Genomic DNA, 263,258 nt, shown 5'->3' with positions numbered 1-263,258 from the left:
CTAGTGTCCCTCTACACAATAGGGATGTCCCCTAGTGTCCCTCTGAACAATAGGAATACCACCAAGTGTTCCTCTACACAATAGAAATGTCACCTAGTGGTCCTCTACACAATAGGGATGCCACCAAGTGTTTCTCTACACAAAAAATGCCACCTTGTGTTCCTCTACACAATAAGGATGCCACTCCTCACTGCCTCCCTCCGCGATCATCTACTCTACTTCCAAAAGCATAAATCGGACAAAGGCCACAAATGAGGCGTACGCCAAAATCAGCAACATTTTAGTGATCTATGCCCCACATGTACTCAAATGTGTAATGAGATCCAATAGAAACGAGGATTCTATTAAATACTGGAAAATGTGGAGTAAAGGAGGTAACACGAAGTAGTGAAGATAATTAGTCCTTTATTTTGGCAAAATATTACTATTCTTCCCATTATTAAATGATCACAATCTAATCATTACTACTCTAATATTACTATACTTCTTATTCCTATTCTAATATTCCTATACTTCTTATTCCTATTCTAATATTATTATACTTCCTATTACTACTCTAATATTACTATGCTTCTTCTTATTACTGTGATATTACTATACTTATTCCTATTCTAATATTACTATACTTCTTATTCCTATTCTAATATTACTATGCGTCATATTACTATTCTAATATTACTATACCTCTTATTACTACTATAATATTACTATACTTATCATTACTACTCTAATATTACTATACTTATTATTACTACTCTTATATTACTATGCGTCATATTACTATTCTAACATTACTATACCTCTTATTATTACTACTATAATAATACTATACTTATCATTACTACTCTAATATTACTATGCTTCTTATTACTACTCTAATATTACTATGCTTCTTATTACTACGCTAATATTACTATACTATCATCCAGGGGTGCACCTAGCCTTTCTGCTGCCTGAGGTGAAAACATAAACAGCGCCCCCCCCCATGCCAATTTCTTAACCTTTCCCTTTGCCACAATGAAAGCGCTCATTGCCCATTGCCCATTGCCCTTCCGCTGCCCCCCTCTTGCCTCTACCTGGTTCTGCCTGAGGCGATCTCCTCACCTGGCCTCATTGGTGGTGCACCACTGCTATCATCAGTCTAGTCCGATGAGATACTTATAATTAAACCTGTTGATCCAGAAGAAGGTGAAAACCCCTGGACACATTCAGCCAATTCGTGTCACAGGGGAAAAATTCCTTCTCGAACCCGGAAAAGGCGATCAGTCCTAGAACCCTGGATCAAACCCCCTGATCCCTATCCCTAAATTAGGTCCCTATCCCTAAACCTGTTGATCTAGAAGAAGGCAAAAAACCCTGGACACATCCGGCCGATTCGTGTCACAGGGGAAAAATTCCTTCTCGACCCCGGAAAAGGCGATCAGTCCTAGAACCCTGGATCAAGCCCCCTGATCCCTATCCCTAAATTAGGTCCCTAGCCCTAAATCTGTTGATCCAGAAAAAGGCAAAAAACCCTGGACACATCCGGCCAATTCGTGTCACAGGGGAAAAATTCCTTCTTGACCCCGGGAAAAGGCGATCGGTCCTAGAACCCTGGATCAAACCTCCTGATATCTGTTACAATGTGACAAGTGTAGTAGAAACACCACGAAGTGCTCATCCACCTGTTGTCCTGCCATCTACTGCTGCTATAACCATGGACAGGAGGTTCTTAGTATACATTGTTATCAAAATGTATAAGCCCACTTGCCACGTCAAGGCAACCTCCTTCAAGTGGGTCCCTACACTAACACTAATGACTATCCTATTATTATTTAGTATATACTATACTATTAGAATTATTACTATTATTCCCCTTATTATACTACTGCTATCCCTACTATATTATCCTGACTTATTAGTGCTATAATATTATTACTAATGATATTTTACTATTACTATAACCTAGATCCCTATCCTTATAGATGTTGATCCAGAAGAAGGCGAAAACCCCTGGACACATTCGGCAAATTCGTGTCAAAGGGGAAAAATTCCTTCTCGACCCCGGGAAAAGGCGATCAGTCCTACAACCCTGGATCAAGCCCCTGACATCTGTTATCATTTATTACTATAGTTAATTAACCTAAATACTGCAATTACTATATTACTGTATTTCTAATATTTCTACTGATATTTTAGTATAAATTAGGTCCCTATCCCTAAAGTTGTTGATCCAGAAGAAGGCGAAAAACCCCTGGACACATTCGGCCAATTCGTGTCACAGGGGGAAAATTCCTTCTCGACCCCGGGAAAAGGCGATCAGTCCTGGAACCCTGGATCAAGCCCCCTAATTGCTGGTATCATTTATTACTATAGTTAATTAACCAAAATACTGCATTTAAGAATATTAATATTATTATTACTAATATTTTTATTTTTACTTTTACTATTACCATTAACTAGATCCTTATTCCTAAAGTAGTTGATCCATAAGAAGTCGAAAACCCCTGGACACATTCGGGCAATTCGTGTCACAAGGGAAAAATTCCTTCTCGACCCCGGGAAAAGGCGATCAGTCCTAGAACCCTGGATCAAAGTTGGTGATCCCTATTTCTAAGTTTACTAATTATATTTATGATGTTATTTATTTTTACTATTATTATATATTTATGACTAAATAACTACTCTTCAGCTTATTACTATTGCCTAAATATTAATATTTGATGACTATGAATATATTTTTTTTATTTGGTTGCTGCTGGTGGTCTTACAGCTCCTTACCATCCTTCACCGGCAGAATGGTTTGAAGAGGATGGTCCAGAGGATGTTCTTCTTTCCTCTCAGGTTGGTGTTGACATACTGGAAGGTGGTTGGCTGGCGGATCTTCTGTCTTCTTCCAGGCTGATGCTGAACTCTTCTCAGGTTCTTGCTCTTTACATCCAGTTTCACCATCCTCTGTTGTTTTTTCTGCTCCTTTGCAGACTTCTTCTCAGTCGTTTCATCCTGCTGCTCCCGGGATGTCTCTGCCTTTTCTCGCTCTCTCTTGGCCTTCTCCACCGGCAGGTCTTCGCACAGTTGGCTTGCCATCATCAATGCCGGCTCTGGATCTTCTTTCTCCAGTGGAAAAGGCAGGTATTTCCTCTGAGCTTCTGGGTTGGTCGGCATGAGGCGCTGAGAACAGATTCAGTCACTCTTCTATGAGACGTTCCTATAAAACCTTCACATCTATAGATAGAACATGGAAGAATCTAGAGGACATTATGACAGGCAGTAGGATCACTCACCTCCATCTTGAAGATTGGAGATGGGAGGAATCTCATGGAGTAGATGAGACGTTGTTGGTCTCTCTCCTCCACGGTGCGGGGATAAGCTGCAGGGAGAAGACAACCAGATCATGAGTTTACTTCAGATCAGTCTAAACCTCGAGATCAGATCAAGTTTTCATAGTCGAGTCTTATTACCAAAAATACTCACTTAAGAAGGGTGTCAGGCCATAGATGCAGTGCTGGAGGCAGTAGATGTCCTAAAGAGAAGAGAATACAGTAAGTGACCACTTACCACTCCTCATGGCTGATAGGACAAAGGGCCAGATTACAATGAAGCCACTTACCTCCAGAGAAGTGCGGCCTGCTCCAATCCTGTACTCGTCCAGAATTGAAGAAATCATAGCGCGATCTGTTAACCCATAAAAGAGACTTAGTCACAGATCTGATAAAGGCAGTGAATGTTCTCCCAGGTGTAGGACCCTCGTGATCACACACTGATGGCCGGTCCTAAGGGTGGTAATATGGAAGTCCTGAAGAACCATTTATAACTTCTTCATATATCTTTATAGCAGTCAGACAGAGATCAGCTTTCCTCATACAGAGCTCCAAATCCCCTGCAAAGCCTTAGAATAAAATGATAAATTGTAGCTTCCTACAGCCACCACTAGGGGGAGCAGAGGAGCGCACTGTACAGGCAGTCATCAGTCCTGAGCTCCCCCTAGGGCAGTGTGGGAGACACTACTGTGTGAGGGCAGCGTGGGGGACACTACTGTGTGGGGGCAGCGTGGGGGACACTACTCTGTGGGGGGCAGTGTGGGAGACACTACTGTGTGGGGGCAGCGTGGGGGACACTACTGTGTGGGGGGCAGTGTGGGGGACACTACTGTGTGGGGAACAGTGTGGGGGACACCACTGTGTCGGGGGCAGCGTGGGGGATACTACTGTGTGTAGGGCAGTGTGGGGGACACTACTGTGTGGGGGGCAGTGTGGGGGACACTACTGTGTGGGAGGCAGTGTAAGGGACACTACTGTGTGGGGGCAGCGTGGAGGACACTACTGTGTGGGAGGCAGTGCGGGGGACACTACTGTGTGGGGGGCAGTGTGGGGTACACTACTGTGTGGGGGGCAGTGTGGGGGACACTACTGTGTGGGGGGCAGTGTGGGGGACACTACTGTGTGGGGGGCAGTGTGGGGGACACCACTGTGTGGGGGGCAGCATGGGGGAAACTATTGTGTGGGGGGGGGCAGTGTGGGGGACACCACTATGTGGGGGCAGTGTGTGGGACACTACTGTGTGGGGGGCAGCGTGGGGGACACTACTGTGTGGGGGGCAGCGTGGGGGACACCACTGTGTGGGGGCAGCGTGGGGGACACCACTGTGTGGGAGGCAGTGTGGGGGACATACTGTGTGGGGGCAGCATGGGGGACACCACTGTGTGGGGGCAGCGTGGGGGACACTACTGTGTGGGGTATATCAGCCGGCACTCGACCTTGTGTATGCGCTGCAGCGGGAATGAGCGAAACTCCACGTCTAATTCAAAAGGAAATCCCAGCAGTCGTCAATTGTAAATAAGGATATACTTTTTATTCAGTGATAATAGTATGTCTTATGACGCGTTTCGGCTATAGCAGCCTTCATCAACAAGGGTTACATACAAGTGTTCAATACCATCTTGTATAGCAGGTATACAGGTGATTCACTGGTGACGTCAGACGCCCAAATGAAAAGCAGCTGAGATTGCACCAATCCACAGCTTAGTGTCACTATGTGCAAATCAAGAAACACAAACCCTGACAATTCAGTGAATAATTCAAACAAGTGAACAGAAACTTTTTCAAATAGATGAGGATACCGTATCCATCCGCTGCAAAAATACACATCTCACCTCCTGCAGACCTTCTGATGAGAAGGACGAGGCCTTATCCAAGCAATGAACGGTGGACGGAATCTCTTCCTTTCTTTTCAGAAAAGAGGTTCTGCAGCATCTGCGACTCAAATTCAGTAATTTTATTTAAAGGATTAGAGTTTTTCATATAATATAAAGATCTATATAAAGTTTTGGAACTAAACAGAATAGAAAAGAAATCAGCCACCAAATCAAACTAAAAATGTGAAGCAGAAAATTTACTGTTAAGGTAAAAATCAATGTATTGAAAACTGAAAATCTGCATCCATTAAACAAACACTATCCATATATCTTAGTTCATTAACATATTAAAATAATCTGGCCTTCTTCCTGGCGGAGTGTTGTGATGTCACCACATTTGCATAGAATGTTCTAGAACTGGGCCTACAGCTGTGATGTCACTGGATGACATCACAATGATGGATTTGTGAAGGTGTGACTCCATGTTGGATACACACAACTTCAGAAAGAAGATTGGACGCCATGAGGATTCATAGGCGTCTGCGGTATGTTGATCGGCGGCTGCTGGTCAACTCTCTCTCATCCTGCATGTCGATTGGCTCATTCCTTCTGACCCGATTCAGGAAACTGAATCAAAAATGGAGGACTCTGATGAGGAACTCCAGCTTCCTGGCCAAGAAATCAACCATCATGACACAGGTCAGGAGCTTCTTCAGGTCAGTTGCCTTAAGACGTAAAAACCACGTCATCCGCCATGACATAGCTGAGAAGACACCAACTGCTGATCCAAAAGTTGCACATGAGGGGCCCCTAATACCACAAGGCATGTCCCTGGGAGAAAAAACTGAAAGTGGGGAACCCCCACAAAAAAGACCTCGGGATGCTGATACTGTGGAGCCATTCCTTGTCCACAAAGCACCACCTTCTAAAAAAACACCAAAGAGCTGTAAGCGACCATGTAATAGAAAGACTCGTCAAAAACAACACACAGCAAAGAAGGATGATGTCTCTTTAAATTTTGAGACCCTTAAAACATCGGACAAGAAAATGGCTGAGTCTGCTGAAGACCTTTTGAAGGCATCTGGTGAAGCTTCCAAAGCCAGTCTTAAACGGAAAGCACCAACCTCCAATGACAGTCAGTCCGGGACATTTCCACCAGCCAAAAGAGCTGCGGCAGAAAACATGTCCGCTCCATCTACCAAAGATGTAGGAAGCCCGGAGCTGGGAACATCACAAGTGGAGATGGCCTATACTTGGAGAGCACAGAACAACTTGTCTCCAAAGCACTTATCTATCCTGAAGAGCAGCGGCCAGGAAGGCATGCTGGATGATGACATCATTAATCAGGCCCAGGATCTCCTGCAGAATCAGTTTGGGGACTTTGATGGCCTGCAGCCCGCCGCTGCTATTCTATTTCCAGGGTACAGTGTGCTAAAGAAGGCCGTACAAATCCACTATGACGAGGACAGGGTGCACTGGCTGACCACCTGCTTCAAAAATGGCGACATCCTAGTGGCCGACAGCATCAAGACCAGCAAATTGCCTCTATCTGTTTGCCAGCAGATTAATAACATCTACAGTGTAGTGGTCAATGAGCCCCTGAAAAATCTAAAATGTCTCAACGTGGATCAGCAGAGAAACACCTATGACTGTGGGGTGTTCGCCATAGCATTTGCCTTTGAGTTTCTGGCAGATGACGGTGAACCCACGGCGATCTTCCAGCACGACGTGATGAGAGACCATCTAATATCCTGCCTGCAGAATGGCAGGATCACAGGCTTTCCCAAAAAGGTCAATTAGCGACTCCATGTCTTTCATGACATGTGGAGTCTATGATGGGCCAAGAGATCGCCCTGACCACAAGCCTGATATTACCGAAACAGACCTGGATACTCTACTTCACCAAAGCTGCAGTCTCTACCCAATCCCAGATTACAACCGCTGGCCCATGGCACAGGTCTACAACCCACAGACTTGTTGGCAACGGTAAGTAACCAGTGACTATGCTAAGTTTGATCATTTCCGTGTACTGATTGTAATAATGTCTTCTCATGTGATAATAGATGTATGTGTAGAAAGTACTTAGACAACACCAAATGTTTGGGGTAATCGCACCCCACAAACATTGGCCTTTGAGCCTATGGGCCCCATAACTTTGCTGTGTCTATAGTTATACCTATTTATGGGGACGGGGTGTAGCCTAATTGTATCCTCGTTGTGTATATTGATATTGTTTTCTGTATAATTTGGACACAGCGGTATCCACTGGTCACCACTGGAAATGAAAACAGCCTGGGGTTAGGAAGGCAATTGCAGCAGATCGGATCATCAGAGGTCTGAGACAACATGAGGTGCAGAAGAAACCATCTCCTGATCTTCACCAGTGACCCCTGCTAGAAGGTATTGGCCTTAAGAACCAAAAAGAGCCCTAAATAAGGTAAGATCCTTGTTACAGGAGTCATCAAATGTAATGTGATCTATGACACAGAATAATTTAGGGTTTAGATTCTCCACTAAGATGAGCAGAGCAGTAGACGTTAGTGAAAAATCAACCAAACCGCCTGATACATTGCATATAAGAATGATAAAATTCTAACTGCCTACAGTCGCCACTAGGGGGAGCTCCCATTGACCTTGATATGTAGATCACCTTGAGCAATGGCTCCCAGAATTGTAACTATGGAAGTGTGTAAGAAAGCAGGGGTTTTGGTGATTTGTATCCGGAAAACTGAGCTCTAAACCTTCCTGAGCTCCAAAAATATATGAAAATAAATAATTTCACGATTATAAGGTGTATTCTGTTTATGTTGGATACAGCAGTGGGTCCCAGAACAAGAATAACAGCTAAAACAGTCAATGACATTGATGAGCGTTGGTATCGCTGTTATAAACATGGGCCCAAGTTTAATACAGTAAATTGTGTGACACTTACATGTCATTTTCCATTCTTCTATGTTCAGTCATAATTATATTTTTTGCATCTGCAGATCACTGTACCAGAGCGGGGGTCTCACTGTGTCCCTGCAATGAATATGGGATACAGCTGGAGGTGATGACTCTACCACAAGTCAGCGACATGGTGGCCACCATGTCAGGATCAGATGACCTGCACTTCAGCAAGAGGCAGATTCCGGGCTCGGTCTCTGCGCTCACCCACCGGACTTTCCGCAGACAGACGTATTCACTAAAGAAGTGAGTTTCCTGCTGCATCAAAGGCAGATTCCAGGCTTGGTCTCTGCATTCACCACTGGACTTGTCACCCACCGGACTTTCCGCAGACAGACGTATTCACTAAAGAAGTGAGTTTCCTGCTGCATCAAAGGCAGATTCCAGGCTTGGTCTCTGCATTCACCACTGGACTTGACATTCACCGGACTTTCCGCAGACAGATGTATTCACCAAAGAAGTGAGTTTCCTGCTGCATCAAAGGCAGATTCCAGGCTTGGTCTCTGCATTCACCACTGGACTTGACATTCACCGGACTTTCCGCAGACAGATGTATTCACCAAAGAAGTGAGTTTCCTGCTGCATCAAAGGCAGATTCCGGGCTCGGTCTCTGCATTCATCACTGGACTTGTCATTTACCGGACTTTCCGCAGACGGATGTATTCACCAAAGACGTGAGTTTCCTGCTGCATCAAAGGCAGATTCCAGGCTTGGTCTCTGCAGAAGTCAACCTACTTGACATTCACCGGTTTTCCACCGCCTAGGGGAAGGGCAGTCCTTCAGCCATGGCTCCCTAGAGGTTACCTCCACTGGGGTTTTTCCTCTCCTGAGTGCTGAAGGCCCGACTCATCATGAGTCAAAGGCCCATCATCAACAGGGCCACATTTAAGACCAGTGCCCTGACTTCTCATGAGAACATCTACTGTACATTTGATACCTTGCAGTTAATAAAGAAGTCAGTGTATATTAAGTAGTGGTGTGTCTGGGCCTCTTTATGAATCTTCATAGTCAACTGGATGGGGGTGCAGGGTGTCCGACCCTTGCTGCTCAGATACTGATGGCCTTTCTTGGTTTTACAGCTAGGCTTATTTTTTTTATCTCCTACCTACAGTTGGGGACTGATTGGTGGGGACTGCTGGGTCCCCCATGATCATGAGAATGGGGATCCTGTGTCCCCGAAGAAATGCAATGGTAGGTCACTCATGTTCCCTTCTGCTTCATTCAGTGTCTCTGGGACTTCTGGAAATAGCTGAGCTTTGTACTCGACTATCCCCAGCAGACCCATGGAGAGTAGCTCTGTGCACGCTGGACCTGCCCCTTCATTCATAAGTGGACACAGGATCCAGTTCTGTGATCAGTGGTGGTCCCAGATATTTTGTGGATAGGGGAACGTTTTGTATCGACAGAAACTATCTCCGGACCACATACCCCTTGAAGTCAACAGGTGCGCAAAAATGTGGATGCAACATGGACCACGTCCAGATTTTTGTTTTTGCGAATCTGCAATTTGTAGACCGCAAAACAGATATGGTTGTGTGCATGGAGGGTTATACAGATTCTACTGAAAAAATATAAATATTAAGAGATAGAGTCAGCGGTGTACCTCCAACGGAGGCAGACCAGGCAGTTGCTATGGGACCCCTGGAGGAAGGGGCCCAGTCTTGGACAAAAGGCCGCCTCCTAATTACACTTACTTCTCGCTCCTGTCTTGAGTCTCTTGTCTGGGGCTCAGGCTCTGCTTCCCAGCTCCCTGCTTCCTCTGTCCTGTCCTCGGGGCCCCCCTTTACTCAGTACATCATCAGTGGCTAGTTCTGCACCCGCCGGAGACCCGACTAGCGCCCTGCGTTGTCTCGCTGATGGGCGCTGAGTTGGCTTGTTCTGTGCCACGGGAGTTGGGATTTCATTCCTCTGTAGAGGATGATGAGAGTGACTTCTGCGAAAACAATGACTTTAGGTGAGAAGTGAGTGTGCTGTCAGTAATGTATGTTCTGGTGTGAAGTGAACCCCTCATTTCCAGTGCTGAACCCCCAGTTCTGCTCTGCAGACCAACACAGTGTAATGCCGCCATGTCCTGCTCTGTGCACTCAGGTACAGTAAGTGTCTCTGTGTCAGCTTCATGCACTGATGTAGAGACACATTGTTTGTCCTGCTTTACACTGCAGCTTAGCTCCATAAGGGCATTACTATGACCACAGGAAACATGCTGTCACATTACAGACGTGGGGCAGCATGCAGCTACCTGAGACGCCATAAGGGGGCGCTCCAAAATAAAATACTGGAACATGTATGAAAGAAATTAACTTGGTGGTATGGAAACCTATCCAGATGTGTAGATGAAACCATAAGGGTAATGTAGAAGAGACAGTTAAGCTACCTGCTGCCCGCGCTTGTCAGCACGGCTCATGGCAGCAGGAGGGAAAGAGGGAGCCCAGCGTCCGTGGGTAGCGGCAGCAGTGCCGGCACGGCTCAGAATCAGAAGAGGAGCCAGTACACCCTACTGCCCCCAAGCCGCTGGATGCCAGATATGTGCGTCAACTGACCCATAGTAAGAACCAATAAGCCACTGGCAATGTCCTGTGGCAGCCCGCAATCGCCACCAGGGATCCAGAGGTGCACTCAAAGAAACAGAGATCATCCAAGTTTAGGTCAATGTCCCTATCTGTGTAGTGTCCCACTACGTAAATGTGGGCACTGCTCAAGGGTCAATTGGGTCACGTTGTTCCCCACCTTTTGTGGAACATGGTCATTGTTTTTTGTATGGTATTTTTAATGTGTATTTTCCTGTTATCTCCTGTACCAGGCTTGTTAGGGGTGCAGTTCCTCCTCCTAGGCAGTAGAGGGAGCTATGGAACCCCCTAGTATATATAGTCAGGTCCAGTTCAGGGAGAGTGAGTGAAGTTGGGGAGTGTGTAGTTAGAAGCCAGTGTGACTTTAGCCAAGTAGTAGCTGAAGATCAGCTTCTAACATGCAGCTAGATAGCCCAGGTTCCTAACTTGCGTCCAGGAGAAGAAGTTGCCCCCTGAAGATATCTAGCATCTTGCAGAGTACAGAGCAGAGCCAAATTTATCCAGCCAAGTAGGAAGCTGAAGGGCAGAAGGATATTTACAGCAAGAGGATTTATACCAGAGGAAGGTTTCGCTACCCAAGGATAAAGCCAGCAATAGGGCATACGGGCCTTGGAGAAAGCCAGACAGGTTCTGAAGACAGTACAGCCTGATCTGCGAGTGTTTATTCCCTCTGTGTATCTTGCAAAGACTTTGCCTGCCATTTATGTGAAGCCTGCCTGTTATCAAGAACTGTTGAACTGTTCAGTAAAAAAGAGTTCTGGTTCACTACAACCGTGTGTACCTCAATTAATCCTAAAATAAATCGGTGTGCCACCGTTACCGGCACTGGCGTCACGAACTATAAAGGATCTTGCCACCGGCAGACTAAACCTACAACACCCAGGGCACCTCCCTTACCATCCGGCCTGGTCCCTATTTACAGAGAGTGCCCCAGAGAATCTCAGTGCCAGCCTCTCCATCACTGCTTTACGCCTGCCCAGGGTATCCTATAAAATCTGTTAGTACCAAAAAGCAACCCTCAGTCTGTTAACTGTCCCCTGTGACCTCACATTCGCTCACCCTGCAGGACTGACCCAGTGCAGGAATGTACCTAGCTATTGCGGCAACTGGTGGTTCCTCACAGCCAGACCATTCCAGTCCAACCTCAGGAAATGAGGACGTCTACATCCCTTGCTACAGAGGTTGTCTCTGTTGCTATTAACAAACCTACTGCCACAGTTGTGCCAGCTATGATGGAAGAGGAGCTGTCACGGAAGGTGAGGGAAGGAAAGCAAACCAAACACAGCTAACAGGTAACAAAACACCAGGCTAGGCCCCACAGCTAAGGAACAGGGAATGGTCACCACCTGACAAACCCTAAGCCTTTCCATCACTGCTAACAACATGAACAAATCCCAATGGTAGAAGTGTTCATGCACTGGAACCTTATCCCTGCTGCAACTGAAACAGACCCTCAGCTAGGGAACAGGCGATAAGACAACCGGTTCCTTGCAAGAGATGAAGGAACCAGTGTCTTCCTAAGGCCTATCCAGGAAATACAACAAAAGGGAAGAAAAGAGGACTTATCTCAAGATGGACTGGGAGCAGGAGATCCACCAAGCACCAGCAGAGAACTCCAGAAGAAACTATAAACCGCAAGGGCTATATTGAGAGGCGGAGATAAATAGCATCACTAACTAACGAGCAGAACCTGCGAGGAGGTGGGACCCAGCCGAACAACACAACAAAGCAATCTGTCAGATAGGCTCACGTGCCGCAAGTCTGACAGACCTTCTCAGATCACTCACAGGGCAGGGCATGACAGGAGCCTATTGATAAGAAACCCATAGTTGGGCCAGAGCCCATCTCTATTAAAGATCTAGAAAAACCCTCTATCTTTGATGAAGTCAGGAGACAACTAAAACTGCCTATTGTGCCACTGAAATGTGTTCCTGTCACGGATGGTGTTGCAGAAAACTAGAAGTCACAAATAGAGATCTAACTGACTTGATTCCAAACTAAGGAACATATGGGTGAGACCTATAAAAGCCTTAGAGCTCTCCCTGACTGCTCAGCCCATGCAAAGATCTTAATGATAGAAAATTGCATTCCCTCGTACCTAGACTGAGTGACACCTGAAAACCCTACAATAGTGAGGGGACACGACCACCGGCTCCCTGCACTTAATACGGAGGGAGTCAGGGCCACCTAGAATCAAGCCAACAGGAAAACACAAATAAAGGAAAAGACTTAAAGAGGACCTTTCACTACTCTACAAACGAAAAACTAACTATACCTGTGGGCAGAGCGGCGCCCAGGGGTCCCCCTGCACTTACTAGTAAGTCTGGGCGCCGCTCCATTCGCCCGGTATAGGCTCCGGTGTCTGCGCTCCCTCTGACTGATTTCTTGTAGGAGGCGTGTCCCTTGCTGCACTGCTGGCCAATCGCAGCGCACAGCTCATAGCCAGGTAGCATCTAGCAGTGAGCACAATCCAGGAAGTTGTATAAACCGCATAGTGATGCAGTATGGGAGGGGATATAAAGAGATGCAATCAGTGCAACTAGATGACAGCTAAAAGAGGGAAACAAGATGACAAAACGAAACCAAAACAAAAGAACCTCAAGGAAGAGGTACTGAAGAACGTCTGTCAGAGCTTCTCAGAGATCTGGCGGTAACAGTTCCTGTAGTAACCCCAGATTGTTCATCTCCCGATTCTTGGGATTCTGGAAGCCCCTATTCTACAGATGTTCCGTCTAGCCCGGACCCCTACAATTAAAGTAGGCCGGCTACTCATTTAAAGGAAACAAGAAGGAGCAAGAGCATTGTTGAGGGCCGAAGTTCTTAGTTTTCTTTTCAAGTTTGGAACTCCCTCTCTTTTTTATAAAAAGGACTCTATTAAAGACTCCATCATTCATTAAAACCCTGTGCCACTGTTTGCACCAATTTTATTCCAATTTTACCCCCTTTTCAGGTTGTCCGGAACTTTAAAACAACCACATGTTCTGCAAGGTTCAAGAAAAATGTACCCAGAAAGACTTTTCTGTGCCTAATCCTATGCAAAGCACAGCCTTTTACAAATCAAGAAACTTTGCACTTTAATTCCATGTGGATTACAAATTATTTATACCCCAAATCAGGGATGGACTTTGTCTCAGGACTTTTGTCATGGACTACCTTGCCCCAATGTGAGATCAACGCCCATTTTTGTCACTGTCAAGTAAAGAAAATCGCAACGCACAATTTCCATATGCACTAGGAAAAAGTGATATATATATATAAATGTGATATATTTGCCTAGAATGTGTTGTTGTGCATAACCCTTCATTTGCAGGAGGTAACGAAGTGTCATGACAGTACATTACAATATTTATATCCATATTTGTATTAGTGGCGTGTATTTGGTGTATTTCAGGTGATGGAGTAGAGATCTACAGCTTCTATCAGTACAAACATCGAGGGCGACTTATATTTTAGCAGTGGGGTATGCAGTGTCCCACATTTGTGTGAAAGGGCCACTTTAAAAACATCTGTGTATTTATTATATGTATTGCTAAATATATAGTATTCCCTATTTATCAGGCTGATATTGTCATTACACTCATTAGCCCCTAGGTGGTGCTGGCACCACTTATTTATTTAGCTTGGGGTGTGTCTAGTCAGTGCAGAGTCTGATTTCAAGAGTGTTAGTTAGAAGAAGTGTGAGGAAGAAAGCAAGTGTATGGAGGAAGAGAAACAGGCCTCCTCCAACATGTAGCCTTCTATTTTTACCCTTGGTTTTGGCCAGACTAAGGGAGTACAGAGATCATTATTTACAGGAGCAAAGCACCAGACATCAAGTCTATGTCTTAAAATGAAGTAAGCCTAGTGAGGGTAGGAGCTGATTCAAGCCTATAGACTTTACAAGCAAAAGTGACCAGGAGCAACTTTAGGAGTACCAGACACAAATAGACAGTTAGTGCGCAGAATTGTCTTTATCCACTGCAAAGCCTTGCAGGATATAGTGGAACCTGAATACCTCAGGAGCGCTTCCTGCAAATTAATAAGCAGAGTTTTTGCCTTCCATGAGGGGAACGTCTTAAAGAAATAGCTCAATATACAGTAAGGAAATAGTATAGATGGGACTTAAGATAATTACAGAGGTATTGCATGAAGAAAAACGGTATTAGAGAACCCCTCCATTGACAATTGCCTAAAGCCCGATACAAGGATTGCCACTGTATCAACTTCTGAATAATTGCCTATGCCATACAAATGCACCTTGTTGATGAACTGTAAACATGACCATCAAGGGCACCTTAACCAACATCTGGCTGGCCTTCCCTATAACCAGAGGGCCCTAGAGGATTTCGTCTTCCCATCACCTGTACACCAGCCCAGGGAGGCTCTGCTAACCGTGAGTAAATGAACCATTACACCCACCAACTCACCACCACTACACTCACTATCCCCTGTGGCTTGGTATGCTACACCAGTGCTCCACAGCAGCAGCAGCACGATGTCCTCACACATGGTCCTGCTGATCTGTGTAGGAGGAGGAGCGGGGCAGGCTGGGAATCAGCCTCTGCTCCTCCTACACAGCAGCGCGATGTGGCACAGTGTCCTGCTGCTGCTGATTGGGAGCGCAGATCATGGGAGGAGCCAGATGACTGAGGCGAGGAGTATTTATTATTTTTTACTTTCTGTGAAGGGGCACATCTGGGCATAACCACCGTGAAGGGGGCACTGGGCACATATCTTGGCATATCTACAGTGAGGGGACACATATCTTGGCATATCAACTGTGAGCAGGCATACATTTTGGGATATCTACTGTGAAGGGGGCACATATCTTGGCATACCTAATGAGAGGGGGGCAAATATCTTGGCATATCTACTGTGAGGGGGGCACATATCTTGGCATATCTACTGTGAGGCGGCACATATCTTGGCATATCTACTGTGAGGCGGCACATATCTTGACATACCTACTGTGAGGGGGCACCTATCTTGGCATAACTACTGTGAGGGGGCACCTATCTGTGAGTAGACCTGAGGGACTAAAACACTGGGTAGAAAATAAAAGTAGGTACATAAGGACTGATTCACATATATCCGCTCTGTAGTATGCTCTGTGTAAGGTATTTCATCTATAATACATACAGTTTCATTGCTGTAAGCGCTGTGCAAAATGCCACAAGGGGGCCCACTGAGACTTTATCGCCCAAGGGCCCACATGAACCTGGAGCCGACCCTGCCTCCTGATGTCTATTACAATGTGACAAGTGTAGAAGAAACACCACGGGTGCTAATCCACAGGTTGTACCGCCATCTACTGCTGCTATAACCATGGACAGGAGGTTCTTAGTATACATTGTTATCAGAATGTATAAGCCCACTTGCCACGTCAAGGCGACCTCCTTCAAGTGGGTCCCTACACAAACACTAATGACTATTATTATTTATTATAAGACTACGGTACTGGAACTATTACTATTATTGTTAATTATGTCCCTACACCTAAACCTGTTGATCCAGAAGAAGGCGAAAACCCATGGACACATTCAGCCAATTCGTGTCACAGGGGAAAAATTCCTTCTTGACCCCGGGAAAAGGCGATCAGTCCTAGAACCCTGGATCAAGCCCCTTGATCCCTATCCCTAAACTAGGTCCCTATCCCTAAACCCGTTGATCCAGAAGAAGGCAAAACCCCTGGACACATTCAGCCAATTCGTGTCACAGGGGAAAAATTCCTTCTTGACCCTGGGAAAAGGCGATCAGTCCTAGAACCCTGGATCAAACCCCCTGATCCCTATCCCTAAATTAGGTCCCTATCCCTAAACCTGTTGATCCAGAAGAAGGCAAAAAACCCTGGACACATTCAGCCAATTCGTGTCACAGGGGAAAAATTCCTTCTCGACCCCAGGAAAGGGCGATCAGTCCTAGAACCCTGGATCAAGCCCCCTGATCCCTATCCCTAAATTAGGTCCCTATCCCTAAACCTGTTGATCCAGAAGAAGGCTAAAAACCCTGGACACATTCAGCCAATTCGTGTCACAGGGGAAAAATTCCTTCTCGACCCCAGGAAAAGGCGATCAGTCCTAGAACCCTGGATCAAGCCCCCTGATCCCTATCCCTAAATTAGGTCCCTATCCCTAAACCTGTTGATCCAGAAGAAGGCGAAAACCCTGGACACATTCAGCCAATTCGTGTCACAGGGGAAAAATTCCTTCTCGACCCCGGGAAAAGGCGATCAGTCCTAGAACCCTGGATCAAAACTCCTGATTTCTATATCAAAGTTTTCTAAAAATCATGTTATTTTTTAATTTTTACTATTGTTATAGATTTATTACTATAGTACTACCCTTTTACCTAAGTATTAATATTTAATAACTATAATTTTTTTTTTTGGGGTTGCTGCTGGTGGTCTGACAGCTCCTTACCATCCTTCACCGGCAGAATGGTTTGAAGAGGATGGTCCAGAGGATGTTCTTCTTTCCTCTCAGGTTGGTGTTGACATACTGGAAGGTGGTTGGCTGGCGGATCTTCTGTCTTCTTCCAGGCTGATGCTGAACTCTTCTCAGGTTCTTGCTCTTCACATCCAGTTTCACCATCCTCTGTTCTTTTTTCTGCTTCTTCTCAGTAGTCTCATCCTGCTGCAACCGGGATGTCTCTGCCTCCTCTCGCTCTCTCTTAGTCTTCTTCACCTGCAGGTCTTCGCACAGTTGGCTTGCCATCATCAATGCCGGCTCTGGATCTTCTTCCTCCAGTGGGAAAAGGCAGGAATTTCTTCGGAGCTTCTGGGTTGGTCGGCATGAGGCGCTAAGAACAGATTCAGTCACTTGTCTTTCAGACGTTCCTATTAAACCTTCACATCTATAAACAGAACATGGAGGAATCTGGAGGACAATATGACAGGCAGTAGGATCACTCACCTCCATCTTGAAGATTGGAGATGGGAGGAATCTCATGCAGTAGATGAGACGTTGTTGGTCTCTCTCCTCCACGGTGCGGGGATAAGCTGCAGAGAGAACACAACCAGAAGTTTTCATAGTCGAGTCTTATTACCAAAAATACTCACTTATGAAGGGTGTCAGGCCATAGATGCAGTGCTGGAGGCAGTAGATGTCCTAAAGAGAAGAGAATACAGTAAGTGACCACTTACCACTCCTCATGGGTGATAGCACAAAGGGCCAGATTACAATGAAGCTACTTACCTCCAGAGAAGTGCGGCCTGCTCCTAATCCTGTACTCGTCAAGAATTGAAGAAATCATAGCGCGATCTGTTAACCCATAAAAGAGACTTAGTCACAGATCTGATAAAGGCAGTGAATGTTCTCCCAGGTGTAGGACCCTCGTGATCACACACTGATGGCCGGTCCTAAGGGTGGTAATATGGAAGGTCCTGGAAGAACCATTTATAACTTCTTCATATATCTTTATTAGCAGTCAGACAGAGATCAGCTTTCCTCATACAGAGCTCCAAATCCCCTGCAAAGCCTTAGAATAAAATGATAAATTGTAGCTTCCTGCAGCCACCACTAGGGGGAGCAGAGGAGCGCACTGTACAGGCAGTCATCAGTTCCTGAGCTCCCCCTAGTGGTGTCTGCAGGCAGATCTAATGTTACCATTTATATCAGTGCTGAGGATTTGGAGCTTTGTATCAGTAAAACAGAGCTCTGATCACTATAGAAATATATCAAGAAATGAATCAACATAAAAATTTCCTGATGATAAAAGGCGGACATTCACGTTACATATAAGAGGATAGTAATCACATATGATCATGCAGTATATATATATATAGTGCCGTCTTTACTGGGTATCTGCAGTGTCCCTTATAGCAGAAGGGCCCCTATACGTAATACCGCACATAACACAGAGGGGAGATTTATCACAACTGATATGAAGCGACACTGGCTCAGTTGCCCATAGCAACCAATCAGATCGTTCCTTTCATTTTTCAAAACTCATTTTGAAAATGAAAGTTGGAATCTGATTGGTTGCTATGGGCAACGGAGCCAGTTTTCCTTTGCACCAGTTCTGATCCATCTCCCCCATAGTGCAGACTGGTTGTACTGGACCCTATTCAGATATATGACAGGTTTATTTCTAAATTCATCCTGCCCAGGAGTCAGGAGAACAGAACTCACCCCAAAAAGACAGTAAAATACCCCAATTAACAACACTTAAAAAAATACCCCATTTCCAGAGCCAGCACATTGTCCCCATTTACAATACTGCAAACAGAAAGCCCCCAATTCCCAGCACAGGGCCCTCAATAAACACTACGGGCAGCACGGAATATGGGAGTCCTGCACCGGCCACTAGGGGGAGCTCACTGCACCCAGATGTATAGCCCCATATACAGCTAGCTCCCCCTAGTGGTGTCTGGGACAGGTAGGATTTAGGATAAATGTGAAGCCTCATGGGAGATGTCAGATGAGGGGGGTGAGATCTCACCGGCGTCCATCTTCACCTCTCGTCGTCCTGTAACGGTCTGAGGACCACTGACCGTTGGTTTCCTTTCAAGTTCAAATCCAGCGATCCCATTGGCTGCTGAGCAGTGACATCTGGAAGAGGAAATTTAAAGGGACAGGACGCTGTTATCTCCCTGCAGTGCATGTCCTGTATGTGAGATATCATGAAGCTGTGGAGATAATCTGCGGGGAGCGGCTGCTATCACTCCTCATATCTCCACCAGAGGGCGCAATATCTGATCAGTGTTATATCCGACATATTATTACACTATTATGTGCCAAGAAACATCGGAATCTACAATTAGGATCCATTCACATGTCCGTAAGGCATTGCGGATCCGCAATACACCCGGCCGGCACCCCATCGAAATGCCTATTCTTGTCCGCAATTGCGACAAGTCTAGGACATGTTCTATTTTCTTCCAGAGCTGCGGACCGGAAGATCGGCAGTGCGCTCCGGAATTGCGGATGCGGAGAGCACATAGTGTGTTCTCCGCATCCATTCCGTCCCCCATAGAGAATGAATAGCAATCTGCAGAACAGATGCGGACCCATTATTACAGACGTGTGAATGGAGCCTTACAGTTTTTATAAATGTTAACCCCTTCCTGACTGAGTTATTTTGTATCTCTGATTATATAATTGGTTTCTTAGAGAAATATTTCCCAAAAATTCTGCTGTTTGTAAAAGATGGGGGAGGGGAAGGCAGTGGCGGATCCAGGGGGCGGGGACAACGGGGCAATTGCCCCCCCTTCCGAGCTGCTCAGAAGTGGGGGTGGCGGCGGCAGGGCACAGGGAGATGAGCGCCTCCATTGTGGAAGCTCTGTGTGGGGGACACTACTGTGTGGGAGGCAGTGTGGGGGACACTACTGTGTGGGGGGCAGCGTGGGGGACACTACTGTGTGGAGGCAGTGTGGGGGACACTAATGTGTGTGGGGCAGCGTGGGGGACACTACTGTGTGGGGGCAGTGTGGGGGACACTACTGTGTGGGGCAGCGTGGGGGACACTACTGTGTGGGGGCAGTGTGGGGGACACTACTGTGTGGGGCAGTGTGGGGGACACTACTGTGTGGGAGGCAGTGTGGGGGACACTACTGTGTGGGGGCAGTGTGGGGGACACCACTGTGTGGGGGCAGTGTGGGGGACACTACGTTGTGGGGGGCAGAGTGGGGGCACTACTGTGTGAGGGTCAGCGTGGGGGACACTACTGTGTGGGGGGCAGTGTGGGGGACACTACTGTGTGGGAGGCAGTGTGGGGGACACCACTGTGTGAGGGCAGCGTGTGGGGGACACTACTGTGTGGGAGGCAGTGTGGGGGACACCACTGTGTGGGGGGCAGTGTGGGGGACACTACTGTGTGGGGGGCAGTGTGGAGGACACTACTGTGTGGGGGCAGCGTGGGGGACACTACTGTGTGGGGGGCAGCGTGAGGGACACCACTGTGTGGGGGCAGCGTGGGGGACACTACTGTGTGGGGGGCAGCGTGAGGGACACCACTGTGTGGGGGCAGCGTGGGGGACAGTACTGTGTGGGGGGCAGCGTGGGGGACACTACTGTGTGGGGGGCAGCGTGGGGGACACTACTGTGTGGGGGGCAGTGTGGGGGACACCACTGTGTGGGGGCAGTGTGGGGGCAGCGTGGGGGACACTACTGTGTGGGGGGCAGTGTGGGGGACACCACTGTGTGGGGGGCAGTGTGGGGGGCAGTGTGGGGGACACTACTGTGTGGGAGGCAGTGTGGGGGGCAGTGTGGGGGACACTACTGTGTGGGAGGCAGTGTGGGGGGCAGCGTGGGGGACACTACTGTGTGGGGGGCAGTGTGGGGGACACTACTGTGTGGGGTATAGCAGCCTTCATCAACAAGGGTTACATACAAGTGTTCTATACCATCTTATATAGCAAGTATACAGGTGATTCACTGGTGACGTCAGACGCCCAAATGAAAAGCAGCTGAGATTGCACCAATCCACAGCTTAGTGTCACTATGTGCAAATCAAGAAACACAAACCCTGACAATTCAGTGAATAATTCAAACAAGTGAACAGAAACTTCTTCAAATAGATGAGGATACCGTATCCATCCGCTGCAAAAATACACATCTCACCTCCTGCAGACCTTCTGATGAGAAGGACGAGGCCTTATCCAAGCAATCAACGGTGGATGAAATCTCTTCCTTACTTTTCAGAAAAGAGGTTCTGCAGCATCTGTGACTCAAATTCAGTAATTTTATTTAGAGGATTAGAGTTTTTCATATAATATAAAGATCTATATAAAGTTTTGGAACTATACAGAATAGAAAAAAAATCAGCCACCAAATCAAACTAAAAATGTGAAGCAGAAAATTTACTGTTAAGGTAAAAATCTATGTATTGAAAACGGAAAATCTGCATCCATTAAACAAACACTATCCATATATCTTAGTTCATTAACATATTAAAATAATCTGGCCTTCATCCTGGCAGAGTGTTGTGATGTCACCACATTAGCATAGAATGTTCTAGAACTGGGCCTACAGCTGTGATGTCACTGGATGACATCACAATGATGGATTTGTGAAGGTGTGACTCCATGTTGGATGCACACAACTTCAGAAAGAAGATTGGACGCCATGAGGATTCATAGGCGTCTGCGGTATGTTGATCGGCGGCTGCTGGTCAACTCTCTCTCATCCTGCATGTCGATTGGCTCATTCCTTCTGACCCGATTCAAGAAACTGAATCAAAAATGGAGGACTCTGATGAGGAACTCCAGCTTCCTGGCCAAGAAATCAACCATCATGACACAGGTCAGGAGCTTCTTCAGGTCAGTTGCCTTAAGACGTAAAAACCACGTCATCCGCCATGACATAGCTGAGAAGACACCAACTGCTGATCCAAAAGTTGCACATGAGGGGCCCCTAATACCACAAGGCATGTCCCTGGGAGAAAAAACTGAAAGTGGGGAACCCCCACAAAAAAGACCTCGGGATGCTGATACTGTGGAGCCATTCCTTGTCCACAAAGCACCACCTTCTAAAAAAACACCAAAGAGCTGTAAGCGACGATGTAATAGAAAGACTCGTCAAAAACAACACACAGCAAAGAAGGATGATGTCTCTTTAAATTTTGAGACCCTTAAAACATCGGACAAGAAAATGGCGGAGTCTGCTGAAGACCTTTTGAAGGCATCTGGTGAAGCTTCCAAAGCCAGTCTTAAACGGAAAGCACCAACCTCCAATGACAGTCAGTCCGGGACATTTCCACCAGCCAAAAGAGCTGCGGCAGAAAACATGTCCGCTCCATCTACCAAAGATGTAGGAAGCCCGGAGCTGGGAACATCACAAGTGGAGATGGCCTATACTTGGAGAGCACAGAACAACTTGTCTCCAAAGCACTTATCTATCCTGAAGAGCAGCGGCCAGGAAGGCATGCTGGACGATGACATCATTAATCAGGCCCAGGATCTCCTGCAGAATCAGTTTGGGGACTTTGATGGCCTGCAGCCCGCCGCTGCTATTCTCTTTCCAGGGTACAGTGTGCTAAAGAAGGCCGTACAAATCCACTACGACGAGGACAGGGTGCACTGGCTGACCACCTGCTTCAAAAATGGCGACATCCTAGTGGCCGACAGCATCAAGACCAGCAAATTGCCTCTATCTGTTTGCCAGCAGATTAATAACATCTACAGTGTAGTGGTCAATGAGCCCCTGAAAAATCTAAAATGTCTCAACGTGGATCAGCAGAGAAACGCCTATGACTGTGGGGTGTTCGCCATAGCATTTGCCTTTGAGTTTCTGGCAGATGACGGTGAACCCACGGCGATCTTCCAGCACGACGTGATGAGAGACCATCTAATATCCTGCCTGCAGAATGGCAGGATCACAGGCTTTCCCAAAAAGGTCAATTAGCGACTCCATGTCTTTCATGACATGTGGAGTCTATGATGAGCCAAGAGATCGCCCTGACCACAAGCCTGATATTACCGAAACAGACCTGGATCCTCTAATTCACCAAAGCTGCAGCCTCTACCTAATCCCAGATTACAACCGCTGGCCCATGGCACAGGTCTACAACCCACAGACTTGTTGGCATCGGTAAGTAACCAGTGACTGTTCTAAGTTTGATCATTTCCGTGTACTGATTGTAATAATGTCTTCTCATGTGATAATATATGTATGTGTAGAAGTACTTAGACAACACCAAATGTTCGGGGTAATCACACCCCACAAACATTGGCCTTTGAGCCTATGGGCCCCATAACTTTGCTGTGTCTATAGTTATACCTATTTATGGGGACGGGGTGTAGCCTAATTGTATCCTCGTTGTGTATATTGATATTGTTTTCTGTATAATTTGGACACAGCGGTATCCACTGGTCACCACTGGAAATGAAAACAGCCTGGGGTTAAGAAGGCAATTGCAGCAGATCGGATCACCAGAGGTCTGAGACAACATGAGGTGCAGAAGAAACCATCTCCTGATCTTCACCAGTGACCCCTGCTAGAAGGTATTGGCCTTAAGAACCAAAAAGAGCCCTAAATAAGGTAAGATCCTTGTTACAGGAGTCATCAAATGTAATGTGATCTATGACACAGAATAATTTAGGGTTTAGATTCTCCACGAAGATGAGCAGAGCAGTAGACGTTAGTGAAAAATCATCCAAACCGCCTGATACATGGCATATAAGAATGATAAAATTCTAACTGCCTACAGTCGCCACTAGGGGGAGCTCCCATTGACCTTGATATGTAGATCACCTTGAGCAATGGCTCCCAGAATTGTAACTATGGAAGTGTGTAAGAAAGCAGGGGTTTTGGTGATTTGTATCAGGAAAACTGAGCTCCAAACCTTCCTGAGCTCCAAAAATATATGAAAATAAATCATCTCACGATTATAAGGTGTATTCTGTTTATGTTGGATACAGCAGTGGGTCCCAGAACAAGAATAACAGCTATAACAGTCAATGACATTGATGAGCGTTGGTATCGCTGTTATAAACATCGGCCCAAGTTTAATACAGTAAATTGTTTGACACTTACATGTCATTTTCCGTTGTTCGATGTTCAGTCATAATTACATTTTTTGCATCTGCAGATCACTGTACCAGAGCGGGGGTCTCACTGTGTCCCTGCAATGAATATGGGATACAGCTGGAGGTGATGACTCTACCACAAGTCAGCGACATGGTGGCCACCATGTCAGGATCAGATGACCTGCACTTCAGCAAGAGGCAGATTCCGGGCTCGGTCTCTGCACTCACCCACCGGACTTTCTGCAGTCAGACGTATTCACTAAAGAAGTGAGTTTCCTGCTGCATCAAAGGCAGATTCCAGGCTTGGTCTCTGCATTCACCACTGGACTTGACATTCACCGGACTTTCCACAGACAGACGTATTCACTAAAGAAGTGAGTTTCCTGCTGCATCAAAGGCAGATTCCAGGCTTGGTCTCTGCATTCACCACTGGACTTGACATTCACCGGACTTTCCGCAGACAGATGTATTCACCAAAGAAGTGAGTTTCCTGCTGCATCAAAGGCAGATTCCAGGCTTGGTCTCTGCAGAAGTCAACCTACTTGACATTCACCAGTTTTCCACCGCCTAGGGGAGGGGCAGTCCTTCAGCCATGGCTCCCTAGAGGTTTCCTCCACTGGGGGTTTTTCCTCTCCTGAGTGCTGAAGGCCCGACTCATCATGAGTCAAAGGCCCATCGTAACAGGGCCACATTTAAGACCAGTGCCCTGACTTCTAATGAGAACATCTACTGTACATTTGATACCTTGCAGTTAATAAAGAAGTCAGTGTATATTAAGTAGTGGTGTGTCTGGGCCTCTTTATGAATCTTCATAGTCAACTGGATGGGGGTGCAGGATGTCCGACCCTTGCTGCTCAGATAGTGATGGCCTTTCTTGGTTTTACAGCTAGGCTTATATTCTTTTAGTCCCCTACCTACAGGTGGGGGACTGATTGGTGGGGACTGCTGGGTCCCCCATGATCATGAGAATGGGGATCCTGTGTCCCCGAAGAAATGCAATGGTAGGTCAATCATGTTCCCTTCTGCTTCATTCAGTGTCTATGGGACTTCTGGAAATAGCTGAGCTTTGTACTCGACTATCCACAGCAGACCCATGGAGAGTAGCTATGTGCACGCTGGACCTGCCCCTTCATTCATAAGTGGACACAGGATCCAGTTCTGTGATCAGTGGTGGTCCCAGATATTTTGTGGATAGGGGAACGTTTTGTATCGACAGAAACTATCTCCGGACCACATACCCCTTGAAGTCAACAGGTGCGCAAAAATGTGGATGCAACATGGACCACGTCCAGATTTTTGTTTTTGCAAATCTGCAATTTGTAGACCGCAAAACAGATATGGTTGTGTGCATGGAGGGTTATACAGATTCTACTGAAAAATATAAATATTAAGAGATAGAGTCAGCGGTGTACCTCCAACAGAGGCAGACCAGGCAGTTGCTATGGGACCCCTGGAGGAAGGGGCCCAGTCTTGGACAAAAGGTCGCCTCCTAATTACACTTACTTCTCGCTCCTGTCTTGAGTCTCTTGTCTGGGGCTCAGGCTCTGCTTCCCAGCTCCCTGCTTCCTCTGTCCTGTCCTCGAGGCCCCCCTTTAATCAGTACATCATCAGTGGCTAGTTCTGCACCCGCCGGAGACCCGACTAGCGCCCTGCGTTGTCTCGCTGATGGGCGCTGAGTTGGCTTGTTCTGTGCCACGGGAGTTGGGATTTCATTCCTCTGTAGAGGATGATGAGAGTGACTTCTGCGAAAACAATGACTTTAGGTGAGAAGTGAGTGTGCTGTCAGTAATGTATGTTCTGGTGTGAAGTGAACCCCTCATTTCCAGTGCTGAACCCCCAGTTCTGCTCTGCAGACCAACACAGTGTAATACCGCCATGTCCTGCTCTGTGCACTCAGGTACAGTAAGTGTCTCTATGTCAGCTTCATGCACTGATGTAGAGACACATTGTTTGTCCTGCTTTACACTGCAGCTTAGCTCCATAAGGGCATTACTATGACCACAGGAAACATGCTGTCACATTACAGACGTGGGGCTGCATGCAACTACCTGAGATGCCATAAGGGGGCGCTCCAAAAATAAAATACTGGAACATGTATGAAAGAAATTAACTTGGTGGTATGGAAACCTATCCAGATGTGTAGATGAAACCATAAGGGTAATGTAGAAGAGACAGTTAAGCTACCTGCTGCCCGCGCTTGTCAGCACGGCTCATGGCAGCAGGAGGGAAAGAAGGAGCCCAGCGTCCGTGGGTAGCGGCAGCAGTGCCGGCACGGCTCAGAATCAGAAGAGGAGCCAGTACACCCTACTGCCCCCAAGCCGCTGGATGCCAGATATGTGCGTCAACTGACCCATAGTAAGAACCAATAAGCCACTGGCAATGTCCTGTGGCAGCCCGCAATCGCCACCAGGGATCCAGAGGTGCACTCAAAGAAACAGAGATCATCCAAGTTTAGGTCAATGTCCCTATCTGTGTAGTGTCCCACTACGTAATGTGGCACTACTCAAGGGTCAATTGGGTCACGTTGTTCCCCACCTTTTGTGGAACATGGTCATTGTTTTTTGTATGGTATTTTTAATGTGTATTTTCCTGTTATCTCCTGTACCAGGCTTGTTAGGGGTGTAGTTCCTCCTCCTAGGCAGTAGAGGGAGCTAGGGAACCCCCTAGTATATATCGTCAGGTCCAGTTCAGGGAGAGTGAGTGAAGTTGGGGAGTGTGTAGTTAGAAGCCAGTGTGACTTTAGCCAAGTAGTAGCTGAAGATCAGCTTCTAACATGCAGCTAGATAGCCCAGGTTCCTAACTTGCGTCCAGGAGAAGAGTTGCCCCCTGAAGATATCTAGCATCTTGCAGAGTAAAGAGCAGAGCCAATTTATCCAGCCAAGTAGGAAGCTGAAGGGCAGAAGGATATTTACAGCAAGAGGATTTATACCAGAGGAAGGTTTCCCTACCCAAGGATAAAGCCAGCAATAGGGCATACGGGCCTTGGAGAAAGCCAGACAGGTTCTGAAGACAGTACAGCCTGATCTGCGAGTGTTTATTCCCTCTGTGTATCTTGCAAAGACTTTGCCTGCCATTTATGTGAAGCCTGCCTGTTATCAGGAACTGTTGAACTGTTCAGTAAAAAAGAGTTCTGGTTCACTACAACCGTGTGTACCTCAATTAATCCTAAAATAAATCGGTGTGCCACCGTACCGGCACTGGCGTCACGAACTATAAAGGATCTTGCCACCGGCAGACTAAACCTACAACACCCAGGGCACCTCCCTTACCATCCGGCCTGGTCCCTATTTACAGAGAGTGCCCCAGAGAATCTCAGTGCCAGCCTCTCCATCACTGCTTTACCTGCCCAGGGTATCCTATAAAATCTGTTAGTACCAAAAAGCAACCCTCAGTCTGTTAACTGTCCCCTGTGACCTCACATTCGCTCACCCTGCAGGACTGACCCAGTGCAGGAATGTACCTAGCTATTGCGGCAACTGGTGGTTCCTCACAGCCAGACCATTCCAGTCCAACCTCAGGAAATGAGGACGTCTACATCCCTTGCTACAGAGGTTGTCTCTGTTGCTATTAACAAACCTACTGCCACAGTTGTGCCAGCTATGATGGAAGAGGAGCTGTCACGGAAGGTGAGGGAAGGAAAGCAAACCAAACACAGCTAACAGGTAACAAAACACCAGGCTAGGCCCCACAGCTAAGGAACAGGGAATGGTCACCACCTGACAAACCCTAAGCCTTTCCATCACTGCAAACAACATGAACAAATCCCAATGGTAGAAGTGTTCATGCACTGGAACCTAATCCCTGCTGCAACTGAAACAGACCCTCAGCTAGGGAACAGGCGATAAGACAACCGGTTCCTTGCAAGAGATGAGAAACCAGTGTCTTTCCTAAGGCCTATCCAGTGAAATACAACAACAAGGTAAGAAAAGAGGTATCTATCTCAAGATTGACTGGGAGCAGGAGATCCACCAAGCACCAGCAGAGAACTCCAGAAGAAACTATAAACCGCAAGGGCTACTATGAGAGGCGGAGATAAATAGCATCACTAACTAACGAGCAGAACCTGCGAGAAGGTTGGGACCCAGCCGAACAACACAACAAAGCAATCTGTCAGATAGGCTCACGTGCCGCAAGTCTGACAGGACCTTCTCAGATCGCTCACAGGGCAGGGCATGACAGGAGCCTATTGATAAGAAACCCATAATTGGGCCAGAGCCCATCTCTATTAAAGATCTAGAAAAACCCCTATCTTTGATGAAGTCAGTGAGACAACTAAAACTGCCTATTGTGCCACGAAATGTTGTTCCTGTCACGGTATGGTGTTGCAGAAAACTAGAAGTAACAAATAGAGATCTAACTGACTTGATTCCAAAATAAGGAACATATGGTGAGACCTATAAAGCCTTAGAGCTCTCCCTGACTGCTCAGCCATGCAAAGATCTTAATGATAGAAAATTGCCATGCCCTCGTACCTAGACTGAGTGACACCTGAAAACCCTACAATAGTGAGGGGACACGACCACCGGCTCCCTGCACTTAATACGGAGGGAGTCAGGGCCACCTAGAATCAAGCCAACAGGAAAACACAAATAAAGGAAAAGACTTAAAGAGGACCTTTCACTACTCTACAAACGAAAAACTAACTATACCTGTGGGCAGAGCGGCGCCCAGGGGTCCCCCTGCACTTACTAGTAAGTCTGGGCGCCGCTCCATTCGCCCGGTATAGGCTCCGGTGTCTGCGCTCTCTGACTGATTTCTTGTAGGAGGCGTGTCCCTTGCTGCACTGCTGGCCAATCGCAGCGCACAGCTCATAGCCAGGTAGCATCTAGCAGTGAGCACAATCCAGGAAGTTGTATAAACCGCATAGTGATGCAGTATGGGAGGGGATATAAAGAGATGCAATCAGTGCAACTAGATGACAGCTAAAAGAGGGAAACAAGATGACAAAACGAAACCAAAACAAAAGAACCTCAAGGAAGAGGTACTGAGAACGTCTGTCAGAGCTTCTCAGAGATCTGGCGGTAACAGTTCCTGTAGTAACCCCAGATTGTTCATCTCCCGATTCTTGGGATTCTGGAAGCCCCTATTCTACAGATGTTCCGTCTAGCCCGGACCCCTACAATTAAAGTAGGCCGGCTACTCATTTAAAGGAAACAAGAAGGAGCAAGAGCATTGTGAGGGCCGAAGTTCTTAGTTTTCTTTCAAGTTTGGAACTCCCTCCTTTTTTATAAAAAGGACTCTATTAAAGACTCCATCATTCATTAAAACCCTGTGCCACTGTTTGCACCAATTTTATTCCAATTTTACCCCCTTTTCAGGTTGTCCGGAACTTTAAAACAATCACATGTTTTGCAACGGTCAAGAAAATTTACCCAGAAAGACTTTCTGTGCCTAAGACCTATGCAAAGCATAGCCTTTTACAAATCAAGGACTTTGCCCTTTAATTCCATGTGTATTACAATTATTTATACCCCAAATTAGGGATGGACTGTGGTCTCAGGACTTTTGTCATGGACTACCTTACCCCAATGTGAGATCAATGCCCATTTTTGTCTCTGTCAAGTAAAGAAGATCACAACGCAAATTTCCATATGCACTAGGAAAAAGTGATATAATATATAAATGTGATATGTTTGCCTAGAATGTGTTGTTGTGCATAACCCTTCATTTGCAGGAGGTAACAAAGTGTCAATGACAGTAAATTACAATATTTATTCCATATTTGTATTGTGGCGTGTATTGTGTATTTCAGGTGATGGAGTAGAGATTCACAGCTGCTATCAGTACAAACATTGAGGCACTTATATTTTATCAGTGGTGTAGGCAGGGTCCCACATTTGTGTGAAAAGGCCATTTTAAAAACATCTGTGTATTTATTATATGTATTACTAAATGTATGGTATTCCCTATTTATCAGGCTGATATTGTCATTACACTGATTAGCCCCTAGGTGGTGCTGGCACCCACTTATTTATATAGCTTGGGGTGTGTCTAGTCAGTGCAGAGTCTGATTTGAAGAGTGTTAGAAGAAGTGTGAGGGAAGAAAGCAAGTGTATGGAGGAAAAGAAACAGGCCTCCTCGAACATGTAGTCTTCTATTTTTACCCTTGGTTTTGGCCAGACTAAGGGAGTACAGAGATCATTATTTACAGCAGCAAAGCACCAGACATCAAGTCTATGTCTAAATATGAAGTAAGCCTAGTGAGGGTAGGAGCTGATTCAAGCCTATGGACTTCACAAGCAAAAGTGACCAGGAGCAACTTTAGGAGTACCAGACAAAATAGGACAGTTAGTGCGCAGAATTGTCTTTATCCACTGCAAAGCCTTCCAGGATATAGTGGAACCTGAATACCTCAGGAGCGCTTCCTGCAAATTAATAGCAGAGTTTTGCCTTCCATGAGGGGAACGTCTTAAAGAAAGAATAGCTCAATATACAGTAAGGAAATAGTATAGATGGACTTAAGATAATTACAGAGGTATTGCATGAAGAAAAACGGTATTAGAGAACCCCTCCATTGACAATTGCCTAAAGCCCGATACAAGGATTGCCACTGTATCAACTTCTGAATAATTGCCTATGCCATACAAATGCACCTTGTTGATGAACTGTAAACATGACCATCAAGGGCACCTTAACCAACATCTGGCTGGCCTTCCCTATAACCAGAGGGCCCTAGAGGATTTCGTCTTCCCATCACCTGTACACCAGCCCAGGAGGCTCTGCTAACCGTGAGTAAATGAACCATTACACCCACCAACTCACCACCACTACACTCACTATCCCCTGTGGCTTGGTATGCTACACCAGTGCTCCACAGCAGCAGCAGCACGAGTACTCCACACATGGTCTGCTGATCTGTGTAGGAGGAGGAGCGGGGCAGGGCTGGAATCAGCCTCTGCTCCTCCTACACAGCAGCGTAATGTGGCACAGTGTCCTGCTTGCTGCTGTGGGAGCGCAGGATCATGGAGGCGCCAGATCGACTGAGGCTAGAGTATTATTATTTTATTTTTTTACTTACTGTTGAAGGGGCACATCTGGGCATAACCACCTTGAAGGTGCCACTGGGCACATATCTTGGCATATCTACAGTGAGGGGACACATATCTTGGCATATCAACTGTGAGCGGGCATAAATTTTGGGATATCTCCTGTGAAGGGGGCACATATCTTGGCATACTAATGAGGAGGGGGGGCCAATATCTTGGCATATCTACTGTGAAGGGGTGGCACCATATCTTGGCATACTACTGTGAGGGGGACACCTATCTTGGCATACCTATGTGAGGGGGCACCTTTCTGTGATTACACCTGAGGGACCTAAAACACTGGGTAGAAAATAAAAGGAGGCACATAAGGACTGATTCACATATATCCGCTCTGTAGTATGCTCTGTGTAAGGTATTTAATCTATAATACTACAGTTTCATTGCTGTAAGCTCTGTGCAAAATGCCACAAGGGGGTCCACTGAGACTTTATCGCCCAAGGGCTCACGTGAACCTGGAGCCGGCCCTGCCTCCTGATATCTATTCAATATGACAAGTGTAGAAGAAACACCACGGGTGCTAATCCACATGTTGTACCACATGTTCTTCTGCTGCTATAACCATGGACAGGAGGTTCTTAGTATACATTGTATCAAAATGTATAAGCCCACTTGCCACGTCACGGCGACCTCCTTCAAGTGGGTCCCTACACTAACACTAATGACTATTATTATTTATTATAGACTACGGTATTATAACTATTACTATTAGTGTTAAATTATGTCCCTACACCTAAAAGTTGATCCAGAAGAAGGCGAAACCCATGGACACATTCAGCCAATTCGTGTCACAGGGGAAAAATTCCTTCTTGACCCGGGAAAAGGCGATCAGTCCTAGAACCTGGATCAAACCCCTGATCCCTATCCCTAAACTAGGTCCCTATCCCTAAACCGTTGATCCAGAGAAGGCAAAACCCTGGACACATTCAGCCAATTCGTGTCACAGGGGAAAAATTCCTCTTGACCCGGAAAAGGCGATCAGTCCTAGAACCCTGGATCAAACCCCCTGATCCCTATCCCTAAATTAGGTCCCTATCCCTAAACTGTTGATCCAGAAGAAGGCAAAAACCCTGGACACATTCAGCCAATTCGTGTCACAGGGGAAAAATTCCTTCTCGACCCCAGGAAAAGGCGATCAGTCCTAGAACCCTGGATCAAGCCCCCTGATCCCATCCCTAAATTAGGTCCCTATCCCTAAACCTGTTGATCCAGAAGAAGGCGAAAACCCCTGGACACATTCAGCCAATTCGTGTCACAGGGGAAAAATCCTTCTCGACCCGGGAAAAGGCGATCAGTCCTAGAACCCTGGATCAAGCCCCCTGATCCCTATCCTAAATTAGGTCCCTATCAAACCTGTTGATCCAAAAGAAGGCGAAACCCTGGACACATTCAGCCAATTCGTGTCACAGGGGAAAAATTCCTTCTCGACCCCGGAAAAGGCGATCAGTCCTAGAACCCTGGATCAAAACTCCTGATTTCTATATCAAGTTTTCTAAAAATCATGTTATTTTTTTATTTTACTATTGTTATAGATTATTACTATAGTACTACCCTTTTACCTAAGTATTAATATTTAATAACTATAATTTTTTTTTTTGGGTTGTGCTGGTGTTCTGACAGCTCCTTACCATCCTTCACCGGCAGAATGGTTTGAAGAGGATGGTCCAGAGGATGTTCTTCTTCTCTCAGGTTGGTGTTGACATACTGGAAGGTGGTTGGCTGGCGGACTTCTGTCTTCTTCCAGGCTGATGCTGAACTCTTCTCAGGTTCTTGCTCTTCACATCCAGTTTCACCATCCTCTGTTCTTTTTTCTGCTTCTTCTCAGTAGTCTCATCCTGCTGCAACCGGGATGTCTCGCCCTCTCGCTCTCTCTTAGTTTCTCACCGGCAGGTCTTCGCACAGTTGGCTTGCCATCATCAATGCCGGCTCTGGATCTTCTTCCTCCAGTGGAAAGGCAGGTATTTCTTCGAGCTTCTGGGTTGGTCGGCATGAGGCGCTAAGAACAGATTCAGTCACTCGTCTTCAGACGTTCCTATTAAACCTTCACATCTATAAACAGAACATGGAGGAATCTGGAGGACAATATGACAGGCAGTAGGATCACTCACCTCCATCTTGAAGATTGGAGATGGGAGGAATCTCATGCAGTAGATGAGACGTTGTTGGTCTCTCTCCTCCACGGTGCGGGATAAGCTGCAGAGAGAACACAACCAGATCATGAGTTTACTTCAGATCAGTCTAAACCTCAGTTTTCATAGCGAGTCTTATTACCAAAAATACTCACTTATGAAGGGTGTCAGGCCATAGATGCAGTGCTGGAGGCAGTAGATGTCCTAAAGAGAAGAGAATACAGTAAGTGACACTTACCACTCCTCATGGGTGATAGCACAAAGGGCCAGATTACAATGAAGTACTTACCTCCAGAGAAGTGCGGCCTGCTCCAATCCTGTACTCGTCAAGAATTGAAGAAATCATAGCGCGATCTGTTAACCCATAAAAGAGACTTAGTCACAGATCTGATAAAGGCAGTGAATGTTCTCCCGGTGTAGGACCCTCGTGATCACACACTGATGGCCGGTCCTAAGGGTGGTAAATGGAGGTCCTGGAGAACCAGTTATAACTTCTTCATATATCTTTATGCAGTCAGCAGAGATCAGCTTTCCTCATACAGAGCTCCAAATCCCCTGCAAAGCCTTAGAATAAAATGATAAATTGTAGCTTCCTGCAGCCACCACTAGGGGGAGCAGAGGAGCGCACTGTACAGGCAGTCATCAGTTCTGAGCTCCCCCTAGTGGTGTCTGCAGGCAGATCTAATGTTACCATTTATATCAGTGCTGAGGATTTGGAGCTTTGTATCAGTAAAACAGAGCTCTGATCACTATAGAAATATATCAAGAAATGAATCAACATAAAAAATTCCTGATGATAAAAGGCGGACATTCACGTTACATATAAGAGGATAGTAATCACATATGATCATGCAGTATATATATATATAGTGCCGTCTTTACTGGGTATCTGTAGTGTCCCTATAGCAGAAGGGCCCTATACGTAATACCGCACATAAACAGAGGGGAGATTTATCACAACTGATATGAAGGACTGGCTCAGTTGCCATAGCAACCAATCAGATCGTTCCTTTCATTTTTCAAAACTCATTTTGAAAATGAAAGTGGAATCTGATGGTTGCTATGGGCAACGGAGCCAGTTTTCCTTTGCACCAGTTGATCCATCTCCCCATAGTGCAGACTGGGTTGTACTGGACCCTATCAGATATATGACAGGTTTATTTAAATTATCCTGCCCAGGAGTCAGGAGAACAGAACTCACCCCAAAAAGACAGTAAAATACCCCAATTAACAACACTTAAAAAACCCCATTTCCAGAGCCAGCACATTGTCCCCATTTACAATACTGCAAACAGAAAGCCCCCAATTCCCAGCACAGGGCCCTCAATAACACTACGGGCAGCACGAATGGGAGTCCTGCACGGCCACTAGGGGAGCTCACTGCACCCAGATGTATAGCCCCATATACAGCTAGCTCCCCTAGTGGTGTCTGGGACAGGTAGGATTTAGGATAAATGTGAAGCTCATGGGAGATGTCAGATGAGGGGGGGAGATCTCACCGGCGTCCATCTTCACCTCTCGGCGTCCTGTAACGTTGAGGACCACTGACCGTTGGTTCTTTCAAGTTCAAATCCAGCGATCCATTGGCTGCTGAGCAGTGACATCTGGAAGAGGAAATTAAAGGGACAGGACGCTGTTATCTCCCTGCAGTGCATGTCCTGTATGTGAGATATCATGAAGCTGTGGAGATAATCGCGGGGAGCGGCTGCTATCATCCTCATATCTCACCAGAGGGCGCAATATCTGATCAGTGTTATATCAGACATATATTACACTATTATGTGCAAGAAACATCGGAATCTACAATTAGGCTCCATCACATGTCCGTAAGGCATTGCGGATCCGCAATACACCCGGCGGCACCCCATCGAAATGCCTATCTTGTCCGCAATTGCGACAAGTCTAGGACATGTTCTATTTCTTCCAGAGCTGCGGACCGGAAGATCGGCAGTGCGCTCCGGAATTGCGGATGCGGAGAGCACATAGTGTGTTCTCCGCATCCATGTCCCCCATAGAGAATGAATAGCAATCTGCAGAACAGATGCGGACCCTTATTACAGACGTGTGAATGGAGCCTACAGTTTTATAAATGTTAACCCCCCTGACTGAGTTATTGTATCTCTGATTATATAATTGGTTTTTAGAGAAATTTTCCCAAAAATTGCTGTTTGGTAAAAGATGGGGGAGGGGAAGGCAGTGGCGGATCCAGGGGGCGGGGACAACGGGGCAATGCCCCCTTCCGAGCTGCTCAGAAGTGGGGGTGGCGGCGAGGGCACAGGGAGAGAGCGCCTCCATTGTGGAAGCTCTGTGGGGGGACACTACTGTGTGGGGGCAGTGTGGGGGACACTACTGTGTGGGGGCAGGTGGGGGACACTACTGTGTGGGAGGCAGTGTGGGGGCACTACTGTGTGGGGGGCAGCAGGGGGGGACACTACTGTGTGGGGGCAGTGTGGGGGACACTACTGTGTGGGAGCAGTGGGGGACACTACTGTGTGGGGCAGTGTGGGGGACACTACTGTGTGGGGCAGTGTGGGGGACACTACTGTGTGGGAGGCAGTGTGGGGGACACTACTGTGTGGGGGCAGTGTGGGGGACACACTGTGTGGGGGCAGTGGGGGACACTACTGTGTGGGGGCAGTGTGGGGGACACTACTGTGTGGGGCAGGTGGGGGACACTACTGTGTGGGGGGAGTGTGGGGGGACACTACTGTGTGGGGGGCAGTGGGGGACACTACTGTGTGGGGCAGTGTGGGGGACACTACTGTGTGGGGGCAGTGTGGGGGACACTACTGTGTGGGGGGCAGTGTGGGGGACACTACTGTGTGGGGGCAGTGTGGGGACACTACTGTGTGGGGGCAGCGTGGGGGACACTACTGTGTGGGGGGCAGTGTGGGGACACACTGTGTGGGGGCAGTGTGGGGGACACTACTGTGTGGGGGCAGCGTGGGGACACTACGTGTGGGGGCAGCGTGGGGGACACTACTGTGGGGGGGCAGCGTGGGGACACTACTGTGTGGGGGGCAGCGTGGGGGACACTACTGTGTGGGGGGCAGTGTGGGGGACACCTGTGTGGGGGCCACGTGTGGGGGCAGCGTGGGGGACACTACTGTGTGGGGGGCAGTGTGGGGGACACCACTGTGTGGGGGGCAGTGTGGGGGGCGTGTGGGGACACTACTGTGTGGGAGGCAGTGTGGGGGGCAGTGTGGGGGACACTACTGTGTGGGGGCAGTGTGGGGGCAGCGTGGGGGACACACTGTGTGGGGGCAGTGTGGGGGACACTACTGTGTGGGGTATAGCAGCCTTCATCAACAAGGGTTACATACAAGTGTTCAATACCATCTTATAGCAGGTATACAGGTGATTCACTGGTGACGTCAGACGCCCAAATCAAAGCAGCTGAGATTGCACCAATCCACAGCTTAGTTTCACTATGTGCAAATCAAGAAACACAAACCCTGACAATTCAGTGAATAATTCAAACAAGTGAACAGAAACTTTTTCAAATAGAGGAGGATACCGTATCCATCCGCTGCAAAAATACACATCTCACTCCTGCAGACCTTCTGATGAGAAGGACGAGGCCTTATCCAAGCAATCAACGGTGGATGGAATCTCTTCCTTACTTTTCAGAAAAGAGGTTCTGCAGCATCTGCGCTCAAATTCTGTAATTTTATTTAAAGGATTAGAGTTTTCATATAATATAAAGATCTATATAAAGTTTTGGAACTATACAGAATAAAAAAAATCAGCCACCAAATCAAACTAAAAATGTGAAGCAGAAAATTACTGTTAAGGTAAAAATCTATGTATTGAAAACTGAAAATCTGCATCCATTAAACAAACACTATCCATATATCTTAGTTCATTAACATATTAAAATAATCTGGCCTTTATCCTGGCAGAGTGTTGTGATGTCACCACATTTGCATAGAATGTTCTAGAACTGGGCCTACAGCTGTGATGTCACTGGATGACATCACAATGATGGATTTGTGAAGGTGTGACTCCATGTTGGATGCACACAACTTCAGAAAGAAGATTGGACGCCATGAGGATTCATAGGCGTCTGCGGTATGTTGATCGGCGGCTGCTGGTCAACTCTCTCTCATCCTGCATGTCGATTGGCTCATTCCTTCTGACCCGATTCAGGAAACTGAATCAAAAATGGAGGACTCTGATGAGGAACTCCAGCTTCCTGGCCAAGAAATCAACCATCATGACACAGGTCAGGAGCTTCTTCAGGTCAGTTGCCTTAAGACGTAAAAACCACGTCATCCGCCATGACATAGCTGAGAAGACACCAACTGCTGATCCAAAAGTTGCACATGAGGGGCCCCTAATACCACAAGGCATGTCCCTGGGAGAAAAACTGAAAGTGGGGAACCCCCCACAAAAAAGACCTCGGGATGCTGATACTGTGGAGCCATTCCTTGTCCCCACAACGCACCACCTTCTAAAAAAACACAAAGAGCTGTACGCGACGATGTAATAGAAAGACTCGTCCAAAAACAACACACAGCAAAGAAGGATGATGTCTCTTTAAATTTTTGAGACCCTTAAAACATCGGACAAGAAATGGCGGAGTCTGCTGAAGACCTTTTGAAGGCATCTGGTGAAGCTTCCAAAGCCGTCTTAACGGAAAGCACCAACCTCCAATGACAGTCAGTCCGGGACATTTCCACCAGCCAAAAGAGCTGCGGCAGAAAACATGTCCGCTCCATTCTACCAAGATGTAGGAAGCCCGGAGCTGGGAACATCACAAGTGGAGATGGCCTATACTTGGAGAGCACAGAACCAACTTGTCTCCAAAGCACTTATCTATCCTGAAGAGCAGCGGCCAGGAAGGCATGCTGGACGATGACATCATTAATCAGGCCCAGGATCTCCTGCAGAATCAGTTTGGGGACTTTGATGGCCTGCAGGCCCGCCGCTGCCTATTCTCTTTCCAGGTACAGTGTGCTAAAGAAGGCCGTACAAATCCACTACGACGAGGACAGGGTGCACTGGCTGACCACCTGCTTCAAAAATGGCGACATCCTAGTGGCCGACAGCATCAAGACCAGCAAATTGCCTCTATCTGTTTGCCAGCAGATAATAACATCTACAGTGTAGTGGTCAATGAGCCCCTGAAAAATCTAAAATGTCTCAACGTGGATCAGCAGAGAAACGCCTATGACTGTGGGGTGTTCGCCATAGCATTTGCCTTTGAGTTTCTGGCAGATGACGGTGAACCCACGGCGATCTTCCAGCACGACGTGATGAGAGACCATCTAATATCCTGCCTGCAGAATGGCAGGATCACAGGCTTTCCCAAAAAGGTCAATTAGCGACTCCATGTCTTTCATGACATGTGGAGTCTATGATGAGCCAAGAGATCGCCCTGACCACAAGCCTGATATTACCGAAACAGACCTGGATCCTCTAATTCACCAAAGCTGCAGCCTCTACCTAATCCCAGATTACAACCGCTGGCCCATGGCACAGGTCTACAACCCACAGACTTGTTGGCATCGGTAAGTAACCAGTGACTGTTCTAAGTTTGATCATTTCCGTGTACTGATTGTAATAATGTCTTCTCATGTGATAATATATGTATGTGTAGAAAGTACTTAGACAACACCAAATGTTCGGGGTAATCACACCCCACAAACATTGGCCTTTGAGCCTATGGGCCCCATAACTTTGCTGTGTCTATAGTTATACCTATTTATGGGGACGGGGTGTAGCCTAATTGTATCCTCGTTGTGTATATTGATATTGTTTTCTGTATAATTTGGACACAGCGGTATCCACTGGTCACCACTGGAAATGAAAACAGCCTGGGGTTAAGAAGGCAATTGCAGCAGATCGGATCACCAGAGGTCTGAGACAACATGAGGTGCAGAAGAAACATCTCCTGATCTTCACCAGTGACCCCTGCTAGAAGGTATTGGCCTTAAGAACCAAAAAGAGCCCTAAATAAGGTAAGATCCTTGTTACAGGAGTCATCAAATGTAATGTGTTCTATGACACAGAATAATTTAGGGTTTAGATTCTCCACGAAGATGAGCAGAGCAGTAGACATTAGTGAAAAATCATCCAAACCGCCTGATACATGGCATATAAGAATGATAAAATTCTAACTGCCTACAGTCGCCACTAGGGGGAGCTCCCATTGACCTTGATATGTAGATCACCTTGAGCAATGGCTCCCAGAATTGTAACTATGGAAGTGTGTAAGAAAGCAGGGGTTTTGGTGATTTGTATCAGGAAAACTGAGCTCCAAACCTTCCTGAGCTCCAAAAATATATGAAAATAAATCATCTCACGATTATAAGGTGTATTCTGTTTATGTTGGATACAGCAGTGGGTCCCAGAACAAGAATAACAGCTATAACAGTCAATGACATTGATGAGCGTTGGTATCGCTGTTATAAACATGGGCCCAAGTTTAATACAGTAAATTGTTTGACACTTACATGTCATTTTCCGTTGTTCGATGTTCAGTCATAATTACATTTTTTGCATCTGCAGATCACTGTACCAGAGCGGGGGTCTCACTGTGTCCCTGCAATGAATATGGGATACAGCTGGAGGTGATGACTCTACCACAAGTCAGCGACATGGTGGCCACCATGTCAGGATCAGATGACCTGCACTTCAGCAAGAGGCAGATTCCGGGCTCGGTCTCTGCACTCACCCACCGGACTTTCTGCAGTCAGACGTATTCACTAAAGAAGTGAGTTTCCTGCTGCATCAAAGGCAGATTCCAGGCTTGGTCTCTGCATTCACCACTGGACTTGACATTCACCGGACTTTCCACAGACAGACGTATTCACTAAAGAAGTGAGTTTCCTGCTGCATCAAAGGCAGATTCCAGGCTTGGTCTCTGCATTCACCACTGGACTTGACATTCACCGGACTTTCCGCAGACAGATGTATTCACCAAAGAAGTGAGTTTCCTGCTGCATCAAAGGCAGATTCCAGGCTTGGTCTCTGCAGAAGTCAACCTACTTGACATTCACCAGTTTTCCACCGCCTAGGGGAGGGGCAGTCCTTCAGCCATGGCTCCCTAGAGGTTTCCTCCACTGGGGGTTTTTCCTCTCCTGAGTGCTGAAGGCCCGACTCATCATGAGTCAAAGGCCCATCGTTAACAGGGCCACATTTAAGACCAGTGCCCTGACTTCTAATGAGAACATCTACTGTACATTTGATACCTTGCAGTTAATAAAGAAGTCAGTGTATATTAAGTAGTGGTGTGTCTGGGCCTCTTTATGAATCTTCATAGTCAACTGGATGGGGGTGCAGGATGTCCGACCCTTGCTGCTCAGATAGTGATGGCCTTTCTTGGTTTTACAGCTAGGCTTATATTCTTTTAGTCCCCTACCTACAGGTGGGGGACTGATTGGTGGGGACTGCTGGGTCCCCCATGATCATGAGAATGGGGATCCTGTGTCCCCGAAGAAATGCAATGGTAGGTCAATCATGTTCCCTTCTGCTTCATTCAGTGTCTATGGGACTTCTGGAAATAGCTGAGCTTTGTACTCGACTATCCACAGCAGACCCATGGAGAGTAGCTATGTGCACGCTGGACCTGCCCCTTCATTCATAAGTGGACACAGGATCCAGTTCTGTGATCAGTGGTGGTCCCAGATATTTTGTGGATAGGGGAACGTTTTGTATCGACAGAAACTATCTCCGGACCACATACCCCTTGAAGTCAACAGGTGCGCAAAAATGTGGATGCAACATGGACCACGTCCAGATTTTTGTTTTTGCAAATCTGCAATTTGTAGACCGCAAAACAGATATGGTTGTGTGCATGGAGGGTTATACAGATTCTACTGAAAAAATATAAATATTAAGAGATAGAGTCAGCGGTGTACCTCCAACAGAGGCAGACCAGGCAGTTGCTATGGGACCCCTGGAGGAAGGGGCCCAGTCTTGGACAAAAGGTCGCCTCCTAATTACACTTACTTCTCGCTCCTGTCTTGAGTCTCTTGTCTGGGGCTCAGGCTCTGCTTCCCAGCTCCCTGCTTCCTCTGTCCTGTCCTCGAGGCCCCCCTTTAATCAGTACATCATCAGTGGCTAGTTCTGCACCCGCCGGAGACCCGACTAGCGCCCTGCGTTGTCTCGCTGATGGGCGCTGAGTTGGCTTGTTCTGTGCCACGGGAGTTGGGATTTCATTCCTCTGTAGAGGATGATGAGAGTGACTTCTGCGAAAACAATGACTTTAGGTGAGAAGTGAGTGTGCTGTCAGTAATGTATGTTCTGGTGTGAAGTGAACCCCTCATTTCCAGTGCTGAACCCCCAGTTCTGCTCTGCAGACCAACACAGTGTAATACCGCCATGTCCTGCTCTGTGCACTCAGGTACAGTAAGTGTCTCTATGTCAGCTTCATGCACTGATGTAGAGACACATTGTTTGTCCTGCTTTACACTGCAGCTTAGCTCCATAAGGGCATTACTATGACCACAGGAAACATGCTGTCACATTACAGACGTGGGGCTGCATGCAACTACCTGAGATGCCATAAGGGGGCGCTCCAAAATAAAATACTGGAACATGTATGAAAGAAATTAACTTGGTGGTATGGAAACCTATCCAGATGTGTAGATGAAACCATAAGGGTAATGTAGAAGAGACAGTTAAGCTACCTGCTGCCCGCGCTTGTCAGCACGGCTCATGGCAGCAGGAGGGAAAGAAGGAGCCCAGCGTCCGTGGGTAGCGGCAGCAGTGCCGGCACGGCTCAGAATCAGAAGAGGAGCCAGTACACCCTACTGCCCCCAAGCCGCTGGATGCCAGATATGTGCGTCAACTGACCCATAGTAAGAACCAATAAGCCACTGGCAATATCCTGTGGCAGCCCGCAATCGCCACCAGGGATCCAGAGGTGCACTCAAAGAAACAGAGATCATCCAAGTTTAGGTCAATGTCCCTATCTGTGTAGTGTCCCACTACGTAAATGTGGGCACTACTCAAGGGTCAATTGGGTCACGTTGTTCCCCACCTTTTGTGGAACATGGTCATTGTTTTTTGTATGGTATTTTTAATGTGTATTTTCCTGTTATCTCCTGTACCAGGCTTGTTAGGGGTGTAGTTCCTCCTCCTAGGCAGTAGAGGGAGCTAGGGAACCCCCTAGTATATATAGTCAGGTCCAGTTCAGGGAGAGTGAGTGAAGTTGGGGAGTGTGTAGTTAGAAGCCAGTGTGACTTTAGCCAAGTAGTAGCTGAAGATCAGCTTCTAACATGCAGCTAGATAGCCCAGGTTCCTAACTTGCGTCCAGGAGAAGAAGTTGCCCCCTGAAGATATCTAGCATCTTGCAGAGTACAGAGCAGAGCCAAATTTATCCAGCCAAGTAGGAAGCTGAAGGGCAGAAGGATATTTACAGCAAGAGGATTTATACCAGAGGAAGGTTTCCCTACCCAAGGATAAAGCCAGCAATAGGGCATACGGGCCTTGGAGAAAGCCAGACAGGTTCTGAAGACAGTACAGCCTGATCTGCGAGTGTTTATTCCCTCTGTGTATCTTGCAAAGACTTTGCCTGCCATTTATGTGAAGCCTGCCTGTTATCAGGAACTGTTGAACTGTTCAGTAAAAAAGAGTTCTGGTTCACTACAACCGTGTGTACCTCAATTAATCCTAAAATAAATCGGTGTGCCACCGTTACCGGCACTGGCGTCACGAACTATAAAGGATCTTGCCACCGGCAGACTAAACCTACAACACCCAGGGCACCTCCCTTACCATCCGGCCTGGTCCCTATTTACAGAGAGTGCCCCAGAGAATCTCAGTGCCAGCCTCTCCATCACTGCTTTACGCCTGCCCAGGGTATCCTATAAAATCTGTTAGTACCAAAAAGCAACCCTCAGTCTGTTAACTGTCCCCTGTGACCTCACATTCGCTCACCCTGCAGGACTGACCCAGTGCAGGAATGTACCTAGCTATTGCGGCAACTGGTGGTTCCTCACAGCCAGACCATTCCAGTCCAACCTCAGGAAATGAGGACGTCTACATCCCTTGCTACAGAGGTTGTCTCTGTTGCTATTAACAAACCTACTGCCACAGTTGTGCCAGCTATGATGGAAGAGGAGCTGTCACGGAAGGTGAGGGAAGGAAAGCAAACCAAACACAGCTAACAGGTAACAAAACACCAGGCTAGGCCCCACAGCTAAGGAACAGGGAATGGTCACCACCTGACAAACCCTAAGCCTTTCCATCACTGCAAACAACATGAACAAATCCCAATGGTAGAAGTGTTCATGCACTGGAACCTAATCCCTGCTGCAACTGAAACAGACCCTCAGCTAGGGAACAGGCGATAAGACAACCGGTTCCTTGCAAGAGATGAAGAAACCAGTGTCTTCCTAAGGCCTATCCAGGAAATACAACAAAAGGGAAGAAAAGAGGACTTATCTCAAGATTGACTGGGAGCAGGAGATCCACCAAGCACCAGCAGAGAACTCCAGAAGAAACTATAAACCGCAAGGGCTATATTGAGAGGCGGAGATAAATAGCATCACTAACTAACGAGCAGAACCTGCGAGAAGGTGGGACCCAGCCGAACAACACAACAAAGCAATCTGTCAGATAGGCTCACGTGCCGCAAGTCTGACAGACCTTCTCAGATCGCTCACAGGGCAGGGCATGACAGGAGCCTATTGATAAGAAACCCATAATTGGGCCAGAGCCCATCTCTATTAAAGATCTAGAAAAACCCTCTATCTTTGATGAAGTCAGGAGACAACTAAAACTGCCTATTGTGCCACTGAAATGTGTTCCTGTCACGGATGGTGTTGCAGAAAACTAGAAGTAACAAATAGAGATCTAACTGACTTGATTCCAAACTAAGGAACATATGGGTGAGACCTATAAAAGCCTTAGAGCTCTCCCTGACTGCTCAGCCCATGCAAAGATCTTAATGATAGAAAATTGCATGCCCTCGTACCTAGACTGAGTGACACCTGAAAACCCTACAATAGTGAGGGGACACGACCACCGGCTCCCTGCACTTAATACGGAGGGAGTCAGGGTCACCTAGAATCAAGCCAACAGGAAAACACAAATAAAGGAAAAGACTTAACTGAGGAACCAGCAGTTGTAGCATCTAGCAGTGAGCACAATCCAGGAAGTTGTATAAACCGCATAGTGATGCAGTATGGGAGGGGATATAAAGGGATGCAATCAGTGCAACTAGATGACAGCTAAAAGAGGGAAACGAGATGTCAAAACGAAACCAAAACAAAAGAACCTCAAGCAAGAGGTACTGAAGAACGTCTGTCAGAGCTTCTCAGAGATCTGGCGGTAACAGTTCCTGGAGTAACCCCAGATTGTTCATCTCCCGATTCTTGGGATTCTGGAAGCCCCTAATCTACAGATGTTCCGTCTAGCCCGGACCCCTACAATTAAAGTAGGCCGGCTACTCATTTAAAGGAAACAAGAAGGAGCAAGAGCACTGTTGAGGGCGGAAGTTCTTAGTTTTCTTTTCAAGTTTGGAACTCCCTCTATTTTTTATAAAAAGGACTCTATTAAAGACTCCATCATTCATCAAAACCCTGTGCCACTGTTTGCACCAATTTTATTCAAATTTTACCCCCTTTTCAGGTTGTCCGGAACTTTAAAACAACCACATGTTCTGCAAGGTTCAATAAAAATGTACCCAGAAAGACTTTTCTGTGCCTAATCCTATGCAAAGCACAGCTTTTTACAAATCAAGAAACTTTGCACTTTAATTCCATGTGGATTACAAATTATTTATACCCCAAATCAGGGATGGACTTTGTCTCAGGACTTTTGTCATGGACTACCTTGCCCCAATGTGAGATCAACGCCCATTTTTGCCACTGTCAAGTAAAGAAAATCGCAACGCACAATTTCCATATGCACTAGGAAAAAGTGATATATATAAAAATGTGATATATTTGCCTAGAATGTGTTGTTGTGCATAACCCTTCATTTGCAGGAGGTAACGAAGTGTCGTGACAGTACATTACCATATTTATATCCATATTTGTATTAGTGGTGTGTATTTGGTGTATTTCAGGTGATGGAGTAGAGATCTACAGCTTCTATCAGTACAAACATCGAGGGCGACTTATATTTTAGCAGTGGGGTATGCAGTGTCCCACATTTGTGTGAAAGGGCCACTTTAAAAACATCTGTGTATTTATTATTCCCTATTTATCAGGCTGATATTGTCATTACACTCATTCGCCCCTAGGTGGTGCTGGCACCACTTATTGATATAGCTTGGGGTGTGTCTAGTCAGTGCAGAGTCTGATTTCAAGAGTGTTAGTTAGAAGAAGTATCAGGAAGGAAGCAAGTGTATGGAGGAAGAGAAACAGGCCTCCTCCAACATGTAGCCTTCTATTTTTACCCTTGGTTTTGGCCAGACTAAGGGAGTACAGAGATCATTATTTACAGCAGCAAAGCACCAGACATCAAGTCTATGTCTAAATATGAAGTAAGCCTAGTGAGGGTAGGAGCTGATTCAAGCCTATAGACTTTACAAGCAAAAGTGACCAGGAGCAACTTTAGGAGTACCAGACACAAATAGACAGTTAGTGCGCAGAATTGTCTTTATCCACTGCAAAGCCTTCCAGGATATAGTGGAACCTGAATACCTCAGGAGAGCTTCCTGCAAATTAATAAGCAGAGTTTTTGCCTTCCATGAGGGGAACGTCTTAAAGAAATAGCTCAATATACAGTAAGGAAATAGTATAGATGGGACTTAAGATAATTACAGAGGTATTGCCTGAAGAAGAACTGTATTAGAGAACCCCTCCATTGACAATTGTCTAAAGCCTGATACAAGGATTGCCACTGTATCAACTTCTGAATAATTGCCTATGCCATACAAATGCACCTTGTTGATGAACTGTAAACATGACCATCAAGGGCACCTTAACCAACATCTGGCTGGCCTTCCCTATAACCAGAGTGCCCTAGAGGATTTCGTCTTCCCATCACCTGTACACCAGCCCAGGGAGGCTCTGCTAACCGTGAGTAAATGAACCATTACACCCACCGGCTCACCACCACTACACTCACTATCCCCTGTGGCTTGGTATGCTACACCAGTGCTCCACAGCAGCAGCAGCACGATGTCCTCACACATGGTCCTGCTGATCTGTGTAGGAGGAGGAGCGGGGCAGGCTGGGAATCAGCCTCTGCTCCTCCTACACAGCAGCGCGGCGTGGCACAGTGTCCTGCTGCTGCTGATTGGGAGCGCAGATCATGGGAGGAGCCAGGTGACTGAGGCGAGGAGTATTTATTATTTTTTACTTTCTGTGAAGGGGGCACATCTGGGCATAACCACCGTGAAGGGGGCACTGGGCACATATCTTGGCATATCTACAGTGAGGGGACACATATCTTGGCATATCAACTGTGAGCGGGCATACATTTTGGGATATCTACTGTGAAGGGGACACATATCTTGGCATACCTAATGAGAGGGGGGCAAATATCTTGGCATATCTACTGTGAGGGGGGCATATATCTTGGCATATCTACTGTGAGGCGGCACATATCTTGGCATATCTACTGTGAGGCGGCACATATCTTGACATACCTACTGTGAGGGGGGACCTATCTTGGCATAACTACTGTGAGGGGGCACCTATCTGTGAGTAGACCTGAGGGACTAAAACACTGGGTAGAAAATAAAAGTAGGTACATAAGGACTGATTCACATATATCCGCTCTGTAGTATGCTCTGTGTTAGGTATTTCATCTATAATACATACAGTTTCATTGCTGTAAGCGCTGTGCAAAATGCCACAAGGGGCACACTTCATCGCCCAAGGGCCCACATGAACCTGGAGCCGACCCTGCCTCCTGATGTCTATTACAACGTGACAAGTGTAGAAGAAACACCACGGTGCTAATCCACAGGTTGTACCGCCATCTACTGCTGCTATAACCATGGACAGGAGGTTCTTAGTATACATTGTTATCAGAATGTATAAGCCCACTTGCCACGTCACGGCGACCTCCTTCAAGTGGGTCCCTACACTAACACTAATGACTATTATTATTTATTATAAGACTACGGTACTAGAACTATTACTATTATTGTTAATTATGTCCCTACACCTAAAACTGTTGATCCAGAAGAAGGCGAAAACCCCTGGACACATTCAGCCAATTCGTGTCACAGGGGAAAAATTCCTTCTCGACCCCGGGAAAAGGCGATCAGTCCTAGAACCCTGGATCAAACCCCCTGATCCCTATCCCTAAATTAGGTCCCTATCCCTAAACCTGTTGATCCAGAAGAAGGCAAAAAACCCTGGACACATTCAGCCAATTCGTGTCACAGGGGAAAAATTCTTTCTCGACCCCAGGAAAAGGCGATCAGTCCTAGAACCCTGGATCAAGCCCCCTGATCCCTATCCCTAAATTAGGTCCCTAGCCCTAAACCCGTTGATCCAGAAGAAGGCAAAAACCCCTGGACACATTCAGCCAATTCGTGTCACAGGGGAAAAATTCCTTCTTGACCCCGGGAAAAGGCGATCAGTCCTAGAACCCTGGATCAAACCCCCTGATCCCTATCCCTAAATTAGGTCCCTATCCCTAAACCTGTTGATCCAGAAGAAGGCAAAAGACCCTGGACACATTCAGCCAATTCGTGTCACAGGGGAAAAATTCCTTCTCGACCCCAGGAAAAGGCGATCAGTCCTAGAACCCTGGATCAAGCCCCCTGATCCCTATCCCTAAATTAGGTCCCTATCCCTAAACCTGTTGATCCAGAAGAAGGCGAAAACCCCTGGACACATTCAGCCAATTCGTGTCACAGGGGAAAAATTCCTTCTCGACCCCAGGAAAAGGCGATCAGTCCTAGAACCCTGGATCAAACCCCCTGATCCCTATCCCTAAATTAGGTCCCTATCCCTAAACCTGTTGATCCAGAAGAAGGCGAAAACCCCTGGACACATTCAGCCAATTCGTGTCACAGGGGAAAAATTCCTTCTCGACCCCGGGAAAATGCGATTAGTCCTAGAACCCCGGATCAAGCCCCCTGATCCCTATCCCTAAATTAGGTCCCTATCCCTAAACCTGTTGATCCAGAAGAAGGCGAAAACCCCTGGACACATTCAGCCAATTCGTGTCACAGGGGAAAAATTCCTTCTCGACCCCGGGAAAAGGCGATCAGTCCTAGAACCCTGGATCAAAACTCCTGATTTCTATATCAAAGTTTTCTAAAAATCATGTTATTTTTTTATTTTTACTATTGTTATAGATTTATTACTACCCTTTTACCTAAGTATTAATATTTAATAACTATAATTTTTTTTTCATTTGGTTGCTGCTGGTGGTCTTACAGCTCCTTACCATCCTTCACCGGCAGAATGGTTTGAAGAGGATGGTCCAGAGGATGTTCTTCTTTCCTCTCAGGTTGGTGTTGACATACTGGAAGGTGGTTGGCTGGCGGATCTTCTGTCTTCTTCCAGGCTGATGCTGAACTCTTCTCAGGTTCTTGCTCTTCACATCCAGTTTCACCATCCTCTGTTCTTTTTTCTGCTTCTTCTCAGTAGTCTCATCCTGCTGCAACCGGGATGTCTCTGCCTCCTCTCGCTCTCTCTTAGCCTTCTCCACCGGCAGGTCTTCGCACAGTTGGCTTGCCATCATCAATGCCGGCTCTGGATCTTCTTCCTCCAGTGGGAAAGGCAGGTATTTCCTCTGAGCTTCTGGGTTGGTCGGCATGAGGCGCTGAGAACAGATTCAGTCACTCGTCTATCAGACGTTCCTATTAAACCTTCACATCTATAAACAGAACATGGAGGAATCTGGAGGACAATATGACAGGCAGCAGGATCACTCACCTCCATCTTGAAGATTGGAGATGGGAGGAATCTCATGCAGTAGATGAGACGTTGTTGGTCTCTCTCCTCCACGGTGCGGGGATAAGCTGCAGAGAGAACACAACCAGATCATGAGTTTACTTCAGATCAGTCTAAACCTCGAGATCAGATCAAGTTTTCACAGTCGAGTCTTATTACCAAAAATACTCACTTATGAAGGGTGTCAGGCCATAGATGCAGTGCTGGAGGCAGTAGATGTCCTAAAGAGAAGAGAATACAGTAAGTGACCACTTACCACTCCTCATGGGCGATAGCACAAAGGGCCAGATTACAATGAAGCTACTTACCTCCAGAGAAGTGCGGCCTGCTCCAATCCTGTACTCGTCAAGAATTGGAGAAATCATAGCGCGATCTGTTAACCCATAAAAGAGACTTAGTCACAGATCTGATAAAGGCAGTGAATGTCCTCTCAGGTGGAGGACCCTTTTGATCACACACTAATAGCCGGTCCTAAGGGTGGTAATATGGAGGTCCTGGAGAACCAGTTATAACTTCTTCATATATCTTTATAGCAGTCAGTCAGAGATCAGCTTTCCTCATACAGAGCTCCAAATCCCCTGCAAAGCCTTAGAATAAAATGATAAATTGTAGCTTCCTGCAGCCACCACTAGGGGGAGCAGAGGAGCGCACTGTACAGGCAGTCATCAGTCCTGAGCTCCCCCTAGTGGTGTCTGCAGGCAGAGCTAATGTTACCATTTATATCAGTGCTGAGGATTTGGAGCTTTGTATCAGTAAAACAGAGCTCTGATCACTATAGAAATATATCAAGAAATTAATGAACATAAAAAATGTCCTGATGATAAAAGGCGGACATTCACGTTACATATAAGAGGATAGTAATCACATATGATCATGCAGTATATATATATATAGTGCCGTCTTTACTGGGTATCTGTAGTGTCCCTTATAGCAGAAGGGCCCATATACGTAATACCGCACATAACACAGAGGGGAGATTTATCACAACTGATATGAAGGAAGACTGGCTCAGTTGCCCATAGCAACCAATCAGATCGTTCCTTTCATTTTTCAAAACTCATTTTGAAAATGAAAGGTGGAATCTGATTGGTTGCTATGGGCAACGGAGCCAGTTTTCCTTTGCACCAGTTCTGATCCATCTCCCCCATAATGCAGACTGGGTTGTACTGGACCCTATACAGATATATGACAGGTTTATTTCTAAATGTATCCTGCCCAGGAGTCAGGAGAACAGAACTCACCCCAAAAAGACAGTAAAATACCCCAATTAACAACACTTTAAAAAATACCCCATTTCCAGAGCCAGCACATTGTCCCCATTTACAATACTGCAAACAGAAAGCCCCCAATTCCCAGCACAGGGCCCTCAATAAACACTACGGGCAGCACAGAATTTGGGAGTCCTGCAGCAGCCACTAGGGGGAGCTCACTGCACCCAGATGTATAGCCCCATATACAGCTAGCTCCCCCTAGTGGTGTCTGGGACAGGTAGGATTTAGGATAAATGTGAAGCCTCATGGGAGATGTCAGATGAGGGGGGTGAGATCTCACCGGCGTCCATCTTCACCTCTCGTCGTCCTGTAACGGTCTGAGGACCACTGACCGTTGGTTTCCTTTCAAGTTCAAATCCAGCGATCCCATTGGCTGCTGAGCAGTGACATCTGGAAGAGGAAATTTAAAGGGACAGGACGCTGTTATCTCCCTGCAGTGCATGTCCTGTATGTGAGATATCATGAAGCTGTGGAGATAATCTGCGGGGAGCGGCTGCTATCACTCCTCATATCTCCACCAGGGGGCGCAATATCTGATCAGTGTTATATCAGACATATTATTACACTATTATGTGCCAAGAAACATTGGAATCTACAATTAGGATCCATTCACATGTCCGTAAGGCATTGCGGATCCACAATACACCCGGCCGGCACCCCCATCGAAATGCCTATTCTTGTCCGCAATTGCGACAAGACTAGGACATGTTCTATTTTTTTCCAGAGCTGCGGACCGGAAGATCGGCAGTGCGCTCCGGAATTGCGGATGCGGAGAGCACATAGTGTGTTCTCCGCATCTATTCCGCCCCCCATAGAGAATGAATAGCAATCTGCAGAACAGATGCGGACCCATTATTACGGACGTGTGAATGGAGCCTTACAGTTTTTATAAATGTTTTTAACCCCTTCCTGACTGGGTTATTTTGTATCTCTGATTATATAATTGGTTTCTTAGAGAAATATTTCCCAAAAATGCTGCTGTTTGTAAAAGATGGGGGAGGGGAAGGCACTGGCGGATCCAGGGGGCGGGGCAACGGGGCAATTGCCCCCCCTTCCGAGCTGCTCAGAAGTGGGGGTGGCGGCGGCAGGGCACAGCGAGATGAGCGCCTCTATTGTGGAAGCTCTGAGTGGGGGACACTACTGTGTGTGGGGCAGTGTGGGGGACACTAATGTGTGGGGGCAGTGTGGGGGACACTACTGTGTGGGGGCAGTGTGGGGGACACTACTGTGTGTGGGGCAGTGTGGGGGACACTACTGTGTGGGGGACACTACTGTGTGTAGGGCAGTGTGGGGGACGCTACTGTGTGGGAGGCAGTGTGGGGGACACTACGGTGTGGGGCAGTGTGGGGGACACTACTGTGTGGGGGCAGCGTGGGGGACACTACTGTGTGGGAGGCAGTGTGGGGGACACTACTGTGTGGGGGCAGTGTGCGGGACACTACTGTGTGGGAGGCAGTGTGGGGGACACTACTGTGTGTGGGGCAGTGTGGGGAACACTACTGTGTGTAGGGCAGTGTGGGGGACACTACTGTGTGGGAGGCAGTGTGGGGGACACTACTGTGTGTGGGGCAGTGTGGGGGACACTAATGTGTGTGGGGCAGTGTGGGGGACACTACTGTGTGGGAGGCAGTGTGGGGGATACTACTGTGTGGGGGCAGCATGGGGGACACTACTGTGTGGGAGGCAGTGTGGGGGACACTACTGTGTGGGGGCAGTGTGGGGGACACCACTGTGTGGGGGCAGTGTGGGGGACACCACTGTGTGGGAGGCAGTGTGGGGGACACTACTGTGTGGGGGGCAGCGTGGGGGACACTACTGTGTGGGGGGCAGCGTGGGGGACACTACTGTGTGGGGGGCAGTGTGGGGGACACTACTGCGTGGGGGGCAGTGTGGGGGACACTACTGCGTGGGGGGCAGTGTGGGGGACACTACTGTGTGGGGGGCAGTGTGGGGAAAACTACTGTGTGGGAGGCAGTGTGGGGGACACTACTGTGTGGGGGGTAGCGTGGGGGACACTACTGTGTGGGGGGCAGCGTGGGGGACACTACTGTGTGGGGGGCAGTGTGGGGGACACTACTGTGTGGGGGGCAGTGTGGGGACACTACTGTGTGGGAGGCAGTGTGGGGGGCAGCGTGGGGGACACTACTGTGTGGAAGGCAGCGTGGGGGACACAACTGTGTGGGGGGCAGCGTGGGGGACACTACTGTGTGGGGGGCAGTGTGGGGGACACCACTTTGTGGGGGGCAGTGTGGGGGACACCACTTTGTGGGGGGCAGTGTGGGGGACACCACTTTGTGGGGGGCAGTGTGGGGGACACTACTGTGTGGGGGGCAGTGTGGGGACACCACTGTGTGGGAGGCAGTGTGGGGGACACTACTGTGTGGGGTATAGCAGCCTTCATCAACAAGGGTTACATACAAGTGTTCAATACCATCTTATATAGCAGGTATACAGGTGAGTCACTGGTGACATCAGACGCCCAAATCAAAAGCAGCTGAGATTGCACCAATCCACAGCTTAGTTTCACTATGTGCAAATCAAGAAACACAAACCCTGACAATTCAGTGAATAATTCAAACAAGTGAACAGAAACTTTTTCAAATAGAGGAGGATACCGTACCCATCCGCTGCAAAAATACACATCTCACCTCCTGCAGACCTTCTGATGAGAAGGACGAGGCCGTATCCAAGCAATCAACGGTGGATGGGAATCTCTTCCTTACTTTTCAGAAAAGAGGTTCTGCAGCATCTGCGACTCAAATTCAGTAATTTTATTTAAAGGATTAGAGTTTTTCATATAATATAAAGAACTATATAAAGTTTTGGAACTATACAGAATAGAAAAAAAATCAGCCACCAAATCAAACTAAAAATGTGAAGCAGAAAATTTACTATTAAGGTAAAAATCTATGTATTGAAAACTGAAAATCTGCATCCATTAAACAAACACTATCCATATATCTTAGTTCATTAACATATTAAAATAATCTGGCCTTCATCCTGGCAGAGTGTTGTGATGTCACCACATTAGCATAGAATGTTCTAGAACTGGGCCTACAGCTGTGATGTCACTGGATGACATCACAATGATGGATTTGTGAAGGTGTGACTCCATGTTGGATGCACACAACTTCAGAAAGAAGATTGGACGCCATGAGGATTCATAGGCGTCTGCGGTATGTTGATCGGCGGCTGCTGGTCAACTCTCTCTCATCCTGCATGTCGATTGGCTCATTCCTTCTGACCCGATTCAGGAAACTGAATCAAAAATGGAGGACTCTGATGAGGAACTCCAGCTTCCTGGCCAAGAAATCAACCATCATGACACAGGTCAGGAGCTTCTTCAGGTCAGTTGCCTTAAGACGTAAAAACCACGTCATCCGCCATGACATAGCTGAGAAGACACCAACTGCTGATCCAAAAGTTGCACATGAGGGGCCCCTAATACCACAAGGCATGTCCCTGGGAGAAAAAACAGAAAGTGGGGAACCCCCACAAAAAAGACCTCGGGATGCTGATACTGTGGAGCCATTCCTTGTCCACAAAGCACCACCTTCTAAAAAAACACCAAAGAGCTGTAAGCGACGATGTAATAGAAAGACTCGTCAAAAACAACACACAGCAAAGAAGGATGATGTCTCTTTAAATTTTGAGACCCTTAAAACATCGGACAAGAAAATGGCGGAGTCTGCTGAAGACCTTTTGAAGGCATCTGGTGAAGCTTCCAAAGCCAGTCCTAAACGGAAAGCACCAACCTCCAATGACAGTCAGTCCGGGACATTTCCTCCAGCCAAAAGAGCTGCGGCAGAAAACATGTCCGCTCCATCTACCAAAGATGTAGGAAGCCCGGAGCTGGGAACATCACAAGTGGAGATGGCCTATACTTGGAGAGCACAGAACAACTTGTCTCCAAAGCACTTATCCATCCTGAAGAGCAGCGGCCAGGAAGGCATGCTGGACGATGACATCATTAATCAGGCCCAGGATCTCCTGCAGAATCAGTTTGGGGACTTTGATGGCCTGCAGCCCGCCGCTGCTATTCTCTTTCCAGGGTACAGTGTGCTAAAGAAGGCCGTACAAATCCACTACGACGAGGACAGGGTGCACTGGCTGACCACCTGCTTCAAAAATGGCGACATCCTAGTGGCCGACAGCATCAAGACCAGCAAATTGCCTCTATCTGTTTGCCAGCAGATTAATAACATCTACAGTGTAGTGGTCAATGAGCCCCTGAAAAATCTAAAATGTCTCAACGTGGATCAGCAGAGAAACACCTATGACTGTGGGGTGTTCGCCATAGCATTTGCCTTTGAGTTTCTGGCAGATGACGGTGAACCCACGGCGATCTTCCAGCACGACGTGATGAGAGACCATCTAATATCCTGCCTGCAGAATGGCAGGATCACAGGCTTTCCCAAAAAGGTCAATTAGCGACTCCATGTCTTTCATGACATGTCGAGTCTATGATGGGCCAAGAGATCGCACTGACTACAAGCCTGATATTACCGAAACAGACCTGGATCCTCGACTTCACCAAAGCTGCAGTCTCTACCCAATCCCAGATTACAAACGCTGGCCCATGGCACAGGTCTACAACCCACAGACTTGTTGGCATCGGTAAGTAACCAGTGACTATCCTAAGTTTCATCATTTCCGTGTACTGATTGTAATGATGTCTTCTCATGTGATAATAGATGTATGTGTAAAAAGTACTTAGACAACACCAAATGTTCGGGGTAATCATACCCCACAAACATTGGCCTTTTAGCCTATGGGCATTTGCTTTGTCTATAGTTATACCTATTTATTGGGGGGGGGGGGGGGGTAGCCTAATTTATTATGTTAACTCGGTCCTAGAGACCCGATTATCAGGCGGTTGTGTCCCAGGAACATTTGTCAGACGATCAGATGATAGGGACCACATCCATGAGGAGACCTTGTATCCTCATTGTGTATATTGATGATTTGTGACTTTTCTGCTTCTTGATATTAATGGTGTTTTCTGTATAATTTGGACACAGCGGTATCCACTGGTCACCACTGGAAATGGAAACAGCCTGGGGTTAGGAAGGCAATTGCAGCAGATTGGATCACCAGAGGTCTGAGACAACATGAGGTGCAGAAGAAACCATCTCCTGATCTTCACCAGTGACCCCTGCTAGAAGGTATTGGCTTTAAGAACCAAAAAGAGCCCTAAATAAGGTAAGATCCTTGTTACAGGAGTCATAAAATGTAATGTGATTTATAACAGGAGCTCATAATAATAATAGACATAATGCCAAATTCTGGAGACACCAGAGTGATGACACAGAATAATTTAGGGTTTAGATTCTCCACTAAGATGAGCAGAGCAGTAGACATTAGTGGAAAATCATCCAAATCGCCTGATACATGGCATATAAGAATGATAAAATTCTAACTGCCTACAGTCACCACTAGGGGGAGCTCCCATTGACCTTGATATGTAGATCACCTTGAGCAATGGCTCACAGAATTGTAACTATGGAAGTGTGTAAGAAAGCAGGGGTTTTGGTGATTTGTATCAGGAAAACTGAGCTCCAAACCTTCCTGAGCTCCAAAAATATATGAAAATAAATCATTTCACGATTATAAGGTGTATTCTGTTTATGTTGGATACAGCAGTGGGTCCCAGAACAAGAATAACAGCTATAACAGTCAATGACATTGATAAGCGCTGGTATCGCTGTTATAAACATGGGCCCAAGTTTAATACAGTAAATTGTGTGTCACTTACATGTCATTTTCCGTTGTTCCGTGTTCAGTCATAATTATATTTTTTGCATCTGCAGATCACTGTACCAGAGCGGGGGTCTCACTGTGTCCCTGCAATGAATATGGGATACAGCTGGAGGTGATGACTCTACCACAAGTCAGCGACATGGTGGCCACCATGTCAGGATCAGATGACCTGCACTTCAGCAAGAGGCAGATTCCGGGCTCGGTCTCTGCACTCACCCACCGGACTTTCTGCAGACAGACGTATTCACTAAAGAAGTGAGTTTCCTGCTGCATCAAAGGCAGATTCCAGGCTTGGTCTCTGCATTCACTACTGGACTTGACATTCACCGGACTTTCCGCAGACAGACGTATTCACTAAAGAAGTGAGTTTCCTGCTGCATCAAAGGCAGATTCCAGGCTTGGTCTCTGCATTCACCACTGGACTTGACATTCACCGGACTTTCCGCAGACAGATGTATTCACCAAAGACGTGAGTTTCCTGCTGCATCAAAGGCAGATTCCAGGCTTGGTCTCTGCAGAAGTCAACCTACTTGACATTCACCAGTTTTCCACCGCCTAGGGGAAGGGCAGTCCTTCAGCCATGGCTCCCTAGAGGTTACCTCCACTGGGGTTTTTCCTCTCCTGAGTGCTGAAGGCCCGACTCATCATGAGTCAAAGGCCCATCATCAACAGGGCCACATTTAAGACCAGTGCCCTGACTTCTCATGAGAACATCTACTGTACATTTGATACCTTGCAGTTAATAAAGAAGTCAGTGTATATTAAGTAGTGGTGTGTCTGGGCCTCTTTATGAATCTTCATAGTCAACTGGATGGGGGTGCAGGGTGTCCGACCCTTGCTGCTCAGATAGTGATGGCCTTTCTTGGTTTTACAGCTAGGCTTATTTTTCTTATCCCCTACCTACAGGTGCGGACGGATTGGTGGGAACTGCTGGGTCCCCCATGATCATGAGAATGGGGATCCTGTGTCCCCGAAGAAATGCAATGGTAGGTCACTCATGTTCCCTTCTGCTTCATTCAGTGTCTATGGGACTTCTGGAAATAGCTGAGCTTTGTACTCGACTATCCCCAGAAGACCCATGGAGAGTAGCTATGTGCACGCTGGACCTGCCACTTCATTCATAAGTGGACACAGGATCCAGTTCTGTGATCAGTGGTGGTCCCAGATATTTTGTGGATAGGGGAACGTTTTGTATCGACAGAAACTATCTCCGGACCACATACCCCTTGAGGTCAACAGGTGCGCAAAAATGTGGATGTAACATGGACCACATCCATATTTTTGTTTTTGCGAATCCGCAATTTGTAGATCGCAAAACAGATATGGTTGTGTGCATGGAGGGTTATACAGATTCTACTGAAAAAATAAAAATATTAAGAGGTAGAGTCAGCGGTGTACCTCCAACGGAGGCAGACCAGGCAGTTGCTATGGGACCCCTGGAGGAAGGGGCCCAGTCTTGGACAATAGGCCGCCTCCTAATTACACTTACTTCTCGCTCCTGTCTTGAGTCCCTTGTCTGGGGCTCAGGCTCTGCTTTCCAGCTCCCTGCTTCCTCTGTCCTGTCCTCGGGGCCCCCCTTTACTCAGTACATCATCAGTGGCTAGCTTTGCACCCGCCGGAGTCCCGACTAGCGCTCTACGTTGTCTCGCTGATGGGCGCTGAGTTGGCTTGTTCTGTGCCACGGGAGTTGGGATTTCATTCCTCTGTAGAGGATGATGAGAGTGACTTCTGCGAAAACGATGACTTTAGGTGAGAGGTGAGTGTGCTGTCAGTAATGTGTGTTCTGGTGTGAAGTGAACCCCTCATTTCCAGTGCTGAGCCCCCAGTTCTGCTCTGCAGACCGACACAGTGTAATGCCGCCATGTCCTGCTCTGTGCACTCAGGTACAGTAAGTGTCTCTGTGTCAGCTTCATGCACTGATGTAGAGACACATTGTTTGTCCTGCTTTACACTGCAGCTTAGCTCCATAAGGGCATTACTATGACCACAGGAAACATACTGTCATATTACAGACGTGGGGCTGCATGCAGCTACCTGAGACGCCATAAGGGGGCGCTCCAAAATAAAATACAAAATATAAAAATGTATGAAAGAAATTAACATTTTGAGCCCCATGCCCGTACAGAAATGCCCACCTTGGGCAGATTGGCACAAGTGCTGCCCCTTTATGGTCCGTCTTGCAGGATGATCAGGGGCCAGGATCTCAGAGCAGATGGGGTATAATACTGCACCCCTATCTGGACTCCCAGGAAGAAAGGAGGGAAGTTACACATTCAGACCCTAGAAATCTAGTTGTGCTTTTATTCCATTCACATTCTATCTAGAATCGCCACCATCATATAAAGCACCAGCGCGTCCGCTCCTCACTGCTGACATCACTGTGATCTACAGAGCAGATATACAGAGGAGAGGCCCACACCGCCTCCCGGAGAAATCACACAGGCTGCTACCTTTATAAACCATATTACAGTCTAGAGATGGCTATAATATACTAAAAAGATCAGCAACTGTGAACATACATTACATCACTTATCCCATACTGATCCAGAAGTATAGACTGTATTATACTCCAGAGCTGCACTCACTATTCTGCTGGTGCAGTCACTGTGTACATACATTACTTATCCTGTACTGATCCTGAGTTACATCCTGTATTATACTCCAGAGCTGCACTCACTATTCTGCTGGTGCAGTCATTGTGTACATACATTACTTATCCTGTACTGATCCTGAGTTACATCCTGTATTATACTCCAGAGCTGCACTCACTATTCTGCTGGTGCAGTCACTGTGTACATACATTACTTATCCTGTACTGATCCTGAGTTACATCCTGTATTATACTCCAGAGCTGCACTCACTATTCTGCTGGTGCAGTCATTGTGTACATACATTACTTATCCTGTACTGATCCTGAGTTACATCCTGTATTATACTCCAGAGCTGCACTCACTATTCTGCTGGTGGAGTCACTGTGTACATACATTACTTATCCTTTACTGATCCTGAGTTACATCCTGTATTATGCTCCAGAGCTGCACTCACTATTCTGCTGGTGCAGTCACTGTGTACATACATTACTTATCCTTTACTGATCCTGAGTTACATCCTGTATTATACTCCAGAGCTGCACTCACTATTCTGCTGGTGCAGTCACTGTGTACATACATTACTTATCCTGTACTGATCCTCAGTTACATCCTGTATTATACTCCAGAGCTGCACCCACTATTCTGCTGGTGCAGTCACTGTGTACATACATTACTTATCCTGTACTGATCCTGAGTTACATCCTGTATTATACTCCAGAGCTGCACTCACTATTCTGCTGGTGCAGTCACTGTGTACATACATTACTTATCCTGTACTGATCCTGAGTTACATCCTGTTTTATACTCCAGAGCTGCACTCACTATTCTGCTGGTGGAGTCACTGTGAACATACATTTATTATGCAAGCGGGTGTGGACCCACTGCGCCACTGACTGGCTATACTCTGGAGGGGCGTGACTAAGCAACTAGCCTCTGATGGTGAGGATAGGCTTGGGCCGTTAGGGTAGTTGCCAGGTGCCCCTCCAGAGCAGTCCCCAAGTTAGTGGCATCCGACCAGGGGGTCAGAGATACCGGTGCAAGCACCGATGGGGAGTATGTGGTCAGGAAGTCCGGGGTCAGGACAGGCAGCGATCAAGCAAGGTCTGTAAACGAAGTCCGAGGTCAGAGGCAGGCGGAAAACAGGCGAAATCCGATAATTCCAAAAGCAGGGTCCGGTACACAGCAAAGCAGAACTTGAAAAACACCTTCACACTTGGAACTAGACAAGCCAGTGACCATGAGCTGCTCAGGCATCTTCCTGTGGTAGGAAGCACCTTTATATACCTCCTGTAATCCAGCCATAGGCTGGTGAGACAGAGGGCGTGTACCTGCTGCCGCCCCAGTGAGGAGAGGCACACCCATACAAGCCCTAACACACAGTACAGGTCTCCAGCAGGAAGTAAACTCTGGCATGGAGCACAGATGCAACAGTTAAGGCTACTTTCACACTAGCGGTACGGACCTCCGGTAGCTGTTCCGTCGGGTGAACAGCCTGTCGGATCCATCCTGCTGCTAGTGACCATTTGCCCCCGGACTGCCGCTCCGTCCCCATTGACTATAATGGGGGTGGTGCGGAGTTCCAGCGCAGGCATGGCAGCGCGCGGCAAGAGGCTGCCGGAATAAATGTTGGACATGTCGTAGTTTTATTCCGGCAACCTCTCACCGTGCGCTGCCGTGCTGCCGCTGGAATTCCTATTATAGTCATGGGGACGGAGCAGCAGTCTGGGGGCACACGGTCACTAGCGGCAGGACGGATCCGACAAGCTGTTCACCCGACGGAACAGCCTGCCGGAGGTCCGTGGCGCTAGTGTGAAAGTAGCCTAAGCTACCTGCTGAACGCGCTTGTCAGCATGGCGCATGGCAGCAGGTGGGAAAGAGGGAACCCAGCGACCGTGGGTAGGGGCAGCAGTGCCGGCACGGACCGCTGGGCTAACACATTACATCACTTATCCCATACTGATCCAAAATTATATACTGTATTATACACCAGAGCTGCACTCACTATTCTGCTCGTGAAAACGCGGTAAAGTTTTTATCACCCTGACTGCTAAGCACATACAAGGGTCTCAAAGGTAGACGATTGTATGCCCACGTACCTAAGACTGTGTGACACCTGAAAACCCTATAATAGTGAGGGGACACGACCACCGGCTCCCTGCACTTCATACGGAGGGAGTCAGGGTCACCTAGAATCAAGCCAGCAAGGAAACACAATACATGAAAGGACTTATCTGAACAAGCAGCAGCAGAAGCCTCCAGCAGTGAACACTTCAATCCAGGAAGTAGTATAAACCGCAAAGTGAGGCAGTATGGGAGGGAATATAAAGGAGAGAGGATTAGTCTAAATAGGTGACACCTGGGAGAAAGAAATGAGATGAGAAAGTGAAACCAAAACAAAGAACATCATGCAAGAGGTAGAGAAGGACGTCTGTCAGACCTTCTCACAGAACTGGCGGTGACACCTGGGAGCTCGAGGGGAGCTCAGAATCAGAAGAGGAGCCAGTACACCCTACTGCTCCCAAGCGGCTGGATGCCAGATATGCGCCTCGACTGACCCGTAGCCAGAACCAATATGCCACTGTCTTTGTGGGGAAAAATATTCTGTGGCAGCCCGCAATCGCCACCAGAGGTGCGCTTAAAGAAACAGAGATCATCCAAGTTTAGGTCAATGTCCCTATCTGCACCTGACCCAGTTCAGGACTGTACCCAGCTATTGCGGCAACTGGTGGTTCCTCACAGCCAGACCATCCCAGTCCAACCTCAGGAAATGAGGATGTCTACATCCCTTGCTACAGAGGTTGTCTCTGTTGCTATTACCAAACCTACTGCCACAGTTGTGCCAGCTATGATGGAAGAGGAGCCTATTGATAAGAAACCCATAGTTGGGACAGAGCCCAACTCTATTAAAGATTTAGGAAAACCCTCTATCTTTGATGAAGTCAGGAGACAACTAAAACTGCCTATTGTGCCCCTAAAATGTGTTCCTGGAGGAACCCCAGAATGTTCATCTCCCAATTCTTGGGATTATGGAAGCCCCTAATCTACAGATGTTCCGTCTAGACCGGACCCCTACAATTAAAGTAGGCCGGCTACTCATTTAACCCCTTAAAGACTTAGGACATACCGGTACGCCATGTTTGCCGAGTCCTTAAGGACCCAGGACATACTGGTACATCCTAACTTTAAAAATACATTGCGGCGCGGCGGGGGGTTTATCGGAACAGGATGTCCGCTGAAGTCATTCAGTGGGCATCCTGTCACAAAGCCGGGTGGCGTCATGTGACCCCCCCGCATCGGCGATCGCAGCGGTTTGCTGCGTTTCCGGTCCATTCAGGTCTCCGGTGACCCGATGAACCGGAAAAGGACTGTGATTGGTGGTGTGATTACACACCGCCAATCACAGTCCGAACATTTGGAGAGGCGGTGCTGTCCTTGGTGCTGATTGTTGCGGGGAGAGAGGCGGGAGATTCAAACTCCCGGGGCTCCTCTCTCCCCTCCTCTTCCTGCTGCTGCACCTGCACCATCCAGCACCCTCCTCACCAGCTCCTACGAACCCCCCGTCGGCACCCATCACCCTCCAGGTAGGTTAGGTCAGTGAGGGAGAGGCACGATTAGGCAGGGATAGAATTGAGAGTTAGTTAGGGTAAAAAAAAATAAACTTCAACTGATCTATTGTTTTTGGTGGTTGGGGTCCACAGCACTTAGCTATGAGACCCTAGACCCACCTCCACTTGCCCCCCCCAGATACTTGCCCCCCCACTACCACTTTTTTTTGCGTGCGCTGACTGTGGCCAGCACTCTTAGCGTCCGGCCACTGTTAGTGCATCGCCCGCCCCACAGCTGATCAGCAAGTTTAAACTTTTTTTTTTTCTAACACTTGTCCATTTTCTTTTTTTTACTTTTTAGTACGTGAACACCCGTGCCCCCACACACACACGCACATACAATAAAGTTTTACACACACGCACGCACACATACCCATGGCCTGCCAGATTTTCTCGGTGGAGGAGGCATATGCGACCCTGTGGCCCACACCAGTACGAGCCGCCCTGGGGCTCGTACTGGTTTCCCGGCCCATCAAATAAGCCCACCGGAGCCCCCTACCAGTGAACTTAGTTGGTGTCCCCCAGTGGATTTTGAGCCCGAGATTCCGGATTTTGATGGCAATCCAGGAATCCAGATTCCCACAGTGGGCTTCACTGAAATGGACTTTTTTCGTTTTTTTTTTCAGTGACCCATTTGTGAATCTGATGATGGAGCAGACGAACCTGTACGCCCACCAGTTCGTTGCTCAGCACCCGGGCTCCTTTTTAGCTAGACCTGTTGGCTGGACTCTGGTCAGTGCAGCCGAGATGAGGACGTTTTGGGGCCTCATGCTGCACATTGGTCTAGTGCAAAAACCCAGTGTCAGGCAATACTGGAGTGGGGACGTCCTTTACCAGACCCCACTCTACAGTATTGCCATGACACGCCCCCGGTTTGAGGCCATCCGGAAATGTCTGCATTATTCAGATAATGAGGCAGTCCTCAAGGACCTGATGTTTTTAGACCGGGAAAGAGCAGGCCGGAGTACCTCGGGAATTGGAGGCGCCCGGATTGTCACAGGCCAACATTTTCCAGGTGTGGTCCCCCATACTGGAAAGAAGGGACAGTCCCCAAAAAAGTGCAGAGTGTGTCACAGGAGGGGGATACGGAAGGACACCACCACTCAGTGTGACACTTGCTCAGATCATCCGGGCCTCTGCGTTATCGATTGCTTCAGGGAGTATCACACTTCCATGGAGTACTACATTTTTATAATCCCCACATATGGGGTGTTTCTGCAAACTACAGAATCAGGGCAACCCATATTGAGTTTTGTTTGGCAGTTAACCCTTGCTTTCTTCCAGGAAAAAATTGATTATATTGGAAAATTTTCCCCAAAAATCGAAATTCTTAAATTTTATGTCCATTTGCCATGAAGTCTTGTGGAAGACCTAAAGGGTTAACAAAGTTTGTAAAATCAGTTTTAAATACGTTGAGGGTGTAGTTTCTAAAATGGGGTCATTTTTCGGTGGTTTCTATTACGTAAGCCTCACAAAGTGACTTCAGACCTGGACTGGTCCATAAAAAGTGGGATTTGGAAAATTTCAGAATTTGCTTCTAAACTTCTAAGCTATGTAACTGTCACGGCTGAGGATGGGGAAAACCCTCAGCCGTGCGATGCCAGAAAATGTTATTGGCTGCTCGGCCAGGACGACAGAATTAGGGAGCAGGTCACCTCCTATTGCATCCCTAACCTGACCCTGACTCCTAACCATATGAGACAACCTTGATGGTGGGAGGGCTCATACACCGGAACCTAATAGTCACTGCCAGCCCTCAGGGTGGCCCTGAACTAGGAGCAGGGTAAGACGACCTGTTCCTCCTAGGCACGGAGGAATAGGAGTCTCACTAGCCAAGCTGCAAGGAAAAGGGGTACAAAAACAGACCTAGACCGCAGGCAACTGCATGCGGTTACAGGAGTCACGACCATGACCATGGTCGTGACAGTAACATCCCCAAAAAATAAAATGGCATTCCCAAAATTATACAAACATGAAGTAGACATATGGGGAATGTAAAGTCATCACAATTTTTGGGGGTATTACTAAGTATTACAGAAGTAGAGAAACTGAAACTTTGAAATGTGCAAATTTTTCAAAATTTTTGGTAAATTTTGTATTTTTTTATGCAAAACAATTAACCTTTTTTACCCAATTTTAGCAGTGTCATGAAATACAGTGTGTGACGAAAAAACAATCCCAGAACGGCCTGGGTAAGTCAAAGCGTTTTAAAGTTATCAGCACTTAAATGGCAAAGTCCTTAAGGTAAAATAGGGCTGAGTCCTTAAGGGGTTAAAGGAAACCGAGCAAGAGCACTGTTGAGGGCGGAGTTCTTTGTTTTGCTTTTCCAGTTTGGAACTCCCTCTCCCTTTTATAAAAAGGACTCTATTAAAGACTCCATCATTCAGCAAAACCCAAGTTATGCCAATGTTTGCACCAATTTTATTCCCATTTTACCCCCTTTTCAGCTTGTCCGGAACTTTAAAACAACCACATGTTCTGCAAGGTTCAAGAAAAATGTACCCAGAAAGACCTTTCTGTGCCTAATCCTATGCAAAGCACAGCCTTTTACATATCAAGAAACTTTGCACTTTAATTCCATGTGGATTATAAATTATTTATACCCCAAATCAGGGATGGACTTTGTCTCTGGACTTTCGTCATGGACTACCTTGCCCCAATGTGAGATCAACGCCCATTTTTGTCACCATTAAGTAAAGAAGATCGCAACGCACAATTTCCATATGCACTAGGAAAAAGTGATATATATATATAAATGTGATATATTTGCCTAGAATGTGTTGTTGTGCATAACCCTTCATTTGCAGGAGGTAACGAAGTGTCATGACAGCACATTACAATATTTATATCCATATTTGTATTTGGTGTATTTCAGGTGAAGGCGTAGAGAACTGTAACAACTGTCCAGAGATAATTGATTCAGTAAATGTTCAACTGGTTTACAAAAACTGACTCTTCATCATTTACTACTACTACTCTCAACATTTGCACCTTATGGTGATGGCGTCACGAATCAGGGGCCCAGCCGTACAATCACCCTAAACATCACCATCAAGGGCACCTTAACCAACATCTGTCTGGCCTTCCCTATAACCAGAGGGCCCCGGAGGATTTTGTGCTGTCTTCCCGTCACCTGTACGCCAGCCCAGGGAGGCTCTGCTAAACGTGAGTAAATGAACCATTACACTCACCGGCTCACCACCACTACACTCACTATCCCCAGTGCTCCACAGCAGCAGCAGCAGCACGATGTCCTCACACATGGTCCTGCTGATCTGTGTAGGAGGAGGAGCGGGGCAGGCTGGGAATCACCTCTGCTCCTCCTACACAGCAGCGCGACGTGGCACAGTGTCCTGCTGCTGCTGATTGGGAGCGCAGCTCATGGGAGGAGCCAGATGACTGAGGCGAGGAGTATTTATTATTTGTTTTTTTACTTTCAGTGAAGGGGGCACATCTGGGCATAACCACTGTGAAGGGGGAACTGGGCACATATCTTGGCATATCCACCAAAAGAGGGCACATATCTTGGCATATCTACTGTGAGGCGGCACATATCTTGGCATACCTACTGTGAGGGGGCACCTATCTTGGCATACCTACTGTGAGGGGGCACCTATCTGTGAGTAGACCTGAGGGACTAAAATACTGGGTATAAAATAAAAGTAGGCACATAAGGACTGATTCACATATATCCGCTCTGTAGTATGCTCTGTGTAAGGTATTTCATCTATAATACATACAGTTTCATTGCTGTAAGCGCTGTGCAAAATGCCACAAGGGGGCCACTGAGACTTTATCGCCCAAGGGCCCACATGAACCTGGAGCCGGCCCTGCCTCCTGATATCTATTACAATGTGACAAGTGTAGAAGAAACACCACGGGTGCTAATCCACAGGTCGTACCGCCATCTACTGCTGCTATAACCATGGACAGGAGGTTCTTAGTATACATTGTTATCAGAATGTATAAGCCCACTTGCCACGTCACGGCGACCTCCTTCAAGTGGGTCCCTACACTAACACTAATGACTATTATTATTTATTATAAGACTACGGTACTAGAACTATTACTATTATTGTTAATTTTGTCCCTACACCTAAAACTGTTGATCCAGAAGAAGGCGAAAACCCCTGGACACATTCAGCCAATTCATATCACAGGGGAAAAATTCCTTCTCGACCCCGGGAAAAGGCGATCAGTCCTAGAACCCCGGATCAAGCCCCCTGATCCCCATCACTAAATTAGGTCCCTATCCCTAAACCTGTTGATCCAGAAGAAGGCGAAAACCCCTGGACACATTCAGCCAATTCGTGTCACAGGGGAAAAATTCCTTCTCGACCCCGGGAAAAGGCGATCAGTCCTAGAACCCCGGATCAAGCCCCCTGATCCCTATCCCTAAATTAGGTCCCTATCCCTAAACCTGTTGATCCAGAAGAAGGCAAAAAACCCTGGACACATTCAGCTAATTCGTGTCACAGGGAAAAAATTCCTTCTTGACCCCGGGAAAAGGCGATCAGTCCTAGAACCCTGGATCAAGCCCCCTGATCCCTATCCCTAAATAAGGTCCCTATCCCTAAACCTGTTGATCCAGAAGAAGGCAAAAACCCCTGGACACATTCAGCCAATTCATATCACAGGGGAAAAATTCCTTCTCGACCCCGGGAAAAGGCGATCAGTCCTAGAACCCTGGATCAAACCCCCTGATCCCTATCCCTAAATTAGGTCCCTATCCCTAAACCTGTTGATCCAGAAGAAGGCAAAAAACCCTGGACACATTCAGCCAATTCGTGTCACAGGGGGAAAAATTCCTTCTCGACCCCGAGAAAAAGGCGATCAGTCCTAGAACCCTGGATCAAAACTCCTGATTTCTATATCTAAGTTTTCTAAAAATCATGTTATTTTTTATTTTTACTATTGTTATAGATGTATTACTATATTACTACCCTTTTACCTAAGCACTATTATTTAATAACTATAATTTTTTTTTTTTTGGGTTGCTGCTGGTGTTCTGACAGCTCCTTACCATCCTTCACCGGCAGAATGGTTTGAAGAGGATGGTCCAGAGGATGTTCTTCTTTCCTCTCAGGTTGGTGTTGACATACTGGAAGGTGGTTGGAAGGCGGATCTTCTGTCTTCTTCCAGGCTGATGCTGAACTCTTCTCAGGTTCTTGTTCTTCACATCCAGTTTCACCATCCTCTGTTCTTTTTTCTGCTTCTTCTCAGTAGTCTCATCCTGCTGCAACCGGGATGTCTCTGCCTCCTCTCGCTCTCTCTTGGCCTTCTCCACCGGCAGGTCTTCGCACAGTTGGCTTGCCATCATCAATGCCGGCTCTGGATCTTCTTCCTCCAGTGGGAAAGGCAGGTATTTCCTCTGAGCTTCTGGGTTGGTCGGCATGAGGCGCTGAGAACAGATTCAGTCACTCGTCTATCAGACGTTCCTATTAAACCTTCACATCTATAAACAGAACATGGAGGAATCTGGAGGACAATATGACAGGCAGTAGGATCACTCACCTCCATCTTGAAGATTGGAGATGGGAGGAATCTCATGCAGTAGATGAGACGTTGTTGGTCTCTCTCCTCCACGGTGCGGGGATAAGCTGCAGGGAGAACACAACCAGATCATGAGTTTACTTCAGATCAGTCTAAACCTCAAGATCAGATCAAGTTTTCATAGTCGAGTCTTATTACCAAAAATACTCACTTATGAAGGGTGTCAGGCCATAGATGCAATGCTGGAGGCAGTAGATGTCCTAAAGAGAAGAGAATACAGTAAGTGACCACTTACCACTCCTCATGGCTGATAGCACAAAGGGCCAGATTACAATGAAGCTACTTACCTCCAGAGAAGTGCGGCCCGCTCCAATCCTGTACTCGTCAAGAATTGGAGAAATCATAGCGCGATCTGTTAACCCATAAAAGAGACTTAGTCACAGATCTGATAAAGGCAGTGAATGTCCTCCCAGGTGTAGGACCCTCGTGATCACACACTGATGGCCGGTCCTAGGGGTGGTAATATGGAAGTCCTGAAGAACCATTTATAACTTCTTCATATATCTTTATAGCAGTCAGTCAGAGATCAGCTTTCCTCATACAGAGCTCCAAATCCCCTGCAAAGCCTTAGAATAAAATGATAAATTGTAGCTTCCTGCAGCCACCACTAGGGGGAGCAGAGGAGCGCACTGTACAGGCAGTCATCAGTCCTGAGCTCCCCCTAGTGGTGTCTGCAGGCAGATCTAATGTTACCATTTATATCAGTGCTGAGGATTTGGAGCTTTGTATCAGTAAAACAGAATTCTGATCACTATAAAAATATATCAAGAAATGAATCAACATAAAAAATGTCCTGATGATAAAAGGCGGACATTCACGTTACATATAAGAGGATAGTAATCACATATGATCATGCAGTATATATATATAGTGCCGTCTTTACTGGGTATCTGTAGTGGCCCTTATAGCAGAAGGGCCCATATACGTAATACCGCACATAACACAGAGGGGAGATTTATCTCAACTGATATGAAGGGAAACTGGCTCAGTTGCCCATAGCAACCAATCAGATCGTCCCTTTCATTTTTCAAAACTCATTTTGAAAATGAAAGGTGGAATCTGATTGGTTGCTATGGGCAACTGAGCCAGTTTTCCTTTGCACCAGTTCTGATCCATCTCCCCCATAACGCAGACTGGGTTGTACTGGACCCTATACAGATATATGACAGGTTTATTTCTAAATGTATCCTGCCCAGGAGTCAGGAGAACAGAACTCACCCCCAAAAAGACAGTAAAATACCCCAATTAACAACACTTTAAAAAATACCCCATTTCCAGAGCCAGCACATTGTCCCCATTTACAACACTGCAAACAGAAAGCCCCCAATTCCCAGCACAGGGCCCTCAATAAACACTACGGGCAGCACAGAATTTGGGGGTCCTGCAGCAGCCACTAGGGGGAGCTCACTGCACCCAGATGTATAGCCCCATATACAGCTAGCTCCCCCTAGTGGTGTCTGGGGCAGGTAGGATTTAGGATAAATGTGAAGCCTCATGGGAGATGTCAGATGAGGGGGGTGAGATCTCACCGGCGTCCATCTTCACCTCTCGTCGTCCTGTAACGGTCTGAGGACCACTGACCGTTGGTTTCCTTTCAAGTTCAAATCCAGCGATCCCATTGGCTGCTGAGCAGTGACATCTGGAAGAGGAAATTTAAAGGGACAGGACGCTGTTATCTCCCTGCAGTGCATGTCCTGTATGTGAGATATCATGAAGCTGTGGAGATAATCTGCGGGGAGCGGCTGCTATCACTCCTCATATCTCCACCAGGGGGCGCAATATCTGATCAGTGTTATATCCGACATATTATTACACTATTATGTGCCAAGAAACATCGGAATCTACAATTAGGATCCATTCACATGTCCGTAAGGCATTGCGGATCCGCAATACACCCGGCCGGCACCCCATCGAAATGCCTATTCTTGTCCGCAATTGCGACAAGACTAGGACATGTTCTATTTTCTTCCAGAGCTGCGGACCGGAAGATCGGCGCGCGCTCCCATAGAGAATGAATAGCAATCTGCAGAACAGATGCGGACCCATTATTACAGACGTGTGAATGGAGCGTTACAGTTTTTAAAAATGTTTTTAACCCCTTCCTGACTGGGTTATTTTGTATCTCTGATTATATAATTGGTTTCTTAGAGAAATATTTCCCAAAAATTCTGCTGTTTGTAAAAGATGGGGGAGGGGAAGGCACTGGTGGATCCAGGGGGCGGGGGCAACGGGGCAATTGCCCCCCCTTCCGAGCTGCTCAGAAGTGGGGGTGGTGGCGGCAGGGCACAGCGAGATGAGCGCCCCCATTGTGGAAGCTCTGAGTGGGGGACACTACTGTGTGGGGGACACTACTGTGTGTGGGGCAGTGTGGGGGACACTACTGTGTGTGGGGCAGTGTGGGGGACACTACTGTGTGTGGGGCAGTGTGGGGGACACTACTGTGTGTAGGGCAGTGTGGGGGACACTACTGTGTGGGAGGCAGTGTGGGGGACACTACTGTGTGGGAGGCAGTGTGGGGGACACTACTGTGTGTGGGGCAGTGTGGGGGACACTACTGTGTGTAGGGCAGTGTGGGGGACACTACTGTGTGTGGGGCAGTGTGGGGGACACTACTGTGTGGGGGCAGTGTGGGGGACACTACTGTGTGTAGGGCAGTGTGGGGGACACTACTGTGTGGGAGGCAGTGTGGGGGACACTACTGTGTGTTTGGCAGTGTGGGGGACACCACTGTGTGGGAGGCAGTGTGGGGGACACTACTGTGTGGGAGGCAGTGTGGGGGACACTACTGTGTGGGAGGCAGTGTGGGGGACACTACTGTGTGGGGGCAGTGTGGGGGACACTACTTTGTGGGGGGCAGTGTGGGGGACACTACTGTGTGGGAGGCAGTGTGGGGGACACTACTGTGTGGGGGCAGTGTGGGGGACACTACTGTGTGGGGGGCAGTGTGGGGGACACTACTGTGTTGGGGCAGCGTGGGGGACACTACTGTGTGGGAGGCAGTGTGGGGGACACCACTGTGTGGGGGCAGCGTGGGGGACACTACTGTGTGGGAGGCAGTGTGGGGGACACCACTGTGTGGGGGCAGTGTGGGGGACACTACTGTGTGGGAGGAAGTGTGGGGGACACTACTGTGTGGGGGTTAGCGTGGGGGACACTACTGTGTGGGGGGCAGTGTGGGGGACACTACTGTGTGGGAGGCAGTGTGGGGGACACCACTGTGTGAGGGCAGCGTGTGCGACACTACTGTGTGGGAGGCAGTGTGGGGGACACCACTGTGTGGGGGGCAGTGTGGGGGACACTACTGTGTGGGGGGCAGCGTGGGGGACACTACTGTGTGGGGGGCAGTGTGGGGGACACTACTGTGTGGGAGCAGCGTGGGGGACACTACTGTGTGGGGGGCAGCGTGAGGGACACCACTGTGTGGGGGCAGTGTGGGGGACACTACTGTGTGGGGGCAGCGTGGGGGACACTACTGTGTGGGGGCAGTATGGGGGACACTACTGTGTGGGGGGCAGTGTGGGGGACACTACTGTGTGGGGGGCAGTGTGGGGGACACTACTGTGTGGGGGGCAGTGTGGGGGACACTACTGTGTGGGAGGCAGTGTGGGGGGTAGCGTGGGGGACACTACTGTGTGGGGGGCAGCGTGGGGGACACTACTGTGTGGGGGGCAGTGTGGGGGACACCACTGTGTGGGGGGCAGTGTGGGGGACACTACTGTGTGGGGGGCAGCGTTGGGGACACTACTGTGTGGGGGGCAGTGTGGGGGACACCACTGTGTGGGGGGCAGTGTGGGGACACTACTGTGTGGGAGGCAGTGTGGGGGGCAGCGTGGGGGACACTACTGTGTGGGGGGCAGTGTGGGGGACACCACTGTGTGGGGGCAGTGTGGGGGACACTACTGTGTGGGGTATAGCAGCCTTCATCAACAAGGGTTACATACAAGTGTTCAATACCATCTTGTATAGCAGGTATACAGGTGATTCACTGGTGACGTCAGACGCCCAAATCAAAAGCAGCTGAGATTGCACCAATCCACAGCTTAGTTTCACTATGTGCAAATCAAGAAACACAAACCCTGACAATTCAGTGAATAATTCAAACAAGTGAACAGAAACTTTTTCAAATAGAGGAGGATACCGTATCCATCCGCTGCAAAAATACACATCTCACCTCCTGCAGACCTTCTGATGAGAAGGACGAGGCCTTATCCAAGCAATCAACGGTGGATGGGAATCTCTTCCTTACTTTTCAGAAAAGAGGTTCTGCAGCATCTGCGACTCAAATTCAGTAATTTTATTTAAAGGATTAGAGTTTTTCATATAATATAAAGATCTATATAAAGTTTTGGAACTATACAGAATAGAAAAAAAATCTGCCACCAAATCAAACTAAAAATGTGAAGCAGAAAATTTACTGTTAAGGTAAAAATCAATGTATTGAAAACTGAAAATCTGCATCCATTAAACAAACACTATCCATATATCTTAGTTCATTAACATATTAAAATAATCTGGCCTTCTTCCTGGCGGAGTGTTGTGATGTCACCACATTTGCATAGAATGTTCTAGAACTGGGCCTACAGCTGTGATGTCACTGGATGACATCACAATGATGGATTTGTGAAGGTGTGACTCCATGTTGGATGCACACAACTTCAGAAAGAAGATTGGACGCCATGAGGATTCATAGGCGTCTGCGGTATGTTGATCGGCGGCTGCTGGTCAACTCTCTCTCATCCTGCATGTCGATTGGCTCATTCCTTCTGACCCGATTCAGGAAACTGAATCAAAAATGGAGGACTCTGATGAGGAACTCCAGCTTCCTGGCCAAGAAATCAACCATCATGACACAGGTCAGGAGCTTCTTCAGGTCAGTTGCCTTAAGACGTAAAAACCACGTCATCCGCCATGACATAGCTGAGAAGACACCAACTGCTGATCCAAAAGTTGCACATGAGGGGCCCCTAATACCACAAGGCATGTCCCTGGGAGAAAAAACAGAAAGTGGGGAACCCCCACAAAAAAGACCTCGGGATGCTGATACTGTGGAGCCATTCCTTGTCCACAAAGCACCACCTTCTAAAAAAACACCAAAGAGCTGTAAGCGACGATGTAATAGAAAGACTCGTCAAAAACAACACACAGCAAAGAAGGATGATGTCTCTTTACATTTTGAGACCCTTAAAACATCGGACAAGAAAATGGCTGAGTCTGCTGAAGACCTTTTGAAGGCATCTGGTGAAGCTTCCAAAGCCAGTCCTAAACGGAAAGCACCAACCTCCAATGACAGTCAGTCCGGGACATTTCCTCCAGCCAAAAGAGCTGCGGCAGAAAACATGTCCGCTCCATCTACCAAAGATGTAGGAAGCCCGGAGCTGGGAACATCACAAGTGGAGATGGCCTATACTTGGAGAGCACAGAACAACTTGTCTCCAAAGCACTTATCCATCCTGAAGAGCAGCGGCCAGGAAGGCATGCTGGACGATGACATCATTAATCAGGCCCAGGATCTCCTGCAGAATCAGTTTGGGGACTTTGATGGCCTGCAGCCCGCCGCTGCTATTCTCTTTCCAGGGTACAGTGTGCTAAAGAAGGCCGTACAAATCCACTACGACGAGGACAGGGTGCACTGGCTGACCACCTGCTTCAAAAATGGCGACATCCTAGTGGCCGACAGCATCAAGACCAGCAAATTGCCTCTATCTGTTTGCCAGCAGATTAATAACATCTACAGTGTAGTGGTCAATGAGCCCCTGAAAAATCTAAAATGTCTCAACGTGGATCAGCAGAGAAACACCTATGACTGTGGGGTGTTCGCCATAGCATTTGCCTTTGAGTTTCTGGCAGATGACGGTGAACCCACGGCGATCTTCCAGCACGACGTGATGAGAGACCATCTAATATCCTGCCTGCAGAATGGCAGGATCACAGGCTTTCCCAAAAAGGTCAATTAGCGACTCCATGTCTTTCATGACATGTGGAGTCTATGATGGGCCAAGAGATCGCCCTGACCACAAGCCTGATATTACCGAAACAGACCTGGATCCTCTACTTCACCAAAGCTGCAGTCTCTACCCAATCCCAGATTACAACCGCTGGCCCATGGCACAGGTCTACAACCCACAGACTTGTTGGCATCGGTAAGTAACCAGTGACTATGCTAAGTTTGATCATTTCCGTGTACTGATTGTAATAATGTCTTCTCATGTGATAATAGATGTATGTGTAGAAAGTACTTAGACAACACCAAATGTTTGGGGTAATCGCACCCCACAAACATTGGCCTTTGAGCCTATGGGCCCCATAACTTTGCTGTGTCTATAGTTATACCTATTTATGGGGACGGGGTGTAGCCTAATTGTATCCTCGTTGTGTATATTGATATTGTTTTCTGTATAATTTGGACACAGCGGTATCCACTGGTCACCACTGGAAATGAAAACAGCCTGGGGTTAGGAAGGCAATTGCAGCAGATCGGATCATCAGAGGTCTGAGACAACATGAGGTGCAGAAGAAACCATCTCCTGATCTTCACCAGTGACCCCTGCTAGAAGGTATTGGCCTTAAGAACCAAAAGAGCCCTAAATAAGGTAAGATCCTTGTTACAGGAGTCATCAAATGTAATGTGATTTATGACACAGAATAATTTAGGGTTTAGATTCTCCACGAAGATGAGCAGAGCAGTAGACATTAGTGAAAAATCATCCAAACCGCCTGATACATGGCATATAAGAATGATAAAATTCTAACTGCCTACAGTCACCACTAGGGGGAGCTCCCATTGACCTTGATATGTAGATCACATTGAGCAATGGCTCCCAGAATTTTAACTATGGAAGTGTGTAAGAAAGCAGGGGTTTTGGTGATTTGTATTAGGAAAACTGAGCTCCAAAAATATATGAAAATAAATAATCTCACGATTATAAGGTGTATTCTGTTTATGTTGGATACAGCAGTGGGTCCCAGAACAAGAATAACAGCTATAACAGTCAATGACATTGATAAGCGTTGGTATCGCTGTTATAAACATGGGCCCAAGTTTAATACAGTAAATTGTGTGTCACTTACATGTCATTTTCCGTTGTTCCATGTTCAGTCATAATTATATTTTTTGCATCTGCAGATCACTGTACCAGAGCGGGGGTCTCACTGTGTCCCTGCAATGAATATGGGATACAGCTGGAGGTGATGACTCTACCACAAGTCAGAGACATGGTGGCCACCATGTCAGGATCAGATGACCTGCACTTCAGCAAGAGGCAGATTCCGGGCTCGGTCTCTGCACTCACCCACCGGACTTTCTGCAGTCAGACGTATTCACTAAAGAAGTGAGTTTCCTGCTGCATCAAAGGCAGATTCCAGGCTTGGTCTCTGCATTCACCACTGGACTTGTCACCCACCGGACTTTCTGCAGTCAGATGTATTCACTAAAGAAGTGAGTTTCCTGCTGCATCAAAGGCAGATTCCAGGCTTGGTCTCTGCATTCACCACTGGACTTGTCACCCACCGGACTTTCTGCAGTCAGATGTATTCACTAAAGAAGTGAGTTTCCTGCTGCATCAAAGGCAGATTCCAGGCTTGGTCTCTGCAGAAGTCAACCTACTTGACATTCACCAGTTTTCCACCGCCTAGGGGAAGGGCAGTCCTTCAGCCATGGCTCCCTAGAGGTTACCCCCACTGTGGGGTTTTCCTCTCCTGAGTGCTGAAGGCCCGACTCATCATGAGTCAAAGGCCCATCGTCAACAGGGCCACATTTAAGACCAGTGCCCTGACTTCTAATGAGAACATCTACTGTACATTTGATACCTTGCAGTTAATAAAGAAGTCAGTGTATATTAAGTAGTGGTGTGTCTGGGCCTCTTTATGAATCTTCATAGTCAACTGGATGGTGGTGCAGGGTGTCCGACCCTTGCTGCTCAGATAGTGATGGCCTTTCTTGGTTTTACAGCTAGGCTTATTCTTTTAGTCCCCTACCTACAGGTGGGGGACTGATTGGTGGGGACTGCTGGGTCCCCCATGATCATTAGAATAGGGATCCTGTGTCCCTGAAGAAATGGAATGGTAGGTCACTCATGTTCCCTTCTGCTTCATTCAGTGTCTATGGGACTTAGAAACATAGAAACATAGAATGTGTCGGCAGATAAGAACCATTTGGCCCATCTAGTCTGCCCAATATACTAAGTACTATGGATAGCCCCTGGCCCTATCTTATATGAAGGATGGCCTTATGCCTATCCCATGCATGCTTAACCGCCTCCGGACCGCCTAACGCAGATTCGCGTTCCGGAGGTGGCAGCGCTGCGCAGAGTCACGCATATACGCGTCATCTCGCGAGGCAGGTTGCTGGCAGGTTGCTGATTTTTAAAAAATCCAATGAGAAGCCAGATAACAGATCATATTAGTAAATATGATCTGTTATATGGCTGCCCTGCTCCTCTGCTGGTCCTTTTCGTCGGTTGGATCCAGCAGAGGAGCAGGCTTCACAGTGAGTAGCACCAACACCACACTTTAGCCCCAGATCACCCCCTGCACCCCAATTAACCCTTTGATCACCCCTGTCAATCACTAGTGAAAGTGAAAAAAGTGATCAGTGCAAACTGTCACTTTTTTTTCACTGGTATTGACTGTTAGGTTTTAGGATAGTTTAGGCCCCTTGGTTAGGTAGTTTAGGGATCGGTTAGCGCCCAGCCCACCGCACCGAAGTCACTTATTCGCTGATTAGCGTATCGCTAATCAGCTTTTGTACTTTTATAGTATCTGGAAGTGATCAAAACTGATCACGGTCAGATCTATAATTGTATTAGTGTCACTTTAGTTCACCCTCCACCCAAAACGCAGTGTTTGCCTGATCAGGCCTGATCGGTCGCCCACACGTGCGTTCACCCACGCCCGCCCCCGCCGCAGTGACAAAAAAGTTTTGTTTTTTTTATCACTGCACATTCACTTTACACGTGCTGCGGCGATAAAAAAATCAGTTTTGATATTTTTTATCGACCGCAGCGGCCTCCGGTACTTCGCTAGCCTCCCCTTTGTAAGACAGGCTTGCTTTTTTTCTTGGGTAGTCTCAGGGAATACCCCTAAATTTAGTTGCCCAAATGTCAAACAGGGGGTATTCTTCTGAAGAGGCCTACAGGCTTCTGACCCAGTTGGATGAGGAATGGGAACCCTCATCTGATGAATCTAGCGGGTCAGAATATGAACCTGTAGAAAGCAGTGGCTCTCTGACCCAAAGTTCGGACGAGGAGGTTGAGGTCCCTGATAGCACCAGGCGTACCCGGCCCCGTGTCGCTAGACCACAGGTTGTGCAGGATCCGCTTCAAGGGCAGCAGAGTTGGGCTGGCACTGTCGGATTACGTGGTGAGGCATACACCAGCAGCGCAGCCCATCCTGGACCTAGTACCAGCACTGCCGTAGAACATGGTGAAGTGGCGAGCACCAGAAGGGCAGTTGAAGCTGGTACGGTGGCACGTGCAGTAGTTACCCCGTCGCAGCCACCGCACAGACGGGCCCGTAGAGCCCCTAGAATCCCAGAGGTGCTGGCAAACCCTGATCGGCAGTCCCCAACTTCAGCCACACCATTAGTTCCCCCTTTCACCGCCCAGTCTGGAGTTCGGGTTGAGACAGCTCAGATCGGTTCGGCCCTGGGATTTTTTGAGCTGTTCTTGACTGCGGAGCTCTTGGACTTAGTCGTGGAAGAAACAAACCGGTATGCCACTCAATTTATATCCGCCAACCCGGGAAGCTATTATGCCCACCCTTTCCGGTGGAAACCCGTCCAAGTTTCCGAAATTAAAATTTTTCTGGGCCTTCTCCTCAACATGGGTCTAACCAAAAAGCATGAATTGCGGTCATATTGGTCCACGAACCCAATTCATCACATGCCCATGTTCTCTGCTGCTATGTCCAGGGCACGATTTGAGGCCATCCTGCGTTTTCTGCACTTTAGTGACAATAGCACCTCTCGTCCCAGAGGCCACCCAGCTTTTGACCGGCTCCACAAAATTCGGCCCCTCATAGACCATTTCAACCAGAAATTTGCAGATTTGTATACCCCTGAGCAAAACATCTGCGTAGACGAGTCCCTTATACATTTTACCGGGCGCCTTGGCTTCAAACAATACATCCCAAGCAAGTGCGCCCGGTATGGGGTCAAATTGTATAAGCTCTGTGAAAGGGCCACAGGCTATACCCACAAATTTCGGATCTATGAGGGAAAAGATCAGACCCTGGAGCCGGTCAGTTGCCCTAACTACCTGGGGAGCAGTGGGAAGACAGTCTGGGACTTGGTGTCACCCTTATTCGGCAAGGGGTACCATCTTTATGTAGACAATTTCTACACAAGTGTGGCCCTCTTTAGGCATTTGTTTCTAGAACAGATTGGCGCCTGTGGCACCGCGCGAACTAGTCGTGCGGGCTTCCCCCAACTGCTTGTTACCACCCGTCTTGCAAGGGGGCAGAGGGCCGCACTGTGTAACGAAGAACTGCTCGCGGTGAAATGGAGAGACAAGCGTGACGTTTACATGCTCTCCTCCATTCACGCTGACACGACAATACAAATTGAGCGAGCAACCCGTGTCATTGAAAAGCCCCTCTGTGTCCACGACTATAACCTTCACATGGGAGGGGTGGACTTCAATGACCAGATGTTGTCTCCGTATTTAGTTTCCCGACGCACCAGACGCTGGTATAAGAAGGTGTCTGTATATCTAATTCAATTGGCTCTGTATAATAGTTTTGTTCTCTACAGTAAGGCTGGGAGAACTGGATCCTTCCTCAAATTTGCGGAAGATATCATCGAGAACCTCCTGTGCCCAGGAGGTTCCGTGGCCCCATCCACCAGTGTAGTTAGCCGTCTACACGAGCGACATTTCCCCAATGTCGTTCCTGGTACCTCAACCCAACCGTCACCCCGAAAAAGATGTCGTGTCTGTAGCAGGAGTGGAATAAGGTGTCACACCCCCTATTTCTGTCCTGACTGTCCTGACCACCCTGCCCTATGCTTTGGAGAGTGTTTCCGGAAGTACCACACACAGGTACACCTAGCATAGGGATCACATCCCACCAGGACAGGCACACAGGGCTATTAGGGCCCATTCACATACAGCTGCTGCAAACGTCTCCTTTCACCTGGGACAAAGTGCATAACGCACTTCGCCACATCTTTGGGTGATTTGCGCTTTGCACATTGACCCATGGGGAAGGAGAGGTTTGTTCTATAAAGGTAAAAAAAAACAACAAAAAACAAACAAACACCAGTAAGCAAAAAGGTTAATGTTTAGTTCAAAAAGTTAAAGTTTATATGTTCTGTTCCAGAGTTAATAAAATTATTGCGTTGCGGCCTGGTTTTTTCTTTTTTTACCTTCCAGGTGGACCAACCAATCGACTAGCTGCAGCACTGATGTGCATTCTGACAGAAGCATTGCGCTGCTGTCAGATTACACGCAAGTCGGTGTATGCGGCGCTGCAAGACGAGATTTCTACTCTGCAGTAAAAGATACGTTTGCCAAGGCATACGAGCTGAGGAGGAGGCGGCGTTCCTATGCTTTGGCAAACACTTTGTATATAAAAAATAAAAATAAAAAATCCCGCCAATGATTTATTCATCCACATCGATTGATGTGAATGGAGAAATCTGGTTTGCCAGGGCATACGAGCTAAGTGGGTATGGATGTTGGGCGGAGCTCCTATGTCCTGGCAGACGCCTTTCCCCTCCATTTTTTTTTTTTTTGCAGAGATTTTTTCATCCACATTGATCGATGCGAATGAAGAAATCTGTGCCGTTCATTTTTTTTTTCTTTCAGCCCAGAGGCTGAACGAGAAAAAAAATCTCATTACCTGTATGCTCAATATAAGGAGAATAGCAGAAACTCCTAATGCTGGCCATACATGTAATGATTGCGGAGACCCTCAGACCCTCATCTGGTATCGCCGTACTCAGGAGAAGTTGAGGAATGTGTTTTGAGGTGTCATTTTACATATACCCATGCTGGGTGAGATAAATATCTTGGTCAAATGCCAACCTTGTATAAAAAAATTGGAAAAGTTGTCTTTTGCCAAGATATTTTTCTCACCCAGCATGGTTATATGTAAAATGACACCCCAAAACACATTCCCCAACTTCTCCTGAGTACGGCGATACCAGATGTGTGACACTTTTTTGCTGCCAAGGTGGGCAAAGGGGCACATATTCCAAAGAGCACCTTTCGGATTTCACCGGTCATTTTTTACAGATTTTGATTGCAAACTACTTCTCACACATATGGGCCCCTAAATTGCCAGGGCAGTATAACTAAGCCACAAGTGACCCCATTTTGGAAAGAAGACACCCCAAGGTATTCCGTGAGGGGCATGGCGAGTTCCTAGAATTTTTTATTTTTTGTTGCAAGTTAGTGGAATATGAGACTTTGTAAGAAAAAAAAAATCATAATTTTCCGCTAACTTGTGACAAAAAATAAAAAGTTCTATGAACTCACTATGCCCATCAGTGAATACCTTAGGGTGTCTACTTTCCGAAATGGGGTCATTTGTGGGGGTTTTCTACTGTCTGGACATTGCAGAACCTCAGGAAACATGACAGGTGCTCAGAAAGTCAGAGCTGCTTCAAAAAGCGGAAATTCACATTTTTGTACCATAGTTTGTAAACGCTATAACTTTAACCCAAACCATTTTTTTTTGCCCAAACATTTTTTTTTTTATCAAAGACATGTAGAACAATAAATTTTGCGAAAAATGTATATATGGATGTCGTTTTTTTTGCAAAATTTTACAGCTGAAAGTGAAAAATTTCATTTTTTTGCAAAAAAATCTTTAAATTTCGATTAATAACAAAAAAGTAAAAATGTCAGCAGCAATGAAATACCACCAAATGAAAGCTCTATTAGTGAGAAGAAAAGGAGGTAAAATTCATTTGGGTGGTAAGTTGCATGACCGAGCAATAAACGGTGAAAGTAGTGTACTGCAGAAGTGTAAAAAGTGGCCTGGTCATTAAGGGGGTTTCAGCTAGCGGGGTTAAAGTGGTTAAACTCCTCCACTGTATTTGCAGCTACTACTTCTGCAGGAAGGCTATTCCATGCATCCACTACTCTCTCAGTAAAGTAATACTTCCTGATATTAGTTTTAAACCTTTGCCCCGCTAATTTAAAACTATGTCCTCTTGTAGCAGTTTTTCTTCTTTTAAATCTTCTCTCCTCTTTTACCTTGTTGATTCCCTTTATGTATTTAAAAGTTTCTATCATATCCCCTCTGTCTCGTCTTTCTTCCAAGCTATACATGTTAAGGTCCTTTAATCTTTCCTGGTAAGTTTTATCCTGCAATCCATGTACCAGTTTAGTAGCTCTTCTCTGAACTCTCTCCAAAGTATCAATATCCTTCTGGAGATATGGTCTCCAGTACTGAGCACAATACCCCAAATGAGGTCTCACTAGTGCTCTGTAGAGCGGCATGAGCGCCTCCCTCTTTCTACTAGTAATGCCTCTCCCTATACACCCCAGCATTCTGCTAGCATTTCCTGCTGCTCTATGACATTGTCTGCCGACCTTTAAGTCTTCTGAAATAATGATCCCTAAATCCCTTTCCTCAGATACTGAGGTTAGGACTGTATCACTGATTGTATATTCTGCTCTTGGGTTTTTACGCCCCAGGTGCATTATTTTGCACTTATCCACATTTAATTTTAGTTGACAGATTTTTGACCATTCCTCTAGTTTTCCTAAGTCCTTTTCCATTTGGTGTATCCCTCCAGGAACATCAACCCTGTTACAAATCTTTGTGTCATCAGCAAAAAGACACACCTTACCATCGAGGCCTTCTGCAATTTCGCTGATAAAGATATTAAACAATATGGGTCCCAGAACAGATCCCTGAGGTACCCCACTGGTAACAAGACCTTGGTCTGAATATACTCCATTGACTACAACCCTCTGTTGCCTGTCCCTCAGCCACTGCCTAATCCATTCAACAATATGGGAGTCCACGCCCAAAGACTTCACTTTATTGATAAGCCTTCTATGTGGGACAGTATCAAAAGCCTTACTAAAGTCTAGATAAGTGATGTCTACTGCACCTTTACCATCTATTATTTTAGTCACCCAATCAAAAAAATCAATAAGATTAGTTTGACATGATCTCCCTGAAGTAAACCCATGCTGTTTTTCATCTTTCAATCTATGGGATTTTAGATGTTCCACAATCCTCTCCTTAAGTATGGTTTCCATTAATTTCCCCACTATTGATGTCAGGCTTACTGGCCTATAGTTGCCCGATTCCTCCCTACTACCTTTCTTGTGAATCGGCACAACATTTGCTAATTTCCAATCTTCTGGGACGACTCCTGTTGCCAGTGATTGGTTAAATAAATCTGTTAATGGTTTTGCTAGTTCACCGCTGAGCTCTTTTAATAGCTTTGGGTGTATCCCATCAGGCCCCTGTGACTTATTTGTATTGATTTTAGACAGCTGACTTAGAACCTCTTCCTCTGTAAAGACACAAGCATCAAAAGATTCATTAGTCTTCTTTCCTAACTGAGGTCCTTTTCCTTCATTTTCCTTCGTAAAGACTGAACAGAAGTATTCATTGAGGCAGTCGGCTAGTTCTTTATCTTCTTCCATATACCTGCCTTCTTTTGTTTTTAATTTTGTAATTCCTTGTTTTAGTTTCCTTTTTTCATTTATGTATCTGAAGAATTCCTTATCGCCTTTTTTTCCTGACTGAGCAAATTTCTCTTCTGCCTGTGCTTTAGAAGCTCTTATAACTTGTTTGGCCTCTCTCTGCCTAATCTTGTAAATTAGCCTGTCATCCTCGTTTTTTTTTTTTTTATAATTCCTAAATGCTATCTTTTGGTTTTTAATGATTTTGGCCACTTCTGCTGAGTACCACAGTGGTCTTTTCCTTTTTTTTGCTTTTACTGACAAGCCTAATGCAATTTTCTGTTGCCTTCAATAGTGCCACTTTTAAGTAGTCCCATTTCTCCTGGACTCCAATGAAACTGTTCCAGTCTGATAGGGACTCGTATACCACTAAACTAATTTTAGAAAAGTCAGTTTTTCTAAAATCTAAAACTTTTGTTTTTGTGTGGTGTGACTCAGTCACTGTACTTATAGTAAACCACACTGACTGGTGATCACTAGATCCCAAGCTTTCCCCTACAGTAATATCATATACCAAATTCCCATTTGTGAATACTAAATCTAAAATGGCCTCCTTCCGGGTTGGCTCCTCAACTACTTGTTGTAGAGATAATCCCAGTAGGAAATTTAGAATATCTGTACTCCTGGCAGAACTAGCTATTTTGGTTTTCCAGTTTACATCAGGAAGATTGAAGTCTCCCATAATGATAACTTACCCCTTTAATGTCATTTTAGCTATTTCCTCAGCTAGTAGATCATCTAATTCTTTGACTTGGCTAGGTGGTCTATATGTCACGCCTACACGAGTTACCTTATGATTATCAAGCTGCAAGGTAACCCAAACCACAAAATCTTTCCTTCATAGAGAGAACCCTGGTATTGATATATCCCAGTCATTACTCCCCTTGAACCACGTCTCAGTAACAACCACTACATCTATATTCTCAGATGCCATTATAGCCTCAAGTTCATTGATCTTATTCCCTAAACTGCGAGCATTTGAAGATAAGAATCTGAGCTTGTCATTTCTTAACCTTTGTGCTACTGGCATCTTCTGGCATTGTTCCGGGGGGCAGTCGGACTGCTGGATTATCACTCTTTTGCCCCCCTTTCCTAGTTTAAGTTCCTACTTAGCAAATACTTGGAACTGTTCACCGAGGACATTCGTTCCTTTGAGAGAGAGATGCAAACCAGCTTTCTTGTACAGTTCTTTTCCATTCCAACAAGAGCTAACATGAGACACAAAGCCAAACCCTTGGTTCCAACACCATTCACCAAGCCATACATTGAATCCCTTAATGTGCATCTCCCTGTCATGCTGAAGGTTATGCACAGGCAAAACTGCAAAGAATGAAACAATTGATGCAACCTCCCGTATATCCTTTCCAAGTGTGTGAAAAGCTTCTTTCACCTTTGAAACCTCATTGCAAGCCAGATCGTTTGTCTCCAGGTGGACAATAACATCCACTTCCCTTTCCTGTTTTGCTTGCCTAACAATATTAAGGATCCGTCGTCTATCCCTGCTAGCACCAGGGAGACATCTTACAACACCATTCTCCTCAAACTTCACACCTCTTATGATGGAATTGCCCACCAACAGTTGCTTACTATCAGTCCTCACCTTCTCCTTTTTGTCTTTGGCTGCAGTCTTGCATACTTTAGGCATGGGAGATGATTGTTTCTCACCCACTGTGCTTGAGCAATCCGCCATGTTGCTCTTGCACTCTGAAAGTGCTGCACATGAATTATGGAGAGCCACAGACTGTGGGACATGTCTTCTATCCACAACTCTCAGTCTACCAGAACCTACAGTAACCCATCTTCCATTTCTAGGGGGCCTCTGTGGCAGCGGCATTGCAATGTTCTCAGTCTGAGTTTGCTTAATGGTTAATTTACAAATCTCATATTTCAAAAAGGTAATTTCCTGTTGCATTATGGAGAGCTGTCTACAGATCATACAGTATCCAAACCTCTGAAGAGTGGAACCTGAAATAAAAGCACAACAATTCCTGCACAGAACAAGGTCTGCCATTGCAAAGAGGGAGAAAAAAAATAAAAGTAAACATTTTTAAACAAACAAATCTTACTTGTTTAGATTGTATCCACCTCTAGATTACCTCCTGAGTATCTCCCGAATATCTCCAATGCACTTGCAGATCAGCACTTGATTAGACCAGCACTAGATTAGCAGCCTTGAAATAGCTGAGCTTTGTACTCGACTATCTCCAGCAGACCCATGGAGAGTAGCTATGTGCACGCCCGACCTGCCACTTCATTCATAAGTGGACACAGGATCCAGTTCTCGTGATCAGCGGTGGTCCCAGATATTTTGTGGATAGGGGAAAGTTTTGTATTGACAGAAACTGTCTCCGGACCACATACCCCTTGAAGTCAACAGGTGCGCAAAAATGTGGCTGTAACATGGACCACATCCAGATTTTTGTTTTTGCGAATCTGCAATTTGTAGACCGCAAAACAGATATGGTTGTGTGCATGGAGGGTTATACAGATTCTACTGAAAAAATAAAAATATTAAGAGGTAGAGTCAGCGGTGTACCTCCAACGGAGGCAGACCAGGCAGTTGCTATGGGACCCCTGGAGGAAGGGGCCCAGTCTTGGACAAAAGGCCGCCTCCTAATTACACTTACTTCTCGCTCCTGTCTTGAGTACCTTGTCCGGGGCTCAGGCTCTGCTTTCCAGCTCCCTGCTTCCTCTGTCCTGTCCTCGGGGCCCTCCTTTACTCAGTACATCATCAGTGGCTAGCTCTGGCCGCGGAGTCCCGACTAGCGCTCTACGTTGTCTCACTGATGGGAGCTGAGTTGGCTTGTTCTGTGCCACGGGAGTTGGGATTTCATTCCTCTGTAGAGGATGATGAGAGTGAGTTCTGCGAAAACGATGACTTTAGGTGAGAAGTGAGTGTGCTGTCAGTAATGTGTGTTCTGGTGTGACGTGCACCCCTCATTTCCAGTGCAGAAACCCCAGTTCTGCTCTACAGACCGACACAGTGTAATGCCGCCATGTCCTGCTCTGTGCACTCAGGTACACCTGGATTCACCTGTGTTTGTAGGTCAGGGGTCACTGAGCTTACCAAGCCAATTTGAGTTCCAATAATTAGTTCTAAAGGTTTTGGAATCAATAAAATGACAACAGTGCCCAAATTTATGCACCTGCCTCATTTTGTTTAAACAATTATAGCACACTTTCTGTAAATCCAATAAACTTCATTTCACTTCTCAAATATCACTGTGCGTGTCTCCTATATGATATATTTAACTGAAATTTTTTATCGTAACAACCAATGATTTATACAGGAAAATCATGACGATTAACAAGGTTGCCCAAACTTTCGCATCCCACTGTAAATAAAGTTTTGGAACTATACAGATTAATAAAAAAAATCAGCCACCAAATCAAACTAAAAATGTGAAGCAGAAAATTTACTGTTAAGGTAAAAATCTATGTATTGAAAACTGAAAATCTGCATCCATTAAACAAACACTATCCATATATCTTAGTTCATTAACATATTAAAATAATCTGGCCTTCATCCTGGCAGAGTGTTGTGATGTCACCACATTTGCATAGAATGTTCTAGAACTGGGCCTACAGCTGTGATGTCACTGGATGACATCACAATGATGGATTTGAGAAGGTGTGACTCCATGTTGGATGCACACAACTTCAGAAAGAAGATTGGACGCCATGAGGATTCATAGGCGTCTGCGGTATGTTGATCGGCGGCTGCTGGTCAACTCTCTCTCATCCTGCATGTCGATTGGCTCATTCCTTCTGACCCGATTCAGGAAACTGAATCAAAAATGGAGGACTCTGATGAGGAACTCCAGCTTCCTGGCCAAGAAATCAACCATCATGACACAGGTCAGGAGCTTCTTCAGGTCAGTTGCCTTAAGACGTAAAAACCACGTCATCCGCCATGACATAGCTGAGAAGACACCAACTGCTGATCCAAAAGTTGCACATGAGGGGCCCCTAATACCACAAGGCATGTCCCTGGGAGAAAAAACTGAAAGTGGGGAACCCCCACAAAAAAGACCTCAGGACGCTGATACTGTGGAGCCATTCCTTGTCCACAAAGCACCACCTTCTAAAAAAACACCAAAGAGCTGTAATCGACGATGTAATAGAAAGACTCGTCAAAAACAACACACAGCAAAGAAGGATGATGTCTCTTTAAATTTTGAGACCCTTAAAACATCGGACAAGAAAATGGCTGAGTCTGCTGAAGACCTTTTGAAGGCATCTGGTGAAGCTTCCAAAGCCAGTCCTAAACGGAAAGCACCAACCTCCAATGACAGTCAGTCCGGGACATTTCCTCCAGCCAAAAGAGCTGCGGCAGAAAACATGTCCGCTCCATCTACCAAAGATGTAGGAAGCCCGGAGCTGGGAACATCACAAGTGGAGATGGCCTATACTTGGAGAGCACAGAACAACTTGTCTCCAAAGCACTTATCTATCCTGAAGAGCAGCGGCCAGGAAGGCATGCTGGACGATGACATCATTAATCAGGCCCAGGATCTCCTGCAGAATCAGTTTGGGGACTTTGATGGCCTGCAGCCCGCCGCTGCTATTCTCTTTCCAGGGTACAGTGTGCTAAAGAAGGCCGTGCAAATCCACTATGACGAGGACAGGGTGCACTGGCTGACCACCTGCTTCAAAAATGGCGACATCCTAGTGGCCGACAGCATCAAGACCAGCAAATTGCCTCTATCTGTTTGCCAGCAGATTAATAACATCTACAGTGTAGTGGTCAATGAGCCCCTGAAAAATCTAAAATGTCTCAACGTGGATCAGCAGAGAAACACCTATGACTGTGGGGTGTTCGCCATAGCATTTGCCTTTGAGTTTCTGGCAGATGACGGTGAACCCACGGCGATCTTCCAGCACGACGTGATGAGAGACCATCTAATATCCTGCCTGCAGAATGGCAGGATCACAGGCTTTCCCAAAAAGGTCAATTAGCGACTCCATGTCTTTCATGACATGTGGAGTCTATGATGGGCCAAGAGATCGCCCTGACCACAAGCCTGATATTACCGAAACAGACCTGGATCCTCTACTTCACCAAAGCTGCAGTCTCTACCCAATCCCAGATTACAACCGCTGGCCCATGGCACAGGTCTACAACCCACAGACTTGTTGGCATCGGTAAGTAACCAGTGACTATGCTAAGTTTGATCATTTCCGTGTACTGATTGTAATAATGTCTTCTCATGTGATAATAGATGTATGTGTAGAAAGTACTTAGACAACACCAAATGTTTGGGGTAATCGCACCCCACAAACATTGGCCTTTGAGCCTATGGGCCCCATAACTTTGCTGTGTCTATAGTTATACCTATTTATGGGGACGGGGTGTAGCCTAATTGTATCCTCGTTGTGTATATTGATATTGTTTTCTGTATAATTTGGACACAGCGGTATCCACTGGTCACCACTGGAAATGAAAACAGCCTGGGGTTAGGAAGGCAATTGCAGCAGATCGGATCATCAGAGGTCTGAGACAACATGAGGTGCAGAAGAAACCATCTCCTGATCTTCACCAGTGACCCCTGCTAGAAGGTATTGGCCTTAAGAACCAAAAAGAGCCCTAAATAAGGTAAGATCCTTGTTACAGGAGTCATCAAATGTAATGTGATTTATGACACAGAATAATTTAGGGTTTAGATTCTCCACGAAGATGAGCAGAGCAGTAGACATTAGTGAAAAATCATCCAAACCGCCTGATACATGGCATATAAGAATGATAAAATTCTAACTGCCTACAGTCACCACTAGGGGGAGCTCCCATTGACCTTGATATGTAGATCACATTGAGCAATGGCTCCCAGAATTTTAACTATGGAAGTGTGTAAGAAAGCAGGGGTTTTGGTGATTTGTATTAGGAAAACTGAGCTCCAAAAATATATGAAAATAAATAATCTCACGATTATAAGGTGTATTCTGTTTATGTTGGATACAGCAGTGGGTCCCAGAACAAGAATAACAGCTATAACAGTCAATGACATTGATAAGCGTTGGTATCGCTGTTATAAACATGGGCCCAAGTTTAATACAGTAAATTGTGTGTCACTTACATGTCATTTTCCGTTGTTCCATGTTCAGTCATAATTATATTTTTTGCATCTGCAGATCACTGTACCAGAGCGGGGGTCTCACTGTGTCCCTGCAATGAATATGGGATACAGCTGGAGGTGATGACTCTACCACAAGTCAGAGACATGGTGGCCACCATGTCAGGATCAGATGACCTGCACTTCAGCAAGAGGCAGATTCCGGGCTCGGTCTCTGCACTCACCCACCGGACTTTCTGCAGTCAGACGTATTCACTAAAGAAGTGAGTTTCCTGCTGCATCAAAGGCAGATTCCAGGCTTGGTCTCTGCATTCACCACTGGACTTGTCACCCACCGGACTTTCTGCAGTCAGATGTATTCACTAAAGAAGTGAGTTTCCTGCTGCATCAAAGGCAGATTCCAGGCTTGGTCTCTGCATTCACCACTGGACTTGTCACCCACCGGACTTTCTGCAGTCAGATGTATTCACTAAAGAAGTGAGTTTCCTGCTGCATCAAAGGCAGATTCCAGGCTTGGTCTCTGCAGAAGTCAACCTACTTGACATTCACCAGTTTTCCACCGCCTAGGGGAAGGGCAGTCCTTCAGCCATGGCTCCCTAGAGGTTACCCCCACTGTGGGGTTTTCCTCTCCTGAGTGCTGAAGGCCCGACTCATCATGAGTCAAAGGCCCATCGTCAACAGGGCCACATTTAAGACCAGTGCCCTGACTTCTAATGAGAACATCTACTGTACATTTGATACCTTGCAGTTAATAAAGAAGTCAGTGTATATTAAGTAGTGGTGTGTCTGGGCCTCTTTATGAATCTTCATAGTCAACTGGATGGTGGTGCAGGGTGTCCGACCCTTGCTGCTCAGATAGTGATGGCCTTTCTTGGTTTTACAGCTAGGCTTATTCTTTTAGTCCCCTACCTACAGGTGGGGGACTGATTGGTGGGGACTGCTGGGTCCCCCATGATCATTAGAATAGGGATCCTGTGTCCCTGAAGAAATGGAATGGTAGGTCACTCATGTTCCCTTCTGCTTCATTCAGTGTCTATGGGACTTAGAAACATAGAAACATAGAATGTGTCGGCAGATAAGAACCATTTGGCCCATCTAGTCTGCCCAATATACTAAGTACTATGGATAGCCCCTGGCCCTATCTTATATGAAGGATGGCCTTATGCCTATCCCATGCATGCTTAACCGCCTCCGGACCGCCTAACGCAGATTCGCGTTCCGGAGGTGGCAGCGCTGCGCAGAGTCACGCATATACGCGTCATCTCGCGAGACGCGAGATGACGCGCTTTGCCGGCCCGCGCATGCGCATCGCGGGCCGGCTAAAGTTAAAGGAAGGTCACGTCAGCAACCTGCCAGCCAATGATCGTTGCTGGCAGGTTGCTGATTTTTAAAAAATCCAATGAGAAGCCAGATAACAGATCATATTAGTAAATATGATCTGTTATATGGCTGCCCTGCTCCTCTGCTGGTCCTTTTCGTCGGTTGGATCCAGCAGAGGAGCAGGCTTCACAGTGAGTAGCACCAACACCACACTTTAGCCCCAGATCACCCCCTGCACCCCAATTAACCCTTTGATCACCCCTGTCAATCACTAGTGAAAGTGAAAAAAGTGATCAGTGCAAACTGTCACTTTTTTTTCACTGGTATTGACTGTTAGGTTTTAGGATAGTTTAGGCCCCTTGGTTAGGTAGTTTAGGGATCGGTTAGCGCCCAGCCCACCGCACCGAAGTCACTTATTCGCTGATTAGCGTATCGCTAATCAGCTTTTGTACTTTTATAGTATCTGGAAGTGATCAAAACTGATCACGGTCAGATCTATAATTGTATTAGTGTCACTTTAGTTCACCCTCCACCCAAAACGCAGTATTTGCCTGATCAGGCCTGATCGGTCGCCCACACGTGCGTTCACCCACGCCCGCCCCCGCCGCAGTGACAAAAAAGTTTTGTTTTTTTTATCACTGCACATTCACTTTACACGTGCTGCGGCGATAAAAAAATCAGTTTTGATATTTTTTATCGACCGCAGCGGCCTCCGGTACTTCGCTAGCCTCCCCTTTGTAAGACAGGCTTGCTTTTTTTCTTGGGTAGTCTCAGGGAATACCCCTAAATTTAGTTGCCCAAATGTCAAACAGGGGGTATTCTTCTGAAGAGGCCTACAGGCTTCTGACCCAGTTGGATGAGGAATGGGAACCCTCATCTGATGAATCTAGCGGGTCAGAATATGAACCTGTAGAAAGCAGTGGCTCTCTGACCCAAAGTTCGGACGAGGAGGTTGAGGTCCCTGATAGCACCAGGCGTACCCGGCCCCGTGTCGCTAGACCACAGGTTGTGCAGGATCCGCTTCAAGGGCAGCAGAGTTGGGCTGGCACTGTCGGATTACGTGGTGAGGCATACACCAGCAGCGCAGCCCATCCTGGACCTAGTACCAGCACTGCCGTAGAACATGGTGAAGTGGCGAGCACCAGAAGGGCAGTTGAAGCTGGTACGGTGGCACGTGCAGTAGTTACCCCGTCGCAGCCACCGCACAGACGGGCCCGTAGAGCCCCTAGAATCCCAGAGGTGCTGGCAAACCCTGATCGGCAGTCCCCAACTTCAGCCACACCATTAGTTCCCCCTTTCACCGCCCAGTCTGGAGTTCGGGTTGAGACAGCTCAGATCGGTTCGGCCCTGGGATTTTTTGAGCTGTTCTTGACTGCGGAGCTCTTGGACTTAGTCGTGGAAGAAACAAACCGGTATGCCACTCAATTTATATCCGCCAACCCGGGAAGCTATTATGCCCACCCTTTCCGGTGGAAACCCGTCCAAGTTTCCGAAATTAAAATTTTTCTGGGCCTTCTCCTCAACATGGGTCTAACCAAAAAGCATGAATTGCGGTCATATTGGTCCACGAACCCAATTCATCACATGCCCATGTTCTCTGCTGCTATGTCCAGGGCACGATTTGAGGCCATCCTGCGTTTTCTGCACTTTAGTGACAATAGCACCTCTCGTCCCAGAGGCCACCCAGCTTTTGACCGGCTCCACAAAATTCGGCCCCTCATAGACCATTTCAACCAGAAATTTGCAGATTTGTATACCCCTGAGCAAAACATCTGCGTAGACGAGTCCCTTATACATTTTACCGGGCGCCTTGGCTTCAAACAATACATCCCAAGCAAGTGCGCCCGGTATGGGGTCAAATTGTATAAGCTCTGTGAAAGGGCCACAGGCTATACCCACAAATTTCGGATCTATGAGGGAAAAGATCAGACCCTGGAGCCGGTCAGTTGCCCTAACTACCTGGGGAGCAGTGGGAAGACAGTCTGGGACTTGGTGTCACCCTTATTCGGCAAGGGGTACCATCTTTATGTAGACAATTTCTACACAAGTGTGGCCCTCTTTAGGCATTTGTTTCTAGAACAGATTGGCGCCTGTGGCACCGCGCGAACTAGTCGTGCGGGCTTCCCCCAACTGCTTGTTACCACCCGTCTTGCAAGGGGGCAGAGGGCCGCACTGTGTAACGAAGAACTGCTCGCGGTGAAATGGAGAGACAAGCGTGACGTTTACATGCTCTCCTCCATTCACGCTGACACGACAATACAAATTGAGCGAGCAACCCGTGTCATTGAAAAGCCCCTCTGTGTCCACGACTATAACCTTCACATGGGAGGGGTGGACTTCAATGACCAGATGTTGTCTCCGTATTTAGTTTCCCGACGCACCAGACGCTGGTATAAGAAGGTGTCTGTATATCTAATTCAATTGGCTCTGTATAATAGTTTTGTTCTCTACAGTAAGGCTGGGAGAACTGGATCCTTCCTCAAATTTGCGGAAGATATCATCGAGAACCTCCTGTGCCCAGGAGGTTCCGTGGCCCCATCCACCAGTGTAGTTAGCCGTCTACACGAGCGACATTTCCCCAATGTCGTTCCTGGTACCTCAACCCAACCGTCACCCCGAAAAAGATGTCGTGTCTGTAGCAGGAGTGGAATAAGGTGTCACACCCCCTATTTCTGTCCTGACTGTCCTGACCACCCTGCCCTATGCTTTGGAGAGTGTTTCCGGAAGTACCACACACAGGTACACCTAGCATAGGGATCACATCCCACCAGGACAGGCACACAGGGCTATTAGGGCCCATTCACATACAGCTGCTGCAAACGTCTCCTTTCACCTGGGACAAAGTGCATAACGCACTTCGCCACATCTTTGGGTGATTTGCGCTTTGCACATTGACCCATGGGGAAGGAGAGGTTTGTTCTATAAAGGTAAAAAAAAACAACAAAAAACAAACAAACACCAGTAAGCAAAAAGGTTAATGTTTAGTTCAAAAAGTTAAAGTTTATATGTTCTGTTCCAGAGTTAATAAAATTATTGCGTTGCGGCCTGGTTTTTTCTTTTTTTACCTTCCAGGTGGACCAACCAATCGACTAGCTGCAGCACTGATGTGCATTCTGACAGAAGCATTGCGCTGCTGTCAGATTACACGCAAGTCGGTGTATGCGGCGCTGCAAGACGAGATTTCTACTCTGCAGTAAAAGATACGTTTGCCAAGGCATACGAGCTGAGGAGGAGGCGGCGTTCCTATGCTTTGGCAAACACTTTGTATATAAAAAATAAAAATAAAAAATCCCGCCAATGATTTATTCATCCACATCGATTGATGTGAATGGAGAAATCTGGTTTGCCAGGGCATACGAGCTAAGTGGGTATGGATGTTGGGCGGAGCTCCTATGTCCTGGCAGACGCCTTTCCCCTCCATTTTTTTTTTTTTTGCAGAGATTTTTTCATCCACATTGATCGATGCGAATGAAGAAATCTGTGCCGTTCATTTTTTTTTTCTTTCAGCCCAGAGGCTGAACGAGAAAAAAAATCTCATTACCTGTATGCTCAATATAAGGAGAATAGCAGAAACTCCTAATGCTGGCCATACATGTAATGATTGCGGAGACCCTCAGACCCTCATCTGGTATCGCCGTACTCAGGAGAAGTTGAGGAATGTGTTTTGAGGTGTCATTTTACATATACCCATGCTGGGTGAGATAAATATCTTGGTCAAATGCCAACCTTGTATAAAAAAATTGGAAAAGTTGTCTTTTGCCAAGATATTTTTCTCACCCAGCATGGTTATATGTAAAATGACACCCCAAAACACATTCCCCAACTTCTCCTGAGTACGGCGATACCAGATGTGTGACACTTTTTTGCTGCCAAGGTGGGCAAAGGGGCACATATTCCAAAGAGCACCTTTCGGATTTCACCGGTCATTTTTTACAGATTTTGATTGCAAACTACTTCTCACACATATGGGCCCCTAAATTGCCAGGGCAGTATAACTAAGCCACAAGTGACCCCATTTTGGAAAGAAGACACCCCAAGGTATTCCGTGAGGGGCATGGCGAGTTCCTAGAATTTTTTATTTTTTGTTGCAAGTTAGTGGAATATGAGACTTTGTAAGAAAAAAAAAATCATAATTTTCCGCTAACTTGTGACAAAAAATAAAAAGTTCTATGAACTCACTATGCCCATCAGTGAATACCTTAGGGTGTCTACTTTCCGAAATGGGGTCATTTGTGGGGGTTTTCTACTGTCTGGACATTGCAGAACCTCAGGAAACATGACAGGTGCTCAGAAAGTCAGAGCTGCTTCAAAAAGCGGAAATTCACATTTTTGTACCATAGTTTGTAAACGCTATAACTTTAACCCAAACCATTTTTTTTGCCCAAACATTTTTTTTTTATCAAAGACATGTAGAACAATAAATTTTGCGAAAAATGTATATATGGATGTCGTTTTTTTTGCAAAATTTTACAGCTGAAAGTGAAAAATTTCATTTTTTTGCAAAAAAATCTTTAAATTTCGATTAATAACAAAAAAAGTAAAAATGTCAGCAGCAATGAAATACCACCAAATGAAAGCTCTATTAGTGAGAAGAAAAGGAGGTAAAATTCATTTGGGTGGTAAGTTGCATGACCGAGCAATAAACGGTGAAAGTAGTGTACTGCAGAAGTGTAAAAAGTGGCCTGGTCATTAAGGGGGTTTCAGCTAGCGGGGTTAAAGTGGTTAAACTCCTCCACTGTATTTGCAGCTACTACTTCTGCAGGAAGGCTATTCCATGCATCCACTACTCTCTCAGTAAAGTAATACTTCCTGATATTAGTTTTAAACCTTTGCCCCGCTAATTTAAAACTATGTCCTCTTGTAGCAGTTTTTCTTCTTTTAAATCTTCTCTCCTCTTTTACCTTGTTGATTCCCTTTATGTATTTAAAAGTTTCTATCATATCCCCTCTGTCTCGTCTTTCTTCCAAGCTATACATGTTAAGGTCCTTTAATCTTTCCTGGTAAGTTTTATCCTGCAATCCATGTACCAGTTTAGTAGCTCTTCTCTGAACTCTCTCCAAAGTATCAATATCCTTCTGGAGATATGGTCTCCAGTACTGAGCACAATACCCCAAATGAGGTCTCACTAGTGCTCTGTAGAGCGGCATGAGCGCCTCCCTCTTTCTACTAGTAATGCCTCTCCCTATACACCCCAGCATTCTGCTAGCATTTCCTGCTGCTCTATGACATTGTCTGCCGACCTTTAAGTCTTCTGAAATAATGATCCCTAAATCCCTTTCCTCAGATACTGAGGTTAGGACTGTATCACTGATTGTATATTCTGCTCTTGGGTTTTTACGCCCCAGGTGCATTATTTTGCACTTATCCACATTTAATTTTAGTTGACAGATTTTTGACCATTCCTCTAGTTTTCCTAAGTCCTTTTCCATTTGGTGTATCCCTCCAGGAACATCAACCCTGTTACAAATCTTTGTGTCATCAGCAAAAAGACACACCTTACCATCGAGGCCTTCTGCAATTTCGCTGATAAAGATATTAAACAATATGGGTCCCAGAACAGATCCCTGAGGTACCCCACTGGTAACAAGACCTTGGTCTGAATATACTCCATTGACTACAACCCTCTGTTGCCTGTCCCTCAGCCACTGCCTAATCCATTCAACAATATGGGAGTCCACGCCCAAAGACTTCACTTTATTGATAAGCCTTCTATGTGGGACAGTATCAAAAGCCTTACTAAAGTCTAGATAAGTGATGTCTACTGCACCTTTACCATCTATTATTTTAGTCACCCAATCAAAAAAATCAATAAGATTAGTTTGACATGATCTCCCTGAAGTAAACCCATGCTGTTTTTCATCTTTCAATCTATGGGATTTTAGATGTTCCACAATCCTCTCCTTAAGTATGGTTTCCATTAATTTCCCCACTATTGATGTCAGGCTTACTGGCCTATAGTTGCCCGATTCCTCCCTACTACCTTTCTTGTGAATCGGCACAACATTTGCTAATTTCCAATCTTCTGGGACGACTCCTGTTGCCAGTGATTGGTTAAATAAATCTGTTAATGGTTTTGCTAGTTCACCGCTGAGCTCTTTTAATAGCTTTGGGTGTATCCCATCAGGCCCCTGTGACTTATTTGTATTGATTTTAGACAGCTGACTTAGAACCTCTTCCTCTGTAAAGACACAAGCATCAAAAGATTCATTAGTCTTCTTTCCTAACTGAGGTCCTTTTCCTTCATTTTCCTTCGTAAAGACTGAACAGAAGTATTCATTGAGGCAGTCGGCTAGTTCTTTATCTTCTTCCATATACCTGCCTTCTTTTGTTTTTAATTTTGTAATTCCTTGTTTTAGTTTCCTTTTTTCATTTATGTATCTGAAGAATTCCTTATCGCCTTTTTTTCCTGACTGAGCAAATTTCTCTTCTGCCTGTGCTTTAGAAGCTCTTATAACTTGTTTGGCCTCTCTCTGCCTAATCTTGTAAATTAGCCTGTCATCCTCGTTTTTTTTTTTTTTATAATTCCTAAATGCTATCTTTTGGTTTTTAATGATTTTGGCCACTTCTGCTGAGTACCACAGTGGTCTTTTCCTTTTTTTTGCTTTTACTGACAAGCCTAATGCAATTTTCTGTTGCCTTCAATAGTGCCACTTTTAAGTAGTCCCATTTCTCCTGGACTCCAATGAAACTGTTCCAGTCTGATAGGGACTCGTATACCACTAAACTAATTTTAGAAAAGTCAGTTTTTCTAAAATCTAAAACTTTTGTTTTTGTGTGGTGTGACTCAGTCACTGTACTTATAGTAAACCACACTGACTGGTGATCACTAGATCCCAAGCTTTCCCCTACAGTAATATCATATACCAAATTCCCATTTGTGAATACTAAATCTAAAATGGCCTCCTTCCGGGTTGGCTCCTCAACTACTTGTTGTAGAGATAATCCCAGTAGGAAATTTAGAATATCTGTACTCCTGGCAGAACTAGCTATTTTGGTTTTCCAGTTTACATCAGGAAGATTGAAGTCTCCCATAATGATAACTTACCCCTTTAATGTCATTTTAGCTATTTCCTCAGCTAGTAGATCATCTAATTCTTTGACTTGGCTAGGTGGTCTATATGTCACGCCTACACGAGTTACCTTATGATTATCAAGCTGCAAGGTAACCCAAACCACAAAATCTTTCCTTCATAGAGAGAACCCTGGTATTGATATATCCCAGTCATTACTCCCCTTGAACCACGTCTCAGTAACAACCACTACATCTATATTCTCAGATGCCATTATAGCCTCAAGTTCATTGATCTTATTCCCTAAACTGCGAGCATTTGAAGATAAGAATCTGAGCTTGTCATTTCTTAACCTTTGTGCTACTGGCATCTTCTGGCATTGTTCCGGGGGGCAGTCGGACTGCTGGATTATCACTCTTTTGCCCCCCTTTCCTAGTTTAAGTTCCTACTTAGCAAATACTTGGAACTGTTCACCGAGGACATTCGTTCCTTTGAGAGAGAGATGCAAACCAGCTTTCTTGTACAGTTCTTTTCCATTCCAACAAGAGCTAACATGAGACACAAAGCCAAACCCTTGGTTCCAACACCATTCACCAAGCCATACATTGAATCCCTTAATGTGCATCTCCCTGTCATGCTGAAGGTTATGCACAGGCAAAACTGCAAAGAATGAAACAATTGATGCAACCTCCCGTATATCCTTTCCAAGTGTGTGAAAAGCTTCTTTCACCTTTGAAACCTCATTGCAAGCCAGATCGTTTGTCTCCAGGTGGACAATAACATCCACTTCCCTTTCCTGTTTTGCTTGCCTAACAATATTAAGGATCCGTCGTCTATCCCTGCTAGCACCAGGGAGACATCTTACAACACCATTCTCCTCAAACTTCACACCTCTTATGATGGAATTGCCCACCAACAGTTGCTTACTATCAGTCCTCACCTTCTCCTTTTTGTCTTTGGCTGCAGTCTTGCATACTTTAGGCATGGGAGATGATTGTTTCTCACCCACTGTGCTTGAGCAATCCGCCATGTTGCTCTTGCACTCTGAAAGTGCTGCACATGAATTATGGAGAGCCACAGACTGTGGGACATGTCTTCTATCCACAACTCTCAGTCTACCAGAACCTACAGTAACCCATCTTCCATTTCTAGGGGGCCTCTGTGGCAGCGGCATTGCAATGTTCTCAGTCTGAGTTTGCTTAATGGTTAATTTACAAATCTCATATTTCAAAAAGGTAATTTCCTGTTGCATTATGGAGAGCTGTCTACAGATCATACAGTATCCAAACCTCTGAAGAGTGGAACCTGAAATAAAAGCACAACAATTCCTGCACAGAACAAGGTCTGCCATTGCAAAGAGGGAGAAAAAAAATAAAAGTAAACATTTTTAAACAAACAAATCTTACTTGTTTAGATTGTATCCACCTCTAGATTACCTCCTGAGTATCTCCCGAATATCTCCAATGCACTTGCAGATCAGCACTTGATTAGACCAGCACTAGATTAGCAGCCTTGAAATAGCTGAGCTTTGTACTCGACTATCTCCAGCAGACCCATGGAGAGTAGCTATGTGCACGCCCGACCTGCCACTTCATTCATAAGTGGACACAGGATCCAGTTCTCGTGATCAGCGGTGGTCCCAGATATTTTGTGGATAGGGGAAAGTTTTGTATTGACAGAAACTGTCTCCGGACCACATACCCCTTGAAGTCAACAGGTGCGCAAAAATGTGGCTGTAACATGGACCACATCCAGATTTTTGTTTTTGCGAATCTGCAATTTGTAGACCGCAAAACAGATATGGTTGTGTGCATGGAGGGTTATACAGATTCTACTGAAAAAATAAAAATATTAAGAGGTAGAGTCAGCGGTGTACCTCCAACGGAGGCAGACCAGGCAGTTGCTATGGGACCCCTGGAGGAAGGGGCCCAGTCTTGGACAAAAGGCCGCCTCCTAATTACACTTACTTCTCGCTCCTGTCTTGAGTACCTTGTCCGGGGCTCAGGCTCTGCTTTCCAGCTCCCTGCTTCCTCTGTCCTGTCCTCGGGGCCCTCCTTTACTCAGTACATCATCAGTGGCTAGCTCTGGCCGCGGAGTCCCGACTAGCGCTCTACGTTGTCTCACTGATGGGAGCTGAGTTGGCTTGTTCTGTGCCACGGGAGTTGGGATTTCATTCCTCTGTAGAGGATGATGAGAGTGAGTTCTGCGAAAACGATGACTTTAGGTGAGAAGTGAGTGTGCTGTCAGTAATGTGTGTTCTGGTGTGACGTGCACCCCTCATTTCCAGTGCAGAAACCCCAGTTCTGCTCTACAGACCGACACAGTGTAATGCCGCCATGTCCTGCTCTGTGCACTCAGGTACACCTGGATTCACCTGTGTTTGTAGGTCAGGGGTCACTGAGCTTACCAAGCCAATTTGAGTTCCAATAATTAGTTCTAAAGGTTTTGGAATCAATAAAATGACAACAGTGCCCAAATTTATGCACCTGCCTCATTTTGTTTAAACAATTATAGCACACTTTCTGTAAATCCAATAAACTTCATTTCACTTCTCAAATATCACTGTGCGTGTCTCCTATATGATATATTTAACTGAAATTTTTTATCGTAACAACCAATGATTTATACAGGAAAATCATGACGATTAACAAGGTTGCCCAAACTTTCGCATCCCACTGTAAATAAAGTTTTGGAACTATACAGATTAATAAAAAAAATCAGCCACCAAATCAAACTAAAAATGTGAAGCAGAAAATTTACTGTTAAGGTAAAAATCTATGTATTGAAAACTGAAAATCTGCATCCATTAAACAAACACTATCCATATATCTTAGTTCATTAACATATTAAAATAATCTGGCCTTCATCCTGGCAGAGTGTTGTGATGTCACCACATTTGCATAGAATGTTCTAGAACTGGGCCTACAGCTGTGATGTCACTGGATGACATCACAATGATGGATTTGAGAAGGTGTGACTCCATGTTGGATGCACACAACTTCAGAAAGAAGATTGGACGCCATGAGGATTCATAGGCGTCTGCGGTATGTTGATCGGCGGCTGCTGGTCAACTCTCTCTCATCCTGCATGTCGATTGGCTCATTCCTTCTGACCCGATTCAGGAAACTGAATCAAAAATGGAGGACTCTGATGAGGAACTCCAGCTTCCTGGCCAAGAAATCAACCATCATGACACAGGTCAGGAGCTTCTTCAGGTCAGTTGCCTTAAGACGTAAAAACCACGTCATCCGCCATGACATAGCTGAGAAGACACCAACTGCTGATCCAAAAGTTGCACATGAGGGGCCCCTAATACCACAAGGCATGTCCCTGGGAGAAAAAACTGAAAGTGGGGAACCCCCACAAAAAAGACCTCAGGACGCTGATACTGTGGAGCCATTCCTTGTCCACAAAGCACCACCTTCTAAAAAAACACCAAAGAGCTGTAATCGACGATGTAATAGAAAGACTCGTCAAAAACAACACACAGCAAAGAAGGATGATGTCTCTTTAAATTTTGAGACCCTTAAAACATCGGACAAGAAAATGGCTGAGTCTGCTGAAGACCTTTTGAAGGCATCTGGTGAAGCTTCCAAAGCCAGTCCTAAACGGAAAGCACCAACCTCCAATGACAGTCAGTCCGGGACATTTCCTCCAGCCAAAAGAGCTGCGGCAGAAAACATGTCCGCTCCATCTACCAAAGATGTAGGAAGCCCGGAGCTGGGAACATCACAAGTGGAGATGGCCTATACTTGGAGAGCACAGAACAACTTGTCTCCAAAGCACTTATCTATCCTGAAGAGCAGCGGCCAGGAAGGCATGCTGGACGATGACATCATTAATCAGGCCCAGGATCTCCTGCAGAATCAGTTTGGGGACTTTGATGGCCTGCAGCCCGCCGCTGCTATTCTCTTTCCAGGGTACAGTGTGCTAAAGAAGGCCGTGCAAATCCACTATGACGAGGACAGGGTGCACTGGCTGACCACCTGCTTCAAAAATGGCGACATCCTAGTGGCCGACAGCATCAAGACCAGCAAATTGCCTCTATCTGTTTGCCAGCAGATTAATAACATCTACAGTGTAGTGGTCAATGAGCCCCTGAAAAATCTAAAATGTCTCAACGTGGATCAGCAGAGAAACACCTATGACTGTGGGGTGTTCGCCATAGCATTTGCCTTTGAGTTTCTGGCAGATGACGGTGAACCCACGGCGATCTTCCAGCACGACGTGATGAGAGACCATCTAATATCCTGCCTGCAGAATGGCAGGATCACAGGCTTTCCCAAAAAGGTCAATTAGCGACTCCATGTCTTTCATGACATGTGGAGTCTATGATGGGCCAAGAGATCGCCCTGACCACAAGCCTGATATTACCGAAACAGACCTGGATCCTCTACTTCACCAAAGCTGCAGTCTCTACCCAATCCCAGATTACAACCGCTGGCCCATGGCACAGGTCTACAACCCACAGACTTGTTGGCATCGGTAAGTAACCAGTGACTATCCAAAGTTTGATCATTTCCGTGTACTGATTGTAATAATGTCTTCTCATGTGATAATAAATGTATGTGTAGAAAGTACTTATACAACACCAAATGTTCGGGGTAATCGCACCCCACAAACATTGGCCTTTTAGCCTATGGGCCCCATAACTTTGCTGTGTCTATAGTTATACCTATTTATGGGGGGGAGGTGTAGCCTAATTGTATCCTCGTTGTGTATATTGATATTGTTTTCTGTATAATTTGGACACAGCGGTATCCACTGGTCACCACTGGAAATTAAAACAGCCTGGGGTTAGGAAGGCAATTGCAGCAGATCGGATCATCAGAGGTCTGAGACAACATGAGGTGCAGAAGAAACCATCTCCTGATCTTCACCAGTGACCCCTGCTAGAAGGTATTGGCCTTAAGAACCAAAAAGAGCCCTAAATAAGGTAAGATCCTTGTTACAGGAGTCATCAATTGTAATATGATCACAGAATAATTTAGGGTTTAGATTCTCCACGAAGATGAGCAGAGCAGTAGACATTAGTGAAAAATTATCCAAACCACCTGATACATGGCATATAAGAATGATAAAATTCTAACTGCCTACAGTCGCCACTAGGGGGAGCTTGCATTGACCTTGATATGTAGATCATCTTGAGCAATGGCTCACAGAATTGTAACTATGGAAGTGTGTAAGAAAGCAGGGGTTTTGGTAATTTGAGCCCAAGTTTAATACAGTAAATTGTGTGACACTTACATGTCATTTTCCGTTGTTCCATGTTCAGTCATAATTATATTTTTTGCATCTGCAGATCACTGTACCAGAGCGGGGGTCTCACTGTGTCCCTGCAATGAATATGGGATACAGCTGGAGGTGATGACTCTACCAGAAGTCAGCGACATGGTGGCCACCATGTCAGGATCAGATGACCTGCACTTCAGCAAGAGGCAGATTCCGGGCTCGGTCTCTGCGCTCACCCACCGGACTTTCTGCAGTCAGACGTATTCACTAAAGAAGTGAGTTTCCTGCTGCATCAAAGGCAGATTCCAGGCTTGGTCTCTGCATTCACCACTGGACTTGACATTCACCGGACTTTCCGCAGACAGACGTATTCACTAAAGAAGTGAGTTTCCTGCTGCATCAAAGGCAGATTCCGGGCTCGGTCTCTGCATTCACCACTGGACTTGACATTCACCGGACTTTCCGCAGACAGATGTATTCACCAAAGAAGTGAGTTTCCTGCTGCATCAAAGGCAGATTCCAGGCTTGGTCTCTGCATTCATCACTGGATTTGACATTCACCGGACTTTCCGCAGACAGATGTATTCACCAAAGAAGTAAATTTCCTGCTGCATCAAAGGCAGATTCCAGGCTTGGTCTCTGCAGAAGTCAACCTACTTGACATTCACCGGTTTTCCACCGCCTAGGGGAAGGGCAGTCCTTCAGCCATGGCTCCCTAGAGGTTACCTCCACTGGGGTTTTTCCTCTCCTGAGTGCTGAAGGCCCGACTCATCATGAGTCAAAGGCCCATCGTCAACAGGGCCACATTTAAGACCAGTGCCCTGACTTCTAATGAGAACATCTACTGTACATTTGATACCTTGCAGTTAATAAAGAAGTCAGTGTTTATTAAGTAGTGGTGTGTCTGAGCCTCTTTATGAATCTTCATAGTCAACTGGATGGGGGTGCGGGGTGTCCGACCCTTGCTGCTGAGATAGTGATGGCCTTTCTTGGTTTTACAGCTCGGCTTATTTTTTTTATTCCCCACCTACAGTGGGGGACTGATTGGTGGGGACTGCTGGGTCCCCCATGATCATGAGAATGGGGATCCTATGTCCCCGAAGAAATGTAATGGTAGGTCACTCATGTTCCCTTCTGCTTCATTCAGTGTCTCTGGGACTTCTGGAAATAGCTGAGCTTTGTACTCGACTATCCCCAGCAGACCCATGGAGAGTAGCTCTGTGCACGCTCGACCTGCCACTTCATTCATAAGTGGACACAGGATCCAGTTCTGTGATCAGTGGTGGTCCCAGATATTTTGTGGATAGGGGAACGTTTTGTATTAACAGAAACTATCTCCGGACCACATACCCCTTGAAGTCAACAGGTGCGCAAAAATGTGGATGTAACATGGACCACGTCCAGATTTTTGTTTTTGTGAATCCGCAATTTGTAGACCGCAAAGCAGATATGGTTGTGTGCATGGAGGGTTATGCAGATTCCACTGAAAAAATAAAAATATTAATTGGCAGAGTCAGTGGTGTACCTCCAACGGAGGCAGACCACGCAGTTGCTATGGGACCCCTGGAGGAAGGGGTCTGCTGGTGTAGTCACATACATAACTTATCCTGCACTGATCCTGACTTTCATCCTGTATTATACTCCAGAGCTGTACTCATGTGGAATATTCCTTAAAGTAAATTAATATTGCTTCTGCTCACACATTCACGATTCATTGCCCACTTTGCATGCAGATCTAATACAATCTGTAGTTGGACAGTCCTATCTTCTTATGCATTGAAAGTAAATGGCTCCACCTGCAGGCATTAAAAGGTACAGCACCGAACAAAGACATTTTTTCAAAAATATTTGACATTTAATGATTTGGTCCTTTTATATCATGTATGTTAGGGTGTTTCATTTTTCCAAATATGTGATTTTCATATGATTTTATGCCCCAAGTCTCAGTGATGTAAAAGACATATGTGCCAAATTTCAAGAAGATTGGATAATATTTAGGGGTTGCACACATTGAGCACTTTTATTACTACTCCCACTCCTGTACCTAGGAGGTTGGTCTAAAAAGAACTTCAGTTTCAGGATCCCAGGGGTTCTGCCTCAAGCAAGTGGGGGGCAAAGGCAATATATGCTCTTAAAATTGTCCTCTTCACTAAACAGTTGAATATTTCTCAACCAGAATTGAAAGGAATGAAGCAGGTTGCACATTTTGTCAGCCTCATATATGTTCGCCTTTTGCACGAGGCAATTGTAAGTCGATGGGCTCCAAAGAATGATTTGGCTATGCTGCAGCTTCTGAGCTCTTACCCAGATGCAGACGTCAGAAAAAGTGCTCTCACAGTTGCGAAGAGACACCTTTTGGTATCTGTCAGAAACAAACGTAGGGTTGGCTTTTTTGGACGAACGTATTACTCAGGCTGTTAAGGAAAATATGACAAAAAATTTTGAAACCAAACCTGCAAAGAAAAAGGAAATGAAACGATTAGAGGGTAAAAACATAGTTTTTGAAGGAAAAGACCTGAGCGATTTAATTACTAATAAAACAAAGTCGTTCTTTGAATTGTTTGGGATCCACGACTTGACAGAATACTGCAGTGATTCTGCAGTAAGTCATCTTGAGGTGGTCAATGATACCGCAGAAAGAGGAATCGCTCTGATAAAAAAGTTTAACGAATCGTTCAGAGACGAACAACAAAAACAATTCTTGTTGAGCTTCGTCGAGTATCACAGAAAAGTCGTCACCGAGCCAACAGAAGAAGGGATTGCATCGTTCAAAGGGGATTAATATAACACATGTTTTCCCTATCATACTAACTATTCATCTTACTGTCTAGTTTTAATATTATTTTAAGTTTGGGATTTCTGAAACTGAAGTCGTTTTTAGACCAACCTCCTAGGTACAGGAGTGAGAGTAATAATAAAAGTGAACAATGTGTGCAACCCCTAAATATTATCCAATCTTCTTGAAATTTGGCGTATATACCTTTTACATCACTGTGACTCGGGGCGTAAGCAAAGTCTGCAAAAATTTTCCATTTTTTATTTTTTTTCCACTGATGAAGGAGTCATTCTCAAACTCCAAAATGCGTCTGGTGTGAAAGGACGATACCCGCATCCCATATGTGTGATTAACAGTGAACACCTTTTTTTTTAACTGGAAAGGTGGAAAGCGTTATACCCCATTGGCGGACCGGCCGAAAAAGACTGGCATTATACACGTGGGACGCGGAAGGATTGACGTCACGCCCCCAACGTGTCTAACCTACCGCGAGACCACAGAAGGGGAGCCGGACCTGCACGAGCGGCTATAGGCCGTTAAGACTCCAGGACAGGTAACGGCAGATCTGGATGTTGTAAGTATGGCCACGTGGGACGCCACGGATGGCTCAATATCCAGCTACCTGAACGAGATATTATTTTACAATCGCTGTGCACAAACACACAAATTTTTTTACATTTTTAATAATATTGCTTTTTTCTTAATTGCTTTTATACATCATATTAATAAATATTTTTTCTGCGTACAACCAGGTGAGGAGTGCCAGTCTATATAGATATACCACATTTTAACTTGGGTGAATCAGATAGACATTGAGCACCCAACACATGGCAACAATCAGGTGAGCCACCATAACAAGTTTTTCTATAAAATGAAACACCCTAATGTATGTATTCTTTATTTCAAAAATAAAAACTCAATGTCTTTAAATCCTATAAAAAATTGGGCTTCCCTCCGAATACCTCTTTCGGAATAGTAGTTGAATGCACAGTGGTGTTGTCTGGATTCTTGTGCTTTTGACCCGGCTGTGTCTGCTGTCCTGCACATTTGTAAGAAACGGTGGCTCACGGGTTAATGTGTCGCTGCAAATCCGCTATTTGCCTTCATTGGTTCACATTGTCCTGGGAGCTGATTGGTCGACATCAGTACGGCAAAATTTGTGCTATAGGTAGACTACATTCTGAGAGAAGCCGCTCTTGGAGGACGACTTCCATTTCATTGATGCTTATTGCTAAATGATCCCATGTAAAATCTAGAGCTGGACGTACGTCAGTGGGGGTGAGTAGTCCTCTCAATGTCTGGCCATCAAAAGTTGTCGGTATAACACAATGAAAGTTGTCAATGTGTTGGAAAATCTTTTCCCCTATTCTTTTTGGGCTCCAAAAAGCCAGGTTCAGAAAATATTGAGAGCTGGCCATACACTTCAGATAGCTGTCGGCCAAACCCACAATCAGCCGACAACTATTCTTCCCAACCATCCCCCAAAACACATGCATGCTTGGTGGGAAGGCAAATATGTGGATGACAGATACCTCTGGTGATGGCTAATTTCCTTTCAGAACAACTGGATTCAACATGCCTGACCCTTCTTTGTATCCAACATCTACCATCGGGCTACAGTTGGGACACCATCTTACATTTTAGAAGGTCATCCGGTCCCATCAAACTCAATGGGTTCGAGCTGGGTGTGCATGTGGATGGTCAGAAAGAACAGAACAATTGACCAACAACTATTGTAATTGTGTGGGTGGCTTCATTATAAAGTCCTATGTCAAGAAGATCTCTAAGGTTCTGTTGGTGAATGCTCATTCAGCTGAAAGAAATGCCTCCCAAATCACCAGAAATATGCACACTCAGCTCATCAAAACATGTTTTTTCAACAGGCAGATTGGAATAATCTCCCGAGGGAATAAGAGATTGGGCATGTTGAAATCCAAGAGATGGGAGACTCCATACACATTAGATAGGTGATCCTGCTGAAATGGGCAGGTTTGGAAGACAATTATCTAATATGTCCATCTATATTTACTTCTCCCAAAGAAAGAAATTGTGATGTCTTTACACCTTATCATCTGAAGATGCCTTCATAGTAATGATGATGGTAAGAGGCAACCTATCATCTGAAGATGCCTAATAGTCAAGATGATGGTAAGAGGCACTCTATCATCCGAAGATGCCTTCATAGTCAAAATGAAGGTAGGAGGCACGCTATTATCTGAAGATGCCTTCATAGTCAAAATGAAGGTAGGAGGCATGCTATTATCTGAAGATGCCTTCATAGTCAAGGTGATGGTAAGAAGCAATCTATCATCTGAAGATGCCTTCATAGTCAAGATGATGGTAAGAAGCAATCTATCATCTGAAGATGCCTTCATAGTCAAGATGATGGTAGGAGGCACTCTATCATCTGAACATGCCTTCATAGTCAAAATTAGTTAGGAGGCATGCTATTATTTGAAGATGCCTTCATAGTCAAAATGAAGGTAGGAGCCTAGGAGGCATGCTATTATTTGAAGTGGCATTCACAGTCATGATGATGGTAGGAGGCACTCTATCATCTGAAGATGCCTTTATAGTCAAACTGAAGGTAGGAGCCACGCTATTATCTGAAGATGCCTCCATAATCATGAAGATGGTAGGATGCACCCTATCAACTGAAGATGTCTTTATAGTGATGATGATTGTAAGAGGCACCCTATCAACTAAAGATGCCTTCATAGTCATGATGATGGTAGGACCTGTCTACAGTAAGTAAGATTTTGGAGGGTGGGATGTTGATCCTAACTTAATTAGGATTGGCAGAGTACTGTATATAAATATATTGGAACTAATGGGAACAAACGTCATCTCTGCGAGCTATCATGCAGAAAAATGGATCTTAAACATCTAGAAGATCTAAAGTCTTGTTGATATTCTAGATCGTCAAGTACTGAAGAATGAATTATAGTGGGTTTTGGGATGAATGAAGATGCCTTGAGCATTTCATTAAGTGTCTGACAAAAACTGCAATTCCATAGAAGATGAATTGCAGCAAATGAGCACTGGAACCATCCCATTTCGCTAATGGAATTAAAGGTAATATGTCAAGTCAGTGCTGAACCAGTGGTTCAATTCCCCAGAGGATCCTATACGTTCCTTCTAGGTAAGGGCAGTGATTTAGGAGTTGATTAGTAATCTATTGTTCTTTCTGACATGAACCATTTATTAGCCTTCAGCTTTCTGAGCCCCAGAAGCAGTAGGCCAAGGTTCATAAAGAAGAATGCCCCGCCAAGACCTCTTTTCTGCTTGACCACCATGTCCTACTGATCCTCCCACATAGAGTTTGGAATGTCCTTGTAAGGGTCCATTATAAGCCTGGCACAACGGACGATCATCATGGCCAGGAAGATGCAGAGGAGCAGGAACAAGGCAATGGCAAAACCTTTATCCACATCCACAAGGGGAAGTAAGGTGGGAGCATCCATCTTAAGGGCCTTTGTCTTCTTATCATCTGCTTCAAGGGGAAATAACCTGGAAGTGAGAGAAAAAATTTGATCAACCAAGACATCTATCATGAGCCATGACTGCTTTATTTATAGGGGTTGTCGAAAGCCCACAGTGAAATATCTTATTGTGACATTCTGCTAATAGACCCTCATTAAGCTGGAGAGAAAAGCTGCATAAAGCGTCTCTCTTTCTCTCTGGAGGACCCAACACAGCTGCCCATTACACTGTCAATCCATTGATTCTACTGAGCCTCATGTAATACTTTATTTCTTCTGTGGAGGCACTGCAGCGAAATGAAACACTTATGGCTGAATGATGGGGCTCCGAGCAGCATGAGGAACGGTAATCTGCTTATTTTCAGGGGACCTCCTACCAAAAATGGTGACAGGGCAAATTTTGTAATACTCCAGACCGTCACAGTGCCCCAGAAATAAAACATACCCCTATATTTTGCCCCACATAGTCATGGTGCTCCCAAAATAGTAAGAGTGTCCTTATTTTACACACAGTAATTACGCCCACTTTCTGTGCTACCTACAATATAATAATGTCCCCCTTTCTTCACCCACAACAGTATGATGCCCCTCACAATATAATAATGTCCCCATGTGCAGCCCCACAGTATCTAATACCTTGTTTTTGCCCCCACTGTATAATAATGCCCCTTTTTTGCACCCACAGTAGAATGGTCTCTCTTTTTGCCCCACCATAATGACCCCCTTTGTGCCCCATCATAGAATAATGTCCATCTTTGTGTCCCACCACAGAATAATTACCCTCTTTGCACCCACACCATATAATAATTACCCTCTTTGTTCCCACACCATATAATAATTACCCTCTTTGTTCCCACACCATATAATAATTACCCTCTTTGTTCCCACACCATAGAATAATGACCCCCTTTGTTCCCCATCATAGAATAATGTCCATCTTTGTGTCCTACCCCAGAATAATTACCCTCTTTGCGCCCACACCATATAATTACCCTCTTTGTGTCCCACCATAGAATAATGCCCCCCTTTGTGACTCGCAATATAATCATGTCCCCAAATTTTTCAGATGAAAACGGCACTGGATACTGGTGGGCCCTCTTCTCCTCCAGGCCCCGATACCTCCATGTGATAGAGATCCTGTCCCCGTTAATCATACAGTAGATACGCCATCACTTTATTAAATGGGGACAGCCCTCTGACGTGACTCTCGGGATGCTGACAACCTTCTCTTCCTTACACCACCATTTTGTGGGTGGTATTCTGCAGTTCTACGAGTTCCTTCAGCCACGCTCCTCTCATGCATCTTTCGTACACAAGGACAATCCGCCATGTTTACATACATGCCCTCTTTTTAATAAAGGAACATCCCGATGATAGAAAACATTGGCTTTGGGGGAAATCTTACCACCTATGGTGGTTCCCCAACGTATCAGTTGAGGAAATGAATAGTTATGCAACCAGAAGTCTCACTTAGTTTTCTGAATTTGGCCCCTTGGTCAATTCAATCTTGGACATTGGCGGGGGACCCCTCCGGGACTATGAAAGTAGCCGTATGCACAGATCCTATCAACCTCTGTAGCCACTTAGCCTGCAGAATGTGAGATATTCAGCGAGATCAATGGCCGACAGAGGTCAAGCATCACATTGCTTGCGTGCCTCTTAGGACAATGCCCGATATGAGGGGACTGTACACAGCACGGACGTGCGTCTGCGTGATACATTCCCTAGCCTGAGCCAAGTGTCATGGCCGGTCATCAATCACATGTATGTGCTTGTTTACTGTCTAAATACTGTTCCTGTTCCCCTCCAGAATAGATGAACTTTACACACTCACCGATCATCCAGAGACATGGTTGTCTTTAAAGGGACCTCCACAGGGACTAACCCTTTGACCTATATGGACACATAGCTGTGGTGTAAATTTAAACCTCTGGTAAAATGTACCCCAGGACCCCCCCCCCCCCCCCCCCTTCCCATCCATACTCACCTTCTCCCCACCACTCGGTACTGGGCTCTCCTCACAGGTCTTCTGATCTCTGTATATCAACTTCCACATCATGTCTGGCTTCAGCGGTGACGTGTCCACAAGTGGCGTGTGGCATAGCAATGACATGCTGCCTGGAGACATGTCACTGCTGAGGCCATTCATTGGCTGCAGCAGCTCACATGACCCTGTCCATGTGGAAGTTGATGGACGGGTCACAGAGCAGGAATGGAGCAGCAGGGAGCAGGTGAGTGTATGAATGGCTGGGGGACAAATTGAAAACAAAAACCCCAAAACCTGGACAACCCCTTTAAGGGTACGTCCACTGGGGATGGATTTGCTCTGCCTTTCTGCTGTCAGAAACTGCGTCAAGAATATGTCCTTCTTTTTTTTTCTGCACTGTATGAATTACGCCATGCCGATCTGTCCTCCAAGACCCCCAGCTATAAGAAAGAAGGGGCAACACGTAACCAGAGTTGTGTTTTAGATACCTTCACAACGAGAAATGAATGAAGGGGCTTCTTCTCCATAGAGGTCAGATCCTCACCGACTTTAAAGGGGTTGTCCAGGGTTTTACTACCGATGGCATTGGTCGGACCCTCGCTGATACTACACAGCTCCATCCATTGTGTAGTGGACGGAGCTGGTTACTGCAGCGCTGCCCCCCTTGATGGAGCTGTGCAGTGCCAGCGAGGGTCCGGAGTGTCGATATTCATGAGGATAGGCCATCAACAGCAAAACCTGGAACATCCTTTTCTAATGCTTTGGTCTGTTTTAGTAATATACCAAAATACTAGAAGATGGGAATACCCCTTTAACCCTGCAATATATATATAATTTCCTACGACAAAGGTCTGATGTTGCCTTCGCTGGCGCCGAATGTGAGAAGGGACTTTCCAACGACCTTCACGGCTACACAGTCCTATTAAGACATGTCCTTGCTATAAACCTACAGGACAGGAACGTGAATGTGCAAAATTCAGCTGAAAACCTGCAGCCCTAGCTGTTTTGCTTTCCTTTTTTTATGCCCGTGAAAAGGGCATCGTGCCCCCGCCCAAATATGTAACAGGTTCGTGAGGCCATGGGCACGGTTTGTGAGAATCCCTGCAAAAAAGAATTAGAGGGGCATCTGATAGGGGAGACAGCCGCCATCAAACAGCTCCCCAAATCTCAGCTTCTCAGGGGATTGCAATTCCAGGTATAACATTACACTAGGGAAGTTCAGGTTCTGATTGCAGGAGGGCTCATTCACATGACCCATTCATTTAAATGCTGTCCGCATCCGTTGTTACGTTCCGCGGCCCCGCATAAAAATATAGAGCATGTCCTATTCTTGTCCACTATCGCCATTTTCTATATAGCGCCAGCCCGCCCTGTGCGTTCTGCAGATCCGTGTTTTTCGGATCCGCAATTTGCTAAGTATTTATTAAAAGTCGCAGAGGCGTATTGTTATTAGTCTGACCTCTAGTGGTTGCTTTTCAGTAGGACGGGTTCATATTCACCAAGACTGGTCTCATTTACTTGGGCATCTGTTCAGAAAAAAAGTTGCGTGTCTCCAGGAAAGTGCGGCTTTTAATGCACAAAAAGTCGCATTTTACCATTCACAGATGAAGAAAAATACGCCAACCCTGGGTGGTGTAGAAGTTAGATTGTTTTTGCGTAAAATTCAAGAGTAAAAAAAGGCGCACCTACATAAATAGGTGTGAAAAAAATAAAGTAAAATTATAATAATAAAAAAGCCATCAAAATAGGCGCAATTTCGATAGTAAGTGCGACTAAAAAATAAGACTAAATTAGAGTAAAAACTGGCGCTGTTTGTACTTATGTATGGCAGGGGCTACTTCCCTGGTGACTTAGGTTCAGCCCATCCATGTGGAGGACCCCATTCACATCTCAGACATTGATGGCATAGCGGTAGGAGAGGTCTCCTCGAAGTAGCGGAGAGCACACTGCACAGCGCGGCCACCGTCTGTTCACCGCTATACGAGTTCCTAAAATAGGCGAGCATTGGTTCAGCTATTTCCAGCAGTCCCATAGCAGGGAATGTTGAGGTGGCCGCGCTTGCGCAGAGCACTATTCGTTCACCACTATGCGAGCGCGCTCATATAGAGATGAATAAAGAGCATGCTGCGCATGTGCTGTGTGCTCTCCTTCACGTCTGGGACCCGTAGCTGACATTGATGGCAGGTCCTAGCGATAGGCCAACCTCTGGGTCCAGACAAGTTGGATTTCAACCAGTCCAGTCCTATTGTTTTCCCCCCGAGATAAGCGGTGCCCACTGGACATGGCGACAGTCAATCGGTATTAATCTTGAGTCATCACTCCCATAGGTTCCTGTCCCCACTGGGGCTTGCTCTCTAAATATTTCTTATACATTCTAGCTGAGCATGACCTGCCGTGCTGCATCATCTCCCACAATGCAATGCACCATGGGGGCTCTGCTATATCGTGCCTGACTGGAACAGCTGGAGATTGTGCATCGGTAATGAAGGAAATACACCTAAAGGGACATTTACATCCAAAAAAATGTGGCCTTCACAGAATACAACAGAGGCGGCCGCATGGAAAGAATATATAATGTGCGAGAATGTATTGCATCCTGCGGACATGTATGTTTTTGGGAGGGAGACCGAATACCCAGAGGAAACCCTACAGACTCCATGGTTGGACCCAAGCAAAGCTGTCCAGGATTTCAAGGCTATGGACGACTTCAAGGCGTTTTTTTATTATTGCATTTTACTCATTTTGGGCTAAAAATCGTTTTTTCAATTGGTTTTCATTAAAAATGTTCAGCCGTTTTTAAGATACAAGGGTTCAAAAAATCAGTCTATTTGCAGAATATCTCTTCTCAGTCCCGTCAGCTGACAGCTCATGTGAATCGTATCTCATCTCCTAACTCATTTAAGCCATATTCTTATCAGCTTGTTTATGAGGTTAGGCGGTAAGGCTTCACACGAGCAAACAGACTGATTTTTTAACACTTGTATCTCCTAAACGGCTGAACATTTTTAATGAAGATCAAATAAAAAATACTTTCTAACCCAAAACGAGTCAATATGTCCCATCTCAATATTTACCGCATATCGCTAGGGCCCAGAAAGTGAAGGCGGGTATACCGTGCATGTGCGGCGTCCTCCCATTCACTGCTTCGGTCCTTCCAGAATTCCCATAGCAGTGAATGGAGGTTGGCTATGCATTTGGGGCTGCTCTTGCTTAATTTCAGGGGGCCGTACCAGAGGAGGCATATCCTAGCCATATGACGACAGCCCTTTAAATAATGGTGATCTATCCTCATGATAGGTCATCAATATCTGATCACGAGGGATCCAACTCCTGCCGCCATGGCCAATCTTCTTACTCGACCAATGACGTTACGTCTATTGGTCACATGATGTTTGTGCCGCTCAGATGAATGGGATTGAGCTGCAATACCAAACACAGCCACTATCCAATGGATGGCGCTGTGCTTCAAATACAGCCGGAAGTGGATAGGCAATAAATATTTAAAGGGTTTGTCTAATCTGAGGCATTGGTGACATATCGCTAGGATATGCCATCAAAGTCAGATAGGGAGGGCCCGCGCTTATCTCCAGAATGGGACCCCTGAAGTGAGCAGAGAGCAGCCACGCATACGCAGCTGCCTTCCATTCATTTCTATGGGATTTTCACACCTATCTGAATTTGATGGGCTATCCTATTCACAGATGACACAACCCCTTTAAACGTTTCTGGTCAGGTGCTTCGATGCCTGTATGGATTGCACTGACTCTGAGGACACAGGAGCACTACAACTCACAGCACACCTTGGAAAAAAAGCTATGCCAATAAAAGGTACAAAAACGTCCAACGAGCCCCCCCCCCCCCCCCCGCAACCTGGACCTGTCCGCTGGAATTAGGCGCCATCGGCCTCTACGATACTGGAGCCGCACATCTCATTATACAGTCCCGATGGCTTTCCAGGACGTCTGCCAGAGATTTCAAAGTGACTGGATGTAGATTAGATTGGACTCCAATGAACTCTCTTAAAGGGATTGTTCAGGATTCCCCCCCCCCCCCCCCCAAAATATATAACTGATTAAAGGGGGTCATCCAAGATTTGAAAAAACATGTCTGCTTTTTACTTTCCTTACCTGAAACAGCGCCACTCCTGTCCACAGGTTGTGTGTGGTATTGCAGCTCAGCCCTAATCAGTTAAAGGGGTTGTCAATAGCTGCTTTCTGCCCAAAACTGCACCACAGCTGTCCATTGGTTGTGTGCGTTATTGCAGCTCTGCCTTATTAACTCCAATGGGGCTGCGCTGCGATACCAGACACCACCCACGGACAGGGGTAGTGCTGTTTTTGGAAGAAAACGGACATGTTTTTCTAATGCTAGACAACCCCTTTAATCCCCCACCACTCCAGCCCCACCGTTCCTGTGGTCCGCACCAGTCTATGTTCACTTGTCCTGTAGTGATGACGTCATGTGACTGCTGCAGCCAATTGCTTAGGCAGGCACAGCCACTGAGGGCAGTGGTTGGCTGCAGTGGTTACATGCACGTACCACACAGCAAAGCCTAGGATGACTGGAGCTGTGGTGCTGGACACTGGGCAACCCCTTTAATCCCCCACCACTCCAGCCCCACCGTTCCTGTGGTCCGCACCAGTCTATGTTCACTTGTCCTGTAGTGATGACGTCATGTGACTGCTGCAGCCAATTGCTTAGGCAGGCACAGCCACTGAGGGCAGTGATTGGCTGCAGTGGTTACATGCACGTACCACACAGCAAAGCCTAGGATGACTGGAGCTGTGGTGCTAGACACTGGACAACCCCTTTAACATCTGACAACCAGATGTTGGCCTGGAGGTGTGAGACCCGATGACCTGTCCCCCAAATCCAGAGCAATTGGTGCCATTAGTTGTGTTTCCCGATACACTCTGCCGAGGGGCGTTCGCCAAGCTCATTTCTCAAATGGGCGTGACCCTTAGTTATGACGTGCGGGCTGGGGTACAGCTTTACATTTATTATAGGGGATGAACACAAACAGAAGGTACCGCAGAGGACATCACCCCACTTAAGGCCGGCCATGTTGGCCCCCGTGGAAAAGAACATGGTCCTGAATGGGCGGAAATATCATAACCGCCCAATGTGGCCTCCGGAAAGTGGCGCACGTGTGTGTGAGCGCGTGTAACACGATCCTGTCCTCCCCATGGAACAAGAGGCGCTCTTCTTGTTACTCGGCGGACATCTTATCTCTTCTATCTGTTGTAATTAACTTTACTTAGCAAATGAAAGTGTCACTTTACAAGGCGCACACTGACGGGAGCCTGGCGTACTGCCGAGCACACACACTCAGCGGCTGGCAGCCCTGGCACCTGGCGTATGCCTGGATCCCATATCCACTATGTAGGGGTCTCTGGGACCTGCATCTATCTCCCCGAAGTGAAGGAGAGTGCAGAGCGCATGCGCAGTATTGTCTCCATTCACTTCTATGGAAGTTCTGAAAAGAGCTCTCGCTTTTTTTAGGCACTCCCATAGAAGTGAATAGAAGGTGGCCGTGCTTGTTCACTTTGGGGGCCCCAATCTAGAGACAGATGCAGGTCCCAGAGGACCCTCCGCTATCGGACATTGATGGCAAAGCCTAGTGATATGCAACCAAAGGGCACGATGGGACAACCCCTTTAAGGCTAGTCTCACATCTGTGATATGCCGGACAGTGCCGGTGGCTGACGGATCCCACTGACCATGAAAAGATTCATCTGGTCCCTGGCATGGATACTGCCATTCTGCCAGCTAAATAGCGCTGCATGCACTGGTACTGTGTCCCTTTTTGGGAGGGGGGGGGGGCTAGAATCTGCGGCAGCGACTCCTGCTGGATCCTCTGCTGCAAATGTGAACCTTGACGGACAGTAGATTACAGTCACAGTGTATAGTGCATGTATGTTATTACACATACACATTATCCCATTATTGTGACTTCACTGCTTGTGTGCATTATCCCTGTGCTGTGACATCACTGTGTGCATTATCCCTGTGCTGTGACATCACTGTGTGCATTATCCCTGTGCTGTGACATCACTGTGTGCATTATCCCTGTGCTGTGACATCACTGTGTGCATTATCCCTGTGCTGTGACATCACTGTGTGCATTATCCCTGTGCTGTGACATCACTGTGTGCATTATCCCTGTGCTGTGACATCACTGTGTATATTATCCCTGTACTGTGACATCACTGTGTTTATTATCCCTGTACTGTGACATCACTGTGTTTATTATCCCTGTACTGTGACATCACTGTGTGTATTATCCCTGTACTGTGACATCACTGTGTGTATTATCCCTGTACTGTGACATCACTATGTGCATTATCTCTGTACTGTGACATCACTGTGTTTATTACCCCTGTACTGTGACATCACTGTGTTTATTATCCCTGTACTGTGACATCACTGTGTTTATTATCTCTGTACTGTGACATCACTGTGTTTATTATCCCTGTACTGTGACATCACTGTGTGTATTATCCCTGTACTGTGACATCACTGTGTGCATTATCTCTGTACTGTGACATCACTGTGTTATTATCCCTGTACTGTGACATCACTGTGTTATTATCCCTGTACTGTGACATCACTGTGTTTATTATCTCTGTACTGTGACATCGCTGTGTTTATTATCTCTGTACTGTGACATCACTGTGTTTATTATCTCTGTACTGTGACATCACTGTGTTTATTATCTCTGTACTGTGACATCACTGTGTTATTATCCCTGTACTGTGACATCACTGTGTTTATTATCCCTGTACTGTGACATCACTGTGTTATTATCCCTGTACTGTGACATCACTGTGTTATTATCCCTGTACTGTGACATCACTGTGTTATTATCCCTGTACTGTGACATCACTGTGTTATTATCCCTGTACTGTGACATCACTGTGTTTATTATCTCTGTACTGTGACATCACTGTGTTTATTATCTCTGTACTGTGACATCACTGTGTTTATTATCTCTGTACTGTGACATCACTGTGTATATTATCCCTGTACTGTGACATCACTGTGGTTATTATCCCTGTACTGTGACATCACTGTGTGTATTATCCCTGTACTGTGACATCGCTGTGTATATTATCTCTGTACTGTGACATCACTGTGTTTATTATCCCTGTACTGTGATATCACTGTGTTTATTATCCCTGTACTGTGACATCACTGTGTTTATTATCTCTGTACTGTGACATCACTGTGTTTATTATCTCTGTACTGTGACATCACTGTGTTATTATCCCTGTACTGTGACATCACTGTGTTTATTATCTCTGTACTGTGACATCACTGTGTTTATTATCCCTGTACTGTGACATCACTGTGTTTATTATCTCTGTACTGTGACATCACTGTGTTTATTATCCCTGTACTGTGACATCACTGTGTTTATTATCCCTGTACTGTGACATCACTGTGTTTATTATCCCTGTACTGTGACATCACTGTGTGTATTATCCCTGTACTGTGACATCACTGTGGTTATTATCCCTGTACTGTGACATCACTGTGTTTATTATCCCTGTACTGTGACATCACTGTGTTATTATCTCTGTACTGTGACATCACTGTGTTTATTATCTCTGTACTGTGACATCACTGTGTTTATTATCCCTGTACTGTGACATCACTGTGTTATTATCCCTGTACTGTGACATCACTGTGTTATTATCTCTGTACTGTGACATCACTGTGTTTATTATCCCTGTACTGTGACATCACTGTGGTATTATCCCTGTACTGTGACATCACTGTGTTTATTATCCCTGTACTGTGACATCACTGTGTTTATTATCCCTGTACTGTGACATCACTGTGTTTATTATCCCTGTACTGTGACATCACTGTGTTTATTATCCCTGTACTGTGACATCACTGTGTTATTATCCCTGTACTGTGACATCACTGTGTTATTATCCTGTACTGTGACATCACTGTGTTTATTATCCCTGTACTGTGACATCACTGTGTTTATTATCCCTGTACTGTGACATCACTGTGTGTATTATCCCTGTACTGTGACATCACTGTGTTATTATCCCTGTACTGTGACATCACTGTGTTTATTATCTCTGTACTGTGACATCACTGTGTTTATTATCCTCTGTACTGTGACATCACTGTGTTTATTATCTCTGTACTGTGACATCACTGTGTTATTATCCCTGTACTGTGACATCACTGTGTTTATTATCCCTGTACTGTGACATCACTGTGTGTATATCCCTGTACTGTGACATCACTGTGTATTATCTCTGTACTGTGACATCACTGTGTTTATTATCCCTGTACTGTGACATCACTGTGTTATTATCCCTGTACTGTGACATCACTGGTTTATTATCCCTGTACTGTGACATCACTGTGATTATTATCTCCTGTACTGTGACATCACTGTGTTTATTATCCCTGTACTGTGACCATCGCTGTGTGTATTATCCCTGTACTGTGACATACTGTGTGTATTATCTCTGTACTGTGACATCACTGTGTTTATTCTCTCTGTACTGTGACATCACTGTGTTTATTATCTCTGTGCTGTGACATCACTGTGTTTATTATCTCTGTACTGTGACATCACTGTGTTTATTATCCCTGTACTGTGACATCGCTGTGTGTATTATCCCTGTACTGGGACATTACTGTGTGTATTATCTCTGTACTGTGACCTCACTGTGTTATTATCCCTGTACTGTGACATCACTGTGTGTATTATCCCTGTACTGTGGACATCACTGTGTGTATATCCCTGTACTGTGACATCACTGTGTGTATTATTCTGTCTGTACTGTGACATCACTGTGTGTATTCTCCCTGTACTGTGACATCACTGTGTTTATTATCCCTGTGCTGTGACATCACTGTGTGCATTATCCTTATTTTGATGGCTTTACCGTGACTGTAGTTGCAATGCTCTTCTTGTCCTGGAGGTTTATGCAGCTGTTTATGTTTTACATCCCCCCCCCCCTCCCCCCGCCAAAAAAAGCACAGAAGAACATCCAAGATCGAGCATTGCCAAAAAAAACAACTGCACGGCCTTCACATTTCCCCCATTACTGGATATTACTGGATATAATAAGCACCAGCAATTTTTTTCAAAAACTCCTCGCGGCCTGAAGTTGCACCTGCTGTTTACACCCCTAGAAATACACCTCAACCTGTCCCAAACCCCACCGGGCAGACGTACGGTTAGGACTGACACCGGGTAATTATAGACGGCATAGTGTCGAATCCCAGACCCTCTATAATTCACGGGGTTAATTAGGCGACTTCTCCGTAATCCGGACGATTAGAAATGATTACATGGGATACGGAGAAAGCGGATCTCTGTGTTATCGGGTCAGATAGAAATTACACATATAACCATGTGAAAAAAACACTAACCCCTAGTGATAGAAACCTAATATTAGGAGAAAGCGAAGGATTTTGGCGCGGTTTACGAGTAGACGGGCACTAATTACAACGTGTGTGCCCGTGCCCTGGCATGCGAGTAGACGGCGGCTATAAAATACGGAGGGGATGGATTTACCTGCTGATCCTGTCATTTGTGCCTGCAGTCCGGGTGACTAATGTCCATGAACGGAGGGAAATCCTGACGGTGCGCTCTCTGCAGTGCTTCCCCGAGCTGTCTGTGTTGCAGGCTGTCTTCTCCGGACCGTTTCATGAATCTTTAAGCTGGGAATGCACCAGAGTAAGGTTACAGCGGAATAAAGAGCGCTCTGCAGGCGGCATAGGACGAGGAGGGACACACTAGAGGTAGCGTTTGTAAATCTGTCACAACAGCAGATGACGGGGGGGGGGGTCGCTTTCATTGAATCAGTGGCAATTAACCTAATTGGATGGTTCACGGCTCATGGGTCTATTTACAGGGCGCTGTGTGGAATAAAACGGAGCTCTGCTGGAGGCAGTATCGCCTTGTTTTGTGCTTTTTAGTTGAATTTGACATTAAAAAAATGTGTTGGTACATGGAAACCGTCAGCAAGTAGGCTAGCTACTCATGACAGATCTAAGGATATGTTAGGACAAAATGGAGATGACATACGGCTTGAAAAACCTCACTAAGATTACTGCATTGTTTTTATTTCTGTTCAGCTCAGGAGTGATAAAATCTTTTGGTATGTGGAAACCACCAACAAGAAGGCTGGATGCTGTTGACAGATCCTAGTAGCTTGAAAATCCTCACTTCACTCACTGAAAATGTACTGTGTTTTTTTTTCTGTTCAGAGTAGGAGTGATAAAATCTTTCGGTGTCTGGAAACCACCAACAAGAAGGCTGGATGCTGTTGACAGATCCTAGTAGCTTGAAAATCCTCACTTCACTCACTGAAAATGTACTGTGGTTTTTTTTCTGTTCAGAGTAGGAGTGATAAAATCTTTCGGTGTCTGGAAACCACCAACAAGAAGGCTGGATGCTGTTGACAGATCCTAGTAGCTTGAAAATCCTCACTTCACTCACTGAAAATGTACTGTGTTTTTTTTCTGTTCAGAGTAGGAGTGAAAAATCTTTTGGTATGTGGAAACCACCAACAAGAAGGCTGGATGCTGTTGACAGATACTGGGATACATTTACACAAAGCATAAAGCAGGACTGGCTTAAAAGTCTTCACTAAATTTCGCATTTGTCCGATTTCACCCACTGGAAATTAAACTGTGCTTTCTATTTTTGGTTCAGTGAAGGAGTGATAAAAATATTTTGGTACCTGGAAACCACCAACAAGTAGGTTGGATGCTGTTGACAGATCCTAGTAGCTTGTAAATACTTACTAAATTCTGCATTTGGCTGATATCTCCCACTGCAAATTTACTGTGTTTTTTTTTCTGTTCAGAGTAGGAGTGAAAAATCTTTTCGTATCTGGAAACCACCAACAAGAAGGCTGGAAGCTGTTGACAGATACTGGGATATGTTTATACGAAGCATAAAATATACACTGCAGGACTAGCTTAAAAATCCTCACTAAATTCCACATCTGGCGGATTTAACCCTTTAAAAATGTCCAGAATTTTTTATTCTGTTCAGTGTCGGAGTGCTAAAAAATGTATTTGGTATCTGGAAACCACCGACAAGTAGGATGGATGCCTTGCCGATACCAACGCTTCATCACAGTTCACGGGTGATGGACTAGCTTCGCACCTCGCCGCAGTCAGGAGACGGATTTCTAAATCATTATCCAGCGACACGATGTTAGCGTATAAGACCGCTTGTGGATTATTCATCCCGTTTAAGGGCGCGTATCCACCTGGTGGCACGGGGCACATATCCTCTCTAATGGCATGGTAGCTTTTTGCCACTCTGACCTCAAGCTAGCGCTTAGTATTAGGCCTCATGCACACGACCGTGCTGTTTTTTGCGCGCCAAAAATGGAACCCGTCCGTGTGCCTTCTGCAATTTGCGGAACGGAACGGGCGGCCCATTGTAGACATGCCTACTCTTGTCCGCAAAAAAGTATCGCAGAAAGCTTCTACGGACGGTCAGCTTGTGGGACGGTACTCATGTTATATGTAGCCTCGGATTCGTTGATAATATCTCAGCCTGGGGTATTAGCAGAGGTAAAATACTTGGCCGCAGGTAACAATTGGTGCCGGTCAGGGTCTTTTATGAGTGGCTAGAGGTGGTCGGAGGGGCTCTAGTTAAGTCGCCGTTGTTAGCCTCTAGTGGCGCCCCACTTAGTACTCCGACCTTCACGCAGTACATTCTCATTCGGTTAATCAATATGGGGGTGAATCCGATGTCGATATCGGGCCACTCTTTCAGAATTACAGCGGCATCCGAGGCTTCAAAGCTTGGGTAGGTGGAAATCACCCTGTTATGTATGGTGTACTTCAGACCCATATCATGAAGGGTCTCTTGCTTTTCGGAAACTGGTCATGTAATTATTGTAGAAATAAATATTACTATACCTCAGTCTGATCTTTTTGGCCCCTTTAGGTTGCCGTACTACTACAGCAGTTATGGCATAACTCAAACTGCTAGGCAGAGTTAGGCCTCTTTCCCACGGGCGGACCACATTTGCGGATCCGCAATACACGGGTGCCGTTCCGTGGGCATTCCGCATCACGGATGCGGACCCATTCACTTCAATGGGTCCGCAAATCCGGAGATGCGGAATGGTGCGGAACGGAACCCTAAGGAAGCACTACGGAGTGCTTCCGTGGGGTTTCGTTCCGTACTTCCGTTCCGCAAAAAGATAGAACATGTCCTATCTTTTTGCGGAACGGCCGGATCGCGGACCCATTCAAGTGAATGGGTCTGCGATCCGCTGCGGCTGCCCCACGGACTGTGCTTGTGCATTACGGCCGCAGCACGACCACGGGGCGCGCACGCCCGTGGGAAAGAGGCCTTAGGGTGAGGTAGGTCAGGTTTGTTTCCGATAGGCGATCCGACCACAAACATAAACTATGAAGCTGGCTTCAAAACGTGCAAAGACACTTAAAGGGAACCTGTCACCAGGATTTTGTGCATAGAGCTGGGGACATGGGTTGCTAGATGGCCGCTAGCACATCCGCAATACCCAGTCCCCATAGCTCTGTGTGCTTTTATTGTGTCAAAAAAACTATTTGACATATATGCAAATTAACCTGAGATGAGTCCTGTACGTGAGAGGAGTCAGGGACAGGACTCATCTCAGGTTAATTTGCATATGTATCAAATCGGTTTTTTGACACAATAAAAGCACACAGAGCTATGGGGACTGGGTATTGCGGATGTGCTAGCGGCCATCTAGCAACCCATGTCCTCAGCTCTGTACCCAAAATCCCGGTGACAGGTTCCCTTTAAGTCCTGATTTGGCAGCAGTTTTTACTCACTGGATATCCATGGCGTGCCTAGGATCCGCTGCAGAGTTTATGACTCTTGTTTCTTTTTGAAGTTGTAATCCGGGTTTCTGTTTAATGTAAAAGTGAAAAAAAATATATATTTTAGTACAAGGAAACCATCAACAGGTTGGTTAGTTGTTTTTGCCAGATCATAGCCTATGTTCACACACAATGTAAAATATACACTATGGAAATAGGTGAAAAATCTGCAGTGACATTTCGTGGCTGAGATGGATCGTGACAGATTTCACATCACGCATATTTTTTCTTTTTTTGGGGGTGTTTTAGTTAAAATTTTCTGCACAATTTTGGTTTGAACCACAGTTCAATCTGTTGGTACACAGAAACAGTCAGCAAGTAGGTTAGCTGCTATCCACAGATCACTGTTCACTGAAGATCCGCATCATGCCTGACATCTGCTGAAGACTCTATGGCCTCCTCACGGTTTCCAATTGGAATTTACCACATTGGATGGTTTGCGGTCTGTTGGCAAATGGAAACCATCAGCAAGTAGGTTAAATGCTGTTGACAGATCTTAGTCTGCGTTTCCACACATGTAAAATGTGTGCTATAGTACTGTAGCTGGAAAATCTGCAAAAGAATCTACAATGAGATTTTGGTGCACAGTTGGCCGCCGCTTTCGCCTCCTGAAAATCCGCAGTATCAGATTACAGGGAATTTTTTTGCAGTCCTTGGCCTCCTGCACAAGAACGTTTTTTGTGTTCCGTTTACGGAACCATTCATTTCCGTATTTCCGTTCAAAGATAGAACATGTCCTATTAGGCTCCATTCACACGTCCACAAATGGGTCCGCATCTGTTCCGCAATTTTGTGGAACGGCTGCGGACCCATTCATTCTCTATGGGGACGGAATGTAAGCTTAGAGCACACTATGTGCTCTCCGCATCCGCATTTCCGGAGCGCAGCCCCCAATCTTACGGTCCGCAGCTCAGAGAAAAAAATAGAACATGCCTATTCTTGCGGACAAAAATAGGCATTTCTATGGGGGTGTCGGCCGGGTTTATTGCAGATCCGCAATAGACTACGGACATGTGAATGGACCCTTATTGTCCGTATAACGGACAAGGATAGGACTGTTCTATCAGGGGCCAGCTGTTCTGTTCTGCAAAAAACGGAATGCACATGGATGTTATCCGTATTTTTTGCGGATCCGTTTTTTGCGGACCGCAAAATACAGAAAAAGCTATACGGTCGTGTGCAGGAGGCCTTTAGTTGATATGTGCTGAATGGTTTTCTCTGCGGTGTTGGGGCTCGTGCACATGAACGTATTTTCTTTCCGTGTCCCTTCCGGGTTTTTTGCGGACCGTATACGGAATCATTCATTTTAATGGGTTACTCCGTGTGCATTCCGTTTCCGTAAAAAAATAGAACATGTCCTATTATTGTCCGCATTACGGACATGGATAACACCGTTCTATTAGGGGCCAGCAGTTCTGTTCCACAAAATACGGAAGGAACACGGACGTCATCCGTATTTTTTGCGGACCGCAAACTATATACAGTCGTATGCAAAAGGCCTAAGTGGAATTAAAAAAATGACAAAAAAAAAACTTTTAGTACGTGGAAACCATCAACAAGTAGGCTCACTGCTGTTGACAACTATGAAAATAGCTAGAAAATCTGCCTCTGCCAAGGATTCTACGCGCTGAAGATCCGTGGAACGCTTAAGGACTGTTCACGTTTTTTTGCGGACATACGGAGACGGTATGCACACAGAGTAATTTCCGATTTTTTTCAAGCCCCTTTGGAGTGAAAGGTTCCGCATACAGACCTGTAAAAAAAACGGGAAAAAAATTTGTACGTGCGCATAAACACTTAAGCCACCGCTGCGCAATTCTCAGCAATACCTCCCATTGAGATAAATGGGAGGCAGAAATCACGTAACTGCTGGCAAAATTGCGGTGCAGGTGTCCGCGGCAAAAGACGCGTGTGAACGGTTCCTTACAGTCAGCTGCAGATTTGAGTTAGAGTCTATCAGTTGGCGCCGCAGCCTCTTCAAACAGCTGATCGACGGGGGCACCGCGTGCTGGACCCCCACTGGTTGGGTACTGATCACCTGTCCTGAGGATAGGTCATCAATGTAAAAATCCCGGAATACCCCTTTAACCTTGTCACTGAAGAGACCCCACACAGGGGTCTGAAGCTGGGCTCCCGCTGTAACAGCCATCTCTGATATCGGCCGCTTAGATGTCACAGTCAATAGTGAGTGCAGCATCTAGGCAGTTAAACTGGGGAGGAAGCTCCCGCCCCCAGGCCTGCGATGACTGTGCCACAGGCAGCCTATCACAGTGATAAGCTGTAATGCATTGGTACACAAAAGTAACGCCCCCTAGTGGACGAAGCAACAATCATAAAAAGTTAATAAAGTTTATTAAACAATAAATAAACTAGAAATCTCTTTTTTCCATAAAGAACAAAAAATAACCATAATTCGTTTTTTTACTATCCCCCCCCCCCAAATTTTTTTTTCGTAATCAATAAATCCCATGTGCCCCAAATGGTACCAACCAAAACTACATCTCGTCCTGAAAACAACAAGACACGTACGACAACATCGCCAAGGATTTAAAAGATTATGGCTATAAAAAAAAATTGGAGATTAAAATCAATAATTAAAGATGCGGGGGGAAGGGGGGGTCATTTGGGCAAAATCGCACATCCTTTTCTTCTTATTACCCCAGTGTCTTATTCACACCAGGCTCCCAACAGTTTATTAACCCCAGGGCCCTGTGGTGTAACTAGAAATGACTAGGCCCCACAGCAAATTCTTGTGTCTAGTAAAGTTCGCTCTCTCAGACTAGGCCTCACAGCAAATTCTTGAATGGGGCCCCTCTCCCCCTTCTTCGAAACCCCCTCCTTTCATGCAACCCCCACTCCTGTGTCTAGTAAAGCTCGCTCTCTCAGACTAGGCCCGGCAGCCGCTCTGTCCGTTTCCTACGGTGTCTCTGTATATAATGTCACTTTATAATACTATTAAGGGGCCCCTTTGAGTCTGGGTTCCCCAAAGCAGCCGCTTCCGCCTATAGCTACGCCCCTGCCAGACCCCCAGCATCTTTTTAACCCCAAGCCCCTAGCGTATTATTCACCCCACACCCCCAGCGTCTTATTCACCCCAGGCCCCTAGCGTCTTATTCACCCCAGACCCCAGCGTCTTATTCACCCCAGACCCCCAGCATCTTATTCACCCCAGACCCCCAGCTTCTTATTCACCCCAGGCCCCTAGTGTCTTATTCAACCCAGACCCCAGCGTCTTATTCACCCCAGACCCCCAGCGTCTTATTCACCCCAGGCCCCTAGCGTCTTATTCACCCCAGGCCCCCAGCGTCTTATTCACCCCAGACCCCCAGCGTCTTATTCACCCCAGACCCCCAGCGTCTTATTCACCCCAGACCCCCAGCGTCTTATTCACCCCAGACCCCCAGCGTCCTATTCACCCCAGGCCCCCAGCGTCTTATTCACCCCAGACCCCCAGCGTCTTATTCACCCCAGACCCCCAGCGTCCTATTCACCCCAGACCCCCAGCTTCTTATTCACCCCAGACCACCAGCATCTTATTCACCCCAGACCCCCAGCATCTTATTCACCCCAGACCCCCAGCGTCCTATTCACCCCAGACCCCCAGCGTCTTATTCACCCCAGACCCCCAGCGTCTTATTCAGCCCAGGCCCCCAGCATCTTATTCACCCCAGACCCCCAGTGTCTTATTAACCCCAGGCCCCCAGCGTCTTATTCACCCCAGACCCCAGCATCTTATTCACCCCAGACCCCCAGCGTCTTATTCACCCCAGACCCCAGCGTCTTATTCACCCCAGACCCCCAGCGTCTTATTAACCCCAGACCCCCAGTGTCTTATTAACCCCAGAACCCCAGTGTCTTATTCACCCCAGACCCCCAGCGTCTTATTCACCCCAGACCCCAGTGTATTATTCACCCCAGACCCCCAGCGTCTTATTCACCCCAGGCCCCCAGCGTCTTATTCACCCCAGACCCCCAGCTTCTTATTCCCCCAGACCCCCAGCGTCTTATTCACCCCAGACCCCCAGCGTCTTATTCACCCCAGACCCCCAGCTTCTTATTCCCCCCAGACCCCCAGCGTCTTATTCACCCCAGACCCCCAGCGTCTTATTCACCCCAGACCCCCAGCGTCTTATTCACCCCAGACCCCCAGCGTCTTATTCACCCAGACCCCCAGCGTCTTATTCACCCCAGACCCCCAGCGTCTTATTCACCCCAGACCCCCAGCGTCTTATTCACCCCAGACCCCCAGCGTCTTATTCACCCCAGGCCCCCAGCGTCTTATTCACCCCAGACCCCCAGCGTCTTATTCACCCCAGACCCCCAGCGTCTCTTTTCACCCCAGACCCCCAGTGTTTTATTCACCCCAGACCCCCAGCGTCTTATTCACCCCAGACCCCAGCGTCTTATTCACCCCAGACCCCCAGTGTTTTATTCACCCCAGACCCCCAGCGTCTTATTCACCCCAGACCCCCAGCGTCTTATTCACCCCAGACCCCCAGCGTCTTATTCACCCCAGGCCCCCAGCGTCTTATTCACCCCAGACCCCCAGCGTCTTATTCACCCCAGACCCCCAGCGTCTCTTTTCACCCCAGACCCCCAGTGTTTTATTCACCCCAGACCCCCAGCGTCTTATTCACCCCAGCGTCTTATTCACCCCAGACCCCCAGCGTCTTATTCACCCCAGACCCCCAGCGTCTCTTTTCACCCCAGACCCCCAGTGTTTTATTCACCCCAGACCCCCAGCGTCTTATTCACCCCAGACCCCAGCGTCTTATTCACCCCAGACCCCCAGCGTCTTATTCACCCCAGACCCCCAGCGTCTTATTCACCCCAGACCCCCAGCGTCTTATTCACCCCAGACCCCCAGCGTCTTATTCACCCCAGGCCCCCAGCGTCTTATTCACCCCAGACCCCCAGCGTCTTATTCACCCCAGACCCCAGCGTCTTATTCACCCCAGTCCCCCAGCGTCTTATTCACCCCAGACCCCCAGCGTCTTATTCACCCCAGCGTCTTATTCACCCCAGACCCCCAGTGTCTTATTCACCCCAGGCCCCCAGCGTCTTATTCACCCCAGACCCCCAGCTTCTTATTCCCCCCAGCGTCTTATTCACCCCAGACCCCCAGCGTCTTATTCACCCCAGACCCCAGCGTCTTATTCACCCCAGACCCCCAGCGTCTTATTCACCCCAGACCCCCAGCGTCTTATTCACCCCAGACCCCCAGCGTCTTATTCACCCCAGCGTCTTATTCACCCCAGACCCCCAGCGTCTTATTCACCCCAGGCCCCCAGCGTCTTATTCACCCCAGACCCCCAGCGTCTTATTCACCCCAGACCCCCAGTGTTTTATTCACCCCAGACCCCCAGTCTATTATTCACCCCAGACCCCCAGTCTATTATTCACCCCAAAAGTACTAAAAATACTCCTCAAAAACACAAAGAGTATTTTTTATCTGTTGGGAAAAAAAATGCAGTGCTACTGCCAGTAGAGGTGATGCCTGCACAGCCTGTCACCCGCATCTCTCAGACATGTCTGGCACATCCTGTTTGAGATGTAGTACCCTTTAAGGGGGTTCTCCATTTCTTAAAAAATATCTGGGGAGAAATCCACACACTGCGGCTCCATGTCAACCTCCACGCAGATGGGGTGACCGTGACATACACCTGCTGCCACTGCTGAGGCCGGTCATTGGCTGCAGCGGTGCACATGATGCCGTTCTTGCAGAAGCTGAGGGACAGGAAATACAGTGAAGGACAGCCCGGGGCCCATGGAGCCACATCGGGGCAAATAAGGGTGAATTTCTCCACAGGGAAAAGTTGGAACGCCCCTTTAAGACTTTTTACCTCAGGTGATTTGTTGGCCACAGCTGTGCCTGCCCCACCATGACATCCTCACTGACCTACTAAAAACGCATTTTTAACCGCCCCGTGTGAGTGGGACGTCATAAAATCCTCTTTATAAACCGCCCTAAGTGTATCTAGCGCCAATCACCTCAGACAGAAGACTCCCACTAAAAACTACAACTCCCAGCACACCCTGCCCTATTTATAGCTCACAAGACAGCGCAACCCCATTCAGCCAATCAGAACACGAGCACCCGTTAACCAATCACGCCGAGGTATTTCCTGTTCAGCCAATCCCAGCGTTCTTACGCAAGGCTCCCTTCTGCGTCAAGGACCGACCTAACCTGCTAGCCATGTCCTACGCCCTCCGTGCCCAGCCGAGTGATTTTTATTGGATGGACATGCTGTCAATCATATTATGACTAGAACCAAGCTGAGTTGAGCTGCACGGCTCGTATTCCCTTTTTTAGTTGAGTGAAAAAAAAAAAAAAAAAAAAGCGACAACATCGTATCGCTGCCGCCATCTTGTTACCGGGCAGCGGGAGGACCGGACGTGGTGGAGGACAGGAGGGGGCTACAAGAGCGGGGATGGCAGCGGCGGCCCACTCAGGTAAGGGCAGCGGGGAGGCCGCACTCCCGGTAGCTTATTCTGATACAGGACTGGGACGGCAGCCGGTTATCCCATAGGTTATGGCTTGTGTCAGGGTAAATGTGACAGTCACAAAATGTCTCTGACAGAATGAGGTATTGGTCGCACTCTGAGAGACATTCTATGTAGTTTTGGCTTTTCGGCGCTTGAAAATGTCGTAAAAAGTATTTGTCGCGTAAAAATGGTGTAAAACCGCCTCAGTCGTTTCACGTGCATTGACCTAGGGGACTTTTCCTGTCAGAAATTCACCGCGTTTTGTTCTGCCGCCCTCATAGTACTGCTTAGAGTGGAAATAAAATTGCGCCAAAAAAAAACTGCGCCCAAAAAAATTTGGAGGTAATTTTCACGCTGCTATGGCCGTTTTGTTTAAACGGACCAGAATATCGCAGTAAAAGCCGCCAGAAGTAAGCGACTGGTGTACGTACCCACCATAGGCAACGCCATTTTTTGTGGTTGGACCCAAAAACGTGAAGGAACTAAAAAAAAAACGCTGTGACGGGAATGTTGCTGTGGCCCTGTCATCACAAGGAATGGCGCCATCCGTGACCGTTAGCGCGGGATGGCAGTAAGCCCCAGCTTCTGTCATGGCTGCCCTGTATATGTATGGAGTGGAAGGGGTTAAAGACTGGCGTAAAGTAGAACTGGCTTAGTTGCCCCTAGCGACCAATCAGATTCCTCCTTTTATTTCCCAAAGGAGCTGTCCAAAATGAAAGGTGGAATCTGATTGGCGGAGGACTGGAGCCGTCATGCAGTACTGTTTTTCACCTGTGGTGGCCGCTACAGAGTGAACCCACAGCGGTTATAGCTGATGAGAGAACCTTCTTGAAGAAGTGCGACTCCCTGCATCCCCCGGTGGTTCAGCTTCTTCATAGTATACCGCGCACAGTGCCGTATGCTGTGACGGGGACACTACATCCATTGAGGAGTTCGTGAATTACCTAAATAGTAACGACTGGGGAATGGAACTCTCTTAGGAACTCCCAATCGTTCCACCGCTCTCGATCTAGAACTCACCACCCGCACCTACTTCAAGAAAGTCGATTTTTAGAAGCGAACACTACAAAAAATGGAAGACCAACGTTCCTTGAGGTCAAGAGAATAAGACGTAATTGTTCGGAGGACAAGGATTTTGTTGCTCAAAGTGAGACAATCGGCACCAGGCTGACCCAGAAAGGCTTCCCCCTCCGGGCTAAAAGGGGCAGCCTTCAACAGGAGCTCGTGGCCTCACTCGAGAGGACGGTCTCCCAAAGGAGCAAAATGGGACCATCAAGAAGAAAACTCCTGGAGAACACTACTACAGCGCTAACTTCTTAATCCAAGAGATCTGCTCAAAACACTGGTTTATTCTCAAGCGGGGTCTTTTCCTGGAGAAGTTTCTACCAAGGAAACCCCCTCCTTACATTTAAGAGAGCCCAGACCCTGAAGGGCCTATTGGCACCTAGCAAACTCAAACAGGACTCGGGACGAGCCGCCCCCTCGAGTGAAACTGGACCAGGGGGAAGCTCCAAATGCAATCATCAAACCAAAGTGCGTTTGTTGCAAGAGTATACGTATTACCGCTTCTTTTCACTTTTTCTATTAAGGAACATCTCACTTGTGGTTCCTCAAATGTCCTCTATCTGCTTGAGTGCCCTCGTGGCCTCCAGTATGTCTTCCAGACAATTCAGACCTCCCCCCGCAACAGGGTCAACAAGCACAGATCCAACGTCAAAAAAAGGATTCCGACAGCACAGCGTCTCCAGGCCCGCTGTGGACCACCATCGGGGTTCCTTCTTTGGATTTACCATCGAGCAGATCAAACGGTTATAACATCATAAATTTTTTTACGGAGGCGCGAAATGTTTTGGATTTGAACGGTCTGAACCCGCGTGGCCTGAATGAGGCGTTTGAGATTAACCTTTTAGACTTAAAGGGAACCTGTCACCCAAAAATCGCCTATTAAGCTGTTTACAGTACCTTATAGTGCTGTATACTCGTTTCTTGATGCACTTTTTGTTCGTTTTCCCGCATGTCTGCTCATTCAGAAAACGATGTTATATTCAGCTGCTGCCCCGTGCTGCAAGTCAGGCTTGAAGTCACGGGGGCAGCGGCCTCGGCGTCTTACATGGCCCTCTCCCCGCCCCCTGCCTCTGTGACTGACAGCCGAACTCCGAATCCGGGACCGCGCTCAACGGCCGCATGCGCAGTAAAGGGCGGCAGGAGCGCGGTCCCGGCTGCCGCGCGTACTACGCGCCGTCTTACTTTCGCCGCACTGCGCATGCGCCCGACATCCTGTATCAAACGCGCCCGCGCCCGGCATCTGGGCGCGGGCGCGTTTGATACAGGATGTCGGGCGCATGCGCAGTGCGGCGAAAGTAAGACGGCGCGTAGTACGCGCGGCAGCCGGGACCGCGCTCCTGCCGCCCTTTACTGCGCATGCGGCCGTTGAGCGCGGTCCCGGATTCGGAGTTCGGCTGTCAGTCACAGAGGCAGGGGGCGGGGAGAGGGCCATGTAAGACGCCGAGGCCGCTGCCCCCGTGACTTCAAGCCTGACTTGCAGCACGGGGCAGCAGCTGAATATAACATCGTTTTCTGAATGAGCAGACATGCGGGAAAACGAACAAAAAGTGCATCAAGAAACGAGTATACAGCACTATAAGGTACTGTAAACAGCTTAATAGGCGATTTTTGGGTGACAGGTTCCCTTTAACCCCTGACTCCTTCCGAGCGGACCCTCTGGAACATCCACCAAATTAGCTTTGGTTCATTTTCAAACTGGGCCTAACCTAACCCCAGTAGTACGCCTCTAATTGTTTCATGTTCTAACCATACACTTGCATACATATACGGGCAGATATTGTCAACATCCCATTGATTTAAGTACCCGTATATTTCTCTTTTAATTATTATTATTATTTTTTTTTTTCTCTTTTTCACTGATTTTTGACAATCCCGGCCTGGTCACATGACCGCACTAAATATAGCGATGCTTCCGGCGCCGATCGCTTGCCGCGCTTCGCTGTTTCTAACTGTCTACCACTTGAACACCAATGTTTATGGATTATAAAGTCCTTTATGTGATTATGGCATCAATCTTTTGTGTATTATTTATTGACCACTACTCATGTGACAGGGGGGCTGGCATAGCACTTCCTGCCCCCCCCCCTTTTTTGGGGAGGGGTGTATAAACATGTTACGCTATATCCTTAGTATATTAGCAGTCGGTACCTGATGAAGGGGGTCTATGCCCCCCGAAACGCGTTGTACCATCTGCTATTTTAATAAGTAGAGTTCCCCAAAACTGGTCTGTTGCGCTGTGAGATTTTTTTTTCTTCATCTTCTGGGTTTGTTGTAAAGTGGCTGTGCTTGGTATTGCAGCTCCTTCCCATTGACTTGCATAGAGCCATGAGACTGATGGACATGACTTCACAGGCTGAGGACACGCTCACAGGGCTAAGCTCCTTTCCAGCAACTGATCGGTAGGGGTCCAGAGAGTCAAACCCCCACTGATCAGATATGGATTAGCCATCCTCAATCCTGGACAACCCCTTCAAGGCTAGCCACACGTGTGAAATGCCTGCCCTGACAGACCCGCGTGCACGCCCAGCCGAGTGTGCATGTGTCCTGAACAAGGAACTGGCAGGATCAGGCATGTTGAAATCCATCAGCCCAATCCTTATCTCTAACATTGGGAGAGGTCCTATACACAACCTCCGGTTTTCCAGCTGTGGTGCAACTACAACTCCCATCATGCTCAATGTTCTCAGCTCTCCCATAGGTGAATAGAGCATGCTGGAAGTTGTAGTCTCACCACAGTGGCTGCTTTGTATGGTCATCATTGTGAATGGCATGGTTTTTACTGGGGGACCTTTGATGCCTGGTTCACCTGCAACCAGAGTACCCCAAAAACCATGCTGTGAGTGCCCCTTTCAGTGACTCAGCCTGCCCCCTCTGGGGCACATAGGCCACTTGTCTCAGCTGCTGTGAGCCACCGTGTCCCTTGAAGGGGTCTTCGGGGACCCCCTACGTTTTGCTGGGTGCTCCTGGTAGCTTTGGCGAAGATTTGACCGATTGTAGCCCATCGCTAGCCTCATCGGCCACGTGACATAGTTGGTAAAGTGACGACGTGTCTGTACGCTCCAGGTGACCTCTGAAGCCAGTGATTGGCTGCAGTTGTCGGTGATGTCATCGCTGCTGACCGCCGGGAGCACCGAGGATCCAGCAGGAGAGTATGGAGCACTCCCAGCCCCCAGCAGCATTTTATGGAAGACCCCTTTAAGGGGGATATTGATGACATTATTAGCCTAGATCAGGAATGCCCAACCTGCGGCCCTCTAGCTGTTGCAAAACTACAACTCCCAGCATGCCCAGACAGCTTACAGCAGGACATGGTGGGAGTTTACAACAGCTGGAGGGCCGCAGGTTGAGCATCCCTTGCCTAGAAAATCAACATCTGGTTAATGGGGGTCCGACTTCTGCGACCCCCAAATTAAAGGGGTCACTATGGAGCGCTGGACGTCATTTGTATGAGCACATGGTGTTCTGTGTGCCACGTTGGGGGTTGTAGTGTCACCGTTCCTATGCAAAGCCTCCTCTGCCACCTCATAAATTCTATTAGTGTCAGATGTGAACATTTCTGCGATGAAGAAGACCGCTTGAAGTCTGCAAGGCCTATGGCCCCCCAGAGCCTGCTCCACGCATGTCACGTCCCGATAGCTCCTCCTGCTGGATGTGCAGCCGGTGTCCTCACACAACCCCGCGGCGGTGCTGGATGTGATCCGCTTTCCTCCTAATCCTCCCTGCACCCAGTGTATGACCAGGAGCCGCACCATCAGCTTATGTCAGTGACCGGCAGCAATGTGTACGTCCGGGCATGCAGCTCCTAATCCGGGATGGACTGTGCCTAGTTAAAGGGATTCTCCACTTTGGACAGTTCTTGTGATATTACACCTATCCCAGCATCTGCGGTCAGTACGTCCTCGGAAGATGGGTCCTGGGAGACCCCTTGAGGGTACGTCCTCAGAAGATGGGTCCTGGGACACCCCTTGAGGGTACGTCCTCGGAAGATGGGTCCTGGGAGACCACTTGAGGGTACGTCCTCGGAAGATGGGTCCTGGGACACCCCTTGAGGGTACGTCTTCGGAAGATGGGTCCTGGGACACCCCTTGAGGGTACGTCCTCGGAAGATGGGTCCTGGGAGACCCCTTGAGGGTACGTCCTCGGAAGATGGGTCCTGGGACACCCCTTGAGGGTACGTCCTCGGAAGATGGGTCCTGGGACACCCCTTGAGGGTACGTCCTCGGAAGATGGGTATGCTGACGATTTGCTAATTCTTCTTTTTTTTTTTTTTTTTTTTTTTTTTGTGTTACAGTGAATGCCGCTAGCTGGTATAGAGTAGTTTTCTGCGTCACGCAGTGCGGTTAAAAACTGGAAACCCCGTCTGATATAGCTGAACTGAGGCCAGAGGAACACTAGTGTAATGGTGACAAGGGCCTGACAGTGCGAGGAGATCTCTTTGCACCAGAATAAATCCCATGGGGACATTAAACTTAAAAGTTTTATCCCATGACTAATGTAAGAAATGGAAAGAAATGGACATTGTACAGTACATGACAACCTCTTTCTAACAAAGCCAGAACCAGCCCTGCACCTCACATGGATCCAGAGATCTCCCCATTCATTGCTTCAATTGTTCTGCTGGATTTATATAAAGCTGGCAGCTCATGGGGCGTGTCCTTTTTGCGGCAGTTGAAGAATGCAACAGATCATGTGCGTCCACCTCAGTGAGGAGTTGGACGGAGAATTTAGAAAAAGAGCAAACAGCAGGTGGCGCTATACTCTTTGGCCATGATAGATTTTTAATTACATGCAATTAGAAAAGTATTCAGATCCAGGTGCTGGTTTGTAGAATATTTCTCCTGGGACGACCCCTTGAGGCTGGGTTCAGACCTGAGCGTTCTGAAACGAGCGCTCTGTATGCGCGATTGTACGGGCGTTTACAATCGCGCATACAGAGACAGGCGTGCACACATTGTCGCGCGTTCCCGAATATCTATGTGCGGGAACGCGCGACAAACGCCCAAAAAAAAGCTCAAGCACTTGTTTGAGCGTCGGGCGTTTTACAGCGCGATCGTACGCGCTGTAAAACGCCCAGGTGAGAACCATTCCCATAGGGAAGCATTGGTTCTTGCCTGTTGTGCGTTTTACAGCGCGTAGGAACGCGCTGTAAAACGCTCAGGTGTGAACCCAGCCTTAATGAGGGGGTTTAGCTTCTTTTTGGATCCACGTTGATCCGGTTGCTTCTTTGACTCGTGAGGGTGACAGGAATGTGTTCAGTCAGGATATGGTGACACACTGCCGCCAGCAATGAGGAAGCGCAGGGACATTGTTTTGGCCGCCCGCTGGCGGACGCGCCGTGACTATTCCTGTCTGTTTGATGGCTTGTACAGCGAGGCTCCACCAGCAGCTCCGTCATGTCGCCTGATTACTACAGTAATAACTCGCGTGTATGGACTCCTGATCTAAACCATATGACGGTGTAATAAATAGCAGGGCCACACATGTGCGAACCAATCTGGGCTGGGGCCGGCTCCATTCTCATCTGTGACTCTCCTTGTTTATGTTAGAATTAGAGGGGTCTTTGATAATGGTGGGGGGTGGTCCCCCGACTGCTTGAATGAGACCGAGCTGCAGTTCCAGGCACAGCCACTGCACAGTGTATGGCGCTGTCCCAGGACACCCCTCCTGTGCGGTGGCAGAAAGGACACCCCCCCCCCCCCCCTTTGTTAGGAAGAGGTTGTCACGTACTATATGATGCCTGATCGTGATTTTTACATGAATCGTGGGAGGACCCCTTTAATTTCTATTCCTTTTTATTTTTATTTTTTTTACTGCAGAGATGGGGTCGGATGTCCCTGCTCTGGGAGTCGCTGTGTCCTCAGGAAACCCAGGCTCCAGTGCCCAGGCCGGAGGGTCCATGGTGCAGAGATCCAACAAGCGTCGCTCAGGGTACGATCTGATGGCGGTGTGATCCGGTATTCATGGTTTACAGCGCTGATATTTATGCAACGCTTTCTCTGTTTCCCAGGTTGGATTTTGATGACGACGACGACGATGACGACTCCGGCAGTAAATTCCTCAGGTATTGTTGGTACAATTTGCGTTAAATCCGTGTTTTGGCCTAGTCCTAGAACAGTGACTGCAGTAGTAAAGCCGATGTGTGAGCCCGGCCTTATGGAGGCCAGGTGTGATAATCTAATAATATATGTCCCCTGACACTAGACGAATGTGTGTATAGGGTGTCGGGGAAAGAAGGGCCGGGCATGTTGGGTTTCAGCATGCCTGATCCTTTATGAGCAACCTAGACTGGTGTCCAGTAGCGACTTATCCCCCTTCTCTACCAAGTGTGCGAGTGTATCTGCCCAGGTGTATGGCCGCCTTAAGGCTCCTGCCTCAGGATTTCCCGGTATCCCACAGGATCCCCATTGACTCCATAAGAGCCACACATCAGCCGGTCATCGGGATTTAAAGAAAACGGACACTAAGAGTTTGCAAACAGATGGATTTTTTTACCCTTGTACCTCAGACACGGCCAATCCCAAAAAATATATATATTTTATTTATTTTTTTGCCCAAAATAAGGTCTTCATCTAATTAGCCTTTTTACCTTGTGGATTACAGGTGTGATGACGACCAGCTTCCTAATGACAAGGAGAGGTTTGCAAGGTAGGTATACGCTATTCTCCAGCACTTACCTGCTTCTCGTATTACTTCTCGTTATATGCATATGGACTGTGTACTGATCAGCAAGGGGCTCTCTGGTCTGCTGTACATATGTCTTATGGATTGTTCACTCTGGGGGGACCTTTCAGCAGCCCCCCCTCCCCAGCATGGCCAGAACTACGGAGGAAAACATGCATACCTCATGCACACCTCGGGGTTCAGGCTCCTTCACGCTTCAGATCTGGGGACTCCCTGTGTCAACATCTGGTTTGACATGGCGGCCGCAGCCAGCGAGGTGTCCCCCGTGTGTGATGTCACCAGTCATTGACTGCAGGAGCCACATGAAGTGCAGTGCTGAGGCAGGGAGAGTCGTGGTGGGGGAGCGAAGGAGCTGGAACACAACAGCATAGATAACTTAAGGAGGATTCCATCGGTACGTGGGGGTCTGCCCGAAAAGCTCCCTTGGAGTGAACAGCCCCTTTAAGTGAGTCGTCCTTGTCTGCCATAAATTCTGTGAGTTATATAAGGCAAGAAGGGCAGATACAGCAGCCATAGAGCAGGTCACTTATTCTCCCTGTGCTTGTGAATGGCACTACCTCCAGTATCAGGCAGGAAACTGCTCGTCTTGCTCAATTCATGACGTTCCTGTTCAGACAGTGCTCTATTATTATGCAAGGATGCAGGAAGCTTCGCCGCCCCCGGGCAGTGTCTCAGAGTCACGTATCACTGCCATCCCAAGACCACTCGTTGGGTCCGACCTCTGATCCTGAGGCCAGGTTCAGTCAACAGACCATGCAGGGGCAGCCTCTTCCTACAGAAACGCATAGGGGTTCCCTATCTCTCATACATTACATAGCCTCCGGCTAGTGGGACTAAAGCTAGCCCTATATGGGGGATCATACCCATGTTTCATCCCCACACGTGTTTGCAAAATTTTTCCTCTTCTGTTAGACATTTGCCTTCCCTTTTGATGAGGTGCCTTAAAGGGATAGTCCCATCTGTTAAAGTGAGGCTGTATCTGTAGAATACGTCATCGGAGGGGGTCTGACCTCCCAGTTGTGCTGCCATTCCTTACACGGCGGGTGATTGGAGCATCGATGGAAATATATGTACAAATTGTTTGCAGAAAGGTTCGTTCCATATCGTTGCCCCATATACATACGGCGTAAAACTCTTGGGGGGGGGGGGGGGGTGTTAAAATAAACACCAAAAATAATTCAAAGGGCAGGAGCAGTCATTAGATGATTGCTACTTGTGAATGGAGGTAAGGCTACTTTCACACTGGCGTTTTGGCTTTCAGTTTCTGAGATCCGTTCAGGGCTCTCACAAGCGGTCCACAACGGATCAGTTTTGCCCTAATGCATTCTGAATGGAAAAGGATCCGCTCAGAATGCATCAGTTTGCCTCAGATCAGTCACCGTTCCGATCTGGAGGCTGCCTGCAGCGTTTTGGTGTCCGTCTGATGAAACTGAGCCAAACGGATCCGTGCTGACGCACAATGTAAGTCAATGGGGACAGATCCGTTTTCACTGACACAATCTGGCACAATAGAAAACGGATCCTTCTTGTCTATGTTAAAGATAATACAAACGGATCCGTTCTGAATGGATGCATTATCTGACTGGATCCGTCCGTGACGGATCCGCACCAAACGCGAGTGTGAAAGTAGCCTAAGTGAGCGCCGGTTGACTTGCTGGTGCTCCTATGTCGGCTTAAAGGGACCCTGTATCTAAAGGGCCTCAGGACAGCGTTTTACAAGTCGGTGACCTCTACTTGAGATAATTGTGGCTGTGTCAGCGCTCGTAATGACATCATTAGCATACAATTACTTTCTCCGATATTGTCTCCTGCCCTGACAGGCTGCTTCTTGTCTTCATATCCATGCAGATGCTATTGAGGCTGGAAATACTGGATCCCAGGCTTCTGCGAGCCCTAAGGCAATCCAAGGTGACAGTATGAGGCCTGGCGGGTCCATTAGGCGCTCCAGCCTAGCTGGTTTCTGCGTACTTTATTGAGACTTTTCGAAGGGTCGCACTTGACCTGTGAGTCAGCAGGAGCACATCTGATCAGAAGCAGGCGGGCCGCTCCATACTATGTGCGGTTTTTCACGTCAGCCGTCCATGCGTTATGTGGTCAGCCATGCTTTCCCTAGCTGCACCCACAGTGATCAGCCGATTGCCGGGGCAGCCTCCATTTATAAAGGCCTAGCCCTCTAAGGGTGCAGTGTGTTTTCCCTCCAGGATACATCAGTATCCCACAAAGATTTGAAAAAAAATGGTATGGCATAGCACAGTAGACTCCAACATGTCATACAAGGATACACCGTAAACAGGCATTATACAGTGTACCCTGTGTGCCATGTAGACGGCATATATATCCAAGTAATGTGAACAGGGGCCTTACACAATTGCGGCTCCACATACCACGCAATTGTGTGGGGCCCCAGTGATTGGGAGGCCCCCTGCTACACCTGGGGCCCCAGTGATTGGGAGGCCCCTGGCGCCTGTGTTAACCGAATCAGTGTCGTAAGTTTGTCTCCCTGCTCCATCATTGACAGTGGTGCTGACATCACATCTGGTGTGCCTAGCCGCTAGACAGGCTGGCGCACATCTGCTCCCTTCGTTGTGGGTTAGGTGAGGTGTGTGAGGGGGTGTTATTCTATGGTAGGGGCACCATGTTGTATTGGGGTGCACATAAGGGTTTTTTATTCTATGGTAGGGGCACCATGTTGTGTTGGCATGCATGTAAAAGGGCACCATATTGTGTTGGGGGGCCTATAAGAGGCGGATATTGTGTTGGGGGCATAATTTTGCGTAGGGGTCCAAATAAGGGGGCATTATAATGTGTTAAGGGCACCATATTGTGTTGGGGGCCTATAAGGGGCAGGATATTGTGTTATGGTGCTTGTATGGAGTCATTATTCTTTGTTAGGGGCACCATTATGTGTTGGGCTGCACGTAAGGGGGCATTATTCTGTGATAGAGACCCCATATTGTGTAGGGGACACCGTATTGTGTTGGGCTGCACGTAAGGGGGCATTTCTGTGATAGAGACCCCATATTGTGTAGGGGACACCGTATTGTGTTGGGCTGCACGTAAGGGGGCATTATTCTGTGATAGAGACCCCATATTGTGTAGGGGACACCGTCTTGTGTTGGCCTGCACGTAAGGGGGCATTATTCTGTGATAGAGACCCCATATTGTGTAGGGGACACCGTATTGTGTTGCACGTAAGGGGGCATTATTCTGTGCTAGGAGCCCCATAAAGTGTCAGGGGCACTATACAGTGTGGGGGGCAGGTAAGAGGTCACCGTATTAGCAGCGCTGTGGAGTGCAGGTTATAGGTCAGTCGGGCCCATCTATCGTCTGCCATGTGACGGATCTTGGTTTAATCGGACTTGAATTCGTTCGGCGGACCATGATTCTGGTTTGGGAATCTACCAGCAACACCTCACACGGAGGGCTAAGAGTAATCCTCTACACGGCGTGATGGGAACCACAGTGCAGATGTGAACAGGGCCTAAGGGTGGCGGCTGTTTGGTTAGAAGAGTCGGCACATGACGGGAGGTGGGTGGCTGAGGATGCGGGGTAATGGCGTATCTGGACGCCTGCTGGAAGGGTCATCCAGATGCCATTAACTGGAGAGTAGAGATAATCCAGGAAATAAGTGGCTTGTTTATTGCTTCTAAGCCCAAGAGCTTACGTCAGAAATGTGCAGAGAGCGAGACACTAGAAGGTCAACACCATTAACAGTTAAGCCTTAGGGACCGCTCTCGAGGACTGTTCTGACTTGAGAACGGACATAGCATTTCTTATTCCCACTATGACAGGGTATGACAGCCATTAAAGGGGATGTGCCTCTTCTTCTGGAAAGCGTCGTATCTTCAGTGCTGAAACAATCCTGACGGTAACCAAAATGCAGGCGCTCTGTCATGTCTGTGGGGAGCCACGGTTCATTGCTTTTTACTACCACGGAGTGCATGAACCACTTGCAGGACCACCTTTCCATAGAGCGCCCCCAATGTCGTCAGATTAAACTGCAGATCTTTGGACTTGAGTATTAGAAATATTAGACCCCTAGACACACCGGGTCTGCAATTTGAGGTGACTGCTTTATTCTCAGTTGTTAGGGTCCTATTCAAATGTATATGAAGTCATTGTAAGCGTTGTTTACCAGTGTTAGTATTGCTGCTATATTCGGCTCTTCAGTGGTTAACCACATTGGCTGACGCTCAGAAGCAGACCAGCCATTTCCTGTGGATAAACCCTTACATTTCTCAGAATACTCATATTGTGATTTATAATTTTTTTTTAGCACCCCACATTATATTGGTTCTCCATTTACGCTCAGGCTGTGCGCCCCCCACTGGCCTATTTCATAATACGCGGCAATATTAGAACTGAGTGTCGCACTGCAATATTGCGCGTTCACGTAGCGACCCACACGGCGCTGCAACCCGACAGATGACAGACATGCATTCACCATCACTTGCGATCTTGCGCGCATCCTGAAGTAGCCCTAGCCACAGCGGTCATATGTATACATGAGCACTATAGCCTACACCACCAGCTGAGGGAAAACTGACAAAAGCTATGGACGCTTTTGGGGCATTTTTTTAATTATTTTTGGGTTTGGTCTTTACTTAAAAATTTTCAGCAGTTTTTGTCATACATGGGGTTAAAAATCGGTCTATTTGCAGAGTGTTCCACCTGAGTTCACGCAGATGACGGCTCATGTGAAGACCTCATAGACACTCATTTAAGTCTACATTCACACTAGCGTTTTGACTTTCCGTTTGTGAGATCCGTTCAGGGCTCCTCTCACACGCGGTCCAAAACGGATCAGTCGTGCCCTAATGCATTCTGAATGGAGAAGGATCCGCTCAGAATGCATCAGTTTGCCTCCGATCAGTCTCCATTCCGCTCTAGAGGCCGCCTGCAGCTTTTCGGTGTCCGCTTTACGAAACTCAGCCAAACAGATCCGTCCTGGCACACAATGTAAGTCAATGGGGACGGATCCATTTTCTCTGACACAATGGAAAACGGATCCGTCCTCCATTGACTTTCACTGGAGTTCATGACGGATCCGTCTTGGCCATGTTACAGATAATACAACCGGATCCGTTCATGACGGATGCATGCGGTTGTATTATTGTAACAGATCCGTTTTGACAGATCCATGACGGATTCGCCCAAAACGTAAGTTGGAAAGCAGCCTAAGCCATAGTCCTACCAATTTGAGTTTAGATATAATAAAGTCCGGAGATCAGAGATAAGGCTTCATGTGAGCCGTCAGCTGAAGGGACAATCTGCCAATGGACTGATTTTTAACCGCACGTATTACAAAAACGTATTTTTAGCCCAAAATGAGTAGAATAGGATCATAAAAAAAGTGCCCCAAAGGCATCCAAAGCCTTTAATTGTCATTTTTTTTCCTGAGATATGGTGTAGACTAGCCGCCATGATGTCTACTATACACACAGAAGAGGTGACCTTGCTCCCCTATCTGGCAGCTGCATGGAGGACATTATACATTTGTATCCAGCAGTGTAGTTGTGAATCCAGCACTTGGGTGAGACAGTAAAATGCTGCAGCAGCATCTCTCATCATATAGGGGGAGATTTATCAAACTGGTGTAAATTAGAACTGGCTTAGTTGCCCATGGCAACCAATGACATCCCACCTTTCATTTTCCAATGGAGCTGTGAAAAATTAATCCGATTCGTTGCTATGGGCAACTAAGGCTACTTCACATTATCGTTTTCAATTCCGCTATTGAGACCCGTCATAGGATCTCAATAGCGGAAGAAAACGCTTCAGTTTTGTCCCCATTTATTGTCAATGGGGACAAAACTGAACCCTGTGACATGACCTCCGTCAATATCGTGGCCTTGGCGCATCGCAGACCCATTCAAGTGAACGGGATTGGGCTGCAGTACCAAGAACAGCCACTATACAGCACACAACGCTACAATGGCCGTCTATATCAGATCAGCTTGGATCCGACCCACCGCACCCCCTGCTGATCCGCTGATGGGAGTAGCTTCGGCGCTGAAACTATGGCGTAGTGGACGGAGCTGGTTACGGCAACAGTCACTTCACTGCCGTTACCGTCTCCGTCCTCTACACACTGGAGCGATACATGTAGCCTTGTAAGATTAGGCAGCCGCAGGGAGGTACTGGACTGTCTGGTGCGCAGAATGAGATCGTGAATGCAGCCAGTGAGAGATGCATGGCGCGCACACAACACTGCTACATGGCGGCGTGTCCTCCCTGGTCCTAGGTCTACTCCCAGCTGAGCTGGTTGGTTTTGTTTCCAGGTCAGACGATGAGCAGAGTTCAGCGGATAAGGAAAGACTTGCAAGGTAGGAGCAGGAGCATGGCGAGAAACGCTGGTTTACGCTTCCGGTTCCCTCCGCTTCCAACTTTCTTCCTGTCCTGCACTTTCTTACATGTTCCCTATTATGTCAGAGCAGCGCCCCACAACGCGCTCGCTGGTTCTTGTGTGAATGATATTGTACTGGTTCAGCGCAGGTTGGCCTTCAGGCCGATGAAGTTTAGCCTTAAAGGAAAACTCCACCTGTTAAGTGCGATCCTTAGGGATCAACAACATTCCCGTCCCGGACATTGCAACTCAACAGCGCCAGTTTGCAGTTTATGTATAGGCTGACTTTGGGCATACATGGCGTTACTTATATTGTATTGATCCCCTGGTGCAGTTTATACCACTCTCCAGAGCTGCATTCATAGTTCTGTCTGTCATTATTGGACACCTTGCTGAGACCTCCCCCTCCCCAAACGCTGTCTTGTGCTACCATCATTAAAGGGATATTCCGGCCACCTACAAGTTTGTAAAGGGGTTGTCTGAATGTTGAATTCTGATGACTTACCTTCAGGATAGGTCGTCAATATCTAATCGGTGTGACGCCCGGCACCCTCGCCAGTCAGCTGTTTGAGGAGGCCGTGGTGCCCGTGACCAATGAACATGATGTCACTGGACTAGGTGCAGCTCAAGTGAAGGGGCCTGGGCTGCAAAGAGCGCTGCAGCCTCCTCGCACTGCTGAATGGCCAAGGTCCTGGGCGTCGGACGCCCGCCAATTACATGCTGGTGACCAATCCCGAGGAGTATTATTAAACCTCTTTAAAGGGCATCTGTCAGCAGTTTTGTACCTGTTCCATGTGCCCTTGGAAGCTGAGAAACATTATGTTTTAATAAGTGCAAATTATCCTCTGGGAGCAACGGGGGCGTTGTCATTACTCCTAGAGGCTCAGCTCTCTCTGCAACTGCCGCACCCTCTGTAATGTGATGGACAGGCAGTGTAAAAGTGATTGTGCCTGGCCCTGTCAATGAAAGTGCAGAGAGCAGAGCCTCTAGGTGTAATGGTAACGCCCCCGTTGCTCCTAGAGGCTCATTTGCATGTCTGTCATCTCAGGCACGGGACCAGGAGCGATCAGTGAGTATTATATTGTAATATTTTCCACCATTGCCCAGATGACTGGGCAGCCCCTATTATGGGAAAAGTTCCCCCAATCCTCTGCTTGTGTTGCACTGGGATTTAGCTGTCTATTGTACCCTGTGCATTGCAAAAGGTGAAAATCCACATAAAGGACGCACAGCATGTGGCTGAGATCTGTCCTGGAATAGGCTGTGTACACAGGCACTGTGCAGCAGGACTACGGGTGCGTATTATTTGGTGAGGTCCAGCGTGCTCTCCGTGTCAGGGATCGGTGAGGTCCACTATGCTCTCCGTGTCAGGGATCGGTGAGGTCCACTATGCTCTCCGTGTCGGGGATCGGTGAGGACCACTATGCTCTCCGTGTCGGGGATCGGTGAGGTCCACTATGCTCTCCGTGTCAGGGATCGGTGAGGTCCACTATGCTCCCCGTGTCAGGGAACGGTGAGGTCCACTATGCTCCCCGTGTCAGGGAACGGTGAGGTCCACTATGCTCCCCGTGTCAGGGAACGGTGAGGTCCAGCATGCTCCCCGTGTCAGGGATCGTGTGGTCCAGCATGCTCCCCGTGTCAGGGATCGGTGAGGTCCAGCATGCTCCCCGTGTCGGGGATCGGTGAGGTCCAGCATGCTCCCAGTGTCGGGGATCGGTGAGGTCCAGCATGCTCCCCGTGTCGGGGATCGGTGAGGTCCAGCGTGCTCCCCGTGTCGGGGATCGGTGAGGTCCAGCATGCTCCCCGTGTCGGGGATCGGTGAGGTCCAGCATGCTCCCCGTGTCGGGGATCGGTGAGGTCCAGCATGCTCCCCGTGTCGGGGATCGGTGAGGTCCAGCATGCTCCCCGTGTCGGGGATCGGTGAGGTCCAGCGTGCTCTCCGTGTCAGGGATCGGTGAGGTCCAGCGTGCTCTCCGTGTCAGGGATCGGTGAGGTCCAGCGTGCTCTCCGTGTCAGGGATCGGTGAGGACCACTATGCTCTCCGTGTCGGGGATCGGTGAGGACCACTATGCTCTCCGTGTCGGGGATCGGTGAGGTCCACTATGCTCTCCGTGTCGGGGATCGGTGAGGTCCACTATGCTCTCCGTGTCGGGGATCGGTGAGGACCACTATGCTCTCCGTGTCGGGGATCGGTGAGGTCCACTATGCTCCCCGTGTCGGGGAACGGTGAGGTCCAGCATGCTACCCGTGTCAGGGATCGTGTGGTCCAGCATGCTCCCCGTGTCAGGGATCGGTGAGGTCCAGCATGCTCCCCGTGTCGGGGATCGGTGAGGTCCAGCATGCTCCCCGTGTCGGGGATCGGTGAGGTCCAGCATGCTCCCCGTGTCGGGGATCGGTGAGGTCCAGCGTGCTCCCCGTGTCGGGGATCGGTGAGGTCCAGCGTGCTCCCCGTGTCGGGGATCGGTGAGGTCCAGCATGCTCCCCGTGTCGGGGATCGGTGAGGTCCAGCGTGCTCCCCGTGTCGGGGATCGGTGAGGTCCAGCGTGCTCCCCGTGTCGGGGATCGGTGAGGTCCAGCGTGCTCCCCGTGTCGGGGATCGGTGAGGTCCAGCGTGCTCCCCGTGTCGGGGATCGGTGAGGTCCAGCATGCTCCCCGTGTCGGGGATCGGTGAGGTCCAGCATGCTCCCCGTGTCGGGGATCGGTGAGGTCCAGCATGCTCCCCGTGTCGGGGATCGTCTATTGGGGCGGCTATTCCATTTTTTTATAGGGCCTATAGAATCTGGACGAATAGGGATATCCATTTCCTTTGTCATAGTGCCTATAAGTCCTAAAGGCACTCATTGGTATTTTAGTGGGGATGGTCTGTAGTATATACTTTCTGAATCCCACTCTGACAGTCTACATGTCAGGACTGTGACCTCCTAAATAGAGAGGTTCAGATTTGCTCTTGTTTCTCATATTGCAAATAAAACCCCCATACAACACGTTGTTTGGCTTTAGTTTGCTGTGAGGCCCCTAGACATGGAGCCTGGACAGTAGCCCAGTTAATCGGCATTGGAATCAATATATTTGTCTATGGCGTACAGACGTGATGCGTATAAATAACGCCGCCCTGGTCCCCCAGATCCGCATTTCAGTAGAATTTAATAGGGTTGGCACTGCAGGGTGTGATGATCGCTCCATTTACTTCTGTATAGCTCTTGAGAGCTTTTCACCGCCTATCTGTCACGGATGGTGTAACAGAAAACAGGAAGTTACAAATATGATCCGACTGGCTTGATCCAAAACTAAGGAACAAAAGGGTGTCCCTATTAAAGCCCTGAAGCTCTCCCTGTCTTCTCAGCCCATGCAAAGATCTCAGTGATAGAAGGTTGCATGTCCAGGTACCTAGACTGAATGACACCTGCAAACCCTATAATAGTGAGGGGACACGACCACCAGCTCCCTGCACGTAATACGGAGGGAGTCAGGGTCACCTAGAACCAAGCCAACAGGAAAACCAACAAATACAGAAATAGACTTATCTGAAAACCCAGCTGTAGCAACTTCTAGCAGAGAACACAATCCAGGATGTAATATAAACCGCAAGGTGAGGCAGTATGGGAAGGAGATATATAGGGATCACTGCTAATAGATGACAGCTGGGCGAGGGAGAAGAGATGTCAAAACGAAAGCAAAACAAAAGAAGATCATGCAGAAGGTACTGAAGAACGTCTATCAGAACTTCTCAAAGATCTGGTGGTGAAACTATCGCTGCTTCATGTAGAAGCCACGTCCTGGAAGACCAAGGGCCGGCAGGTGTCTGTAGACCCACGTGCCACTTCCAATCATGTCGCCATATGCGTGCGCTGATAAAATGGCCTGAAAAGTCAATTAGGCCATTCCCCATTGCTTCCATCATGTTCTCCTCTGTGTGTTGGCATGGGGCACATTGCCGCATTACACTCTTACAAACCAGCAGCCGAGATCTATAAAAGCATGTCAGAATTAAAATGGAGTGGTCTACTGCCACTAATCCAGTTGTGTAAAGCGAGCACTGCTAGGCCGCCTCCTTCATGTCTGAGATGGATTGGTTGCTAAGGGTGAAGAGATGTCGGACAGCCCTATAGACAGATTATGGTTGCTAAGGCAGGGCATCCCTAGCAACCAGGCTGGTCTACCTTGTATGATTCATGAGCTCAGCGGGACTAAATCACTATAGAAGCCAGTGATGAGGTTTACCATGGAGGCAGAGCCTGTGGCGTGATATAAAATGTCTGTGTCACTGTACTAACGTCCTGTGGTATTGACCCTCTGTACTCTTCTCCCTCTGACGCGCATGGCTGGCATGATGTCTTCTAACCCGGAAGATGTGGCCGACCGGACGTCCGCCCTTCTGTGACCCTTGTTCATTCTGTTCTGCCGCAGGGAGAATCACAGCGAGATCGAGCGGAGGAGAAGGAATAAAATGACCGCCTACATCACCGAGCTCTCCGACATGGTGCCCACGTGCAGCGCCCTGGCACGCAAGCCAGACAAGCTCACCATCCTGCGTATGGCGGTGTCCCATATGAAGTCTCTGCGGGGAACAGGGAACACTTCCACAGACGGCTCCTACAAGCCGTCCTTCTTGACCGATCAGGTAAGGCTCAGCAGGGTACAGGCTCAGCGCTTAAAGGGGTTGTCCAATCTGGATATCTATGGCATGTCAATGGGGTATGCTGCAAATGTCCCGAATGCAGAAACCCCGAAACAGCACGGTCCGAGTTTGGCTTATGTCTCCAATCATACTTCATGGCTCTTCAGGGAGTTTCTTCCTTCTGGAGAAGAGCTTGTTTGCATAGTTCTCCCGGTGCGTCTCCTCCACTAGAATCGGTACCTTCCCTTCAGCCCCCCTGTTTGCCTACATGTAGATCTGACGGGTTCTCTTTACATTCAGACACACAGTAGAAGGGAAGTGGCAGCTATTCTTCGTCTCCACAAGATGTGCCCTGACTGCTTCAGTTTCCCTATATCTCCAGTCATAGGGGAACTTTGATACGTCACAGACAAACGACACTCATCGCTGGCTCCGAAACCCCCATCATCCACTAGAACGGACCTGGTAATGCCCTGATCAAAGTGTATTGTTGCATCAGCCGCTGTCTGCCTTACTGTGTAGGCAGTAGACAATCCCCGTAGACTCAGTACAAGTTAAAGGGGTTTTCCCATCACAGACAACGGGGGCGTATCGCTAGGTTATGCCCCCATTGTCTGATAGGTGAGGGTCCCGCCGCTGGAGCCCGAAAGTGGTGCGCAGCCTCCATTCATTTCTATGGGGCTGCCAAAAATAGCCGAGCGCTGGCTATTGCACCGATAGAAGTGAATGGAAGCGGCGGCCGATCATGCGCGGCGCGCTCCCATTCCCTTCTATGGGGAGGGTGCCTGGTGGTGGCCAGACCGGAGTCCTCCAGCCACCACTGTGACCACTCCGTTTTCAATACAGGTCCTGGGACCCGCACCTATCGGACAATGGGGGCATATCCTGAGAAAACACCTTTAACCCTTGGATGAACACACCGGGGTTGAATATGTCTTGTGATTATAATAGATCATCAATATGTGATAGATAGGGGGGCCAGGGTTCGTTGTTTTGAAGAGGCTGTGGTTCTCCGGTGAGCACCGTGGTCATCTCCTAGGGGCTCATGTGCAGCGCTGTCCTTTTCAAGTGAATGGACCAGACCTGCAATACCAAGTACAGCCACTACACGATCTATGGCGCTGTGCTTAGTATGCTGCGAGGAGGCCTCTTCAAAAAACTGATCAGCAGGGGCCCCCACAATCCTGAATGACGGAAAACCCCTTCAAACTGTTTATATGGTCCCTTTTGTACCCCGTCAGACTGCTATTTCTTGACTGACTGCGTGAGACAGTGATGGAATGTAGGCGAAGGGTGAGAACTGGAGACGGATCATTTCCTTGTTATCAGCTCTAGCAGCGTCTGGGTCAACACAAGGGTTAATAACCTTCCTCCAGTCCCGAGGAGATGGTGACTGGAGATAGGACATTTCTGAGGGGCTTTCACTGCTGGTTACTTTACCTAGGTGAATTCCAATTTCAATGTTTTTTTTTTTGTTTTTGTTTTTTACTATTTACAAGATCTTTGCTTGCTGTCAGTGAATGGGACCTTTCCCCATTTGTCTTGAGATCTTGTCGTGTCCAGCTGCTCATTACAAGAAAGGGTCATTCCCATCACACAAAGTTATGGTCGTTTAGCTGGGTTATCCCTTCAGTGTGTGATTGCTGGGGGCCCCACAATCCTGAGAACCAAGGGGCCACGGTTCCAGTTTGGTGCTGCACCCCCTTCTCAGATTAGGGTTACTTCTGCAGTCGGCCGGGGCCACACGCCTCCAATATTACACACGTCATCACAGAAAAATGTGGCCTGTCCTATCACATAAGGTAGGTAGAACAAGCCCCCATACGACTACCTACCCATACAGGGTCCGGAAACTTCTTTAATGCTGGTGGCGTCTGGGTGACGGCCATCTTGTCTGACAGATACCTGCCACCTTAGAGCAGGCCGTCCCCTCTCCTGACATGTCCTCGTCTCATGAAAGAACAGTTCTGCAGAGTTTTTCCTTGTGCATTGTGCAGTTCCTCTATTACCCCTCCTAGAAATGTTAGTATACATTGGCAGCTGGTTGTTACCATTTCCCTTATCAGAGGTGCCTGTTACTTCGCTGACTGATTGGACAGTGTCAGACTGCATAGAGCAGGCATCCTCAAACTGCAGCCCTCCAGCTGTTGCAAAACTACAACTCCCAGCATGCCCGAACAGCCTACAGGTATCAGCCTACAGCAGGGCATTGTGGGAGTTGTAGTTTTACAACAGCTGGAGGGCCGCAGTTTGAGGATGCCTGGCGTAGAGACACCCCACTTTCCAACTGACAATTTATTTCCAGGAGGAACAATGTAAGCGATTAAGATACGATGCTCCAGAACTTATTTCATAGGGATCTAGTAAAAGACAGAGAATTTGGAAATGAAGCATGCGCCGGTCGGTTCACTGCCAGGCGGAAGGAGCCCAGAGGAAGGAGCGCCAGGCCAGGTCGGTGAAGAGAGGGTCATAAATCGGGTTTCGCCTGCACCATAAAGATTTAAAGGGATCCATAAAGCCGCCGCTTACCAGGGACACTACTATATATATGTGTATACGTGTATGCTCCTGTCACGGAGTATGCTATGGGTAAGGGTCATGTTTTATAGATGTGCATTCCTCCTCTTCAGCGTGGAGTCCCAATAAAGAACTAACTTTTCCTGGTGCTGCTCTATTATCTTCATTCACTAATCCTGACGGGGGGACCTTTAAGGAGGACCTGCCACCTCTCCTGTCATGTCTGGTGTAGTAACCACTTGCTTTCCCCCATGTAGTGACAAGTGACAATTGTAGAGCATCTCTTCTTCTTACTATGTTGTGCTGTTCCTCTATTATTCCTGCTAGACGTTCTTGCCAGTTGGGAAGGGTGTTCCTGCTCAGTCAGACACTGTCCAATCCTTGCTGGTGGCAGCAACCTGTGGAGAGACACATCCCCAACTGGTAATTCATTCATAATCTTCTAGTAGGAGTAATAGAGGAATGGCGCAACATAGGCTTGGATGAAAAGAAGCTGATCGTCGGGTGTGCCCGCCCTCGGTGCACTGAACTGCTCATTGGCATATGGATTAAAAGTCCATGATGGTTTGCACTGGAAGTTTGTGCCCCTAGTGGCCGGATTGTCATCTCCGATTTAGATTTCCGTTTCCCTTCTCTCTCACAGGAGCTCAAACACCTGATTTTGGAGGCGGCAGACGGCTTTCTGTTCGTTGTGTCCTGCGAGACGGGAAGGATCGTGTACGTCTCGGACTCCGTGACTCCTGTCCTCAACCAGCCCCAGACCGAGTGGTTTGGGAGCACCTTGTACGACCAGGTTCACCCGGATGATGTGGACAAGCTTCGGGAGCAGCTCTCTACAGCGGAGAACGCCATGACGGGTGAGCTACAGGCGGTATTCCCGTACATGGCGCACCAGGTGCCGTTATCTAGTCCTCCTGTAACCTAGTGGTTTTTTATAGGGCGCATCCTAGACCTGAAAACTGGCACAGTGAAGAAAGAGGGTCAGCAGTCCTCCATGAGAATGTGCATGGGGTCCCGGAGGTCGTTCATCTGCAGAATGAGGTAAGGCGGTCCGGATTGGGGTCCGTAGAATGTCAAAGGAGAACTAGCCTAGTTGTTATATGGAGCTGAGCGTGGCATTGTGTCCGTGAAAAAGATGGGGCATCTGTACGTAACCTAGTGCCGTGACCCGAGTGCCTATCCACCCCTATAGCCAAACACTCGGCTGCCCCCATAGAGCGGAATGGAGTGGCAGCAAGCATACGTGACCACCGCTCCACTGTTTGACCCCGTTAACCCTGTTATGACTGTTTTCCTCTTTTCAGATGTGGGACCACTGCTGGGGAATCGGCTGCCATGAACAGGCTCGGCTTCATGAGGAACAGATGCAGGTGAACGGGCTTTCCAAGCCACCAGATCTATCCACTACTGGCGTTGCCAGTAGTAACCAGTCTTTTTGTGTTATAGGAGCGGCCTGGGTCCCCCTAAAGACGGAGAGCCGCAGTTTGTGATCGTACATTGCACAGGATACATTAAAGCATGGCCGCCTGCAGGTAAACCAAAACAAAAAAATCTATATTTATAACTTTTTATTTTTTTTAAGTTTCTAGATTTTCTAACATACTAAGACCCCTCTGGGCTAAATTAACTCTTAATGTAGTGTAGTGCAGTTTTTCACTTTAACTGGAGCGTGACGTGCTCCTGCTATATTGCATCACTTCTACAATGCACATGTACGGGACGTGGTCTTGTGCAGAGACATTTAGCATTTTAAATACAGGAATCGATAGGGTGCCTATGAGCAGACCACCTGCTATACGGTCCCTATGAAAGGATGTGCAGGGAGGAAAGCCCGGTCAGTGACTCTCCTCCGATCAGCGGTGCCACAATTTCTCTGCCTGCTGACCTAACTGCTCATAGGCTAGTGCGATAAACACGTTCCACGTGGGAGTGTGATTTTCTTGTAATGGGACCTCACGGCATTATAGTGATTTATAATGCTGTGTCTCCCTGCCCGACATGATGCCATTAGTACAAATCATTACATTGGAGAACGCGCTTCGCCTTACAGTTGCTACGTACAAAGTGCCCTTGTCTCACGATCTGACATTTCAAGCATAAAAGTGATCTCGCATGTAAAACATATCTTGCTGGAATTGGGTCCTATTGAGAGAATTTGATATTGACAGGTGTCACGTTACCGGACGAGAACCAGGACGCAGGGCAAAGCAGCAAGTTCTGTCTGGTGGCCATTGGCAGGTTACAGGTGAGTCAGGATTTTTCCTTTTGATGCACAAGAATAGTGGTGTGAACATAATGCATGTGAGTGGATCCTGACGTGGACACGGTTCTGTCTCTTCCGTCAGGTAACAAGCTCCCCCAACTGCACAGACATGAATAGCATCTGCCAGCCGGTCGAGTTCATCTCGCGGCACAGTGTAGATGGCTTGTTCACCTTCGTGGACCATCGATGCGCTGCAACTGTTGGCTACCAGCCCCAAGTAAGTGAGGGGTAGTCCTGGCTTCTGGGCATTGTCACACCTTTCTAGTTTCCAGTCTCACGTGAGTTTTCATTTTATTGTAGGAGCTCTTAGGAAAAAGCATTGTGGAGTTTGCCCACCCCGAAGACGAGCAGCTGCTGAGAGACAGTTTCCAACAGGTAAGCCATACGTTTGTGGACAAGCCCCATCAGAAGACATGGCAGGATACAACTGGGCGATGGCCATAAAAAACAACTGTGTTCCTTGATTACACACTGAACGTGGTGTCTGACCGGCAGGAGGAGCTGAGCGGATAGATTTGTGGGAAATTATTCAACATAACTTGTCATTTATTCATTTTAAAGCATCTCTAATGTTTCAAACTTTGCATTACTCAACAGTACAGTACATGAGGAATGACACTATTGCTGCCCATTATATCACTTGCATCTGGCATTTTCTTTGTGCATGCTGAATATCTAGTTTGTAGTGTTGAGCGAACTTGTATTTTAGGATTAAACTTTGTAATAGGTTTCATAGTGAGAAATGTGGAGTTGTCATGTTACCAGCTGTTTACCAGCTCCTCCCAATCCTTGCTATTTGTTTTTCACGTAAAAAAAATTTCGACTCAGGCAGACCAGACTCAACGCAGTGAGACAGAAACTGCACCGCTACTTAATTAAAAACCCTACAGGTCGGTACTTATCTGTAATGTCCGCCGTTAACCTGCCTTTGGTTCTGAATGTGAAAGAGAATGTTAGGAAGCGGATTCTCCTCTACTTTCTGTGCACAGTGGATGGCAGCTCGTCTCAACCAACTATGTCTGAGAGAACTGCAAACTAGTAGTATTGAACGAACTTGTGATTCTTCGATAACCCGAACTTTAGACGCCGAACTTAAAACACAAGTAATCTCAACACTACTAGTTTGCAGTTCTCTCAGACATAGTTGGTTGAGACGAGCTGCCATCCACTGTGCACAGAAAGTAGAGGAGAATCCGCTTCCTAACATTCTCTTTCACAATCAGAACCAACGGCAGGTTAACGGCGGATATTACCGAGAGGTACCGACCTGTAGGCTTTTTAATTAAGCCCTTGTAGCGGTGCAGTCTCTGTCTCACTGCGTTGAGTCTGGTCTGCCTGAGTCGAAGAATTTTTTAAGTGAAAAACAAATAGCAAGGATTGGGAGGAGCTGGTAAACAGCTGGTAACATGACAACTCCACATTTCTCACTATGAAACCTATTACAAAGTTTCTTGTGGTCACTTGTACTATTGATTTATGCAAAGTTGTGTGAAAAGTTAGCGACCCTTTAACTTCCTGCTCTTTCTGTGCTTAGGAGTCCAGTGGGTGGTCCTATCAGTGATTGACAGGGTGTTATTTATGACTACATACAGTCATAGCTGTCAATCACTGATAGAACTGCCCTGTGGACTCCTAAGCCCAGAAAGAGCAGGAAGTTAAATGAATAAATCAATCTGCCCCGCTCCTCCTGCTCCATAACATGCTGCCTGCAGGTCAGAGTCCATGTCCAGTGTGAGCGGTTCAGTAGAGGTAAGCTGCTTGCTAGAGTCGTCTGGCAGCCGCTTATCTCTAGAAATCCAAATAACTGAACAGGTTAAAATGCTATCCTGTCCGAACCCTTGAGGCACAGTATAACCATTATTTTGTCATGAAATGTGGCTGCAGGAGCTTGTGGCCAGTTCAGCCTGAATCAGGCTCTCCAGCATGGTCGCCGGCTTGCTGCCCCTCCTGTTCTTTCGCATTGTCCCACATCAGATTTTATCCCTCAAACAACCTCTAGGGGGCATCACTTCACGGTTCTGACTTTTTCAGCCCAGATCACAGCTTTTGTGACCATTTATGTTGACAGCACATTATACTGTAAGGTATGTAAGTGTACGTTGTATGCCCTCCAGGTGGTGAAATTAAAAGGTCAGGTTCTGTCCGTCATGTTCCGGTTCAGATCCAAAAGCCGCGAGTGGCTGCTGATGAGGACCAGCTCGTTCACCTTCCAAAATCCCTATTCTGATGAGATTGAGTATATCATCTGCACAAACACCAACATAAAGTAAGTGGCATGGGTACAGCTGGCATTCTTCTAGTAATAAGATGGGAGCCACTAAATGACATCTTCTCTTACGCTCAGGAACTCTAGCCAGGAGTCGCGACCAGCCTTGGCCACATCTATGCAGAGACCACCGCTAGGCCAGGGCCTTTCACACTCTCTGGAAATGGGTCCAGGACAATTGACTGGCAGGTGAGGAACAAGTGGAGGGGGCACAATGTCTAACAAGTCTCTATGGTAGACCGTCCTAATCCTAGAAACACCTTTTAAAGGACGTTTTTCTCTGTAACAGCGCACCTTGTGGTTAGACATAGTATTACAAGTGAATAAACTGTATCTAGCATGTAAGAGCTGTACGCTCTGCACTTGCCTGCTATTGATCTACAGAGAATTAGCTGAGGTGAGTTTAATCAGGTAGTACTTCCCATCAGGATTAACCCTATGCATCACTTGTGTTGTGTCTCTGATCACACAGGGAGCTGCCCTCTGCCTTGCATTCTTATATTTGACCCTACTTTGACTTTTGTAACACTAAATTCTTATCTTCTGCCCAGACAACTGCCTCCGCCACCATCAGAACTGGATGTTGTGCCCAGCAGGGATAATATGGTTGCATATAACCACACACAGGTGAGCCACGAAGCAAGGACATTTTACTAATATAAATTGTTTTTAAGGTTATATATGTATCAAAAGGCTATCCTAAAATAAAATAAAAATTAGCCTGTTATCTAAAGGTGTTTTCTCACCATGTAAACTGGTTTAGCAGTGCATCCCAATCTAGGTCTTCCCAGCAAAGCGAAGGGGACACAGGACTATACAAATGCTGCAGCCCATTCATTATCAGGGTTGGGGGGGTTCCTGAGAACGAACCCCCATCAGTCATAAAGTGACTGCATATCCTAGCAAACTGGGGAGCACTCCTTCATTATCAGGGTTGTGTGGGTTCCTGAGGATGAACCCCCGTCAGCCATTAAGTGACTGCATATCCTAGCAAACTGGGGAGCACTCCTTCATTATCAGGGTTGTGTGGGTTCCTGAGGATGAACCCCCGTCAGCCATAAAGTGACTGCATATCCTAGCAATCTGGGGAGCACTCCTTCATTATCAGGGTTGTGTGGGTTCCTGAGGATGAACCCCCGTCAGCCATTAAGTGACTGCATATCCTAGCAAACTGGGGAGCACTCCTTCATTATCAGGGTTGTGTGGGTTCCTGAGGATGAACCCCCGTCAGCCATAAAGTGACTGCATATCCTAGCAATCTGGGGAGCACTCCTTCATTATCAGGGTTGTGTGGGTTCCTGAGGATGAACACCCATCAGCCATAAAGTGACTGCATATCCCAGCAAACTGGAGAGCACACAGCTCCCATTAATATAATCAGCAGGGGCTACAGTGTTTGGACCAGGGGCGTTGCTGGAGTCTGAAGAGATCCGGGGCACGAGCCCACAAAGCCACGCCCTCATCACGGGGGGGGGGGGGGGCTTCACAGTAGTTATTAACCCCTTTCAGCAGTCCCCCCCTTCAGTGAATGGGGGACTGCTGAATGGGGTTAATAACTACAGTGACAGTGAAGAGCCTAGTCGTCTGGGCAACCCCCCCCCCATAAGTGCCATCCACAGATCCCCCCCCCCCCCCCCCATAAGTGCCATCCACAGATCCCCCCCCCCCCCCCTACATAAGTGCCATCCACAGATCCCCTCCCCGCCGAGCACCGCCTCCTAGCTAATTTATTCACTTCACTTGCCTCTGTGTGTAATCTCGCACAGGCGCACTGGCAGAGGCATCGTCGAACGAGGCGCTGGAAGACGATGCCAGTGGGCATCAGCCCCGAATGTTTTGACCTAACGACGCCCCTGGGTTGGACCCGTGCTCATCAGACCCTTATCCTCTGTCCTATGTTTGTCTTGGGACAACCCCTTTAAGGCACATGGGTGACATCACTTAGACCTCTGGATTTAGCAGTAGGCGCAGGGTTAAAATGGTCACTTCTATTAATTTTCAATGTTAAAGGTTCCAGTTCAGCCAGTGACTGCTGCAGTTCCTGACCACAAATCTCTGGAGAAGTCTGATGCTCTTTATGGACAGGAGAGAGACTCCAGGTTTGCTGAAATCTACAGCAGCATTAACCCAGGTGAGTCCCAGATGGATGGATGAGGTCAGTGGGAGCTGTATACATTCTTATTCAGTGAGCTCCCTCTAGTGGTGACTGGAGGTAGATTTATATTATTTAACTGACTGAAGACGAGCAAGGAAATTAAGTTAAAAAAAAAAAAAAAGTCCCAGCCATTATGAAGGTTTATAATAAAATAATGTAATAGGTCACAATTAAAGCCTTCCTACCGCTTGGCTTCTAATGCAGTTTGAACCTGCAGTCATGCTTTCTTCTACCTGTCCAGCTGTACACAAGATTAAAGTAGGGGGCAGATGAAAAGGAATATGACTGCAGGATCAGACTACACAGGGTTTGTTTGTTGTCTGTTACCATGACGACATACGTCCCTGTAGACGCAAAGCATTAGGAAACTTCTCACTAATACCTCCATTCTGTTCATTGCATAGACGTGTTGCGCGCTCACATTTTATGTTCCCAATTATAGACCAGAATAAAGCCCTCAATCCCAACGGAGTCCCTGGCAACCAGCAGCTCTTCCCACAAGCCAGCACTTTCACGTCTGCTCCCCGCCCAGTGGACAACTTCAGGTGAGAATCCGGCAAATGTAAGTTATGTGGACATGCATGCAAAATAAATCAGAAATATTCTAATTGGTTAATTCCAATAGCAGACTGGACGTCTGTTAATGAACACCAGGTGGCAGTATAGATCCTCTCAGATACATCAATTTAAAAAAAAAATTATATAATATTTATTTTATCTTTTTAAGGAGTGGTGGGATGGTTTCTCCAGGAAACATTATCCAGCAGCCGGTGTCTGCCGGGCAGATTCTCGCCCAGATATCACGACATACCAGCCCCACTCAAATCACCGGCACTAACTGGAGCTCTGGCGCACGTCCCTCCTTCACAGGGCAGGTAGAAAACGTTCCGTTTTTCATCAAAGCTCAGATCTGGAAACCCTTGGATTTCCCAGCCTTGTAATGACACCAAACACATTGCTCTGATTTCCAGGCAGCAAAGACCCAGTCGCCTGCGTTTGGGATGGGCAACTTCCAGACAACTCCTACCAACTTCAGCCCATTGTCCTCCCAGAGTTCCACCTCCTCTCCAGCGGCGGCCACATACCCCAACCTGGCCGCTAGGACCAACAACTTTGGTAAAGAAAAACTAGGCCTCGTGTTACTGTTTATTCCTCATTATTTTTGGGAGCTGTGTTATTAGGGGTGTGTCTCTTAACAAGCTTGTCGGCTGTTTCCAATAAGAGCAGAATTGTGAATGCAGCTCTGCAGTGTAATCCAGACTGTAACGCAGGATGAGTGAAACTCGTTTCTGCTTTATCTGCGTCATGGTTAACCCTTTATATTTTTTTATTAAGTCTCCCTAGGTGACTGTAACATGCAATAATTAGATTGTAACTTGTATTCTGTCATGGATGTCGATGCAGGATTCGGTATATTACAGTGCTGTTCTGCCACTAGCATTGGAATTTACCAGTAAACAGCCGGGAAGCCTTGCTCAGACCTATTACTGGTATGGGGCGCCTTCTCCGATCTTAGCCAGGGGAAGCCACCCCGGGCTGGAAAGCGTGCGGCTTCTGCTTTTAGCGTTGTCAGATGCATCTCAGTGGTTAAATGTCTATGATTAGCATTATCATAGACATTAGCCTCGGCAGTTATGGCACTCGCAGCAGGCACCATCTTTAACCACCTCCGGACCGCCTAACGCAGATTCGCGTTCCGGAGGTGGCAGCCCTGCGCACAGTCACGCATATATGCGTCATCTCGCGAGACGCGAGATTTCCTGTGAACGCGCGCACAGGAACGGAAGGTAAGCGAGTGGATCTCCAGCCTGCCAGCGGCGATCGTTCGCTGGCAGGCTGGAGATCCGAATTTTTTAACCCCTAACAGGTATATTAGACGCTGTTTTCATAACAGCGTCTAATATACCTCCTACCTGGTCCTCTGGTGGTCCCTTTTGTTAGGATCGACCACCAGAGGACTCAGGTAGGTCAGTACAGTCGTCACTTATTAACCCCTTATAAACCCCCCGTCACTTATTAACCCCTTATAAACCCCTGATCACCCCCCTGTCATTGATCACCGCCCTGTCATTGATCACCCCCCTGTCAGGCTCCGTTCAGACGTCCGTATGATTTTTACGGATCCACGGATACATGGATCGGATCCGCAAAACGCATACGGACGTCTAAATGGAGCCTTACAGGGGGGTGATCAATGACAGGCGGGTGATCACCCATATACACTCCCTGATCACCCCCTGTCATTGATCACCCCCCTGTCATTGATCACCCCCCTGTAAGGCTCCATTCAGACGTCCGCATGATTTTTACGGATCCATGGATACATGGATCGGATCCGCAAAACACATGCGGACGTCTGAATGGAGCCTTACAGGGGGTGATCAATGACAGGCGGGTGATCACCCATATACACTCCCTGATCACCCCCCTGTCATTGATCACCCCCCTGTAAGGCTCCATTCAGACGTCCGCATGTGTTTTGTGGATCCGATCCATGGATCCGTAAAAATCATGCGGACGTCTGAAAGGAGCGTTACAGGGGGGTGATCAATGACAGGCGGGTGATCACCCATATACACTCCCTGATCACCCCCTGTCATTGATCACCCCCCTGTAAGGCTCCATTCAGACGTCCGCATGATTTTTACGGATACATGGATCGGATCCGCAAAACGCATGCGGACGTCTGAATGGAGCCTTACAGGGGGTGATCAATGACAGGCGGGTGATCACCCATATACACTCCCTGATCACCCCCCTGTCATTGATCACCCCCCTGTAAGGCTCCATTCAGACGTCCGCATGTGTTTTGTGGATCCGATCCATGTATCCATGGATCCGTAAAAAATCATGCGGATGTCTGAATGGAGCCTTACAGGGGGGGTGATCAGTGACAGGGGGGGTGATCACCCCCTGTCATTGATAACCCCCTGTAAGGCTCCATTCAGACGTCCGCATGTGTTTTGCGGATCCGATCCATGGATCCGTAAAAATTATACGGACGTCTGAATGGAGCCTTACCAGGGGGGTGATCAATGACAGGGGGGTGATCCGGGAGTCTATATGGGTGATCACCCCCCCTGTCATTGATCACCCCCCCCTGTCATTGATCACCCCCCCCTGTCATTGATCACCCCCCCTGTCATTGATCACCCCCCCTGTCATTGATCACCCCCCCTGTCATTGATCACCCCCCCCCCCCCCCCCCCCTGTAAGGCTCCATTCAGACATTTTTTGGCCCAAGTTAGCGGAAATTTTTTGTTTGTTTTTGTTAGTTTTTTCTTACAAAGTCTCATATTCCACTAACTTGTGTCAAAAAATAAAATCTCCCATGAACTCGCCATACCCCTCACGGAATCCAAATGCGTAAACATTTTTAGACATTTATATTCCAGACTTCTTCTCACGCTTTAGGGCCCCTAAAAAGCCAGGGCAGTATAAATACCCGACATGTGACCCCATTTCGGAAAGAAGACACCCCAAGGTATTCCGTGAGGGGCATATTGAGTCCATGAAAGATTGAAATTTTTGTCCTAAGTTAGCGGAAAGTGAGACTTTGTGAGAAAAAAAACAAAAAAATCCATTTCCGCTAACTTATGCAAAAAATTAAAAATTTCTAGGAACTCGCCAGGCCCCTCATTGAATACCTTGGGGTGTCTTCTTTCCAAAGTGGGGTCACATGTGGGGTATTTATACTGCCCTGGCTTTTTAGGGGCCCGAAAGAGTGAGAAGAAGTCTGGGATCCAAATGTCTAAAAATGCCCTCCTAAAAGGAATTTGGGCACCTTTGCGCATCTAGGCTGCAAAAAAGTGTCACACATCTGGTATCGCCGTACTCAGGAGAAGTTGGGGAATGTGTTTTGGGGTGTCATTTTACATATACCCATGCTGGGTGAGAAAAATATCTTGGTCAAATGCCAACTTTGTATAAAAAAATAGGAAAAGTTGTCTTTTGCCAAGATATTTCTCTCACCCAGCATGGGTATATGTAAAATGACACCCCAAAACACATTCCCCAACTTCTCCTGAGTACGGCGATACCACATGTGTGACACTTTTTCTCGCTGGTATCATTGGGGGACACAGGACCGTGGGTATAGCTTGCTGCTGCCACTAGGAGGCGACACTAGGCTGAAAAGTGATAACTCCTCCCCTGCAGGCTATACCCCCTCCAGCCTGGAGAGAGCATATCAGTTTTTAGCTTAGTGTCGTAGGAGGCAGACCTCCCTGCTTAGCAGGGTGGCTCTTTTACAATTTTGTTTTTATTTTATTTTATTTTATTAGGTTAAGGGGCACAGATTCGCATGCGTCTCTGTCTCCCTGGGAGGCTGGCCGGTGTTGCCTGCTCCACCGCCCTGCCTCCCCCCAAGAAGACAAAGCGGACCAGGGCAGCCTCGCTCCCCTGCTTCCCGCCAGCAAGAGGGCCACCTACTCTCCAGCCCTTCTCTACCTGGACCCCTGATGCCTGGTGCCAGCGGTCGTGGGGTGGCCCTGCTGGTACAAGATTAAGGGTGAAGACCACAGATGAAGACAGGTGAGTTTTACTGTCCCTCCCTGTCCCCCTCACATGGCCACCTTCTGGAGGGGGTAACGAATCCTCCACCCGTCGCCCAGCTCTCCTCAGTAGAAAGGGTTAATCCCATTCCGCGGCGACGGCATCTTATTTTCACCCCTTCCCGATCTAAAACAGGCGCCTTCTGCGCCCTATTCCGGTCACCCCGCTCTCCGACCGACCGGGTGGCTTCCCGGCCGGCCAAGCGACGCATCTTCTCGGCGGCTCCTTTTCAGGAGCCCGCTAAGCCGTCCCAGGAGAGCAGGCAGAACGGTTCCCCTACTCGGCCGGACGCCGCAAAATCTAGGCCCCGGCTTTATTCGGGCCTACCTTTTCTATTTCTTTCTTTTCCCTCCGGCCACGCTATTTACTCCTCCGATGGGCTTCCGCGGTCAGTGGACACAGGCGACCGCATTCCGGACATCGCTCCAGGTACGCTCTGTGCTGACTAGCGGTGAGTTCGGTCGGCCGGCGTGATAATTTAGTCCCCGGCTTTGCGGCCTTCTAGGCCGGACCTTCCTCCCTCATTTCAGGCCCCTGTTTACTCTAGTTTTCTGTCTGCAGGCACAATGTGCCTTAATATTGCAGTATACAGCCCTCCCTGACCTCCTCTCCATATCAGGCTAGGTCCTCACCAAAAAATAAAATAAAAAATAAAATAAAATTAATTATGCGCATACAGATCCTGCCTTCCTCAGCACACAAAATCCAATGGAGTGCATCTGAGGGATCCCAATCCGCCCTCCGAGGCCGTTTGGTTGATTATGCTCCAACTGCGCAAAATCCAGTGGAGTGCATCTGAGGGATCCCAATCCGCCCTCCGAGGCCGTTTGGTTGATTATGCTCCAACTGCGCAAAATCCAGTGGAGTACATCCGAAGGGTCCCCAATCCGTCCTCCGGGCCGTTTGGTTGATAATGCTCCAACTGCATAAATCCAGTGGAGTACATCTGGAGGATCCCAATCCGCCCTCTGAGGCAGTTTGGTTGATTACGCTCCAACTGCGCAAATCCAGTGGAGTACATCTGAAGGGATTCCCATTCCGCCCTCCGGGCCGTTTGGTTGATAATGCTCCAACTGCATACATCCAGTGGGGTACATCTGGAGGATCCCAATCCGCCCTCTGAGGTCGTTTGGTTGATTATGCTCCAACTGCGCAAATCCAGTGGAGTACATCTGAGGGATTCCCATTCCGCCCTCTGGGCCGTTTGGTTGATAATGCTCCAACTACGTAAATCCAGTGGAGTACATCCGAAGGGTCCCCAATCCGCCCTCCGGGCCGTTTGGTTGATCATGCTCCAACTGCATAAATCCAGTGGGGTACATCTGGAGGATCCCAATCCGCCCTCTGAGGCCGGTGGGTTAATGGTGCTACAACTGCGCAAAAATCCAGTTGAGGACAACTGAAACTTCCCATCCACCCTCCGGGGGCGTCTGTTTGAGTTTCTCCTCCTGCGCAACTCAGCGGAGGACCTCTGGAAGTTCCCAATCCACCCTCCTGGGTCGTTTGGTTAATAGAGCACCGTCTGCGCAATCGGTGAGCAGACCTTTAGTTCCATTCCACCTCCGGGGTAGTTTGGTTCTTATATCAACACCGCCACAGCCTGCAACAGCCATGGGCTAGAGGCTGAGAGGTGGAACTGCGCACGTGTGGGCCGAAGCAGGACAGTTATTCGGACTCCGACATGAATCCGGATTATTTTTCCTAGATTACGTCCGTGCTAACCGGTTCTGGTGTAGCGTTAACCCCTTCCTTAGGCACCATTTACTCTTCTACTAGATACAGTGCTTAATTTGGGTATTACCTCCTTCCTGAGGTGGACTGACCTCACTAGCATTAGCCTCAATGCCAGCCATAGGTGCCCCTCGTTCTGTGAGTGGCGGAATTGAAGTTCCACTGAGCTCAGTATAGTCAGCATACATTAACCTTTTGTATAGGTGGCATTATGGCATTCTCACTGCTGTCGCAGTGTTTACGTACGCATTACCCCCTTACTGGGGTAGGATGATGGCACTTCCCACAGAGTACAGAACTCGTCATTTGCAAGTTCCTGCTAGGTGCGTTACCCCCTTCGATGGGTGTTGTATTTGCACTACCTCGGGTTACTGTACTTACTGGATATGTTACTCCCGATCATAGGTAAAGCGTTGGCACTGCCACTGGGCGCAGTGTTTGACGTAGATTTTTCCCCCTCCATTGAGTGGGTAATTACACTTCCGTAGATCGCGGTTCTGACTATCTCGCTACCCCCTTCCCTAACCGGGGGTTTGCGCTTCCGTTGGTCTCCCATTTGCCATCACATACTTCCTAGGGCATTACGCTCTACAAACGATCCAGTTACGGGGGAATCACTATGCCTCTTTGCATGCTGTATTTCAGCTACGCCACGACTCTAGATGCCTTGGTTTCTTTCACAGGTGGTCTGTGGCAACAGTCGGTACCGCTGGTGCCTGATATTCTCCATCTAGTGGCATATGGATTCTGCCACTGGATACTATGGATACTCTCATATTGTATCCCTTTTTCTTCATGCACTTATTGGACACAAGATTGTGGCCTTTGTGCTCTAAGGGGGTCACCAGCCTTGTGTGTCCTAGAGACTCCCTATCCCTATGAGCCTCCACCGTTTCATGTCAATCACACTGCACAGAGTACTGTGGTCAAGATCCAGCAAGCCGAATATTCCACCGACTCCGGGTGCTTCGTCCACCACTCATCCTTGTCTGGGTGAGGGCGTTATGCTGGCAATCTGCAGTGGCTACTACAACGGCTTCTCCTTCGCAGGGTAGTCTTCATGCTAGGGCTAGATGCTCCTAATCGCTGTAGCGAGACGGCCCCCCTCAGGTAGGGGTTCTGCCCTGGTACTAATTCGGCAGTTGCTCCTATTCAGCGCCCTTGTCAGGTGGAGGGTTTAAGGTTAGCTCTACTGGCTGGGCCAGCTTGATACCAGCACTTCTACTGAATGTCCTCAGGCCTTCCCCTCATGTCCACTCTGGCGGAGCATGCGGTAGCCCCTTCCGCACAAGGGGTGTTTGAGTCACCACTACATGCTGAGGTTCCTTCTGCACAGTTCTTTCGTCAGGCAACGGATTCCTCTAACAAGAGTTTCAGTGACCTCTACGGTGTGGCCTACTCCTCGGCTGGAGTATGGCGTGAGCATTACTCTTGGGGCTTCCCTTGTAGGGCCTCCCTTCAGGCGGAGGATCGCATCACCACTGGACGCTGTGGAGCTCCAGTCTCACATGGGAATGGGCTTTAGTTCTGGCCTCTTTCTGGTTTACTACCAATGGGGGTCCGTGGCTCTGACAACTGTTGTCCTTCTGCCACATCCAATCCATATCCATATGTTTGAGAGAGGCTCTAGATGTGAGCCGAAACGCGTCACAGTGTTGTATGTGACCAATAGAGACATCATCTTTTGTTGAAGACTACAATGAGTGCCGGTCCTCTTCATTATTATTGTTGACTATTGTCCTTCTGTCGTCGGCTCGGAGATGGCGATGGTGTAGTTACCATGGCTGATCAGCACCTACCTTTTGAGTGCGTTCTACTGAGTAGATCAGTCCCTACGGCACTCGTCAACACTAGATTGCCGTTCTAAGCGGGACCTGGATTCTAGTAGTCATACCGTAACGCCATTGGTGCTACCTCTCTTCAGATGTCAGTGATATCGCCTCAAGCCAATGGTGGTTGTTCATTCACTGCTCATTCCGGGTGTTGACTGAGAGCCTTCCCAAGACGGGTAGAGCGGGTGTCTGTTACGACGTTCCCCGCTAGTAGGGGTTTCGTCCCCGGTACGGATCACACGTTTCCTTTCCGGTCTCCCCTCGTGGTGGATGACTGATCTCCTTATCCTCCTGTCTAGCTGACCAGTAGTCGTGGGTTGTACGGCTCTGGAAGCCCATCTCTATTTTTTCACGGACCCAGGGTTCCTCGGGTATGGTGGAGGCGTTGGACGTCGTAGTCGAACTTCACCCGACAAGAGTATTTCTCTCATCTTTGTTCCACTCATCTGCCCTTCCAGGCAGCGTTGCCGCTTTGTTGAAATATGGTCACTGACGGGGCTTCCCATCACTGGCGGTGCTCTCGTTGGCTTTACTTTGCCTTTCCCGTGGGGCATTGATACTTTGGCCTGCAGTGGGGCACGCCTGGCTCAGGCGTTTGTTTCTTAGTGATTCTCAGGCAGTTTCTCTCACTAGAAATCTCACCACCAGCCTCTATGGCTATAAGGGCGTTGGTCTACCAATATTCCGCTCCCTAGGGGGTGTTCTCTGGGCCAGAGGTGAATCCTACGGACTTGGCCTTTTTAGTTCTGCTTCCACAGCTGCGGCCAGGAGCCAGCTGTTTGGTGGCGTTATTTTTTATTTTTATTTCTTTCTCTGAATTGATTTGCCTTCTTGTACGTACTTTTTTCTTTGAGTATGGCATAGGGCAGTGTTCCGTCCAGGATCCTCTTTTTTCGCAGAAGGTGGTCGCCTTTCCACGCCTTGCAGACATGGGTTTCTCTTCTTTCTCCCTCGTAGTACATGGACCGGGCTCTCCATCAGCCATGTGATTTGGCCTCTGAACTTGCTTGTCCTTGTCTAGCGCTTACAGCCCTACGGACTTCTACCAATTCTTATCTTGGGGTCCTTGTCAAGGCTGACGGCCTCCAAGGGATGTTTTCCAGATAGATCCGTTCAACAGTTGCTCGGGCATGCGCCCTCGGGTAGGCAACGCCCAGCTGAGTCTTGGCCCACCCGACCAGCGGTCGGCGTTTCTCGGGTCCATCTCCTCCATGCAGTAGCTTCCAGTGTGGAAGGCGGTATCTTGGTCTTCCGGGCACACGTTCATCAAGTCTTACCGGGTGCCTTCCTAGGCGCCGGCGGGTACTGTTCCAAGCAGCAAATTCTTGTAGGCGGCAGTGAGTTACGCATCCTCGAGGGCGTTTCTTTCTCCATGGGCATGTGATTTGTTCCCTCCCCGTGGACTGCTTTAGGACGTCCCACGGTCCTGTGTCCCCCAATGATACCAGCGAGAAAACGAGATTTTTGTGAAACTCACCTGTAAAATCTCTTTCTCGCGTGGTTCATTGGGGGACACAGCTCCCACCCAGTAATTTCTGTTTGCTGTGATTGTTGGCGGTTGTGGAGCCAGTATGGCCCCAGTTCTGGTTTGCTCCGGCTGGCGTTGGTCATTTGTTGGTTGTTTACCGTATGGTTATTTTTTTCCTACTCCTATTGCTTGGGCACAAACTGATATGCTCTCTCCAGGCTGGAGGGGGTATAGCCTGCAGGGGAGGAGTTATCACTTTTCAGCCTAGTGTCGCCTCCTAGTGGCAGCAGCAAGCTATACCCACGGTCCTGTGTCCCCCAATGAACCACGCGAGAAAGAGATTTTACAGGTGAGTTTCACAAAAATCTCGTTTTTGCAGCCTAGGTGGGCAAAGGGGCACATATTCCAAAGTGCACCTTTCAGATTTTGCAGGCCATTTTTTACAGATTTTGATTGCAAAGTTCTTCTCACACATTTGGGCCCCTAAATTGCCAGGGCAGTATAACTACGCCACAAGTGACCCCATTTTGGAAAGAAGACACCCCAAGGTATTCCGTGAGGGGCATGGCGAGTTCCTAGAATTTTTTTTTTTTTTGTCGCAAGTTAGTGGAATATGAGACTTTGTAAGAAAAAAATAAATAAATAAAATCATCATCATTTTCCGCTAACTTGTGACAAAAAATAAAAAGTTCTATGAACTCACTATGCCCATCAGCGAATACCTTAGGGTGTCTACTTTCCGAAATGGGGTCATTTGTGGGTTTTTTCTACTGTCTGGGCATTGTAGAACCTCAGGAATCATGACAGGTGCTCAGAAAGTCAGAGCTGTTTCAAAAAGCGGAAATTCACATTTTTGTACCATAGTTTGTAAATGCTATAACTTTTACCCAAACCATTTTTTTTTTTGCCCAAACATTTTTTTTTTTATCAAAGACATGTAGAACAAAAAATTTATATATGGATGTCGTTTTTTTTGCAAAATTTTACAGCTGAAAGTGAAAAATGACATTTTTTTGCAAAAAAATCGTTACATTTTGATTAATAACAAAAAAAGTAAAAATGTCAGCAGCAATAAAATACCACCAAATGAAAGCTCCATTAGTGAGAAGAAAAGGAGGTAAAATTCATTTGGGTGGTAAGTTGCATGACCGAGCGATAAACGGTGAAAGTAGTGTAGTGCCGAAGTGTAAAAAGTGCTCTGGTCATGAAGGGGGTTTCACCTAGCGGGGCTGAAGTGGTTAAAGGGGTTATCCGAAACTATAAACTGCCCCCTTATAGGCCGGGCCCCTCACATGGAATATACTTACCCTGCTCCCCATGCCGCTTCTGGTCCCCGCTGCTGCTTCTCTCCGTGCGCCGATGAAAACATCCTGTGTCAGAGGGGAGCAACCAATGGCAGACGGGGATGATCCTCCCTAGCATTGCGAGTGATGCTAGGGAGGCCCGTCCCCGTCTGCCATTGGCTGCTCCCCCCCCCCCGACACTGGATGTTTTCATTGGCGCGGGGTAAGTATATTCCGTGTGAGAGGCCCGGAATATGGGGGGGGAGGGCAGTTTATCGTTTTGGATATCCCCTTTAAAGATGGCACAGGTGTGGAAAGGGTTATAATTTCCTGGATAGTAAAGAGTAAGGCGTTTAAGGGTCCATGCATGAGAGTGCTGCATGAAACACCTCAACATCAACTGTGAAACATGGACTCAAAGCTGCTATATGTTAATACTGACACTCTCGGTCATGTCTCTTTAGCCGCAGAGGTAGGACAGCCACGTGTACCCTTCCAGACACGGGCAGCGGACGCGGTAGGAGTGTGGCCCCAGTGGCAGAGCCAGCATCACGGCCAAAACAATGCAGAGTCTCACGTCCAGCCACAGGCCGGCCAGTCCGAAGTCTTTCCAGTAAGTACTGTAGATGTGTATTCAGGGTGTAGTTTCTGGCTCCTTCCCTCTCCTGGTGATATATACACATAGAGGGAAGGTGAACCATAGCCCGCTGAAAGGTGAGGACTTCACCTGATAATTGTTCTCCTCTCACCCCTAGGACATGTTGTCCATGCTGGGAGATCAGGCCTCCAGTTACAACAACGAAGAGTTTTCCGAGCTCAACATGTTCCAGCCTTTCGCCGAGTAAGAGATGCCCTCAGTCGCACAGATCATGGAATCCAGATGCCTATAAATGACCGTTTGCTCAGCTCCTCTCCCCCACCCCCAATCACTTACTCCTTACTCTTGATCTCCTGCCGTTTTCGAGGAGATAAGACCATTGGCGGTAAGGCAGGTGGACTATACAAGATGGACGCTGCCACCAGGACATGGGGAGGAACCGTCACAGGGACACCACAGAACTGCCTTCTATATGAACTTAGGGGAGAGACCTGATCATGTTCTCTCTCTCCCCAACCCTCACCAGCTTTGTACCCCCCTTCCAAAAATATTTTGCCACTGATTATTCGTCATTTGCAAAATCTGATTAATTCAGATTACAATACGCGCCCCCTCCCCAAAACATTTCATTATTATGTAGTCACCTTAAGACCCTAAAAGCTATCATTTTAGGCTCTATCAGGGATGAAACTTCATGCGTAGGATAATCACAATTGTAGTTGGTGCCTTTTTTTATCACGTCAGGACAGGAAACCGCTAGACAATCAGTAGACGAGAAAAAAAATTGGTCAGCCGCCTAGGTAGACATAGGAAGGCCATGGCTTTCTGCATATATTATATCGTGAGACCGCTACAGGTCAGGGCCACCTTAAAGGGTTGTCGCACAATGACATGTCATATCAGGGTGTATGGATGTTGTAGGTAAGGGTGGTCCTGCTCGCTGGTGGACACAGCCCGTCTATGCAGTATAGGCTCAGCCAAATAGTTGCCGGAGCTGGTAAAAGCTGATTGGCAGAAGTTAGAGAAGCTGGGTCCACAATGATCCCAGACTCGCAGTGATCGATTATCTTCAGTTTTCAACATGGTTGCCTGGGCAAGACAACCCCTCTAAGGGTGCATTCACACTGCGTTTGAAGTTCATGTGCCGCTTGCGTCCAACGTATCCGATTGTTCGGACAGAGGCAGAGAATGGCTATACAGCGGCATACGTCGCGAATGAACGTCGGAGAATCGCCCTGACCGCCACCAAAGACAGCAAAGTGAATGCACCCTATCCAAAAAAATAAGGGGGTGAGCTCTTGTTTAAGTGACAGCCTGGTATTTATTAAAAACAGATGAGATTCAAGATGGCTGCCATTAAAAATAAAGTGAAAAAAAAATCAACTTGCAGGCCTTTTTAAGCACTTCTTAGGAATGACCCTCCTAAACGACCTGTATATTTTTGTAAAAATGAAAACAGATATTATCTTCCTGTATATCCGAGGCCGATTATTTTTATACATCGAGTAAACCTTATAGGGGTTGTCCAGGATTTGAAAAACATGGCTTCCTTCTTCCCGAAACAGCGCCACCCCCTGTCCATGAGTTGCGTCTGGTATTGCAGCTCGAGCTGCAATACCCTCTGACCAGCTGTGGACACGGGAGGCGCTGCATCTGCCAGAAATCGGCTACGGTATCTGGACAGCAGCGTCCTGTCTAGAGCTCACTGAGCGGCCATATAAGAAGACGTTCTCCAGCGTCTGACCGGATAATCGCAGGACTAGCACAGGGTTTTACGTCTTATTACGTAACACACATTTCTTCTTCAGGATAAATGGCTTCTTGACTTTTCCTTGCGCTCTCTATTGACTTCTTCAGAACTTCTTTTTTTGTGCAAAGTGTTTTATGTGTATACAATATGAAATAATATAATTTTATGAGAATTTTTACTTGTTCATGTTCTCTGTGTCTTATTTCTATGGCTGGCTTCCTCAGGTATGCAGAAGGTCCTAGTGAACAGCCAATGAGCTGGCCCGTCCTTGGTGTGTACTGCTCCTGCGCAGGCCCGTGTGTCTCCATGGACTGCAGACCTTGTGTTGTCTGGTCATCTGTTCCTTCTCGCCTTTCTTGATTACCCGCAGAGGGAGTGCTGACACACGTCTGCATAGGTGCTGTATACTTTAAAGGTGGTGTTTGGACTAGGAGTCGGCAACCCTCCCTGAACATAAAATAGCAGGCCCACTGGTGGGACCAGTAAGATGCTGGCTCTCATGATCAGTCAACCAGTTGCAGGACTCCTCAGTCACATCGTTGTGCCTGAACTTTACATTACAGTCGATGGGACTGCGATTGGCCAAAGCTGTGGTGCTCCGTTTCCGGACGCCTCCAGGAAGTTGTTCGGTCTCGTGATCTCCGCGACCAATCACAGGCCACAGCGGCTTGAATGTTACATTACAGCTATGAGGTACCGTTAAGCCGATGGGACTGCTGAGGGCTGTGATTGGATGCAGTGGACTCAGCCTCTTCCAAGTCCCGCAAGGACACGGGTCGATGAGCCATTTTAAAATGGTTCCAAAAGTGAACATAGCCTTAATGTCCACCTAGTATAAGCATTGAGTTTCAAGGGGAGCAACTCTTGTCTACGTGGGATCTGCCAGAATCGAAAGATGAGCTCGCTCTGGACAACAGTCAAGCATCGTGCTTATTAAACAGGTATTCTGGCAATCGCACCTATCTCCTGAATGATGGTCCCCCCCCTACACCATGTAGGGCGGTCTGGATAGTGAATAGAGAGGTGGACGGGCATGTTTTCTCAGATGGACACGGACAGTCAGCTTAGGATAGGCCAAACAGCTGATCAGAGGGCTGACGTGTGATCAGACCCCCACAGATCTGAAATTGATGGCCTATCCTAAGGATAATATAGAGGCCGTGATAGCACTTTTAAATGGGTAGTTTGCCTTTGGCATGTTCTGTGCACATGGCCAGTGGTAAACCACCTGTTTTCTATAGGGCAGGACTGCTGTAGGTATAAAACACCCCGAAACAAGGGAGGTGTTGGAGGTAGTTTGACACCAGGTAGGTTACTGTTGGTGTAAGCAGCCCTTCAGTGGACTATCACTATGATTATGTTATATCAGGTCTTTACTACCGTATCATCCCAGTTAGGAAGCCTCTCATCGATGTCACCCACAAAGGAAATAAGGCAGCCTGCAAGTCACAGCCTGGTTGCCGCTAAAGCCTGGGATGGTGAGCCATGTTGTGCAAAAAATCCATTAATTTGCCTTAAAGGGGTTCTGCACTTTCATTTAACTGATGATCTATCCTCTGGATAGATCATCAGCTTCTAATCGGCTGGGGTCCGACACCCGGGACCCCCGCCGATCAGCTGTTTGAGAAGGCAGCAGCGCTCCAGCAGCGCCGCGGCCTTCTCACTGTTTACCGCCGGGCCGCCCGCCCACTGACGTCATGACTAGTATCAACTAGAGTGGGCGCGGCTAAGCTCCATTCAAGTGAACAGAGCTTAGCCGCGCCCACTCTAGTTGATACAAGTCGTGACGTCAGTGGGCCGGCGGCCTGGCGGTAAACAGTGAGAAGGCCACGACGCTTCTGGAGCGCCGCTGCCTTCTCAAACAGCTGATCGGCGGGGGTCCCGGGTGTCGGACCCCGGCCGATTAGAAGCTGATGATCTATCCAGAGGATAGATCCTCAGTTAAATGAAAGTGCAGAACCCCTTTTAAGGGCTATGACTGGATCATAGCCTAACATTAATTAGTAAGTTAGTCATCCTGCCCCCAGGTGAAGTCCAATGCTGATGTTCCTCGTTGCCCATTGTGTTATGGTCATGTTGGGAGTGGTAGTGCTGTATATACAGGTCCTTCTAAAAAAAATTGCATATTGTGATAAAGTTCATTATTTTCTGTAATGTACTGATAAACATTAGACTTTCATATATTTTAGATTCATTACACACAACTGAAGTAGTTCAAGCCTTTTATTGTTTTAATATTGATGATTTTGGCATACAGCTCATGAAAACCCAAAATTCCTATCTAAAAAAATTAGCATATTTCATCCGACCAATAAAAGAAAAGTGTTTTTAATACAAAAAAAGTCAACCTTCAAATAATTATGTTCAGTTCTGCACTCAATACTTGGTCGGGAATCCTTTTGCAGAAATGACTGCTTCAATGCGGCGTGGCATGGAGGCAATCAGCCTGTGGCACTGCTGAGGTGTTATGGAGGCCCAGGATGCTTCAATGCGGCGTGGCATGGAGGCAATCAGCCTGTGGCACTGCTGAGGTGTTATGGAGGCCCAGGAGGCTTCGATAGCGGCGTGGCATGGAGGCAATCAGCCTGTGGCACTGCTGAGGTGTTATGGAGGCACAGGATGCTTCAATGCGGCGTGGCATGGAGGCAATCAGCCTGTGGCACTGCTGAGGTGTTATGGAGGCCCAGGAGGCTTCGATAGCGGCGTGGCATGGAGGCAATCAGCCTGTGGCACTGCTGAGGTGTTATGGAGGCCCAGGATGCTTCAATGCGGCATGGCATGGAGGCCATCAGCCTGTGGCACTGCTGAGGTGTTATGGAGGCCCAGGATGCTTCGATAGCGGCCTTAAGCTCATCCAGAGTGTTGGGTCTTGCGTCTCTCAACTTTCTCTTCCCAATATCCCACAGATTCTCTATGGGGTTCAGGTCAGGAGAGTTGGCAGGCCAATTGAGCACAGTAATACCATGGTCAGTAAACCATTTACCAGTGGTTTTGGCACTGTGAGCAGGTGCCAGGTCGTGCTGAAAAATGACATCTTCATCTCCATAAAGCTTTTCAGCAGATGGAAGCATGAAGTGCTCCAAAATCTCCTGATAGCGGCTGCATTGACCCTGCCCTTGATAAAACACAGTGGACCAACACCAGCAGCTGACATGGCACCCCAGACCATCACTGACTGTGGGTACTTGACACTGGACTTCAGGCATTTTGGCATTTCCCTCTCCCCAGTCTTCCTCCAGACTCTGGCACCTTGATTTCCGAATGACATGCAAAATTTGCTTTCATCCGAAAAAAGTACTTTGGACCACTGAGCAACAGTCCAGTGCTGCTTCTCTGTAGCCCAGGTCAGGCGCTTCTGCCGCTGTTTCTGGGGAATGCGGCACCTGTAGCCCATTTCCTGCACACGGTGGCTCTGGATGTTTCTACTCCAGACTCAGTCCACTGCTTCCGCAGGTCCCCCAAGGTCTGGAATCGGTCCTTCTCCACAATCTTCCTCAGGGTCCGGTCACCTCTTCTCGTTGTGCAGCGTTTTCTGCCACACTTTTTCCTTCCCACAGACTTCCCACTGAGGGGCCTTGATACAGCACTCTGGGAACAGCCTATTCGTTCAGAAATTTCTTTCTGTGTCTTACCCTCTTGCTTGAGGGTGTCAATGATGGCCTTCTGGACAGCAGTCAGGTCGGCAGTCTTACCCATGATTGCGGTTTGGAGTAATGAACCAGGCTGGGAGTTTTTAAAAGCCTCAGGAATCTTTTGCAGGTGTTTAGAGTTAATTAGTTGATTCAGATGATTAGGTTAATAGCTCGTTTAGAGAACCTTTTCATGATATGCTAATTTTTTTAGATAGGAATTTTGGGTTTTCATGAGCTGTATGCCAAAATCATCAATATTAAAACAATAAAAGGCTTGAACTACTTCAGTTGTGTGTAATGAATCTAAAATATATGAAAGTCTAATGTTTATCAGTACATTACAGAAAATAATGAACTTTATCACAATATGCTAATTTTTTTAGAAGGACCTGTATAGAATTGTATTACATGACCCTGTGTGGTCAGGTCATGTTGGGAATTATAGGGTATTATGGTCGGGCCATGATGAGAAGTGTAGTACTCTCCTGCTCCATAAAGTCTATTCACTTGTAAAGTGATAGGGTCACGTTAGACAGTTTGGTGTTGTAATAGTTAAACTGAGTGGTGAAAACTAGAGATTTCTGAAAATCCAATCCACTAGACTCTATCTGGCTACTTGAGGACCGATCTCTGTGTGATGAGTGACTCTTCTTAATAAGAGCCTCTTATATGAAGAATTTAAGAACTGTTCAGGATGAAGACTTGGACAAGGGATGTGTTGTTGGCCTCATCTGACCCGACGTAACACATAACAGCTTAAAAGGGTTTTCTGGTACTTGGGTATTGATGACCTATTGGTGTGGGTTCAAAACCTGGCTCCCCCCACCACCCAGCTGTTTTGGACAGCTGCCACCTTCAGAAACTATACAGTGTACAAAAGGCTCCATCCATTGTGGAGTTTCTGGTTCCACCATGGCACAGTGGAGGAAGCCTTCTGCTCCCAGCTACATCCTCCAATGGCTGCCCAAGCCAACTGATTGTGGTGGTGTACCAGCTGTCGGACCTCCACCGACTGAGGATAGACCATGAATGTCTAAGTCCTGGAATACCCCTTTAAAACGAGACCAGATAGGCAGACGAAGCGCCAATTTGATCACCGCGGCTCATGGTGTGTGATACATAAGGTCTACCTTACCAGCTACTTTTCCTTACTCCATGTGTGATTTGGCGCATTGTAGGCCACAACCTCTTTTTCCTCATTTCCAAACTATAGTGAGATGCAAAATGTTGCCTAAAAAACATACACTGAATCTAGCGTAAGGCATGGATACAAGCTTTTTTTTGTTTTTTTTTTAATTCAAGTTGAGCCTGAATTCTGCCAGTTTTAGCTTAGTAAATCTCCCCAATATTGCTAAATTCTGCATAATGGAGGTTACCACTTCTGGTGTGGAGACAAAACCCTGCGGTTGAGATTTGCTGGATGACTCGGACATCCCCTGGATCACAGGTGGTTATTAGCCGCTTCCACCAAGACCGTCAGGACTTAGTTATAATTTAGACCTTCAGCTTTTTGATAGACATTGGCTGTACCCCAAAATATTGCATATGAATTGGTGGCTAGCACCGTTTCCTTGCAGTGCTGTATTCTGGGTTCAAATCCTAGGAAGGAAAACATCTGCATGGAGATTGTATGTTCTCCCTGTGTTCCTGTGAAATTCTTTCCACATTCCACAAAACATAAGGATAGGTCACTTGACTGAAGTTTCCCCTAGTATGTGATTTCAGGAAATTAGATGGTGGACCCCATGAGAGAATGATGATCTCTGTCCAATCACCTGAAATATGTTGGCACTACAAAAGCAACAGAGATAATTGCTGGTTGGACAACTAACCACCTCCAGGGCCTGATGCTACAGGTTTTATATACAACCGGGCACCAGGTTGAGTAGAAGACACTGAATGCTAAATGTTATATTTAGTGACATCAGGGCCATTTCTGATAGTCTAAGGCTGTGATGGCTAACCTCTGGGACACCAGCTGTGGTAAAGCTACGACTCTCAAGATGTACACTTGCTTGGCTGTTCTCAGAATTCCATGTAAAGATGTACACTTGCTTGGCTGTTCTCAGAACTCCATGTAAATGAATGGATCATGCTGGGAGTCATAGTTTCACCACAGCTTGCATGCCGGAGGTTAGCCATCACCTAGAGCAGGGATGGCCAACCTGCGGTTCTCCAGCTGTTGTAAAACTACAACTCCCACCATGCCCTACTGTAGGCAGTCTGGGCATGCTGGGAGTTCTAGTTTTGCAACAGTTGGAGAGCCGCCATCCCTGGCCTAGAGTCTAAGGTAAAGAACCAGCATCCTTATTGAAAGGATTAATGAAGACCTCACTGGTGGTCTAGGGTAGTGAAAGGGTTGAAAGGTGGTTTATAGGGTATTGAAGAGATTAAGAACTCCTGCCAACAATCCTGGTTTTTGCAGAATCCTCTTTTGAGTCAGACCTAGAGAGTCGTGGTTTATACAAGTTAGCATACAGTCATTTACAGGCTTATTTTGGGTTGTTCTAGATGGGGTTTAAATGTTTAGCAATTTAAGATTTAAATGTTGGTATGTATGGCGTTCGTGTCTTCCACCTTGGACATATAGGATAATGGATGGGTTAAATGCCTGCTTCCCTGGAGGTCTAGCAGAGTGGATGGATTAAGTCTTGGTGATAAATGATTGCCTCCTCTCCCTTAGGCCCAAATGATGTATTACGCACCACCACCTTGGGCAAATTAACTTAAGACAGATCTAAGATAATGGGATTAACATGACATCTCAGGTTGTCGTCTCCAACGCTCATACAGATCTAGGGGGTGAAACAATAATAAAATGATGTTGGCCTCAACCGCAATATTAGACACAAAACAATGTAGTCTAGAAACCAAGCACTCCTCCTTCACCTACAAATGTGAACTATCTCAAGTGTCACGTCTAAGATGATCTTCAAAAATCTGGTAAGTGGAATTTATGTAGAGTTTGAAAGTAGATGAGGTAGAAGGTTCTTCAAAATCTCCACCTATTCTAACTCCTATAAAAAAGCTGGGGTTCTTCATGACTAGTACCAACTCAGTTGCCGCTCGCATACAACAGGTAGGTATTTGAGATCTGTCATTGAGATAAGGGGAAGTTCATATGCTACATCCACCTCAGTCTACTACCTCGTTCTTTGGAAAAAGATGTTCATTTTTCTTTGTTCCTCCTGTAATGATGGCCTTCGAGGTAATCCTTGCTTTTAAATGATTAATTCTTCCATATAGCAATGTGAATTTGTACATCTTTGACTATAGAAAACCATGCACTTCCTTGTGGTCCAACTTATGGCCCTGGTGCCCATCATGATGCTTGTTGACTGCAGTCCTGACACCAATCTTGACAACCACTGGCACCTATGGTCTAAGACACATGAGAAAATGTATAACAGCAAGGTAGGTCTGATATCTTTTTAATGTCAACTTGATAATACGGTTGGATTTTTTGCCTTTGGGGCCAACATCTCTTGAATGATTCTAGGAAGATGAGCTGAGAAGACGTATTGTCTGGGAGGACAATCTGAAGTTTATCATGCTACATAACCTGGAATATTCGTTAGGTCTTCACTCCTATGAGGTTGGAATGAACCATCTTGGAGATATGGTAAGAATATTAAAGTTATGTTAAATCAGGAGTGTTGAGCTGTGTTGACGTATCTAGGTGAATGAATATAACTTAGTGCAGGTCCACAGGGCACCAGTGACATAGGCTATTTTTCACAGTATTCCCGCTGCTAGTCTGTAGATTCATAGTGCGCCGGGCACCTAGTGAGGACCATCAAGGATTCGTTATCAAGACGTTTCCTAAGGATTTCTCCATTTGTCTTGCAGACTAGTGAGGAGGTGTTAGCTACAATGACTGGGTTCAGTCATGCAGATATTTCTACATCTAATGATACCGACTTACCAGAGGATGTATTAAAATCAAAGGTACCTGAGGCCATAGACTGGAGGAAACAGAATTGTGTGACAGATGTGAAAGATCAGGTATGGGTGGCTTTTATTCACTGTCTGACCACTATCTTGACTTGAATGCTGTGCATTGATGCTAGATACATGATGCATTGACAATTGCCTGTCCAAATAAAGGGTGCACTGACACTTGGGTTTCCAGATACATAATACACTGATGCTTGGGTTCCCAGGTAAAGGATGCATTGACACTTGGGTTCCTAGATAGATGATGCACTGACACTTGGTTTCCCAGGTACATGGTACACTGACACTTTGGTTTCCAGATATAGGGTGCAATGGTACTTAGGTTCCCAGATAAAGTGTGCACTAACACTTGGGTTCCCAGATAAAGGAGGTACTGACATTTGGGTTCCCAGATAAAGGGTGCACTGACACTTGGGTTCACAGATAAAGGAGACACTGACACTTGGGTTCCCAGATAAAGGGTGCACTGACACTTGGGTGTTCAGATAAATGATATACTGACACTTGGGTTCCCAGGTAAAGGATGCACTGATGCTTGGGTTCCCAGGTAAAGGATGCATTGACACTTGGGTTCCTAGATACATGATGCACTGACACTTGCTTTCTCAAGTACATGGCACACTGACACTTGGGTTCCCAGATATAGGGTGCAATGGTACTTAGTGCACACTTTATCTGGGAACCTAAGTACCATTGCACCATATATCTGGGAACCCAAGTGTCAGTGTACCATGTAACTGAGAAACCAAGTGTCAGTGCATCATCTATCTAGGAACCCAAGTGTCTATGCATCCTTTACCTGGGAACCCAAGCGTCAGTGCATCCTTTACCTGGGAACCCAAGTGTCAGTATATCATTTATCTGAACACCCAAGTGTCAGTGCACCCTTTATCTGGGAACCCAAGTGTTAGTGCACACTGTATCTGGGAACCTAACACTTGGGTTCCCAGATAAAGGAGGCACTGACATTTGGGTTCCCAGATAAAGGGTGCACTGACACTTGGGTTCACAGATAAATGATATACTGACACTTGGGTTCCCAGGTAATGGATGCACTGACACTTGGGTTCCTAGATAGATGATGCACTGACACTTGGTTTCTCAGGTACATGATACACTGACACTTAGGTTCCCAAATAAAGTGTGCACTAACACTTGGGTTCCCAGATAAAGGGCGCACTGACACCTGGGTTCACAGATAAATGATATACTGACACTTGGGCTCCCAGATAAAGGGTGCACTGACACTTGGGCTCCCAGATAAAGGGTGCACTGACACTTGGGCTCCCAGATAAAGGGTGCACTGACACTTGGGCTCCCAGATAAAGGGTGCACTGACACTTGGGCTCCCAGATAAAGGGTGCACTGACACTTGGGCTCCCAGATAAAGGGTGCACTGACACTTGGGCTCCCAGATATGTGACACACCAAAACGTATTTTCCAGAAGCATGATGCCCTGTTGCTTAGATAGTTTACCAGTGACGCTCAACACACTTTTATATAATCTATCTTATTTCATCTACCCCAGGGTATTTGCAGTTCTAGCTGGGCATTCAGCAGTGTGGGGTCACTAGAATGCCAGCTGAAAATTAGGAAAGGTAAGTTGGTCTCCTTGAGTGCTCAGAACCTGGTGGACTGCTCAGGCTCATACGGGAATAATGGATGCTCAGGAGGTTTCCTTGTGGCGGCGTACAGATATATCATCGACCATGGCATAGAAGCAGATGGCACCTACCCCTATGAAGAAAAGGTAATCCGATGACCTAGCGAGTGGCTGGCATGTGATTACCATTGACGGCTTAGAACTGTGTTACCTTCTTACTAGGATGTGACCTGCCACTTCAGTACCACAAAGAAGGCAGCCAGCATGACCAGCTATAAAGAAGTACCATATGGAAATGAAGACGAGCTGAAACAAGTGGTGGGCAAAGTGGGTCCTGTGTCTGCGGCTATTGATGCCAGCCGGAGATCTTTTTATCTATACAAAAAAGGTATGTATAAAGCTGTCCCTAACTAACCCCATGTCCTCAAGCTTCCTGATTTTTATTTTTTTTTTACAGAAAGAGCGCCACCCTAGTCCATAGTCTTTGCCTGGTATTACACCCATCAGGGATGAGCTGCAATGCCAGACAACTTTACACTGACGTGACAATATGGAACCCTAATTTCTTCCCTCTATTACTAGGTGTATACTATGACCAACTGTGCTCCAGCTCCCAGACAAACCATGCCGTGCTTGTCGTTGGATATGGCGCCGAGGATGGTGTGGAGTACTGGCTTGTTAAAAACAGGTAAAGCCATATCTATATATCTAGGTGCTCTACACCACTATAATACCAGAAAACGATGTCTGCAGGCTCCATAGGAAGATGGTGCAGAGTCAATATGGTCACCTGGGGTTGTTTGCTACCAGGCTGATGGGGACCATCGGAAACTGGTGGGATGGACTAATGAACAGCCTGGTGGCAGAAGGTGCTCCTAGAGGGTGCTGCGTTTTTCAAGTAGCATCTGCCCTAGGTCTTGAACCAGCGACTATACCAGCCCAAACACTAATACCGTTCTTTTCTTTCCAGCTGGGGACCATCGTTCGGAGAAGAAGGCTACATAAAAATAGCAAGAAACCATTATAACCAGTGTGGGATCGCAAACTTTGCCTCCTATCCAGTTGTCTGAAGACATCACTTCATAATCCTGAAAACTATTATTTTAACAGCAGATTCATCTTTTTTTGTCTGGGTAGAAGCTCCAGAGGTGGTCAGATTTGGTCAGTCCCCAAATGATGAGCTGATGATATGGTGTCCCGCTTCTGGGACCTTCACCTGTAAACAGAAGAAGCGTTTCATGTCTCTGCAGCGCCACCCCAGGGTAAATTAAGTATTACATGATGCTTATTGATACCAATGAGCAGTCCAGGTAATGTTTGGACATGCTTGGTCCTCCAGAGCAAGACTGGAAGATCTAGTCTATGTCCAACTATTATAAAGGGGTCGTCCCAAATAGGACATCACAAATGTTCTGCTGCTGAGACTTTATAGAAAGTTCCATCAGTTTTTCCTCTACAGTTTTCACTTTCACTACATCTACAGACTGTTGCCTTCTGCTTCACAGTAAACCCCTCACATAGCTGCTCTGATGGCTCCATCAGTTTGATATGAATTTAGCTTCAATGAGTGTTTGAGCTGTCAGGAGTTCAGAGACAAAGGCTACAAATCAAAAGCTGTAGAGAAAAAAACTGTTGAAAATGTATAATAAAAACCAAATGAAATATTTTTAGTCCAAAATGAGTAGAATGCAATAATAATAATAATAATAAATTTAAAAAAATGTCCCCAAAGGCGTCCATAGCCTTTAAATTGGTATTTTTGAGACTTTTTAAATACTTTTGGTGGAGTTTTATGTTGCTTTTTGAACAGTGTGTGCACATTGACTTTTATTGTCAACAGTAAAAATAAAAATTCAAATAAAAAGGTGAACATTTATTTCTCTGTACTATGAAGGACCTTGCACTATAATAGTACATCTATATCACAGTGAGTAGTCAGCGCCACCTTGTGGTCATCAGTGGTAGCGCCATTTTCCATACAATCTGGAATCTTTTAGGGCAGTAGATTGGCGTCCTTTCCGCATTCCTGTCCTACATGGATCATGTAATGCAGACCCGCTTCTTCCCTAGAGCACAAGACTCAGCTGCTGCAGAACCTCTTGAGTTCATGTTAGTCTGTGATTTAACTGCTTGGTAAAAGCCTCATTAAAGATGTGTATTACTATGACCGTGATGGCCTCAGTGTGCTCCCTCTACACCGAATATCCACAGTGTGCCCCCCAGAATCCAGCTACAGCCCCCCAAAATACCACCTGTACATTTTCCCTGCACTGTCCTGACCACGGCGTCCCACATCAAGTCACCTGCTGACTATTTGGCGCCGCTGATCCCCGTTTTACTGCACATAACCCTCATCATACAGATGGAGCAGAATTATCTGGAATCTGTCTCTTCCCCTCACATCCCGGTCACTGTCATCTGACTGATCATCATCATGTGCGTTTTCCATGATGGAAAACAGATGTCAGTCCTTGCCAGCTAATCTGCTGTTTCCATCTTCATGTCCCGTGATCGCCGCCTTCGTCTTCATGTTACTGACTTGGAGCATTTTCCCCTTGTACTGAAATCCATTGCACCTCCCCACGAAAGTTGTCACTCAAATGTGCACCTTACCACAAAAAGTGTGAAATATAAGGGGTATATCTTGTTATGGTCCCAAGAGCATATTTCTGCACAAAAAATCACAGGGCTGTAGACCCCTTGGACAGTGCTATTAGCAGGGGTGTATCTATCACAAGGCAAACAAGGCATTTGCCTAGGGCGGCACTTGCCAATGGGACGGCAAAATGCATTGTTTGCTTAGTGATAGTTACACAATATGCTAAATATTTTTTTTCCAATCCGATCCTTCACTATGCGAGCAGCATCGCCGGCGCCACATAGTGAAGGAGTTGAAAGACTTACTTCCTCCTCCTCCTGACTTCCTCCCGACCTCCCCTGCCTTTTGCGTCCGCACGTTGCCGTTGTGACGTCACACGGAGGTGGAGTCACGGGCCGGCAACGCTAGGGTGAGCCTTATCTCCTCCAAGTGCAGAACGGATCCTGCACACGGTCACCGTGAAAACTGAGGCCAGGCCCCGGCCACCAATGCACTGATCCCTGAGCCTGCTGTCTTCAAAAACTGTAAGTACTTAAATTACAGTAATTCACAAAACATGAATTACTTAGTTGTTTTATGGGGTAAGGGGGTTGGGACCCGTTGGGTGGTTAGAGGGGGGAGAATTAGGGAGGGGTTAATACTGTACTATCGCTAGCTCTAACAGGAAAGGGTGGAGCCTAAAGAGGAAGTGATGGGGTTTACAGAGGAAGGGGTTTGGCCTTGACAGGAAGGGGTGGGTCAAATTTATATTAGGGGGGTGCCCGAGTTTAGTCTCGCCTAGGGCAGCACAAAACCAAGATACACCACTGTTTTTAGGGACATAACAACAGAGGATTTTCCCCTATTGGGGCTCAATAAAGGGGCGAGAGTCAGTCTCCACGTGTAATCTGTACTGCAGTCTAATGCTCGACGCGTTTCCCTTCCGACTATTGTCGGCAATTCATCAGGAGCATCGATCCGAATGTTTGGCCGATACTCTGTACTGCGACCCTGATGGTGGGTGCGCAATAATCTCGCCAAACACACTTGGATCTACTGACTAAAGACACTGTACGCCTCTGATAACGTGCGTGCAGCAAACCAACGAGCCTCCCCGCACTGTAGTGGCCGTAGCGCGCGCGCGCGAAGTGTGCGCTGATTAAATGGAGATATCTCCTCCCCTTTCCTTGCCAAGCCTCTGACAGGCATCCAATGGGCGTGTAATCACTAGGCCGGCCGCGCCTACTGCTGTCGTCATCTCTATTGACAAGCAGGCCATCCACGCACAGCCGTTCTCATTGGTAGGAGAAATAAAGGCACTGTGGACCACCTTATCCTTTATGTTTCCCCCACGGCGGTACATTATCATAGGATACCCACCCACTAGGTGCCCAACGTCCGGGTCCGTTTTTAAAATGTCCCAGACTCAAAGGAATGCCAACGTGGTAGTGCCAACTGCATGCCATAAAGCTATACCGCCATTAGCCATGGCCATAGAGTGACGCCATTGTACAGGTAATATTCCCCAAGCTCTTTTGGCGCGGCAGTGGTTCATTCTTTCTAAAGAGTCTTGGGGAGGACTCGCATCACATTTTATGCCTCCATCTGACGTATATGTTAGAAAAAAAACGGATACAAAAACGCAGCATACCATGTTTTTGTATCCTGCACGATTGGTAAACGGATGCCACTGTATGGCATCTGTCTGAGGCATCCGTTTTAACAGTTTTTCAGGCTAGGGCAGCGCTAAAGCTAGATGTCACCGGGCTCACTGCTAGGTGGAAGCCCCTGCCTGGCAGAGACCCAGTAGGTCAACGGATCTAATGAAAAAGCCCTGCCCTGAAGCGCTCCAATGCTCATCTCAGAGGGGGACGGAAGGGTGAAGAGGAGGATATGTCCAGATTCAGAGGACATAACAAGGGGGAGGCAAGTAGTTACTTAAACAGAGAGGATAGGAGAGGTGACCATTTCTCTTTAGCCCCCTGGAGTCCAGTACTGAAAGTAAAAGTGCACCATGTTATTTATTTTTTTAAGTCGAACATTCTCCAATGATTAATTTTACAATATAATTATATAGTGGTCAGAGCTTTGTTTTTTCTAAAACATGGCTCCAAATCCACTGCATAGACCAAGATATGAGATGGTAAAATTCTGACTACCTGCAGCCACCACTAGGGGGAGCTTATTGCAATTATTATTGATTTCTATGCATGCAGCGAGATCTTCAGCTCCCCCTAGTGGTGTCTTTAGGCAGCAGCATTTCATAAAGGGTTGTTCAGTTTTTAAAACCCATTTTATATACCTCATAAGGGTGTAATACATAGTTAACAACTCTCCTGGATTGTTTGGGAGCCTCCCCGAAAAAGGGGAGACAGAAGGGCTGGCAAATCTCCTGGGAGCAGCATAGAAGGCTTCATGTACTTTAAATGTATAAGGCCCCAGGATGCTGTGTCATCAGAAGGGGCAAGAAAAGGGCGAGGAATGTTAAAGGTGGCGGCGTGAAGCACACATCAACCTCACCTGCGGTCTACAGTAACGTATGACGTTGAGGATACTTCTTGTCCACAGTGGATAGCTTTTACAAACAGAGTCTCTGGAGGACCTATCCTGTCCTGCATTACTGAGACAACCCATTCATATGAATGGACACTGTGTAATTCTTAATCCCCTCTGTGGTGGCGCTGCAGGGAAATTCTATACTTCCAGTCAGGTTTCCACACAGATCACAGCTGATTGCTGGAGGTCCCAGTAGGAGGACAATTTATGATCAGCTTATTGTCATGGGACCCTTGTAACGAGTTGTCCAAAACAGAGATTTGGAGCTCTGTATCAGAAAAGTAGAGCTCAGACCACCTATATAATTATACTGTATTAAGAAATTAATCAGCCAAAAATTTGGGACATATTTAAAAATAAAAGTACTCCTTTTAAGGTTCCAGTTTATTACTCCTAACCTCAGAGTTCACTGGTTTTCTACCCCAGTATTGGATTCCATTAGAGTTTGTGTTCCCGGAGTCTAAGAATCGAATGTTCAGTAATTCAGTTCTCTACCTACAAGGGTCCCTGGTTACAATCCTCAAAGTCTAATATTTTACCCCTTCATCCTATAATAATAATAATTATTATTTCATGGAGCTGCCAAGAGCGACAGGGTCTCCTCCTGGACTGAGTCAGCAGACTCGAGTTCTCCTGTATCAATGTTTTCCACTAAAACTTCCCCATATAGGACTATAAAAGAGGCTGGACGACATACACCAGTCCTGAAGTCAGAAGCTAACCTTCTACCAAGACGTCCAAAAAGTAAGTCAAAAGTTCTCATTCCACCAAAAGCTCTGTTCATATCTACAGTGGAGGCTCATCTGTGGTAGGAACCTCCATCGTGCTGATAGACACTTCAGTGGACCCCGTCATAACTCCATGGTGTCTATTGGGTCCCCCTGGCATCCGCTGTGCCACTGATCCATCACACCTTTCATTAAAATCATACATGGTTTCTCAGTTATATATTTACTTCCTCCAGCCCCAGGGCAATGTTTTGGTTCAGTCTTGTGGCTCTTGTGCTGCCTTTGGTCAGGACCGGTCTTCCTCGAGATGAAGCGCTGGACTCTGAATGGGAGATGTGGAAGAAGACTAATAGCAAGCAGTATAATGGTCAGGTAAGTACTCTTCTGTCTTACTGTGTAAATGATACCTATAATGAGGTTCTCCTCCTAATTTTAGAAAAATCGGACTACTACTGCCAGCTTGAATGGAGAGTGACTGATGCCAACCTGCTTATCCATTTGAGTTATGTCTGACAGGTTGCTAGGATTATACTGCCTAGCAACTACATCGTTTCATTAGGGTTGTGAAGTTACATGTCCCCAGCAACCAGTCACTTACTTAGATCTGTAGTTCAAGGAACTGAGGAGAGAGTAGAGGACATAAGGATTTGTGATACTCTGCACTTTCTTTAGTAATGTTTGAACATGACCTTTCTTCTGGTCTTCAGCTGGATGAGATTAGAAGACGTCACATCTGGGAAAAAAATCTGAAATTCATCCACAACCACAACAAAGAGTATTCTGAGGGGAAGCACGCGTATGATCTGGCCATGAACCATCTAGGAGACATGGTGAGAGACCGTCCATGTTGCCCTATGTATCACTGCTTAACAGTCCCTTCAGCTTATCATGTTGGACCCATGAATAGATGGCAGCACTTTAAAGGAACAGGTCAGGTATATTTACATACTGTGTAATCTCTAGTGCAGGCTCCGAGGAGGCGGAGCATGACATAAGAGATTCAAACACCACCAATAGGAGAACGCCTGTGTTATGCTCCGCCCCCTCAGGTCTGCACTGCATATAATACATACTGTGTAATCTCTAGTGCAGGCTCCGAGGAGGCGGAGCGTGACATAAGAGATTCAAACGCCACCAATGGGAGAACGCCTGTGTTATTCTCCGCCCCCTCAGGTCTGCACAGCACATAATACAGTCTATCAGTTTTGCCTGGAGTGTTGCTTAAAATGAGGGCATTTAGAATGTGCCCATCTGGGTTTAACGCACGCTGTAGATCCACCTGAACCAGTCGGAGGACTGTATACACCACCCATTAGGGGCGCTGTTTCTGACTAAATACTGGTTACGGTATAAAGCCACCCCCTAAAACCCCATTTTGAATGGACTGTATAGTTTAGCCTATTATTGACTATGTATATATCCCCTAGTTTAAAGTATCTCATGACAGAGGCGTCTCTAAAGGCTCATGGGTCCTGGTGCAAATGTTCACCCTGGGGTCCACCCTCTGTCCTACCACCTATGAAAATGTAAAGTTTAGAGGCTTAGTGACTTTTTGCAGCAGAAGGAATCCTGATCCCATTCCAGGACCCTAAATAAATCTACTGCCTAAGTCAGGTCCTCTTCAGCTCTTCGTCCTGATGCCGTATGCCTTGTGACATTGAATGCTGTCAGGACCCAGTACTGCACCCAGAGGCGAAGAGGACCTGACTCAACAAAAAGGGTAAGTACATGGAGGAGTTCCTGTAGTTTCAGGCGCTCACCTAATGTAAACCACATAGGCCCCAGTAACTGTGTTGACAGACCCATGGGCCCACCTGGCTTTAGAACCTGGTTACAACCCGAACCCTCTAACTATACCACTGCTTTTAAATGAAATGTAATTATTAAATGTATTTCAAGACCTTTTATATTTGACCCTTATGTATAATTATTTTCCAATGATAGACCAGTGAAGAAATAGTTCAGTCCATGACTGGATTAAGGATCCCCTCCAATCGTCCATCTAATAACACGTATGTAGCAGACTGGAAAGCCCGAATCCCAAAGTATATTGACTACAGGAAGAAGGGTTACGTGACCCCAGTGCAAAACCAGGTAAAAGTGGTCATTGATGTATCCAATACCATCATATCTTGGGGATGGAAACTGAAATGAATGTCCTTTAGGATGGTTTTGGGGCGACAGAATTTAAGACCATGGCAGTTTGTGGTGGAAACAGGGGCTAGTCTTTCTCCAATGCTACAAGATCTCTATCTCCTGTGTGGGCTTCAAAGAGATACCCAGAGGGGATGAGAAGGCCCTCAAACGGGGGAAACTGCTTGTGATTCTCTCAATATCATATATAGGTGGAATAACATTTTAGATAAAGTCAGACTAGTCCCCCAGAGGTGCTATTGGTGGGATCAGGTTCTAACACAATAATGAGCCCCATCTATCAGAAGGCAAACTCATTAGGAGGGGACTTTAGGGTCAGTCATCGCTAGGGTCTGTTTCTTATAAAACAATTTGCTAATAACCGATTAGATCTTGTCGATGATGTGCACAATGATGATAACTAAGTCTATAATACATGACATGTTCTAAATAGATGGAGGGTAGGTCTTCAGAATCTTCTTCTTTGGTGGGGCCAAGGAACCTATGTCTGGCACAAAGGTTAAGTGATTTGTCTAACTGGTGGACCCTTATCCACATTTTCAATATTGCTGACATAGACTGTATTCTCCTGCAGGGCGCCTGTGGATCCTGTTGGGCCTTCAGCTCAGTGGGAGCACTTGAGGGACAACTCATGAAGAAGACAGGGAAGCTGGTGTCCCTAAGCCCTCAGAATCTGGTGGACTGTGATACAGATAACTATGGGTGTGGGGGAGGATACATGACTAATGCGTTCGGCTACGTGAGGGATAATAACGGCATAGATTCTGATGCTTTTTATCCATATATTGGTCAGGTGAGGCGTAGATGATCTAGTCAACCAATGTCTTAAATTTGTGAAAATCATGAGAGACATTCTCATAGAGATATGCAATAATGTGGACAATGCAGATATAAGTTTATAAGTTTACTTCTACCAGGATGAAGGCTGTCTGTACAACCCATCTGGAAAAGCTGCTGGCTGCAAGGGCTTCAAAGAGATACCCAAAGGGGATGAGAAGGCCCTCAAAGGGGCGGTGGCCCAGGTTGGTCCTGTGTCAGTCAGCATTGATGCCAGTCTTCCTTCTTTCCACTTTTACAGTAAAGGTAAGAAATATAGACTGGAGTTCAGAATATCTATCTATCTGCATGTCCATCTATCTGCATGTCTATCTATCTATCTATCTATCTATCTCTTTGATTTTAGGGGTCTATTATGATGAAAACTGTGACCCTGAAGGCATTAACCACGCTGTCTTGGCGGTTGGCTATGGAAACATAAGGGGCACAAAGCACTGGATCATCAAAAACAGGTAATGATTTTCTCATAAGAATAATATGCAGCTGTAAAGGATGCTGGGAGATTTCAGCTGAGATTTAGGAGAGATTTATAATCCCTACAATTTCTCCCCTGACACCTTCACCAATGAACGGCCCTGTTACTGTTAATACAGAGAGCTGTCAGTCCACCCATCAGGACATCCCAATACGCCATCTCCAGTCACAGCCAACAGAGGGAAGGAAACTGGCTTTCTACTGGAGGTAGCTACCTTATAAGTCAATGTCTGACCCCTTAATGCGCCTTGCAGCAGTACTAAGTATATTGGCCAAGTCCTGGACTCTTCCAAAAGGAAGCTACACCCACCTGTAGACATTTGTTTTGGGTTCTTGTCCCTCGTCGGTACAGAGCAGATACTTCATGGCTGGGTAAGAGACCTTCGACTTGGCTTTTGGTAGGTAATGGTTGTCCAGTATGCAATGATGGGATGACCATCATGATTTTAGGCTGGTTTTTTTTTTGCAGCATTTTTCTATTTTTAGATAATGTGTCATGGGATCATTACATGGTATGACCTTTCAGTGGGGGGTGCTTCTATTTATGTGGCCACCATGTTATGCATTATGGACCTTCACCCAACCTTGTCATCGTGGTCACCTCTTATGGAAATCAGAAACTTTACCTATTCAGACACAGCACTTTCTTTTTTCTCTCCTAGTTGGGGTGAGCAATGGGGCAGGAAAGGCTACATCCTGATGGCCCGAGAAAAGAAGAACGCCTGTGGCATCGCCAACCTCGCCAGTTTCCCATTGATGTGAGCAGCAAATCCATATAACACAAGATGGCCATCATGTGTCTGGTCTTCCTACGGTGTTCAATCCACTCATCCTGTCAGTGAAAGGGGGTCTCCAGACATAGGATCATACCATGAGGTCTACACTTCTAATAAACTCTCTGCTGCAACATATGCACTTCTGTCATTTTGTGGTCCAGAATACACTACTGTCACAGATGATACTCGACGATAATATGTCATTAAAGGGGTATTCTGGTAATAACAATTTCTCCCCCCCCAATCTATTAGATAGGGTGTAACTGTTAGATCGGTGTGGGGCCAACCACTAGGAGCCTCATTGATTCTGAATATGAGATCCTGAAACTCTCTTTGAACGGAGTGGTAGTCGAGCATGTGCACTACCGACTGACAGAGATAGCCGAGTACAGCCCCGTCAAGACTGAATAGAATGCTCAACACCCCCAGCAGTCAGACACCACCGATCTGTAATCCCCTATGGCATGGATAGGTAATAATTTTCTTTAAGGCCAAATGGTCTTCTGCTCCATCGTATCTAACTGCATCCTAGATTGTAGTTCCCTTAAATCTTCCTGCCCCCCAAAATATCAGAACCTCTGAGCCTGATATCTGGTATGTGCATGCCCCACCTCTAGGTTCCTATGATCCCCCTTAACCAGTTTATAGAGGCTGCCCCCTCGACAGTGAAATAGAGACAGAATCTTGAATTCATAAACTGAATCATCGATGGAGGAGTAACCTAAGGGGATAGAAACGTCACAGAGGAAAGTCATAAAACCGGTTGAGGATTTGCACAGACTCTGCTTTGTGTCCAGAGGTCAAGTAATCATAAAAATACACGCCAAGGATAATTAAAGCTTGGAATAAATTTTATTTTGGTTTGGAAACACGTCTCAAAGGTACCCTTGGCCCCAAAATGCCTAGTAGTACAAAAATTATAGATTTCAAACTTCATCTATCCAGTTTATTTGAGCATTGTCCTCTGAACTATAGCGGTTGTGGAAGTTCTCAACTTTGGGAAGCTGAAGGACATTAAATCTTAGTAGCTGGTTTGGGGATATTTGCCTAATTTGACCCTATTTTATGTGTTGTGCCCCCTATAGCACAACCTTACCTGCTTAGTACTCTAGCCCAATGGAGCCTCTTCTAGAAGCTATATAGGACAACTGATGGCCAAACAAGACCCTGTGGTTTGTGAGAACTTCTACAAAGCCATGTCATAAATTCAACCTGGAATGATGCATGAAATGTTTCGAGTAATTTCCTCTTTGCATTGGGGAATGTAAATCTATCAAGTCAATATATGATCTGTGGAAAATCCGGAAGTGTTAGTGTTATGCTAGGTTGGTCATGGTAATTCTGGAGACACAGATAACCTGAAGGTCAGGGATAGTCACAAAGACCTCCTGGAGGTCAGAGGCATTGTGTACAAGCATATGGTGCAACCCCAAAATTAATGTCAGGCGTATTACATTGTGGTAGGGAGTAGCTTCCCTTAATTTCATAGCGGAACAGATGGTTGAGGCAATAGCCGTCAGCCATTTTGGGCATGACGTGACCATTAGGCCACAAGAAAAGACTTAAACGGTTACCTAAATCTGTACAGAGACTGTGGCCACCAAGTTTGTGAGAAAACATCAAGCTGATGTCTCTTCTACTGTAAAGACTGTAACTATTATGCTCATGTACCACTTAAAGTGGCAGTGACTGCTAACAGTGATGTGCCTCAAAGTGAGAAGACAAACTGTTTTTTCTGGGACCTTCCAATGGAGAATAGTATCCCCCCGCCTCCATATTATGGTATTCAGTATATTCCACAGAAAAATTGAGATTTTATCGTCTACCAGCTATACATGGACTGACAAATCAAGAATTAGGGCAATGGCTAAGGGCTCATGTAGTACTCTACCAATAGATATTTGTGAAATTGCCCTAAATGTCTGTAGGGCCAGTTTTATAGAAAATGGAGCTCTAAACAATACACCATAGCTGGAGCTCCTTCTGTTGCTCCATTGCCCTCCCCCGATAGGGATGTAATAGGATACCTGTCAGTAAAACACTGATAGACATAATACACTGCCAGTGTATTATATGAGCGATCAAGCTCATAGAAGTCCTCAAGTGAGATTAAAAGAAAAGTCCATAAACCTACCCATAAAGGGGTTCTCAGGTTTCATAATGATTTTTTTTTTATCTCTGCAGAGTACCCCCAACACTGCATACTTCTGCCCCAGGAACCTGTTTTCCATGCCAGCACTTTCCTTCCCCTGTTCTCAGCATCACTGCACCCTGGCAGGATGTTTCCATGCAGAACTTCCTTTCTACAACTTTCTCCATCTGCCACACTGTTCCCTCTACAGTAGTCATGCCCCCTACACCTCCGCTCTCCATATTAGTTAGGCGGAGCAAGACCTGAGAAACATTACAGAGTCAAGCATGCTGGAGATGGTTAGAAAACCCAGCAGGAAGCTGATAAAAACAGGAAGTTCTGCATGTAAACATCCTGCCAGGATGCAGTGATGCTGAGAACAGGGGAAGGAAAGTGCTGATATGGAAAACAGGTATACGAGGCACAAAATAGTCAGTGGGGGGAAAATTTGAATAATGAGACTGGAGAACCCTTTTTAATTGGAATTCTTCTCTGAATGAGAGCTTCAGATAAAAATAATTCTATGAGGAGATTTTTCACTGATGGTCCCACCTTCTGGCTTACTTGGGTGTAGGATCAACACCCTTTAGCTGATGACAGTGGTAATGCTATCCTTCAGTTTATCTCTGTAGCCAGTAACTCCAGCTCAGCCACATTGGCGTCTTGAGTTTTAGGTAGTCAGGGACTGGTTTATAACGTTCGCTCTCTGATTGTTATTGTAATAACTCTGCAGTTTCCAGCTGCTCAGAATTCCCCGGCTGGACTTCCTGGAAGGGATCAGCCCACATGCAGCTCAGTCTAACTCTGCTGTAGCAGATGCAGGCAGGCTTTCAGGGAGAAGAAGAAAGCGGCCTCACTCTCCAGGTACTGACTTCATCTTCCTGCCCTCTCGTCTCATTCTAATCCTGTATTTTCATTCACTATCCAATCTATAACGTAGATAGGTGACGGGGCTGGGGTCACCTCCTGATCAACCATTGAGCTGCCCCCTGTTGGTAGGGGGCAAAACCAGCAACTGTGGCAAAATACGTCCTCCTCACCCCTCATTACTGGGAAGCTTGTGATTATTTTCTCCCCTCCTTCGTCTTTGTCTCTTCTACCTTTCCCTGGTCTTCTGGCAATCTGCATTCAATTTTCTATTGCTCCTTCCCCCTCATAAAAGCTACCGTACCCACTACCCCCGTGCCAAGCCTTGGGCAAATAAGGATGCAATTTGCACCCCCCACCCATGGCAGCACAGATAAACCAGTGAATAGAAGGAACTCATTTTTGCAGAACTTTCTTGCACGATTATGTGATGTTTGGGGGCATGCCTAGAAGGAGAAAGGGAAGGGCTTAAGATGGCCCACCACTGGGATGCAGATGTGTGGTGTTATGTCCAAGCAGGATGTATAATACACAATATTTAAAGTGTAGCACCTGCATTAACCTAGAAGTGCCACTGTTTGAGAATGCTGAAGTACTACAAGTACCAGCTGATCATTTTCATTGATCATACATCTGTAACTAGTCCAAGGATGTAGCTAGGCTCTTCTTCAGGAGGGACAATGCTGCAATGAGTTACACCCTGTAGATCTTTTACTTAAGTAACTCTATAATCCGGTCTGTGAATGTTTGCCCATTCCTCTCACCGCTCCAACCTCTTACCAATCATTTGTAGATGTCTGATCTCTTGGTCTTATGACAAGTCGCTGAGTTCAGCACATTCGCAGATGACGATGCATTACATTCACAGACGTGATCTGCTGCTTCATCTTAAAACAAAAACTATGCTGAAAAAAGTTTTTGTTTAACCCTTTAAGGACGCTGCATTTTTTTTACATTTTTTTTCCTCATTGTTTGAGGACTCTTTTTTTGGGCAGAATTAGGCCTCTTTCACACGAATGTGACGAATTGGCTCCAGATGCGTTCAGTGAAACTCGCACCATTTTGCAAGCAAGTTCAGTCAGTTGTGTTGCGATTAAATTCTGTTTTTTCAGTGGAAGGCCACGCTGCCATTCATGCAGGCACAGATTTATTTCTGCAACGGTGCCAGGAAAGGGCATGTCCTCTGACGCAAAGCAAAAAATAAATAAAAAAACCACTGGGGGAATTGTTGGTGTTTTCATCCATCTCAAAAAGAGTTAATAAAAGTTAATCAACAAGTTATATATAACCCCAAATGGAACCATAAAAAATATAGCTAAGGCCCCTTTCACACAAGCAAATTTTCCGTGCAGGCGTGACGTGAACGCATAGCACCCGCACTGAATGCTGACCCATTCATTTCAATGAGTCTGTGTACATGAGCGTTTTTTTTCACGCATCAGTTCTACGTTACGTGAAAAACGCAGCATGTTCTATATTCTGCCCCATAGAAGTGAATAAAGCTTCAGTGAAAAACGCATCGCATCCGGAAGCAAGTGCGGATGCGATGCGTTTTTCACTGATGGTCGCTAAGGGCTCTTTCACACTTGCGTTGTCCGGATCCGGCGTGTACTCCACTTGCCGGAATTACACGCCGGATCCGGAAAAACGCAAGTGAACTGAAAGCATTTGAAGACGGATCCGTCTTCAAAATGCGTTCAGTGTTACTATGGCAGCCAGGACGCTATTAAAGTCCTGGTTGCCATAGTAGTAGTGGGGAGCGGGGGAGCGGTATACTTACAGTCCGTGCGGCTCCCGGGGCGCTCTAGAATGACGTCAGAGCGCCCCATGCGCATGGATGACGTGCCATGCAATCACATCATCCATGTGCGTGGGGCGCCCTGAAATCACTCTGAAGCACCCCGGGAGCCGCACGGATGGTAAGTATACTGCTCCCCGCTACACTTTACCATGGCAAACAGGACTTTAGCGTCCCGGCAGCCATGGTAACCATTGAGAAAAAGCTAAACGTCGGATCCGGCAATGCGCCGAAACGACGTTTAGCTTAAGGCCGGATCCGGATCAATGCCTTTCAATGGGCATTAATTCCGGATCCGGCCTTGCGGCAAGTCTTCAGGATTTTTGGCCGGAGCAAAAAGCGCACCATGCTGCGGTATTTTCTCCGGCCAAAAAACGTTCCGTTCCGGAACTGAAGACATCCTGATGCATCCTGAACGGATTTCTCTCCATTCAGAATGCATTGGGATAATCCTGATCAGGATTCTTCCGGCATAGAGCCCCGACGACGGAACTCTATGCTGGAACAAAAGAACGCAAGTGTGAAAGAGCCCTAAGAGATGTTGTTTGTAAACCTTCCGTTTTTTATCACGCGCGTGAACAACGCGTCAAAACGCATTGCACAATTGCACTGAACGAAATTGCAGACAAAACTGACTGAACTTGCTTGCAAAATGGTGCGAGTTTCACTGAACGCATCCGGACCTAATCCGTCACACTCGTGGGAAAGAGGCCTTACACTGCTCGGTTGCTATTCACTCCAGGTGGCGCTGTTACGCTTCTTGGTCGCTGTCCATCAGTATAACTGCCCATGTGTAAGCCGTGTATCGGGGTGGGCTCCCCAGGATACAGCGAAGTCCCGAATGAGGAAAACAACTCCACCACCAGCTTTTGCCAAAACAGAATTTTACTTAAACGTGGTAATAAACACAAATGCTTGAAACACACAATAAATTTACGTACACGCACCCCGAAGGCTGAGACCCTTGTGCTGCACAGTGCGGCGCCCTCCGATGGATGCAGGAGGAAAGCGGGGTAATTTACCTACTGGCAGGCATGACTAAACTGCCACACCTTACCTGGTATTACCCTAAAAAACAAGAATAACTGTATGGGTGTGTGGTACAGGCTAGCCTGCGGTGCAGCGCAACAGCTTACAATCTTACAAAGCTCTATAGGATTCCCCCTCCCATAACTGGTGTTGTAGCATGTGCCTGAGTATTCCTTCTGAGCAAAACGCCAGCCTGGCTTGAGTTTGTGGGGAGTTTATCAGCCCTACAATGTGAAATGTCACTTTAAGTTATGGAGTCCTTGCAATGAACAGTAGTAACACTTGTGGCCTGACACAAACAGAGACCCTAACTAACTAACTACAGGCCTGGTCTCAGTCTCTAGGCGCCAACACTGTGATGTGGTGCGTGCACGATCTTACCGACCCGGGTCTGCTCTGCCTCCGCTGGTGACTCGGAACTGTCTTAGACCACTTTGGACCCCGGTGCAACATTAATGTGGCCTGTTAGGGCCTGTCACTTACCACAGTAACCCCCAACCTTGGCTCTCCGGCTGTTGCAAAATGACAACTTCCATCGTCCCTTGACAAGTCTAAAAATATCCCAATTGTCAGTAATCTCAGTAAACTCAAGTCAGTGTCTATTTCTACATAAGGAAGCTGAAGGCGTTCTTGCGAAACGTCCATGTAAGATTTGGTGGGATTTCTTCTGGTAATGAGCGTCTGATATCGGGAACTAATACAGTTAATAAGAATGTCACATGAGGACAGTCATAAAAATGTCCTACCACTACAATGACATCCTCGTTTAAAGGAACCATGGTGCACCATGAGCCCTTCGCTGTTTATGCTGATCCATACTGCACAGCTCCATACTCCGCATAGTGGCCGTGACTGGTACTGCAGCTCAATTGAATGGGATGAAGCTGTAACTCCAGGCACAACCACAACACCAGAACCAAGACGCGTCCCTTGCAGGAGCTTGGTTGTCGGAGAAGATTAAAGTGTTCTATTAAAGGAATAATGGCACAAGAGACAGTGTAGTAGCGCTTTTATTCACTACGGTTGGCCATATGTTGGGTGCTACCCTGTGCGATACCCTAATTTGGTGCCTCTGATATGGTATACAGCGCTATACAGAGCTGCCACTGCCATACGCTGCAAATATAATGTAAAGTATGGAGTTACGCAATATAAATACTGCCAAATAATACCGCCCTGTATATAAATCAATCTTAGAACAGTGCTAAAAAGTTCATAGTGGTGGTGGATACCAGGACTTCTATCAAGCCCGCTTCAGTCGGGTTCTACAGCACAGGTCGCACACCCCTAAGGTCGGCCCTGGTGGTGATCATCATGACGGTTATTACACTTGTCCACCTATGTCAGAACGTGTCAAAGAGATACATGCGAGGGCCACCAAGAGCGGTGAGAGGACAGTGGGCATGTTAGGTTGGTACATCGGTGGATAAGTCACTGGGGAGCAATTAGTCCTGTAGCTCCACACTAGTGGTCACAGCAGCCATTTTGATAGGCACCCAGCTTGTCCAGAAACAGATAAAGCTTACTAGAAGTTACTTAGTCACGTGTTGGCTCCTGTTAAGGAGATCTGAGGTCTTGTTTTCAGATTCGATCCAGGAATTTAGGGGCGTTTTTCTTTTGTTTGACTGATCTATAAGTATAACCAGCTGTGGACATCCCACCACACAGCGTCTCGTGACCGCCTGATTCATACAAAACTTCTGGCTAAGATTTCACTTCTCTCTACAACCGAAAGTGTTCAGCAGCAGAGCAAGGTTTCTGTCCCCAAAAACGTCCTTGTAAGATTCACTGAGGTGCGACTGCCGGGTCTGTGCCCGTAGAGATATTTGGTTTCACTGTGCCGGCGAAGAAGTTTTTCCAGAAGTTAAACTAAGCACACAAAGTTTCTGTGTTGGGAGGTAAGATGCTAAGGTAGATGATATTTTAACGTGGGGGGAGGGAGATGGAGAAGATATGGCGGCAGTGGAAGAAAGGATGGTGATGCTGGCAGCGCAGAGGCTGCAGGAAGTACAGTACATTCGGATATCTACTGGTTGGCAGATGATTCATCTTGACACTTAGATTAATGAAGTATGTAGATTATATTATTCCTTTTATCTGAGCTTACAGATGCTGAATTATGAAATATTTTGGATTTATTAGACAGTTTAAGGAAAGTACCTAAGGTTTTAGTGTTATTTGTGTGCGTACAACCTTACCCTTATACTTATAGACTATTGTAGAAGAACTTTTATGACCTTATTGTCCTCCATCACCACCTACCAGTTGTCCTTCAAATGTACACCTCCTGATGATGTCATTCTTGTCTTCCTGTAGCATGATGATCCTCTACCTAGCGCTTTTGGTTCTTCCACTGGTGAGCGCTGGCCGATTCTTAGAAGACACACTGGACTCAGAATGGGAGCAGTGGAAAAGAACATATCAGAAGCAATACAATGGAAAGGTAAGTTACTATATGTACGCCAAGGACAGAACACAGAGGCAGTACCTGCGCCTTCTATGTGGCAGGGCCAGATTTAGGGGGAGGCAAACTGGGCAACTGCCCAGAGCCCTCATTTACAAGGTGATAGAATTGAACTCCCTCAAGTATTATTATTTATGTGTATATATCTATATTATTTGGTAACTGAATTGCGGTATTATATGGTACCTACATGGCAGTATTTTTTCAAATGTTATATTTGGATGCTGCCTACTATTTGGGAAATATATGGTGGTATTATGTAGGCTGTATATGGCAGTATTATTTGGAAACTCAATTGCAGTATTAAATGGCAACTACATTACAGTATTTATTATATTTGGATACTACGTATTATTTGGGCACTATATGGTGGTGTTATGTGGGCTGTATATGGCATCATTATTTGAAAACTGAATTACGGTATTATATGCCAACTACATGGCAATATTTTTCAGACTTTATATTTGGATACTGTTGATTATATGGGCAATATATGGTGGTGTAATGTAGGCTATGTGTGGCAGTATTATTTGGAACCTCAATCACAGTATGATATGGTGACTACATAGCATCATTTTTTAATATTTGAATACTGCATATTATTTGGGCACTATATGTCAGCATTCTTTGAAAACTGAATTACAGTATTATGTGGCAACTACATGGCAGTATTTTGTTTAGATTTTATATTTGAGTACTGTTTATTATTTGGGCAATATATGGTGGTGTTATATAGGCTGTATATAGTAGTATTATTTAGAAACTCAATTATGGTATTATATATAGCAACTACACGGTAGTATTTTTTTATATTTTGATACTGCCCATTGTTTGTTAGATGGGCTGTATAGGGCAGCATTATTTAAAAACGGAATTGCAGTATTATATGGCATGTACATGGCAGTATTTATTTGGGTTTTATATTTCAATACTGCCTATTACTTGGGCACTATATAGTGGTGTTATGTGGGCTGTATATGGCAGGATTATCTGGCACTATAAGGCAGTATTATGTGGGTTGAACTTACAAGAAACACAAGAGCCTTTTGACTAGTTAATCAGATCCATCTATCTTTTATAGGTTGACGAGTTGACGAGGCGCTTGATCTGGGAGAAGAACTACAAGTTCATCATCCACCACAACATGGAGTATTTCCAAGGGCTACATACCTATGAGCTGGCCATGAACCAGTTAGGAGATATGGTAAGTGGCTACCATGACATCTCTACAAGTCAAGTGTACTATCCGTCCAATCTGTGGCCATTAGCATTTTATGGATCCTAAGGGTCCGGTGTACACTGGGGGGTTTAAAGGTAACCAGCCACCACTGTCCATCGAGGACATAGGACCAAGGTGGAGGCATGTCCCAAGAGTGGTCATCTAAAGGCAGCCCTAAATCACTCCAGATGAGATCCTGCTAATCGAAGACACCTCGAACGTTCCTCAGTTTCTCAATTTTAGGGGCTAACTCGGACGGTGATTTTTTGTAATTCATTTATAATTTTATTCCCTTTTAGACCAGTGAAGAAGTCTCAAGGACAATGACAGGTCTCAAAGTTTCTTCCCGAGGCAGAGCCAGGAACAACACTATCGATGATGATGATGATGGGACAGGTGCCCTCCCAGACTCCATTGACTACAGGAAAAAAGGTTACGTCACACCAGTCAGGAATCAGGTGAGACAACAACGTCCCTTTAAGAAAGAATTAGCATTTAATTTATACTAGGGTTTTTTGGGATTACTAAAATGGTCTATCCTTACGTCATTCTTTGAGATTAGTCCAGTACACTACATTGTTTACCAGGCACAGCGCCATCGTACAGCTGTGGCTGTGCCTGGTACTGCAGCTCGCTGCATCTCAGCCCCATTCAAGTACCAGACATGACCAATACCAACAGTAATTAAAGGGGCGGCACTTGCTAGTAAACTGATCGGCAGGAATGCTGAGAGTCATCAATTTAGCAGCCCCAAAAATCGCCTAATATAACGTTTTCTGATATATATTTCGCATTACACCACAAGCCACCAGATTTTCCGCTATTCTTTTGCTTCTGTTTCAGGGATCCTGTGGGTCATGTTGGGCTTTTAGCTCTGTAGGAGCTTTGGAAGGACAACTGAAGAAAAAACTGGAAAACTGAATGTCCTCAGCCCCCAGAACCTTGTAGATTGTGTCACGAAGAATGATGGATGTGGAGGAGGCTTCATGACCAACGCCTTTGAGTATGTGAGGGACAATAAAGGGATTGACTCAGAGGAAGCCTATCCTTATGTTGGAGAGGTAAGTACCGGTGATGCGCTCAGTTCACATGGTAGAAATTGCAGCTCTCATATGGGTTATCACTCGGCTTTTCCAAGATCACTCATACTTAAAGGGTATGTCCATCTTTCATCATCATTGTATAGCCATTAGATAGAAATAATCTAAGTACAAAACTGAGTCACTGTGTACATACATTACTTATCCTGAGTTACATCCTGTATTATACTCCAGAGCTGCACTCACTATTCTGCTGGTACAGTCACTGTGTACATACATTACTTATCCTGTACCGATCCTGAGTTACATCCTGTATTATACTCCAGAGCTGCACTCACTATTCTGCTGGTGTAGTCACTGTGTACATACATTACTTATCCTGTACTGATCCTGAGTTACATCCTGTATTATACTCCAGAGCTGCACTCACTATTCTGCTGGTGGAGTCACTGTGTACATACATTACTTATCCTGTACTGATCCTGAGTTACGTTCTGTATTATACTCCAGAGCTGCACTCACTATTCTGCTGGTGCAGTCACTGTGTACATACATTACTTATCCTGTACTGATCCTGAGTTACATCCTGTATTATACTCCAGAGCTGCACTCACTACTCTGCTGGCGCAGTCACTGTGTACATACATTACTTATCCTGTACTGATCCTGAGTTACATCCTGTATTATACTCCAGAGCTGCACTCACTATTCTGCTGGTGCAGTCAGTGTGTACATACATTACTTATCCTGTACTGATCCTGAGTTACGTCCTGTATTATACTCCAGAGCTGCACTCACTATTCTGCTGGTGCAGTCACTGTGTACATACACTACTTATCCTGTACTGATCCTGAGTTACATCCTGTATTATACTCCAGAGCTGCACTCACTATTCTGCTGGTGCAGTCACTGTGTACATTACATTACTTATCCTGTACTGATCCTGAGTTACATCCTGTATTATACTCCAGAGCTGCACTCACTATTCTGCTGGCGCAGTCACTGTGTACATACATTACTTATCCTGTACTGATCCTGAGTTACATCCTGTATTATACTCCAGAGCTGCACTCACTATTCTGCTGGCGCAGTCACTGTGTACATACATTACTTATCCTGTACTGATCCTGAGTTACGTCCTGTATTATACTCCAGAGCTGCACTCACTATTCTGCTGGTGGACATTGATAGATTGATTCGTTATTGATAGTTAGTCCATGAAAAAATTTACAAAAAGGCTCATAAAAAGCAGCAACGTTTCCACTACTATGTAGTCTTTGTCAAGCATAATATGAAGTGCTCCCCCCAAAATATTTATAAGGCATCAAGTACCACCCACAATATCGCTAAACCAATCACCCCTCCCAAGTTTGAAAGGTCACCAATAACAGATCACCACTTCGTGTTAATCAGTGCCATTTACACACATTACGTCCCATAGCGGAGAGCATCCACCAATGGACCCCTTACCTCATGCACAATTATCCAGCTTGGCGTCTCATAATCCTCTTTGCGCATGCTCAACGTAACGCTCCTTCCTCTGTAATCAGCAATCAGGTCATGTGATCAACTCATGATCACATGACCACCTAGCTCATCATCAGCTGGGTCACCACCACATTGATGTATATCAAACGGCCAGAGCCTAAACAGTTACACCCCTTCATGATGTCAGCAGATCATGTGATCAAACTCCAATCACATGATCGCATCTCGCGCTTTATATTCGCCACAACCACCTCCATCTCGCGTGGCTGAATCTACATGGCATCACGTAACGATGGGGATAGAGGCACTCCCCCAATTATAACCAATAGGATCCCGCCGATCACACAATCCATTCCACGATGTAAATCCAGCTAAGATGAGCGCTCTAATTTGAGAATATCATGTTCAATAACAATTTAAAGATCGCCAACTGTATCAATTTGTGAATGATAAGGGTCCAGCCTCGATCTCTCTCCACCTATAGAAATTAAACAAAATAAAATATTACATAAAAAAAGGGGTTAAAAACTTATGGCCTAAAAAAACTAAACTGACAAAGATATCCTACTCTATACCACTTACATTGAATTCTATATTTAAGCCATAAGGCTGTAATGACCACAGAGTAAAGATCCATTTCAATTATTTTTTCCTCAAGATCATCTCTGTCACCACCGGCCATGGGAGAGATCTTAGAAGTTCAGATAGACGCAAGACTCAGGAGTCTATCTGACAGATCTCTCTTGTTTTCATTGTTGCTGACAGGTTTCCACCCCTTCGCAGATGCTGCTCATTATCAGTCAGGTGGCTCTTTATATGTTCCGCCTCTCACTTGTTTCCCTGCGGCTGATAGTTCTTCTGTGGAGTGCTCTGCTTGTGAGGTGGTTCTCCTGTTCCAGTTGCTTCTCAAGCTAAGTCCTTTTCTCTTTCTTGGTGTGTCTGTTCTGACTAGGCCTCAGGGAGACACTAGCTCCTTCAGTTTGGAAGGAGCCGGTTGCCTCTTTCCCTGTTCCCTAAGCTGATGGTTTGGTGCAGTGTTTCAGCAGTCTCAGGTTCCTGTGCATGTGCATTTCTACCTTTGAGATTTGCACATGTGGTTAGCAGCTTAGGGAGAGTATCAGGGATTGCTAGGCGGTGACCTCTTTGTTCCCTAGGTTTGGGGCCTAGTCTGTTGTTGTTTTGTTGTGGTTCCCTTTGGTTGTCTTTCCTTCCCCGTACTACCCGTGGCAATCTCCCTGTCACCTCCTCTCCTCAACGTTCCCAGGGTGATCCTCCGTATCTCATCAGTTTTGGATGTAGAATGTAATGTGGATTCTCTATCTGCCATCAAGATCTTATTTTGTGTCTTCTGCAGTAATCTACGTGGATAACCTCTATTGACAAATTTCCGACACATCTCATCAATTCTTTTACAAAACCTTTGTTCATCAGATACCACTCTTCTAACCCTAAATAGTTGACTCCATGGGAGCGATTCAACCATCCTACGAGGGTGATTGCTATCAAACTTCCACAGGCTGTTCCTATCTGTGGGTTTTTTATATAGATCCATTTTAATCTGACCATCTTCTACATATACAGTACCTTAAAATCCAAAAACTGTAATTCATTTTCCGACATCGTTTTAGTGAACTGTAATCCAGGTATATCACTATTCAGGTGTAAATGAAAACAATCCAATTCCTCCCTTGTGCCTGACCAAATTAGAAAAACGTCATCAATGTAGCGCCACCAGCACAGGGTCCTCTCCATGAATGTCGATCGGTACACTCGCCTGTCCTCCACATCGGCCATATAGATGTTGGCGTAAGTCGGGGCCACATTAGACCCCATTTCCGTGCCTCGCTTCCGTTGGTAAATAATTCTTCTTCAGGACCACCTCCAAAAGTTGGACGACAAACCACATCGATCGACCTCAAACCATCATCATGTTCAATTGACGTGTATAATGAGACCACATCAATGGAAACCAGAAGAAAACTCTTTGGTACTGTAATGTCACGTCACTTCAAAAGAAAATGATTTAGTGTCCCTGATGTATAAGGGGGCATTCAAAGCATAGACCTTATCAAAAAAGAAGGCTATATTAGTAAAAATTGATCCCCTACCCGAGACTATAGGTCTACCTGGGGGGTCCATTAAACTCTTATGAATTTTGGGGAGGATATATAGCATGAGCGTGATTGGATATGGTATCTTCAGATACTTCCCCAAATCACTATCTATAATTCCTTCATTCAACGCTCCATCGATCATCACCCCCAAAACATTCTTAATTTCGAATTTAGGATCACCTTTCAACACCTCATAAACTTCCTCATCCCCCAATTGCCTCCGTATCTCATTTATATATTTATTGGCGTCCATTACGACCACCGGTGCCAGTTTCATCGTAATTGTCTCAATCAACTCCAGGGACTTTATTGCATTCTTCTCCTGTTGTGACATATTACTTTTATACTCACCTCCACTATGATCCCTAAGGTCCCTAATCGGTTTATTTACTAACTCCTGTATGTTTCATTATGCGGAGGGACAAATGCACTTTTTTTCTTGCCTAAATCCTAAAACACAAAAGACTCTCATCATTATCAGCAGTCCCCTTGGCTTAACATCCTTCTCAGCATTCAAGGCAAAAAAAACTTTTAATTGCAGTCTCCTGAAAAACCGTTGTAGATCTAATTCTATGTCAAACCAATCACTTGGTAACGATGGACAAAAGGTTAATCCCCGACTCAATACATTGATCTGATCATTAGTGAGGTCAACTGAGGAGATATTCACCACCAGTTGTTCTAATTCTTCAAATTGCGCCTCGTTGTTCTCCATCGTGTCTCTCTCGTCCGTCCCGGATACACTTGTGAAGGTGCATTTCTTCTTGGTCCTATGGTGCTTCCTTCCGCCCCGTCTAGATTTCCATCTTTGTTTTGCTTTTGTCCTCCTAAAAGAACTGACTTAATCGACTCTTCTGTGGATTCAGAATCACAAGTAGTAAATCCAAAATGACTTTGTTCAAATCTTTTGCCTTTTCTCCTTCTTGGTTTCCCTTGAGTCTGCTGATTTTGCCCATTATACACTTTACCCATCTGGTAGTCCTCCAGCATTACGTTGAGCATACGCACAGAGGATTATGAGACACCAAGCTGGATAATTGTGCATGAGGTAAGGGGTCCATTGGTGGATGCTCTCCACTATGGGACGTAATGTATGTAAATCGCACTGATTAACACGAAGTGGTGATCTGTTATTGGTGACCTTTCAAACTTGGGAGGGGTGATTGATAATAACTTGGGTTGATTGGTTTAGCGATATTCTGGGTGGTATTTGATGCCTTATAAATATTTTGGGGTGAGCACTTCATATTATGGTGTGGTGCTGTTTTTGGAAGAAAGCGGCCATGTTTTTGCGTACAGCCCCTTTACGCTTTTCTCTCTGTTCTTTCACATGAGGTATTTTCACATCCTCCTGCTCGTCACGGTTCTCACTTCCTCTGTGATTTCCGCTTGATCGGAGTCTTCATCACATTGTAGGTTCTGCTAGATTCCCCGTATTAATGGAGGTCTCAGTGACATTTACTACTTGTGAAACTCCAGATATTCCCAGCCTTCCACTAGATTTTTGGGATGTGACCTTATCCTGTTATCCACAGGACCATGGTGTACATATGGTAGAGGAGGCCACTGTAGCTGTTACAATGCCATACAATAGCCAAATAATACTTCCATACAGTTTCCTAAATAAAATGCTATACTGGGTTGCCACTATATTTACAGACGTAATATGCTGTAAGGTGTTTATATAGCTGTGCCAGACAAAATACATATCACTAGGGTTGAGCGAACACCTGGAAGTTCGGGTTCGCCGCAAAGTTCAAGTTCGAGACCCGAACTTTATCCCGAACCCCATTAAAGTCAATGGGGACCTGAACTTTGGGGCACTAAAATGGCTCTAAAAAAGTCATAGAAAGGGCTAGAGGGCTGCAAAAGAAGTTCCGTGGGGTCCATGCCTGGTTCATTTTAATGAACGTCAGCTTGTCCACGTTGGCTGTGGACAGGCGGCTGCGCTTGTCTGTGATGACGCCCCCTGCCGTGCTGAATACACGTTCAGATAATACACTGGCTGCAGGGCAGTCCAGCACCTCCAAGGCCTAAACGGCAAGCTCAGGCCATATGCCCAATTTGGAGACCCAGAAGTTGAAGGGGGCAGACCCGTCATTCAGTACGTGTAGGCGTGTGCACAAATACTGCTCCACCATGTTGGTGAAATGCTGCCTCCTGCTAAGACGTTCCATATCAGCTGGTGGTGCTGGTCGTTGTGGCGTGCTGACAAAGCTTTTCCACATTTTGGCCATGCTAACCCTGCCTTCTGAGGTGCTGGCGGTGCCCCAGCTGCTTTAGCCACTTCTTCCTCCTCCTCTGCCTTCGCCTTGTGCTTCCACTGTGCCCCCGCTGTCAGGTGGGAATGCCATCAGCAGCTTATCTACCAGAGTGCGCTTGTATTCACGCATCTTCCGATCACGCTACAGTGACGGAAGTAAGGACGGTACGTTGTCCTTGTAGCGGGGATCCAGCATGATTGCCACCCAGTAATCAGCACTGGTTAGAATGTAGGCAACTCGGCGGTCGTTGCGCAGGCACTGCAGCATGTAGTCGCTCATGTGTGCCAGGGTGCCCAGAGGTAAGGACAAGCTGTCCTCTGTGGAAGGTGTGTCATCTGTGTCCTCTTCATCCCCCCAGCCAGGCTCCGATGATGCCCATGAGCTGCTTTGGGTGACACCCTGCTGTGAACATGGTTCCTCTTCCTCATCATCCACATCCTCCAGAACTGTGCCCTGGCTGGACAGTTGTGTACCTGGCCTCTGTTGGTGCAGGAACCCACCCTCGGAGCCACTTGTGAATGACTGATAACCGTGGAAATGATCCCTCTTCCTCCTGTGCCACATCCTCTTCCATCATCGCCTGAAGCGTTTTTTCAAGGAGGCATAGAAGTGGTATAGTAACGCTGAGGACGGCGTTATCGGCACTGGCCATGTTGTTGGAGTACTCGAAACAGCGAAACACGTCCCACACGTCCCACATGGAGGCCCAGTCATTGGTGGTGAAGTGGTGCTGTTCCGCAGAGCGTCTTACCCGTGCCTGCCGCTGCTGCTCGCACAGTCTGGCCAGCATGTGCAAGGTGCAGTTCCACCTGGTGGGCACGTCTCATATGAGGCAGTGAGCGTGAACGCCAAAGTTACGCTGCAGCGCAGACAGGCGAGCAGCAGCAGGGTGAGAAAGCTGAAAGCGCACCCAGACGGATCGCACTTTATGCTGCAGCTCTGATATATCGGGCTCAATTTTCAGGAATCTCTGCACCACCAAATTCAGCACATGCGCCAGGCAAGGGATGTGCGTCAAACCGGCTAGGCCCAGAGCTGCTACGAGATTTCGCCCATTATCGCACACCACCAGGCCGGGCTTGAGGCTGACTGGCACAAACCACTCATCGGTCTGTTGTTCCATGCCCGTCCACAGCTCCTGCGCGGTGTGGGGTTTGTCCCCCAAACAGATACGTTTCAAAACTGCCTGCTGTCGTTTACCCCTGGCTGTGCTGAAGTTGGTGGTGAAGGTGTTACGCTGACCGGATGAGGAGCCGGTAGAGGAGGATGCGGAGTAGGAGGAGGAAGCAACAGGAGGCAAAGAGAAGCTCCCTGCAATCCTCGGTAGGGGAAGGACATGCGCCAAACTGCTAACCGCCTCATGCCCAGCCGCCACTGCATTTACCTAGTGTGCTGTTAGGGAGATATAATGTCCCTGCCCGTGCTTACTGGTCCACGTATTGGTGGTTATGTGGACCTTGCCTCAGATGGCGTTGCTCAGTGCACACCTAAGTTGGTCCGCCACTTGGTTGTGCAGGGCAGAGATGGCTCGTCTGGAAAAGTAGTGGCAGTTGGGAACCACGTACTGTGGGACAGCCACCGCCATAAGGTTTTTAAAAGTCTCCGTCTCCACCAGATGGAATGACAGCATTTCGAAGGCCAGGAATTTTGAAATGCTGGCATTCAGGGCCAGGGATCGCGGGTGATTAGGGGGGTGCTTCCTCTTCCTCTCCAGTGTTTGGGAGATGGAGAGCTGAACGCTTCCATGGGACATTGTGGAGATGCTTGGTGATGGTGGTGGTGTTGCTGCCACATCCTCTGTTTGCTGGGTGACACTGTCACTCCAGAAGGGGAGGAAGAGGCCAAGACTGCAACAGAAGAGGAAGAGCCAGAGATCTTTTGTGGTTTTTGAGGTGTCTACTCCACTGCAGCTCGTGCTTTGCACTTAGATGCCTGGTCATGCAAGTGGTGCTCAGGTTTAGAACATTTATGCCTCGCTTCAGGCTCCGATTGCACAGCGTGCAAACCACTCGCGTCTTGTCGTCAGCACATTGTCTGAAGAACTGCCACGCCAGGGAACTATATTCATTTCCCTGTCACGTATGCAGTGCAGGTGTACCTCACGCAATAAATGGGTATATGACGTGCACCGAACTAACAGACGGATTAACTATTCTATTTGTGTGTCAGGGGTACAAAGTACAATGTTGTATTGCACCCATAAAAAAAATCCCTGTAGGTCACCCACAGAATTAACAGCCAGATTTATGATTAGCTTTCTGTGTTAGGGGTTCAAAGATGGTGCATTGCACCCACAAAAAATTGCACTAACACTGTCCCTCACTCCAGCTGCCTGCTTCCTGTCCCTGCACTACTCTGAGCTGATGGGCGGTGCTACACGGGATCCAGCTTATATAGAGGCTGGGTCACATGATGCACTGGCCAATCACAGCCATGCCATTACTAGGCATGGCTGTGATGGCTTCTAAGGGCACACAGCTTAAAAGCTTGTTAATTGGCTGCCCTGCAGACTTTCAACAAGCTTTATTAAATGCCCGAACACCGAACTCGAACCCAAACTTTTCCGGCAAAGTTCAGGTTAGGGTCCAGGTACCCATACTTTACAGTTGGGGTTCGCTCAACACTACATACCACCAGAGAATGCTCAAATAATGCTACCATACAGTGCTCAAATAATACCACCACCATACAGTGCTCAAATAATACCAGCATATAGTGCTCAAATAATACCATCACAGAGTGCTTAAATAATAGCATCATACAAAGCTCAAATACTACCACTATACAGTGTTGATATAATACCACCATATAGTGCTCAAATAATACCACCATACATTGCTCAGATAATGCTACCATACAGTACTCAAATAATTCCATCACAGAGTGCTGAAATAATACCATCATACAATGCTCAAATAATAACACCATGCAGTACTCAAATAATGCCAACATATAGCGCTCAAATAATACTGGCATAAAATGCCAGCATACAATATTCAAATAATACCATCTTACAGTGCTGAAATAATACCAACATACAGTCTTCAAATAATACCGCTATACACAGATCAAATAATACCACCAAACAGTGCTCAAATAATACTGCCGTACAGTGCTAAAATACCAACACACGGCAACCATATAACAGCTCCCTATATGAAATAATCTAACAGTTCACGGTTATAACTAGCCTTGGGTACCAGGCTATGCCCCCTCTCCAGCGACATCAGCTGGTGCACTGGTAAGACCACGCGTTTCACACTCTTTTGGCCGCCCGGTAGTCTTGCAGCAGAGGTAAGGGGGGGCTGCCATGGGGTCCCTTAAAGTGAAAGTTTTCTGTCGTGACGCCATTTCAGCAACAAGGGACAGAGTCCTCCTAAGTAGATGGTGTTAGTGGTACCCAGGTGTAGGAATGCCAGAGTAGTCTAAGGGTTGCCTAAAATGCCCCTTTAGGTGTGGCTCTGCATGTGTCACGGTGCTCCTACCTGGATATTGTCGTCCGAAGCAGCGCATGGGATAGTTGATGAGGGGGATGAAGAAATGAATTGAGTCCAGACTTGTATTAAAGTTAATAAAAGCTTTACTTGAGTAAACTTTCATCAGGGAACAATCTTCCAGCTTTATCTTGGTTACCAGCAGGTTTTGGACCTCTGCTGTACTATCAGGATTAAAGGGAACCTGTCATGTGGATATTTGATTATAATCTAACTAATTATATACAATTATTAACTACTAAAAAATACCTTAGATGTATTCACTTACTGGTGTGACAGATGGTTACCTCATAATATACACACAAAGATGCCGCATGCTAATGAGCTGATTTGAGTCCAGCGTGATGTCATTGAGTCCAGCGTATTTTTAATTCAGAGCTATAGCCACTCCCCTGCCCACCTGCTGCTGATTCATATGGAAACAAACTGTCACTCAGCAGCAGGTGGGCGGGGAGAGTCAGGAGCTCATGAATATTTATGACTCATCATTATGAGCTGGAGCTTTTCAATACAACATGTTGGCAGATTGACTGGGTCAATTAAAGAAAGTGACCCAGCATTTTGCTAAGAGAATCAGTCACTTATTTATGTTGCCCTTAGTTAGGACACCATAAAACTGGTGACAGGTTCCCTTTAAATAGACTTTTCCTCTCTGCTGTACTTAACTTTCTGTGGTCTGACTCTGTCTTACTCTTTATCTGTATCTTTGTCTTTATCTAGGGAACCTTTCCTCTTGGCTTCTGAGGCTCTTTGCTCTTTTCTCTTGTTCCCGCAGAGCAGACAGTGCTCTGCTGGCTGACACACAGTCTTCCCCTCGGAGGAGGTACTCTACACTCACTTCTGCAAGACTCGTCCAGCAGGGACGAGGACCTGCTGCCTTCCCCATACAGGGCTACTCTCAACTACTCCTCACTGACTAAAACTCCTCCCCAGGGCAAGAATGGACAGAAGGTTCCACTCTAGGCAAACTAGCTCTGCCATGCCTGCTGCCACCCGCTGGTAAACCAGGCACATTACATTTTAACAGTCACAAAATCAGAAATACAAATACACAATGTGCAAGACCATAAGAGATAGTAGAGGGGTGTAAAAGGTGGTAATGCACCTCTGGGGCGTTACAGTCTTACCTCTGCTCCCGCTATAGAAATAACACCAACAGGTCCTTCATCCAAACCCCCTCCTGGTGAAGTGCTGGCCCCCAGTCTTTTTAACGTATGACCCACGACTGGCATGTCGGCCTGGCGGACCTCACGATAAAAAAAATTGAATTTTGGAATTTTGCACCTCCATTGTTTTCATGTTTTTCTGCTTTTTAGGATCAGCCCTGTAACTACACCACAGCTGGCAGAGCGGCCAAATGTAAGGCTTACAAGGAGGTGCCACAAGGAAGCGAGAAGGCTCTGAAGAAGGCCGTGGGCACCGTGGGGCCTGTGTCAGTGGGCATCGATGCCACCCTCCAAAGCTTCCAGTTTTACAGTAAAGGTATGACTTCCTGAATCCCACTATTAGTACTCCAGAGAATGGAGTAATGCACCCTGGGAGAACCGTATGCAAAATAGGACTCCTTGATGAAGAAGACAAGAGTGCCACCTACAGGCCATACTGGAGAAAGCGTTCTTCCTTCTGCATGTGTATATCCTGTAACAGCAGTGTGTCGGCGCCCCCTAGTGGCTCTGCTTCCAAGTATTATAGGATTATAATTATATTTGTGTTATTATTTTGGCCCCATAAAAACATTTTCCGTAGTTGTTTTCCTCTTGCTCTAGGTGTGTACTATGATGCAGATTGCAATCCAGAAGATATAAACCACGCTGTCCTCGCTGTCGGGTATGGCGTGCAGAAGAAGGACAAATACTGGATTATAAAGAACAGGTATGCAGCACCCTGGTGTGGTAGAGCAGCATGACCACCATGCCATTGAAATGTCTCCAGAATAGAAGGATTGGGACCCCCGTTCTAGTGATCTTGGGGGTCCCAAGGATTTAAGTAGATAGGTGATAAATGTTTGTCATGGCTAAACCCTTTACCATATAACATGCTCTTACCAGCAGTTGCTTAATGATTTATTATTGCGTTTATATGTAGCTCCCCCTAGTGGTGGCTGCAGGTGGACAGAATTTTATCATTCATGCCTGGAGTTAAGATTTAGAGCTGAGATGCTCAACCTACTACAACTCCCAGCATGCCCAGAAAGCCTACAGCAGGGCATGGTGGGAGTTGTAGTTTTACAACAGGTTGAGCATCCCCGATTTAGAGAAAGGATGTCGATTTAGATTTCCATCCTCAGTAGGGGCGTCGCTAAAGGAGCATGCGCTGTGAAGAGGACAATGTGACGTCTTATGTATTATATGACTGTGTGTGGTTTCTCTCTACAGCTGGGGCGATACCTGGGGAAATAAAGGCTACATCCTAATGGCCAGGGATAAAAGAAATGCCTGCGGCATTGCCAACCTTGCCAGCTACCCTCTCATGTGATCTGTATTGGACGCAGATGAAGCAGACTTTCGCGCCACCGCCCATCAAGCAGCCCTTCCGCTATAAGCCCTGTTGTATGTGGCTCCTTTGTGCACAGACATGTTTCCATCCTTATTGTCTCAGGAAAACATTTTGAATTTAGTCCCAAAAATAAAAAATGTTTTTGAATTTGGTTTATTGAGGGATGAGTCGTACCTAAGGAGCCAACAGGAATATCTCACTACCATCCCTAGAAGATCATCACTCACCTGGTGAGAAGTTACCACCGACCTTACTTGCCTTAAAGGGGTATCCCATGATTAATATAAAAGCTACAACCAAAGCTAGAACCAGCCCTGTACCTTGCATGGATCCAGAGATCTCCACATTCATTGTTCCAATGGTTCTCTTAGAATATCTTTAGGCTGGCAACTCAGGGATTGTCCATTCTGCTGCATCTATCTCCCTCTATCATCATATCTCAGGGATGGGGGGGTTCTTCTACTCCTAGGCCCAACATGAGCTGTCAAAAGTTCTAGTGGGTTCAATGGATGCGGCAATCATCACAAGGTGGTCATCCTACAGTAAATTTGGAAAGGATGTCAAGACATTGAAGGTATTTTAAGACCTATGTCATGGAGGCCCATTAGATGGTGGTGGGATCTTCTAACCATGCAAAGATTGTCCATATACACGTGCCTTCAGATCTCCCATGTGTCTATATTATACAGGCTCTACTTTAAAGTTCCAGATCTGTATCATTTCCCCCAAAATGCGTTGACCAACTGCCTCTTGAGCCCCGCTGGCCACTAGAGGACCTTTCATGGGTCAATACTTTATTAACTAAGTAGCAGGACATGTAGGGCATACATGGGGGATGTCCCTGCACTTACTATTATTTCTGGGTGCCGCTCCTTTCGCTGCTGTGGCCCCCGTTACCTTCTCCTGCGCTGTATGCTAGGTAACAGCATCGGAACACCAGGGAGAAGACATCAGCTTTTCTCTGTGGGCGTTCCTTCTCCCTGGGAAAAGGAACACCCAGGGACAGAAGCTGATGTCTCCTCCCTGGTGTTCCGATGCTGTTACTTAGCATACCGCATGGGAGAATGTAACAGGGGCCACAGCAGCGCAACGGAGCGGCACCTAGAAATAATAGTAAGTGCAGGGACATCCCCCATGTATGCCCTACATGTCCTGCTACTTAGTTAATAAAGTATGGACCCATGAATGCGGCAGCGGCACTTGTGTTCTACCTCTTGCCCAGGGTCCAATCAATATTAAAGACGGCCCTGGCAACAACTGACCACCCAATTCCATGACTTGGACCCTACAGGAAAGTCATTATGTAAGCCTTGTTCTCCTCAGTGGACAGGTAGGTTCAGGGCAGGAGGACATCTAGGATGGCTGGCTACCCACCATGCCTTGAGAGTTGACGTCTCTATATGGCCATAACCCCACACTTCCTGAAGAAGGGCTTATGACCTCCTGAAACGTAATACACCTCAGTGGTCTATATTCACACCAGTGCTGTCTGTAACTGCTTGACCGATCCATGGTGGAAAGTTTGAATTTTTTCTGAGATGTGCTGCCGTCCAATTATTTTAGTAATGAAGGACGCTCCCGAAGCCGCCCCCTCCCTTGATTTTCATATGTATTATAATGTGTGACGGAGTCTGGTACTCTTGGATTTGTGATCTATGTCTCCTAATGAAACTCCACGAATATTTTCTATATTTTAAAATGTGATTGTAATTTTTATTTTTCACTGATGAAATAAAAAAACAACATTAATGAATTCAGGGATTTCTGTGCTTATTTTTGGTTGCATAATACAATGTTAGGGATTTAAAGGGGTGTCTGAAGTATTTGGGAACCTCTGTAACCTCTAGTAGTAGGTGCAGCTGCGCATCCTCAAAGCCGCAATATGACTAATGCAGTCTTGAATGGTGGACCGCTAAGGACAGTGATTGGCTGCAACGGTCATGTCCCCAATCGCAGCTCTTACTTCTTAAAGAGACAGTGTACCCAATTATCCTATAGCTTCACATTAATCTTACGCCCTCATTGAGAGGCTGTGACCACTAAGCCTGTTGCCTATCGAAGACTGTGGAGCTTGTTACCCCACATGAGTGAAGACCTGTCCCCTCTCCTGACAGGCCTGTTTTGGTAACTACTTCCATTTCCATGTAATAACAATCTTGTTACATTCCTGCCTAGAAGTTTATGAATGAATTGATAGTGGTTTGCAGTGAAGATCCAGCTGGGGGTTACCAGAAGGAGGTGTGTCCCTGCACAATCTGACACTGGCAGCTGTAAATGGATAGTGTCAGACTGTGCAGGGACACACACCCCTGGTCACATTGAGGGGAAGTGCTCACCGTTTCAGTGGCCTATAGGGCTAAGTTCTGCTTATGGTCCTGCTATGTGCAGAGTCCCCCTCTTCTTCTTCCTGGAGCAAGGATTCAGCTTAGAAGGTAAGTGTGTGAGTATATAGGATATGTATGATGCTGTAAGGATGTGTTCACTCATGACACTGGGCTCCTGGGGACTTCTAAGGTTATATTTAGTCAGCAGGTTCAGAATTTCTGAACTAAAAGGGGTTGTTCACCTCGGGAACGCTTTCTGCAGACCAGTGTGGCCAGACCTTTGGTGGTTCCTACTTACCTAAATCCCAACACTGGGTTCCAGCTCCTTGGCTTTACCGCCAGCTCTGCATCATCCTCAACCTTCCAGGTCACCTGAACGCTGCACCCATATATCATGTCACTGGGTCACATAACGCATGGGTGCCACTTACTTCTCCACTGCAGAACACAAGTCCTGGAGCAATGTACAGGAGCCTCTTGAAGAAGCCATCATGGGGTGAAACTCAAGTCAGGCCTCCAGTATAGATATTGCCCACCCTAGTGCCCTCCAGTATACATATTGCCCCCAAATAGTGCCCCCCAGTATACATATTACCCTAATAGTGCCCTCCAGTATACATATTGCCCCCAGTAGTTCCCTCCAGTATACATATTACCCCAATAGTGCCCTCCAGTATACATATTGCCCTCAGTAGTGCCCTCCAGTATTCATATTGCCCCCCCAATTGTGCCCTCCAGTATACATATTACCCCAATAGTGCCCTCCAGTATACATATTGCCCTCAGTAGTGCCCTCTAGTATACATATTGCCCCCCAATAGTGCCCTCCAGTATACATATTGCCCCCAATAGTAGCCTCCAGTATAGATATTGCCCCCCCAGTGCCCCCCAGTTTACATATTGCCCCCCAATAGTGCCCTCCAGTATACATATTACCCCAATAGTGCCCTCTAGTATAGATATTGCCCCCAATAGTGCCCTATAGTATAGATATTGCCCCCGGTTAGTGACCTCCAGTATACATATTGCCCCCCAATAGTGCCCTTCAGTATACATATTACACCTATAGTGCCCTCCAGTATACATATTACACCTATAGTGCCCTCCAGTATAGATTATTGCCCCCAGTAGTACCCTCCAGTATACATATTGTCCCCAGTAGTGCCCTCCAGTATACATACTGCCCCTAATAGTGGCCTCCAGTATAGATATTGCCCCCAGTAGTGCCCTTCAGTATAAATATTGCCCCCAGTATAGCCTTCCAGTATACATATTGTCCCTAGTAATGCCCCCCAGTATAAATATTGCCCCCAGTACTGTCCACAGTGTAAATATTGCCCCCAGTAGTGCCCTTCATACTGCTGGTCTGAAAAGTCATGTGAATGTAGCCTAAGAGTTGGTTCACACAGAGACTTTTGGAGAAGGGTGTGGGGTAGATTTTCCTGAAGGTCTTTCAGTCAAAGTCAGATGTGGACCCAGCAGTCCACAGGAGAAGTAAAAGTCCTTCTTTCAAATTTCTATTAAAATCCAATTTTCGCAGAAAAACCTTCAGGAAAATCTGCCTCAAAACCTCGTCCAACAAAGGTCTATGTGAACCTAACCTTATAGATAGGTAGACGGCGGCATAGCCAAGAGCGTAGAGAGAATCTATTGCCAGAATGTGGAGGCAGAAGTCCAAGGAATGATGCAGGAGGAGAAACATCTAAAGCATATCTGAGGAGGCAACCGAAGTGAAAGTAGAATTCAGCGGTTCTCCTCCACTCTCTGTGTGTTCTTGTGTAGGATGACATCACTTCTGGAGTGATGTCACTGTCCTAAGTGCCAGCCATGGTCATGTGACATTGTCCCTGTGGATGACACGCCTTCATGGAAGGAGAAATTCTAGGCTGCAGGTGTTCACACCCAAGAAATGGTGTCGACCAAACGAGTCAACCACCGGATCCCAACCCTCAACCTGCGGCCCAGATGTTTACAGACCCGATAGACACACAAGTGATATGTTTTATTAAAACAGCTTTAAATTACATTATAGGATGACGTAAAAATCAGAAATGAACATATAGGATTGCACATCGTTCTAATCAACAGCAAAGTGATTTTTTTAATTGGTACTGTAGATTAAACCCAAATCTTGTGGCCTGTGGTCCAATCCGTGGACATGGAGGGTATAATGCTTCAGTATCTTCAGGCATGGTGCCCGGGCTTTTATATTACACATGAGGGGAGCTGCAATCAGCTTTTATGGAGACCTCAACCAATCAGAGACCAGCTTTCATCTTGTTACCTGCTCTCTGATTGGTTGCTGGACAGTTGTGATACATGAGGTCCTCTACTGCCTGTGTTAGGGATGAATCCTTTGATGATTTTGAGGTAGAAGTAAATTTCCACCAAACCTCTCCAGCCCTCCTCAGTCATTAGTCTCTTGTAAAAACTGTCTGACAACCAATATGGACACCATTGCAGCTATCCTGTAGGTTGTCATCCAGTTTTTCTAGTGCCCTGAGGAACTTGCTACATAACTGGACAGGATCTGCCATTCAGGAGTCTCAGAAAGTTGGTTGTCCTCCCCTCTAGAGTCAACAACGGTGGCCACATTGGGTGATCACCAATTTGCTCACCAAAAGTGGTGGCCAGATTGGTTGTCACCCAGTTTTCCCAGAAGAAGACATAATCGAAGACGACTCAAGGTGATTTTATGAAGTAAATGGTCTTTAAAGGTTATGTCCACCATTTTTCCTTGGTCCAATGCATCTAAAATCTAAAAATAAAACTTTGAAAAAAGCTTTGTTTAAAGGGCACCTGTCAGATGGATTAACCCCATTAAGCTAGGTATACTGCCTGGTAGGGTTGACCCTGCTGATTAAAATGATACCTGTCTTGTGAAAATTGGATGTGGCGTTCCTGAGAAAAAAAGACTTTTATTCTATATGCTAATTAGGGCTTCGGTTCCCTGAGGGGCAGGGCTTAAGGCTTCCAGTGTTGGCCACACCCCTGGATGCGCTAAAACACTTATTTGCATCAGGAATAAGTCTCTTTTTTCTCAGGAACACCACAACCGATTTTCACAAGGCAGGTATCATTTTAATCATCAGAGCCAACCCTACCAGGCAGCATACCTGGCCTAATAGGGTTGATCCTGCCTTTTAATTTAAAAATAAAAATTAAAAATACACTTCAGCTTTGTTTATACAGATCCAATGAAGGCCCTATTTTTTCCATGGTTACTACAAATAACCATTGAAAGGCATGGCTGTGCATGGGAGCTGTATACCCAACACGGTGGGAAGATTTTTAATCTAAGAAGTTTTTCTACTTTTGATGCATGTGGACATACCCTTTTAATGGGACATGCTTGTTTTATGACACAACATACAATATAAACTGGTATAATGATTGATCAAACTGGTAAAACACGATTCTCCCAGTCCATAGTCCTACATTCACTTTTTTTCATGGCGCCAAAAATGGAGCAGATAATGCTTGTAATTTTTTATATTTTTTTTTTCTTCACTATTTGGATAGAAGGCGAAATTGTTCTTCTAAGGACCTGAAATTATCAGTGTTCAGTATCATACTTTGCAACAGTGCAGTAAACTGATGCACAAAGAGGCGGGGCTGATGCTGATTTGCATAAAAGGAGATTTCTAAGCAGTTCAGGGCAGGGCTTAAAAACACAGCAGAATTTCTGATTCATTTGTTGAGAGCATTCACTATGGACACTGCACACAGTGACGTTAGATCGGTGAAGGATCACATGTATCATCGCTATGAGCAACCATTGTATAAGATCCAAATCTCTTTCCCTGCAGGGTGGTCCAGGTAGTCAACACCTATAGAGCCTCTGCACCTCACTGGTGACATCATTTGGCATACTGAAGCTTATTTCACATTTCGGGGTAGGAGGGATAACTTGCGATGCCGCACATATTCCCCCGGTTCCTTGCCATGAGGATATAGCCGTTTGCTCCGTAGTTCTGCCCCCAGCTGGAATAGAACAGAAATACTACAATTAGTAATAATATTCGAGATATTGTCCCTGCATTTCCCCTCCATATCTGCTGAGTGGGCGGCAGGGAGAATGTAACGTGACTCCCCCTCCTCCCTCTTCCCCTCTCGCAGCACCTGATCTACTCCTCACCTGTTCTTTATAATCCAGTAGTTTTTCCCATTTAGGCTTCCGTATCCCACAGCAAGAACCCCATGGTTGACATCTTGAGTGCAGGACGGGTCATCATAGACACCTACAGAAGACATGTGCCAATCAGAAAGCCCCTCCTCAGTGTGGCGTGCGCTGTTTTTTGGGGAACCCACCAGCAATTTTGGGGCAAGGACATAGCATGGGGGGGGGGGGGCATAGCCATTGAAAATGTCATCAAGGCATAACATTATTCAATTAAAAAGTTGGGTAACTTTGTGAATCTCTTATCTATAGGGCAGAGCTGTATTTACAATTCTATAGCCTTCAGAGCTGAACTCTCACATAATTCTGTGAACTGCACAAAGCTCACTCTACTAATTAGCATTCTGGGAAGTTTTGTCTATATGGTATACTGATAACCATCTCTCTGCTTCACAGGAGCTCATCTGTGTTAAAAGGTGTTAAGCTTGTTGACTGTTTCTAGTGATGGCCAGCAGAATAGTGAGTGCAGCTCTGGAGTATAATACAGGATGTAACTCAGGATCAGTACAGGATAAGTAATGTATGTACGCAGTGACTGCACCAGCAGAATAGTGAGTGCAGCTCTGGAGTATAATACAGGATGTAACTCAGGATCAGTACATGATAAGTAATGTAATGTATGTACACAGTGACTGCACCAGCAGAATAGTGAGTGCAGCTCTGGAGTATAATACAGGATGTAACTCAGGATCAGTACAGGATAAGTAATGTAATGTATGTACACAATGACTGCACCAGCAGAATAGTGAGTGCAGCTCTGGAGTATAATACAGGATGTAAGTCAGGATCAGTACAGGATCAGTAATGTATGTACACAGTGAGTCCACCAGCAGAATAGTGAGTCCAGCTCTGGAGTATAATACAGGATGTAACTCAGGATTAGTACAGGATAAGTAATGTATGTACACAGTGACTGCACCAGCAGAATAGTGAGTGCAGCTCTGGAGTATAATACAGGGTGTAACTCAGGATCTGTACAGAATAAGTAATGTATATACACAGTGACTCCACCAGAAGAATAGTGAGTGCAGCTCTGGAGTATAATACAGGATGTAACTCAGGATCAGTACAGGATAAGTAATGTATATACACAGTGATTCTACCAGCAGAATAGTGAGTGCAGCTCTGGAGTATAATACAGGATGTAACTCAGGATCAGTACAGGATAAGTAATGTATGTACACAGTGACTGCACCAGCAGAATAGTGAGTGCAGCTCTAGAGTATAATACAGGCTGTAACTCAGGATTAGTACAGGATAAGTAATGTATGTAGGCAGTGACTCCACCAGCAGAATAGTGAGTGCAGCTCTGGAGTATAATACAGGATGTAACTCAGGATCAGTACAGGATAAGTAATGTATGTACACAGTGACTGCACCAGCAGAATAGTGAGTGCAGCTCTGGAGTATAATACAGGATGTATCTCAGGATCGGTACAGGATAAGTAATGTATGTACACAGTGACCGCACCAGCAGAATAGTGAGTGCAGCTCTGAAGTATAATTCAGGATATAACTCAGGATCAGTACAGGATAAGTAATGTAATGTATGTACACAGTGATTCCACCGGCAGAATAGTGAGTGCAGCTCTGGAGTATAATACAGGATGTATCTCAGGATCAGTACAGGATAAGTAATGTAATGTATGCAAAGTTGCCCTAATGGTCAGAATGGTTGACAATTTAAAAAAGTTAGAGGTTGCCTGGGCCTCAAATAGTGATGAACTATTCTCAGGATACTTCATCCATATCCGATTGCTAGGGATCTGACTCCCGCCATCCCTGCCGATCAGATTTTGGAAAAAGTTGCAGCCCTCAGATGAACTCCTAGTCCGCATGGCCTTTCTGCAGCTCAGTCCCATTCAAGTGGATGGATTTAAGCTGCGATACCAGGCACAGCCACTATACGATGTGTGGCACTGTGCTTGGTATACTGTGAAGGTGCAGTAGCGCTCACTCGAGTGCAGAGGCCCCTTCAAACAGCTAATCAGCAGGACGTGCCAGGAGTTGGACCACCACCAATCAGATATGGATGACCTATCCTGAAGAGAAGTCATTAATATTTTAGTCCTGTTAACAAATCAGACCGAAACTCCAAATGAAAAGCTGTCGACCAATGGCGGCCAATTCATCGCCGGCCTTACCATTTTTATATAGATAGAATGCCGGATGCCTGGCATCAATTGCCACAGACACTGGACCAACGCTGGCTAGGACTTTCTGCAGATTCTCTTCAGTTCCTGGTTCCACTGTTTTGTATTTCACACACGAGGCTGCTCGGGTCGATGGGTTATAATGGCATTGTCCATCCTAGAAGAGATTCAAAATCAATCCGATCGGGACAAGCACCGTTTTTTCTTCATATAGTAAATGGACCTGAGCTGCAATACCAGACACTGCCACATAGTCAAGGGTGGCGCTATTGAGTACTGAAGTGTTTTCAGTGTTCCTATAAGTGTCATGGCCCTTTTATTATGCTAGGTCTTAAAGGGTTGAGCAACCACTGATCACCCAAGGATGTCCTAAACAGAAAAAATACTTTAAAGCGCCACCTAGGACAATTTTCTGGAACTACGTCTATAGTTCTATAGGGAATTATGGGGAATTTCATGGACCTCTCTGTGTTGCCTTCACTTCAGTCTGATATTGGCACCTACTTACCGTGGCATGATAAGGGTACGAAGCGTCGGAATCTATACCATTGTTGTCTATCACGTACTGAAAAGCTTGGGTCATAAAACCACCATTACATCCTTTATTTCCGTACTTAGTGGAGCAGTCTACAAGATTCTGAGGACTGAGGGAAACCAGATTTCCGGTCTTCAACTTCAGCTGGCCCTCCAAGGCACCGACGGCACTGAATGCCCAGCAGGAGCCACAGGAACCCTGGAAAGTGGCAAAAAAAATGTGCATCATATTCTATGTTGTTGACATGATGTGGTGGGATGGTGTGATATCTATAAAGATGCGCACAGTGGACGCCACTGTTGAAGGGGGCACCACAGATAGCTCTGCAGCTAAGTCTTCTAACCTCTAAAACCTCAATATATCTCCAACACCAATGTAAAAGAGCCTTAAAGTGCACTTAATGGTAGGCTTAACCTATTAAACCAGGCACGCTACCTGGTAGGGTTGATCCTGCTGATTAAAACAATACTTGTCTTGTCAAAATTGGTTGTGGCGTTCCCGAGAAAAGAAAACTTTTATTCTTTAAGTGAGTGAGGGCTTCAGTATACAGAGGGGTGTGGCCTGCACTGGAAAGCTAAGGAGTATGGAGGGGCGGAGCCTAGACTCATCTGCATAAACATTAAAAGTCTTTTTACTCGGGAACGCCACAACCTATTTTCACAAGACATGTATCGTTTTAATCAGCAGGATAAACCCTACCAGGCAGTATGCTTGGTTTAACATGGATGATCCTGTCAACATGTGCCCTTTAAGCTGTTTTTTGGCTTTCATTTTGACAGTATCTGGCTGATCAGATGTCTTGGTCATGTTCCTCATGTAGGTGAGAGCTCCTCCTGTCATCACAACATTTTTACCTGGTTTTTAACGTCTGTGACACATCCTTTTTCCCTCCAATCTACAGAGTCCGGCAGGTCGACGGTCTTGGTACCATTCCACGTGTTAGTGAGATAGTTCTTCCTGTCATTCCGAGGAGGTAGTACTAAACCGGTTAGCCGGGCTTCTACCTCCTCACTGGTCTAAGGAAAGAAAATTTGGTCACTGTATGGTGGAATTAATTCTCCCTGGTGGTGTTATATGGTCACTGTATGGTGGTATTAATCTGTGATAGTGGTGGTGTTTGGTCACTGTATGGTGGTATTAATCTGTGATAGTGGTGGTGTTTGGTCACTGTATGGTGGTATTAATCCTCCCTGGTGGTGTTATATGGTCACTGTATGGTGGTATTAATCCTCCCTGGTGGTGTTATATGGTCACTGTATGGTGGCATTAATCCTCCCTGGTGGTGTTATATGGTCACTGTATGGTGGTATTAATCCTCCCTGGTGGTGTTATATGGTCACTGTATGGTGGTATTAATCTGTGATAGTGGTGGTGTTTGGTCACTGTATGGTGGTTTTAATCCTCCCTGGTGGTGTTATATGGTCACTGTATGGTGGTATTAATCCTCCCTGGTGGTGTTATATGGTCACTGTATGGTGGTAATAATCTGTGATAGTGGTGGTGTTTGGTCACTGTATGGTGGTTTTAATCCTCCCTGGTGGTGTTATATGGTTCACTGGTGGTATTAATCCTCCCTGGTGGTGTTATATGGTCACTGTATGGTGGTATTAATCTGTGATAGTGGTGGTGTTTGGTCACTGTATGGTGGTATTAATCCGTCATAGTGCTATTATTTGGTCACAGTATGTCACCTTTAGTTTTGTACTGTATACTTCTTGATAATTCTATTAAATTGTCCAGTTATTATCCCGATCTTCATCCCATATAAAATATCCTCTTGCACACAAATTTTTTTTCCAGTTTCCGTTCCGTTTTTTTACGTTCCGTATACAGAACCATTAATTTCAATAGATCCGCAAAAAAAAGGAAGGTTCTCCATATGCCTTCCGTTTCCGTATTTCCGTTCAAAGATAGAACATGATCTATTATTGTCCACAAAACGGACAAGGATAGTTCTGTTCTATCAGGGCCAGCTGTTCCGTTCCGCAAAAAACTGAATGCACAAGGACATCATCTGTATTTTTTGCGGATCCGTTTTTTGCGGACTGCAAAATACTGAAAAAGCCATACGGTCGTGTGCAAGAGGCCTAAGGAAGGACTCCTGTCCATGCAATGTATCATCCTGAGAGAACTGTACATAGTATCACACCTACCAGGTCAGCGAGATGGTTCATGCCCACAGTGTACGAATGGACCCCCAGCTCATGCTCCAGGTTATGTAGTGTGACAAACTTTAAATTCTTTTCCCATATCAGTCGCCTCGTGAGATCTTCTCTCTGTAAAAAAATTCAAAATACATGGTTCAAGTTTTTTTTATAATAGTTACATATTTAGGTCCTCCGTATCATATTGGTGGGTCTGATTCCCGACACCCCCGCCGACCAGCTCTTCGGAGAACTGCGGCCTCTTGATATTATACAAAGCACAGCGCCCTACATTGTATAGTGGCTGGGCTTGGTATTGCAGCTCAACCCCATTCACTTGAATAGGACTGTGGCTGACGGACGTGATGCTGCATGCTGGGAGTTGTAGTTTCCAAATCATATTTTCAGATGTTAATGTTGTTCTTACCTCATGCTCATATTGCTTGTTATATGTAATTTTCCATAATTTCCAGTGATTATCCAGGTCGGGGTCAATGGAGGCATTCACAGACACAGCGACGAGGGCTGCCAGTAAAATACTCGTCCAGGACTTCATCCTGTGAAGGAGAATTAACATTGGCATAAGAGGAATAATTCACCAGACAAGACAATATTTAACCAGGTCCATCCAGGTAAAGTTCAGAATCTCTGTCCTTAGAACTGTGGGGAGACTGAGCTGCAATACCAGACACGGCCTATGGACAAGAGTGGCGCTGTTTCTGGGTGCTGTGATTCTGGGATTATATTCCATGTCTTTAGAGCATGCTGCATGGTTTGTCTCCCTGCTGCATGCTCTACAGAACGTGCAGTGTTTGTCATGGTGACGTCAATGTCAGTATGTCCAAGAGTTCGTGGGCTTTGGGCAATATCTGTTAGGCAATACTCGATTTACAAGCAGATGATGCATTTACTTCCCTCATGTTGCTCAATGTTACTGAGAAAAGCAGAAGTGTTCCAGAAAAGCAAGCCATTCTTCTGACAACTGATGCAGACAACCTAATAGAACCTAGTGACCATTTTCTAGTATACAAAGGGTCTTCTCCAGCCCCCATACCCCCAGGACCTGGTGTTTGTGTTCCCTTTCTTGTTTGTGTTCCCCTTCTTACCCCTTTACATGACCCGCAAGGGCATTCTCCACCCTCTTGCCTATTTCCATTGTAGTCCCTCTGGAGAAGGGAGAGCTGCCCATGTTCTCATCACTCAGTAAAAGGGATTGGATCAACCAAGACTGGACACCCTGCATCCAAGGGTCCAACCAGGGCTAGGCCCTATCTATCCAAGGATCCAGCCATGGATAGACACCGTCTATCCAACCATGGCAAGGCTCCCTTTTTGCAAGAGTCCAACAAGGCTAGGCCCCCACTGTTCAAGGATCTAACCAGGGCTGGACATGCCCTATGTAGGGATCCAGTCAGGGCTGGACACACTGTAACCAAGGATCCAACAAGGGTTGGACACCCTGTATCCAAAGATCCAACCAGGGGTGAACACTGCCTATCCAAGGATTCAAGCAAGATAGGCCCCCCTGAACCATGGATCCAACCTGGACCCCTCTATCGAAGGATTCAACCAGGACTCTATGCAAATATCCAGCTAGGACTGGACCACTTCTATTGAAGGATCTAAACTCCCTCTATCCAAGGGTCCAGGCATGGCTGGGTTTCCTCTATCCAAAGGTCCAGGCAGGGCTAGGTTCTCTGTATCTAAGGGTCCAGGCATGGCTGGGTTTCCTCTATCTAAAGGTCAAGGCAGGGATTGGTTTCTGCCATCCAAGCGTTCAGGCAGGGCCAGGTTTCCTATATCCAAGGGTTCAGGCAAGGCTAGGTTTCATCTATCCAAAGGTCCAGGCAGGGCTAGTTTCCGTGTATCTAAGGGTCCAGGCAGGGCTGGGTTTCCTCTATCTAAAGGTCAAGGCAGGGCTTGGTTTTTGCTATCCAAGCGTTCTGGCAGGGCCGGGTTTCCTATATCCAAGGGTTCAGGCAAGGCTTGGGTTCCCTCTATCCAAGGGTCCAGATAAGGCTGGGTTCCTTCTATCTAAGGGTTCAGGGAGGGCTGAATTCCCTTTATCCAAGGGTTCAACCAGTGCTGGGTTTCTTCTATCTAAGGGTCCTATGGCAACTACATTGGGTAAATTGGCACAAACCTTACCCGTTCCCATCCCTTTGAGGTCTGACCCACCCTATCCACCCATTTCCCTGGACCCAACTATATATATGAAATATCCCACTGTTTTCCCTGAGGATCCTCCAGATGAGACCATATAGTGTGCATGTGATAAAGACTAACGCTGTGAAACTCGTCTAATTTCAGCGGAAATTCCCCTACTTGTTATTATCCTGATAATAGCCTTACATTCTGGAGTTGCTGCTTAAAGGGAACCTGTCATGTGGATATTTGATTATAATGTAACTAATTATATACAATCATTAACTACTAAAAAGTACCTTAGATGTATTCACTTACTGGTGTGACAGATGGTTACCTCATAATATACACACAAAGAAGCCGCATGCTAATGAGCTGATTTGAGTCCAGCGTGATGTCATTGAGTCCGGCGTATATTTAATTCAGAGCTATAGCCACTCCCCTGCCCACCTGCTGCTGATTCCTATGGGAAAAAAACGTCACTCAGCAGCAGGTGGGCGGGGAGAGTCAGGAGCTCATGAATATTCAGGACTCATCAATATGAGCTGGAGATTTTCAATACAAGATGTTGGCAAATTGACTGGGTCAATTAAAGAAAGTGACCCAGCATTTTGCTAAGAGAATCAGTCACTTATTTATGTTGCCCTTAGTTAGGACACCATAAAACTGGTGACAGGTTCCCTTTAAGTTATTCCTGACATTCATTCTGAATAGTAGTGTAAAGATGGAGTGTCCCTTTAAGCTAGAACACTGGGGGGGGGGGGGGGGGCTCTCATTTTATATTTTGCTCTTGAAAAATTAAAGCTGAAGCTGTGATGATCTGGGCAACAAAGACAGTGTTCATACTGTACATCTCCAGGCCTACTGCCGAGCCCGAGGGAGCACCACAGAGAGAATCCCTGTGTCATGCTCCTGGCATAGCACAGCCGATCCGCCTGTCTGGCTACTCCCAAAATGATAAAAACAACAAAAATATTTTCCCATTGCATGTAAAAATAATAACTGAAGACCGTCTTTGTAAAACACCCCCTGCTGTTTTAGGCCTGCAGCTCCAATGCAGATTTATGTGTCTCCATGGTCCTGCAATTATTTTTCGCCCGCGTCTACACACAAGCCCGCTTAGGAGCCTAATTGTCAATTTTTATTTTTTTAACGTTAAAGCAACAGAGAAATGGTTGAGAAAGACGGGTCTGACCAAAGACATATGCCATAATTTCAGATATCCATACTTCCCTCTATGACAACACGTCAACAGCAAGCCCTTTCACCTGTTAATGACCCGTCACAGTTTATTTATTTATTTTTAATTTTTTTTACGTTTTTGTATGGTGGGTCTTGAGTTGTCAAGGGCTAGGCTAGCGCTGGAGTGCCTTTTTTTTTTAAATTTAAACATTGTATTTATTTATTTGTTAGATTATTTATTTTACACATTACATAGTTTTTTATATATATTTTTATGGTGTTATTGTTTTCTTTACTTATTTGTTCATATATTTATTTATCTTACACATTTTTTATTATATTATAACTTTTTCTTTTTTTTTCGTTATTTATTTATTTTACACATATTATTTTATTTGTTAGATTTATTTTTATATTTTTCTTTCTTTCTTTGTTTTTATATATATTTATTTGCCACCATTTTTTTTAAATTTATGTTATATATTATTTTTATATTTTTATTATATCATTATTTTTAATCATTCATTTGTTCATTTTACATAGATATTCTTATAATATTATTATTTGTTCTTTATTGTTTGTTTATTTTACACATTTGATATATTTTTATATTTTTATTATATTATTTATTATATATGCTTATTTTACGCAATATATATATACATATATATATAAAAACGAAAAATGGCGGCACAAGCTAATAAGCAAGTCTGGGTGCACGTCCTTAGGCCTCAGTGTTTTTTCACTGTCAGTGATTTGGCTTCAGTGGTCCGTGTCCGATTTTGCTTCAGTTGTGTTTCCTTGTGTCTTCCTTTTTTTTTGGGGGGAAAAAAAGGAAGGTTAATGAAAAGTGTAATTTTTTTGCAGCAAGGTCTTGTAGAAAAAAAACGGACACGGACGCGGACACGGATGACATACCAGTTGTGCATCAATTTTTTTTGACGGACCCATTGACTTGAATGGGTCCGTCCTCCGTTTTCCACTGACAAGAATAGGACATGAGACCTGTCTTTATACCCGGGGAATAGCACTGGGGACAAAGTACAAACTGCGTAAATAAAAAAACGTACGAGGAAGTGATTTCATATTTAATGCTTCTATAGAACAGTTGTTCCTACAGTCACGTCTGCACAACTTATCTCCATAGATAAGAGAATCTCACAGTAAAATATCCGTATTTCCACACGGAAAAGAGGCGGACGTCCCGCTACATTCCCATCCCAGACAAACACTCTTCATATTAGAGATGATAAATCATTCTGGACGTCCTAGATGTCATCCCTCTCAATGACATGAGCCTGAAATGGCTGATAACAGAGAGTACTTACCTGCACGGCGGATGAGGTGTAGCTGTCTGTCCTGCAGCCTGGACTTACCTCAGTACAGTATGTAGGCACAGGCTGCACGAAGGAGGTGACTCGGGGGAGAGCTTTATAAAACTTCTGCCGAGAAGAGGAAGGAACAGGAAGGACGGGCATTAATAGATTTTCACTTTCATTATGTCACTTACCTCTTCTCCAATCAGTATTTCCATTTCAGTTATTTCCCCCTTCTCACATTTCCCCTCCCCTTCAGAAACCACAGCCCAAAGCAGAAGAACTGCTTCGATAAGTTTCCTAAGGACAAACATCAGTTACGTATGAGAAGGTCGTCTTCTAGGTGGTGGACTCATTGTGACCAGATAGGTGACGTGCATTTCCTCACTCCTCGAATGCATCTAAAAGAAAAGGAAGCAATTTTGCAGATGGTCTGGAATAAAAGTCTCCCACCGCTTTGAGTATACAGCTTCCATGCAGACGTATATGTCACCATGGTTACAGACTACAAATAAGCTGAGAGTAGTCTGAACCTGCAGTCGTGTTACTCCATTCTTTCCGCCTCCTCTACTTGCTGAGCTCCAATCTCGTGGTCGTGGGGGTCCCATCAGCCTGTTGTGGCGTATTTTAGGGATCCTCTAAACCGCTAATTCTGTATGTCTTGTATCCGTCCTCATCCAAGTCTGATGGGTCAAGGCCTTCGTCCCCTTCTGCCTTTATGGGGGGAATTGTACAAGTAACGACCCTCTCTTACATGGGGCACTAACTCTTTTAGGTGTACTGTATGTATGGTTCTGCTCCTTTAGGGGTACTATGTGAGTGACACTATATGTATGGTTCTAGTTTGGGGTGTACCATGTGATCGATACTATATTTATGGGTCTATATTCGGGGTACTATAAGTATGGTATGATTTTTGAGGGCACTATAAGTACAGCACTATTTCCAGGGGCACTACTGTGTGAGACTATTTCGGGGGTACTATATGTATGGTTCTAATTTTAAGGGTACTATGTGAGTGACACTATACGTATGGTTCTAATTTTAGGGGTACTATGTGAGTGACACTATATGTATGGTTCTAATTTTAGGGGTACTATGTGAGTGACACTATATGTATGGTTCTAATTTTAGGGGTACTATGTGAGTGACACTATATGTATGGTTCTAATTTTAGGGGTACTATGTGAGTGACACTATATGTATGGTTCTAATTTTAGGGGTACTATGTGAGTGACACTATATGTATGGTTCTAATTTCAAGGGTACTATGTGAGTGATGCTATTTCAGAGGCACTGTATGTATGGTTTTAGTTTCAGGGGTACTATGTGAGTGACACTATATGTATGGTTCTAATTTTAGGGGTACTATGTGAGTGACACTATATGTATGGTTCTAATTTCAAGGGTACTATGTGAGTGATGCTATTTCAGAGGCACTATATGTATGGTTTTAGTTTCAGGGGTACTATGTGAGTGACACTATATGTATGGTTCTAATTTTAGGGGTACTATGTGAGTGACACTATATGTATGGTTTTAGTTTCAGGGGTACTATGTGAGTGACACTATATGTATGGTTTTAGTTTCAGGGGTACTATGTGAGTGACACTATGTGTATGGTTCTAATTTCAGGGGTACTATGTGAGTGACACTATATGTATGGTTTTAGTTTCAGGGGTACTATGTGAGTGACACTATTTCAGAGGCACTATATGTATGGTTTTAGTTTCAGGGGTACTATGTGAGTGACACTATATGTATGGTTTTAGTTTCAGGGGTACTATGTGAGTGACACTATATGTATGGTTCTAATTTCAGGGGTACTATGTGAGTGACACTATATGTATGGTTTTAGTTTCAGGGGTACTATGTGAGTGACACTATATGTATGGTTTTAGTTTCAGGGGTACTATGTGAGTGACACTATATGTATGGTTTTAGTTTCAGGGGTACTATGTGAGTGACACTATGTGTATGGTTCTAATTTCAGGGGTACTATGTGAGTGATGCTATTTCAGAGGCACTATATGTATGGTTTTAGTTTCAGGGGTACTATGTGAGTGACACTATATGTATGGTTTTAGTTTCAGGGGTACTATGTGAGTGACACTATATGTATGGTTTTAGTTTCAGGGGTACTATGTGAGTGACACTATATGTATGGTTCTAATTTTAGGGGTACTATGTGAGTGACACTATATGTATGGTTCTAATTTCAGGGGTATTATGTGAGTGACACTATATGTATGGTTCTAATTTCAGGGGTATTATGTGAGTGACACTATATGTATGGTTTTAGTTTCAGGGGTATTATGTGAGTGACACTATATGTATGGTTTTAGTTTCAGGGGTACGATGTGAGTGACACTATTTCAGAGGCACTATATGTATGGTTTTAGTTTCAGGGGTACTATGTGAGTGACACTATATGTATGGTTTTAGTTTCAGGGGTACTATGTGAGTGACACTATATGTATGGTTCTAATTTCAGGGGTACTATGTGAGTGACACCATATGTATGGTTTTAGTTTCAGGGGTACTATGTGAGTGACACTATATGTATGGTTCTAATTTCAGGGGTACTATGTGAGTGACACCATATGTATGGTTTTAGTTTCAGGGGTACTATGTGAGTGACACTATATGTATGGTTTTAGTTTCAGGGGTACTATGTGAGTGACACTATATGTATGGTTTTAGTTTCAGGGGTACTATGTGAGTGACACTATATGTATGGTTCTAATTTCAGGGGTACTATGTGAGTGACACTATATGTATGGTTCTAATTTCAGGGGTACTATGTGAGTGACACTATATGTATGGTTCTAATTTCAGGGGTACTATGTGAGTGACACTATGTGTATGGTTTTAGTTTCAGGGGTACTATGTGAGTGACACTATTTCAGAGGCGCTATATGTATGGTTCTAGTTAAAATATTCCCTTTTTACGTGTGCACTTTAATTTCAAATGGTTATGTATGGGCAACATATAGGTAAATGGCAATCTTTTCAATGCAGTTGCCTGGGTGATGGGCTCGTCCCGCACCCTGGTAAGAGAGTTCCTAGTAAGCAGAGCTTTAAGCAAAATGTGCTTTTGTGATCGGCTGTGAAGTAGGCCTTTATCCCTGAGACCGAAAAGCTGCCAGAGAAAAGCAACTGAACTAAAATACTAAGGCCTCATGCACACTGGCGTTGGGCGGCCGTGGCAAACGGCGGGTCGGCAATACGCGGCCGCCGGCAATGTGTACCCCGCATCACAGATGTGGACCCATGTCGTATTTTTTTGCGGTGCGGACTGACCACTGACCCATTCAAGTTGAATGGGTCCGGCCCACTGCACGGATGTTGCCCGTGTATTGAGGACCGCAATTGGGGTCCCTAATGCACGGAACGGCCGCACAACGGCTGTGTGCATGTGACCTAAGACTATCCTTGAGATAAAGGAAGCCTGAAATCCATACCCAAGGTCTAGAACCATGAAGACTGTGCAGGATAATGACCGTAAGGTAACGCTCGTTTATGGCAACAGACCTTACTGCTTGTTGTCTTTGGGGACAGGGAACCTTTTTCCCTGGGACTGAAAAACAAACGTATTTTCTTTCCGCTTCCGTTCCGGTTTTTTTTCGGACCGTATGCGGAACCATTCACTTCAATGGGTCGACAAAAACAACGGAAGGTACTCCATGTGCATTCCGTTTCCATATTTCCGTTCAGCAAAAAAGTAGTGCATGTCCTATTATTGTGCGCAAATCACGGTCCGAGGCCCCATTTAAGTCAATGGGTCCGCAAAAAATACGGAACGCACACGGAACACATCCGTATGTCATCCGTATTGTGCGGATGTATACTGTAGAAATGCTATGCCCAGCCCATATGGCAGGCATGTCCAAACTGCGGCCCTCCAGCTGTTGCAAAACTACAACTCCCAGCATGCCTGGGTAGCTTACAGCTATTAGGGCATGCTGGGAGTTGTAGTTTTGCAACAGCTGGAGGGCCGCAGTTTGGACATGCCTGCCATATGGTGATTAATAACTTACTGTTTCCTATCCGCAAAAAATGGATCGCATACGGAAACCATACGGATATGTTTCGTGGAATAATGGAACGGAAGAGGACTTAAATCAGAGGGGAAAATAAGAGAGCCTGCTCTGTAATATATCTCAGATCTGTACTGCAACTCCCATCATTTATTCACAGATAGACTTGAAAAGAGAGTCTTCAAAGAGAGACTTTATTTTGTTGTAACCAAACAGTCCTGGTCATGGACTCCACCGTCCGTCGGCCCTATGCCTGCCCTCCTGCCTTGCACCCTGCCAACCATCCACCATCAACTACCATCGGGCAGGAGCCCCCCAAAAATCCCAGGATGTGCCCAGGAAAAGGGTGCACCCTTCACTCACTGCACGTGTGGTCTGGGGAGCGCTAGAGGGAGAGTGATTAGCCATCTTTAGGACTAAAACCACCCTCATTGCCACTGCAGGCCAACAGGGTTACCACATAGGTTCGCCTTTATCAGGGCAGGTGCTCAGCAGAGGGACAATGCACCCCCCCCCCCAATTGGGACAGACAGTGCCCTTAAAGGCTATGTACACCTTAAGGGGCAATTATTTTTATGATTGCATTTTACTCATTTTGGAATAAAAATTATTTTTTCAATTGGTCTTTATTACAAATATTGAGCCATTCTGTCAGAAAGTGTTAACAGTTTTTCTAGCTTTGTGAATGGTACTCCTGACGGAGCAGAGAGAACATTCTGAACCAGCTACTAGATAAACTCAAAGCTGTGCAGGGAAAACGGCTCAATATTTTTAATAAACACCAATTTAAAAAATGATTTTTAGCTCAAAATGAGTACAATGAAATAATATTTAAAAAAATATTGCCACCAAAGGTGTACATAGGCTTACAACTTTGTCATTGAATCCACAGCAGCAATGTGAAATAATCTTCTGGAAAAGGAGGTGGACCCCATGTTGTCTTCGTCATTTCCCTCACGGTTCATCTATAACAAGACCTCTTGGATACTTCTTCCAATTATCGAGCAGAACTCCTTCACCTCGCCACATTTGACTCTATCCTAATTGGGTTGGTAAGTGCACTCTACTTTCAGTGGCAAGAGCTGTGAAATTGGGTGAAAAAAACAAAAAATGAAAACCTTTTATGTACCCTGTCTGAGAGACACTAGTTTCACGGGAACCATATGTATGGCTCATTTTTTTATGGCATCGTGCAGCACAATTATTAATGGGGGGGGGGGGGGACTAATTGTGCTGCAGTACCCCAGTTCTAGGGCATGTCAAAAATTTGAATCCTGTATGTAGCATCCCAAATGACATCACTGGTTTAATGACATCATCAGTGCCCAAACCCATTGATTGAACACGTGAGCACCTTGCTGAAGAAACTGAGTCTTTCAGTTCCCTTTCACAATATGAACATTGCCAATTTTTTACTTTGACCAACTTGCCATTAACCTATTTACAATGGGCGGTCAATTACTAGAGTGTCAGGTAGCATGAAACCGAAGACCGTCTCAGGCGATATAAATACCACATTACATAGAACATAAGGGGCAATAACAAAATATGAGGATCTAGAATGTCAGGACACTCGAGACTCTTCTGTCTCACAAAGGAGTAAGTTCCCACAGACCAGTAATGGTGGAAGAGGAAGTCAACGAGGAAAGACACATGAGGCAAGTGTGACGAGCCATAAGCGACAGAACACGGGATGATTTATAAAACAGCTCAATCCCATTGTGTTAAAATTATAGTTACTGCAAAATGTAAAAAAAAATTAAAATCCCAAAATGTATAAACAGTACAAAATCAGGTCCTGTGTGCTATCCGGGTGTAGTCTGAACCTGTTACTTCACTCCTTCTTGATAAGCTTTGGGCTGTACTGAAAACCCTCCACTCTATTGGTTGTGGGGTCCCATCAGCCTGTTGTGGAAGACTTTAGGGATCCTTCTAAACACCTCATTCTGTATACCCTGTAACCGCCTCCCTAAAAATACTGTCGCTCACTTAGTACCCCTGAAAATATAATCATACATACAGTAACCCTGAAAATAATGTCACTCACATAGCACCCCTGAGACCAGAACATGAAAATAGTGTCACTCGGGTAGTACCCCAAAAACAGAATCATATATACTGTGTATATATATATATATATATATATATATATATATATAGCACCCCTGAGTGACACTATTTTCAGGAGTACTATATGTATGGTTCTGCTTTAGGGCTTTTCAGGGGTACTATGTGAGTGACTATTTTAAGGGGTACTATATGTATGGTTTGGTCTTTTTTGTTTTAGTGGTACCATGTGAGTGAAACTATTATTTTAGGGGTACTATATATATGGTTCTGCTTTAGGGCTTTTCAGGGGTACTATGTGAGTCACACTATTTCCAGGGGTACTATGTGAGTCACACTATTTTCAGGGGTACTATGTGTATGGTTCTGTGTTGGGAATTTTCAGGGGTACTATGTGAGCGAAACTATTATTTTAGGGGTACTATATGTATGGTTCTGCTTTAGGGCTTTTCAGGGGTACTATGTGAGTGACATTATTTTAGGGGTACTATATGTATGGTTCTGCTTTAGGGCTTTTCAGGGGTACTATGTGAGGGACATTATTTTCAGGGGTACTATATGTATGGTTCTGCTTTAGGGGTTTTCATAGGTACTATGTGAGTGACATTATTTTCAGGGGTACTATATGTATGGTTCTGTGTTGGGAATTTTCAGGGGTACTATGTGAGTGAAACTATTATTTTAGGGGTACTATATATATGGTTCTGCTTTAGGGCTTTTCAGGGGTACTATGTGAGTCACACTATTTTCAGGGGTACTATATGTATGGTTCTGCTTTAGGGCTTTTCAGGGGTACTATGTGAGTCACACTATTTTCAGGGGTACTATATGTATGGTTCTGCTTTAGGGCTTTTCAGGGGTACTATGTGAGTCACACTATTTTCAGGGGAACTATATATATATATGGTTCAGCTTTAGGGATTTTCAGGGGTACTATGTGAGTGACTATTTTCAGGGGTACTATATGTATGGTTCTGTGTTGGGAATTTTCAGGGGTACTATGTGAGTGACCCTATTAGGGGTACTAATGGTGTGGCAGTTTTGGTCATCCCAGTTTTACATGACAACTTTACATGTATTTAGGCAAATAGGGAACGTCTCAAAAATTTTAATCCTTCTACTGCCTGTAACATCTTAAATGACATCAGTGGTTTAATGACATCATCACAGGAACACCTCGTTAAGACGTGTTAAAAGGGTTTTCCAACATTTTAATACTGATGACCTACTCTCTGGATAAGTCATCAGTATCTGATCGGTGGGGGTCTGACACCCAGGACCCCCACCGATCAGCTTTGAACCCCATGGCCTTCTTTTTGCTCACCAAGCACAGCTCCGTACACTGTATAGCGGCTGTGCTTAGTATCGCGTTCAGCACCATTAACTTCTATGGGGTTGAGCTGCTCCTAGGCCACGTGGATGATGAACGTGATGTCACTGGCCTAGGAAAAGCTGGAGAAGGCCGTGGTACTACTGCAAGAGCTGCTGCCTTCTCAAACTGTTGATCGGCATGGGCCCCGGGTGGCGGACCCCACTGATCAGATACTGAAGACCTATCCTGAGGATAGGTCAGCAATATTAAAATGTCGGAAAAGCCCTTTAATCTGATCCTTTCACTTCCCTTTCACACTATCGGACCACCAGTGACAGCCCAATCTGAACACTATGGGCGATCAGTTACTAGAAGAGTGTCAGGTAGCATGAAACTAAACACCATCTTAGGCAATGTACATACCACATTACATAGAACACAAAGGACAATATAAAATAATCTAGAATGTCAGGACACTCGAGACTCTTCAGTCTTACCTAGGGATAAGTTCCCATAGACCAGTAATGGCGGAAGAGAAAGTCAATGGGACAAGACACATAAGACAAGCGTGACTAGCCATGAAGTACCTACACAGTGTAACACGTCCGCAAATTAGATGTTGTATAATCCCATTGTGTAAAAACTATTTTTACTGTAAAAAGTAAAAGATAATTCCAAAAGCAGATAAACTGTACAAGGTCAGGTCCTGTACAGTAACTCTCACTTTATAGGTACTGCTCGCATAGGGGACCAGGGGGCTGTCACTGTCTTGTGGTGGTAATCTATCATTCACTGTTGTAGACTTCTGCTCCTGCAGTCATACTCTTCTACTTGTCCCTTGCTTTTCCTTCGATTTGGTCTATTAACATGAAGAGGTAAACAGACAGAAAGGAGAATAGCTGCAGGATCAGACTACACAGGGTTTGTTGTCTGTTACCAGGGAGACGCATAGGTCTGCATGGCAACAGTAGACACATAACTGTAGGAAAAGTCATTGTAGATGCGCTGCAGCAATAACAAAATGGTTTCAAAAATGCCCATAGGTTTTTAATGGTTTTAAGATCCAAGGGCCCGAGAGGAGAAGGAGGTAGGACCTGTTTGATTTTTTTAAACCAAAGTGACACTGGGACTAAATATTCGCTATGTCAGCCAGAAGAGGTCAGGGCATTATGGTGCCCATATAGCAGCCATGCGGTCATAAGCCCTCGTCATGGGTCACCCCCCAAGTCCAGCCATGGAGATGCTATTGTAAAGTAAGCAAATGTCATGTAGATTAAGGTCTAGTGAAGGAGACTCATCATTATAACTAAGGCTACTTTCACACTAGCGTTCGATCGGATCCGTTCTGAACGGATCCGATCATAATAATGCAGACGGAGGCTGCGTTCAGTACGGATCCGTCTGCATTATTTTAGCATATAACAGCTAAGTGTGAAAATAGCCTCGTACGGATCCGTCCAGACTTTCAATGTAAAGTCAATGGGGAACGGATCCGCCTGAAGATTGAGCCATATTGTGGCATCTTCAAACGGATCCGTCCCCATTGACTTACATTGTAAGTCTGGACGGATCCGCACGGATCCGCACGCCTCCGCACGGCCAGGCGGACACCCGAACGCTGCAAGCAGCGTTCAGCTGTCCGCCTGTCCGTGCGGAGGCGAGCGGAGCGGAGGCTGAACGCCGCCAGACTGATGCAGTCTGAGCGGATCCGCTCCATTCAGACTGCATCAGGGCTGGACGGCTGCGTTCGGGTCCGCTCGTGAGCCCCTTCAAACGGAGCTCACGAGCGGACCGACGAACGCTAGTGTGAAAGTAGCCTTTAGCAGTTTTGTTTTTAATATTTAGGGATATGAAATTGCAAAGCAACAATTTCTTAGAGGAATAGAAGGTCAAAGCTAGCCAATGGCGGAAGTGTCCTCATGTGATAGGCGCAGAGCATCTGCATATGAAAATGTTTCTTAATCTAGGACATTCTTGATCCTCAATAATAAGGTTATATTGCTATGATGCTAGGGTTGGCTATCCCATTGTAATTGGTGGAGGTCCAACCCTGCCTGATCATGAAAGAGAAGGGACAGAGGATTTTTCTGGACTGTGGTGTTCCCTACCACCCGTTGGGCAGAGAACTAAAACAAATCGGAGGATGGATGGAGTACTTATGAGTCTAACAGAGAACACATTGACATATCCTAGTGATATACCATCACTTCCTATAATGTGAAACCTATATAAGGAACCACCCAATGTAGGGTAGAGGAGCAGACTGGACTTTCTATCTGTGTTCTACCAGGTAGTGATGCTAGCAACCTATTACCCGGGGGTCTGGTCTTGCAGCTGTTTGTCCTCTTCTCTTTCTTAAGTGGATGGATATCAATACAAGAGGGTTAGCTGACTGATATGTCCAGTTTTATTACATGGTATTAGACTTTGACTAGAAATGAGGTGTTTGGTGGCCCCACCAACTGAGGTAGATCACATAAAGACCCATTCTACAGCACTATCTATGGTGTATTGAACCATGATGCTCCACTATGGCCAGCTTATTGACCTACTCCAGTATCTTGTCGTCCACCTTTCCCTTTGGGTAAAGGTGCTACTGGTCCAGATCCTGCATGTGTAGCCCTCCCCCAAAGAGTATTTGTTGTGCAGTGGATCCCGGTTGATCTTGGTACACATGCCCTCAGCCCGTGACACCACGGCTTCCTCTATTGAGAAGAAATGGAACTGGCAGATACTGGACATACCTTTCGGGCTCTTTGTTCTCCTGGTGTCCAAGGCTGTTTGCTTTTGTTTCTTTAACCCAGACAGCAACAGTGGGGTGTTCCCAGCACGGGAACTGCAGTTTCTCCAGCAGATCCATGTATTACTGACTTTCTTGTCTTGGTAGACCACACGCTATGGTGTAAATGTCCTGGTAGACCACACGCTATGGTGTAAATGTCCTGGTAGACCACACGCTATGGTGTAAATGTCCTGGTAGACTACATGCTATAGTAGCACCAAGACCCAGTCTTCTAGAATGCGACACACAGAAATGGGCTAAGGCGACACATTGGCTAAGGCAAGTCACCACTTAGTCTAGTGATTTTTTTCAGCAGCCATTACAAGCCAATTTTTGTTTGTTGAGCTGAGAACAGTAAGTGAAGAGGAGCGGTGACAGGATCAACAACAGATCAGTGAGGTAAATAATGATCATTTATTTTAATTAATTCTGACCCAGTTTGTAATTAAAAATTACTCCTCTGGAAAAACTCTTTAAGACACTCACAAATCTTGTCTATATAATAGAATACTAAGAAGCTAAATACAATGAAAATAAATTAGAACCCAAAAAAGGCAAAATTACAGCAATAAACCAGGTAACCATTATCACTGTAATCAAGGTATAATCTTGTTCTATCAAAGGGACTCATAAAGTCCTTCAAAATTGCACTCCTTGATGTAATTCTCATATGGGATACATGCCCAACAGAACTGGTGCAGGTCCCACCAGCACTGACGACAATATACAGTGCAGCATCCCGGGGTCCTGCACTCAAACGAGTCTTCACTTCTCCTAGCTTCACAGACAATGCAGCGCCAAGGGAAAATGAGTCTTGTCCAGCGGCAGCATCTATGGAACCTCCCCAAAAAGGTCTTCTCCTGGCCAAGAATATATAAAACGCACAAGTCAACCATGTATAGGTCTCAAGATGGAGGGGAGAAAGAGAGAAAGAGAGATGCAACAGCAAAATACTTTACACAATCGTAGAGGCACAAGCTTGTTGGTTACAGTTATTAAGGCACAATTCTTAGCAGTTACAACTGCAGTTTAGGGTTACTACTAGGAGGCACAAATGTGATGGTTATAGTCGAGGTATGGATGCGTAATGGTTACAGTTGGCGGGAACAAGCTTAATAGGTTACTACTACTACAAGGAGGCACAACGCTTTGTGGTTTCATTGGCACTAACTATATAATGGTGGGCACCATGATAGTAGCAGCCTATTTTCTTTGGCTGCAAGGCAGGGGATGGTTCGGGTCCATCTCACACTGAGGTCGTGTCTCTCTCTACTGCACCAACAAATTGCAAGTGGTGGTATTGACTTTTTCAGGCCAGTCTCATCCCTGCACTACTCGGTGGGTGCCTCCTGCAGTCACAACTCAGCCTTCTCAATGGCAGCTTGCACTCTGCCTGGCTTATAGAATCTCTGGACTTTTCAGCACTGAAGGTCTCCTCCTCTGACCTGCTCCACAACTTCCCTCCACATGGCACTCACCAACCGCTCAGACTCCCTCCAACTAATGCCACACTACTCCATTCCTCAAGGCATCAACAGCCCCTTATATCATAGCAGAGGTTACAGATAGATGTTACCCGCCATCATCAGATAGACAGCAGGACAGTCATCATCCTCATCACTACAACATATACAGTTGCAAGAAAAAGTATGTGAACCCTTTGGAATGATATGGATTTCTGCACAAATTGGTCATAAAATGTGATCTGATCTTCATCTAAGTCACAACAATAGACAATCACAGTCTGCTTAACCTAATAACACACAAAGAGTTAAATGTTACCACGTTTTTATTGAACACACCATGTAAATATTCACAGTGCAGGTGGAAAAAGTATGTGAACCCTTGGATTTAATAACTGGTTGAACCTCCTTTGGCAGCAATGACTTCACCCAAACGTTTCCTGTAGTTGCAGATCAGACGTGCACAACGGTCAGGAGTAATTCTTGACCATTCCTCTTTACAGAACTGTTTCAGTTCAGCAATATTCTTGGGATGTCTGGTGTGAATCGCTGTCTTGAGGTCCTGTCACAGCATCTCAGTCGGGTTGAGGTCAGGACTCTGACTGGGCCACTCCAGAAGGCGTATTTTCTTCTGTTTAAGCCATTCTGTTGTTGATTTACTTCTATGCTTTGGGTCGTTGTCCTGTTGCAACACCCATCTTCTGTTAAGCTTCAGCTGGTGGACAGATGGTCTTAAGTTCGCCTGCAAAATGTCTTGATAAACTTGGAAATTCATTTTTCCTTCGATGATAGCAATCCGTCCAGGCCCTGACACAGCAAAGCAGCCCCAAACCATGATGCCCCCACCACCATACTTCACAGTTGGGATGAGGTTTTGATGTTGGTGTGCTGTGCCTCTCTTTCTCCACACATAGTGTTGTGTATTTCTTCCAAACAACTCAACTTTGGTTTCATCTGTCCACAGAATATTTTGCCAGTACTGCTGTGGAACATCCAGGTGCTCGTGTGCAAACTGTAAACGTGCAGCAATGTTTTTTTTGGACAGCCGTGGCTTCCTCTGCGGTATCCTCACATGAAATCCATTCTTGTTTAGTGTTTTACGTATCGTAGATTCACTAACAGGGATGTTAGCATATGCCAGAGACTTTTGTAAGTCTTTAGCTGACACTCTAGGATTCTTCTTCACCTCATTGAGCAGTCTGCGCTGTGCTCTTGCAGTCATCTTTACAGGACGGCCACTCCTAGGGAGAGTAGCAGCAGTGCTGAACTTTCTCCATTTATAGACAATTTGTCTTACCGTGGACTGATGAACAGCAAGGCTTTTGGAGATACTTTTATAACCCTTTCCAGCTTTATGCAAGTCAGCAATTCTTAATCGTAGGTCTTCTGAGAGCTCTTTTGTGCGAGGCATCATTCACATCAGGCAATGCTTCTTGTGAAAAGCAAACCCAGAACTGGTGTGTGTTTTTTTATAGGACAGGGCAGCCGTAACCAACACCTCCAATCTCATCTCATTGATTGGACTCCAGTTGGCTGACACCTCACTCCAATTAGCTCTTGGAGATGTCATTAGTCTAGGGGTTCACATACTTTTTCCACCTGCACTGTGAATGTTTACATGGTGTGTTCAATAAAAACATGGTAACATTTAATTCTTTGTGTGTTATTAGTTTAAGCAGACTGTGATTGTCTATTGTTGTGACTTAGATAAAGATCAGATCACATTTTATGACCAATTTGTGCAGAAATCCATATCATTCCAAAGGGTTCACATACTTTTTCTTTCAACTGTATATGGATGACTATATAAAGGCACACTAATGGATAAAATGCTGTGATGGGCATAAATATAACTGCTATATGGACAAAAAAATTATTGAAATTGTGCTTGATAATTAGAGGCGTTCAGCAGGAGTTTGGGTACGGGAGGTTCTGGGGTAAGGGTTGGGGGTCACAGACAATATCAATATCTCACCCATATCTGCCTGCGTTTGGATTTTCCCATCACCTTCCAGCGGATTTTCTGAAAGTACAACCTCCTCTTCAAAAGGAAACTGTTGTACAGGTAAAGCACCCGGCACTTCTCCCTCTGCCAGAACAAGGAGACAGGGAGAAATGTATGAAATGCGCCATAACAGCAACGTAATGGAAAAATGGCACCATGTTTGTAGAATATGTGTTACATGTTTTCATCTTGTTCTTGGTCGTGTATGACAGATTGGACAAAGGTGGATCAGAGGAGCGAAGCTAATGTGGTTATGGTCATGACAGGTTTAGGATGGACAAGCGCCATTGTTACCTACAGGTATAACAGCCAGGAGGGGATGTAAGGAAGAGAACACAGACTTCTACCATTTAGGAGACTGTGCTGACCTCTATGGAGACGGTTTAGATTACAGTTGTATGGACTGCACATGGAAGCAGTAGCCATGGTGCCATCCATTACCAGGACTACCACTGTTACCCGATTTGTATAGAATTAAAATGACAATGTAAGACTCTTGATTTTTTAGGGAAGATGTTTACCCCTGGTTTAGTTGTGTGGGGATTTTCCTTTCTCTATGGTCATGTAAAGGTTTGTTACCACCCCTTTAAGACTTTTACAGTGCCACTCATATGCCCCCCTTGGTTGTGTAATCCTGCACTGTAATCTAAACTGACTACTGTAACTGAATATGCTTGCAATGCTTCTTGTAACCACTAGAAGTCACTGTAGGGCCAATGCTGATAAAAATGGCTGTGAAACAGGAAGTGTTTCAGTGTGTGGCCTGGACCATACTGAGTGCTTGGGAGGTCTGTGTAGCTTAGGGCAGAGTCTGTTGTCCCAGTTTTATGTGATTTGTTGCCCTATAGGGTCATCTCTAGAGCACAGTCCTATCAAAGCCTACGGACATAACTTACTTTTGGGAAGAAGAATGAGGCGATCACTCTGCGGAGACGGTAGACATACACCTGGAGGAAGCATAGTGACAGGAGCCCAAAGGTTGGCATACAGGAATTCACATGGCCGGCAAAGCTCATGATGGCCGGGTTTGGAAGGCAGACTGTGGCAGAGGATAACCTGGATTAGTTTGTTCATTCTACATATATGTAACAATATATACACACACACACAATACTGTCCATGGAGCAATTTATAAGAAACTCATGTATGAGGAAATCATGAGATTTATGGGGAGATTACGTAATTAATGACTGTAGTTTTATTAGAAATGAGAAAGACTTCTCCCCTAAAATAATCCAACTTCTGAAGACAACTACTGCAGCTCCTGTTCTGGGAAGAAGGGATGGGTCGTCTCGTGACAGCAGCCTTTCATGAGGTCAGATGTGGAGCGAGCAATATAACTGCTTGTAAGAGGGTTGAAACTGATGTGGACTGTCAGTGTACCCACCGCCTATCTGCACACCACTGTTTCCTTCAGTTGCATATAGTTGGTAGTCGAGGTACTCTGCATCCTACTTCACACGACTCTGGAGACTGTGTGACAGTGAACCTGGCATCTGGGACTGGTTAAGGACCAAACACCAAGCTGAAGGTATGACACATTGAAGAGAGAGGAACCTGCAAGTAGTTACAGGCCATTGCCCATTTGCATCCTGTTGTAGTTTATTCACGTGGACACCCTGTTATGGTGACCTAAAGTAAGTCTGCTCACCTGGTAAATTCCAGAGAATTTACATGATATTGTGAGATAAACTAAGGCTCACAACTGTACACTAGATTACAGAAAGCCTGTGAAGTGTAAAATTATAAGATTCCTTTTGCCTGCTACTGGACCCATCAAGGATAGTGCCTCTGCCAAGAAGTGTAACCACCAAGCTTAGTGCCTCAGCGAAGAAGTGCAACCACCAAGTATAATGCCTCTGTCAAAAAGTATAACCACCAAGCTTAGTGCCTCTGCCAAAAAGTGTAACCGCCAAGCATAGTGCCTCTGCCAAGAGGTGTAACCACCAAGCTTAGTGCCTCTGCCAAAAAGTGTAACCGCCAAGCATAGTGCCTCTGCCAGAAAGTGTAAATGTCAAGCTTAGTGCCTCTGCCAAGAAGTGTAACCACCAAGCTTCGTGCCTCTGCCAAAAAGTGTAACCGCCAAGCATAGTGCCTCTGCCAGAAAGTGTAAATGTCAAGCATAGTGCCTCTATCAGGAAGTGTAACCACTAAGAATTTTGCCTCCATCAGGAAGTTTAACCATCAGCAAATCAAGTATAACCACCAGACATTGTCAAAGAACTGTGGTGTTGCGATCTATAAGTCTGTACCCTCTGTGAGACACTGTAACCACCATGCTATTTGCCTTAATAGTGAGTAAACACCTGTTCATTTAGAACCACCTGAGTCAGTCATTGCACCATCCTTGTTCGGAGCCCTGAATTTAAGTCAGAGGTCAAGGGTTAACCCGTAAGAACTGACCCCTTATACCCTTATTTTAGAGGACATTATCCAGACCTGTTTATACTTACCTTTATTGTCGCCAAACTCTACAGTCCTGAATGAGCTGTTGAATGCAGCAACTGTATGCTGTAGAAGCCGGGCAAGAAGGGTGTCACCTCCCACTAATATTTGCAGCTTGTGGTCGACTATAGAGAGAGAGAGAGAAGAGATTCTACCACAGGCAGGGGCGTAGCTATAGGGGGTACAGAGGTAGTAGTCGCTACCGGGCCCAGGAGCCTGAGGGGGCCCAAAGACCTTTCTGCCACATAAGACACTGGCATTATAGAAAGTGCATAATGGTCAATTTACACCTCTAGCTGGAGGGATGGGGTTTGGTTAAGAATTTGTCATGAGGGGGTGCACTTTCAAGGTTTGCCTCAGGCAGCAGGAAGGTTATGTGCTCCCCTGCCCCTTGCCAACAAGAACTGATGTGACGGGGGCCCAAGCTGAACTCTTGCACCAGGGCCGATGAGCTTTTAGCTACGCCCCTGACCACAGGTAAATAAGTTATAACCTGCAGGCTGTGTCACAAGCAACATCTACATCTAGTATCTGTGTGACGGTAGAATGTGGTAATATATCCATAGACCTTCAGTACAGACCGGGTGAAGACACCACAAAACATGGTCATCCATAAGTGATCTATAAACCCATCCACAGCCCTTCAGTGTAGACTATATCTTCCAGTGGGGTGCCTCTTGCTGAACAATTGTACTACTTACAGGCGACAAAATAGGAGACATGGAAATGCTTGTGGATAATGTGGAAGATGTGGATAATAAGTTGGTCAATACCCATTGTCAAGATGAAGAGAATGAAGAAAGGAGCGCACTGCACTAATTCCATCATCTGTACAAGAGAAGAAACATCCAGTGACTGCCATGTTGACCACCACGTCCTCTCAGCAGTCACTCACTCCTCCTATGTCTCCATCTTACCCACTTACCATGGTCTTCATCTCACATTTTTGAACACAAAGATTGAAAGGAAACACAAAATCTGCCTTCTCCAGGTTTCGAAGGGGAAGTAAATACTTCTTTTTCTGTAATGAAAAGATTTTGGACAGAGAGGTGAGGGGCATTTATTAAAAGTGGTATTAAACTAAACTTCAGGGACTAGGGCCCCTTTCACACGAGCAAGTTTTCTGCGCGGTTGCAATGCGTGACGTGAACGCATAGCAGCCGCACTGAATCTGGACCCATTCACTTCAATGAGTCTGAGTACATGAGCTTTTTTTTCACGCATCAGTTCTGCGTTGCGTGAAAAACGCAGCATGTTCTATGTTCTGCGTTTTTCACACAGCCCTGGCCCCATAGAAGTGAATGGGGCTGCGTGAAAAACGCATTGCATACGCAAGCAAGTGCGGATGCAATGCGTTTTTCACTGATGGTTGCTAAGAGATGTTGTTTGTAAACCTTCAGTATTTTTATCACGCGTGTGAAAAACGCATCAAAACGCATTGTACCCGCGCGGAAAAAACTAAACGCAATCGCAGACAAAACTGACTGAACTTGCAAAATGGTGCGAGTTTCACTGAACCGGACCTAATCTGTATCGTTCGTGTGAAAGAGGCCTATGGGTAGAGGGATGCATTTGGAATCCACCACCTTAGGCACCAGAGCTTGTCCTGCTCCTGCCAGTACCTGACTCTGGCCTGAATGGCTCTACAATGTACTACTTATCTCCATGAGACTCACCAGCTTTCTCCTGTGAGCGTCAATCTGCCGGAAGTAGGTGGTAACATAGAAGTTGTCGTAGAGGACACTGGTATTATATTTGATGGTGTAGTTAAAAGCTCTGTGAGGAAAAGAAGAGTTAAATGTAAATTTCTGACCAAACACATTAGACAGATGATGGCTCCTGACCTACCCATTGTAACGAACCAGCCGGTGTATACCCACTGTGCCACTGACTGGCAATGCTCAGGAGGGGCGTAACTAAGCAACAGCAGGTCTTCACTAGCGCCTCTAGTGGTGAGGATAGACCTGAGAGCCACGGTAGTTGCCGTGGGGCAACTCCAGAGCGTAAACCGAGTCAGTGGCAGCTGGTCCAAGCAGACCAGAAGATACCAACAATTGTACCAGCCAGGGGCGTAGCTAAAGGCTCATGGGCCCTGGTGCAAGAGTTAGGCTTGGGCCCCCCTTCCCTCAGTGCTTTGTGTGTCTTCTTATGCAGCGACTGCTACCTCTGCACCCCCTATAGCTACGCCCCTGGGGAATGCCATTAAAATGAAACCCATAAAACAATGGCGCAAACGTGTTTTTCTTTTAATCTCGCCCCATTTACATTTTTTCCCAGTTTACCACCAAAAACTAAAATGGAAAATGGCTACTTTCTTTCCCCCAAAAAACAAACCCTCATTTGGGTACCTGAACTGAAAAGTAAAATGTGGATGTAAAATAAAAATATTTTTTTTTTGAAAATAACCCCAGTCCTGAGGGGGTGAAACTAGACTTGCACAGTAAGCTCACAGCGCAGTACGCGCTCACTTCCCCTATGCACCGAGACCACTGTCCCGCTAGGTGTCGCTGTGTGGATCACTAAACACTAATAGCGGAACTTTTCTTCACACACAACATGGCGTAATGCTCCCGTCGTGTGCACAGGAGTAATCGGCATTCGCCACACGCATTATGGCCGCAAATTTACTCATTCATGGAAAGGGGCCTATCAGCGTCCCGCGTCCATGACAACGACGACAGATTGAGGAGGGGTCGAACGCAGGAAGAGGAGACTTTGGCGGGAGAGTGGGAACGTTTTGCTGCACGGGAAGTGAGTACAGAGTGTGGATGTTGTACATGTGAGTCTGTAATCGGCGATCGCTCTGTGACGTGTCTGACACTGTATGGCGTATATACAGTAATAAGCCTGCGAGTCGGGGATGTATAGGCTGTAATTAGCCTGGCATTACACCAGGGCTGTGCTGTAATAAGCCTGGCATTACATGAGGGTTATGCTGTAATAAGCCTGGCATTACATGAAGGCTATGCTGTAATAAGCCTGGCATTACATGAGGGCTATGCTGTAATAAGCCTGGCATTACATGAGGGCTATGCTGTAACAAGCCTGGCATTACATGAGGGCTATGCTGTAACAAGCCTGGCATTACATGAGGGCTATGCTGTAATAAACCTGGCATTACATGAGGGCTATGCTGTAATAAGCCTGGCATTACATGAGGGCTATGCTGTAACAAGCCTGGCATTACATGAGGGCTATGCTGTAATAAGCCTGGCATTACATGAGGGCTATGCTGTAACAAGCCTGGCATTACATGAGGGCTATGCTGTAATAAGCCTGGCATTACATGAGGGCTATGCTGTAATAAGCCTGGCATTACATGAGGGGTATGGTGTAACAAGCCTGGCATTACATGAGGGCTATGCTGTAATAAACCTGGCATTACATGAGGGCTATGCTGTAATAAGCCTGGCATTACATGAGGGCTATGCTGTAATAAGCCTGGCATTACATGAGGGGTATGGTGTAATAAGCCTGGCATTACATGAGGGCTATGCTGTAATAAACCTGGCATTACATGAGGGCTATGCTGTAATAAGCCTGGCATTACATGAGGGCTATGCTGTAATAAGCCTGGCATTACATGAGGGCTATGCTGTAATAAGCCTGGCATTACATGAGGGGTATGGTGTAATAAGCCTGGCATTACATGAGGGCTATGCTGTAATAAATCTGGCATTACATGAGGGCTATGCTGTAATAAGCCTGGCATTACATGAGGGCTATGCTGTAATAAGCCTGGCATTACATGAGGGCTATGCTGTAATAAGCCTGGCATTACATGAGGGCTATAGAACCAGAATAGACTGTATTATTTATAAAGTACTGTACTAGAGGCTAGTCAAAACTCACTGCACGTCCGCACAGTCACTGCCGCCTGCTGCTTCTGAGTGTCTGACTGGGAGGGAGCCGGAGATGCGCGGAAACCACGCCTCCGGGCGGCTCCTCCTCACTCAGTCACTCAGAGACCTCACTCAATGTCTGCTTCCGCGGCCGCCCCCTCTGACACACGTGAGCTGCCTACTGCGCTGCGCCGTGCGCACTGCCCCGGGCCGGCACTATTAGATGATTTAGATCACATTTTGAATAGGAGGCGGTGGGGGGCCGTGGGCCCCCCTGGCTCAGGGGCCCGGTCGCAATTGCGACCGCTGCGACCCCTGTAGCTACGCCACTGGTACCAGCAGAGTCAATGCAATGAAAGAAAAAAAACTGAAGGTTATTCCAATCCTTTAGGGATCGTAAAATCCCAAAAGGGGGTGAAAAGACGTGGGCGCCAACAGTGGTGGGAATGAGAGGAGTGAACATAACAAGTGGAGTAGAGATACGCAAGAGGAAAGCTGCTCGGCTTAGTGTTTGAGAATATCAAAAACATTTAGAACAAGTCAATAGGAGTACAGTGCTGCCCATAATTATTCATACCCCTGGCAAATTTTGACTTAGTTACTTTTATTTAACCAGCAAGTAATTTTTTGATGGGAAATGACATAGGTGTCTCCCAAAAGATAAAAAGACGATGTACAAGAGGCATTATTGTGGAAAAAAACATTTCTCAGCTTTTATTTACATTTGAGCAAAAAGTGTCCAGTCCGAAATATTCCTACCCTTCTCAATAATCAATAGAAAAGCCTTTATTGGCTATTACAGCAATCAGACGCTTCCTATAATTGCAGAGCAGCTTTTTCCAGGTCTCCACAGGTATTTTTGCCCATCCATCTTTAGCAATGAGCTCCAAATCTTTCAGGTTGGAGGGTCTTCTTGCCATCACCCTGATCTTTAGCTCCCTCCACAGATTCTCAATTGGATTCCAGTCTGGACTCTGGCTGGGCCACTCCAAAACGTTACTGTTGTTGTCTGCTAACCATTTCTTCACCACTTTTGCTGTGTGTTTTGGGTCATTGTCATGCTGAAATGTCCACTGGTGCCCAAGGCCAGGTTTCTCTGCAGACTGCCTGATGTTGTCGTTGAGAATCCTCATGTATTGCTCTTTTTTCATGGTGCCGTTTACTGGGATTAGGTTCCCTGGTCCATTGGCTGAAAAACACCCCCAAAGCATTAGGTTCCCACCACCATGTTTGACAGTGGGGATGGTGCTCTTTGGGTTGAAGGCTTCTCCTTATTTTAAAAACATCATTGTGACCAAACAATTCAATTTTTGTTTCATCTGACCATAACACAGAAGACCAGAAGTCTTCTTCTTTGTCCAGAGGAGCTTTTGCAAAGGCCAAGCGAGCTTTTGTGTGCCTTATCTGGAGAAGTGGCGTCCTCCTTGGTCTGCAGTGTCCATTGGATTGTCTGCCTTGAGACATTGCCACCAGCAGAGCCCAGATTCACCAGGATGGCCTTGGTGGTGATTCTTGGATTCTTTTTCACCTCTCTAAGGCTACTTTCACACTAGCGTTCGATCATAATAATGCAGACGGAGGCTCCGTTCAGTACGGATCCGTCTGCATTAATAACTTAGAAAAAATTCTAAGTGTGAAAGTAGCCTGAGCGGATCCGTTCAGACTTTCAATGTAAAGTCAATGGGGGACGGATCCGCTTGAAGATTGAGCCATATGGTGACATCTTCAAGCGGATCCGTTCCCATTGACTTACATTGTAAGTCTGAACGGATCCGCTCGCCTCCGCACGGCCAGGCGGACAGCTGAACGCTGCAAGCAGCGTTCAGCTGTCCGCCTGTCCGTGCGGAGGCGAGCGGAGCGGAGGCTGAACGCCGCCAGACTGATGCAGTCTGAGCGGATCCGCTCCATTCAGACTGCATCAGGGCTGGACGGAGGCGTTCGGGTCCGCTCGTGAGCCCCTTCAAACGGAGCTCACGAACGGACCTATGAACGCTAGTGTGAAAGTAGCCTAAAACTATCCTCCTGGCCAGCACAGGTGTCACTTTTGGCTTCCGACCACGTCCTCTGAGATGTTCCACAGTGTGGAACATCTTGTATTTTTTGCTCAAATGTAAATAAAAGCTGAGAAATATTTTTTTTCCACAATAATGCCTCTTGTACATCGTCTTATTATCTTTTGGGAGACACCTATGTCATTTCCCGTCAAAAAATTACTTGCTGGTTGAATAAGAGTAACTTTAAGTCAAAGTTTGCCAGGGGTATGAATAATTATGGGCAGCACTGTAAGTGGAGAAGGGGATGTGCCTGTGTAGGGAGTACCTCCAGTGCACACGGATCCCTTCTATACACAAAATTAGGGGTGGGTGGTCAAGCGCCAATGCTCCTGTGCGATAGGGATGAAGATGTATAGATGATGGTGGAACAAACTATATCATATGTGGCTAGTACAGTGGCCACTACATTTCCAGTGCATATGTACAAATATAGTGACAATTGTCATGAAAAATGGTGGTAACAGTGTATCACAAATGACATACAACATATATAGCCACCCAGAATGATGGGAGATAGCCATTAACATATGGAAATGGTATAAATTTTGCCACCTAGATCAATACTAAAAAAACAATAAAAGGTCATACGAGTGACCATAAATACAGGATTCGTGTGTACTCACTTCGCTGTGACGTAGAAACCCCCCTGGCCAGGATAGCATGTAGAATGTCAGTGATGAATGGCAGCACATTTTAGGCAGAGCTGCACACGGATGGCGAGGCGAAGGGCATACAGGCATGCGGGCATTCCCCCTTCGGGGAACACAGGAACCCTCTTCTGAAGGCGGACTTAAAACAAGCAGATACAGACATGGACAGAAACTGACATGAACAGAACAGGGACAGAAGCCAGAGACACAACAGGACAGACATGGGACAGGATACATCGGAAGTAGTTAAGCACTGCCAGGCTCTCAGATGCAGTTAAGCACTGCTAGGCTAACAGGGAACAGACCAGGAACATAACATAATACAGGGCAGGTACAGACAGACCAGGACATGGCATAAACAAGATACAGAATACAACAATGTAAACCTAGGCGGAACCATACAAACGGGCAGATGGTAAGATCCCCTTGGATCAGCAGCAAGGAGCTACCCCTAGAATGGAACAGGACAAACTGACCCCAAGCCTCACAGCTCACAGGAACGTAAAGCTGCATAATGAGGCACCTGAGAAGCCCCACCCAGCCACAGAACAGGGGAGTTAACCCCAACAGAACCAGAGTCCAGAACAGACCATAACAGACAGACTGCAGCACAGGCCATTGTCCCTGGCAACTGGCATACACTGAGACACCTGCAGCCAGTACGCCAGAGCACAACCAACCCGTGAAACCGCAGACAGACTAACACAGGGATAGCAACATCCACAGGTGAGTTCACTGACCCCGCAGCCAGTACGCAGACCCAAGCAACCAGCCTGCACAGGAATTCAGCCTGCAGCCAGTACGCAAGGGTGCATGCAGCCAGCTCACACGGAAAACGTCACAGTGAACCCCACTGTGACACCCATGCACATGCATGCTTGGAGAGTGGAGTAAGGCTCTGCCAGACACTATCTGCCTGAGAGCAAAAGTATCAGGCAGTTCAAATCCTACAGCCCAATCCTTATTTTCTCCAACATCTGCCATTTGAGGAGTTGGAAGCCTCCATACACATTAGATGGATGGTCAGTTTCACCAAAATCGGCTGGCTTGGCCAACATTTATCTATTGTGTATGGCTGGCTTTAGAAAAGGACATCAGACCGGATGTGCGTAGTGATCTGCCCAGGTCTGACCTCATGACAGTGAAGGACGATTCCCTTCAGAAGACATGGGTAAGGCATGCTGTTAGATGCACCATGTCCCTCCATTACAGCTGTAAAGCCTAGACATCTAGGGGTGCACAACACACCAAGAGAAGATTATTGTCTTCTCACAAATCTTGGTTGAGCTAGAATTTTTCCATCTGGACACCAACAAGACATGTCATGAAAAGTCAACTGTAGTTACCACTTACGAGGTAAAGAGGAAGATGAACATGCAGGACATGATGGTGTTGATGTACTGCATCCTCCTCAGCACCCACACCTGCTTCTGCCTCAAGGTTTCAATAACTTCTTCAGTAATGCTGATCTGGGAGATGTTGACTCCGAATATGCTCTGCTCTTCTTTCTGTGTTCATGAGGGAAAGGAAAAGAATGTGACATGAGCAATGTGTACTGCCCTCTACTTCATGTGCGCCCAAGGCCGGCAGAGTCATCTCCGGCAATAGAGGAATACATATTTTGTCAGGATGTGACAGGGGCATCTTTAGAAAGCTAAACCCAAGCTTCATAGTGACATGCTGGTGGTTTGGTGGCCCTATATCTAGCAACAGTTTTGCTTTGACAGGTTATAGAGAAGATCCATTCCTGGACATTATTTCGTCTAATGATCATGATGGGCACTGACCCTCACAACTAAGGTGCTGGAGAAGCCTTTATTCAGATTGTACACTGTATTGTTAATCCATTCGAAGACTTGACCGAAGTTGCCTTCTAGTGGGAGTCTGCTCTTGCACCACCTGTTGACCACTAGAAGAGAAACAATATCAGTGCATTATCAGTTACATGACAAGCTAGGCCAACCACTGTCACAATGTGACCTGTAGGACGAGGATCTGCCTAAAAAGAAGGATAAAAGTGAAGGCCTCATGTCTAACATTGGCCTCCAAAGAATTTGTGTGGTGCAGAGGAACCTTCTAAGAGCCTCAAAATATTATTAATACTCACAGTACATGATGTTACAGACAAATGTGAACTTCATGGGTAGGCAAAGCAGACTGTTCAGGACGGGAAAGAAGATGTAACGCATGCACTCCTCATGCTTCATAGCGAACCAGTCCTTACATTTGCTGATGCCGAGTTCGACAACATCTGTCAGGCAAAAAGAGCGGTTTGTGGACATGAGTAGGACAATAGCCCCTTAAGCCAAATCGCACCCCCCCCCCCAATACACATTGCTGTACCATAGTGCTTCTAGCCACCCAATATGACCACCTACCTCGCCTTCCGATAGTCTGACAGAATGACCTTCTCCACAGAGAGAAGAAGCCCATCAGGCCTCATGTACTCACACTCACAACGCAGCATGGTCTTCAGCTCAAGCTTCTTCTGCGTAGACCTGATCTTCTTCTGATTCGTCTGTGCCTCTTCTGCCTTCTTTCTGCTGTAGCCCTCGGTGCTCTCTACCTCATTCTCAATTTCTTTGAACAACGATACAACGTTACTGCTCCTATTTTTTAGCTCCTTGGCAGCTTCCTAGAGTTTAATGGATACAACTCAATGGGAGTCATCTAGAACACCCATTTCCAGGGCTCATACTAGTGGTTGAAATGTCTTGTAATTTGATTTGTTGGGAGGTCTATAAGTTCTTATTGGGAATTAGATATCACACAGTAGAGCTTTTGCTTTGCTTAAAGGGGTATTCTCATCTTAGACAATCATGGCATATCCACAGGATGTGCTTTAAATGTCTGATAGATGTGGGTGCTACCTGTAAGACCTGAAATATATCTCCAGAATTGGGGAACATCACAGTGTTTCAAAGTAAGACTGTGGAGTCTGAGTAGGCCCAAAAGGACCTTTAAGGAAACTAATACTATAAATGATGGCCGATAATTGGTGGTCATTTTATAGCTGGTACTTTGGTGCCAAGGAGTTACTCCTATAGATGTGAAGTGATGTTTGCCTCACTGCTCCAGTCCCAATGCTTCCCAGGTCACACTTACTACTGGTCTCCACTTCCTGGTCCCTGTTGAAACACAGAAAATGACCACTCAGAAAATCATTGGCTGCAGTGGTGACCCACCTCAATCAGTGATTAGCTGAGTGGTCTTTCCTGGAAGTAGAGTCTATTGAGTATCTGGGAAGCATCGGAATAGGAGCAGCGGAGGATTGATGAGGTATCACTTCTTTTATTTTCTTTATGCCATTGTGACCATTTGTTTGAAACTACTGGTCGGACAAACCCTTAAAAGGGGTTGTCTCTTCTCAGACATTGGGGGCAAATTGTGCGGTGGGCCCACTGGGACTTTGCGGGCTACGTTCTAAGTATAGGTGTAGGACCCGCACCTATGAGACATTGGGGCATATCCTAGTCATATGCCCCCCAATGTCTGAGTTGGGCCAACCCTTTTAAGTTTTCCTCCATCCCAGAGCATAAAACTTCTCACTCACCACCAGGTCTTGGACGATCTTCTTCATGGGCTTTGTCATCTCCTTCCAGACCACTTTAGTGTGGTTTATCTGTAGGTCCACAGTGCAGCTCACAGATCTTACAATTTCTTCAACATTCTTCTGTATATTTGCAACTGGCCCTGCAAAAAAATCACCGTGTGGCCATGCCCCTAATCATATAATCTCATGAGTGAAAATCAATAGAGATGACATCTTTACCTGCATAGATTGAGGCAATCACACCGATGACTATGATCGTCCGGCCTTCTTTCCCCAGAAGGTTAGGAGCAAGAATAAGGGTGGAGCAGCGAAAGTAGGAAGAGGTCGCCCATCCAAAAGCAAATGTCCCTAAAGAAGGACACGGATGAAAAAAAGAGTATGAAGGAATAGACCTGAAGAATATAATGTCCTATATTTGTGCCCATCAACTCATACTTGCAAAGGGAGACCTCCCAGACTTCTGTGGGCCGGAGAAGCATTTCTGTACCTCCTGGAGATCAACAGTGTGTGGCAGAGGTGCCAAGACACACATTGAGAGGGTGTGGCTTGTTCTAGATGGGGTATGATTATGTGTAAAGGGGTATGGTCACTTCCAAAATTGCAATACCACTTGCAGCCTGTGGACTGGGAAGGCGCTGCTTTTGGACTAAAGCAGTCATGTGTCCCTACTCCTGGACAACCACTAGCCATAAATGTGTAACCTCAAGTGTCTGGGCCCCAGTGTAAAATCTGCCCCAGGACCCCCACCTACCTTGATAGTACTGATATGTTCCCATGTGTCAGAGGGGCCGTTGGGGCTTCTAAGATACCAGTCCCAACACGTAGTTGTTAACTCTGCATCAGGGTGGATTGGGAATGTAAAAAAGCTAAACAAAAAGGTCCCAATGTTGTAAGTGGGTTCAAATTGACAGAAGGTGAGGCAACGCAAGTAGATGGGGCCAAATACAACTTGGCAGGGTCAGTAATACCATAGTACAGCACAGAATACTACCATCCCCAAAAAACAAATACCACATTGCAGCACATAATACCTCCCCAGAAGCTGTCCCTCTGTGGTGGCCATCAATAGCTGCCACCTTCTGTCCTCTTCCAATTGTCTCTAATATGGATATGGAGAAATGGGCTTAGGAGATGAGATGTGGGCCACAACACCAAGCCTTCAGCATGCTGCCTGACTTCCCCTATAGTTCCCGCAGTATTATGTACCCAGGCAGCGGCAGTAAGGAGGGCTTTGGTGGCCCAATGGGAAAAACATATGGGGCTCCCCTGCTCTAAAGGAGTCAAGATGACCAAAATTGCTGGGTTGTTAGAAATCAGTAACATGGAGGTGAGCTGGACATTTTCAGTGAGGTGCAGCACGGTTTATTGGCCGGTTTATTTACCTGATAGCCCGTACATGATATTGATCTTCTGCTCCTCATGCACATTCATCGGATGCACAAGCAAGAAGTATACACCTGCAGGCACATATATAGAGAAGACATCTTATTATAAGGAGATGATGAAAAGATGCCTTCTGCAGGTATGAGGCGTCCATGTCTAGTCTGCTCATCATCCATACACTCTCCTCCCATCACCTTCCTGGACATCTCATCATTACCAAGTCCTAGGATGGCTCCAAATGAGGCTCCTAGGAAGAACTTTGAGACCTTGAATTCTTCATTGTCGCTGTAGAGAAAGTTGAAGCACATGTTGGGAAGAACGGAGGCACAGACCCGCTTCAGAGCTGGAAGACAGAAGGAACCGCCAGTCAGGGCTGAGGGCCATATACCCTGTGATTTTTAAGTGACCGCCTCCGTCCACCAGTACAGGAGCATAATGATAAACTTGTTTGTCAAGGTGAGAGGGGTGTGACTTAAAGGGGCCTTCCAGAATTTTCATATTAATGGCCTATTCTTAGGATAGGTCATCAGTATGAGATTAGTGGGGTACGACTCTCAGCACCCCCACTGATCAGCTGTTTGAGGAAGCCGCATCGCTCCCCGCAGCTCCAGAGCTCACTTACATCAGCCAGGATTAGTGAATCCACCTCTTGCCACAGTTCCCAAAATAGAAGCTGATTATAACATGTAGGAATGAAGAGACGTGCGAGTCTGGTCTGGGGTCTGTATTACCTCAGGGGGTCTGGTTTGGGGTTTGTATTCATTTTGCAGGTCAGGTTTGAGGCCTGGTTTTATTTAGGCATATCTGGTCTGGAATCTGTTTTTTTTTAAAGGTCTGGTCTAGTGTCTGTATTTATTTAGGGGGTCTGGTCTAAAGAATGTATTAATCTATGTGGTCTGGGGTCTGTATTCTTTCAGGGTGCTTGTACTAGCCTTTATGGTCTGGGTATGCATTACTTAATGTGGTTTGGGATCTCTTTTGGTTTAGGTTGTCTCTAGTCCATGTGGATCTGCATAACTTTAGAAGGGTTTGGTTTGGGGTCTGTATGACTTTAGAAGGGGCTGGTCTGGGGTCTGTATTACTTTAGGGTCTCTAAGCTGGAGTCTGTATTAGATTATATGGGCTGGTGTAGGGTCTGTATTTGGTTCAGGAGTCCGGTCTGTGGTCTGTATTACTTTAGGGTGTCTGGTCTAAGGGTCTGTATTTGGTTCAGAGGTCCGGTCTGCGGTCTGTATTACTTAAGGGTATCTGGGCTGGAGTCTGTATTAGATTATATGGACTGGTCTGGAGTATGTATTTGGTTCAGGGGTCCGGTCTGTGGTCTGTATTACTTAAGGGCATCTGGTCTGGGGTCTGTATTTGGTTCAGGGGTCTGTATTTGGTTCAGAGGTCCGGTCTGGGGTCTGTATTACTTTAGGGTCTCTGGGCTGGAGTTTGTATTAGATTATATGGGCTGGTGTAGGGTCTGTATTTGGTTCAGAGGTCCGGTCTGGGGTCTGTATTACTTTAGGGTCTCTTGGCTAGAGTCGGTGTTAGATTATATGGGCTGGTCTGCGGTCTGTATTACTTTAGGGTTTCTGGTCTGGGGTCTGTATTTGGTTCAGAGGCCGGTCTGGGGTCTGTATTACTTTAGGGTCTCTGAGCTAGAGTCTGTATTAGATTATATGGGCTGGTGTAGGGTCTGTATTTGGTTCAGAGGTCCGGTCTGGGGCCTGTATTACCTTAGGGTCTGGGGGCCTATATTACTTTAGGGTCTCTGGGCTGGAGTCTGTATTAGATTATATGGGCTGGTGTAGGGTTTGTATTTGGTTTAGGGGTCCGGTATGGGGTCTGTATTACTGGAGTCTATATTAGATTATATGGGCTGGTGTAGGGTCTGTATTTGGTTCAGGGGTCTGGTCTGGGGTCTATATTACCATAGGGTCTGGGGTCTGTATTACTTTAGGGTCTCTGGGTTGGTGTTTGTATTAGATTATATGGGCTGGTCTGGGGTCTGTATTTGGTTCAGGGGTCCAGTCTGGGGTCTGTATTACCTTAGGGTCTGTATTACTTTAGGGTCTCTTAGCTGGAGTCGGTGTTAGATTATATGGGCTGGTCTGGGGTCTGTATTTGGTTCAGGGGTCCGGTCTCTGGTCTGTATTACTTTAGGGTGTCTGGTCTGGGGTCTGTATTTGGTTCTGGGGTCTGTATTTGGTTCAGAGGCCGGTCTGGGGTCTGTATTACTTTAGGGTCTCTGGGCTGGAGTTTGTATTAGATTATATGGGCTGGTGTAGGGTCTATATTTGGTTCAGAGGTCCGGTCTGGGGCCTGTATTACCTTAGGGTCTGGGGGCCTATATTACTTTAGGGTCTCTGGGCTGGAGTCTGTATTAGATTATATGGACTGGTCTAGAGTATGTATTTGGTTCAGGGGTCCGGTCTCTGGTCTGTATTACTTTAGGGTGTCTGGTCTGGGGGTCTGTATTGGGTTCAGAGGTCTGTATTTGGTTCAGAGGTTGGTCTGGGGTCTGTATTACTTTAGGGTGTCTGAACTGGAGTCTGTATTAGATTATATGGGCTGGTCTGGGGTCTGTATTTGGTTCAGAGGTCCGGTCTGGGGTCTGTATTATTTAGGGTCTCTGGGCAGGAGTTTATATTAGATTATATGGGCTGGTGTAGGGTATGTATTTAGTTCAGAGGTCCGGTCTGGGGCCTGTATTACCTTAGGGTCTGGGGGCCTATATTACTTTAGGGTCTCTGGACTAGAGTCTGTATTAGATTATATGGGCTGGTCTGGAGTATGTATGTGGTTCAGGGGTCCGGTCTCTGGTCTGTATTACTTTAGGGTGTCTGGTCTGGGGGTCTGTATTTGGTTCAGAGGTCTGTATTTGGTTTAGAGGTCCGGTCTGGGGTCTGTATTACTTTAGGGTCTCTGGGCAGGAGTTTGTGTTAGATTATATGGGCTGGTGTAGGGTATGTATTTAGTTCAGAGGTCCGGTCTGGGGCCTGTATTACCTTAGGGTCTGGGGGCCTATATTACTTTAGGGTCTCTGGGCTAGAGTCTGTATTAGATTATATGGGCTGGTCTGGAGTATGTATTTGGTTCAGGGGTCCGGTCTCTGGTCTGTATTACTTTAGGGTGTCTGGTCTGGGGGTCTGTATTTGGTTCAGAGGTCTGTATTTGGTTTAGAGGTCCGGTCTGGGGTCTGTATTACTTGAGGGTCTCTGGGCAGGAGTTTGTATTAGATTATATGGGCTGGTGTAGGGTCTGTATTTAGTTCAGAGGTCCTTTCTGGGGCCTGTATTACCTTAGGGTCTGGGGGCCTATATTACTTTAGGGTCTCTGGGCAGGAGTCTGTATTAGATTATATGGGCTGGTCTGGAGTATGTATTTGGTTCAGGGGTCCGGTCTCTGGTTTGTATTACTTTAGGGTGTCTGGTCTGGGGGGGGGGGGTCTGTATTTGGTTCAGGGGTCCGGTCTGGGGTCTGTATTTGGTTCAGGGGTATGGTCCGGTTAATGGATCTCCCTTCTGCCCCTTCTGGCCAGTGCTGTAGGTAGACGGTAGGTAGACGCTTCGCTTTACTTGTGTGTGGTCTTTTCTCTCTTGGCATGTTGTCCTCTCTTATGTCTTCTCCTATCCAGACAAGAGAAAATGGCCTCACGTCAGAGATTTCAGTCAGACCAGAGTCCTGATACACTGCGCTCTTCAGCCTTGCATCATCCGTCGTTATGTACCCACAGCAGGACAGGACTTTCTGCCCATAGCAACCAATCACAGCACTGCTTTCATTTATCCATAGCTTATGAAAGCTGAGCTCTGATTGGTTGCTGTGGATAACAAGGACAGTTTGGATAAATCTGCCCCATATTCATGTCCTAATGTCAGGGATGATGTCTCCATGTGCTGCAATCCTACCGCCTGGGCGTTATCAATAAGGGCGGACATTTTACAACTGTTCATAGTAATGAATATTCATGAACTTGGGCAAAGCTCCACCCACTACTGCTGTAAATCCAGCACATGATCAGTACTGACAAATCAGTGCAACCGAGAGGGAGGAGCTTATCACTGCACCACAGCGCAACCCAGAGGGAGGAGCTTATCACTGCACCACATCGCAACCCAGAGGGCGGAGCTTATCACTGCATCACAGCGCAACCCAGAGGGAGGAGCTTATCACTGCATCACAGAGCAACCCAGAGGGAGGAGCTTATCACTGCACCACAGAGCAACCCAGAGGGAGGAGCTTATCACTACACCACAGAGCAACCCTGAGGGAGGGGCTTATCACTACACCACAGAGCAACCCAGAGGGAGGAGCTTATCACTGTACCACAGAGCAACCCAGAGGGAGGAGCTTATCACTACACCACAGAGCAACCCAGAGGGAGGAGCTTATCACTACACCACAGAGCAACCCAGAGGGAGGAGCTTATCACTACACCACAGAGCAACCCAGAGGGAGGAGCTTATCACTACATCATAAAGCAAACCCAGAGGGAGGAGCTTATCACTGCACCACAAAGCAACCCAGAGGGAGGAGCTTATCGCTGCACCACAGAGCAACCTAGAGGGAGGAGCTTATCACTGCACCACAAAGAAAACCCAGAGGGAGGAGCTTATCACTGCACCACAAAGAAACCCAGAGGGAGGAGTTTATCACTGCACCACAGAGCAACCTAGGGGGAGGAGCTTATCACTGCACCACAAAGAAAACCCAGAGGGAGGAGCATATCACTGCACCACAATGCAACCCAGAGGGAGGAGCTTATCGCTGCACCACAGAGTAACCCAGAGGGAGGAGCTTATCACTACACCACAGAGCAACCTAGGGGGAGGAGCTTATCACTGCACCACAGAGCAACCTAGGGGGAGGAGCTTATCACTGCACCACAGAGGAACCTAGAGGGAGGAGCTTATCACTGCACAACAGAGCAACCCAGAGGGAGGAGCTTATCACTACACCACAGAGCAACCCAGAGGGAGGAGCTTATCACTACACCACAGAGCAACCCAGAGGGAGGAGCTTATCACTACACCACAGAGCAACCCAGAGGGAGGAGCTTATCACTACACCACAGAGCAACCCAGAGGGAGGAGCTTATCACTACACCACAGAGCAACCCAGAGGGAGGAGCTTATCACTACACCACAGAGCAACTGGTCTGGGGTCTGTATTACTTTAGGGTCTCTGGGCTGGAGTCTTTATTAGATTATGTGGGCTGATCTATGGTCTGTATTTGGTTCAGGGGTCCGGTCTGTGGTCTGTATTACTTAAGGGCATCTGGTCTGGGGTCTGTATTTGGTTCATGGATCTGTATTTGGTTCAGAGGTCCAGTCTGGGGTCTGTATTACTTTAGGGTCTCTGGTCTTGAGTCTGTATTAGATTATATGGGCTGGTGTAGGGTTTGTATTTGGTTTAGGGGTCCGGTATGGGGTCTGTATTACAGGAGTCTATATTAGATTATATGGGCTGGTGTAGGGTCTGTATTTGGTTCAGGGGTCTGGTCTGGGGTCTATATTACCTTAGGGTCTGGGGTCTGTATTACTTTAGGGTCTCTGGGTTGGTGTTTGTATTAGATTATATGGGCTGGTCTGGGGTCTGTATTTGGTTCAGGGGTCCAGTCTGGGGTCTGTATTACTTTAGGATCTCTGGGCTGGAGTCTGTGTTAGATTATATGGGCTGGTCTAGGGTCTGTATTTGGTTCAGGGGTCCGGTCTGTGGTCTGTATTACTTTAGGGTGTCTGGTCTGGGGTCTGTATTTGGTTCAGGGGTCTGTATTTGGTTCTGGGGTCTGTATTTGGTTCAGAGGTCCGGTCTGGGGTCTGTATTACTTTAGGGTCTCTGGGCTGGAGTTTGTATTAGATTATATGGGCTGGTGTAGGGTCTGTATTTGGTTCAGAGGTCCGGTCTGGGGCCTGTATTACCTTAGGGTCTGGGGGCCTATATTACTTTAGGGTCTCTGGGCTGGACAATCTGTATCAGATTATATGGGCTGGTCTGGAGTATGTATTTGGTTCAAGGGTCCGGTCTCTGGTCTGTATTACTTTAGGGTGTCTGGTCTGGGGGTCTGTATTTGGTTCAGAGGTCTGTATTTGGTTCAGAGGTCTGGTCTGGGGTCTGTATTACTTTAGGGTCTCTGGGCAGGAGTTTGTATTAGATTATATGGGCTAGTGTAGGGTCTGTATTTAGTTCAGATGTCCGGTCTGGGGCCCTTTATTACTTTAGGGTCTCTGGGCTGGAGTTTGTATTAGATTATATGGGCTGGTCTGGAGTATGTATTTGGTTCAGGGGTCCGGTCTCTGGTCTGTATTACTTTAGGGTGTCTGGTCTGGGGGGTCTGTATTTGGTTCAGAGGTCCGGTCTCTGGTCTGTATTACTTTAGGGTGTCTGGTCTGGGGGTCTGTATTTGGTTCTGGAGTCTGTATTTGGTTCAGGGGTCCGGTCTCTGGTCTGTATTACTTTAAGGTGTCTGGTCTCGGGGGGGTCTGTATTTGGTTCAGGGGTCCGGTCTGGGTTCTGTATTTGGTTCAGGGGTATGGTCCGGTTAATGGATCTCCCTTATGCCCCTTCTGGCCAGTGCTGTAGGTAGACGGTAGGTAGACGCTTCGCTTTACTTGTGTGTGGTCTTTTCTCTCTTGGCATGTTGTCCTCTCTTATGTCTTCTCCTATCCAGACAAGAGAAAATGGCGTCACGTCAGAGATTTCAGTCAGACCAGAGTCTTGATACACTGCGCTCTTCAGCCTTGCATCATCCGTCGTTATGTACCCACAGCAGGACAGGACTTTCTGCCCATAGCAACCAATCACAGCACTGCTTTCATTTCTCCATAGCTTATGAAAGCTGAGCTCTGATTGGTTGCTGTGGATAACAAGGACAGTTTGGATAAATCTGCCCCATATTCATGTCCTAATGTCAGGGATGATGTCTCCATGTGCTGCAATCCTACCGCCTGGGCGTTATCAATAAGGGCGGACATTTTACAACTGTTCATAGTAATGAATATTCATGAACTTGGGCAAAGCTCCACCCACTACTGCTGTAAATCCAGCACATGATCAGTACTGACAAATCAGAGCAACCGAGAGGGAGGAGCTTATCACTGCACCACAGCGCAACCGAGAGGGAGGAGCTTATCACTG

At 46.5% G+C, this 263,258-nt stretch overlaps 8 protein-coding genes across 12 annotated transcripts; 5 read left to right on the top strand and 3 right to left on the bottom strand.

Moving 5' to 3' along the window:
• Positions 1-105,643: 105,643 nt before the first annotated feature.
• On the bottom strand, positions 105,644-123,270 carry CTXND2 (cortexin domain containing 2). Its single transcript, XM_044273983.1, has 3 exons — positions 123,198-123,270; positions 119,923-120,068; positions 105,644-108,407 (listed from the first exon to the last, which is right to left on the bottom strand). Exon 3 carries the CDS (start codon positions 108,359-108,361, stop codon positions 108,197-108,199), a length of 165 nt encoding a protein of 54 aa, XP_044129918.1. The 5' UTR covers positions 108,362-108,407; positions 119,923-120,068; positions 123,198-123,270; the 3' UTR covers positions 105,644-108,196.
• LOC122923227 (extensin-like) lies at positions 110,592-128,662 on the top strand. Its single transcript, XM_044273986.1, has 3 exons — positions 110,592-110,610; positions 119,951-120,084; positions 126,344-128,662. Exons 1-3 carry the CDS (start codon positions 110,592-110,594, stop codon positions 128,660-128,662), a joined length of 2,472 nt encoding a protein of 823 aa, XP_044129921.1.
• Positions 128,663-129,517: 855 nt separating this feature from the next.
• Positions 129,518-171,040, top strand: ARNT (aryl hydrocarbon receptor nuclear translocator). 2 transcript variants are annotated; one of them, XM_044273963.1, is made up of 22 exons: positions 129,518-129,698; positions 136,613-136,724; positions 136,804-136,857; positions 137,397-137,441; positions 143,759-143,803; positions 148,231-148,444; positions 151,602-151,815; positions 151,897-151,999; positions 152,263-152,328; positions 152,405-152,490; positions 153,127-153,203; positions 153,304-153,438; positions 153,522-153,596; positions 155,336-155,487; positions 155,566-155,676; positions 156,039-156,114; positions 157,498-157,618; positions 158,085-158,187; positions 158,370-158,517; positions 158,614-158,758; positions 168,975-169,123; positions 169,266-171,040. In XM_044273963.1, the coding sequence occupies exons 1-22, from the start codon at positions 129,677-129,679 to the stop codon at positions 169,353-169,355; spliced, it is 2,343 nt and encodes a 780-aa protein (XP_044129898.1). In that variant the 5' UTR covers positions 129,518-129,676; the 3' UTR covers positions 169,356-171,040. The 2 variants fall into 2 exon arrangements, with proteins under 2 accessions (XP_044129898.1, XP_044129899.1); XM_044273964.1 differs by lacking the exon at positions 143,759-143,803.
• Positions 171,041-177,479: 6,439 nt separating this feature from the next.
• Positions 177,480-181,915, top strand: LOC122923219 (cathepsin S-like). The gene is made up of 8 exons (XM_044273973.1): positions 177,480-177,569; positions 177,767-177,904; positions 177,990-178,112; positions 178,340-178,495; positions 179,977-180,198; positions 180,274-180,439; positions 180,634-180,739; positions 181,022-181,915. Exons 1-8 carry the CDS (start codon positions 177,531-177,533, stop codon positions 181,119-181,121), a joined length of 1,050 nt encoding a protein of 349 aa, XP_044129908.1. The 5' UTR covers positions 177,480-177,530; the 3' UTR covers positions 181,122-181,915.
• Positions 181,916-183,157: 1,242 nt separating this feature from the next.
• Positions 183,158-190,289, top strand: CTSK (cathepsin K). 3 transcript variants are annotated; one of them, XM_044273969.1, is made up of 8 exons: positions 183,158-183,174; positions 186,150-186,285; positions 186,621-186,743; positions 187,858-188,007; positions 188,642-188,860; positions 188,985-189,150; positions 189,251-189,356; positions 190,041-190,289. In XM_044273969.1, exons 2-8 carry the CDS (start codon positions 186,160-186,162, stop codon positions 190,138-190,140), a joined length of 990 nt encoding a protein of 329 aa, XP_044129904.1. In that variant the 5' UTR covers positions 183,158-183,174; positions 186,150-186,159; the 3' UTR covers positions 190,141-190,289. The 3 variants fall into 3 exon arrangements, with proteins under 3 accessions (XP_044129904.1, XP_044129901.1, XP_044129903.1); XM_044273966.1 differs by lacking the exon at positions 183,158-183,174 and adding an exon at positions 185,856-185,929; XM_044273968.1 differs by lacking the exon at positions 183,158-183,174 and adding an exon at positions 185,878-185,929 and having other exon boundaries at positions 186,156-186,285.
• A 7,362-nt stretch (positions 190,290-197,651) lies between these two features.
• LOC122923215 (cathepsin K-like) lies at positions 197,652-212,710 on the top strand. The gene is given in 9 exon segments (XM_044273965.1): positions 197,652-197,877; positions 198,296-198,422; positions 199,525-199,647; positions 199,962-200,120; positions 200,506-200,563; positions 200,566-200,723; positions 211,379-211,544; positions 211,829-211,934; positions 212,438-212,710. Coding segments are annotated over 8 exon segments (996 nt in total). The 5' UTR covers positions 197,652-197,877; position 198,296; the 3' UTR covers positions 212,538-212,710.
• A 4,155-nt stretch (positions 212,711-216,865) lies between these two features.
• Positions 216,866-228,712, bottom strand: LOC122923217 (cathepsin S-like). Of its 2 annotated transcripts, none has more exons than XM_044273971.1 (8): positions 228,598-228,712; positions 224,322-224,451; positions 223,904-224,026; positions 222,605-222,766; positions 221,724-221,948; positions 221,207-221,372; positions 219,021-219,123; positions 216,866-218,866 (listed from the first exon to the last, which is right to left on the bottom strand). In XM_044273971.1, exons 2-8 carry the CDS (start codon positions 224,448-224,450, stop codon positions 218,767-218,769), a joined length of 1,008 nt encoding a protein of 335 aa, XP_044129906.1. In that variant the 5' UTR covers position 224,451; positions 228,598-228,712; the 3' UTR covers positions 216,866-218,766. The 2 variants fall into 2 exon arrangements, with proteins under 2 accessions (XP_044129906.1, XP_044129905.1); XM_044273970.1 differs by having other exon boundaries at positions 228,550-228,687.
• A 10,453-nt stretch (positions 228,713-239,165) lies between these two features.
• DCST1 (DC-STAMP domain containing 1) lies at positions 239,166-256,466 on the bottom strand. The gene is made up of 15 exons (XM_044273985.1): positions 256,351-256,466; positions 256,133-256,207; positions 254,970-255,098; positions 254,751-254,890; positions 253,649-253,832; positions 253,305-253,448; positions 252,985-253,106; positions 252,551-252,705; positions 246,328-246,427; positions 245,577-245,672; positions 245,353-245,479; positions 244,660-244,776; positions 243,103-243,245; positions 242,177-242,290; positions 239,166-239,598 (listed from the first exon to the last, which is right to left on the bottom strand). The coding sequence occupies exons 1-15, from the start codon at positions 256,439-256,441 to the stop codon at positions 239,356-239,358; spliced, it is 1,980 nt and encodes a 659-aa protein (XP_044129920.1). The 5' UTR covers positions 256,442-256,466; the 3' UTR covers positions 239,166-239,355.
• Between the last annotated feature and the right edge of the window lie 6,792 nt (positions 256,467-263,258).

The sequence above is a fragment of the Bufo gargarizans genome, unplaced genomic scaffold (genome assembly GCF_014858855.1).
Source record: "Bufo gargarizans isolate SCDJY-AF-19 unplaced genomic scaffold, ASM1485885v1 original_scaffold_1370_pilon, whole genome shotgun sequence".
NCBI lineage: Eukaryota > Metazoa > Chordata > Amphibia > Anura > Bufonidae > Bufo > Bufo gargarizans.
The sequence above is the reverse complement of the archived record's forward strand: the minus strand, read 5'-3'. Positions and strand labels throughout refer to the sequence as shown.

Excerpts from the sequence above, each read along its gene's own strand:
- CTXND2 (XM_044273983.1), bottom strand. The coding sequence starts at position 108,361 with ATGGATGCTCCCACCTTACTTCCCCTTGTGGATGTGGATAAAGGTTTT.
- LOC122923227 (XM_044273986.1), top strand. Across the intron at positions 120,085-126,343 it reads TAAGCTGGGAATGCACCAGA|GCCCCTAGCGTCTTATTCAC; the intron begins GTAAGGTTACAG and ends TATTCACCCCAG.
- LOC122923219 (XM_044273973.1), top strand. The coding sequence starts at position 177,531 with ATGACTAGTACCAACTCAGTTGCCGCTCGCATACAACAG. Across the intron at positions 178,113-178,339 it reads TGAACCATCTTGGAGATATG|ACTAGTGAGGAGGTGTTAGC; the intron begins GTAAGAATATTA and ends TTTGTCTTGCAG. Across the intron at positions 178,496-179,976 it reads TGACAGATGTGAAAGATCAG|GGTATTTGCAGTTCTAGCTG; the intron begins GTATGGGTGGCT and ends CATCTACCCCAG.
- LOC122923217 (XM_044273971.1), bottom strand. The coding sequence starts at position 224,450 with ATGAAGTCCTGGACGAGTATTTTACTGGCAGCCCTCGTCGCTGTGTCT. Across the intron at positions 221,373-221,723 it reads CGTACCCTTATCATGCCACG|GATGGACAATGCCATTATAA; the intron begins GTAAGTAGGTGC and ends AATCTCTTCTAG. Across the intron at positions 218,867-219,020 it reads TACTGGATTATAAAGAACAG|CTGGGGGCAGAACTACGGAG; the intron begins GTGAGGAGTAGA and ends GTTCTATTCCAG.
- ARNT (XM_044273963.1), top strand. The coding sequence starts at position 129,677 with ATGGCAGCGGCGGCCCACTCAG. Across the intron at positions 153,597-155,335 it reads TGAGAGACAGTTTCCAACAG|GTGGTGAAATTAAAAGGTCA; the intron begins GTAAGCCATACG and ends TATGCCCTCCAG. Across the intron at positions 158,188-158,369 it reads CGCCCAGTGGACAACTTCAG|GAGTGGTGGGATGGTTTCTC; the intron begins GTGAGAATCCGG and ends TATCTTTTTAAG.
- CTSK (XM_044273969.1), top strand. The coding sequence starts at position 186,160 with ATGTTTTGGTTCAGTCTTGTGGCTCTTGTGCTGCCTTTGGTCAGGACC. Across the intron at positions 186,744-187,857 it reads TGAACCATCTAGGAGACATG|ACCAGTGAAGAAATAGTTCA; the intron begins GTGAGAGACCGT and ends TTCCAATGATAG. Across the intron at positions 189,151-189,250 it reads TTTCCACTTTTACAGTAAAG|GGGTCTATTATGATGAAAAC; the intron begins GTAAGAAATATA and ends CTTTGATTTTAG.
- DCST1 (XM_044273985.1), bottom strand. The coding sequence starts at position 256,441 with ATGTGCTTCAACTTTCTCTACAGCGACAATGAAGAATTCAAGGTCTCA. Across the intron at positions 252,706-252,984 it reads CCAGCACCTTAGTTGTGAGG|AAAGAAGAGCAGAGCATATT; the intron begins GTCAGTGCCCAT and ends TCATGAACACAG. Across the intron at positions 245,480-245,576 it reads AATGTGAGATGAAGACCATG|ATGATGGAATTAGTGCAGTG; the intron begins GTAAGTGGGTAA and ends TCTCTTGTACAG.